The sequence below is a fragment of the Hibiscus syriacus genome, unplaced genomic scaffold (assembly GCF_006381635.1).
Source record: "Hibiscus syriacus cultivar Baekdansim isolate YM2019G1 unplaced genomic scaffold, ASM638163v2 tig00112678_pilon, whole genome shotgun sequence".
Taxonomy (NCBI): domain Eukaryota; kingdom Viridiplantae; phylum Streptophyta; class Magnoliopsida; order Malvales; family Malvaceae; genus Hibiscus; species Hibiscus syriacus.
In genome coordinates, this window is record NW_024063382.1 from 580,027 (window position 1) to 868,384 (window position 288,358).

Below are 288,358 nucleotides of genomic sequence, written 5' to 3' on the forward strand. Positions count from 1 at the left end.
TGAATGATTGTGTTCCAAGCTCCTAGATCATTGGTTTGAATGAAGAGAATCATCATATTCTTACAATAGGCATAATTTGCTCCATTGTAGTAGGGTGACTTGTTCACCGGTTGTGAATCTTTAATGAACTAAGCACCAGAGGTTGAAGCCATCTCTTTGTCGGCCGAGAATTGCTAGAACTTCTTCGAGGATCGTCTCAAGGATGTGAAGCCTTTTAACGAGTCATGCTCTGATACCAATTGTTGGGATATGCAGAAGCTCAAATTGACAACCTAAAAAGTTACAAGGGGTGAATTGGAAATAATATGTTTAGAAAGAAAGAAGAGTAAAAGATAGAGAAAAATTAGCACAATGATTTATAGTGGTTTAACAAATTCACTAATTTGTTTTTTCTTTTTCAAAGATCAAGTGATAACCTTTACACTCCCTAGTTTTTCACTTGGCTAAACTAGAACCAAACCCATTTAAAAAGGAGAAAAGAAGTAAACAAATAAAACCTTTACAAGGTAGGGTATTTACAAAATAAAGCTCACAAAACACACATATGTACAAGAGACTAAGAATAAAGAGTGAAAAGCTATTCTATTGTTTTTGATTTCTTAGATATATGTTCTAACGCTTATTCAAGTGTCCTTAACTTGTATTTTTTGTTGGAATGTAGTTATGGTCATTTCTAGCCGTTGGGGATAATTTTTAGTCATTTGAGGATGAAATCTTACAAAATAAAACTGCCCACTACAGAGGGTATCCGTACTCCTAAGGGGAGTATCGACATTACCTTTTTTATTTTTAAATTAACTAGCCATTGGGTCAGGCAGTATCGATACTATGTCTATGGTATTGATACTACTATACAAAGTAGTATCGGTACCACTTTAGGTATCGATACAATTTTTGCATTCTGGAATTTGAGCAATGTTGGTAATATCGATACTACCTTATGAGTATCGATACTTCCCTTACCTATGGTATCAGTACCATATGAACAATATCGTTACTATTCAAGTGGTATCAATACTGTAAGAACAGTATCGATACTTCTTGCACAAAAATGTATTTTGTGCTCAATTCCAATTTTAAGGACTTTGAATTATTTTTGAAAATTTGAAAATTTTTGAATAAATTCAATTCAAGTCCAAAAACATTTTGCCTTAATTTTTTATATCAAAATATAGTTTCACACAATATTAGAACAATTATAAACAAAAGATAAAGAACTTAAAAATAAAGGGAAATCAAAAGATCTCCCTTATTAAGGTGGATGGCAAAGATGATGATGGTGAGGATGGATTTGTGAAAAATAGATGGATAATGTCCTATCGAGCCCTCCTAGTCACAATGAAAAGACATACACGATAATATGGCTCTAACCAACCCTCCTAAGAGTGATGAAAAGATAAATTGGAGTGTAAAGATTAATATCCCTCACAATAACTTGAAAGAACTCCAGGATAAGAAGTTTTAAGGGCACAAGGAAATCAACACTTGCAAAAATGAACTCTCGTTGTATTATCAATCAAAGAAATTTGTTTTACAAAGTTGAATGAAGCCTCCTTTATATAGGGATGAGTTCTAAAGGTCCTAAATAAATAATGAATAAAATAATAACTGATGAGTGTTTAGAATCGTCAATATTTGCTAGTTATTTATTTGTTTTGTGGAATTATTGCTACTGAATTGGTCGTGTTATGCTTGTTTTTGCACAGGTCCTTACTTTCCAGAATTAATGACAAAACGGGCTCATTCTGTATTTTTTTATTATTGAGTCACGACTAGAGCATGGGCATGACTCTGGGTATGACGTGGTGTGACGTGGCAGTTTCTATAAGGCCCAGTCAGTGATGGTTTCTAAAAGACTTCTTTCGCACGCCTTCTGGAAGATGGACGAGCAAAGTTGCATTAGGAGACTAGTTTAAGTTTGAATTTAAATTAAAAAAACAATTATCTTAGGATTATTTCATTTTATTTTCTTGTTCATCCTTAGGCTTTGAGAGGCTATAAATACCCACTTGGGGTAAGCCTAAACTCATCACTCAAATTACATTCTTCTTTTCTCTCTGGTTTTTATTAAAGCTTTCTCTTTTTACTTTCAAGTTCTTTTCATTTTTCTTTTATTTTCAAGCTTTGATTTCAAAATGCTATGTATGACTTTTGTCATGCTTAACTAAATTTTTCATAAGCCGAGAGCTGACGCGATGACTCAATTCCAACGGAGAATTAAAACAGACCCTTAATATCTTCAGAATATCTCTCTCAATCTCTGCGCTTATTTTTCAAAATCAAAATAGTTTTCAAAATCAAAGATTGACTTTGTCAAGAGGTTGTTACAATTAAACGTGTGGGAGGAAGATTCGTCTTATAGAAAGCAATTCGACTTCTTGGGAACACACTTGGTGATATAGCTTCACCAAAAGGAATTTGAGATCGAAATTGACGGTTATTGAAGTAACAATCCGAGTCGGTCGCCACGACTTAAACAGAAATTGATTTATGACAATTGATGTTGTTAGAATCAATTCCCAAATCTGGAATCAAAGATTACCTTGGGTATTCGGTATAGAAGATAGAGTCACGGGGATTACCCTCGTAGACAAAGTGACCGACGTGAATCCCGAAGAGAAAATCTTATTCGATGATCAGAAGGAAATTGAGTCAAAGCAAGGCTTGAGCTATTTTACAGTATTCATTCACTATCTTTATACTCTTTATTTTTACTTAAAATCTTCTTTTATTTAATCTCTTTTACTACTTAAACATATTTTTACCAAACCCCCCATTCATTCTATCACGTCTAGCATAGACCAATCAGACATAAATTAAGAATTTTCCAAGTCCCTGTGGATTCGACCCTACTTCTCTACGCTACAAATTTTCCTTTATTTATTACCCAAGAAGAAGGAATTTTATTTGACATCGAAAACGACAGTTGTCAAATTGGCGCCGTTGCCGGAGACTTCTCTAAAGTTAGTAATTTTTGTTTGCTTTTGATTTATGACCAGGTCTAATCCGGGAGCATTAATGAAGTACGACCCGGAGATTGAAGCCAAATATAGGAGACTCCAAGCACAACGCTTCGTGAAAGAATGAGACAACAAACAAATCTAAAAGAAGAACCAAATTTAGGTAATATAAATCCGATGGTCAATCTTACTATCTGGGAGTTAACCGCGGCACCTATTGAACAAGTTCCTTTGAGCATTGATATTCCCCAAGGTAAAACTCCATACCAGTTGAAAATCGGCCTTATTCATCTCCTCCCTACATTCTATGGGTTGCCAAACAAGGATCCAGACAAACACCTCAAGGAATTTCACATGGTCTACTCCAGTATGAGACCACAGAGAGTAATCGAGGACCAAATAAAACTCAGAGATTTTGCTTTTTCCTTAGCCGATTTGGAAAAGGAGTGGTTATTTTATCTTCCCCCTAATTCTATTACTACATGGGCTCAAATGACTCATCTTTTTCTTGACATGTTTTTCCCTGCGGCAAAAGCAAGTGAACTACGAAGGAGAATACTTGGAATCAAATAGCTTGATGGAGAGTCACTTTACGTCTACTTGGAGCGGTTTAAGAAGTTATGTTCTAGTTGCCCACAACATGGGTTAACTGAATAAACACTCCTTTAATACTTTTATGAAGGATTATCTCCCCTGGAAATGAAGATGATTGATGCTGCCAGCGGTGGAGCCTTGGTGAATATGACTTCTACTAAGGCAAGGGACTTGATATCCACGATGACCACAAATTCCCAACAGTTCCGCACAAATAATGAACCTTCTCAAGGGTTCATGAGATAATTTCATCTTCCTTAGAAAATAAAATAGATAAGTTAACTGAAGTCGTAAACTCTCTTGTTGCAGGGAAGACATGACAAAATCGATTTTGTAGAATATGTGCGTTACCTGATCATCCATTAGACAGTTGTCCATTTATTCAAGATGACTCAACAGCTCAAGTCAATGCAGTCGGGAATTTTTTGGGATCTCCCCAAAGAGCTTATAATCCCTACGGTAATATATATAACCCAGGATTGAGAGATCATCCAAACTTCAGTTATGCTCATAACTTAAGACCAAATCAAGGATATCAAGCGAGACCTCCACCACCACAATAACCGCAGAAGTCATCATTAGAATCGATTCTCGAGAGGTTAGCACTTTCCCAGGAAAAATTCCAGAACCGTACTGAAGCCCACTTACAAGAGATAGACAAACAGGTGAGCCAACTATCTCAAACGTAGGACGCTTAGAATCAGAAGGTATGCTTCCATCTCGAACTGAATTAAACCCAAGGAAGAATGTTAGCTCCATCACTCTTCGGAGCGGTACAATAGTGGCGTCACCTGTTCCATCAAACGAAGCAACACAGAAAGAGAAGAAGATTGATGACTCAGGGTCCTAGAAAGAGAATAACAAAGAACAAATAGACGACCTGACGCCATCTCCCTATGATGTGCCACCACCTTTTCCATCGAGGTTAGTTAAAAAGGATAAAAAAAGCTGAGGAAAAGGAAATATTAAATGTACTTCGGAAGGTGAAAGTCAACATACCCCTCCTCGAGGTTGTCAGGAAGGTTCCAAGGTATGCCTAGTTTTTAAAGGATCTCTGTACGACCTAAAGAAAGCTTACCGGGGTCGAGAAAGTGACCTTAGGAAAGCACGTCTCAACCGTTTTCCAATGAAAATTACCACCTAAACTAAAAGACCAAGGTATGTTCGCAATTCATTGTAAAATTGGTAAAGTTGAGATAAAACGAGCAATGTGCGATCTTGGTGCATCAATTAATGTAATGCCTATATCTATTTATAAAATGGTTACTAACAATCCTTTGAAGGATACAAAGATTTCAATACAGCTTGTTGACAGGTTGGTGATCTATCTAGAAGGGCTCTTAAAGAATGTATTGATGGAGGTAAACGACTTGATATTTCTCGCCGATTTTTATATAATCGACATGGAGAATGATCGCACAAGCACATCGTCTGATATCCTTTTGGGGCGCCCTTTCCTAAGCACTGCACACACAAAAATTGACGTAAGGAGTGAAATTTTAACTATAAAATTTGATGGTGAGATCATTAAATTTGATGTGTATAAGGCAATGAGATACCCAGATAAAGTGGAAAGTTTAAATTCTGTCGATTTAATTGACCCTTTGATATATGAATTTTTAAGGACTAATTTTTCCTTTGATATATGCAGGGAGCTAGAGGATCATGGTGAAAATGTGAATTTTGATCATACCAAATTGAATTTGATTTCTTTTAAGCCTAAAGTCTTACCTTCTGTTTTGTAGGCACCCGAAGTTGAACTGAAACCATTGCTTGATCATTTGAAATACACCTTCCTCGGAGCAAATAACACTATACCAGTAATCATATCAAAAAACTTATCAAAGGAGGAGGAAAGAGACTTATTCACTGTTTTGCGCCAATACAAGGAGGCTATAGGATGGACCATCCCTGATATAAAAAGGGTTGGAGTACATCTACTTGTATGCATAAAATTAAAATAGAAGAAGGCACAAAACCAACACGCGAAGGTTAACACCGGCTAAATCGACCAATGATGAAAGTGGTAAAAAAAGGAGATACAGAAACTCCTAGGTCCAGATATTATATATACGATTTCAGATAGAAAATGGGTAAGTCCGATACACGTAGTTCCTATAAAAACAAGAGTTACTGTGATCGAAAATTCTGAAGGAGAACTTGTACCAACATGAGTTCAGAATGGATGGAGAGTCTGCATCGATTACATGAAGTTGAATTCTTTAACTCGAAAAGACCATTTTCCGCTTCCATTAATAGATTAAATGATAGAACAATTATTCAGTAAATCTCAATATTGTTGTCTTGATTGATTTTCAAGTTTCTTCGAGATTCCAATAGCATATGAAGATCAAGAAAAGACGACGTTCACATGTCCCTTCAGCACCTTCGCATATCGCCGTATGCCTTTCGAACTTTGCAATGCACCTGCCACATTCCAAAGGTGTATGATTAATATTTTTTGAGTTTTTATTATAAAAGGTATTGAAGTCTTCATGGGCGACTTCACTGTTTACGATAATTCATTCGATGAGTGCCTATTAAACTTGAAAAATGTGTTGCATCGGTGCCTAGAATTTAACCTTGTTCTGAACTATGAAAAGTGTCACTTTATGGTTGATAAAGGTTTAATTCTAGGACACAATGTTTCATCCAAAGGAATTGCAGTAGATAAGGCGAAAACCGACATAATATGTTCACTTCCTTACCCCACTACGGTGAGGGAAATTTGCTCTTTCCTTGGTCATGCAGGTTTTTGCTGTAGATTCATTAAGGACTTCTCTAAGGTGGCACAACCATTGTGTGAGTTATTACAGAAGGATAAAGCCTTCAATTTCGACCAGCAATGCCAACAATCATTCGATGTATTAAAGGAAAAGTTAGTTTTGGCACCCATAGTCCAACCACCAAATTGGGACTTCCCATTCAAAGTTATGTGTGATTCTTCGGATGGAAGTGTTGGAGCTGTACTTGGACAAAAGATTGGGAAGAAACCTCACGTTATCGCTTATGCGTCCCATACCTTAGATTTTTCTATTCACTGGATAAGTTCAGATCATATCTTTTTGGCACTAAAGTTGTTGTTTTCTCTGATCATGCAGCCTTGAAGTACTTGCTCAGCAAAAAAAGGTGAAACCATGACTAATCTATTGGATCTTTCTCCTTCAAGAGTTTGATTTAGAAATCAAGGATAAGAAAGGATGTGAGAACTTAGTAGCCAATCACTACAGTTGATCCTCCCATTCGTGAAGAATATCTAGAGGAAAACTTGATGTTGGCGCAAACATCAATACCTTGGTTCGCAGATATAGTCGACTACTTAACTATAGGTAAATTACCATCTGATTTAACGAGAGTTGAAGTAAACCATATTAAAATAGAATCTTGTTTCTTCATTTGGGATGATCCGTATCTTTGGAAGCATTTTTCAGACCAGGTAATTAGACGATGTGTTCCTGAAAGCGAGGTAAACTCAATTTTAAATTTATATCATTCTTATTCGTGTGGTGGACACTTTGGACCGAGCAGACCACACTCATAAAATTTTAGAATGCGGATTCTTTTGGCCTCATATTTTCCAGGATGCTTACTTGTTTTACAAGTCTTGTGATAATTGTCAACGTACAGGTAATTTGAGTTGAAGAAACAAAATTCCCCTTAATCCTATACATATATGCAAAATATTTGATGTTTGGGGACTTGACTATATGGGTCCATTTGTTTCTTCTTTTGGAAATTGTTATATAATTATTGCGGTTGATTATGTTTCGAAGTGGGTAGAAGCTAAAGCCACTCGAAACAACGATTCTAAAACTAATGTTCAATTTCTAAAGAATCGTATTTTTCCAGGTTTGGTACACCAAGAGCGATAATAAGCGACCATTGCACACACTCAATCAACCGAGTCATTGATGTACTTATGAAAAAGCATGAAGTGAATCACAAGATTGCCACAGCTTATCATCCGCAAATGAACAGACAAGCAGAAGTTTCAAACTGTGAAGTAAAAATGATTCTTGAGAAAATAGTTAAGCCAAATCGCAAGGATTGGAGCTTGAAGTTAATTGAAGCTTTGTGGTCTTATCGAACCGCATATAAGGGACCTATCGGCATGTCACCATATCGCCTTGTGTTCGGTAAGCCATGTCATTTACCTGTCGAGTTAGAACACAAGGCATATTGGGCCGTAAAACAATGCAATATGGAGTTAGAAGTGATTGGTGAAACGCAGAAATTACATATACAAGAGCTTGAGGAAATTCGGAGAGATGCTTACGACAACACCAAAATATACAAGGGCAAAACAAAAGAATTCCATGATCGAAAAATTGTTTCTAAATCTTTTTCTATCGGGCAAAAAGTTATTCTTTTAATTCAAAATTAAAACTTTTATAGGAAAACTTCTATCAAAATGTAGCGGGCCTTATACGGTAATTGAAATATTCTCTCATGACGCAGTCGAAATTGAAGACAATTTGGGCACTTAATTTAAAGTAAATGGACATAGAATTAAACCATATTATGTGAATAGCAGAGTTTGCTTAATTGAAGATCTCGACTTGGAAGAACCTGTAGTCTGAATTAGGTCGTCGAGCTAACGATGTAAAACAAAAGCGCTTCATGGGTGGCAACCCATTATTTTCGATTCCACTATATTTTTATTTTTATTTTTACTTTTTGTTTTTATTTCATCAAGCTTGTTTAATATAATTTCTATTTTTATTTTGCAAGAACCGAATATTTTTATTCAAACTTAAACTACAAAGAATTGTAGAATTTCCATTCGAGCAATGCCAAATTCGGGACCTATAGTGCAGTACACGATAGAATAAAAAAGGGGAAGGATAAGCCTGTGCGCACCGTTTCATTAACGACGCATGTTAGAAAAACCCAAAAACAAATTTTCCCACATTTTTCTCCTTTCTGCCGCCCACACTCCACAATCCCCTCTTCTTACTATATCGTGGGCCCTACCCTATTATCACTACACTTTTTCAATTTTCAAAGCACCTATTATCATAAAAAACAAAACCCCATCTCTATCAATTTACTTTTCAACTTAAAACTCACCTTATCCACCCAAACAAACAAAATTCCCATTTGACTCAAATTCAAACCCCCTCCCACGCACGACACTACTAAACTAAACCCAATTAAACCAAACTTCTCCTCTTAAACTTCTTCATAACCGATTACCCCTCCCCAAAGCACGAACCATCGCCCTTCCTTCTGCTCACCACAGCCGGCACCAACACAAAACTCTCATCGTTCTATCATCTTCATGCTTCTTACGCGATGGTACGTACACGAAACTGACCTGACAACATCAACGCCCCTCCGCCCACCGTCCTAGGAGGTAGACACCGCTCAAACGTGCCGACATTCATCGAGTGACTCCGACTCGATCCCGCCACCTCCCCCGGTTTAAACGACGCAAGGTCGTAGCCAAGTTATGATATTACAGTATCACTCAGTTTTCGTCGACCCTCCTTTGTCCTGGGTCGAGCACGTCTCGTCGTCCATCTCCTCCACGATCTCCATCTCCGTCGTTCCACTCACTGCCAACTGAAGAAACATCAACATGCTCAAGACGGACGTCATTCCTGTCATACTCGATGCATTCGACGGCTTCAGATAACACCCCCGAGGTAAAGTCTAACCCTATTTTGATTCAACCTTTGCTAATATACCACCCTATCTATGGTTTTATATAGGACTTCACTGTCAATTTTCCTCCTCCGGACCCATCGCCTGCAATATCAAGCTCACGACAGCAACCTCCATGTGATGCTTTGCCGACTCGTCCACTTAGCCTGGTGGATGCACCTGACAGCCCACCACCAGCCCACGAGAACCCGGAGTGTAACCGACGGGGTTGGTCCTACGTTGTCCCCCTGAGGAAACGATGCATGACTTTTTACAATTCTACAATGACAAACTGGCACGTTTCGAGTTGGTAAGACACCGCCCTTTCCGTGTAGCTAAATATATTTCGACTCATACTCTAGAAACATTGCATTTACGTTAGTCTGTTCACGGATACTTTTCTACCATTGGTTGGGAATTATATCTAATGATTAATTGTGTAACGTTTTATGAACTTGTTTTTGAATTCTAGGCCACTTTTAATTTTTCGCCCCAACATCTGCTTAATGTTAGTTTGCCTGATGTTGTAACATTCTGACTATGTGGAACTTACTTTTCAATGTCTATATCAGAATTTAATCTTGCTATAGAGTTCATGATGGATGTCATGAGTTATTCGTATTTAACCACTTTACTTGAGATTCCGTAGAGTTTCGATGCCGAAATGCACCAGCGCCGCCACCTACAACACCATTCCCGGATATGAAATCCCAAATGGACGAAGTCCACGACCGCCTCCACTCCATCGAGATGAACATCGTAGAGATCCTCTCCTACCTACGTCCTAGCACCTCTCATTGCAGCCGAGGCCATGGCCGTGGTTGATACTAGATCCGGGGAGTACTCTGTTCATTCTCTTGCACTATTGAGGTAAAACGCTTTAAGTGAGTGGGAGTAAAGTGTAGGATTGAATTTCACCTTGCTTATATTTATGTTTCGATGCTAGTATGTATTGGTTGGATTTGTCGAAAATTTCATTGATTGTCTTTATCTTGTTGAAAATTTTTGGAATGCTATGCTTGTTTGGGAACACATGATTGTTTAGGTTAGGATGTTCTTGATAGCGAATAGCATGAATTATGCTAAGTTGGTGTTTTTGTGATATTCCATGACTTTTTGGTTGCAATGTGATTAGCTCAATGCATGAAACAATTTGGTGAGATTTGAGCCTTTACGAGCATATCATTTTCGCTCTCATTTTGTTGGATTGAGTGTGTTGAATTTGGCATTGATATTCTAGAATCTGCATGTTAAATACTGTTGAGATTACACATTAACATGATGCTTAAAAATGATTTGGCCACTTTAGGATTAACCATTCTATTTTCCCTCGCTAAATTGCCTACCCATGCATTTTCCCCTTAGTTAACCACTTTTGAGCCTTTTCTCGCTTCTTTGTTCTCACCAATAAACCTGAGCCTTTTAGTTTAACCCTCTTTTCTTCCTATATCAGGGCAAGTGAACCGTCGACCCATTGTATGCCCATCGGAAAAAAAGAAGGAAAAAACAATTGTTTGAAAAAATAAAAAAATGATGATGTTCGAAAAAGAGAAAAAAAGAAAGAAAAAAAGACGTGAAAAAGAATGGGGAACGAAACAAAAAAGAAAAAAATTCAAAGCATTTCGAAAAGAAATTTGAAAAAAATTCAAAGCATTTCAAAAAGAAATTTGTTGTATGATAGGTTGTCTTTTTATCTTGTTGCGCTTAATGTTTGTTTTGATGGAGTTGAAATTATTATTTGTTAGTTCCTTTCCTTGAACGTTTAGCCATATATTTAGCATTTTCCCCACCTTTACCTAAGCCCCGTTACAACCAATAAAAAACCCTTTGATTTATGCATCTTGTTCTTATTAGTAGTGGAGAATTGATTTACTTACAGGCCTATGGTAATATTGTGTCAATTCTGACATGAGCGTTTCTTTTCCCAAAACACATTGAGTAGTTCGAGTGAATCCCGGTAAGGTGTTAAGTTATAAGCATTCAGATTAATGAATGAATGGATATTCCAATTGAACTTGACTTGTTCTAATTGGTGATATTCAATTGATTGATGTCTTGACTTGAATATTCCTTGTGGTTTTTACCTTGTTTTCCTTAAATGTGAAACTTGACAAAGAACAATAAATGGTGTTTTTGACAAATTTGATTATATTATACTTGAGGAAAAGCATGAGATAAGTGAGGGGAAACTTGATGAGTGTTTAGAATCGTCAATTTTTGCTCGTTATGTCTTCATTTTTGTGGAATTATTGCTACTGAATTGGTCATGTTATTCTTATTTTTGCGCAGTCCTTACTTTACAAAATTAATGACAAAACGGGTGCATTCTGTATTTTTTTTACTATTTAGTCATGGTTAGAGACATGGGCACGACGTGGTGTGACGTGGTAGTTTCTAGAAGGTCCAGTCAGCGACGGTTTCTAGAAGACTTCTTCCGCACGCCTTTTGGAAGATGGACGAGCAGAGTTGCATTAGGAAACTAGTTTAAGTTTGAATTTAAATTAAAAAAACAATTATCTTAGGATTATTTGATTTTATTTTCTTGTTTATCCTTAGGCTTTGAGAGGCTATAAATACCCACTTGGGGTAAGCCTAAACTCATCACTCAAATTACATTCTTCTTTTCTCTCTGATTTTTATTAAAGCTTTCTCTTTTTACTTTTCAAGTTCTTTTATTTTTCAAGCTTTGTTTTCAAAATGCTAAGTATGACTTTTGTCATGCTTAGCTAAATTTTTCATAAGCCGAGAGCTGACGCGATAACTCAATTCCAACGGGAGAGTTGAAACATGCCCTTAATATCTTCGGAATATCTCTCTCAATCTTTGCGCTTATTTTTCAAAATCAAAAGAGTTTTTAAAATCAAAGATTGACTTTGGTCAAGTGGTTGTTGCGATTAAAAGTGTGGAGGAAGATTCGACTTATATAAAGCAATTCGACTTCCTCGGAACACACTTGGCGAGATAGCTTCGCCAAGAGGGCTTTGAGATCGAATTGACGGTTATTGAAGTAACAATCCGATTCGGTCGCCACAAACTTAAAGGAAAATTGATCTACGAGAATTGATGTTGTTAGAAACAATTCTTGAAGTCGGAATCAAAGATTGCCTTGGGTATTCGGTATACAAGATAGAGTCATGGGGATTGCCCTCGTAGACAAAGTAACCGACGTGAATCCCGAAGAGAAAATCTTATTCGGTGATTAGAAGGAAATCGAGTCAAAGCAAGGATTGAGGCTATTTTTACAGTATTCATTCACAATCTTTACACTCTTTTATTTTTACTTAAAATCGCCTTTTATTTAATCTCTTTTAGTACTTAAACATATTTTTACCAAACCCCCCATTCATTATATCACGCCTGGCATAGACCAATCAGACATAAATTAAGAATTTTCCAAGTCCCTATGGATTCGACCCTACTTCTCTACGCTACGAATTTTCCTTTATTTATTACTCGAGAATAAGTAATTTTATTTGACATCGAAAACGACAGTTGTCAATAACAAAATAAACATGTCTTAACTCTGATTCCTAATAAAATAATAATAACAAAAATAATGTTTTAACTTAACCTTAATTCCTAATAAAATAATAAATATAATCCTAAATGATAATGAATCATCCTATGTTAAATTATATTACAAATAATCAATAAAAATATTGAAAATTCGTAATATTTATAAAATCTCGTATATGATTTTCTGCATGCAATATTTTCACTAAAATGACCATATATTGAGTTCCCAATATCAGATTTATACAATTAAAGAATTGTTGGAAATATAAGAGATAGTTGATCATATCTTTAGAAGATATATTGACCAAATAAGATCAGGATCCCATTCAAAAAGTCATTGTAAGTCTGTTGTGGTTATGGTCTTCTTTTCCAAGGCTTGGATGAGTGGATCATTTCGAAGAGTTATTACTTCTTCCTTTGATGTGAGCCTTGTGATTCATATATCATCCCCCTTTCTTAAAAAATATTTTACCTCGAATATGAAACATTAAAGGGAGAAACATTAGAATCGTTTAATGATTCATTCACATTATTCTTAGCGAATAGATATGTTTTGAATCTTCAAGACTTTGTTCTTCTAATAGGCTTGAGTAGAAACATTAGTCCAAAGAAGAAGGTATTATCATTATGGAATCTGGTGCATGTATCATTCCCCCACTCCTCAAAAGGATTTTTCCTCCAATCTCAAAATCCAAGAGAAATAGAATTAGATGTGTTGAAAGGAAAACTTGTGAAACATTTACCAGGATCAATGTGATCTATCTTTATGCATTTTAGCAGAGGTTTCTTCTTTGTAGGAACTAATTTCTTGTAGTCTTAAGATCCTATTTTGAATACATATTGTAATATGAAGTTTAGGTTGAAACTGAACATGGCGCCGGCTACTTTTGGCTTTCATTATGATTGCTTTAGATATTCTCTACATGGTTTTACTCGTGTGTGGTGAGAACGAGTGTTGAAAAGCCTTGTCAACTGGTTTGTGAAAGTAATCCCTTAAGTCTCCTAAGGGTGGTTTATGAATTAAGAATTCTCGGGAGGAGAATTATAACTACAAAACCTTCGTGGTAGTGCATCATCTACTGTGTTTTGCTTACCTCTACTTTTATGCACTTAAAGGAGTTCTATTTAGTATGGATGACGACTTCAAGAGTCTTACCTTGTAAAAAGGAAGAAGTACATTACAATATTGTTAAAATGAGTAATAAAATACTTAGCTTTGGAATCTCGTAAATCGTGACTCTTTATTGATATGGCATAGTGATTAGGGCTTTCTAGTGGTAATCCGTCAAGAGGGTCACCTAGCACCATTTGACAACTCTTGGTGATGGAAGATGGTATGGGCCAGTCCCGTGTTGTTTTCACTTTTTCATCATTTACATGGATTCCATGTACACGAACTCTAAAGTCTGTAGAGTTGTTAAAATCATGTTCCATCATTAAGATGGTATCACGACTAAGGCTTTCCTGGATGTAGCCTTTTTGTAACAAATATAACTCTATGGTTTCTTCAAGATTATATGTTTGACGATGTATGATGGAACCTTGAATTAGATTGGTCTATTTTCCTCTCTTCGGTGGTAATCCGTCAGGAGATCACCTAACACTTCTAGAAAATCTTGTAAATGAGATGAAAACACACTAGACAAATCCTTGTTAATGTTAGAAATCAAAACAATTGATACCCTAAAGTGAACAAGGATGCAAGGTTGTTTGTAAAGAAGGTTCTCTCTCAATTATTTTTGCTCACACATAGAATTTGGGCAACTCTTTTCTTCTAACAATTAAGTTCACTCACCTCCCATGGGTGATTATTTATTTTAGGGCTAGAAGTGTGTCATTCTTTGATTGTAGTTGTTTATCCTTGTCCAGTTTGTCATCTGTCAGCTTTTTTAAAGAAGATGGAGTAGAAGATGAGGAAGGATTCGAAGGATTACCTTAGTAAGAAAATGAAATACCTTGGTAATGTTCTCTGAATCGAAATCTCTTTTGATTTGTTCTTCTATTGTTATTGCCTTCTTTAGTGTATATTCAAGGTTTTCGTACCCATGGAGGTCAAGAAGATCAATGATGTTTGAGTTCAAGCTGACGACGAATCTTAACACCGTGTCCTCCTCTTCTTCTTCGGTTATGTTAGCCCTATTGAGTAAGGACTGCATCTCCTTGCAGTAGTCTTCAATTGAACTTCTACCTTGTCAAAGTCGTGTAGTCATAGTTTAACTTATCATGCTTAATGTGTCGGTAGGAATTGGTTCGTCATTGTTTGTTTGAGGTCGGTCCAAGAAGTGATTGTTTGAATTTGGATGTTCCTGATCTTTTTCCTTGTTTATATCCACCAAGTGTGAGCATATCCTTCGAATTTCATAGTGATGAGGGGATATTGTTCAGCTTAGGGGAAGTCATGGTATACGAACATGAGATCAACTTTTCCTTCCCAATCGATTTACTTGTGCGGATGTTGTCTCCTTTGAAAAATGAATTGTGAACTTTGGTTTTGCAAAGAGTTCGAGTACTTGGAAACGTGGTTGTGCTCACCTGGGTACCAAAAGTTTAGCATTGTTTGGTCTTGGATTTTGGTTTGGTAGATCCAGTTATGGTTCTTGTCGTTCTCTCATGGTATTGTTAAGTTCATTAAATATTGTTTCAAATTGATTCATGAGTCATGCAAGTGCGGATAAGATAGCTGTAAGTGTCTAATTATTATTTTAAAGTAAAATAAAAATAAAAGAAAGAAAATTCAAAAAAGCAAGAAACCTCACAAGTCAATCCAAGAAAGTAACACAGTGAGCGGCAAGTAAGCTGACCTTGTACTCCTTAAAACTCACTTTACCAAGTAGTCTTCCACAGTCGTATCAGTTCGTATCGGAGTTTGATTACTAGCAAAGGCGATAAGAAAACCTGAAGGATCTAAGAGGCCAAACAAGGTTTAGACTCCAAGAGAATGAGAATGCAAAGAATGAAGAAGTATGCAAACTTTTAGTCATACTAACACAAGAAAGATAATGTGTTAGATAATGTAAAAGAACAATAAAAAGGAAAACAAAAGAACTTAACGCACTAAGAGTTAAAGAAAAAAATAACTAAACCAGAAACCTAGAAAACGTTGGTCAACTTGAGCAACATTTTTAGGGGATTACCGTTGTCCATAAATTTTAGAAAAATTATATAATGTCGTTCGATGTGTATAAAACCACCTGTAAATTTTCAGAACCAAATACCTTCAATAGTATCCATTAGACTCTGTTGAACGGTGAGTCCTCCAACAGTCTATTTTTCATGATCGCTTTGTTCGAAGGTGTTATTGACCTCCAAAAATTATTATATTTTATGAATGCTATTAAGTATATGTAGTTTCAATATGTAAATTTTCACCACGAAATTCCTCCTGTATAATTTTCAATAAATTTGACAAGATTCTAGACCGAATCTACCGATGAAACTTGAACGATGTATTTGAAGGCTCTAATGATCTCTGATGAATATGGGATCTAGAAAAAATCAGCCCTAAACTCCTTCATTTGCAACTTTTTGATTTTTTGTGTTTTTTGCCTTTTTTAGATTTTTTTTTATTTTTTGGCCTTTTATTTTTGAAAAAAACAACAACAAACTAACAAGAAGAATTTGAATCTAAATTAAAATTAAATAAAAAGAACCTGAAACGATGAATCTTTTGTGAACTAGCTCGTTGGGGTACCATGACGGTTTTGTGTGCAAGAACAAGCAAGAATGCTTTCTTCTTTCTATGAATCAGCTTAAATCTGATTCCAATTGATAGGGGAGCGGTGGCGGATTAATAAACGTTGCTCATGTTGAAGAATCAAACCTAGAAAGCTCTAGACTCAATGAAGAATAATGGGAAATAAATAGTGCAAGGTGAAGGCAACAACTAGGATTCTTTAGGTTTTCTTATAGGTGCTGGAAACAAGTTAAAGAACAATATTAGAAAAATATAAAAAAAATATAAAGAACTTAAAAATAAAGTATGATAATTAAGAAATCAAAAGATATCCCTTATGAATATGGATGGCAAAGGTGATGATGGCGAGGATGTATTTGTGGAAAATAGATGGATAATGCCCAATAAAGCCCTCCTAGTCGCAATGAAAAGACAAAATGATAATATGACTCTAATCAACCCTCCTAGTCGTGATGAAAAGTTAAATTGGAGTGTGAAGATTAATCTCCCTCACAAGAACTTGAAAGAACTGCAGGAGAAGAATTTCGAAGGCACAATGCAATCAACACTTGTAAAAACGAACTCTCGTTGTATTATTAATCAAAGAAATATATTTTACAAAGTTGAATGAAGCCTCCTTTATATGGGGGATGAGTTCTAAAGGTCCTAAATAACCAATGAATAAAATAATAACAAACTAAACATGTATTAACTATAATTCCTAATAAAATAATAATAACTAAAAATAATATTTTAACTTAACCTTTATTCCTAATAAAATAATAAATCTAATCCTAAAAGATAATGAATCATCCTATGTTAAATTATATTACAAATAATCAATAAAAATATTGAAAATTCGTAATATTTACAAAATCTGTATAAGTTTTTCTTCATGCATTGTCTTCACTAAAATGACATATTTTAAGTTATCGATATTAGATTGATGCAATTCAAGAACCATTGGAAATATAAGAGACATCCGGTAGTATATCCAGAAGACATGTTGACTAAATAGATCAGGATCCCATTCAAAAAGTCGTCACAAGTCTGTTGTTGTTCTGGTCTTCTTTTCCAAGGCTTGGACTAGTGGATCATTTGGAAGTATTATTACTTCTTCCTTTGATGTGAGACTTGTGATGCATGTATTAGTAATATTTTTAACCTTAAGTTCATGACCTTCATGGAAAGCTACCATCTCCTCCAATGGTGGTTTTGAGCTTCATAAAGGTTTTAAGGAGAATTTAAGGTCCAATAGATTTCTCCCATGGTTTCCATCCGTATTTCTTGCAACATAGTGGTTATTAAGCTAGTTGTTGTCATTTTTTGGGTGCTAGAAACATCTTGGAAGCTTGAGAATGATGGTAAAGTGGTGCAAGAATCCCAAAGGTGGATGGTCGATGAAAGGTTGGTTCTTGTGTAAGTTAGAGAGCCTTTTGGGTTGCTAGGAGTTGAGGTTGGACACTCTAACTCTTCCTTGCTACTTGTATTTCATCTACATGAGTTAACTTACTTGTATGTGGTGGTGAATCATGTTGGGGGTTTGGGTTCTTGATGATTGTGTTGGATGTTTTAAATGTTAGTTTGGAATAAAAATTATGTATAACGACCCATAATGACTTTAATAAGCTTTAATAATCAATTTAGACTTTAAACCAAGTTTTGGGGGTGAGTTTGGGGGTGTTTTCCAAGTGAAATAGTGTATTTTTGGTTGTAGTATCGAAACTGTATCGATATTTTTCATATTTTGGGTGAAAACTAAGTTTTATATGTCAATATATCAATATTGGTCTTTTAATATCGATACCAAGGGTTGTAGTTTCAATAATGGAGGCTAGTAATCGATATTGGATCCTTGGTATTGATACCGAAAGGACGATAACCAAACCAAATGAACTAGTATCCATATAGAAGGCCAACATTCATACAGAGGAACAAATATCTACACCGGAGGCTTGGTATCCATGCTAGTTGAACTGGTTTTCATACCAAAGATTAGGTATCTATACGGAAGGCTTGGTATCAATACTCATAGTTGTTGAGTAGACTTCAAGGTTGTTATAGGTACCGGTAAGGGGAAATATTGATACCTATCCGGTAAGGGGAAATATTGATACCTTATAAGCTAGTATTAATACTTAGGTAGAGATACTAATATCATTAATAAGGACTGATTAGTAGACTTTGAGGTGTCGAATATACTTTCGAGTGAGGAGTTTAAGATCGATTGAGATTAAGCTTTTAGCTTTAGTATGGGAAATTACTAAAATACCTTTAGGGGTTAATATTATGAATTACCCTTATGGGCCTAAGTGAATGAAATAACTTATTCTAGTAAGAGTTTGAGTTACAAAGTGATTAAGTAATGATATGAGACTCGAGTAAGGAGATTTTAATCGATCAATAGTCTAGGAGTTTTCTAGGAAGTATCGATACTTTGTTCATAAAGTATCAATATTTTTCCTCGAGTATCGATATTGAGGATGTGGTATCGATACCAAGATTAATTTTACATTCCAATAGCCAAATTTAGTACCAATACTCAAGGTAGTATTGATACCACAAGAGAGAAGTATCGATACTTTGTATTGAATCATAAATACAAAGGGGTTTTCCTAAAACATTGAAAGAAAAAATGGTATCGGTACTAGGGGTAAATATCAATACTCATGGGATGGTATTGATAATACATGCTTGAGTATTGATACCATCGGGAAGAAAGAGGCTAAAAGCCTTACCTTGTTAAGGGACTCCAGGAGGGGGTCTAGGATGAATGAAGTCTCCTAATCAAACCTTGCAAGCGAAATCATCGAATAAATTGTATGCTAAAAATAAGAACATTATGAGGTAAGATTTCATAAAACTTATGCCTTTGTTGATTCTTGGGAAACAGTGAGGACACCCGAATTACTTGTGTATGATAATAACGTACAAGTCGTCTCTCCAATTGAATGATGAATTGAGGAAAGGTGTTATGAGAGCGACTAGAGAGTCATTATCGATTAACCAACCCTGAGTCAAGTTTCAGGCTAGTAATAATATACTAAGTGGGTAGCGATGAGTATTAACCTCCTTAAGGACACAAGACACTAAAAGACTAATAATCCCTTGCATAATGTTCTAGATGAGAGAATGAGTGAGATTGTGGCAAGTGAGGGGGCGATGTCACTTGATTGTGACTATGATAATGAGTAGCCAAGCTATCTTGTTAGCTTTTGTGTGGCATTGATTGATGTGTGTGGCTGGGCACCCTACAATGTTTGTGTGTACACGAAGATCATCTTTTTTGTTAGAAATATCCATATATATCACAACTAGTACTAGTTCACTTAAATTTCTAGTTGGATGAATATATCCCGAGTACTCTGAGGGGTAAGTTAGTCAATAGTACTTTTTAATGTAGAATTACAGATCTCATCCTAGGTACCCGAGGGTACCATGGATAGGCTAGAGGGATGTGATCCCAGGTATGCTAAACGACCCTCCTACTGCTCCATGGTGTCTACCCATGTTTATGTGTTTGATGATTGTGTGTTGTATATAATGATGCATAGTTGCATGATATTACGGTTAGAGACCCAATATATTTTTACTAATGGTGAGGCCTTTGGTTATGAACGAAGGGAAACATGAGACTTTTAGCTTTTTCATAAGGGATATACGTTTGATAGATGATTTTGTAACATTGATTACATAGTAGTATTGGTTCTCAAATTATACTTGTTAAGATGCTTATGTTATGAATGCATGTAGTATAGTAGAGATATTGTGTGGCACGTGGCTTGCAAGCTCAACGTTAGAAAATATGTTCCCGTTCATAGGTTTCAGGTGTCATGGAATGCGATAGAAAAATGATATCATCATAGGAGTCTTAGAAGAGTACCAGAGTACAAATATGTTGACTTACTGGGCATTTAGAGATTAAGATTTGAAACGAGTCAACTTGTAATATTTTAATTATTTATTTTGTTTATCGAGTATCTAAATTGGGCCCCCATTTTTGTAAATTGTGTTAGGATCGAAGAGGCTCAAATAGATAACCAAAAATATGCAAGGGGCGAATTGGAAATAAAACAGTTAGGGAGTAAGGAGAGCAAAAGATATAGAAGAATTGGCATGAGGATTTATAGTGGTTCGACTTATCAACCAAGTCTACCTCCACTACCTAAGCTTCTCATTTAGGATTTTCTAACAAATTCACTAATTTGTTCTTTCTTTTTAAAGGATCAAGAGATAACCTTTACACTCCCTATCTTTTTCAATTGGCTAAGATAGAACCAATCCCTTTTACAAAAGTAAAAAGAAGTTAACAAATAAACCCTACAAGGTAGGGTGTTTACAAATTAAAGCTCACACATATTTACAAGAGAAATGAAAACAAGAATGAAAAAACTCTTCTCTTGTGTTTGATTACTTGGACAGGTGTTCTAACTCTTCTTCAAGTGTCATCAACTTGTATTTATGTGTTGGAATGTTGTTGTGGTTGTTTCTAGCCGTTGGAGGTGTTTTGGAGCCGTTGGGGATCAATTTTCGTGCAAAATAAAACTGCCCAGAACAGAGGGTATTAGTACTCCTAAGGGAGTATCAGTACTACCTTTGTTATTTTTAAATCAACTAGCCGTTACTAGCCTTTGGGGCCTGATGGTATCGATAATATACCTATGGTATCGATACTACTCTGTAAAGTAGTATCGGTACCCCTTTGTATATCGGTACCAATTTTATATTCTGGAATTTGAGCAATGCTGGTAGTATCGATACTTCCATACCTTTCGTATCGGCACCATATGAACAATATCGGTACTATACATGAGGTATCAATATTGTAGGAACAATATCGGTACTACTTGTACAAAAACGTATTTTGTGCTCAATTTCAAGTAAATGGAGTTTGAATTAATTTTTAAAACTTTGAAAACTTTGAACAAATTCAATTTAAGTCCAAAAACATTTTGCCTTAATTGTTATATCAAAATATAGTTTAACAATCTCCCCCTTTTTGATATAACAAAACATTTGAAAAAAATTCTTTTTGGCAAAACTCATACTTAATAAAAATTTTAATGAAAAAGATACCAATTGATGGAAAATATGTGAAAATGTTCAACTCCCCATTTTTCATTAAGAAATTGAAATTTTTTCAACCCATACTTCTCCCACTTTTTGTTATATAAAAAATAATTCAACTTTAAAATTATAAAATAACTTTAGAGAGTAAGTGTTAAATTTTATCTTAAAATAATTTGAAAAATCAAAAAGCTCCCCCTCAAAAAGTCAATTCCAAACAAAAAATTGACTTTTTAGAGATTGACACTTAAACAAAATTGAATTTCAACAAAGAATAAAAAACATGTTAGTAGCATGAAATTCAATATATCCAAGTCAAAAATACTTTATGAAATACCAAATTGAAATTTTAGTGGATAGGTATAAAGCTTTCCAAAAATGTTATCCATTTGAAAATGATATCAATTGTTAGAAAGATATCATTTATAATAAATCACTTGCAAAATTATTTAGAATTAAGGTAAAAAATTTAAAATTTTTAAAATCAATTGTTAGAGAGATATCATTTACATTGAAAATCAACTTTGACCAAAATTCATTATGTTGAACTAAAAATTATGAAAAGTCATTAAAACTTTAAAATATTCATCATAACATCCTTTTAACATACATGAGATGAAATCAAAACATAATCATTTAAATCAAAACTCATGCATGGATAAACAAAAATGAGACCCCAAATAACCCAAAATAAAAGCATTAAGCTTAAAGGTTACCCATTCCTTTTTGAAGTGTGGCTAGAGCATTTGAATATCATCACTTTCATCACCATTGCTCCCACACACCTACAAGAGTCATTTATTTGGATTTTGGTATCCAAATTGCTTTGGATCATTGGATTTTAGTTTCAATGAACCTTGTTCCCTTAGGAACCCATCCTTTTCTAATTTTAAATGATTTTCTTTTCTTTGTGGGACAAGTATGTTCCAAATGACCATGAAAATGGCGATGTGAGCATTTTGTCATTTTTAAACATAATGAGTTGTTTTGAGAAATTAATTATTTTTCTTTTGTTAAGCTATCATTGATTTTGACTTTTGAAAGCTCTAAATAATTTTTAAAATTTCATTTTGATTTTCAAAATCAACTTTTTCTTTCAAAACCAAATCATTTTCAACTTTAAGTTTTGAATTCAATTTTTTATATTTGGAATTTATGGTCTAAAATTCCAAATAGAACTCATTATAAGCATCTTGTAACTCATAAAAAGAATGTGAATTTAAATAATTTGAGTTAGAAGATACCATCGAATCTTCTTCGATGGCCATGAGGTATAGGTTGCTACTTCATCTTCATCACTCCAAGCTACCATAAATGCCTTTTTCTTGGATGATCTCTTCTTCTTTAGAAGGGGACATTCATACTTAACATGACCCGTTCTTTGACAATTGAAGCACACCGGGGGACCATTCTTCTTGGTTGATTCATGCTTCACTTCATTGGAAGACATGAATCTCTTGAACGTTTTGAAGAACTTGGCCATCTTTTCTTTTTCATCATCATCTTCATCCACCTTTTCACTTGAATCTTGATGGCTCTCATTGGTGGACTTGAAGATAATGCCTACCTCATTCTTCTTATTGTTTTGTTTCTCTTTATCTTCTCCCTCTTTCTTCACCATTAACTCACGAGTGAGAGGAGAACCAATTAGCTCATTGAGAGTTAGAGACTTTAGGTCTCCAACATCGATAATCATCATCTTCTTCGATTGCCAAGACTTTGGAAGAGAGTAGATCATCTTCCTCACAAGCTTCTCATTAGGGATTACTTCTCTAAATACCTTGAGACCGTTGACAATCATGGAAAATCTATCTGTCATAGCTTTGATGTCTTCAACAGGTTTCATCTTGAAATTCTAGTAGCTATGATTGAGAAGACTTCTCTTTGTTTCCCTCACTTCATCGGTTCCTTTATGACTGACTTAGAGCCTATCCCATATCTCATTCGCATTGGAACAAGAGGAGACTTTTCCATATTCATCTGGGTCTAATGCACAAAAGAGTATATGCATAGTCTTAACATTGAGTTAGAACTTCTTATTCTCTTTATCACTCCAATCATCAATCTTGCCGGTTGGAATGTTGTATCTTTTCATGATAGAGTTCAGAGCTCCTAGATCATTTGCTTGAATGAAGAGCATCATTTTATTATTCCAATAGATATTTCTCCATTGAAGTATGGTGGCTTGTTGACCGGTTGTGAATCTTCAATGAAATAGGCACCGGAGGTTGAAGCCATTTCTTTTACGGTTGCATCGAGAATTGGTAGAGTTTGCTCTAGGATCGTCTCAAGGTGGTTAAACCTTTTAAAGAGTTAGGCTCTGATACCAATTGTTATGATCATAGATGATCAAATAGACAATTGAAAATGTGCAAAGGGGTGAATTGGTAATAAAAGGGTTAGGGTGAAAGGAGAGTAAAAGATATAGAAGAATTGGCACAAGGGTTTATAGTGGTTCAAATTATCAACCAAGTCTACCTCTACTACCTAAGCTCCTCACTTAGGATTTTCTAACAAATTCACTAATTTGTTATTTCTTTTTAAAGGATCAAGATATAACATTTACACTCCCTATGTTTTTCACTTGGCTAAGATATAACCAACCCCTTCTACAAAAGGAAAAAGAAGTAAACAAATAAACATATACACGATAGGGTGTTTACAAATTAAAGCTCACACAAACACAATATTTACAAAAGAAATGAAAATAAGAATGAAAAATTATTCTCTTGTGTTTGATTGCTTGGATAGGTGTTCTAAATCTTCTTCAAGTGTCCTCAACTTGTATTTATGTGTTGGAATGTTGTTGTGGTCGTTTCTAGCAGTTGGAGGTGTTTTGGAGATGTTGGGAAACAATTTTTGTGTAAAATAAAATTGCCCAGAATAGAGAGTATCGATAATCCTAAAAGGAGTATCGATATTACCTTTGTTATTTTTAAATCAACTAGTCGTTACTAGCCTTTCGGGTCTGATGGTATCGATACCTTACCTATGGTATTGATACTACTATGTAAAGTAGTATCGATACCCTTTTGGGTATCGGTACCATTTTTACATTCTGAAATTTGAGCAATGTTGGTAGTATTGATACTACCTAGTGAGTATATATACTTACCTTACCTTTTGTATCGGTACCGTATGAACAATATCGGTACTATTCATGAGGTATCGATACTGAAGGAATAGTATCGGTACTACTTGTACAAAAACGTTTTTGTGTTCAATTCCAAGTAAAATGGACTTTGAAATATTTTTAAAAACTTTGGACAAATTCAATTCAAGTCCAAAAACATTTTTCCTTAATTGGTAAATCAAAATATAGTTTAACAAATTGTTATGGTTTCATACATTATGTAAATGTTTTAAAAGTGAGTATGGTTTCAAAAGGGAAAAATAGTTAATCACTTTGGTGAATTCGTGTGACACTCGAATCCTTGGGATTTGGGTGCTACAATTTAATGATATTTGAGCTACTGCTTAGATTGTTCTAGGTTAACTTGGTTGAGCCCTACATCCCCTCAAAAGTTACACAATTTACTCACATACTAAGACTCTGATACCGTTCGTCCATATTTGATTGGTATGTTATTTTGTTAAAATTGATTAATAAATGTGTAACAAAGACTAACCTATAAACAATTGTTGAGGTGACTAATTAACAATGTGAACTCTGGTGAGTTTAAAATATAAGATGCTAAAATACGTTAGGAAAGGTTCTAGGTTCTAGTGAGGAACCTGATGTCACCTAATGGATAAAGATAAGAAAGTATTTCCTGAAATTACGAACAAAAATACTAAAATAGAATTGTAAAAAAGTGTTATTGTAAGACTAGAAAGATAATATTTTTTGGTAAAGCGATAGATATGTGTGGAAGTGTAATCTGGTCAGAGAGACATGTGTTTCGTTAGAATAAGAGTGGATTCAACTATCCTCCTTCGTCAATTTTGTAGACGTAAGTGAGGTTGACTTTTCTTCCTCGAATGTGTCCTAGATATCAAAGTGCACAGCGAACATGAAATATTCTGACTAGCCTAATTATGATTAATTGATTTTCGAGATAATAAAAATAAATTAGTGTCTAATCCATAATCGGTTAACTGAATCCTTGTGGAAAAAATTAGTGTTTGTTTTTGAGTTGTTGACCCGTTAAAGCAAATTCAATAAAACATCCATTTCATTAAGAATCGTTTCCCTACCTCGTCCTTGATCGATCAAGGTTCCTGATCGTTAAGGATGATCATCATTATTTATGTTTGTGAACTTCTGCAAAAAGTTGATACTCTGATGTGATCTCAATATTCTAATGGTTGATTCTATCAATGATGTCTTGTGGGTACTTTGAATCTATAGTGTTTGGATAATAATTCCACTACCTTTATAAGATCGAATCTTCTCAAGTTGATAGATTTTTACTTACGATTCTTAAACAATATTCGTATGTGATCCCATGGATCTTTCCCATGGATCTTTCCCCTACTCCGACGAGCAAATGTCTTTTCTGTCTTGTTGACTTGATACTCTGATTTTCAAGATACGTACCATTTATGATTTGAATATCCTATAGTGGTGAGTGGTCGCATTTTATTATGAAGGATTTGTGTCAAGCTCTTATAAGAAGTCAATTTCTAAGATTCCGTATATGTGAACCATGGTCAATTGATCGAGCAATTGAAGGAGAAAAGTGCATGTTATTCCTCTAAGTCAATAACCCATGAGGAGCAGCTGTCATAACTTGTATATTTTTAAGAGACATCTTTTGCTCTATTCTTTCAGTTCGTAGGTTCTCAACCTTAACTCAGAGGATGATCCTTGCGGTAGGTGCGTCCATAAATTTGATAAATTTAATGTTGTCGTAACCGGTTTTTGCCTGGGTAAGAAATTTTTTTACTTTTACTTGGCGGAAAAATTTAAAATAAATAAATGATTTTTATAAAATAATATTTTGGGAGTCGCCATTGACCTTTTTGGGTTAGGTAAGTCAAATACCTAAAAAAATCTTTTAAAATAGTTTTGAATAAAACATAATTTAAAAGATAAAACTGATATGCTTATAACCAAAAATTTTAGTAAAAAAGGATTCGTGGTCGATTACGTTTAGGGAAGGATTTGCACCCCTATAACGCCCAAAATCGGTACTTTATTAATTATAAATTGTCGCTATTATCAGAAATTTAAAAATTCAAAGATATAGTTAATTTATAATATTGTTATTTCAAATTTATAATTTTATGAAAATATATTAATTAATTTATTTCGAAATATCAGAAAAGGCTTCTAAGTGCTTTAAGACAACTCTTTTCTTAATATTAAAAAGTAATTACAATATATAAAGTAAAATATTTATTTATTTAAAAATATTAGAAAATGAACATCCACTTGCTTTAAGACTGTCCTTTCTTAATATTGATAAATAATTTAAAAGTATTTTATATTAAATTTATAAATAGGATTTTGATAATAAATAAAATAAATAAATAAATAATATTTATTATATATATATTTATATGACTAATAAAATAATAATGAACATAATAATTTAAACATATATAAAAAATAATAATGAAATAATATTGCAAATAACTAAAATATAAAAGAAATTAAAATTATAGAATTAAATTGTAAGATATATAAAACTTATAGTCAAAATTAAAATTATAAAACATAAACAATTAATGGCCATAATTATAAATATTATGTAGTATATACATTAAAAGTGTAATTTAACCCTAAATATTAATATGGGACTAAAATAAATTTTAATAAAGTTATAAGGGATTAATTATAATATTTACCTAAATTATTAGTCGGGATTAAAATAAATATTATTAAAAGTGTAAGGACTAAATACATATTTTACCTTAATTATTTATATAAATATTCGATCAGGACTAAATTATAATAAAATAAAATAAAAGACTAAATCACAACATATAAGAATTGATTTCAGTGGCTAAAGTAGAAATTTACAAAGTCATAGTGACTGCGCGTGTGGTTTAACTATTTTAAAATTACACACATACCCCTTCCCAAAACGACGTCGTTCGGGGAGGGGTATTTAAGCCCCAAATCACACGGCCTTAAGGCCATTTCCTCATTCTCTTCTTTCAATATCTCTCTAGCTGAGAGAATTAAAATTATCTCGCTTCTCTCTAGCTTCCCTCACCGGAGGGAAGCCGGTTATCGGCCGGTAGCCGTCTGCCGCCGCCAACCTCGCCGTAGGCCGAAAATTTTTATTTTTACACGAAAATAAAGGCTCTTTCTTCCTAAGGCCAAATTTGGCTTTAGTTTACCCTAAAAAACTCCTAATCGGAGTAAATCTAAGAAAATACCAAAGGTATTTTCTGTTCTCCGGCGATGTTTGCCTTCAGGCGATGATCGAGGCTCAAAAGGTAAGTTTTCTTTCTTCCCTCTTTTTTTAGTGTCTTTGGTTACTTGCTCTCGTCTCCCTTTTGCAGGTGAGTCGAAACTTTTATAGCCTCGATGAGTTGCGCCTCGGACCGGTCACAACAGTGAAGGTTAGTGAGTCACCAAACCTATGGTGGTGACTCACCAAAAATAGGCAACGTGTGCGACTGTAAAGGATCTTCTGGAAACTTTGACGGGGCATCGTGGCAGCGGCAGACCGACGTGGAGCGACTAGAAGTAGAAGTGGCGCCGCGTGGCCCTGGGGTATCATAACCCTAGGGTTTCATCTGGAAGGCTGTGGGATCATCTGGACTGTTGAATCAAGGTCTGATCCAACGGCTGGCAAGGATAGCGGTGGCTGGGATGGGATGATACAAACCCTAATCTGTTTAGGGTTTCTATTAGGCAGGTTTGGGTTGGGTTCTTGTAATTGGGTCAGTCCGGTTTTGGGCCTGCAATGATATTTGTAATTTTTAATAATAATAAAAATATAATAATAATAATAATAATAATAATAATAATAATAATAATAATAATAATATAAATAATATTCAAATGAAAAAAACGAGTATCTTCAGCCGCCCCTATTTGCTTATTCTTGTGTTAACAAGAATAGGGCAAAGACGAAAAGATAATAAGTTTTTTTATTTGACTTCACTTGATTATGATGGCAATGTTAAACAAATTCTTCTTTGAGATTTGTTCTTTTCATTATGAACTTTTTCACTGGGGATAACGATTTATCTCTTTCTGTGATGTAATCTAGCAAAAAGTTGAACAAATTCTTCTCCTTCTTCAGATGAGTTCTTCTCATTAGGAACTCCTTCTGGAAATGCTGATACTGATCTATCTCCTTATGGGATAGAATCAAACAAAGGTTGAACAAGTTCTTCTCATTATGAACTTCTTCTTCCTCTTTATATAAGTTCTTCTCATTACGAACTTTCTCTGGAAAAGTTGATCCATTGAGTAATGAATTCAAACAAAAGGTTAAACAAGTTCTTCTCATTATGAACTTCTTCTTCCTTCTTCAGATGAGTTCTTCTCATTATGAACATTCTCTGGAAAAGTTGATGATGATCTATCTCCTTCTGTGATAGAGTCTTGCAAAAGGTTGAACAAGCTCTTCTCATTATGAACTTCTTATTCCTCTTCAGATAAGTTCTTCTCATTACAAACTTTCTCTGGAAAAGTTGATCCATCGAGTGATGAATTCGAGCAAAAGGTTGAACAAATTCTTCTCATTATGAACTTTTTCTCATTCTTCAGATGAGTTATTCTCATTTCGAACTCTACCTGGTAACGTTAATCCATTGGGTGATGAATTAAAGCAAAAGGTTGAACAAATTATTCTCATTATAAATTTCTTCTTCCTTCTTCAGATGAGTTCTTCTCATTATGAACTATTCATGACAATGCTGACAATGCTGATCCATCAAGTGATGAATTCAAGAAAAATGTTGAACAAGTTCTTCTCATTATGAACTTCTTCTTCCTTCTTTCTTCTTCAGTTGAGTTCTTCTCATTATGAACTCTACCTTCAAATATTGATGCATTGAGTGATGGATTCAAATTTTTGCTTTAAATCTTTTAAATTACTGTCAAATATTTAACATGGATAAAATGAATGAAAATGCTCCTATTTTGCAAATGTCTAAATATGATGCATGAATGTTAAGTTTATCTCAAAGTGGTGAACTCGGTCTTTCTTCAATTGTGTACAAATCCCATAAATCTTTCTTCTTTGAAAAGTGAATCTATCATATTTGGAGAGTGTAGATGTAGATATGCCTAAATTTTTGCATGATGTCACAAAACCACTTAGAGAATAAAACTTAATGGTATAGGCTCTTGAAAAGTCCGTACTCATGCAACATGTTATTTCTGATAACTACTAATCTGATTATGAAGTGATCTTTCAGGATGATTTCACAGATATTGATAGTTCTTCTGATACCGAGAAAATCCTGAATTGTGATTCTGATAAGGAGAGTAAACTATTATACTTGACGAAAATGGGGTACTCAGATGCTGAGTCTTTAATAGTCATAGAGAGATGTGGTCCGGACTTATCAATTGCAGAGTTGACAGATTTTATATGTGCTGCTCAAATGGCTAAGGCTGCTGACGCACTTATTTCGGTAGAAGATAGGAAACCATTATGCAATGATCCCAATTACAAGAAAAGGCGAAATTCGGGCTATGATTTTTTAAAAGGAAGAAGCAGAGGAAGCCTGAAAAGAAGTTTCTCAATGAAGACGATCATGCAGTTCATCTTCCAAATCTAATGATTGGTTTTGGGGTTCCTATTCGAACCAGATCAGATAACTCAAAGAACACTTCCAGAAGATGCTATTGGGCCTCCTTATTTCTACTACAAGAACGTGGTGCTTGCTCCAGTTGATGTTTGAACCGAAATGTCATGGTACTTGTACGATGTAGAGCCAAAATTTGTAGATTCGAAGTATTATTGTGTTGCTGCACGGAAAAATTCTATAATCATAATTTGTCAATTGAGAATAGATTTCCTCTTATTCCGCTTCCAAATGACTCTATGATGGACATAACTTGTTTGCTTTTCAACAGTGATTGCGAATGTCGATAAGACCTATTTTAGATTCCATGCACTTAAAAGTATTAACATAAAGTAATAGCCAGTAATATTTTGTTCGTCTCACGATTATGTTAATCCATTTACAGGATGTTTATAAAAAATTGTAAATTGAATTTCGAACAAAATAAATTGAATTTCAAAAAGATATTATTGGAATAAATAATAAATATATTGAAATATTCAAAGTTATGGCAAACATATAAATGATAAAAATTCAAATGATTTAACAAATTATTAGCATAAGTATTTCTAAACTAATCAACTTGATGTGATTTAGAGCACTGAGGTAAGCATATGTCTGGAAGATCCCAAATGTTGCCAGAATGCTTGTAGATGTAAAGTTTCTCCCAAAATATCAAGCTCTTAAGAGGGTTTGATTTCCAGATGCCTAATATCAACATACATTTGAGCAGCCTTTTTAGGTTTTCAACTCAAATCCTTCATTTGGTTGCAAGATGCCCTTTGAGGGTTTTCATCTTGACCCTCATTTTCTATATATATATATTTTCATCATTTTTCATTTTCATTTTAATTTTTTTCTTTTCTTTTCTTCATTTTTTTTCTTCATTTTTTTCTTCTTCAAGGATAATATTTCTTGACAGAATCTGAGTTTATTGGGTTTCTCAGAACTTTTCCATCCATTTCTGTCAAGATCAACACTACTTCAGAAAAGGCCTTTTTTACAACATATGGCCCTTCCCAATTACGCATCCATTTCCCACAAAAATCTTTATGTATAGGCAAGATCTTTTTCAGCACTAGATCACCCTCTTGGAATTCTCTTGGATGTACTTTCTTGCATTAGACTTCATCATCCGTTTCTGATACATCTGTCCATGTCAAATAGCTTTCAATCTATTCTCATTAATAAGGTTCAACTGATCAAATCGAGCTTGGATCCATTCAGACTCATCCAATTTTACCTCTCTCAAGATTCAAAGTGATGGAATCTCAACTTCAATAGGTAAGACTGCTTCCATCCCATAGACTAAAGAAAAAGGCGTTGCCCTAGTAGATGTTCGCACAGTAGTTCGGTATGCATATAAAGGAAAAAGGTAACTTCTCGTGACAATCTTTGTAAGTTTCAGTAGTCTTCGTAATGATTCTCTTGATGTTTTTATTCGCTGCTTCAACTGCCCCATTCATCTTTGGACTAACACCACTGATTTTGCATGTTTGATCTTAATCTGTGAACAAAGTTCAGTCATCATTTTGTTGTTCAGGTTCAGAGCATTGTATGTAATGATTCTCTCAGGTAGCCCATACCGGCATATTATTTCTTTCTTTATAAATTTACAAACTATAGACCTCTTAATATTGGCATATGCAGCATCTTCAACCCACTTGGTAAAATAGTCAATTGCCACTAGGATGAAACAATATCCATTTGATTCTTTTGTTGTGATTGCCCAATTGACATCTATTCCCCACATAGAAAATGTCCAAGGTGTTGTCATTACATGTAAAGGTGATGGAGGTACATGAATCTTATCTGCATATACCTGGCATTTATGACATCTTCTTGCAAAATCAATGCAATCTGTGTGCATTGTAGCCCAATAATATCCATATCTCATTATTTTTCTAGCCATGGAAAGACCATTTGCATGTGTTCCACATATCCCACTTTGTATTTCCTCAATGATGCTTTAGGCTTCGCTCGTAGTTACAAATCTCAAGAGCATTTGATCATTAATTCTTCTGTACAAAGTCTCACCATCAAGAAAGTATCCAACAACCATTCTTCTCAATGTTCTTTTATTAATCTCATATGCATTTTAAGGATAACTTTGATATTTGATATATTGCAAGATATCATAATACCATGGTTTTCCATCTGCCTCATCTTCCACACTGTAGCAATATGCAGGAATTTTGTAGACTTGCATTTTTATTGGCATCATATCAACTTTTTTAGTTGCTTGAAACATAGCAGCTAATGTAGCCAAAGCATCTGCCATTTGACTTTCCTCTCGAAGGAGATAATTAAAGGTGACTCTCTCAAATTCTTTTACAAATTCGAGGATAAAATTTTGGTATTCCAGCAATTTGGGATCTTTTGTTTCACATTCTCCTCGTAATTGATACACCACTAACAATGAATCTCCATATATCTTGAGAAATTTAATTTTCCTTTCTATGGATGCCTTCAACCTCATGACACAAGCTTCATATTCTGCTATGTTATTGGTGCAAAAGAACCCCAGTTTGATTGTAAAAGGATAATAAATATTTTCTGGAGAAATTAACACTGCTCCAACTCCTCGTCCCAAGGCGTTGGATGATCCATCAAAGTAAAGCTTCCAGGATCCATCATTTGTGCTGACTTCTTCATTCATGGATATTCACAACATATCTTCATCTGGAAAATTAAAGCTTAGAGACTGATAATCATCCGATACATGACTGGCCAGAAAATCAGCTATGACACTTCTTTTTATCACTTTTTGGTTGACATATACTATACCAAATTCGGATAATAACATCTTCCATCTAGCCATTTTGCCTGTCAAAGCTGGTGATTCCATTAAGAACTTTAAAGGATCAAGTCTAGATATCAGCCAAGTGGTATGATATAACATATATTGTCTTAGTCTTCGAGTAGCCCACACCAAGGCACAACATAATTTTTGTATTGGTGGGTATCAAATTTCACAATCAGTAAATTTCTTACTCAGATAATAAATGGCTTTCTCTTTTCTTCTAGATTCATCATGTTGTCCAGTACACATCCCATCGAACTTTCAAAAACTGTTAAATAAAGAATTAACGGTCTATCAGGCACTGGTGATACTAAAATGGGGGCATTGGATAAACATTTCTTAATAATATCCAAAGTTTCTTGACATTCCTCATTCCAGACTTCAGGATTGTTCTTTCGAAGTATCTTGAACACTGAATCACATTTGTCAGTTAATTGAGAAATGAACCGAGATATATAATTTAATCTTCCCAAAAAACCTCGAACTTCTTTCTTTGTATTAGGTGGCGGAAGATCTTGAATTACTTTTACTTTATCTGGATCAATCTCAATTTCTTTTTGGCTGACTACAAATCCCAAAAGCTTCCCTGATATTAGCCCAAAAGTGCATTTAGCGGGGGTAAGCTTTAATTGATACTTTCTCAATCTTTGGAAAAGCTTTCTCAGATTTTGAATATGTTCTTCTTCGGTTCGAGACTTGACAATCATGTCATCCACATATACTTCAATCTCTTTGTGCATCATGTCATGAAACAGAGTAACCATTGCTCTCTGAAACGTTGCCCATGTATTTTTCAATCCAAATGGCATTACTTTATAACAGAAAGTGCCCACATGGTTAAAATGTTGTTTTTTCCATGTCCTCAGGGTTCATTTTTATCTGATTATACCCTGAAAACCCATAAATGAATGAAAACCATGAATGTCCTGCAGTATTGTCCACCAATGTGTCTATGTGAGGTAATGGAAAACTATCTTTCGGACTAGCTTTGTTGAGATCTCTATAATCCACAGACATTCGAACTTTCCCATTCTTCTTTGGTACGGGAACTATGTTGGCTACCCATTCTAGATATTTGGCTGCCTGTAGGAATCTTGCATTAATTTGCTTCATCACTTCTTCTTTAATTTGCAACAACATTTCTGGTCTTATTCGTCTGAGCTTTTGATAAACAGGTTTGTATTCTTTACTGATCGGAAGTTTATGGACCACTATATCTGTACTCAAACGAGGCATATCTTGATAAGACCATATATCTTTAAACTCTTGGAGGAGATCTATCAATTCTTGTTTTATTTGGGCTAATAAAGTAGTACCAATCTTTACTTCTTTCATTTCTTCATCGATTCCCAGATTTACAGTCTCAATTTCTTCTTTGTGAGGTAAAATTTGTTTGTCTTATTTTTCTACTAATCTTAACAATTCGGTAGGAACATCACATTCTATTTCATCCTCACACTCATTGACTTCCTCCAAACATATGTGTTGCTCTAAATTTATCTCATGATTAAATTTAGGAATAAGCATGCTGTTAATATTGTGACACCTGCAAATTTTAAATCGGACATATTTCCGAAAGGATATAGTAAATTTATGAAATAAATGAAAAATAATGAATGTAAAAATGTAAAGAATGTAAAGAATGATTGCCATTTGAGAATTTTAAGAAAACTTCTTATATTTGATATTAGGTGAACTTAACATAATTGTCTTTACAAGATAACAAAAAGTTTTCATATTCCTGGGCTAAAGCATAAAAGATCAGTTCAAAGTATTACTTTGTGTTAATACTAAAAACTACAAGGAGATCTTTAGCAGTCCAATTGTTGAGTGTTTCACCAGGAAGACAAGGGAGAATCCCAGCCAAGTATTTGCCAGTCTTGTTGTCATTCGTGATCATGTTGATAAATAATCCTCTCATAGGTTCTTCAACCTTGCTTTGATCTTTTGTCAACTTTTCTTCTTTAAGAACATCAATAAGCTGTTGTTCTACATTAACCATTCCTCCTGATTTGAAATTGGACTTTAAAGGAGGGATAGTCATGTGTTCCCAAGGATTTCTTTCTCCCTTTAATCTTGCCTTTCTATTTTCGCCTCTTCTTTTCATCTCTTTGTTCCTTTGCTGAAAGTTAGGCTTAAATCCAAGCCCAAAATGATCTTTCTTCATCTTCAAACTTATAGGAACTTAACTCCCTTGAAGATTCTTTCCCAAACCTTTCCCAGTTTTAGCTCCAATGCATAGAGTCTATCGTACAGTCATCTTGGTGCAATCAGACAATATGGGATGTGGAATTTTGTTTCCCTAATCAATAAAGGTTGCATTAACAAATTCCAAAGCTCGGAAAAAGCATTCAAAAGCATCATCATTCGTTTCGATATACGGAGCATCACTCGTTATAGACGCAATGATTTCTTCCTCTGCTCCTACACATATTATTTTACCCTCAACAACGAATTTCATTTTCTGATGCAATGATGAAAGAAAAGCTCCTGCAGAGTGGATCCACGGCCTCCCCAATAAACAATTGTATGTAGGGTGGATATCCATTACCACAAAGTCAATATTGTATACGATTGGCCCGATCAGCAGGGGTATTTCCATTTTCCAAGCACCTCTTTTTGAGTGCCATCAAAAGCGCGCACTATATTCTGATAACTTTTCATGTGCGATTTATCCACCGGCATCCTTTGTAATGTAACCAAAGGCATTAAGTTAAGAGCATATCCATAGTACTCCTAGTAATACATGACCATGACAATGTGTGGTAATGTTCAGGGCTTTCACTGATCCCATTCCTCCTTCAGGTATTTCATTATCCGTGAACGTGATGTAATTATCAACGGCTATGTGCCCCACAATCCTGTCAACCATGTTGAGAGATATATCTTCAGGAATAAATGTTTGATTAAGAACTTTTATCAAAGAATTTCTGTGTACTTCTGAATTCATCAACAAATCAAGAATTGAAATCCGTGCTTGTTGTTTATGTAGCTGTTCAACCACACTATATTCGCTATGTTTCAGAAATTTTAGAAATTCTTGAGCTTGTTTATCTGTTACTGGCTCATTGACTGTAGGTGAGGATTCATCGTTAAATACCGTTTGGGGTATTACCGTAGCTTTTCCTTTTGCCTTTATATGTTCTGATGCATTTGATGACTCGAGAGAATAACATCTCCCACTTCTTGTAAAGAACCCGACTTCACTTACTGCTTCTGATATCGAATCCACATTCTGTACTTTCTCCTCTTCTTTTTACAGAGAAACAGATCCTTCTACCATTGAAACATTGGTGGTATAATTCCAAGGTACCCTGCGGGTATCCTTATATGGAAATGGTACTGGAGTTGTGATGACCACTTTTGACTTTGTTGGAATAGGATTTACGGTATATGATTTCACAGTGATGATCACTGGATCACTTATTCTCTGTTTAGGTATAGAATCTTCTGATGCACAAACGTCATCTTCTCTTTTTCCTGGTTCTTCTTCAAAGAACTCTATCTCTTTGTCATTCATCAGTTTTTATACCCAATCTCTAAATTTAGAGCATAGTTAAATTTCATGTCCCTTCTTTTGATGATATTCACAATAATTCTCACTATTATTATGCTTTGGTCTGACTTGTTACTGAATTATACCAGATAAGGAGAGTTGTTGAAATATCCAAACAAAAGGTGATTTAATCTCAGAAACATCAATTTTGGCTTTCCTTCTACTCTCTTCCTGAATTACGTTCACATTTTTGTCTCCATGATTTGACAGCGGATGATTTGATGCAGTTGGTGAATTGAATTCCAGCTTTCCAGTATTAATCAAATTTTGTACCACCCTTTTGAATGTCAAACAGTTTTTGATGAAGTGGCCCTTACTTCCATCATGATAAGCGCAGTGTGCTTTCACATCATACCATGGAGGGAATGGTGGTTGCATGGGAATAAAAGGATAGGGCCTTATGACATCTTCCTTTAACAACGAATCATAGATCTCAGCATAGGGTACTGGTAATGGTGCAAAAAAGGCCTCTCATTTTCCCTGCGAGATCCTCTGGATTCCATTCGATTAATGTTTGTTTCTTCCTTCTTAACCCTTGGCTGGGTTATCGTAACACTTTTTGAGGTATCCTTGTTGTAAGAATTTGCATTGTTAACTTCGTTCTCCTTTTTCCGGTACATGGGTCTTTTGGAACTAGACCTCTCATTTAATTCAATTTTGCCACTCTTCATGGCATTTTCAATGAGTTCTCCAGATATGACCAGGTCTGCAAAATTTCTGGTTGCATTCCACATTAAATGACTTAAATAGGGAGCCTTTAAATTATGGACGAACATTACTGTGACTTTTTTCTGATAAAGGTGGCTGGACTTGGGCCGCTGTGTCACGCCATCTCTGGGCGTACTGTCTGAATGATTCACTGTTCTTTTCTACAAATTTTGGAGAGTCCATCTATCAGGGACCATATCTGTCACATGGAGGTACTGCTCTAGGAATGCCTTTTCCAGATCCTTCCATGATCTAATGTAGGCTTTGGTCAGTTGAGTATACCACTTTAAGGCTGGTCCTATCAAACTATCCTGAAAGCAATGAATTAGCAATTCCTCGTCTTTCACATGGCTTGCCATTCTGTGGAAAAACATGGTAATATGGGACGAAGGGTATGTAGTACCATCATATATGTCAAATTCAGGAACTTTGAACTTCACTAGCGTCAAACCCATAGAATGATTCAGTTACTTCTACGGATTTTATTCGTTCCTCTAAGCTCTTGATCTATCTAGTCAATTCTTCATTTACTTTTTCTTTTTCATTTAGCTCATTCAAATATGGGATTAGATGTTCATCATTAAAATCCCCTATCTTGACATCTGATATAAGCGGATTTTTGCTTGAAGATGTGGGATCCACTTGTTGATTATCATTTGGTTTGGTTTCTTGAAGTGCTGAAGTGCGAGCATGGATTTGCACAGGTGTGATACAAGAATGATAAATCGGTTCCGGCGTGGAACCTAAAGGATACATAGGTTCCTGGTCGAAAGGTATAGGATTTTCATGAATTTTTCCAATGGTAGCTTGCTTCATGAGCATTTCTTCTATTTTCTGCATCATACTGTCTTGTGAATTTGCAATGTTGGATTCAATCTTTTCTAACTTCAATATAATTTCTTCTTGTTCTTTGTTATGATGTTCCTCAAGACGTTGTATTTTATCCTCCATGATTTTCTTAATAGCTTGTCTAGTACCGTAGTGATGTTGAATTTCTTGTTTGGCCAGAATAACTATAACGAAAATAATGCAATGATTAATGAATGTGTGCAAAATGAATGTATACAAAAGGTATTGATCCCAAAAAGTTAACTGTCATAGAACAACTTCCATCGGCATACAAAAGTTTCTTTATAATAGTTCATAACTACAGATACGACATAACTTTCCTATTAAGCTCTATGATTTCTTTCATCAGCCATGACATCTTCTTTCTGTACTTAGAAACTGGATCAAGGTGATGCTCAATAATCTTTACTTCAGTAGCTAACTCCCCAATATATCTGGCAACTTCACTTATTTGTACCATGGCCTCGAATACCATACTTCGTTTTTCTTCATGTAAATCAATAGATTTTTGCCATTGTTCATTAGTTCCCTCGAGAGTCTGCTCTAATTCAGTGATTCTGATTTGACAACTGTGCAGAGTTTTTTCAAGATCTCGGATTCCTCTTCGTCGTGAAGCGTTCTCCTCATAACTCTCTTTAAGATCACTAGGTCCTAGACGAACCTTATCTTGGAATAATGATTCTTCAAGTTGCAAGATGTATGTATTAAACTCTGAGTTTTTTGTTTCTAGACTGATCCAGATCCTCTTCAAGTTTTGTTCATGCTTCTTGTGTTCTTTGATTAAGCTTCTGGATTTGCACATTCTTGTTTCTAATTCGTTGTATCCAAGTGCTGGCCACTTCTTGCTCTACTTCAAGTCTGGTTTTGAAATTCTTCCTTTTCAACTCCCATTTTTCCTTTTCAACATCGAACTCTTCAATCCTTTGGCCCTTGACTTTAAGTTCAACAATCAGATTGTTCATTTCATATTGAAATCCCTTGAACATGCTATTTTTCTCAACCTCAAACCCCTCAAGCATGCCATTCTTCATCTCTTCTAATTCTTTGGCTCGATCCCTTTCTCTCTGCATTTCATTCATGATCTCGCGGCTTTCAGCTTTGTGCTTTATAATTCGCTCCCTTCTGTCAACCTCAAAATCCTAAATTTTCTGCTTTTCTTTCTCAAGGCTTTTAAGTAGACGGCTATTCTTTTCTTTTAAATCTTCGACTCGACATTTCTCAATATTCAATTCTTTGGTTATCTGTACTGTTGCTTTGCTCGATCCTAATGCTCTCCAGGATTTGTATAGCTCATGGTAATTCTTTTTTAATGTTCTGAATTCACCATCAACTTTTTCTTTGTTTTCCCTCAGCATTGCACATTGTGATGAATGGAAGTCAACATCGACGCCCAGCATAGCTTTATCTCGCCTCATTTGCTCTAACTCTTTCGACCAACCTTCTCTTTCTACTTCAAACTCAGCTCTTAAGATTTCAATCTCTGATGCAACTGCCCGAATGCAATCTTCCATAGAGATATCCTCATTTTGGTATGGTTGAGAAATATTTTCGTTTTTCCTGACAGACCTCCATTCCTTATAATCAGGAGTTCACATTACCTTCGCTACTTTGGCTCGAATACATAAAGTTATTTTCCAAGCTGTAACGACATCCATGATGTTTCTTTTGTAATTTTTCTATGAAATGCGAACTCAGATAAATGTAATCCAACAGTAACAGGGACAAATTGATGACCCTCGTACTGCATTATAACCAGAAGTTCAATACCTTTTATCCTGTATGATGTTATGCAAACAACAAAAATAAAAGAACACACAAAAAAGAAATGAATTAGTTCACCTAATAAAGGAAAAAAATTAATTTAATTATAATGTCTACCTAAATATCTCTATTTAAACATGCTTTCTACATACTTTAAATAATTTAAATTCACATGCAATTTATTCTGCAAGAAAATAAATAAATAAATTAATTAAAAGGAAAAATTTAGAATTCATTTCTCTTGTGTGTACACCTATTTTGGACAAAATTTCGGTATGGCTTCAGATCAGAAGAAATTATAAGGTTTATTATATGCAGAGTTTCAGATCTAAGAATAAAGGTACCAGAATTGTCCTTGTTAGTGCCCTCTTGGGCTGTTAACCCTCAATCGTAGTCCATCACAGACTAAAGTGGATTGAGTTCAATTCGAGGGGATACACTTCTCTATGCCTGACACGGAGAATAAATTCTCACGAAGACATAGAGCATATGAACTCCGAAAGCTACTTGCTAGGTCTGATACGGAGAATAAATTCTCACTAAGACGTCGCTTTCACTCCAACTTAAAAGGGACAAGCTTGACTATAAAGCTTATGTTATGAAATGCAAGTGTTGTGTGTGAGGAGAAATGTTCAAACCTCTGACAGACAAATAAATAATGAAATTTAACACTTGAAAATAAAATAAAACATTAATTTATATAAATATTATGAAATAATAAGTATATATAAAAAATTTGAAAAGAAAGGTTTATAAATTAAATATATGAATTTTTTATTTTTAATTAATAGAGACAATTTATAATTGATTTTAAAAGCTTGACACTCCCCAGCGGAGTCGCCAAGCTGTCGTAACCGATTTTTGCCTGGGTACGAAATTTTTTTACTTTTACTTGGCGGGAAAATTTAAAATAAATAAATGGTTTTTATAAAATAATATTTTGGGAGTCGCCATTGACATTTTTGGGTTAGGTAAGTCAAATACCTAAAAATGATCTTTTAAAATAGTTTTGAATAAACCATAATTTAAAAGATAAAACTGATATGCTTATAACAAAAAAATTTAGTAAAAAAGGATTCGTGGTCGATTACGTTTAGGGAAGGATTAGCACCCCTATAACGCCCAAAATCGGTACTTTATTAATTATAAATTGTCTCTATTATCATAAATTTAAAAATTCAAAGATATATTTAATTTATAATCTTGTTATTTCAAATTTTTAATTTTATTAAAATATATTAATTAATTTATTTAGAAATATCAGAAAATGGCTTCTAAGTGCTTTAAGACAACTCTTTTCTTAATATTAAAAAGTAATTACAATATATAAAGTAAAATATTTATTTATTTAAAAATATTAGAAAATGGATATCTAATTGCTTTAAGATTGTCATTTCTTAATATTGATAAATAATTTAAAAGTATTTTATATTAAATTTATAAATAGGATTTTAATAATAAATAAATAAATAAATAAATAAATAATATTTATTCTATATATATCTATATGACTAATAAAATAATAATGAACATAATAATTTAAACATATATCAAAAATAATAATGAAATAATATTGCAAATAACTAAAATATAAAAGAAATTAAAATTATAGAATTAAATTGTAAGATATATAAAACTTATAGTCAAAATTAAAATTATAAAACATAAACAATTAATGGCCATAATTATAAATATTATGTAGTATATACATTAAAAGTGTAATTTAACCCTAAATATTAATATGGGACTAAAATAAATTTTAATAAAGTTATAAGGGATTAATTATAATATTTACCTAAATTATTAATTAGGATTAAAATAAATATTATTAAAAGTGTAAGGACTAAATATATATTTTACCTTAATTATTTATATAAATATTCGATCATGACTAAATTATAATAAAATAAAATTAAAAGACTAAATCACAACATATAGGTATTGATTTCAGTGGCTAAAATAAAAATTTACAAAGTCATAGTGACTGCGCGTGTGGTTTAACTAATTTAAAATTACACACAGACCCCTCCCCAAAACGACGTCATTCGGGGAGGGGTATTTAAGCCCCAAATCACACGGCCTTAAGGTCATTTCCTCATTATCTTCTTTCAATTTGTCTCTCTAACTGAGAGAATTAAAATTCTCTCACTTTTCTCTAGCTTCCCTCACCGAAGGGAAGCCGGTCATCGGCCGGCAGCCGTCTACCGCCGGCCACCGCCTTTGGTGGCCGAAAAATTTTATTTTTACACGAAAATAAAGGCTCTTTCTTCCTAAGGCCAAATTTGGCTTTAGTTTACCCTAAAAAACTCCTAATCGGAGTAAATCTAAGAAAATACCTTTGGTATTTTCTATTCTCCGGCGATGTTTGGCTTCCGACGATGATCGAGGCTCCAAAGGTAAGTTTTCTTTCTTCTCTCTTTTTTTTAGTGTCTTTGGTTGCTTGCTCTCGTCTCCCTTTTACAGGTGAGTCGAGGCTTTTATAGCCTCGATGAGATGCACCTCGGACCGGTCACAAGAGTGATGGCCGGTAAGTCACCAAACCTATGGTGGTGACTCACCGAAAACAGGCGACGTGTGCGGCTGTAATGGATCTTCTGGAAATTATGATGGGGCATCGTGGCAGTGGCGGACCGACGTGGAGCGGCTGGAAGTAGAAGCAGCGCCGCATGGCCCTAGGGTATCATAACCCTAGGGTTTCATCTGGAAGGCTATGGGATCATATGGACCGTTGGATCAAGGTCTGATCCAACGACTGGCAAGGATAGCGGCGGCTGGGATGGGATGATACAAACCCTAATCAATTTAGGGTTTCCATTGGGCCGGTCTGGGTTGGGTTCTTGTAATTGGGCCGATCCAGTTTTGGGCCTACAGTTATATTTGTAATTATTTAATAATAATAAAAATATAATTATAATAATAATTATAATAATAATAATAATAATAATAATAATAATAATAAAATATAAATAATATTCAAATGAAAAAAACGAATGCTTCTTTATGATCTTGCCATTTTGATAGTTGATTTCAACAATTGCGTTCTTATGTGCTCAATTTAAATCTAGAACCACCGAATACATTGTTTCGTCAAATTAATACATGGAAGTCTCCTCAATTTTGAAGATTTTCTACTTGTGATCTTTAGACGATGTTCGTGTGCAATCTAATAGATCTTTTTCTTGCCTTGACGAACGAATGAATTTCCAGCCTTGATAAATGAATACTCTGATGTTCCTAACAATGCTCCTTAATCGAATGTCATATGAAGGCAAGTGGTCATGTTAATTTTAAAACAATCGCATTAGGACCTAATTAAAGCAATTATTGTGGTGATTCGTATGTTGGTTATTAAATGACTCGTTAGTTCGAGATTGTGTTAGCTTAATTTTTTTAAATTCATATTTGTTAAATTACATTTTGGAAATTATGCTCCATGTATTTTCCCATTTCTCGTTGGATTCACTCAAATTCGAGTTTCCTTGATCTTGATGAATTCTTTATAGAGACTTCTAAAATGATATTTCTTGACAAATTTTTGATAGAGTTTGATAATCGAGGTAGGCCTTAAAATATGCATCATAAAAATGTAAGAGCCCCTGATGTGATAACAGCGTATACTTCAAAAGATGAATCATTCGATTCGAAATGATGACAATTTGGATTATGAAAACTAATAATTGTGAAATAAAATTTTGTACTTGATATTTTGTGAATGCCTCGAATAATTCAAACACTTCGTTGACTTCCTTTTTGTTTAGTCTTAGACGATCTATTTCGTTTTGATGATTCGATCAATTGTAATTTCCAAAAAGTTCTTACGAATTTCACTTTGAGTTCTTTTGAAGGAAATATTTTTGTAAAGTTCGTGTCCATTTTATATTAAGCTCTGTGTAATACGAATATGGTAACCTGATCGTGTTGGTGTCTATATTGTTGGTAAATTTTCATTCAATCAATGTTTGATATGACATTCAATCATATCATCTTCATTACCTTGATGGTGTCTTTGCTCGAGCTATAATATCATGTAATGTGTTGGAAGAATGTTCATAAATCAAAGATTTCGTTTGTCTCAATTTGATAAATTTTGACCAGTATCTTTGAATCCCTCTTGAATTTGTAATTCTATTCTAGAAGAGAAATCACTAACGTTTTAATAACCATGTCATCGTATTTCTTTGGTGATATGCTAAGTATTTGAAAATATTTCGCTTAAGTGTATATTTCTAAAAAGGTTACTCATTTTGTTAGAGGATCTTGTTGTGAATATCAATCAATCGATTACATGGGGAATTAGGGTTGAATGCGACGTAATTCCTATAGTAAAGGATATTTGGAGGATATGAGGAGTCGCGAGGTTGTGCACCTCGAATGTTTATACTAACGGTTTCGTTGAGGAAATTTCGAGGATGAAATTTTCTTTTAGAAAGGAAGAGTTGTATCGACCCAAATTTTTGAGTTAATATTTGAGTGTTGTCCTAATAATTTATTTAATAGATTAGTTATATTATGGAGGTCAACTGGTTTGAAATTGAATTCATTCGGATGAGAAATTAATATTATATAAAAAAGTATTTTTATGCTTAGAATGATAGGAGAGGGACCTAGAGTGTAATTTCACAATTTAATAAAACCACGGCAGATTTGAAGGGATTTTTGGTTTACTTGAACGAGAATTTTAGACTAAAAGCATAAAAAGGCATTTCTCCCACATTTATTCACTTTTTCCCTCTTCCATCTTCTTTGTCTCTATTTGGTCCTTTTTTTCTTCATACTCTCTTAAGAAAAACAAATGCTAAAGGTTCAATCTTCTTCTTCTTCAACACTCCATTAAAAAATTAAAAGGTAAGATTCTTAACCTAAAGCTGATGAGCTTCATTGAAATTTCACTATCTCCTCCAATGATGGTTTTGAGCATTATGAAGGTTTTAGGGAGGATTTAAGCTCCAATAGCTTCCCCCCATGGTTTCCATCCGGATTTATTTTAACATAGTAGATGTTATGCTAGTTTTGGTCATTCTTCTGGTCCTAGAAACATATTGGAAGCTTAAGTATGGTGCAAGAACCCCAAAGGAGCATTGTTAAGAAAGATTGGTTCTTAGGTAAGCTAGAGTGGTTTTTGGGTTGATTGGAGTTGAGGAAACACACTCTAACTCTTTCTTATTACTTGTATTTCATCTACATGAGTTTTCTTGCTTGTATGAGGTGGTGAAACATGATGGGGGTTTGGATGTTTGATGATTGTCTTGGACGTTTTGGATGTTACTTTGGTATAAACGTGATGTATGATGACCCCTACTGACTTTTATAAGCTTAAATAATCAACTTAGATCTTCAAAAAAGTGTTTAGGGTGAGTTTGGAATTATCTTTAAAATCCAACCATATTGTATTTGTTTGAACAAACTTTGAATGATTAGAAAAAATAGAAATATCGTTATGATATCGAAGTTTATAAATATATCCATCAACCAATGATAAGGACATTGTCAAATCTTATTTCAACATTCGAATGGCTATTTTCAAAGTTTTATTTTTTTCCCCAATATGTTATGTTCGTGGTTTCGATATCTGCAGTACGTTCACTTCACCCATTTTCAATATCTCGTTAGGTGATTGAAAATGAAGCGAAAGTACGATATGCACTTAATAATTTTAGCTTTGTTTCTCAAAATTCAATAGGATTGACTAAAGAATCGTCTGTTACACCAACAATTGACAGAAATAATAAAAGTCATGAGAGGCGTGCATACGGAAAGAATGGAAGAGAAGCTATTAAAGCTAGCATAAAATGAAACATAGGGAATCCTTTGCTTTCGAATAGGAAAGTCCAGGTGGGCCTGATCCCAACATCACAAATAATCTCACATTATACAAGAACCCTTGAGATTGAAGAAAGTAAACATCACGAGCTCTATTTTATGGATGTTTGTCTTACGGGAGATAAAAACTCCATAGTTAGTATGTATTAGACGTAGAAGGTATATATATTCTCAAGTATTTCGTATACAAAATATATACAGATTACATTTATGAGCCCTATTTAAATAATATATTTTGTATGTTAACTTGTAATATTCAAGTAGCTTTTAATGTTTACTAAAAATTTAACGACTAAAACATTTAAACATGAATGTTTTAAAACTATATAATAAAAAAATATTTGTATATGTATATATAAATTTAAAAAAAAAGAACTTTCATGTTCAAATTAAATGATCATGAAAGTAATGAAAAATATTTATTTACTTGATTAGACTTTTCATCATAATTTCATCGAAATGTTTTCTACTTTTTTCAAACATTTTATAATGGAAGTATCAATCATATTTATGCATGGTTAAAATTTGTTACAATAATATGTGAGTTCATACATTTTACATGTAAAATTAAAATCATTAGAAATAATTATTTGTACTAAATAAAATAAAAACAAATAAGGCCAATATTGTTTCATGACTCTACTTGTAGAATTAGAAAACTCAAAATTCATTGTACAATATAAGAATATCTTTGTTACCGTATGTTCATGAGATATCTTTAGTATTGATCGTAATTAAGGCGGTCTTGGTCATTTGGAAAATAGTGTAAAATTTAAGAAATATTTTACAAAATTTTAGAAATAGTAAGGTTTCTTTTCACTGAGGTAGAAGAGAATGAGAAAAATTATTGGGGTTCCGCCAATGTGAAAGACCGACGATATCTTGGAAAGTTTCGAAAAAACCATTGGGAAACTAAATATAGTAGTTTAATTACTAGATATAGAATATATCATAGACTTAACAATGACTGAACCAACTAGATCACATATTATGAATATTAAAGTGAGTGATTTTTTAAAATCATCTTGAAGAATTGTAGTATGTAGTTCTTCACGTTTCAGACATACATAGTGCTTGAAAAGATCACAATCTAATGGCATTCCCCTCGTAAAGTTGGCGAGCATGTCACTACCAAGCAAGGGTTCACTAAAAGTTGAATTTATAACTCTTTTATATTAAAGAAAGAGAATCGGATCAAATGTATCTTCTTTTTCAAGGACGCAAAAGATTCAAATAGGGTCATTTATTAATAGACTTATACTACATGGAGTATGGTTCAAATTCAAAACTTTCCTAAACTTGGTTATGTTTACATTTAGGAATAAAATCTATAGAATAATGTCAAACTGAAAACAATAATATAATATGATATGGATGGAAATATATTGTATTCTAAACAATTAAACCATCTAACATATAATAAATTTATATAAATATAAAATCATTAAATCAGATTTAAAAAAATGTGAATTCTTAAGTTTTTGGTAAATGTAACCGATTAAAATTTTTCGACGTAAAAGGGTTATCATTAAAATCCAACCACATTGTATTTGTTTGAAAAAACTTTGAATGATTAGAAAAAAATAGAAATATCACTATGATATCCAAGTTTATAAATATATCCATCAACCCATGATAAGGACATTGTCAAATCTTATTTCAACATTCAAATGGCTAGTTTCAAAGTTTTCTTTTTGTTTTCCCAATATGTTATGTTTGTGGTTTCGATATCTGCAGTACTTTCACTTCATCCATTTTTAATATCTCGCTAGGTGATTGAAAATGAAGCAACAGTGCGTTCTCCACTTAATAATTTTAGCTTTGTTTCTCATAATTCAATTGGATTGACTAAGGAATCGTGTGTTACACAAACCATTGACATAAATAATAAAAGTCATGATAGACGTTCATTCGAAAAGAATGGAAGAGAAGCTACTAAAGCTAGCATAAAAAGAAACATAGGGAATCCTTTGGTTTCGATGAGGAAAAGTCCAGGCCTGATCCTCAACAATACAAATGATCTCACAATATACAAGAACCCTTGAGTTTGAAGAAAGTAAACAACACGAGGTATTTTTTTATGGATGTTTGTCTCACGGGAGATAAAAACTCCATAGTTAGTATGTATTAGACGTTGAAGGTATATATATTATCAAGTATTTCGTATACAAAATATATACGGAATACATGTATGAGCCCTATATAAATAATATATTTTTGTACTTTAACTTGTAATATTCAAGCAGCTTTTAATGCTTACTAAAACCCTTAACGACTAAAACATTTAAACATGAATGTTCTAAAACTATATAATAAAAAAACACTTGTATATGTATATATAAATTTAAAAAAAGAACTTTCATGTGCAAAGTAAATGATCATGAAACTAATAACAAATATTTATTTACTTGATTAGACTTTTCATCATAATTTCATCGAAATGTTTACTACTTTTTTCAAATATCTTACAATGGAAGTATCAATCATATTATGCATTGTTAAAATTTGTTACAATAATATGCGAGTTCATATATTTTACATGTAAAATTATAATCATTAGAAAAATTTCTTTATACTAAATAATATAAAAAATAAATAAGGCCAAGATTGTTTCTTGACTCTACTTGTAGAATTATAAAACTCAAAATTCATTGTACAAGATAAGAATATCTTTGTTACGCTATGTTCATGATATATCATTAGTATTGATCGTATTTGACGCGGTCTTGGTCATTTGGAAAATAGTGTAAAATTTAAGAAATATTTTATAAAATTTAGAAAGAGTAAGGTTTGTTTTCACTGAGGTAGAAGAGAATGAGAAAATTTATTGGGGGTTCGACAATGGGAAAAATAGACGATATCTTGGAAAGTTTCGAAAAAGCCATTGGAAAACTAAATATAGTAGTTTAATTACGAGATATAGAATCTATCATAGCCTTAACAATGATTGGACCAAGTGGATCACATATACTGAATATTAAAGGGAGTGATTTGTTAAAATCATCTTTAAGAATTGTAGTATGTTGTTCTCCACATTTTAGATATACGTAGAGAATGAAAAGATCATTATCTAATGACATTCTCGTCGTAAAGTTGGGGAGCATGTCACTACCAAGCATAGGTTCAGTAAAAGTTGAATTTATAACTTTCATATACTAAAGAAAGAGGAGCGGAACAAATGTATCTTCTTTTTCAAGGATACAAAAGGTTCAAATAGGGTCATTTATTAATAGATTTATAGTGCATGAAGTATGGTTCAAATTCAAAACTTTCCTAAACTTGGTTATATTTACTTTTAGAAATAATTCAACTTGTATTATGATATTTTACGAAGTATCTTATATATATAGAATAAGAACTATTGACATGATTAAAAATATATAAAATAATGTCAAACTGAAAGCGATAATATAATATGATATGGACGAAAATATATTGCATTCTAAACAATTCAACCACCTAACATATAACACATTTATATAAATATAAAATCATTTATATTGGATTTTGAAATAAATATGTGAATTCTTAAGTTTTTGTTAAATGTAACCGATTCAAAAAATTTCATGTAAAATGGTTATCATTAAAATCCAACCATATTATATTTGTTTGAACAAACTATGAATGATTAGAAAAAAAATATAAATATCGCTACGATATCCAAGTTTAAATATTCCATTAACCAATGATAAGGACATTGTCAAATCTTATTTCAACATTCAAATGCCTAGTTTCAAAGTTTTATTTTTTGTTATCCTTATATGTTATGTCCATGGTTTCGATGTCTGCAGTACGTTCACTTCATCCATGTTCAATATCTTGTAAAGTGATTGAAAATGAAGCGAAAGTATGATATCCACTTAATAATTTTAGCTCTGTTCCTCAAAATTAAATAGGATTGACTAAAGCTAGCATAAAAAGAATGGAAGAGAAACTACTAAAGCTAGCCTAAAAAGAAACATAGGGAATCCTTTGGTTCCGATGAGGAAAAGTCCAGGTGGACCTGATCCTCAACATTAAAAATGATCTCACATTATACAAGAACCCTTGAGTTTGAAGAAAGTAAACAACACGAGGTATTGTTATGTATGTTTGTCTCACGGGAGCTAAAAACTCCATAGTTAGTATGTATTAGACAATGAAGGTATATATATTATCAAGTATTTCGTATACAAAATATATACGGATTACATGTATGAGCCCATATAAATAATATATTTTGTACGTTAACTTGTAATATTCAAGGAGCTTTTAATATTTACTAAAACCCTTAACGACTAAAACATTTAAACATGAATGTTCTAAAACTATATAATAAAAAACACTTGTATATGTATATATAAATTTAAAAAAAGAACTTTCATGTGCAAAGTAAATGATCACCAAACTAATAACAAATATTTATTTACTTGATTAGACTTTTCATCATAATTTCATCGAAATGTTTACTACTTTTTTCAAATATCCTACAATGGAAGTATCAATCATATTATGCATGGTTAAAATTTGTTACAATAATATGTGAGTTCATATATTTTACATGTAAAATTATAATCATTAGAAAAATTTATTTATACTAATAATATAAAAAATAAATAAGGCCAAGATTGTTTCTTGACTCTACTTGTAGAATTATAAAACTCAAAATTCATTGTACAAGATAAGAATATATTTGTTACGCTATGTTCATGAGATATCATTAGTATTGATCGTATTTGATGCGGTATTGGTTATTTGGAAAATAGTGTAAAATTTAAGAAATATTTTATAAAATTTAGAAAGAGTAAGGTTTGTTTTAACTGAGGTAGAAGAGAACGAGAAAATTTATTGGGGGTTCGACAATGGGAAAAATAGACGATATCTTGGAAAGTTTCGAGAAAGCCATTGGAAAACTAAATATAGTAGTTTAATTACAAGATATAGAATCTATCATAGCCTTAACAATGATTGGACCAGGCGGATCACATACACTGAATATTAAAGGGAGTGATTTGTTAAAATCATCTTTAAGAATTGTAGTATGTTGTTCTCCACATTTCAGATATACATAGAGAATGAAAAGATCACTATCTAATGACATTCTCCTCGTAAAGTTGGGGAGCATGTCACTACCAAGCATAGGTTCAGTAAAAGTTGAATTTATAACTTTCTTATACTAAAGAAAGAGGAGCCGAACAAATGTATCTTCTTTTTCAAGAATGCAAAAGATTCAAATAGGGTCATTTATTAATAGATTTATAGTGCATGAAGTATGGTTCAAATTCAAAACTTTCCTAAACTTGGTTATATTTACATTTAGAAATAATTCAACTTGTATTATGATATTTTACGAAGTATCTTATATATATAGTATAAGAACTATTGAAATGATTAAAAATTTATAAAATAATGTCAAACTGAAAGCGATAATATAATATGATATGGATGAAAATATATTGTATTCTAAATAATTCAACCACCTAACATATAATACAATTATATAAATATAAAATCATTTATATCGGATTTTGAAATAAATATGTGAATTCTTAAGTTTTTGTTAAATGTAACCGATTCAAAAAATTTCATGTAAAAGGGTTATCATTCAAATCCAACCATATTATATTTGTTTGAAAAAACTTTGAATGATTAGAAAAAAAATAGAAATATCGCTACGATATCCAAGTTTATAAATATATCAATTAACCCATGATAAGGGCATTGTCAAATATTATTTCAACATTCAAATGCCTAGTTTCAAAGTTTTCCTTTTGTTTTCCTTATATGTTATGTTCGTGGTTTTGATGTCTGCAGTACGTTCACTTCATCCATGTTCAATATCTTGTAAAGTGATTGAAAATGAAGCAAAAGTATGATCTCCACTTAATAATTTTAGCTCTGTTCCTCAAAATTAAATAGGATTGACTAAAGCTAGCATAAAAAGAATGGAAGAGAAACTACTAAAGCTAGCATAAAAAGAAACATAGGTAATCTTTTGGTTCCAATGAGGAAAAGTCCAGGTGGACCTGATCCTCAACATTACAAATGATCTCACATTATACAAGAACCCTTGAGTTTGAAGAAAGTAAACAACACGATGTATTTTTTATGGATGTTTGTCTCACGGGAGCTAAAAACTCCATAGTTAGTATGTATTAGACATTGAAGGTATATATGTTATCAAGTATTTCATATACAAAATATATACGGATTACATGTATGAGCCCTATATAAATAATATAATTTGTACGTTAACTTGTAATATTCAAGCAGCTTTTAATGTTTACTAAAACCCTAAACGACTAAAACATTTAAACATGAATGTTCTAAAACTATATAATAAAAAAACACTTGTATATGTATATATAAATTTAAAAAAAGAACTTTCATGTGCAAAGTAAATGATCATGAAACTAATAACAAATATTTATTTACTTGATTAGACTTTTCATCATAATTTCATCGAAATGTTTACTACTTTTTTCAAATATCTTACAATGGAAGTATCAATCATATTATGCATGGTTAAAATTTGTTACAATAATATGTGAGTTCATATATTTTACATGTAAAATTATAATCATTAGAAAATTTTCTTTATACTAAATAATATAAAAAATAAATAAGGCCAAGATTGTTTCTTGACTCTACTTGTAGAATTATAAAACTCAAAATTCATTGTACAAGATAAGAATATCTTTGTTACGCTATGTTCATGATATGTCATTAGTATTGATCGTATTTGATGCGGTCTTGGTCATTTGGAAAATAGTGTAAAATTTAAGAAATATTTTATAAAATTTAGAAAGAGTAAGGTTTTTTTTCACTGAGGTAGAAGAGAATGAGAAAATTTATTGGGGGTTCGACAATGGGAAAAATAGACGATATCTTGGAATGTTTCGAAAAAGCAATTGGAAAACTAAATATAGTAGTTTAATTACGAGATATAGAATTTATCGTAGCCTTAACAATGATTGGACCAAGTGGATCACATATACTGAATATTAAAGGGAGTGATTTATTAAAATCATCTTTAAGAATTGTAGTATGTTGTTCTCCACATTTCAGATATACATAGAGAATGAAAAGATCACTATCTAATGACATTCTCCTCGTAAAGTTGGGGAGCATGTCACTACCAAGCATAGGTTCAGTAAAAGTTGAATTTATAACTTTCTTATACTTAAGAAAGAGGAGCGGAACAAATGTATCTTTTTTTTCAAGGATGCAAAAGATTCAAATAGGGTCATTTATTAATAGATTTATAGTGCATGAATTATGGTTCAAATTCAAAACTTTCCTAAACTTGGTTATATTTACATTTAGAAATAATTCAACTTGTATTATGATATTTTACGAAGTATCTTATATATATAGTATAAGAACTATTGAAATGATTAAAAATTTATAAAATAATGTCAAACTGAAAGCGATAATATAATATGATATGGATGAAAATATATTGTATTCTAAATAATTCAACCACCTAACATATAATACAATTATATAAATATAAAATCATTTATATCGGATTTTGAAATAAATATGTGAATTCTTAAGTTTTTGTTAAATGTAACCGATTCAAAAAATTTCATGTAAAAGGGTTATCATTCAAATCCAACCATATTATATTTGTTTGAAAAAACTTTGAATGATTAGAAAAAAATAGAAATATCGCTACGATATCCAAGTTTATAAATATATCAATTAACCCATGATAAGGGCATTGTCAAATATTATTTCAACATTCAAATGCCTAGTTTCGAAGTTTTCCTTTTGTTTTCCTTATATGTTATGTTCGTGGTTTTGATGTCTGCAGTACGTTCACTTCATCCATGTTCAATATCTTGTAAAGTGATTGAAAATGAAGCAAAAATATGATCTCCACTTAATAATTTTAGCTCTGTTCCTCAAAATTAAATAGGATTGACTAAAGCTAGCATAAAAAGAATGGAAGAGAAACTACTAAAGCTAGCATAAAAAGAAACATAGGGCATATTTTGGTTCCAATGAGGAAAAGTCCAGGTGGACCTGATCCTCAACATTACAAATGATCTCACATTATACAAGAACCCTTGAGTTTGAAGAAAGTAAACAACACGATGTATTTTTTATGGATGTTTGTCTCACGGGAGCTAAAAACTCCATAGTTAGTATGTATTAGACATTGAAGGTATATATGTTATCAAGTATTTCATATACAAAATATATACGGATTACATGTATGAGCCCTATATAAATAATATAATTTGTACGTTAACTTGTAATATTCAAGCAGCTTTTAATGTTTACTAAAACCCTAAACGACTAAAACATTTAAACATGAATGTTCTAAAACTATATAATAAAAAAACACTTGTATATGTATATATAAATTTAAAAAAAGAACTTTCATGTGCAAAGTAAATGATCATGAAACTAATAACAAATATTTATTTACTTGATTAGACTGTTTACTACTTTTTTCAAATATCTTACAATGGAAGTATCAATCATATTATGCATGGTTAAAATTTGTTACAATAATATGTGAGTTCATATATTTTACATGTAAAATTATAATCATTAGAAAATTTTCTTTATACTAAATAATATAAAAAATAAATAAGGCCAAGATTGTTTCTTGACTCTACTTGTAGAATTATAAAACTCAAAATTCATTGTACAAGATAAGAATATCTTTGTTACGCTATGTTCATGATATGTCATTAGTATTGATCGTATTTGATGCGGTCTTGGTCATTTGGAAAATAGTGTAAAATTTAAGAAATATTTTATAAAATTTAGAAAGAGTAAGGTTTTTTTTCACTGAGGTAGAAGAGAATGAGAAAATTTATTGGGGGTTCGACAATGGGAAAAATAGACGATATCTTGGAATGTTTCGAAAAAGCAATTGGAAAACTAAATATAGTAGTTTAATTACGAGATATAGAATTTATCGTAGCCTTAACAATGATTGGACCAAGTGGATCACATATACTGAATATTAAAGGGAGTGATTTATTAAAATCATCTTTAAGAATTGTAGTATGTTGTTCTCCACATTTCAGATATACATAGAGAATGAAAAGATCACTATCTAATGACATTCTCCTCGTAAAGTTGGGGAGCATGTCACTACCAAGCATAGGTTCAGTAAAAGTTGAATTTATAACTTTCTTATACTTAAGAAAGAGGAGCGGAACAAATGTATCTTTTTTTTCAAGGATGCAAAAGATTCAAATAGGGTCATTTATTAATAGATTTATAGTGCATGAATTATGGTTCAAATTCAAAACTTTCCTAAACTTGGTTATATTTACATTTAGAAATAATTCAACTTGTATTATGATATTTTACGAAGTATCTTATATATATAGTATAAGAACTATTGAAATGATTAAAAATTTATAAAATAATGTCAAACTGAAAGCGATAATATAATATGATATGGATGAAAATATATTGTATTCTAAATAATTCAACCACCTAACATATAATACAATTATATAAATATAAAATCATTTATATCGGATTTTGAAATAAATATGTGAATTCTTAAGTTTTTGTTAAATGTAACCGATTCAAAAAATTTCATGTAAAAGGGTTATCATTCAAATCCAACCATATTATATTTGTTTGAAAAAACTTTGAATGATTAGAAAAAAATAGAAATATCGCTACGATATCCAAGTTTATAAATATATCAATTAACCCATGATAAGGGCATTGTCAAATATTATTTCAACATTCAAATGCCTAGTTTCGAAGTTTTCCTTTTGTTTTCCTTATATGTTATGTTCGTGGTTTTGATGTCTGCAGTACGTTCACTTCATCCATGTTCAATATCTTGTAAAGTGATTGAAAATGAAGCAAAAATATGATCTCCACTTAATAATTTTAGCTATGTTCCTCAAAATTAAATAGGATTGACTAAAGCTAGCATAAAAAGAATGGAAGAGAAACTACTAAAGCTAGCATAAAAAGAAACATAGGGCATATTTTGGTTCCAATGAGGAAAAGTCCAGGTGGACCTGATCCTCAACATTACAAATGATCTCACATTATACAAGAACCCTTGAGTTTGAAGAAAGTAAACAACACGATGTATTTTTTATGGATGTTTGTCTCACGGGAGCTAAAAACTCCATAGTTAGTATGTATTAGACATTGAAGGTATATATGTTATCAAGTATTTCATATACAAAATATATACGGATTACATGTATGAGCCCTATATAAATAATATAATTTGTACGTTAACTTGTAATATTCAAGCAGCTTTTAATGTTTACTAAAACCCTAAACGACTAAAACATTTAAACATGAATGTTCTAAAACTATATAATAAAAAAACACTTGTATATGTATATATAAATTTAAAAAAAGAACTTTCATGTGCAAAGTAAATGATCATGAAACTAATAACAAATATTTATTTACTTGATTAGACTTTTCATCATAATTTCATCGAAATGTTTACTACTTTTTTCAAATATCTTACAATGGAAGTATCAATCATATTATGCATGGTTAAAATTTGTTACAATAATATGTGAGTTCATATATTTTACATGTAAAATTATAATCATTAGAAAATTTTCTTTATACTAAATAATATAAAAAATAAATAAGGCTAAGATTGTTTCTTGACTCTACTTGTAGAATTATAAAACTCAAAATTCATTGTACAAGATAAGAATATCTTTGTTACGCTATGTTCATGATATGTCATTAGTATTAATCCTATTTGATGCGGTCTTGGTCATTTGGAAAATAGTGTAAAATTTAAGAAATATTTTATAAAATTTAGAAAGAGTAAGGTTTTTTTTCACTGAGGTAGAAGAGAATGAGAAAATTTATTGGGGGTTCGACAATGGGAAAAATAGACGATATCTTGGAATGTTTTGAAAAAGCCATTGGAAAACTAAATATAGTAGTTTAATTACGAGATATAGAATTTATCGTAGCCTTAACAATGATTGGACCAAGTGGATCACATATACTGAATATTAAAGGGAGTGATTTATTAAAATCATCTTTAAGAATTGTAGTATGTTGTTCTCCACATTTCAGATATACATAGAGAATGAAAAGATCACTATCTAATGACATTCTCCTCGTAAAGTTGGGGAGCATGTCACTACCAAGCATAGGTTCACTAAAAGTTGAATTTATAACTTTCTTATACTAAAGAAAGAGGAGCAGAACAAATGTATCTTTTTTTTCAAGGATGCAAAAGATTCAAATAGGGTCATTTATTAATAGATTTATAGTGCATGAATTATGGTTCAAATTCAAAACTTTCCTAAACTTGGTTATATTTACATTTAGAAATAATTCAACTTGTATTATGATATTTTACGAAGTATCTTATATATATAGTATAAGAACTATTGACATGATTAAAAATTTATAAAATAATGTCAAGCTGAAAGCGATAATATAATATGATATGGACGAAAATATATTGTATTCTAAACAATTCAACCACCTAACATATAATACATTTATATAAATATAAAATCATTTATATCGGATTTCAAAATAAATATGTGAATTCTTTAGTTTTTGTTAAATGTAACCGATTCAAAAAATTTCATGTAAAAGGGTTATCATTAAAATCCAACCATATTATATTTGTTTGAAAAAACTTTGAAAGATTAGAAAAAAATAGAAATATCGCTAAGATATCCAAGTTTATAAATATATCAATTAACCCATGATAAGGACATTGTCAAACCTTATTTCAACATTCAAATGCGTAGTTTTGAAAGTTTTCTTTTTGTTTTCCTTATATGTTATGTTCATGGTTTCGATGTCTGCGGTACGTTCACTTCATCCATGTTCAATATCTTGTAAAGTGATTGAAAATAAAGAGAAAGTATGATCTCCACTTAATAATTTTAGCTCTTTTCCTCAAAACTAAATAGGATTGACTAAAGCTAGCATAAAAAGAATGGAAGAGAAACCACTAAAGCTAGCATAAAAAGAAACATAGGGAATCCTTTGGTTCCGATGAGGAAAAGTCCAGGTGGACCTGATCCTCAACATTACAAATGATCTAACATTATACAAAAACCCTTGAGTTTGAAGAAAGTAAACAAAACGAGGCATTTTTCATGGATGTTTGTCTCACAGGAGCTAAAAACTCCATAGTTAGTATGTATTAGACGTTGAAGGTTTATATATTATCAAGTATTTCATATACAAAATATATACGGAATACATGTATGAGCCCTATATAAATAATATATTTTTGTACTTTAACTTGTAATATTCAAGCAGCTTTTAATGTTTACTAAAACCCTTAACGACTAAAACATTTAAACATGAATGTTCTAAAACTATATATTAAAAAAACACTTGTATATGTATATATAAATTTAAAAAAAGAACTTTCATGTGCAAAGTAAATGATCATGAAACTAATAACAAATATTTATTTACTTGATTAGACTTTTCATCATAATTTCATCGAAATGTTTACTACTTTTTTCAAATATCTTACAATGGAAGTATCAATCATATTATGCATTGTTAAAATTTGTTACAATAATATGCGAGTTCATATATTTTACATGTAAAATTATAATCATTAGAAAAATTTCTTTATACTAAATAATATAAAAAATAAATAAGGCCAAGATTGTTTCTTGACTCTACTTGTAGAATTATAAAACTCAAAATTCATTGTACAAGATAAGAATATCTTTGTTACGCTATGTTCATGATATATCATTAGTATTGATCGTATTTGACGCGGTCTTGGTCATTTGGAAAATAGTGTAAAATTTAAGAAATATTTTATAAAATTTAGAAAGAGTAAGGTTTGTTTTCACTGAGGTAGAAGAGAATGAGAAAATTTATTGGGGGTTAGACAATGGGAAAAATGGACGATATCTTGGAATGTTTCGAAAAAGCCATTGGAAAACTAAATATAGTAGTTTAATTACGAGATATAGAATCTATCATAGCCTTAACAATGATTGGACCAAGTGGATCACATATACTAAATATTTAAGGGAGTGATTTGTTAAAATCATCTTTAAGAATTGTAGTATGTTGTTCTCCACATTTCAGACATACATAGAGAATGAAAAGATCACTATCTAATGACATTCTCCTCATAAAGTTGGGGAGCATGTCACTACCAAGCATAGGTTCACTAAAAGTTGAATTTATAACTTTCTTTTACTAAAGAAAGAGGAGCCGAACAAATGTATCTTCTTTTTCAAGGATGCAAAAGATTCAAATAGGGTCATTTATTAATAGATTTATAGTGCATGAAGTATGGTTCAAATTCAAAACTCTCCTAAACTTGGTTATGTTTACATTTAGAAATAATTCAACTTGTATTATGATATTTTACGAAGTATCTTATATATATAGTATAAGAACTATTGACATGATTAAAAATATATAAAATAATGTCAAACTGAAAGCGATAATATAATATGATATGGACGGAAATATATTGTATTCTAAACAATTCAACCACCTAACATATAATACATTTATATAAATATAAAATCATTTATATTGTAACAACCTGAGAGAAAAAAAATCATTAAATCGGTGTAATTTGGTGAAATTTGGTGACTAATTAAAAAGTTTGCAAAACTTGTAGTCCATTTTAGAAGTAAAAGAAATTCAGGGACCAATCTCCTAATTTTGCCAAAGAGTGTCGGCAGCTTATAATCATAAATATGTGCAATGTGTTTTCTGGTTTCATACCAGAAAACAATTGCAAAACTTTACTCTCCCCCACCCTTCCTTCAAGCTCAATTCCGACACCGTCCGAGCTCCAATCGTAAAATTAAAACCACTGTCATGTTCATCTTCGACCCATGATCAAAACCCAGTAAACCAATTATAGCGAAGCGCTGTCAAACGACGTGAATTTCGAGTCAAAGTCTCGGTGTTTTTTTAGCACCACCGTCGGGAAAATCTTAAATTCATCTCCGATCGTTGATCGGGTTTCGATACCTCCTGCACCATCGTGTTCCTGTTGTCGTTCCGAGTCCGACAGTGTCGTCCTTGTCTTCGTAGGCAGCGGCGCGTGTGGGAGGTGGGGCGGCCAAAGATTCGGCCGAGTTGGAATCAAGCTCTCCACCGTTCAAAAATTTGAACCGAGGTTAATAAGTGACTCAAAATCGCTTAAAAGAATTTTTAGAATTTTTTTCATGAATTATTGGAGACTGGACGATGCCTCACGCGCCCCCACGTGTCGCCCCTGCGCGTGGGGGAGCTTCGAACTGGTTGATTTCATGTTGACCGGCTTAACTGGTCCAAACCGGTCTGAACCAGTTTGACCGGTCTGACCCGACCCGTTGACCCGACCCAACCCAATCCAACCCAACCCAGTGACATTCAAGGGATTTTTGTGAAAAATGTGACATTCTGGGAAATATTTTAAAAAAGGTGACATTTTGGGAAATATTTTGAAAAGGTGACATTCTAGGAAATATTTTGAAAAAGGTGACATTCTGAGATTTTTTTTTTAAAAAGGTGCTATTTTCGAAATTTTCGAATGTGGACTATTGAACCCCTTTAAGCATAACTTTGACCAACTTTAAACTGCCATTAAACGACCTTTAATTTTGTTCGAGTGTACCTATTTTGACATTTTTCGACGTGCCGAATCCGTTTCCGAAGTCCGTTTCGCCAAATTCAAACCCGAAGGCCTCCAAATCATCAGTCAAACCCATTTACTTTGATTTTGACCAAGAATTTGAATTTTTGAAAAGTCATACTTTATGTTTTTCGACGTCCTGATTCCGATTATGCAATCCGTTTGGTCAAATTCAGACTTGAAATATTTCAAATTAATAGTCAAACCCGGAAAATGCTTATATACTTAAGAATTTTAGCTTTGATCAATTAAGTAAGACTTGGGGTTAATAAATTATTATTGTTTGAAGGTACAAGAGACTCTACGGATCATTCGACAGCTCGACCCAGCTCTTCTAGATCAGCTAAACCATGAGTGCCAGTATTCACCCGTAAGACCCGTAAATCTTATAATTTCAGAAATTGATTATGTTACCCTCTAGTAATGTAGTGTTATTATGAATTAGGTTTGAAAACTATAGCAGAGCATGGCGAGGCCAGTACTCAGTAGATCTACAGTTTGATCCTATTATCGAGGTGTGTTCCCTAAGTACTATTTAATTGTTTTATATGTTTTGAAATATGGTACATTGAAAGCTATGATTTATTGTTTATTGATGGTTTATGGACAATGACTGATATATGACTATTGGTTTTCATTAATATATGATAACGATGTTTACTGATTTATGGAAATTATGCTTACTTCATAAATAGTATTTTTGAAATACTGATTTTGGGTTGGATTGAATTACGGAGGTATAGCTCTGATCAAGCTGGTAAACCTTACGGACTTAATGGACTCTTGGGTAGGCTCACGAGCCCCAAGATGCTCTATTAGGTTGGCCCTCTTTGCTTTGTGCTTAGAGTAAGCCCTACGGACCTAAGGATACAGGCCCAAAAGCTTATCCTTAGGTAGGCTTCCTTTTTGCTGTGTGCTTAAGGTAGCCTTACGGACGCAGTTCTGGGGAACTGCGGTTGGTGTACAGGAGAAGGGATTTAAACTATGAGTTTCAAAAGTTAAACTTCATTATGATTTTATGATGATTTACTGAACTATTACTCGGTTATTGTACCTACTATGATTTTATTGTACTATTGGGACACACTGAGCCTAGCTCACTTTTCAAAAATGTTTTTTCCCTTTCAGATACTGTTGGTTAGATACCCCAGATTGAGCACTTGGAGAATCAACATATATCTTGAAGTACATCTATTTGTAATGCTTTTATATTTCAAGTTGACTTTATTTTGGTAGCATGGGCCTTTATTTGAAGTATTTGTTTCAGAAATGAATATTATTCCGCTATTGATAATTGGTTTATAGTGATCCAAATTCTACGACATGTTTTAAAAATTAAATTTTTAACTATTTAGTTTTATATTCATGAGTTAGGTTTTATCGTAATTTATTATATCCTTTTATAAATGTATTTATAATGTGATTTTACATTGATCGAATAAGGGTTTCGAAAAATGTGTTTAAAAATCATGGATGTGATCCGCTAGACTTAGTCGAAACGCATAGGCTGGGTCTAGGGTTTACATATATCGAAATTTGAAATAAATATGTGAATTCTTAAGTTTTTGTTAAATGCAAACGATTCAAAAAATTTCATGTAAAAGGGTTATCATTAAAATCCAACCATATAATATTTGTTTGAACAAACTTTGAATGATTAGAAAAAAATAGAAATATCGCTATGATATCCAAGTCTATAAATATATCCATTAACCCATGATAAGGACATTGTCAAATCTTATTTCAACATTCAAATGCCTAGTTTCAAAGTTTTCTTTTTGTTTTCCTTATATGTTATGTTCATGGTTTCGATATCTATAATACGTTCACTTCATCCATGTTCAATATCTTGTAAAGTGATTGAAAATGAAGCGAAAGTATGATCTCCACTTAATAATTTTAGCTCTGTTCATGAGATATCATTAGTATTGATCGTATTTGACGCGGTCTTGGTCATTTGGAAAATAGTGTAAAATTTAAGAAATATTTTACAAAATTTAGAAAGAGTAAGGTTTGTTTTCACTGAGGTAGAAGAGAATGAGAAAATTTATTGGGGGTTCGATAATGGGAAAAATAGACGATATCTTGGAACGTTTCGAAAAACGCCATTGGAAAACTAAATATAGTAGTTTAATTACGAGATATAGAATCTTTAAGAATTGTAGTATGTTGTTCTCCAGATTTCAGACATACATAGAGAATGAAAAGATCACTATCTAATGACATTCTCCTCGTAAAGTTGGGGAGCATGTCACTACCAAGCATAGGTTCACTAAAAGTTGAATTTATAACTTTCTTATACTAAAGAAATAGGAGCAAAACAAATGTATATTCTTTTTCAAGGATGGAAAAGATTCAAATAGGGTCATTTATTATTAGATTTATAGTTCATGAAGTATTGTAACACCCCGATTTAGGGGCTAAATTTAAGAAAATATAAATTAGTGGATTTAATTGGTATTTTTGGAAGAAATTGGGGATTAAATTGTAAAATTTCAAAGTTGGCAGACCATTTTAAGAAGTACAGGAAGTTCAGTGACTAAACGCATGGTTTACCCATTTTTATTATGGGATGAATTATAAATCCCAATTGACATGCCCAGTTTTCAGTTTATTTCCAGTTTTCCTCTCCCGGTCAACCAACTTTGATCTCTGATCTACTCTCCGTCCGACCTTCGATCGACGAGCCGAAACCACCATCGTGTTCGTTGTCAACCAATGAACAAAACCCCTCAAACCTTTCGTCGTGAATCGTCGCCGTTCATTGTTAATTTCAGTCGGAAGTATCGTCGGTAATAACTCGGTTTTAGTTGGTTTTTCATCAATTCACGACGATCTGGTCATCCTTTTACGACACCGCCCACACCATCGTGTTCCTTGTTCCTTTCCGAGTCTACCGGTGTCATCCTTGGTCTCCGTCGACGGCGGCGCGTGAGTAGGTGAAGCGGTCAAAGTTTGAACCGAGCTTTATAAGAATCTCAAAATCGCTTAAAATAATTTTAGGAATTTTCCAGGAATTTTCCGATATCAGGGCACTGTTCACGCGCCGCCAATGCGCGTGGGGAAGGCAAAAGTTACTGGTTTGATTGGTTTTGGAACTATTTTGACCTGTCATAACCCGACCCAACCCGATCCGTTTACCCGACCCATTGACCCGACCCGACCTGTTGACCCGACCCATTGACCCGTTGACCGTTGACCGGTGTTGACCAAAACTTTGACTGAGCATTAAACGACCTTCGACTCTGACCGAGTATACCTATCCTGATATTTTTTGACGTTTCAAATCTGATTCTACAGTTCGTTTTTCGAAATTCAGACCCGAAGGCCTCGAAATTGTCAGTCAAACCCGTTGAATTTGATTTTGACCGAAAATTCCAAATTTCCAAAAAGTCATATTTTATGCTTTCGACGTCCTGAATCCGAATCCGAAATCCGTTTCGCCAAATTCGAACCCGGTAAGCTGCTTTTCACTGATTTATCACCCGATTCGATCCGTTTATCGTAATTAAGCTCCGTTTTTGATATAATTTATGTTGATATGTATCTGAGGAATTATTGGAAGTTGAATTGAAGATCAAAGGTGTTCGAATGGAATTTTTATGGTCGATCAGTATTGCACGAAAATAGAGGTAATACTTTACTACCTCTTTATGCTTTATAGAGCATGTTGGTATTTGTAAATGCATGAATATAAATATTTGGTCTCATATGTGTAATTAATGAAGATCTACACTAGATACGAATACGGTAGAAAGTAGATAACTGAATATGGCCCAGATGACTATTATAAGAAATTGGAGGACAGTTGGAATTAAATTACAAGTTCTGGAATTAAGTGATAAAAGAATCAACCATGGATTGTATATTATAATTTATCTCATTAAAGGTACTTAGATGATAAATTATGAGAATATTTTGATTAGGTAAAATTACGAAATTACCCTTATGTTGGAAAATGACATGAATTGTCTCTAGAAGTGGATTAATAAATCTGAAAAGAATTATTGATCTGCTAAAACTATTGATGTGCATAAGAAATGCTAGTTTTACTTGGAAATTTTGGATAGCCGATTTTTAACCCCAATAAGGTTTATGCTAATTACTAGAAGTCTTTTAAGGAATCATTTCAAGATCAAAGAATGTTCGAGGAAGAAATTAAACATAGGATCTCTATATTATATTATTTTCGTTAAGAGCTAATATCAAAATTATCTGGTTAAGAAATTATGAAAATACTCTTGAGAGGTAAAATAGTCAGAGTTGACCCTGAAGGAGAAAGTACTTTGAGGATTTGTACTTAACTCGATTAAGTACAAATTTAATTATTAATATTTTGTCTTTGTAAAGAAAAATTCATAATATTGCGTTTGTAAAATCCGAGAAGGTACTTGACCCGAAAATATCTGAGTTATGAGTAAAAACCTAAAGAACAATTTATCGGAGGGTGCTCTTTTATCAGAATTATTCGAACGGACTGGAATAGATGATAAATTGGAATTAAATAATAAGACCAGATGGAGGAAAAAAATTGAAATTCCGTGGATATGTAAAATGACCAAAATACCCCTGTAATGGAAATGACCCAAGAATATCACCAAGCTCAGGAATGATGGGATATCCTCGAGGTCTGTTATGATTGGAATAAAACTGAAAACCAAAATGACCAAAATACCCTTATGGCCTATATTAAGTAAATGTCTTGGATTAATTAAGGAGTCCAAGTAAGCATAGGTATTGGACTACCTTTAAAGGTAATGGAAAACAATTTAAATGAGTAGATCAACCCTAAAGCTATATCAATACCTGAATGACATAGATATTACTGGAACATGTGTTCGTCTTCTCAAGTTTGGCTCAATGATAAATTTTGGAAGTATTCAGCTCAGCTCAGCTCTAGATCGTATTCAATACTAAGAGTTGGACGTTTGTTCGAAAAATCAACCACGAAGACCAAATTAAATGGAATTGAAGTACAACATGTATCTGAAATTCAGGAACGTTTGAATTACAATGAAAAATCATGAAGTAACTGGAATGGACATGACTGCTAAATGAACTAGGTAACCTCAATGACTGAGGATTTAATAAGTGATTTGGATAAGTTTGGAAACTCTGATGAGTTTACGTAGTGTATAATTACAATGGGTTATGAACAATTTAATCAAGTACGTCAGTATTTCATGATATTGTGGAAGCGTGGAAATGAAATAAAGACATTGGAAGATTTATTCAGCGATGATTCCGAAAATAGTCTATGGATAAGAATTTGTGGTATTAAAGAGTAAATACCCAGGAAGAACAATGAATTGACCAATCGATAGGCATTAGTTCTGGGAACTATTCATATAAGAGTTGTCCGATAATCCAATCAATCGACATAGAATATAAATGTCTTGAACCTTCATTTCTTCCTAATCAGCTCAAGTCACATTCTGAATAACGGATGATTCTGTCAGTTATTGAGCTCTTCCAATAGTGATTCTGAATTCCGATATTCTATCGGTATACTGAAGATCCGTGTTCCCATACTTGTTAAGATTATCCAATATCTTTGAATACTATTTGTAAATTCTGGTGTGTTCCCTACTCACATGAATATTTTACCTGATTTTCGATTTGTTTTCTGATCTGATACTTGACATGGATTATGATCTGATATCTGAGATGGATTCTGATCTGATACTTGACTTGGATTCTGATCTATTACTTGACCTGGATTTTGATATGATACTTGACGTGAATTATTATTTGATTTTTGATATACCCGTTTACGAACGGAACATGTTTTATTTGGGGGGTTAATGTTGGAGGAAGAATACCTGGAGGTTCCTCTACTGTGTGCTCAGGGCCTTACTGGACGTGACGGGGTTGTATGGTTCTGGGGAACCTACACATTTTGTTCGTGACGGATGGGGGTATATATATATATATATGTTTTAAAAAGATCTGAAATGTTACATGGTTTTTGGGAACACACTAGAAAACCTATTCTGATCTCCTGAACTCAGTCATCCGAAATATTTCTCTGAAATGAAAGCTCATTGTCTGTTACCACCTGAAATATCAGTAGGATCTCTGCTCAGCTTAAAAATCTGTAAATGTTCATAAACAATAAGGAAATATATATTTATCTGTATCTGCACGTTCATCAGCATCATCTTGTAGTTCTGTATTACTAAGCTTTCCACAGCTCACTCAGTTGGTCATCTTTGTAGGTTAAAAGAATCGTACCAGTATATCTATCGACTTTAGTAAAGGAGTTCTTCTGGCGTTGTTGCAGAGTATGGTACATGTGATTAGGGGGCATGTGATTGTATTTTGATTTATATACGAGTCTGGAAATCTGTTTTATTTTTAAATAGTGATAACTGATTTTATAAGTTACACGTTTCAATAAAAGTTTTAAATTTTCTGCTATTTTTACAGTGGGTCGCTCCGGTGGCCCAAACGTCACACCCCGGATCGGATTTGGTTACCCTTATCGGTCTGTGGGGGTTACATTTAGTGGTATCAGAGCTATGGTTTGAGTCAAAATTTTCAAGTTAGACCGGCCGGTCGAATGTCAAAATATGTTTGATCAGTACATGCCCTAGAATACAATCGTACCTCTCTGAGCCGGAACTCCAAGGTTGAGTCCTATTTGTAATGAGTAAACCTAAGTTTATATTCGTTAAGACTCTACCTTTGCAAAAAGGAATACCAGTAACATCTGTATAAACGTTGTAAAGTACCTCACGAGCCATGTGAGAGTTAACTATCCGAGAAATTTTGAATCGACTCCGGAAATGAAATTGGGATATGCTAATGCTCTATAAGCCTATTCTCATGACCAAGACTGAATTGATTACTCAAGAAAATTTTCGTTCGGATTCTTTTATTGAAATGAGAGAGTTCTGATAAGAATGTATACTCAACTAGTTAAGGATTAATGGAGGATCTGTATTTCTATAAGAGCTACATGAAAGATATGATAAAACTGATGGAAGTTTTATTTATGCAATTATTTGAATGAATTTCGAGGATGAAATTCTTTTAAGGAGGGGAGAATTGTAACACCCCGATTTAGGGGCTAAATTTAAGATAATATAAATTGGTGGATTTAATTGGTATTTTTGGAAGAAATTGGGGATTAAATTGTAAAATTTCAAAGTTGGTAGACCATTTTAAGAAGTGCAGAAAGTTCAGTGACTAAACTCATGGTTTACCCATTTTTATTATGGGATGAATTATAAATCCCAATTGTCGTGCACAGTTTTCAGTTTATTTCCTAGTTTTCCTCTCCCGGTCAACCAACTTTGATCTCTGATCTACTCTCCGTCCGACCTCCGATCGACGAGCCGAAACCACCATCGTGTTCGTTGTCAACCAAGGAACAAAACCCCTCAAACCTATCGTCGTGAATCGTCGCCATTTTTCATTAATTTCAGTCGAAAGTATTGTAGGTAATAACTCGGTTTTAGTTGGTTTTTCATCGATTAAGGATGATCCGGTCATCCTTTTATGACACTTCCCACACCATCGTGTTCCTTGTTCCGTTCCGAGTCTGCCGGTGTTATCCTTGGCCTTCATCGACGGCGGCGCGTGAGGAGGTGAAGCGGTCAAAGTTTCCGAATCTTTGAAATCGAGCTCTCCGCCGTTCAACAATTTGAATCCATCTTTGTAAGTATCTCTAAATCGCTTAAAATAATTTTTAGGAATTTTTTTGGGAATTTTCCGATATCAGGGCACTGTTCACGCGCCGCCACTGCGCGTGGGGAAGGCAAAAGTGACCGGTTTGACTGGTTTTGGAAATATTTTGATCGGTTTGACCGGTCATAACCCGACCCGACCTGTTTACCCGACCCATTAACCCGAACCGACCCAATGACCAGACCCGTTGACCCGTTGACCGTTGACCGGCGTTGACCGGTGTTGACCAAAACTTTGACCGGCTTTGAACTTTGACTTTGACCGAGTATACCTATCCTGACATTTTTCGACGTTCCAAATCCGATTCCGTAGTTCGTTTTTCGAAATTCAGACCTGAAGGCCTCGAAATTGCCAGTCAAACCCGTTGACTTTGATTTTGACCGAAAATTCCAAATTTCCAAAAAGTCATATTTAATGCTTTCGACGTCCTGAATCCGAATCCAAAATCTGTTTCGCCAAATACGAACCCAGTAAGTTGTTTTTCACTGATTTATCACCCGATTCGATCCGTTTATCGTAATTAAGCTCCGTTTTTGATATAATTTATGTTGATATGTATCTGAGGAATTATTGGAAGTTGAATTGAAGATCAAAGGCGTTCGAATGGAATTTTTATGGTCGATCAGTATTGTATAAAAATCGAGGTAATACTTTACTACCTCTTTATGCTTTATAGAACATGTTGGTATTGGTAAATGCATGAATAGAAATGTTTGGTCTCACATGTGTAATTAATGAAGATCTACACTAGATACGAGTACCGTAGAAAGTAGATAACTGAATATGGCTCAGATGACTATTATAAGAAATTGGAGGACAGTTGGAATTAAATTACAAGTTTTGGAATTAAGTGATAAATGAATCAACCATGGATTGTAGATTATAATTTATCTTATTAAAGGTACTTAGATGATAAATTATGAGAATATTTTGATTAGGTAAAATTACGAAATTACCCTTATGTTGGAAAATGACAAGAATTGTCTCTAGAAGTGGATTAATAAATCTGAAAAGAATTATTGATCTGCTAAAACTATTGATGTGTATAAGAAATGCTAGTTTTACTTGGAAATTATGGATAACCAGTTTTTAACCCCAAGAAGGTTTATACTAGATACTAGAAGTCTTTTAAGGAATCATTTTAAGATCAAAGAATAATCGAGGAAGAAATTAATCATAGGATCTATATATTATATTATTTTCGTTAAGAGCTAATATCGAAATTATCTGGTTAAGAAATTACGAAAATGCCCTTGAGAGGTAAAATAGTCAGAATTGACCCTGAAGGATAAAGTACTTTAAGGTTTTGTACTTAACTCGATTAAGTACAAATTTAATTATTAATATTTTATCTTTGTAAAGAAAAATTCATAATATTGCATTTGTAAAATCCGAGAAGGCACTTGACCCGAAAATATTCGAGTTATAAGTAAAAACCTAAAGAACAATTTTTTGGAGGGTGCTCTTTTATCAGAATTGTTCGAACGGACTGGAATAGATGATAAATTGGAATTAAATAATAAGACCAGATGGAGGAGAAAGATTGAAATACCGTGGATTTGTAAAATGACCAAAATACCCCTGTAATGGAAATGACCCAAGAATATCACCAAGCTCAGGAATGATGGGATATCCTTGAGGTCTGTTATGATTGGAATAAAATTAAAAACAAAAATGACCAAAATACCTTTATGGTCTATATTAAGTAAATGTCTTGGGTTAATTAAGGAATCCAAGTAAGCATAGGTATTGGACTACCTTTAAAGGTAATGGAAAACAATTTAAGTGAGTAGATCAACCCTAAAGCTATGTCAATACCTGAATGACATAGATATTACTGGAACACGTGTTCGTCTTCTCAAGTTTGGCTCAATGATAAATTTTCGAAGTATTCAGCTCGTCTCAACTCTAGATCGTATTCAGTACTAAGAGTTGGACGTTTGTTCGAAAAATCAACCACGAAGACCAAATTGAATGGAATAGAGGTACAACATGTATCTGAAATTCAGGAACGTTTGAATTACTCTGAAAAATCCTGAAGTAACTGGAATGGACATGACTGCTAAATGAACTAGGTAACCTCAATGACTGAGGATTTAATAAGTGATTTGGATAAGTCTGGAAACTCTGATGAGTTTACGTAGTGTACAATTATAATGGGTTATGAACAAATTAATCAAGTATGTCAGCATTTCATGATATTGTGGAAGCGTGGAAATAAAATAAAGACATTGGAAGATTTATTCAGCGATGATTCCGAAAATGGCCTATGGACAAGAATTTGTGGTATTAAAGAGTAAATACCCAGGAAGAACAATGAATTGACCAATCGATAGGCATTAGTTCTGGGAACTATTCATCTAAGAGTTGTCCGATTATCCAATTAATCGACATAGAATATAAATGTCTTGAACATTCATTTCTTCCTAATCAGCTCAAGTCACATTCTGAATAACTGATGATTCTGTCAGTTATTGAACTCTTCCAATAGTGATTCTGAATTCCGATATTCTATCGGTATACTGAATTCCTCCCCCTTATAATCAGTTTTCCCATATTTCTTTTCCCCAAATTCCCCTCGCGTCGACCCCTTTGTAGCTCCAATTTCTCCACCGTCCGGTCACCATTTGTCGATCCGAAACAACCACTAGACTCACCATTGAACAGAGAAAAAAAATCCGACCTTTATCCCGTTATGAATCAGCGCCATTCGCCATAAATCTCAACTGAAAGCTTTGTCAGTTTTAACTCGATCGCCGTTGGTTTTCCATCGATTCCGATCGATCTGGCCACTCGTTTATCATACCCCAAAACCATCGGGCTCACCATTATTGTGCACTCAAAACCCGACCAAAATCATCGTGCCGTTGTTGCTCCATAGTACTCACTCACCGATCATCGTCGGATAAGTTGGTATGTTTTAAAATTCTACAATCCGTTATCTTTTGATGAAAAATAACACTTGCATGAGACTCCCGAGGTATCGATCTACAAATTTGGAAAATTTCATGTCGAAACCATAAAATATAGCATGAGAACTATTGACATGATTAAAAATCTATACAATAATGTCAAACTGAAAACAATAATTTAATATGATATGGATGAAAATATATTGTATTCTAAACAATTCAACCACCTAACATATAATAAATTTATATAAATATAAAATCATTAAATCAGATTTTGAAAAAAATATGTGAATTCTTAAGTTTATGGTAAATGTAACCGATTAAAAATTTTCGACGTAAAAGGGTTATCATTAAAATCAAACCACATTGTATTTGTTTGAAAAAACTTTGAATGATTAGAAAAAATAGAAATATCACTATGATATCCAAGTTTATAAATATATCCATCAACCCATGATAAGGACATTGTCAAATCTTATTTCAACATTCGAATGGCTAGTTTCAAAGTTTTCTTTTTGTTTTCCCAATATGTTATGCTCATGTTTTCGATATCTGCAGTACTTTCACTTCATCCATTTTTAATATATCGTCAGGTGATTGAAAATGAAGAAAAATTATGTTCTCCACTTAATAATTTTAACTTTATTTCTCAGAATTCAATAAGATTGACTAAAGAATCATCTGTTACACAAACCATTGACATAAATAATAAATGTCATGATAGACGTTCATTCGAAAAGAATGGAAGAGAAGCTACTAAAGCTAGTATAAAAAGAAACATAGGGAATCCTTTGGTTTCGATGAGGCAAAGTCCAGGTGGACCTGATCCTCAACATTACAAATGATCTCACATTATACAAGACCCTTGAGTTTGAAGAAAGTAAACAACACGAGGTCTTTTTTATGGATGTTTGTATCACGGGAGCTAAAAAATCCATAGTTAGTATGTATTAGACGTTGAAGGTATATATTATCATGCCGACCCCTGAAATTGGGCGTCGTCTGTCATCTAGAGGAGCCTTTTGAGCCGAGCCGAGTCGAGCCGAGCCTCCAGGACCGAGCCGTTGACCATTAATCGTTGACTTTGACCTAAAAAGTCAAAATTTTCATAAAGTAATATTTTATGTTTTTTGACGTCCTGAGTCTGATTCCAAAGTCCGTTTCGCCATATTAGAACCCGATAAGATGTTTTTCATTGATTAATCACCCGATTTGATCCGTTTTTCGCAATTAAGTTCCACTTTTGATTAAATTTATGTTGTTATGTATTTGACGAATTATTGAAAGTTGTTTTAAAGATCGAGGGTTTTCGAATAGAATTTAAATGGTTGATCAATATGGCGTGGAAATCGAGGTAATACATTACTACCTTTTCATGCTTTATGGAACATGTTGGTATTGGTAAATGTATGAATGTAAATGTTTGGTCTCATCTGTGTAGTTAATTAATTTCTACATTCGATCTGAATTCAGTAAAAACTTGGTAACTTAATATGGCTCAGATGATTAATATAAGAAACTAGAGGACCGTTAGAATTAAAGTACAAGTTTTATGATTAAGTGGTAAATCAATCAGCCCCTGGATATGTAAATTATAATTTGTTTCATTAAAGGTAAAATGTCAAAGGTACTTGGATGAGAAAAACCCTAGAATGAAAATGTCCCAAGAATATCAAGCCCAAAAATGAATGGATATCCTCAAGTTATGAAATGATTGGAATAACATTGAGCACCAAAATAAAAATGATGGATATCCTCAAGTTATGAAATGATTGGAATACATTGAGCACCAAAATAACCAAATACCCTTGGACTAGACTAAGTAAATGTCTTGGATTATTTAAGGAATCCAAATAAACATGGGTGTTGTACTACCCTTAAAATTTATGGAACTCAACTTAAGTGAGTTGACCAACGCTAATGCTATGTCAGTATTTGAATAGCATATATACCACTTGAATCCTTGTTCATCTCATCAAGTTTGGATCGATGATAATTCTGGAAGTACTCAGCTCAGCTAAACTCTAGAGCGCATTCGGTACTAAGAAGTGGATATTCGTTAGACAAATCAACCACGAATACCAAATTGAATAGAACGAAAGTATAATATGTATCCAAAATTCAAAAATGCCCGAATTACTCTAGAAAACTCTGAAGTAACCGGGATAGAATTGACTACTAAGTGAACTAAGTAAGCACAATGTCTGAGGATTAAATAAGTGATTTGGATGAGTCTAGGAATTCTAATGAGATTACATGATGTACTGTCCTTACGGGCCATGGACTACAAATCAAGCACGTCAGCATTTCATGATATCGTTAGAACGTGAAAATGAAATAAAGACCATTGGAAGATTTATTCATCGATGATTCTGAAAATGATCAATGGACAAGAATTTTTTATATTAAAGAGTAAATACCCTGAAGGGGCAATGAATTGACCAGTCTACAAACATCAGTTCTGGGAGTTGTTAGATAATCTGATCAATCGATATAGATTGAATCTTCATTTCTTCCTTATCAGCTCAAATCACATTATGAATAACTGATGCTTTTGTGAGTTAATGAACTCTTCTAATAGTGATTATAACTTCCGGTATTCTATTGGTATACTGAAGTTCTGTGTTTCTCTGCCTGATATGATTATCCAGTATCTCTGAATAATATCTATAAACACTAGAGTGTTCCATAATCACATTAATGTTTTATTTGATTTCTGATTTCAATTCTGTTCTGATACCTAACCTGGATTTGTTATGATTTGATCTGGATTATTTGCTATCTGATCTGAATTCTATTTTGATTTCTGATATCTCCGTTTACTAACGAAAAATGTTTTATTTGGGGGTTATTGTTGGGGGAAGTATATTTGCATGCTCATTGGCTTTGTGCTCAGGGCCTTACTGGTTGTATGGTTCTGAGGAACCTACACAAACAGATCGTGAAAGGATGTGGTAGTGTTTGTTTTTTTAAATGGTTATTCAAAAATATGTATTTTTTTCACTCTTTTTACGGGAACACACTAAATAACCTATTTTGATCTCCTAAACTCAGTCGATCAAAATATTTCCCTATGAATTGAAAGCTTACAGTCTGTTACTACCTGAGATATCAGTGGGACCTCATCTGTAGATGTTTGAACCAATAAGGAAATATATGTTTATCTATATATGTACGTTCTTCAGCATCAACTGGTAGTTCTTTTTACTGAGCTTTCCAAAGCTCACTCTGTTACTCACCTTTTAGGTTACAAGAATCGTACCAGTGCATCTATTGACATTATTAAGGGGGTTATATTTTTTTTTACTTTATTATATTTTTAATCATAATTTCATCGAAATGTTTACTACTTTTTTCAAACATTTTATAAAGGAAGTATCAATCATATTTATGCATGGCTAAAATTTGTTATAATAATATGGGAGTTCATACATTTTTACTTGTAAAATTAAAATCATTAGAAATAATTATTTATACTAAATAATATAAAAATAAGTAAGGCCAAGATTGTTTCTTGACTCTACTTGTAGAATTATAAAACTCAAAATTCATTGTACAAGATAAGAATATCTTTGTTACGCTATATTGTTGTACATATAGTGCATGAAGTATGGTTCAAATTTAAAAAAACTTTGTTATGTTTACATTTAGGAATAATTCAACTTGTATTATGATATTTTACAAAGAATCTTTATATAGCATACGAACTATTGACATGATTAAAAATTTATACAATAATGTCAAACTGAAAGCAATAATATAATATGATATGGATGTAAATATATTGTATTCTAAACAATTCAACTACCTAACATAATAAATTTGTATAAATATAAAACCATTAAATCGGATTTTGAAATAAATATGTGAATTCTTAAGTTTTTGTTAAATGTAACCAATTAAAATTTTTCGATGTAAAAGCGTTATCATTAAAATCCAACCATTTTGTATTTGTTTGAAAAAACTTTGAATGATTTAAAAAATAGAAATATCTCTATGATATCCAAGTTTATAAATATATCCATCAACCCATGATAAGGACATTGTCAAATCTTGCTTCAACATTCGAATGCCTAGCTTCATAGTTTTCTTTTTGTTTTCCATATATGTTATGTTCGTGGTTTCGATATGTGCAGTACGTTCACTTCATCCATTTTCAATATCTCTGTCACACCCCAATTTTGGGGTCAAATTATAAGTTTTCGAAACTTATAGTCAGTTTTAGAATGTGCAATAAATTCAAGGACGCATTCCTGAATTTACCCATTTTTCTTATATGTTGAAAAATATATTCCCCTCCCCCTAGTAATATGGTTTTCTCTAGAAGCTTACCCTAATTTCCTTCATCATCAAACCCCCCTTTTTCGCCCCGATTCTCCACTGTCCGACCACTATTTGTCGATTCGAAACCACCAATAGAATCACCATAAAACGGTGAACAAAACCTGACATTTATTCCGTAGTGAATCGGCGCTTCGTCATAAAACTCAACCGGTAGCTTCATCAGTTTTAACTCAATCATCATTGGTTTTTTGTTGATCCGGCCACCCATTCATCACACCTCCTATACAACAGATTCACCATCACCGTGCACTCAAAACCCGACCAAATTCGTCACGTCTTATTGCTCCTTCGTCCTCACTCGCTGATCACCATCGGATAAGCTGGTACGTTTTAAAATTCTACAATCCGTTATGTTTTGGTGAAAAATAACACTTGCACGAGACTCCCAGGGTGTCGATCTACAAATATGGAAAATCTCACGTGGATCCGATGACCAGAGTCTCTGCACGCGCCATGCCCTAGGAATGAGATTCGTCTGGCAGCCTGGGAGTAGGCTGGACCGGTCCGAGCCGAGTCGAGACGAGCTACAGAGCCACCATTGACCGTTGACCGCCATTGATCGTAAACCGCTGTTGACTGGACCATTAACCGCCATTTATTGATCGTTGAATTTTTCTGGGTACACCTATCTTGACGTTTTCGACGTCCTGAGTCCGTTTTGCCAAATTCAAACCTGGTATGTTGTTATTCACTGATTAATCATCTGATTCGATCCATTTTCATAATTAATCTCCGATTTTATGAAATTTATATTTTTATGTATTTAAAGAATTATTGAAAGTTGAATTAAAGATCGAGGGAGTTTGAATGGAATTTAAATGGTCGATCGGTATGGCATGGAAATCGAGGTAATACTCTACTACCCTTTATATGCTTTTCAAAACCTATTGATAATTGGTACGTGCTTGAATGGAAATGATTAGTCCATTTTATGTAATTAATTATCATTGGACTTAGACGTAAATAGGATGAAGGATGAAACACTGTATAAGACTCTAATGGCTCGAAAAATAAATTGGTATACTGATCGGAAACAAATCTCAGCTCAATGAATAAATAAATGAATCAAAGAATCTTTGAATGCGAAATATATGATTTATCTCGTTAAGGATTAAATGTAAGAAATATTTAGATATGAAATTACTGAAAAGAGCATCATGGTTAAATTACGAAAATACCCTTGTACTGGAAAATGACCAAGACTTCTCACAGTGGTAAAATTAACCCTAGTGAGCAAATGCGTATAGTACTCTGAACTATAATGGAACTGGAATACTTTCAAGATTAATTTACCTGAAGTAATGCCATTGACGGAATTGAATAAAATTTGGATAATACCCTCAACTCTGAAATAAACTAGTAACCTCAATTCTGAACTAGTAAGTGAATTGATAAGTCTGAAAACTCTGATGAATTTACCTGGTGTACTATCCTTATGGGTTATGAATCCAAAAGAAAGTATGTGGGCATTTCTTGATATCGTTGAAACGTAGAACTGAAATAAAGAACATTGTAATATCTGTTCGTCTTCTTAAGTTACATTCAGCTACGATTCTGAAGGTGATCAATGGACTACTAAAGAGTGAATACCCTGGAAAGGCAATGAATGGACTGGTTGACATCCGTTAGTTTTGAGAGTTGTTCAGCTTATGTTATTTCGATATTCTGATAGATCGACACAAATCGTAATTGCCCTAATTGTTCGTTTCTCTCTTATCAACTCAAATCGCTATAAATTCTTCAAGAATTTAATACCCAAAATGCTTCTGATTTTCCTGAATAATAGAATCACTCCAGTCATATATGAAAACACAAGTAAATTAGATGCAAAGGACTCTAAAGACCCTTCTGATTACTTAGTACCTCCGAAAAATGTTCGAATACAATATAATCCTGATAAATCGCATTCTGAATAACTGATGATTTTGTCAGCTAATAAACTCTTCCGATAATGATTCTAACTTCTGGAATTCTATAGTTATACTAAAGATCACTGTTTCTCTTTCCGATAAGATTAACCAGTATATCTGAACCATATTTGTAACCTCTAATGTGTTCCCTTATTATATTAATGTTTTATCTGAATTCTGTTCTGATTTTTACTCTGAATTCTATTATGATTTCTGATATCTCTGTTTACTGAATGAAAATGTTTTATTAGGATATTATATAGGTAGACTGGAGTATGGAGGTACAACTCTGATCAAGCTGGTAAATCCTTACGGACTTAAGGTGATCCTTGGTTAAGCCCTGAGGCCCCAAGGCATTCCCTTAGGTTAATCATGGGACTACTTATGGTGTACAAGTGGAGATCAGTTATACATGTTATTTTATTATCACGGTTATGACATATTACTGGATCACATTCTAGATATTACAATTTACCGCTAAAACTAATTCTACTGGATTTTTATATGGATAGTATTATGGAGTATAGAGGCACAACCCTGATCCAGCTGGTAAGACCTTATAGACCTAATGTTACCCTTTGGTAGGACCATAGACCCATAGGCCCCAATGCATATCTTAGGTTGGCTCCCTTTGTTGTGTGCTTAGGGTAAGCCCAATGGATGCTATTATGGGGAATTACATAATGGAGTTTGGTTGGAGGGTTCCGTTATGGTTTTAAAAGATTTATATATGTTCACTGGTTTTGATTGGAATAGACTAGACAACTTATTATGATCTCTTGAACTCAATCATTTGAAAATATTTCCATCTGAACTCAAAGCTTAATGTATGTTACTACTTGAAAGTATAAAGATCTGTAGATGTCTGAACCAATAAGAAAATTATGTCTATATGTTATCTGCATGTTCCTAAGCATCATTTGGTAGTTTTGGATTACTGAGATTTTCAAAGCTCACTCTGTTACTAACATTTTAAAGTTAAAATGATTGAATCGATACAAGTATCGGCATCAATAAGGGAGTTCTTCCGGCGTTGTCTACAGAGTATGATACATGTGATTAGGGGGCATGTAGGTTGTATTTTGTTTTTATATCCGAGTCTGAAATTTATTTTATTTCATAATATGGTTAAATTTTACTTTTGTATTTATAAATTGTTTTATGATTTAAGTACTTTAATAAAAATGTTAATTTTCTACTATTTTTACGGTGGGTCGCTCAGTTGGTCCTAATGTGACACCTCGGATCTGATCGAGTCACCTGCATCGGTCTAAGGGTGTTACATTTAGTGTTATCATAGCTTAGGTTGAGTCAAGTTTTATGGATAGACCGGCCGGTCAATGTCAAAAGATGTCTGATTAGTACATGCCCCTATACTACAATAGTACTTCTCTGAGCCGGAACTCCAAGGTTGAGTCCTTCTCTGTAATGAGCTAACCTAAGTTTTCTATCGGTTAGGGGTCTACCTTTGCATAAAGAAATACATGTAACCTTTGTCTAAATTCTATAAAGTACCTCACGAGCTATGTGAGAGTTACTCATTCTAGAAATTCTGACCTAACTCTGGAAATTAACATGGGATATGCTACCGCTCTATAAACATATTCTCGTAAGCAAAGCTTAATTGATTCCGCAAGGATAAATTTATTCTAATAATTTTATTGGAATAAGGGATAGTTTTGATAAGAATGTATACTTAGTTGATTAAGGATTAGTATAGGGCACATAATTCTGTAAAAGTTACTTGAAGATATAAAAGAACTGATGGAAGCTTCATTTCTGCAATTCTTTGACATGAATGAATTTCGAGGACAAAATTATTTTAAGGAGGGAAGAATTGTCACACACCAATTTAGGGGTCAAATTATAAGTTTATGAAACTTATAGTTAGTTTTAGAATGTGCAAGAAATTCAGGGACCCAGTCCTAAATTTGCCCATTTTTCTTATATGTTGAAAAATAAATTCCCCTCCCGCGAGTAGTCTGGTTTTCTCCAGAAGCTTATCCCAGTTTCTTTCCTCTTCAAACCCCTTTGTCACCTTGATTCTCCATAATCCGACCAGCATTCATCGATCCAAAACCACCAATAGACTCACCATCGAAAGGTGAACAAAACCCGACCTTTATTCCGTAGTGAATCGGTGCAGTTCGTCGTAAAACTCAACCGAAAGCTTCATCAGTTTTAACTAGATTATTTTTTGTTTTCCATCGATTCCGGTCGATCCGACTACCCGTTCATCACACCTCCTACACCATCGGACTCACTGTCACCATGCGCTCAAAAACAGAACAAATTCGTCGATCCGTTATTGCTCTGTCGTCCTCACTCGTCGATCACCGTCGGATAAGTTGGTACATTTTAAACTTCTACAATCCATTATGTTTTGGTGAAAAATAACAACTGCACAATACTCTCAGGGTGTCGATATACAAATATGGAAAATTTCACACCGAACTGACCACCAGAGCCTCTGCACGCGCTGCATGCGCCATGCCCTGCGAGTGTGCTTCTTCTGGCAGCATAGGGAGTAGTTTGGACTGGTCTAAACCGGCTGGACCGGTCCGAGCCTAGCCGAGCTGTTGAGCACTGTTGATTGGACCGTTGACTTTTTTGGGTAAACCTATCCTGACGTCCTTAGTCTGTTTTGCAAAATTTGAAACATATAAGCTATTTTTTCACTAATTAATCACCCGATTCAATCCGTTTTTACAATTAAGCTCTATTTTTATGAAATTTATATTGTTATGTATTTGAGGAATTATTAGAATTTAAATTAAAGATCGAGGGCGTTCGAATGTAATTTAAATGGTCGATCGGTATGGCATAAAAATCGAGGTAGTACTCTACTACCCTTTCTATACTTTTTAGAACCCATTGATCATTGAAGCGTGCTTGAATGGAAATGATTGGTCCATTATATGTAATTAATTATCATTTGACTCAGACGTAAATAGGATTAAGGACGAAACACTGTATAAGACTCTAACGGCTAGAAAAATAAATTGGTATATTGATCGGAAACAAATATCAATTCAATAAATAAATAAGTGAATCAAACAATCTTTGAACACAAAATATATGATTTATCTTGTTAAGGATTAAATGTAGGAAATATTTGGATATGAAATTACCGAAAAAAGTGCCATGGTTAAATTACAAAAATGTCGTTGTACTGGAAAAAGACCAAGACTTCTCATAGTAGTGAAATTAACCTCCAGTGAGTAAATGAGTATAATACTCTAAACTGTAATGGAACTGGAATACATTCAAGATTAATTTACCTGAGGTAATGCCATTAACGAAATTGAATAAAATTTAGATAATACCCTCATCTCTGAAATGAACTAGTAACCTCGATGACTGAGGTTAAGTAAGTTAACGGATTAGTCTGGAAACTCTTATGAATTTACCTGGTGTACTATCCTTATGGGTTATGAATCACAAAGCAAATATGTGGGCATTTCTTGATATCAATGTAGAAATGAAATAAAGAACATTGGAATATTTATTAGTTTTCGTAAGTTACAATCAGCTACAATTCTGAAGGTGATCAATGGATAAGAATTACTGGTACTAAAGAGTGAATACCCTGGAAAGGTAACGAATGTACCGATCGACATGCATTAGTTTTGGGAGTTGTTCAGCTTGAGTTATTTCTATATCGATAGATCGACATAAATCGTAAGTGCCATGAATCTTAGTTTCTATTTTATCAGCTCAAATCCTTATAAAATCTTCAAGAATCTAATATCCAAAATGCTTCTGATTTTCCTGAATAATAGAATCACTCCGGTCATATATGAAAACACAAGTAACTCATATGCAAAGGACTCTAAATACCCTTATGATTACATTGTAACTCCAAAAAATGTCCAAATACAATATGATCCTGATAAATCATATTCTGAATAGCTAATGATTATGTCAGCTAATAAACTCTTCCGATAGTGATTCTAACTTCCGGTATTCTATCGGTATACTAAAGATCCCTTTTTCTCTGTCCGATAAGATTAACTAGTATCTCCGAACCATATCAGTAACCTCTAGTGTGTTCCTTGATCATATGAATGCTTTATCTTAATCCTATTATGATTTACGCTCTAAATTCTATTCAGATTTCTGATATCTCTGTTTACTGAATGAAAATGTTTTATTAGGATATTATATTGGTGGACTAGAGTATGTAGGTACAACTCTGATCAAGCTGGTAAATTCTTATGGACATAAGGTGATCCTTGAGTAGGCCCTCAGGCCCCAAGGCATTCCCTTAAGTTAATCATGGGACTACTTATGGTGTACATGTGAAGATCAGTTATATGGGTTATTTCATTATCACGGTTATGACCTATTAATATATAACAATCCAGATATTACTATTTACTTTTAAAACTAATTTCTATTCTATTTTTATATGGATATGATTTTGGAGTATGGAGGCACAACCTTGATCCAGCTGGTAAGACCTTACGGACCTAAGGATACCCTTGGGTAGGACCTAAGGATACCCTTGGGTAGGCCCAAGGCATATCTTTGGTTGGCTCTCTTTGTTGTATGCTTAGGGTAAGCCCTGTGGACGCAGTTCTGTGGAACTACATAATGTAGTTTGGTTGGAGGGTTCCGCTATGGTTTTAAAAGATTTATATTTTTTCACTCGTTTTGATTGGAACACACTAGACAACCTATTCTAATCTCCTGAACTCAGTCATCCAAAATATTTTCATCTGAACTCAAAGCTTACTTTTCGTTACTATTTGAAATATCAGTAGGATCTCTGCTCATCATAAAGATATGTAGATTCTGAACCAATAAGAAAATTATGCCTATCTATTATTTTATTGTTCCTAAGCATTATCTAGTAGTTATGTATTATTGAGCTTTCCAAAGCTCACTATGTTACTCACATTTTCAGGTTAAAAAGACATAACCAGTACAAATATCAACATCAGTAGTGGAGTTCTTCCAGTGTTGTCTGTAGAGTATGGTACATGTGATTAGCGGGCATGTAGGTTGTAATTTGTTTTTATATCCGAATTTGAAATATGTTTTATTTATGAATATGGTTAAATTTTACTTTTATATTTATAAATTGTTTTATGATATTAAGTGTTTTAATAAAAAGGTTAAATTTTCTGCTATTTTTACGGTGGGATGCTCCGGTAGCCCTAATGTGACACCTTGGATCGGATCGGGTCACCTATATCGGTCTGGGGGTGTTACAATCTTGTCAAGTGATTGAAAATGAAGAGACAATAAAATCTCCACTTAATAATTTTAGTTTTGTTCCTCAAAATTTAATAGGATTGACTAAAGAATCGTCTGTTACACCAAGAATTGACATAAATAATAAAAGTCATGACATACGTGCATTCTGAAAGGATGAAAGAGAAGCTATTAAAGCTAGCAAAAAAAGAAACATAGGGAATCCTTTGGTTTGGAAGAGGCAATGTCCAGGTGGACTTGATCCTCAACATCACAAATGATATCACATTATACAATAACCCTTGAGTTTGAAGAAAGTAAACAACACGAGGCCTATTTTACGGATGTTTGTCTTATAGGAGCTAAAACCTCCATAGTTAGTATGTATTAGATGTTGAATGTATATATATTCTCAAGTATTTTGTATACAGAATATATAAAGAATTACAAGTATGAGCCCTATTTAAATAATATTTTTTGTACGTTAACTTGTAATATTCAAGAAACTTTTAATGTTTACTAAAAACCTTAACGACTAAAACATTTAAACATGAATGTTCTAAAACTATATAATAAAAAAAACACTTGTATAAGTATATATAAATTTAAAAAAAGAACATTCATGTGCTGAAACTAATAACAAATATTTATTTACTTGATTAGATTTTTCATCATAACTTCATCGAAATGTTTGCTACTTTTTTCAAACATTTTATAATAGAAGTATCAATCATATTTTTGCATAGCTAAAAATTGTTACAATAATATGTGAGTTCATACATTTTACATGTAAAATTAAAATCATCAGAAATAAATTTATACTAAATAATATAAAAATAAATAAGGCTAAGATTGTTTCTTGACTCTACTTGTAGAATTATAAAACTCAAAATTCATTGTACAAGATAAGAATATCTTTGTTACGCCATGTTCATGAGATATCATTAGTATTGATAGTAATTGACTCAGTCTTAGTCATTTGGAAAATAATGTAAAATATAAGAAATATTTTACAAAATTTTAGAAATAGTAAGGTTTGTTTTCATGAGGAAGAAGAGAACGAGGAAATTTATTGGGGGTCCAACAATGGGAAAGACCGACGATATCTTGGAAAGTTTTGAAAAAGCCATTTGAAAACTAAATATAGTATTTTAATTACAAGATATAGAATCTATCATAGCGTTAACAACGATTGGACCAAGTGGATCACATATATTGAATATTAAAGAAAGTGATTTGTTAGAATCATCTTGAAGAATTGTAGTATGTAGTTCTCCACGTTTCAGACATACATAGAGCATGAAAAGATCACAATTTAATGAAATTCCCCTCGTAAAGTTGGGGTGCATTTCATTACCAAGCATGGGTTCACTAAAAGTTGAATTTATAACTTTCTTATATTAATGAAAGAGGAGCGGAACAAATGTATCTTCTTTTTCAAGGATGCAAAATATTCAAATAGGGTCATTTATTAATAGACTTATAGTTCATGATGTATGGTTAAAATTCAAAACTTTCCTAAACTTCGTTATGTTTACATTTAGGAATAATTCAACATGTATTATAATATTTTATGAAGAATCTTATATATATATAGCATAAGAACTATTGACATGATTCAAAATCTATAAAATAATGTCAAACTGAAAACAATAATATAATATGATATGGATGGAAATATATTGTATTCTAAAAAATTCAACCACCTAACATAAAATAAATTAATATAAATATAAAATCATTTATATCGGACTTTGAAATAAAAATGTGAATTCTTAAGTTTTTGTTAAATGTAACCGATTAAAATTTTCTGATGTAAAAGGGTTATCATTAAAATCCAACCATATTGTATTTGTTTGAACAAACTTTGAATGATTAGAAAAAAATAGAAATATCGCTATGATATCCAAGTTTATAAATATATCCATCAACCCATGATAAAGACATTGTCAAATCTTATTTCAACATTCAAATGGCTAGTTTCAAAGTTTTCTTTTTGTTTTCCCTATATGTTATGTTTGTGGTTTCGATATCTGCAATACGTTAACTTCATCCATTTTCAATACCTCATCAAGTGATTAAAAATGAAGCAAGAGTATGATCTCAACTTAATAATTTTAGCTTTGTTCCTCAAAATTCAATAGAATTGACTAAAGAATCGTCTGTTACACCAACAATTGACATAAATAATAAAAGTCATGACAAACATGCATTCGGAAAGGATGGAAGAGAAGCTATTAAAGATAGCATAAAAAGAAACATAGAGAATCCTTTGATTTCGAAGAGGCAAAGTCCAGGTGGACCTGATCCTCAACATCACAAATGATCTCACATTATACAAGAACCCTTGAGTTTGAAGAAAGTCAACAACAAGAGGTCTATTTTATGTGTGTTTATCTTACGGGAGATAAAACCTCCATAGTTAGTATGTATTAGACGTTGAAGGTATATATATTCTCAAGTATTTGGTATAAGAAATATATACAGATTACATGTATAAGCCCTATTTAAATACTATATTTTGTACGTTAACTTGTAATACTCGAGAAGCTTTTACTATTTATTAACTTAACGACTAACACATTTAAACATGAATGTTCTAAAACTATATAATAAAAAAACTTGTATATGTATATATAAATTAAAAAAAAGAACTTTCACGTGCAAAGTAAATGATCATGAAACTAATAACAAATATTTATTTACTTGATTAGATTTTTCATCAAAATGTTTACTACTTTTTTCAAACATTTTATAATGGAAGTATCAGTCATATTTATGCATGGTTAAAATTTGTTACAATAATATGTGAGTTCATACATTTTACATGTAAAATTAAAATCATTAGAAATAATTATTTATACTAAATAATATAAAAATAAATAAGGCCATTGTTGTTTCTTGACTCTACTTGTAGAATTATAAAACTAAAAATTCATTGTACAAGATAAGAATATCTTTGTTACGCTATCTTCATGAGATATCGTTAGTATTGATCGTAATTGACGCAGTCTTGGTCATTTGGAAAATAGTGTAAAATTTAAGAAATATTTTACACAATTTTAGAAAGAGTAAGGTTTGTTTTCTCTGAGGTAGAAGAGAATGAGGAAATTTATTGGGGTTCCGACAATGGGAAAGACCGACGATATATTGGAAAGTTTTGAAAAAGCCATTGGAAAACTAAATATAGTAGTTTAATTATGAGATATAGAATCTATCATAGCCTTAACAATGATCAGACGAAGTGGATCACATATACTGAATATTAAAGGAAAGTGATTTGTTAGAATCATCTTGAAAAATTGAAGTATGTAGTTCTCCACGTTTCGAACATACATAGAGCATGAAAAGATCACAATGTAATGAGATTCCCCTTGTAAAGTTGGGAAGCATGTCATTACCAATCATGGGTTCACTAAAAGTTGAATTTATAATTTTCTTATACATTTAGGAATAATTCAATTTGTATTATGATATTTTATGAAGAATCTTATATATATAGCATAAGAACTATTGACATGATTAAAAATCTATACAATAATGTCAAACTGAAAACAGTAATTTAATATGATATGGATGAAAATATATTGTATTCTAAACGACTGAACCACCTAACATATAATAAGTTTATATAATTATAAAATCATTAAATGAGATTTTGAAAACAAATATGTGAATTCTTAAGTTTTTTGTAAATGTAACCGATTAAAATTTTTCGACGTAAAAGGGTTATCATTAAAATCAAACCACATTGTATTTGTTTGAAAAAAACTTTGAATGATTAGAAAAAAAATAGAAATATCACTATGATATCCAAGTTTATAAATATATCCATCAACCCATGATAAGGACATTGTCAAATCTTATTTCAACATTCGAATGGCTAGTTTCAAAGTTTTCCTTTTGTTTTCCCTATATGTTATGTTCGTGGTTTCGATATCTATAGTACGTTCACTTCATCCATTTTCTATATCTCATAAAGTGATTGAAAATGAAGCGAAAGTACGATATCCACTTAAGAATTTTAGCTTTGTTCCTCAAAATTCAATAGGATTGACTAAAGAATCATCTGTTACACCAACAATTTACATAACTAATAAAAGTCATGATAGACGTGTATTCAGAAAGGATTGAAGAGAAGCTATTAAAGCTAGAATAAAAAGAAAGATATGGAATTCTTCGGTTTCGAAGAGGCAAAGTCCAGGTGGACCTGTTACTCAATATCACAAATGGTCTCACATTATAAAAGAACCCTTAAGTTTGTAGAAAGTAAACAACACGAGGTTTCTTTTATGGATGTTTGTCTTACCGAAACTAAAACCTCTATAGTTAGTATGTATTAGACGTTGAAGGTATATATATTATCAAGTATTTCGTATAAGAAATATATACATATTACATGTATAAGCCCTATTTCAATACTATATTTTGTATGTTAACTTGTAATACTCAAGCAGCTTTTAAAGTTTATTAAAAACCTTAATGACTAAAACATTTAAACATGAATGTTCTAAAACTATAAAATAAAAAAAACACTTGTATATGTATACATAAATTTAAAAAAAAAGAACTTTCATGTGCAAAGTAAATGATCATGAAACTAATAACAAATATTTATTTACTTGATTAGATTTTTCTTCATAATTTCATCGAAATGTTTACTACTTTTTTCAAACATTTTATAATGGAAGTATCAAACATTTTATAATGGAAGTATCAGTCATATTTATACATGGTTAAATTTTGTTACAATAATATATGAATTAATACATTTTACATGTAAAATTAAAATCATCAAAAATAATTATTTATACTAAATAATATAAAAATAAATAAGGCCAAGATTGTTTCTTAACTCTACTTGTAGAATTAGAAAACTCAAAATTTATTGTACAAGATAAAAATATCTTTGTTACGCTATGTTCATGAGATATCATTAGTATTTATCGTAATTGACACGGTCTTGGTCATTTGGAAAATAGTATAAAATTTAAGAAATATTTTACAAAATTTTAAAAAGAGTAGGTTCGTTTTCACTGAGGTAGAAGAGAGTGATGAAATTTATTGGGGGTTTCACAATGGGAAAGGCCGAAGATATCTTGGAATGTTTAAAAAAACATTAAAAACTAAATATAGTAGTTTAATTATGAGATATAGAATCTATCATGACCTTAACAATGATTGGACCAAGTGGATCACATATATTGAATATTAAAGGGAGTGATTTATTAAAATCATCTTAAAGAATTGTTGTATGTAGTTCTCCACATTTCGGACATAAATAGAGCATGAAAAGATCACAATCTAATGACATTCCCCTCGTAAATGTGGGAAGCATGTCACTACCAAGCATGGGTTCACTAAAGGTTGAATTTATAACTTTCTTATATTAAAGAAAGAGGAGCGGAACAAATGTATCTTATTTTTCAAGGACGTAAAAGATTCCAATAGGGTCATTTATTAATAGATTTATAGTGCATGAAGTATGGTTCAAATTCAAAACTTTCCTAAACTTGGTTATGTTTACATTAAGGAATAATTCAACTTGTATTATGATATTTTACGAAGAATATTATACATATAGCATAAGTATTGTAGTATTGATCGTAATTGACGTGTTCTTGGTCATTTGGAAAATAATGTAAAATTTAATAAATATTTTACAAAATTTTAGAAAGAGTAAGGTTTGTTTTCACTAAGGTAGAAGAGAATGAAGAAATTGTTTGGGGGTCCGACATTGGGAAAGACCGACAATATCTTGGAAAGTTTCGAAAAAGCCATTGGAAAACTAAATATAGTAGTTTAATTACGATATATATAATCCATCATGGCCTTAACAATGATTGGACCAAGTGGATCACATATACTGAATATTAAAGGGAGTAATTTGTTAAAATCATCTCGAAGAATTGTAGTATGTAGTTCTCCACATTTCGGAAATACATAGAGCATGAAAAGATACAATCTAATTATGTTCCCCTCGTAAAGTTGGGGAGCATGTCACTACCAAGAATGGGTTCACTAAAGGTTGAATTTATAAATTTCTTATATTAAAGAAAGAGGAGAGGAAAAAATGTATCTTATTTTTTAAGGATGCAAAATATTCAAATAGGGTCATTTATTAATAGATTTATAGTGCATGAAGTATGGTTTGAATTCAAGACTTTTCTAAACAAGGTTACGTTTACATTTAGGAATAATTCAACTTGTATTATGATATTTTACGAAGAATCTTGTATATATAGTATAAGAACTATTGATACGATTTGTAACCCCCTCAGACCAATACGGGTGACCCGATCGATCCGGGGTGTCATATTAGGGCCACCGGAGTGACCCACCGTAAAAATCTTAGAAAAATTTAAATTTTTTATTAAAACATGTAAACTCATAAAATGATTTATCAGTATTCAGAAATAAAATAGATATTCAGAATCGTATATAAAACAAAATACAACCTACATGCCCCCTTATCACATGTACCATACTCCACCAGCAACGTCGGAGAACTCCCTTACTGATGTAGATAGATGCACTGGTATGATTCATTTAACCTGAAAATGTGAGTAATAGAGTGAGCTTTGTAAAGCTCAGTAATACAAAACTACCAGATGATGTTGAAGAATATGCAGATACAAATAAACATATATTTCCTTAATTGTTTATACATCTTCAAATTTGTAGGCTGAACTGAGGTCCCACTAATATATGAGGTAGTAACAGAAAGTAAGCTTTCAATTAAGAGGGAAATATTTCGAATGACTGGGTTCAGGAGATCAGAATAAGTTATCTAGTGCGTTCTCACAAAACGAGTGGAAAGATACGGATATTTTTAAAACATATTTTTTTAAAAAAATTAAAAATCCTAATAATCCCTCCAACCGCTACACGTCATAATGTGTAGGTTCCCCAAAACTATATACCCACTGTCACATCCAGTAAGGCCATGAGCACAAAGCCGATGAGCCTGTAGATATAATTCCTCCAACAATACCCCAAATAAAACATTTTTCGTCACTAAACGGAGATATCAGAAATCAAGACATAATTTCAATCAGATATCAAAAAAGAATTCAGATCAGGTATCATAATAGAATTCGAATTAGAAATTAGATAAAACATTCATGGTAATCATATACCAGTGAAAACCAATAATCAGATAGCAATCATAAGCCATAAGCCATCACCATTAAGTCGGTGCATCTATAAAACAGTAACCATACATTTCAGTGTACCACATGTTAAAACAACAAAATAATTTAGTAATATACAGGGAACACACTAGAGAATCCAATTATTTTCCAGAGGCATTTTATAGTTATCAGTATGGATAACATGAAACTTGTATAATTTGATCGGATTCCAGTAACAAGGTCCTATTGAAGAGAATCAATTACTAACCGATCTAATCAAACATTTAAGGTTGATACTTTAGAATCGTACTATGTTTTCATGTGCATCAGGAAAGTGTTCATGAATGACCAAAGTGATTTGAGCTAATAAAGGAGAAACGGAGATTCTAGACATTTAAAATCCATGTTAGTCGATCGGTTTATTGAACAATTTGAACTAAACAATTCTCATAAATAATGCATAGCGACCTATCAATTTGTTGCCTTTGAAGGGTATTCACTCTTTAATACTTAGAATTCTTGTCCATAAATCATCTTCGCAATCATCACTGAATAGATCTTCCAACGGTCTTTATTTCATTTCCACGTTTCAACGATATCAGGAAATACGGGCGTGCTTTATTCATAGTTCATAGCCCATAAGGAAAATTCATCATGTAAGTTCAATAGTGTTTCCAAACGCATCCAAATCACTTATTTAATCCTGATGTTACTTAGTTCATTTAGCAATCAAGTCTATCCCGGTTACTTCAGAGTTTTCCAGAGTAACTCACACGTTTCTGAATTTCAGATACATATTGCACTTCCTTTCAGTTCAATTTAGTCATATAATAAAGTCATTGTGGTATTCGTGGTTGATTTTTCTCACAAATATACACTTCTTAGTACCGAATGCACTCTAAAGTTGAGCTGAGCTAAGTATGTAATACCCCAAAAATTTAGAGAATGACCAAAATGTAAATTTTGAAATTTTGATGGTCAAAGTAGAAAATTTGGGGAAAAGTTTAAGGAATTAAGTGGTCATTTTCTCAAAAAGAATTTTATTCCATAAATGGATTTATTAAGTCATGAAATTATACATCAAAGTATAAACTTTGAAAAGTTCAAGTACCAAAATGTAATTTTGGAAAAATTACAAATGGTTCACGAAAATAAGAAATAAAAATATTATTTTCACATTTTTAAAAAGTTGGAAAATAATATTTTATGTTTAATTTCATGTTTAAGTTGGACTGATTGATTAAAGTGACTAAATTGTAAATTTCATGAATATTTAAATATGGCATGGCTGATATTTATGTGATTTTGAAGATGATAAGGATTTGTATCTTGGTATAATGGTGATTATAAAGTTTTATTAAGGGTAAATTAGTATTTTCCAAGTTAATGGTTAAATAATTTTTTCTTAAAGGATGATAAGCATGATATCAATCAAACATATCATGCCAAAGTGTTCTTCTCTTCTCCATGGATGTGAGAAAGCTTTCAATGTAAGAAAATATTTTATTTTCCATTTTTGAGCTAATTCCTTTGGAATTGGAGTTATGTTGTGAGATAGGAAAGTGATCTAACTGAAAAACGCTATCATTTGGTACCAATATTGCTTTCTAATCTTGTTGAATTTCAAAGATCCCAAATCCAAGGGTTTATGTTCATGACAAGATTCATGAAATTGATTATAAATCTTGATGATTTATATGTTGTAGATTCATTTTCAAGTATTCTACAAGCTTTACAAAATTTGGTGACTATTTAGTAATTTTTGAAAACTTAGAGATCAATTCGTAAATTATGGAAATTGAGGGGTTGTTGTATAAGTGTTGTATAATCGATGTACTATTCTGGAAATTGTTGAATGGGAATTTAATTGAATGTATATGATAAAATGGTGAAGGACCATTTTAGGTAATTAGAAAAGTTAGTTCAAATGTTAAAAGAAATTATTAAGTGTTTAAATACTTGGTAGAAAATGAGTTCCAAGTATACTATGGAATTGTTTTGGGATGTGTTTATGTTAGTAAAATACTAACATAAGAATTGATATGAATTTGTGATTTAATACAGATTGTGATTCATTTGTGATCAAAGCAAGTCCAATAGAAAATGAATTATTGTGGACAATTAGTGAGGATCATATTGTGCACTATATAAAGTGTCAAGGTGAGTGCAATACATGCATGAAATTATACATGGATGTTTTATACATCATCAGGAAGACTTGCGATAAGTCGAACTTGTTTATATCGGCATGATTTTATATCATTTTTATAAATTTACATTGATATGTCAAAGTGTGAAATTAAAATGCATTGATCATGAAAAATGTGATATTTTTACCATTAATGTTATTTCGGGTATGAACTGCCCCATTGTTAAATATTGATAATATACTTTGCCATGGATGGATCAAATAAAATAGACTGTATGCCCAAGTAAGTCATTGAGGGACAGGGTATAGTTGGCATGCTATAGAGTCCAGCAGTAGGCTGCAAACACGATACACTAAAGGATACCTAGTGTATATGGTGGGTACGACTATATTTTTCAACATAATTTCATCGAAATGTTTACTACTTTTTTCAAACATTTTATAATGAAAGTATCAATCATTTTTATGCATGGTTAAAATTTGTTACAATAATATGTGAGTTTATACAATTTACATGTAAAATTAAAATCATCAGAAATAATTATTTATACTAAATAATATATAAATAACTAAGGCCAAGATTGTTTCTTAACTCTACTTGTAGAATTATAAACCTCAAAATTCATTGTACAAGATAAAAATATCTTTGTTACACTATGTTCATGAGATATCATTAATATTGATTGTAATTGACGCGGTCTTGGTCATTTGGAAAATATTGTAAAATTTAAGAAATATTTTACAAATTTTTTGAAAGAGTAAGGTTTTCATCATTGAGGTATAAGAGAATGAGGAAATTTATTATAGGTTTGACGATGGGAAAGACCGATGATATTGGAAAGTTTCGAAAAAGCCATTGGAAAACTAAATATAGTAGTTTAATTATGAGATATAGAATCTATCATAGACTTAACAATGATTGGACTTAGTGAATCACATATACTGAATATTAAAGGGAGTGATTTGTTAGAATCATGTTGAAGAATTGTAGTATGTAGTTCCCCACGTTTCGGACATACATAGAGCATGAAAATAACTTAATTTAATGACATTCCCCTCGTAAAGTTAGGGAGCATGTCATTACCATGCATGGGTTCACTAAAAGTTTAATTTATATTTTTCTTATATTAAAGAAAAAGGAGCGGAAAAATTGTATCTTCTTTTTCAAGGGCGTTATAGAGCATTAAGTATGGTTCAAATTCAAAACTTTCCTAAACTTGGTTATGTTTACATTTCAGAATAATTCAACTTGTATTATAATATTTTATGAAGAATCTTGTATAAATAGCATAAGAACTATTAACTTGATTAAAAATCTATAAAATAATGTCAAACCAATAACAATAATATAATATTATATGGATGGAAATATATTGTATTCTAAACAATTCAACCACCTAACATATAATAAATTTATATAAATATAAAACCATTTATATCATATTTTGAAATAAATATGTGAATTTTGAAGTTTTTGTTAAATGTAACCGATTAAAATTTTTTGATGTAAAAGGTTTATCATTAAAATCCAACCATATTGTGTTTATTTGAACAAGCTCTGAATGATTAAAAAAATAGAAATATCACAATTATATCCAAGTTTATAAATATATCCATCAACCCATGATAAGGACATTGTCAAATCTTATTTCAACATTCGAATGGCTAGTTTCAAAGTTTTCTTTTTCTTTCCCCTATATGTTATGTTCGTGGTTTCGATAACTGCATTATGTTCACTTCATCCATTCTCAATATCTCGTCAAGTGATTGAAAATGAAGCGAAAGTACGTTCTCCGCTTAATAATTTTAGCTTTATTTCTCAAAATTCAATAGGATTGACTATAGAATCGTCTGTTACACCAACAATTGACATAAATAATAAAATTCATGACAAACGTGCATTCGTAATGGACGAAAGAGAAGTTATTAAAGCTAGCATATAAAGAAAAATTGGGAATCCTCTGGTTTTGAAGAGGAAAAGTCCAGGTGGACATGATCCTCAACATTACAGATGATCTCACATTATACAAGAACCATTGAGTTTGAAGAAAGTAAACAACACGAGGTCTATTTTATGGATGTTTGTCTTATGGGAGATAAAAATTCCATAGTTAGTATGTATTAGACGTTGAAGGTATATACATTCTGAAGTATTTCGTATACAAAATATATACGGATTACATGTATGAGCCCTATTTAAATAATATATTTTTTTACTTTAACTTGAAATATTCAAGCAACTTTTAATTTTTACTAAAAACCTTAACGAATAAAACTTTAAACATGAATGTTGTAAAACTATATAATAAAAAAAACACTTGTATATGAATATATAAATTTAAAAAAATAACTTTCATGTGCAAAATAGATATCATGAAACTAATAACAAATATTTATTTACTTGATTAGATTTTTCAACATAATTTCATCGAAATATTTACAACTTTTTGCAAACATTTTTTAATGGAAGTATTAATCATATTTTTGCATGGTTAAAATTTGTTACAATAATATGTGAGTTCATACATTTTACATGTAAAATTAAAATCATCAGAAATAATTATTTATACTAAATAATATAAAAATAAATAAGGCCAAGATTGTTTCTTGACTCTACTTGTAGAATTATAAAACCTCAAAATTCATTGTACAAGATAAGAATATATTTGCTTTGTTCATGAGATATCATTAGTATTGATTGTAATTGACGTTGTTCTGGTCATTTGGAAAATAATGTAAAATTTAACAAATATTTTAGAAAATTTTAAAAAGAATAAGATTTTTTTTCATTGAGGTATGAGAGAATGAGGAAATTTATTGGAGGTCCAACAATGGGTAATATCGAGGATATCTTGGAAAGTTTCAAAAAAGCCATTGGAAAACTAAATATAGTAGTTTAATTACGAGATATAGAAACTATCATAGCCTTAACAATGATTGGACCAAGTGAATCACATATACTAAATATTAAAGGAAGTGACTTGTTAAAAACATCTTGAAGAATTATAGTATGTAGTTCTCCACGTTTTGGACATACATAGAGCATGAAAATATCAGAATTTAATGACATTCCCCTCTTAAAGTTGGGGAACATGTCATTACCAAGCATGGGTTCACTAAAAGTTGAATTTATATTTTTATTATATTAAGGAAAGAGGAGCGAAACAAATGTATCTTCTTTTTGAAGGACACAAAAGATTCAAATAGGGTCATTTATTAATAGACTTATAATGCATGAAGTATGGTTCAAATTCAACTTGTATTATAATATTTTATAAAGAATCTTGTATAATTAGCAGAAGAACGATTGACATGATTAAAAATCTATAAAATAATGTCAAACCGAAAACAATAATATAATATGATATGGTTGGAAATATATTATATTCTAAACAATTCAACCACCTAACATATAATAAATTTATATAAATATAAAATCATTTATATCGGATTTTGAAATAAATATGTGAATTCTTATGTTTATGGTAAATGTAGCCGTTTAAAATTTTTCGATGTAAAAGGGTTATCATTAAAATCCAACCATATTGTATTTGTTTGAACAAACTTTGAATGATTAGAAAAAAATAGAGGCTATGATATTCAAGTTTATAAATATATCCATCAACCCATGATAAGGACATTGTCAAATCTTATTTCAACATTCAAATGGCTAGTTTCAAAGTTTACTTTCTGTTTTCCCTATATGTTATGATCGTGATTTCGATATCTGCATTACATTCACTTCATCCATTCTCAATATCTCGTCAAGTGATTGAATATGAAGCGAAAATATGGTCTTTGCTTAATAATTTTAGCTTTGTTCCTCAAAATTCAATAGGATTGACTATAGAATCGTCTGTTACACTAACAATTGACATAAATAATAAAATTCATGACAAACGTGCATTCGGAATGGATGGAAGAGAAGCTATTAAGGTTAGCATAAAAAGAAACGTAGAGAATCCTTTGGTTTCGAAGAGGCAAAGTCCAGGTGGACCTGATCCTCAACATCACAAATGATCTCACATTATACAAGAACCCTTGAGTTTGAAGAAAGTAAACAGCACGAGGTCTATTTTATGGATGTTTGTGTTATGGGAGCTAAAAATTCCATAGTTAGTATGTATTAGACGTTGAAGGTATATATATTCTCAAGTATTTCGTATAAAAAATATATACGGATTACTTGTATGAGCCCTATTTAAATAATATATTTTGTACTTTAACTTGAAATATTCAAACAACTTTTAATTTTTACTAAAAAGCTTAACGACTAAAACATTTAAACATGAATGTTCTAAAACTATATAATAAAAAAACACTTGTATATGTATATATTAATTTTAAAAAAGAACTTTAATGTGCAAAGTAAATGATCATGAAACTAGTAACAAATATTTATTTACTTGACTAGATTTTTCAAGATAATTTCATCGAAATGTTTACTACTTTTTTCAAACATTTTATAATGGAAGTATCAATCATATTTATGCATAGTTAAAATTTGTTATAATAATATAGAAATAAATAAGGCCAAGATTGTTTCTTGACTCTACTTGAAGAATTATAAACCACAAAATTCATTGTACAATATAAGAATATCTTTTGTTACACTATGTTCATGAGATATCATTAGTATTGATCGTAATTGATGCGGTCTTGGTCATTTGGGAAATAGTGTAAAGTTTAATAAATTTTTTTACAAAATTTTAGAAAGAGTAAGGTTTTCATCATTGAGGTATAAGAGAATGAGGAACTTTATTAGAGGTTCGACAATGGGAAAGACCGACGATATCTTTGAAACTTTCAAAAAAGCCATTGGAAAACTAAATATAGTAGTTTAATTACGTGATATAGAATCTATCATAGCCTTAACAATGACTGGACCAAGTGAATTACATATATTGGATATTAAATGGAGTTATTTGTTAGAATCATCTTGAAGAATTGTAGTATGTAGTTCTCCATGTTTCGGACATACATAGAGGATGAAAATATCACAATTTAATAACATTCCCCTCGTAAAGTTTGGGAGCATGTCATTACCAAGTATGGGTTCACTAAGAGTTGAATTTATATTTTTCTTATATTAAAGAAAGAGGAGCGGAACAAATGTATCTTCTTTTTCAAGGACGCAAAAGATTCAAATAGGGCCATTTATTAATAGACTTATAGCGTATGAAGTATGGTTCAAATTTAAAACTTTCCTAAACATGGTTATGTTTACATTTCGGAATAATTCAACTTGTATTATAAGAATCTTGAATAAATATTATAAGAGCTATTGACATGATTAAAAATCTATAAAATGTTTATGTTAAATGTAACCGATTAAAATATTTCAATGTAAAAGGGTTATCATTAAAATCGAACCATATTGTATTTGTTTGAACAAACTTTGAATGATTGGAAAAAATATAAATATCGCTATGATATCTAAGTTTATAAATATATCCATCAACACATGACAAGGACATTATCAAATATTATTTCAACATTCGAATGGCTAGTTTCAAAGCTTTTTTTTGTTTTCCCTATATGTTATGTTCATGGTTTTGATATCTACATTACGTTCACTTCATCCATTTTCAATATATCGTCAAGTGATTGAAAATGAAGCGAAAGTATGGTCTCCGCTTAATAATTTTAGTGTTGTTCCTCAAAATTCAATAGGATTGACTATAGAACCGTCTGTTGCACCAACAATTGACATAAATAATAAAATTCATGACAAACGTGCATTCAGAATAGAGGAAAGAGAAGCTATCACACGTTCTAAGGCAAAGCATTTCAGGGAAGTTCTTTCTCTTAAGTGTTTACAAATGTCTAAATCAATTCATAATGTTTATGCCTTAGAAACGAAGCATTTTAATATGTTACATATTGATGTGTAACGCCACTTTAGTTATACTAAGTAATTATATGCATTTGCATTAGTTTCATCAAGCATGTTAGAATAATATTGCATTGACATTAAGCATAATTCATCACATTTATATAATGATAACATACTTATCATTTATTTTATTAGCTCATATCAATTCATATAATTTCAATGCCATTAAATTACCTTGTTATTCTTGCACAAATAGTAAATTAGGGCATGATACACATTGGGACAGCTTGGTGGAGCATTTGGAAGACATATATAGCTTAGTGGAGCATTTGGAAGATATATACAGCTTGTGGAGCATTTGAGAGACATAAACAGCTCACAAACAACTAACAAAGAACATGGCAGCTAGTGAAACACTAAGGAGAGCTCAAGGCCAGCAAATCACAACCAGCCCTTGCCTGCTAACTAGATATCCACTCAATCAAGCTTGGAGGAAGACTCCTGCATGTCCAAAATGTTCCATAAAACAAGCAAACCCCGTTCAATGCGTGTGAATCTACTTGGCACCAACTTGAAATGATACAAGTGCTATTCAACCATGAAACATGTTCCTACTTTTCAACTGAACCAACACCCATTTATTCATGTTAATTATGCATTAAATTATGTCTTGGAAGAAGCACAAGGGTTGGCCAAATAACCATGTACCCATTCGGCTATACCCCATTAAAACTATATGAATAGACTTTCATATTTCATTTTGCAATCAGACATTTTGATGAATTAAAATTATTGTGAAGTTTTTCTCTCAATTTTGGTTCTTCTTAGAACTATTTCTTGATATTTCAAGTATGATCTTATTGTGTCAAGCTTGTGATACTTCGAGTTCTTATATTACTGTCTAACGGGTCCAAGTCCTTTGAACACTGAATGTATTAGGTTCAGGTTTTTACTTTTTAGTATAGGTTCTTCCTTGTTCTTTGCTTGTTAACAAAAATTTCTAGATTTGTTCTTTCACTATTGTCATCTTCTTTGAGCACTTATCTTCCATCTTTCACCTTTGTAAATTTCCAGCAACCTAATTCATTCTTTTCTTTATCCTTTCTTTATCATTTGTTAACTATTTTCGTCCATAGCCTTAACTTTACAACCCCCACCATCATCCTTAGTTTTAGTAAGTTTGTTGCAAAGGAATTACTTACTTCGTTCTAGATCCATCACAATCGAAGAGGTCCTCAATCAACAAGTTGCCTCCTATCATGTGGTAATCAGAGCAAAGGTTTGAACCAAGTAAGAATTTCATCTTGAAAGTAAAAATATTTCAAAAACTAAAAAAAAAAGTTTCTGAATTTGAGAAATGAAAAGATGAAGAAAAGTGCAATGATCTTGTGTTCTTCAACATTGAAATGCTTTGATTCAACCCAAAATGCAGCATGTTCGATTATTTTGGTGACAGTCTCGTTGTAAGCATTTCTTTGTAGTAAGTTTTACTGATTTTTTTCATCTATTCTTTCTTTATTTTTCCTTTAAATTTTAGCATTTCCTTTCATTATTTCCCAATTTCCATTAAACTTTGTTGTTTCCTTTAGCCGACATATTTGACAGATTCTGAAAGATCGAAATTAGTTCCTAAAAGAACTGATTACGAGGGAACGAGTGGAAAAGGCATACTAACCGTGTGAGATCAGAAGGGGAGACAGAAAAGAACCATTAAAAGTTTCTCCCGAGTGAAACACGAGTGTTGAGTGCCAATTATGATTTCTTTGGAGTGAAATTGTGAGAAACTTTGTGTGTGTTGTAAGGTCCTATATACATTAATTATTTTGTGTTGTCTTGTTTTTTTTACTAATATGACAGGTTCTAGTCATAGCAACCCGGGTGACCAACCACCAAACTTACAAATGCAAGCCATTACCCGTGAAATACTGATGATGTTAAGGGCTGAACTTGAGGCTTTATATTCTAGAATTGATAAAATCGTTGGAGGGTCACAATCTCATCATAATGAATAGATTAATGATGAAAACGAAATTGATCAGCCTTTGAGACTGAATCGGAGACATGGATGTGCATTTGATGATAATTTGGCTAACATAAAAGTTGTAATTCCATCTTTTCAGGAATGAACAGATCCTAATGCATATTTAGCGTGGGAAAGTAAAGTTGATCACGTTTTTTAGTGTTATAATTACTCAGAACAAAAGAAGCTTCGTTTGGCAGTAATGGAGTTTGTTGATTAGGCTCTCATTTAGTGGGATCAATTGTTGATCAGTAGACGAAGAACTGGTGAGGGTCCAATGAACACGTAGATAAAAATGAAGCGAGTCATGAGAAAACGGTTTTTTCCATCTCATTATCATCGTGATTTATTTTAGAAGTTATAAAACTTGAAATAGGGTAATCGAAGTGTTGAAGATTACTTCAAGGAGATGAAAATGGCCATGATGCGTGCAAATATCAAGGACGATAGAGAAGCAACTATGGCACGTTTTCTTACAGGTTTGAATTTTGAAGTTGGTAACGTTGTTGAGTTATAGCATTATGTCGAGTTGGATGACATGGTGCATATGAAAATCAAAATAGAAAGACAACAACGTAGAAAATCTTCTTACCAAGGTAATACTCCTAAAGTTTTCTCTAATCCATTATTCACTCCTAACAATGCCAGGAAGTAAGCACCACTTAAGATTAAGGAAAGAACATAAACAAGTTGTCCAAAGCCCCTCGTTGTTGAAGTTGGACGTGGAAAGCAATATATTCACCAGAACGCACAAGAGACATCTAATGCTTCAAATGCCTTGGCAGAGGGCATGTTGCAAGTCAGTGTCCTAACCGAAATATAATGTTGACATGTGTGAATGGGGATATAGAGTCCAAATCTGAACATGATGAACAAGACACCCCTTTAGTGGATGATGATGATGACCAATTACAGACTTGTGCAATAGGTGAAGCACTTGTGGTTAAGAGAAGTTTGAATGCACAACCGATTCAAGATGACCAACAGCGAGAGAACATCTTTCATACATGATGTCTTGTAAATGATAAGGTATGTGTTGTGATTATTGATAGTGGTAGTTGTACTAACGTTTTAAGTACTATTATGGTTGACAAGTTAGGGCTGAAAATGAAAAAAAATCCTAATCCATACAAGCTACAGTGGTTGAATAATTTTGGAGATTTTAAGGTCACTAAACAAGTTCTTATGCCATTTTCCATTGGAAAGTACAATGATGAAGTGATGTGTGATGTTGTGTCAATGGATGCCACTCATTTGTTGTTGGGTCGTCCGTGGCAGTTTGATAAAAAGATGATGCATGATGGTTTCACAAATAGATATTCTTTTATGAATACAGGTAAGAAAATAACCTTAGCACCTTTGACACTAAGTCTAGTGCAAGAAGATCAAGTCCGTTTGAAAAAAGAACAGTGAAGAAGCAAAAGGGAAGAAAAAAATGAACGTGTATGTAAGTAGAAAAGAAACCAGGAAATGTCTTTCCTCTCAACAATCTTTATTTTTTTAATGTATAAGGAGAATTATTTATTGGCTGAACTTCCCACTAACTTACCTGTGTCTATTGTATCTCTTTTGTAGGAATTTGAAGATGTGTTTTCGAATGAGACATCGAGTGGATTGCCACCTATCCGGGGCATTGAGCATCAGATTGACTTTATTCCAGGAGCCACTATTCTAAATAGGCCAGCATATCGAATTAATCCTAAAGAAACTAAATAAATTCAGAAGAAAATCACTGAGTTGATGAAGAATGGTTACATTCGAGAGAGCTTGAGTCCATGTGATGTACCAGTGATGTTAGTGCCAAAGAGGGATGGAACGTGGAGAATATGTGTCGATTGTCGAGTTGTGAATCAAATTACTATCAAGTATCGACATCCTATTCCTCGCCTTGATGATTTGCTTGATGAATTATATGGTGTGAGTATCTTCACCAAGGTGGATTTAAAGAGTGTGTATCATCAAATTCGAATACGAGAAGGCAATGAATGGAAGACAGCCTTCAAAATGAAATTGGGTTTGTATGAATGGTTAGTGATGCCTTTTGGTTTAACTAATGCACCTAGTACGTTCATGAGACTAATGAATGATGTTTTGCGAACTTATATTGGAAAATACTATGTTGTGTATTTTGATGACATTCTTGTCTACTGTAAGTCGTTGCAGGAACATGAGGAGCATTTGAGAAATGTTCTTGGCACATTGAGAAAAGAAAGGTTGTTCGGTAATTTACATAAATATGTATTTTGTAGTGACATGCTTACCTTTCTTAGTTTCATTTTTAGTAACCATGGTGTATAAGTCGATCCTGAAAAAGTGAAAGCAATTCAGGAATGGCCTCGAAAGACGTTGATAAGTCAGGTTAGATCTTTTCATGGTTTAGCTAGTTTTTATCATCGGTTCGTACCTAATTTCAGTTCCATCACTGCACCCTTAATTGAGATTATAAATAAGAATTCTATCTTCAAGTGAGGTAATGAACAGGAGGAAGCCTTTTTAAAAATAAAGGATTGTTTGACTAAGGAACCAGTGTTAGCCTTGCCTAATTTTGATAAAATGTTCAAGATTGAGTATGATGCTTCAGGTATAGGAATTGGAGCAGTCTTGTCACAGGAAAACCGACCTATTGAATATTTCAGTGAGAAGTTGAGTGGTGCCACATTAAACTATCCAGTTTATGATAAGGAGGTGTATGCATTAGTTCGAGCACTTGAGACGTGGCAGTACTATCTTTTGCCGAAAGAGTTTTTGATTCACACCGATTATAAGGCTTTGAAACACATTACAGGTCAGCATAAATTGAATAAAAGGCATGCTAAGTGGGTTTAATTTTTGGAGTCTTTTCCTTATGTCATTCGATATAAAAAGGGTAAAGACAATGTTGTAGCGAATGCCTTGTGCCGTATGTATGTACTTCTAAATTATTTGGACTCTCATTTTATTGGTTTTGCTTATATTAAAGGTTTATATGTCACTGACCCTGATTTTGGAGAAAGATATATGTCATGTGAAAAAGGTGCAGATGAGAAGTTTTATTGACATGATTGCTATCTTTCTAAATAAGGAAGAATCTGCATTCCTCAAGGGTCAATTCGAGAAGTCCTTGTTCGAGAAGCGCATGAAGGTGAACTTATAGGACATTCTGGAGTTTGGCACATTCTGAAGGAGCATCTATTCTGGCCTAAGATACGCATGGACGTTGAAAGAATATATGAACGTTGTGTAACATACAAGAAAGCAAAATCGAATGTTCTACCACACAGTATGTATTTGCCTTTACCTATTCCTGATTCTCCTTGGCTGGATATTTCAATGGATTTTGTGTTGGGATTACCTAGAACTAGGACAAATAGAGATATTATCTTTTTTATGGTTGATAGGTTTTCAAAGATGGAATATTTCATTGCGTGTCATAAAATTGATGATGCTACTAATGTGGCCAAATTGTTTTTCAAGGAGATTGTTCGTTTACATGGAATTCCTAGGTCTATTGTTTCTGACAGGGATGTTAAGTTTTTGATTCATTTCTGGAGGACTCTTTGATGCAAATTGGGAATGAAAATGATGTTTCCACTACTTGTCATCCTCAAACTGATGGAGAAACAGAGGTTGTAAATCGAGTTTTATCTACTTTATTGCGTTCCATCATTAAAAAGAACTTTAAGACATGGGAAGATTGTTTATCGCATGTTGAGTTTCCCTATAACCATTATGTTCATTATGCTACTAAATTTTTGCCATTTGAGATTGTTTATGGCTTTAATCCTTTAACTCCTATGGATTTATTACTATTGCCTCAAGAACAGGTTATGAACAGTGACGGAAAATCTAAGGCAGACTATGTGAAAAGGTTGCATCAACATGTTAAGGAAAATCTAGAGCAGAGGACTCAACAGTACAAGAAGCAAGCAAATAAAGGTCGTAAGCGAGTTGCCTTCGATGTTGGAGATTGGGTTTGGGTTCATTTTCGAAAGGAACATTTTTCAGCCCAATGACATTCTAAGTTGTTACCACGAGGAGATGGTCCATTTCAAGTGTTGGAGAAAGTGAACGATAGCGCTTATAAGTTGGACTTATTGGGTGAATTCAACGTAAGTTCTACATTTAACGTTTCTGATTTATCCCCTTATGATGTTTCTGCAGATTTGAGGTCAAATCTTTTTTAAGAAGGGGGGATGATGTGAGCACATCTATGCAAGCAAAGGAAGCTGACCCGGAGGTCTTACCAATAGGACCTATCACACGTTCTAAGGCAACGTATTTCAGGGAAGTTCTTTCTCTTAAGTGTTTGCAAATTTGTGAATCAATTCATAATGTTTATGCCTTAGAAACGAAGCATTTTAATATGTTACATACTGATGTGTAACACCACTTTAGTTATACTAAGTAATTATATGCATTTGCATTAGTTTCATCAAGCATGTTAGAATAGTCTTGCATTCACATTAAGCATGATTCATCACATTTATATAATGGCAGCATACTTATAATTTATTTTATTAGCTCAGATGCATTCATATAATTTTAATGCCATTAAATTACATTTTTTTACTAGCACAAACAGTACATTAGGGCATGATACACGTTGGGATAGCTTGGTGGAGCATTTGGAAGACATATACAACTTGGTAGAGCAGTTAGAAGACATAAACAGCTCACAAAGAACATGGAAGCAAGTGGAACACTAAGGAGAGCTCAAGTCCAACTAATCACAACCAGCACTTGCCTGCTAACTAGATATCCACTCAAGCTAGCTTGGAGAAAGACTCATGCACGTCCAAAATGTTCCATATAACCAGGAAACTATATTCAATGCGTGTGAATCCACTTGGCACCAACTTGAAAGGATACAAGTGCTATTCAGCCATGAAACATGTTCCTACTTTTTAACTGAACCAACACCCCCTTATTCATGTTAATTATGCATTAAATTATGTCTTTGAGGAAGTAAAAGGGCTGGCCAAAAATCCATGTACCCATTCGGCTATACCCCTTTAAAACTCTATAAATAGGCTTTCCTAATTCATTTTGCAATTAGCCATTTTGATGAATTAAAATTATTGTGAGGTTTTTCTCTCAATGTTGGTTCTTCTTAGAACTATTTCTTGACATTTCAAGTCTGATCTTGTTGTGCCAAGCTTGTGATACTTCAAGTTATTAGATTGCTATCTAACAAGTCCAAGTCCTTTTAACACTGAACGTATAAGGTTCGGGTTTATACTTTTTAGTATAGGTTCTTCCTTGTTCTTTGTTTGTTAACAAAAATGTCCATATTTGTTCTTTCACTATTGTCATCTTCTCCGAGCACTTATCTTCCACCTTTCACTTTTCTAAATTTCCAGCAATCTAATTCTTTCTTTTATTTATCCTTTCTTAGTCATTTTCTTCCATAGTTGTAACCCCCTCAGACCGATATGGTTAACCCGATCAGATCTGGAGTGTCACATTAGGGCCACCGGAGCAACCCACTGTAAAAATAGTGGAAAATTTAAAACGTTTTATCATAACATGTAAACTTATAAAATCATTTGTCACTATTTAAAAATAAAACAGATTTTCGGACTCGTATATAAAACAAAATACAATTACATGCCCCCTAATCACATGTACCATTCTCTGGAAACAACGCCGGAAGAATTCCTTTACTGATGTCAATAACTGCACTGGTACAATTCTTTTAACCTTCAATGGTGAGTAATAGAGTGAGCTTCGGAAAGCTCTGTAATACAGAACTACCAGATGATGTTGAAGAACGTGCAGATACAAATAAACACATATTTTCTTAATGATTCATGCATTTACAGACCTTTATATTGAGCGGAGATCTTACTAATATTTCAGGTGCTAACGGATAATGAGCTTTCAGTTAAGAGAAATATTTTAGATTTTAAGTTCAGGAGATCAGAATAGGTTATCTCGTGTGTTCCCGTAAAACAAGTGAAAAGATACATATCTTTTAAAACAATAGCAGTTTAAAACATATTTACCCTATGCACAAAGCAGAGGAGCATGCAAAAACGATAAGGTCTTATACTTGCACATAGCAAAAGAGCCTGGGGAAACTGTAAGGCTTACCCTTGCACACAACAAAGGAACATGGGAAAATGTAAGGCTTACCCTTGCACACAACAAAGGAAACTGGGAGAACTATAAGGCTTATCCTTACACACAGCAAAGGGACCTGGGGGAATTATAAGGCTTACCCTTGCACACAACAAATGGACCTAAGGGAACTGTAAGGCTTACCCTTGCACACAGCAAAGAGACCTGGGCGAACTGTAAGGCTTACCCTTGCACACAGTAAAGGGGCCTGGGAAACTATAAGGCTTACCCTTGCACACAACAAAGGGACCTGGGGGAAACTGTAACTGTAATTAATCCATATTTAGAAATCATGTACAAAAATACCGTAACTAGAAACCATATCAAAATATAATGTATTCAGAACATCGGGTATTGTCTCATAAAAATATTCAGTATGTGATTTATCAAGATCATATTTTTCAATGAAAATAGGAAACCCGATAACATATTTCAAGTAAACATAGTTCATAAAACCAATAGATTCCATGATGTTATAAATCAGGAATAATTCATATTTTTCGGTAAAACCCGAAATCGAAAAACGTATAACATGTTGTCATGGTTCATAAACCAGTAAATCAATAGTTTCGGTGAAACTCATTTAAAAACATATAAAATCGTCATGTGGACATGTGGAACACACTAGGATATCCAAGTATTTCTAAGAGACACTTAGTAGTTATCAGAATGGATAACATGAAACTGATGTAATTTGATCAGATTCTAAAAAATGAAGTCCTATTGAAGGGAATCGATTGTTAACCAATCTAATCTGACATTTAAGGTTGATACTTTAAAATTCTGATATTATTCATGTGCATCAGAAAAGTGTTCAGAAATCTTTATACAAAATATGTCGTTTGATATGATTATTGAACAACTCTTAGACGAATAGTTCCTAGAACTAATGCTTATCGATTGGTCAATTCATTGTTCTTCCAGGATATTTACTCTTTAATACCATAATTTCTAGTCCATATATCATCTTCGGAATCATCGCTAAATAAATCTTCCAATGTATTTATTTCATGTTCACGCTTTCACTATATCATGAAATGCTGACGTGCTTGATTTGTAGTTCATGATCCATAAGAAATTATATCATGTATATTCATTAATGTTTCCAGACTCATCCATATCACTCACTTAATCCTTAGTCCTTGAGGTTACTTGATTCATTTAGCAGTCAAGTCCATTCCAGTTATTTCAGGGTTTTACAGGGTAATCCAGACGTTTATGAATTTTGGATACATAATGTACTTCCGTTCAATTCAATTTGTTCTTCGTAGTTGATTTGTCTAACAAATATCAAATTCTTACTACTGAATACGAGCTAGAGTTGAGTTGAGCTGAGATGAATACTTCCAAAATTATCATTGAGCTAAACTTGAGTAGACGAACACACATTCAAGTAATATCTATGCCGTTTCGATATTGACATATCTTTAGGGTTGATTGGCTCACTTAAGCTATGTTCAATAACTTTTAAAGGTAGTCCAATACCTATGCTTTTTTGGATTCCTTAATTAATCCAAGACATTTACTTAGTATAGGCCATAAGGGTATTTTGGTAATTTTAGTGTTCTATTTTATTCCATTCATTTTAGAGCTCGAGGATATCCAATCATTCTTGAGCATGGTGATATTCTTGGGTCATTTCCATTACAGGGGTATTTTGGTCATTTTACAAATTCAATGTATTTTAATCATTTTCTTTCGTCTGATCTTACTATTAAATTCAATCTTATCATTTATTTCAGTCAATTCGAATAATTCTGACAGCAAAACACCCCCAAAAAATTATTCTTCAGGTATTTACTCATAACTCGGATGTTTCCGGGTCAAGTGCCTTCTCAGATTTTACAAACGGAATATCAGAATTTTTCCTACACTAATTCAGGATCTTAACAATCAAATCCGTACTTAATCAAGTTAAGTACGAATCCTCTAAGTATTTTCTCATTCAGGGTTAACTCAGACTATTCTACCTCTTAAGGGCATTTTCGTAATTTCTTAACCAGATAATTTCGATATTAACTCTTAACGAAAATAATATAATTTAGAGATCCTATGATTAATTTCTTTCTTGAACACTCTCTGATCTTGAAATAATTCCCTTAACAGACTTCTAGTATCTTGTATAAACCCTCTTGCGGTTAAAAACCGGTTATCCATAATTTCCAAGTAAAACTAACATTTCTTATGCACATCAATATATTTATCAGATCAATATGTCTTTTTAGATTTATTAATCCACTTCCAGGGACAATTCTTATCATTTTCCAATATAAGGGTAATTTCATAATTTTACCCTACCGAAGTATTCTCATAATTTCCCATCCAAGTACCTTTAACATTTAACCTTTGATGATATAAAATATAATTTACAATACCATGTCTGATTTCTTTATCACTAATCACAAACTTGTAATTTAATTATAACAATCTTTCAATCTCTTATATTAGTCATTCGATCCATATTTAGTTACTGAATCTCTACCACATTCATATCGAGTGTATAAATATATCAACTCCACAAAAGTGATCAACATTATCTTATTCATGCATTTACCAATATTAACATGTTCCATAAAGCATAAAGAGGTAGTAAAGTATTACCTTGATTTCCGTGCAATACTGATCGACCATAAAATTACATTCGAACGCCCTCGATCTTGAAATCATCTTCCAATATATCCTCATATCCATATCAACAAAAATTATATCAGAAACGGAGCTTAATTGAGATAAACGGATCGAATCGGATGATAAATTAGTTAAAACCAACTTACCGGTTTCAAATTTGGTGAAACGGACTTCGGATTCGAATTCAGGACGTCGAAAGAATAAAATATGACTTTTCACAAATTTGGAATTTTTGGTCAAAATCAAAGTCAACGGGTTTGACTACCAATTTCGAGGCGTTCGGGTCTAAATTTTGAAAAACGGACTACGGAATCGGATTTGGAACGTCAAAAAATGTCAGGATAGGTATACTTGGTTAAAGTCAAAGGTCGTTTAATGCCTGGTCAAAGCCAGTCAAAGTTTTGGTCAACAGTGGTCAACGCCGGTCAACGGGTCGGGTCAACGGGTCGGGTTATGACCGGTCAAAATAGGAGTAAAACCGGTTAAAACAATCATTTTTTTTCTTCCCCACGCGCAGTGGTGGCGCGTGAACAGTACCCTGATGTCGGAAAATTCCCAGAAAAATTCCTAAAAATTATTTTAAGCAATTTCGAGATACTTACAAAGCTCGGTTCATAATTTTGAGCGGCGGAGAGCTCGATTTCAACAAATCGAAAAATTTGACCGCTTTACCTCCTCAAGCGCCACCGTCGACGGAGACCAAGGATGACATCGGTAGACACAGAACGATGCAAGGAACAAGATAGTGCGGGAGGTGTCGTAAATGGATCATCGTGAATCGACGAAAAACCAATTGAAATCGTGTTATTACCGACGATACTTCGACTGAAATTAACGACGAACGACGACAATTCACAATGTAAGGTTTGAGGGGTTTTGTTCCTTGCTCGACAACAAACACGATGGTGGTTTCGGCTCGTCGATCGGAGGTCAGACGGCGAGTAGATCGGAGTTGAAAGTTGGGTCAACGGAAGAGAAAAATTGGGAAAAATATGCAGCCTGCGCACAAGGAAGAGATTTATAATTCAACATATAAAAAATGGTTAAATCATGGGTTTAGCCACTGAATTTCCTGCACTTCATAGAACGGTTTGTCAACTTTAAAATTTTGTAATTTACCCACTATTTCTTTCAAAATACCAAATTAAATCCACAACTTTATAATTTCTTAATTTTAGCCCCTAAATTGGGGTGTTACAATTCTCCCCTCCTTAAAAAGAATTTCGTCCTCGAAATTCATTCATGTCACATAATTGCACAAATAAAACTTTCATCAGTTCTCTCATATCTTTAAGTAGCTTTTACAAAAGTACGGATCCTCCACTAATCCTTAACCAACTGAGCATACATTCTTATCATAACTTTTCCTCATTTCAATAAAAGAATCCGAACAAAAATTTCCTTGAGTAATCAATTCAGTCTTTGTTACGAGAATAGGCTCATAGAGCAGTAGCATATCCCAATTTCATTTCCGGAGTCATGTCAGAATTTCTCAGATAAGTAACTCTCACATGGATTGTGAGGTACTTCACAACGTTTAAACAGATATTACTGGTATTCATTTTTGTACAAGTATAGCCTTAACAGATAGAAACTTTGGTTTATTCGCTACAGATAGGGACTCAGCCCTGGAGTTTCGGCTCAGAGAGGTACGATTGCAGTCTAGGGGCATGTACTGATCAACCATATTTTGACATTCGACCAGCCGGTCTATCTTGAAAATTTTGACTCAAACCATAGCTTTGATACCACTAAATATAACCCCCTCAGACCGATACGGTTAACCATATTAGATCTGGAGTGTCACATTAGGCCCACCGAAGCGACTCAATGTCAAAATAGCGGAAAATTTAAAACATTTTATCAGAACATGTAAACTTATAAAATCATTTTTCACTATTTAAAAATAAAACATATTTTCGGACTTGTATATAAAACAAAATACAATTACATGCCCTCTAATCACATGTATCATTGTCTGGAAACAACGCCGGAAGAATTCCTTTACTGATGTCCATAAACTGCACTGGTACAATTCTTTTAACCTGCAATGGTGAGTAATAAAGTGAGCTTCGGAAAGCTCAGTAATACAGAACTACCAAATGATGCTGAAGAATGTGCAGATACAGATAAACATATATTTTCTTAATAATCCATGCATTTACAGACCTTTATATTAAGCGGAGATCCTACTAATATTTCAGGTGGTAACGGACAATGAGCTTTCAGTTCAGAGAAATATTTCGGATTTTAAGTTCAGGAGATCAGAATAGGTTATCTAGTGTGTTCCCGTAAAACCAATGAAAAGATACATATCTTTTAAAACAGTAGCAGCTTAAAACATATTTACTCTGAGCACAAAGCAGAGGAGCATGCAAAAACGATAAGGTCTTATACTTGCACATAGCAAAAGAGCCATGGGAAACTGTAAGGCTTACCCTTGCACACAGCAAAGGAAATTGGGGGAACTGTAAGGCTTACCCTTGCACACAGCAAAGGTGTATGGGGGAAACTGTAATTGTAATTAATCTATATTTAGAAATCATGTACAAAAATACTGTAATTAGAAACCATATCAAAATATACTATATTCAGAACATCGGGTATTGTCTCATAAAAATATTCAGTATGTGATTTATCAAGATCATCTTTTTAAATGAAAATAGGAAACCGATAACATATTTCAAGTAAACATAGTTCATAAAACCAATAGATTCCATGATGTTATAAATCAGGAATAATTCATATTTTCAGTAAAACCCGAAATCGGAAAACGTATAACATGTTGTCATGGTTCATAAACCAATAAATCAATAGTTTCAGTGAAACTCATTTAAAAACATATAAAATCGTCATGTGGTACATGTGGAACACATTAGGATATCCATGTATTTCTCAGAGACACTTAGTAGTTATCAGAATGAATAACATGAAACTGATGTAATTTGATCAGATTCTAAAAATGAAGTCCTATTGAAGGGAATCGATTGCTAACCAATCTAATCCGACATTTAAGGTTGATACTTTAAAATTCCGATATGATTCATGTGCATCAGAAAAGTGTTCAGAAATCTTTATACAAAATATGTCGTTTGATCTGATTATCGAACAACTATTAGATGAATAGTTCCTAGAACTAATGCTTATCGATTGGTCAATTCATTGTTCTTCCAGGATATTTACTCTTTAATACCATAATTTCTAGTCCATATATCATCTTTGGAATCATCGCTAAATAAATCTTCCAATGTCTTTATTTCATGTTCACGCTTTCACTATATCATGAAATGCTGACGTGCTTGATTTGCAGTTCATGATCCATAAGAACATTACATCATGTATGTTCATTAATGTTTCCATACTCATCCATATCACTCACTTAATCCTTAGTCCTTGAGGTTACTTGATTCATTTAGCAGTCAAGTTTATTCCTGTTATTTCAGGGTTTTCCAGGGTAATCCAGACGTTTATGAATTTCAGATACATATTGTACTTCTGTTCAATTCAATTTGGTCTTCGTGGTTGATTTGTCTAACAAATATCAATTTCTTACTACTGAATACGAGCTAGAGTTGAGATGAGCTGAGTTGTATACTTCCAAAATTATCATTGAGCTAAACTTTAGTAGACGAACATGCATTCAAGTAATATCTATGTCGTTCTGATATTGATTGGCTCACTTAAGTTGTGTTACATAACTTTTAAAGGTGGTCCAATACCTATGCTTATTTTGATTCCTTAATTAATCCAATACATTTACTTAGTATAGGTCATAAGGGTATTTTGGTAATTTTAGTGTTCAGTTTTTTTCATTCATTTTAGAGCTCGAGGATATCCAATCATTCTTGAGCTTGGTGATATTCTTGGGTCATTTCCATTACAGGGTTATTTTGGTCATTTTACAAATTCAGTGTATTTTAATTCTTTTCTTTCGTCTGATCTTACTATTAAATTCAATCTTATCATTTATTTCAGTCATTTCGAACAATTCTGACAATAGAAACACCCCCAACAAATTGTTCTTTAGATATTTACTCATAACTCAGATATTTCCGGGTCAAGTGTCTTCTCAGATTTTACAAACGGAATATCATAAATTTTCCTGCACTAAGTCAGGATCTTAACAATCAAATCCGTACTTAATCGAGTTAAGTACGAATCCTTTAAGTATTTTCTCATTCAAGGTTAACTCAGACTATTCTACCTCTTAAGGGCATTTTCGTAATTTCGTAACCAGATAATTTCGATATTAACTCTTGACGAAAATAATATAATTTAGAGATCCTATGATTAATTTCTTTCTTGAACACTCTCTAATCTTGAAATAATTCTCTTAACAGACTTCTAGTATCTTGTATAAACCCTCTTGGGGGTTAAAAACCGGTTATCCATAATTTTCAAGTAAAACTAACATTTCTTATGCACATCAATATATTTATCAGATAAATATGACTTTTCGAAAATTTGGAATTTTTGGTCAAAATCAAAGTCAACGGGTTTGACAGCCAATTTCGAGGCCTTCGGGTCCGAATTTTGAAAAACGGACTACGGAATTGGATTTGGAATGTCGAAAAATGTCAGGATAGGTATACTCGGTCAATGTCAAAGTTTGTTTAATGCCCGGTTAAAGCCAAACAAAGTTTTGGTCAACTGTGGTCAACTCCGGTCAACGGTCAACGGGTCGGGTCAACAAGTCAGGTAAACGGGTCGGGTCGGGTCGGGTCGGGTTATGACAGGTCAAAACATGAGCAAAACCGGTCAAACCGATCATTTTTTTTCTTCCCTACGCGCAGTGGTGGAAAGTGGGGGCGCGTGAACAGTGCCCTGATATCGGAAAATTCCCGAAAAAATTTGTAAAAATTATTTTAAGCAATTTCGAGATACTTACAAAGCTCGGTTCAAAATTTTGAACGGCGGAGAGCTCGGTTTCAACGAATCAGAAACTTTGACCGCTTCACCTCCTCACGCGCCACCGTCGACGGAGACCAAGGATGACACCAGCAGACTTAGAACGATGCAAGGAACACGATGGTGCGGGAGGTGTCGTAAACAGATCATCGGATTGTCGTGAATCGACGAAAAACCAATTGAAATCGAGTTATTACTGACGATACTTCCGACTGAAATTAACGACAAACGACAACGATTCACGACTAAAGGTTTGAGGGGTTTTGTTCCTTGCTCGACAACGAACACGATGGTGGTTTTGGCTCGCCGATTGGAGGTCGGACGGTGAGTAGATCGGAGTTGAAAATTGGGTCAACGGAAGAGAAAAACTGGAAAAAATATACAGCCTGCGCACGGGGGAGAGATTTATAATTCAACATATAAAAAATGGTTAAATCATGGGTTTAGCCGCTGAATTTCCTGCACTTCATAAAACAATCTGCCAACTTTAAAATTTTGCAATTTAACCCACTGTTACTTTAAAAATACCAAATTAAATCCACCACTTTATAATTTCTTAATTTTAGCCCCAAAATTGGGGTGTTACAAATAGCCTTAACTATACAAACCCCACCATCATCCTTAGTTTTAGTAAGTTTACCGTAAAGAAATTACTTACTTCGTTCAAGATCCATTACAATCAAAAAGGTCCTCAATCAACAGGTTGCCTCATATCATAATCCTTTGGTTTCGAAGAGGCAAAGTCCAGGTGGACCTGATCCTCAACATCACAAATGATCTCACATTTTACAAGAACCCTTGAGTTTGAAGAAAGTAAACAGCACGAGGTCTATTTTATGGATGTTTGTCTTATGGGAGCTAAAACCTGCATAGTTACTATGTATTAGACATTAAAGGTATATATATTCTCAAGTATTTCATATACAAAATATATACAAATTACATGTATGAGCCTTATTTAAATAATATATTTTGTACGTTAACTTGAAATATTAAAGCACCTTTTAATGTTTACTAAAAATCTTAAAGACTAAAACATTTAAACATGAATGTTCTAAATCTATATAATAAAAAAACAATTGTATATGTATATATAAATTTTAAAAAAAGAACTTTCATGTGCAAAGTAAATGATCATGAATCTAATAACAAATATTTATTTACTTGATTAGATTTTTCAACATAATTTCATCCATATGTTTACTACTTTTTTCAAACATTTTATAATGGAAGTATCAATCATATTTATGCACGGTTAAAATTTGTTACAATAATATGTGAGTTTATACATTTTACATGTAAAATTAAAATCATCAGAAATAATTATTAATACTAAATAATATAAAAATAAATATGGCCAAGATTGTTTCTTGACTCTACTTGTAGAATTATAAACCTCAAAATTCATTGTACAATATAAGAATATCTTTGTTATGCTATGTTCATGAGATATCATTAGTATTGATCATAATTGACGCGGTATTGGTCATTTGGAAAATAGTATAAAATTAAATAAATAATTTACAAGATTTTTAGAAAGAGTAAGGTTTTTTTCATTGAGGTATAAGAGAATGAGGAAATTTATTCGAGGTCCGACAATCAGAAAGACCGATGATATTTTAGAAAGTTTCGGAAAAGCCATTGGAAAACTAAATATGGTAGTTTAATTACGAGATATAGAATCTATCATAGCCTTAACAATGATTGGACCAAATGACTCACATACACTGAATATTCAAGGGAGTGATTTGGTAGAATAATCTTGAAGAATTGTAGTATGTAGTTCTCCACGTTTCGGACATACATAGAGCATGAAAATATCATAATTTAATGACATTCCTCTTGTAAAGTTGGGGAGCATGTCATTACCAAGCATGGGTTCACTAAACTTTGAATTTATTTTTTTCTTATATTAAAGAAAGAGGAGCGGAACAAATGTATCTTCTTTTTCAAAGGACACAAAAGATTCAAATAGGGTCATTTATTAATAGACTTATAGTGCATGAAGTATTGTGTAAATTCAAAACTTTCCTATACTTGGTTATGTTTACATTTCAAAATAATTAAACTTGTATTATAATATTTTCCGAAGAATCTTGTATAAATAGCATAAGAACTATTGACATGATTAAAAATCTATAAAATAATGTCAAACCGAAGACAATAATATAATATGATATGGATGGAAATATATTGTATTCTAAACAATTCAACCACCTAACATATAATAAATTTTATAAATATAAAATCATTTATATCAGATTTTGAAATAAATATGTGAATTCTTAAGTTTTTGTTAAATGTAATCGATTAAAAATTTTCGAAAATCCAACCATATTGTATTTGTTTGAACAAACTTTGAATGATTAGAAAAAAATAGAAATGTCGCTATGATATCCAAGTTTATAAATATATCCATCAACCCATGAAAAGGACATTGTCAAATCTTATTTCAACATTCAAATGGCTAGTTTCAAATATTTCTTTTTTTTCCCTTTATGTTATGTTCGTGGTTTCGATATCTGTATTACGTTCACTTCATCCATTTTTCAATATCTCTTCAAGTGACTGAAAATGAACCGAAAGTACAGTCTCTGCTTAATAATTTTATCTTTGTTCCACAAATTTTAATAGGATTATAGAATCGTATTGAGAATCGTCTCTTACACCAACAATTGACATAAATAAAAGCCATGACAGGCGTGCATTCAGAATGGATGGAAGAGAAGCTATTAAAGCTAGAATAAAAAAACATAGGGTATCCTATGGTTTCGAAGAGACAAAGTCCAGGTGGACCTGATCCTCAACATCACAAATGAACTCACATTATACAAGAACCCTTGAGTTTGAATAAAGTAAACATCACGAGGACTATTTTATGGAAGTTTGTCTTAAGGGAGCTAAAAACTCCATAGTTAGTAAGTATTAGACTTTGAAGGTATATATATTCTCAAGTATTTTGTATACAAAATATATACGAATTACATGTATGAGCCCTATTTAAATAATATTTTTTTTACGTTCACTTGAAATATTCAAGCAACTTTTAATGTTTACTAAATACCTTAATGACTAAAACATTTAAACATGAATGTTCTAAAACTATATAATTAAAAAACACTTGTATATGCATATATAACTTTAAAAGGAACTTTCATGTGCAAAGTAAATGATCATGAAACAAATAACAAATATTTATTTACTTGATTAGATTTTTCAACATAATGTCATCGATATGTTTACTACTTTTTTCAAACATTTTAAAATGGAAGTATCAATCATATTTATGCATGGTTAAAATTTGTCACAATAATATGTGAGTTCATACATTTTACACGTAAAATTAAAATCATCACAAATAATTATTTATACTAAATAATATAAAAATAAATAAGGCCAAGCTTGTTTCTTGACTCTACTTGTAGAATTATAAACCTCAAAATTCATTATACTAGAAAAGAATATCTTAGTTACCCTATGTTCATGAGATATCATTAGTATTGACCGAAATTGACTTGGTCTTGGTCATTTGGAAAATAGTGTAAAATTTAAGAAATATTTTACAAAATTTAAGAAAGAGTAAGGTTTTTTATTTGAGGTGTAAGAGCATTAGGAAATTTATTGGATGTCCGATAATGGGAAAGACGTCCGACAATGGGAAAGACCGACGATATATTGGAAAGTTTCGAAAAAGCCATTGGAAAACTAAATATAGTAGTTTAATTACAAGATATAGAATCTATCATACCCTTAACAATGATTGGACCAAGTGGTTCACATATACTGAATATTAAAGGGAGTGATTTGTATTGTAACCCCCCAGACCTAGTCTGTAAGTTAGACCCAAACCTAAGTGGTCACATGTCCCATTCAGAGGTGGTTTTTTCCTTAAAATACATTAGATATAATATAGAACAAAATATTAATAATACAAATATATCCAAAACGATAGCAAATATATGTCACCAAATATAACCGAAAAACATATAGACAAATATGTTCGTACAAAATAAGTAGTCGATCTCTCCTGATGCCAAATCTGCTAGCTTACAGTCTGTTGTTATCTGAAAAAGGGTAAAAACTACAGAATGAGCTAAAAAGGCCAGTGTGCACCATACAGTGTATATAAAAACATACTGATAAAAATATTCCAGTAAAATCAGTTTATGCAATTATGTCGTTATACATATGAACACTACCCCTAGCCCATCACAACAGAATGTGTAGGTTCCACAGAACCATACACGCAGCCCACACAACAAATAAGGCCCTGAGCACAAAGCCGAGAACCTGCGGATATACTTCCTTCAACAATACCCCCCAATGATAGAGATGGTCATGAATGTATTTGAATGAAAACCATGATTAATTCTTTAAAACATAAAAGTCTTCATATTTGGAAATCATATATAGAAATACAGAAATCAGAAGACAAATCAGTAGTATACAAAAATTCAAATATCGGATAATCAGTATTCAGAGAATCAGTATAAAACACCGTAACCAGAAATCATATCAGAAATATACAGTAAATCAGATATCAGATACACAATATTCAGATATATATTTTAAAACATTACTAATGTAACACTGTCGGAAAACACACCTGTAACAGTCTGAGAAATAAGATAGGAAAGCCTATTACTGTGTTTGTCGATCACGCTCTGTTGTAGCGCTATATCCTACAAATTAGAAAACAAATCCATATTGGAATCTAAATAATCTTAATCTTTATTTAAATAATATACAGAACCTACGGGTATTTCTTGTAGTACGCGGTTTTGACTGATCTGACGAACGAACAACTCCAGACCTAACTGATCCTCGCTAAGGTGAAACACGAGTACCATTATAAAATATTTTATTGAATCAATTCCTTAACCAAATATCAAATAAATAATTAAAATATTAAAATATTAAGCCTTTTGGGTTCACATGCTCGATTCAGGGATTTCAGGTCAAAATTTGGAAAAACGGACTTTGGAATCAGATTCAGAACGTCAAAAAACATAAAGTATGACCTTCCGAAATTATGAATTCTTGGTCAAAATCAAAGTCAACGGGTTTGACCGAGGATTTGGAGACTTTTAGATTCGAATTTGGTGAAACGGACCCCAACAACGGATTCAGGACGTCAAAAAATGTTAGGATAGGTATTCTCGGAAAAGATTAACGGTCGTTTATTAGCCGGTCAAAGCCGGTCAGAGTTCTGGTCAAAGGAGGTCAACAAACTGTCAACCATTTTATAGAAATAGCTCCCTTTTCGAATTAATTACTAAAATAACACCTATTTTGAATTAATTACTAAAATAGCACCGGTCAACGGTCAACGGTCGGGTCGGGTCGTAACCGGTCAAAACCTTTAAAAACTGGTCAAACCGATTATTTTTGCCTTCCCTACGCGCAGTTACGACACGTGGGGGCGCGTGCGGCGTCTATAAGCATCGGAAAATTTACAGAAAAGTTTCTAAAAATTATTTTGTGCGATTTCGAGATACTTACAAAGCTCGGTTGAAATTTATGAACGGCGGAGAGCTCGATTTCAACAAATCGGAAACTTTGACAGCTTCACCTCCCCACACGCCACCGTCGACGGAGACCAAGGAGGACGTCGACGGACTCGGAACGGAACAAGGAACACGATGGTGTGAGAGGTGTCGTAAACGGAGCAACAATCGGTGATTGAGCTAAAAAAAATGTCGACACTTTGACTTGGATTCACGGCGTTTGGTAGTGTTTCACTTTAATTAATTTAAGGTGTTTGTTCCTCGCTCGATGATGAACACGATGGTTGTTTCAAAATGACGATCGGAAGTCGGACGGCGTCGGAATCGTGTTTAGAAGGAGAGGCTTTTTGGAAGGAAAAACTTAATTTCATTATGATTTCAGAATGAATGAAACGCATATAATGTGTTTCTACCGACACTCCAGAGGTAAATTCAAGGCTTGGTCCCTGAATTTTCTTTAACTCTAAAACAAGCTACAAGTTTTAAAAACTTACAATTTAGTCCCTAAAATTTACCAATTTTTATAATTAAAACCTCAAATTTTAATTAAATATTATTTTTAAAAATTCTGGGTTGTTACAATTCTCCCCCTTACAAGAAATTTCGTCCTCAAAATTTACCTTATGAAAATAGATGTGGAAATTGAATCTCCATTGACTCAAATGTCTCCCAAGTAGCTTCTGACGGGCTACGATTACTCCACTGAACTTTGACAATTGGAATACGCCTATTTCGAATAACTCGCTCATCGCTCTCTAAAACCTGAACAAGCTCCTCCTAATATGATAAATCAGGTCTCAATTCTACCTCGTCAACCTGAATGATGTGATCTGGATCTGGACGATATCTCCTCAACATAGACACATGAAAAACATCATGAATACGACTGAGCTGGGGAGGCAACTCAAGCTGATAAGCAATAGGTCCAACTTTCTTCAAAATACGATACGGCCTAATAAATCGCAGACTCAGTTTACTCTTACGTCCAAATCTCAATACCTTCTTCCATGGGGATACCTTGATAAAAACCTGATCCTCAACGTCGAACTCGATATCCTTACGTCGCTTATCTGCGTATGATTTATGCCTATCAAATGCCTCTTTTAAGCGATCACGGATCAATCTGACAGTATCTTCAGTCTCTCGAACCAAGTCTAGACCGAAAGTTTTTCTATCATGCAACTCTGTCCAACATATAGGAGTACAACATCTACGTCCATACAGAGCCTCGTACGGTGCCATGCGAATACTCGCCTGATAACTATTATTGCAAGCAAACTCAGCTAACGACAAGAAATCTTCCCAGCTACCACATAAATCAATCACACAACCCCATAACATATCCTCCAACACTTGAATAACTCGTTCAGACTGTCCATCAGTCTGAGGATGAAAAGATGTACTGAAATTCAAACGAGTACCCAGAGCCTCGTGCAAAGCTTTCCAGAACCTGGAAGTAAACCTCAGATCTCTATAAGATATGATAGACAACGGTACACCATGAAGTCTAACAATCTCAGAAATGTACAACTTAGCTAGTTTGTCCAGAGAATAAGTAACTCGGATAGGAATAAAGTGCGCTGACTTGGTGAGTCTATCAACAATCACCCTAATAGAATCCTTTTTGGAAGGAGTCAGAGGAAGATCAGTAACAAAGTCCATTGTAATACGCTCCCATTTCCACTCAGGAATCTTAATTGACTGTAACAATCTAGATGAATGTTGGTGTTCTACCTTAACCTGCTGACAAGTCAAACACCTCGCCACAAAATCTGAAATATTCTTTTTCATACCAGTCCAGAAGTAGCGCTCTTTGAGATTATTGTACATTTTGTCCCAGCCACGATGCATAGCATAAGGACTACTATGAGCCACCTGAAGAATAACCCGTCTCAACTCATCATCTTTAGGTACGCAGTAACGACCGTTAAAACACAAAATACCATCGTGATTCACAGTATACTCTGAACCTGTTCCCTGCTTAACTTGTTCAATAATGGGAAGCAATGAGCTATCCAGAAGTTGTTTGGCCTTAATCTCCTCGGCCAAAGTGGGTTTAACTTGCAACTCTGCTAACAGACTGTTATCATCAAATAAACTCAAGTTAGCGAATAAGGCTCTGAGATCTGATATCGTCTTACAGCTCAAGGCATATGCCACTACATTAGCTTTTCCTGGATGATATTCTATCTCTATATCATAGTCCTTTAAAAGCACCAACCAGCGACGCTATCTCAAATTTAATCCTTTCTGAGTAAGTAGATACTTCAGACTGTCATGATCAGTATACAAATAACACTTTTCTCTGTATAGATAGTGTCTCCATATCTTTAAAGCAAAAACCTCGGTAGCTAACTCCAGATCGTGAATAGGATAGTTACGCTCATGCGGCTTTAACTGATGCGAAGCATAAGCGATAACTTTCCCATCTTGCATCAAAACACATCCTAATCCAGAGTGAGAAACATCACTGTAGACAGAAAAATCTTTCCCAGATTCAGGCTGAATCAGCATTGGGGCTTGAGTTAGAACAATCTTCAATTTCTCAAAGCTAGCTTGTTGGTTCTCATACCAGACAAATGGAACATCTTTCCTCAATAGTTTCGTCAAAGGAGTTGCAATAAGGTAGAACCCCTCAACGAAACGAAGGTAGTAACCAGCTAAGCCAAAGAAACTACGGATCTCAGAAATATTCCTGGGTTACTTCCATATCAGAATAACCTCCACTTTGCTTGGATCCACCCGAATACCATCATTAGAAAAGATATGTCTAAGAAAAGTCACTTCGCTGAGCCAAAACTCACACTTGCTCAACTTAGCGTACAACTTATTCTCCCTTAGAGTCTGTAGAACAATCCTTAAATACTCCTCATGTTCTGCTTCACTTCTAGAATACACCAGTATGTCATCAATGAACACAACTACAAACTGTTCCAAATAAGGTCGAAACACCCTATGCATCAGATCCATAAAAGTAGCAGGGGCATTTATTAACCCGAATGACATCACTAAAAACTTATAATGCCCATACCAAGTACGGAAAGTAGTCTTTGGAATATTCGAGTCTTTCACTTTGAGTTGATAATAACCAGACCTCAAGTCTATTTTTGAAAAGATATAAGCCCCTCGAAATTAGTCAAATAGATCATCGATCCTGGGCAGAGGATATTTGTTTTTAACCGTGAGCTTGTTCAGCTTCCTATAATCAATACAGAGTCTCAATGTTCTGTCTTTCTTCTTGACAAAGAGAACTGGGGCTCCCCACGGTGATACACTAGGTCGGATAAATCCCCTATCCAACAACTCCTGAAGTTGGACTTTCAGTTCCTTAAGCTCCTTTGGGGCCATATGATAAGGAGCCATTGAAACCGGAGTGGAACCAGAATAGACTTCAATCTCAAACTCAACTTCTCTATCTGGAGGTAATCCATGCAACTCCTCTACATAAACATCGGGAAATTCCTTAACAACCCGGATGCCTTAAATATCAGATTGAGAACTCCTAGTATCCAATATAAAAGCAGGAAACGCCTCAAAACCTTTCCTGATCATCTTCTCAGCTACGAAAGCAGACACAACATTCATCAGAAATCCACGGCGTTCCCCGATCATTATAATTTTTCGATTATCTGGGGTCTTCAGAACAGCTCTCTTGGTCTCAAAATCAATATTTACTCGATGTTTTTCCAACCAATCTACGCCGAGAATCAAATCAAACTCTTCCAAAGGTAACTCCATCAGGTCGGCCGGAAAAATTTCCCTATTTATCTCTATAGGGCACTGTCTAAAAATACGATCCAACATAATGGACTTGCCTAAGGGACTTTGAACTATCACTGAATGCTCAGTATTCTCAACATGAATATTTAGATCCTCAGAAATAGAATGTGATACATAGGAATTCGTAGAGCCACTATCAAACAATGCAAAGTATGGAACTGAATGAATAGTAACAGTACCTGTAGTCACAGTAGGCCCATCACGATCTTGTCGAAGTCTGGTAGTGTAAACCAATTTAGGCTGTCTGGCCTCAAATCTGAATGGACCCTTACTCTGAGATACTCGGCCTCTCCTGGCCGATCTAGGTGCTCTCTCCTGAGTACGACCATGTACTGGAGTCTGGACTGTACTATGAGAACGAGCAGGAATACGAGCTGGTGTCTGAACTGTAGTAACTGATACTGGACAATCCTTTATAAAATGGCCACCAGAACCACATTTAAAACAGGTACCAAATTTTTTTCTGCATTCCCCCAGGATGAGGTTTTCTACAATAATTATATGGCTGTAACCCGGAAGAATCAACAGATCTAGAAGACTGAACAGCTGAAGAACCGGATGCTACACGCCTGACACTCGCACCGTCTCTCTGAAAATATTCACCCCTGCCTCTCTTGCTAGGATATGCAAAAGAATCAACAGAACCAGAAGGCCTCCTGAATCGGGTTTGAGCTCGATCACTATCTCTTTTGTTCTCCATACCTAGTCGCTCTATTTTCCTCAACAGACATGGCTATATCAACCAAGGCATCAAAATTCCTCTCTCGGTGGGTAGCGACTCGACTCCTGATCTCATACCTGAGTCCATTCTCAAACCTCAAGCATCGATCTGTCTCCGTGTCAACAAGTCCAGGAGCATAATGACTCAATCGGATGAACTCAACCTCGTAGTCTATAACAGACATGCTACCTTGCTCCAGATTCTGAAACTCCTGACGTCGCTCCTGCAGGTATCTCTCTCCGATGTAGCGACTCTAAAAGCGCGTCTTGAAAAGATCCCATGTTAATTGGTTTTTCAGAATACTACCAGAAATTGATTGCCACCATCTGAAGCTCTCTTTCTTCAATATAGTTAGGGCCCCCTTCAACTTCTATTCAGGTCTGAGGTCCATCTCATCCATAATCCTCTCGGTGTCATCCAACCAATACTCAATGTCTGTCGGAGGTCCACCAATAATACCCTCGAATAGAACAACACCAACAGCAACCAGAGAATTTGAAATCTCAACCGCAATCATATTACTAGGGGCTCTGGCAGCTCTCTGAAACATGCGGAATATAGCTAGCTCTATTAATGGCATCTTCGTTCATGTTAGTATACTCATCACTAGTGACGGGAGGATCTCTCACAGGAGTAAATTGGTCATCATGAGAAATGGTCGGATCTACTTGCGGAACAGGAGGATCACGCGGAGACATCAGATCGTCAATCGTAATAGAAGGTCGAGCAACACGCCCTCGACCACGTCCACGTCCACGTCCTGTCCTACGACCTCTAGCAGCACTCATCGTTGGATCTATAAGGCTCTACAGAAAGAATTTGAAACATATGTCAGATTAGCACCAAGGATCTCGAGAAAATTTTTAAATCATAGAATAAGGTGACATTTTTTTATTTCTTAAAAATCCAAAATTTAGGACCTATATATAGTCCGAGTATTTAAAACCAAAAGCTCTGATACCACCAAATATAACCCCTCAGACCCGGTCTGTAAGTTAGACCCAAACCTAAGTGGTCAAATGTCCCATTCATAGGCTTTTTTTCTCCTTAAAATACATTAGATATAATATAGAACAAAATATTAATAATACAGCCATATCTAAAAAGATAGCAAATACATGACACCAAATAGAACCGAAAAACATATAAAGATATATGTTCGTACAAAATAAGTAGTCGATCTCTCCTGATGCCAAATCTGCTAGCTTACGGTCTGCTGTTATCTGAAAAAGGGTAAAAACTACAGAATGAGATAAAAAGCCAAGTGTGCTCCATACAGTGTATATAAAAACATACTGATAAAAATATTCTAGTAAAATCAATTTATGCAATTATGTCGTTAAAAATATGAACACTACCCCCAGCCCATCACAACAGAATGTGTAGGTTCCCCAGAACTATACACTCAGCCCACACAACAAATAAGGCCCTAAGCACAAAGCCGAGGAACCTGCGGATATACTTCCTTCAACAATACCCCCCAATGATAGAGATGTTCATGAATGTATTTGAATGAAAACCATGATTAATTCTTTAAAACATAAAAGTGTTCATATTTGGAAATCATATATAGAAATACAGAAATCAGAAGATAAATCAGTACTATTAGAAATTCAGATATCAGATAGTCATTATTCAGAGATTCGGTATAAAATACCGTAACCAGAAATCATATCAGAAATACACAGTAAATCAGATGTCAGATACACAATATTCATATATATATTTTAAAACATTACTAATGTAACACTGTCGAAAAACACACCTGTAATAGTCTGAGAAATCAGATAGGGAAGCCTATTATTGGGTTTGTCGATCACGCTCTGTTGCAGCGCTAGATCCTATGAATTAGAAAAAAAATCCATACTGGAATCTAAATAATCTTAATCTTTATTTAAATAATATATGGAACCTACGGGTATTTCTTGTAGTATGTGGTTCGGACTGATCTGACGAATGAACAACTCCAGACCTAACTGATCCTCGCTCAGCTGAAACACGAGTACCTTTATAAAATATTTTATTGAATTAATTCCTTAACCAAATCTCAAATAAATAATTAAAATAGTAAGCCTTTCGGGTTCACATGCTTGATTCAGGGATTTCGGGTCAAAATTTGGCAAAACGGACTTCGGAATCAGATTCAGAACGTCGAAAAACATAAAGTATGACCTTCTGAAATTCTGAATTCTTGGTCAAAGTCAATGGGTTTGACTGACGATTTGGAGACTTTCAGATTCAAATTTGGTGAAACGGACCCCAAAAACATATTCGGGACGTCAAAAAATATCAGGATAGGTATTCTCGGAATAGATTAACGACCGTTTAATAGTCGGTCAAAGCCGGTCAAAGTTCTGGTCAAAGGAGGTCAACAAACTGTCAACCATTTTACAGAAATAGTACCTTTTTTAAATTAATTACTAAAATAGCACCTATTTGGAATTAATTACTAAAATAGCACCGGTCAACGGTCGGGTCAAAGTTTTGAACGATTTCGAGATACTTACAAAGCTCGGTTCAAATTTTTGAACAGCGGAGAGCTCGATTTCAACAAATCGGAAACTTTGACCGCTTCACCTCCCCACGCGCTGCCATCGACGGAGACCAAGGATGACACCGGCGGACTCGGAACGGCACAAGGAACACGATGGTGCGGGAGGTGTCGTAAACGGAGCAACGATCAACGATGAATTTAAGATTTTCTCAGCGATTGAGCTAAAAAAAAGTCGAGACATTGACTTGAAATTCACGGCGTTTGGCAGCGTTTCACTTCAATTAATTTAAGGTGTTTGTTCCTCGCTCGATGACGAACACGATGGTGGTTTCAAAATGACGATCAGAGGTCAGACGGCGTCAGAATCGTGTTTAGAATGAGAGGCTTTTTTTGAAGGAAAAACTTAATTTCATTCTAATTTCATAATGAATGAAACGCATATAATGTGTTTCTGCTGACACTCCAGGGGTAAATTCAAGGCTTGATCCCTGAATTTTCTTTAACTCTAAAATTGGCTACAAGTTTTAAAAACTTCTAATTTGGTCCCTAAAATTTACCAATTTTCATAATTAAAACCTCAAATCTCAATTAAATATTATTTTTAAAAATTTCGGGTTGTTACATGTAGAATCGTCTTGAAGAATTGTAGCATGTAGTTCTCCACGTTTCGGACTTACATAGAGCATGAAAATATAAGAATTTAATGACACTCCCCTCGTAAAGTTGGGAGCATGTCATTACCAAGCATCTTATATTAAAGAAAGTGGAGCGAAACAAATGAATCTTCTTTTTCAAGGATGCAATAGATTCAAATAGGGTCATTTATTAACAGACTTATAGTGCATGAAGTTTGGTTCAAATTCAAAACTTTCCTAAACTTGGTTATGTTTACATTTCGGAATAATTCAACTTGTATTATAATAATTTACGAAGAATCTTATATAAATAGCATATGAACTATTGACATGATTAAAAATCTATAAAATAATGTCAAACCAAAAACATTAATATAATATGATATGGATGGAAATATATTGTCTTCTAAACAATTCAACCACCTAACATATAATAAATTTATATAACTATAAAATCATTTATATCGGATTTTGAAATAAAAATGTGAATTCTTAAGTTTTTGTTAAATGTAACCGATTAAAAATTTTCAATGTAAAAGGGTTATCATTCAAATCCAACAATATTGTATTTGTTTGAATAAACTTTGAATGATTAGAAAAAAAACAGAAATATCGCTATGATATCCAAGTTTATAAATATATCCATCAAAGTTTCAAAGTTTTCTTTTTGTTGTACTTATATGTTATGTTTGTGGTTTCGATATCTGTAGTACATTCACTTCATCCATTTTCAAAGTGATTGAAAATAAAGCGAAAGTATGATCTCTGTTTAATAATTTTAGCTTTGTTCCTCAAAATTCAATAGGATTGACTATAGAATCGTTTGTTACACCAACAATTGACATAAATAATAAAAGTCATGACAGACGTGCATTCGGAATGGATGGAAGAGCTAATAAAGCTAGCATAAAAGAAACATAGGGAATCCTTTGGTTTCGAAGAGCCAAAGTCCAGGTGAACCTGATCAATCACAAAATAATCTCACATTATACAAAACCCTTAAGTTTGAAGAAAGTAAAATTCACGAGGTCTATTTTATGGATGTTTGTATTATGGGAGCTAAAAACTCCATACTTAGTATGTATTAGACGTTGAAGGTATATATATATTCTCAAGTATTTCGTATACAAAATATATATAGATTAAATGTATGAGCCCTATTTAAATAATATACTTTGTAAGTTAACTTGAAATATTCATGCAGCTTTTTGTTTACTAAAAACCTTAACGACTAAACATTTAAACATGAATGTTCTAAAACTATATAATAAAAAAACACTTGTATATGTATATAAATTTTAAAAAAAGAACTTTCATGTGCAAAGTAAATTATCATGAAACTAATAACAAATATTTATTTACTTGATTAGATTTTTCAACATAATTTCAACGAAATGTTTACTACTTTTTGTAAACATTTTATAATAGAAGTATCAATCATATTTATGCATGGTTAAAATTTGTTACAATAATATGTGAGTTCATACATTTTACATGTAAAATTAAAATCATCAGAAATAATTATTTATACTATAATATAAAAACAAATAAGGCCAATATTTTTTCTTGACTCTACTTGTAGAATTATAAAACTTAAAATTCATTGTACATAAGAATATTTGTTACGCTATGTTCATGAGATATCATTAGTATTGATCGTAATTGACGCGGTCTTGGTCATTTGGAAAATAGTGTAAAATTTAAGAAGTATCTTACAAAATTTTAGAAAGAGTAAGGTTTTTTTCATTGAGGTATAAGAGAATGAGGAAATTTATTGGAGGTCCGACAATGGGAAAGACCGACGATATCTTGGAAAGTTTCAAAAAAGCCATTAGAAAACTAAATAGTAGTTTAATAACGAGATACACAATCTATCATAGCCTTAACAATGATTGGACTAAGTGGATCACATATACTGAATATTAAAGGGAGTGATTTGTTATAATCATCTTGAAGAATTGTAGTATGTAGTTCTCCACGTTTCAGACATACATAGAGCATGAAAATATCACAATTATATGACATTTCCCTCGTAAAGTTGGGAGCATGGCATTACCAAGCAGGGGTTCACTAAAAGTTGAATTTATAACTTTCTTATGTTAAAGAAAGAGGAGCGGAACAAATGTATCTTCTTTTTCAAGGACGCAAATGATTCAAATAGGGTCATTTATTAATAGACTTATAGTGCTTTATTGAAGAATCAGGTAAAGAAAAAGGAAAGAACGCAAAAATTTTAACAAGGTTCAACAATGTGCTTACGTGCTCGGTGCCTAGGCGACGCTAGAAGTTTTATTCAATGTGTCATAGGTTTAGGTTACATCTCTATTTATAATAAATAAACCCTGATACATATTTACAAATATATCATTGTCCTCTTTATCGGTATATTTATGAGCCATACCTAACACCATTCTGTTGTGGTGTCTTGCGCACTATAAAATGCCTCTTAATCCCATGCTCCTTACAGAAGTGTAAAAACTGTGAATATGTGTACTCCGTACCATTGTCAGACCATAAACACTTGATTTTTCATTCTGTTTGGTTTTCTACCTCAGCTTTCCACAGCTTGAACTTCTCAAAAATGTCAGATTTATGTTTATAAAAATACACCCAAACTTTCAGTGAAGGCCCCTATACATCAAATGTACATAATCAAGAATGCCTTCAGTTATGTGCTTCACAGTCTTGAAACGAACTTTAGTATGTTTACCAAGAACACAATACTTGCAAAAATTGAGCTTGCAGCTTTTAATACCATGCAACAGATTTCTTTTATGTAATTCAGTTATACCACGTTCACTAAGATGAGCAAGACATATATGCTACAGTTTGGTAGTATCATCACAAGACTCAACCGAATGAACTCCACCTACAACAGTACTCCCTAACAATCTGTAAATATTCCCTGCAGTCATCTTTCCTTTCATTACAGTCAAAGCTCCTTTAAAAATCCGAATGGTTTCCCTATCCTCATCAGCCTTAGGGATAAAACCATTATTGTGCAAAGTACCCAAAGAAATAAAATTCATCTTCAAATCTGGGATATGCCGAACACCACTAAACGTCCGAACAGAGCCATCATACATCTTAATTCTGACCTCACCAATACCAACAATATTGCAACATCGATCATCACCCAAATAAATAGAACCAGAATTAACCGACCTGTATGTTGTAACCCATTCCCTATTTGGTGTGATGTGATAAGAACATTCAGAATCAAGAGTCCAAACATCCGTCAATTGAGTCTTTGAAATAGAGAGCATATCACCCTCACTACAATCAGAATTGTCATCCTCTATCACATTCACAGACTTTGATGAGTCATCACGCTTCTCATCAGTTTTGTTTTTTCAACTTCGGACAGTCTCGCTTCATATGTCCTACCTTATTGCACTTGTAACAATGAATTGTCTTCTTTTCCCTATATTTGGATTTGAAATTATGCTTCCTAGACCCTGCCTTCTCTGGCTTTCGTCCACGGTCTCGATTACCCTTGACATATAAGCTATCAGCTTGAGAGCTTTCCCCTGCATTCTGCTTCCACTGGTTGTGAGCCAACAAGGTTGCAGTAATCTCCTCAACTTTGATAGTTTCTTTCCCATATATAAGAGTAGTCATCATGTGTTCGTAAGAGGGAGGCAACGAACACAACAAAATCGTCGCTTTGTCTTCATCCTCAATTTTTACATCAAGCCGAGCCAAATCAAAAAACGATTTGATTGAAGACATTCACATGTTGCGCCAAATCATGATCATCTTGCATCTTTAGCCTATACAGCCGCTGCTTTAGATACAATTTAGTCATTAAGGATTTGGACATAAACTGACTTTCCAACTTCCTCTAAATTTCATTTAGAGACGACAGATGCATGACGTGATACATGACCTCGTCCACCAAGCATAATCGTATGGTTCATTCCGCTTACTGTTGCAATTCTTCCCAATCTTCCTCATCCATCGACACTGACTTTGTAGGTCACAAAGCCTTCAGGATCCCTTGCTGTGCCAACAGATCCTTCACTATTGTTTGCCATAATCCAAAGTTACCCTGACCATCAAATTTCACAACTTCAAATTTGGTTCCTGACATCTGATACGAATTGTTGAAGAATCGGGTAAAGAAAAAAAAAGAACACAAGAATTTTAACGAGGTTCAGTAATATACGTCCTCGATGCCTAGGCTGCGCTAGAAGTTTTATTCAATGTCTCATAGTTTTAGGTTACATCTCTATTTATAATAAATAAACCCTAGAACATATTTACAAATATAACCATGTATCGGTATATTTATGAGCCATACCTAACATGCATGAAGTATGGTTCAAATTCAAAACTTTCCTAAACTTGGTTAGGTTTACATTTCAGAAAAATTCAAATTGTATTATAATATTTTATGAAGAATCTTATATAAATAGCATGAGAACTATTTACATGATTAAAAATCTATAAAATAATGTCAAACCGAAAACAATTATATAATATGATATCGATGGAAATATATTGAATTCTAAAAAATTCAACCAGCTACCATATAATAAATTTATATAAATATAAAATCATTTATATCGGATTTTGAAATAAATATGTGAATTCTTAAATTTTTTTATTAAAAGGGGTTATCATTAAAATCCAACCATATTGTATTTGTTTGAACAAACTTTGAATGATTTGAAAAAAAATAGAAATATCGCTATGATATCCAAGTTAATAAATATATCCATCAACCCATGATAAGGAGTTTGCCAAATCTTATTTCAACATTCGAATGGCTAGTTTCAAAGTTTTCTTTTTGTTTTCCCTATATGTTATGTTTGTGGTTTCGATATATGCAGCACGTTGACATCATCCATTTTCAATATGTCGTCAAGTGATTGAAAATGAAGCGATAGTACGATATCAACTTAATAATTTTAGCGTTGTTCCTCAAAATTCAATAGGATTGAGTATAGAATCGTCTGTTACACCAACAATTGACATAAATAATAAAAATCATCACATACATGCATTTGGAATGGATGGAATAGAAGCTATTAAAGCTAGCATAAAAAGAAACATAGGGAATCCTTTGGTTTCGAAGAGGCAAAGTCCAGGTGGACATGATCCTCAACATCACAATTGATCTCACATTATACAAGAATCCTTAAGTTTGAAGAAAGTAAACAACACGAGGTCTATTTTATGGATGTTTGGCTTATGGGAGCTAAAAACTCCATAGTTAGTATGTATTAGACGTTGAAGGTATATATATTCTCAAGTATTTCGTATACAAAATATATACAGATTACATATATGAGCCCTATTTAAATAATATATTTTGTACGTTAACTTGTAATATTCAAGTTGCTTTTAATGTTTACTAAAAACCTTAACGGCTAAAACATTTAAACTTGAATATTCTAAAACTATATAATAATAAAAACACTTGTATATGTATATATAAATTAAAAAAAAAGAACTTTCATGTGCAAAGTACATGATCATGAAACTAATAACAAATATTTATTTACTTGATTAGATTTTTCAACATAATTTCACCGATATGTTTACTACTTTTTTCAAACATTTTATAATGGAAGTATCAATCATATTATGCATGGTTAAAATTTGTTACAATAATATGTCAGTTCATACATTTTACATGTAAAATTAAAATCATCATAAATAATTATTTATACTAAATAATATAAAAATAAATAAGGTCAAGATTGTTTGTTGACTCTACATGTAGAATTATAAAACTCAAAATTCATTGTTCAAGATAAGAATACCTTTGTTACGCTATGTTCATTAGATATCATTAGTATTGATCATAATTGACGCGGTCTTGGTCATTTAGAAATTAGTGTAAAATTTAAGAATTATTTTACAAACTTTTAGAAAGAGTAAGGTTTTTTTCATTGAGGTATAAGAGAATGAGAAAATTTATTGGAGGTCCGACGATGTCTTGGAAAGTTTCAAAAAAGCCATTGGAAAACTAAATATAGTAGTTTAATTACGAGATATAGAATCTATCATAGCCTTAACAATGATTGGACCAAGTGGATAGGGAGTGATTTGTTAGAATCATCTTTAAGAATATTAGTATGTAGTTCTCCACGTTTCGGACATATATAGAGCATGAAAATATTAAAATTAAATGACATTCCCCACGTAAAGTTGGGGATCATGTTTTTACCAAGCATGAGTTCACTAAAAGTTGAATTTATAACTTTCTTATATTAAAGAAAGAAGAGCGGAACAAATGTATCTTCTTTTTCAAGGATGTAAAAGATTCAAATAGGGTCATTTATTAATAGACTTATAGTGCATGAAGTATGGTTCAAATTCAAAACTTTCCTAAACTTGGTTTTGTTTACATTTCGGGATAATTCAACTTGTATTATAAAATTTTACGAAAAATCTTATATAGATAGCATAAGAACTATTGACATGATTAAAAATCTATAAAATAATGTCAAACCGAAAACAATAATATAATATGATATGGATGGAAATATATTGTATTCTAAACAATTCAACCACCTAACATATAATAAATTTAAATAAATATAAAATCATTTATATCGGATTTTAATATTAATATGTGAATTCTTAAGATTTTGTTAAATGTAACCGATTAAAATTTTTTGATGTAAAAGGGTTATCATTAATATCCAATCATATTGTATTTGTTTGAACAAACTTTGAATGATTAGAAAAAAAATAGAAATATCGCTATGATATCCAAGTTTATAAATATATCCATCAACCCATGATAAGGACATAGTCAAATCTTATTTCAATATTCGAATGGCTAGTTTCAAAGTTTTCTTTTTGTTTTCCCTATATGTTATGTTTGTGGTTTTGATATCTGTAGCACGTTGACATCATCCATTTTCAATATCTCGTCAAGTGATTGAAAATGAACCGAAAGTACGATATCCACTTAATAATTTTAGCATTGTTCCTAGAAATTCAATATGATTGACTATAGAATTGTCTGTTACACCAACAATTGACATAAATAATAAAAGTCATGACATACATGCATTTGGAATGGATGGAAGAGAAGCTATTAAAGCTAGCATAAAAAGAAACATAGGGAATCCTTTGGTTTCGAATAGGCAAAGTCCAGGTGGACCTGATCCTCAACATCACAAATGATCTCACATTATACAAGAACCCTTGAGTTTGAAGAAAGAAAACATCACGAGGTCTACTTTATGGATGTTTGTGTTACGGGAGCTAAACACTCCATAGTTAGTATGTATTAGACGTTGAAGGTATATATATTCTCAAGTATTTCGTACACAAAATATTTACGGATTACATGTATGAGCCCTATTTAAAAAATATATTTTGTACGTTAACTTGTAATATTCAATCAGCTTTTAATGTTTATGAAAAACCTTAACGATTAAAACATTTAAACATGAATGTTTTAAAACTATATAGTAAAAAAAACACTTGTATATGTATATATAAATTTAAAAAAAGAACATGCATGTGCAAAGTAAATTATCATGAAACTAATAACAAATATTTATTTACTTGATTAGATTTTTCAACATAATTTCATCGAACCGTTTTCTACTTTTTTCAAACATTTTATAATGGAAGTATCAATCATATTTATGCATGGTTAAAATTTTTTACAATAATATATGAGTTCATACATTTTACATGTAAAATTAAAATAATCAGATATAATTATTTATACTAAATAATATAAAAATAAATAAGGCCAAGATTTTTTCTTGACTCTACTTGTAGAATTATAAAACTCAAAATTCATTGTACAAGAAAAGAATATCTTTGTTATGCTATGTTCATGAGATATCATTAGTATTGATCGTAATTGATGCGGTCTTGGTCATTTGGAAATTAGTGTAAAATTTAAGAAATATTTTACATAGAGCATGAAAATATCACAATTTAATGACATTCCCCTTGTAAAGTTGGGGAGCATGTCATTACTAAGCTTGGGTTCACTAAAATTTGAATTTATAACTTTCTTATATTAAAGAAAGAGGAGCGAAACAAATGTATATTATTTTCATGGTCGCAAAATATTCAAATAGTGTCATTTATTAATAGACTTATAGTGCATTAAGTATGGTTCAAATTCAAAACTTTCCTAAACTTGTTTTCCCCAAAACTATATTGAGAAAAATTGGCTAAAGATTATATGTGTTGTAAAAACGGCTGCTAGACCTAACACATCCTTTTTATATCCATTACCCTAACATCTTAGGGTTTTTTTAAAAGTTGTTTCGAATTAATAAATAAAGTATTGTTTAATTAATTCAACTTAAATATACATTAAATACTTATAATCAGAATTACAATCTTTAATGTTTAATTTTTAAAAAAAGTTTATTTAATTATTTTGAATTATATATATCAATTAAAAGAGTTCTAATATAAATTACATTCTTTTAATCCTTACTTAATATATTCAGGATAATTAAATTCATATTTATATCAAATATACATATCTTAACTTTAGATATATTTTAGTAACACACAACAAATTGTACATCTTTGCTCATTTCAATCCTAGGGTGTGACCATGTAGGTTCTTGTAACGTTAGTAGTAATTGTTAGAACAATTTTAAATTACATACAATGAGAGACATCTAGCAATATATCATTGTCACCTAAGTTACAAGAAAATATGATTTGACATATCATCTTGGTGATTAACACTTTTATGTATTACATCCTTATGTCCTTTATATTTAGAATAGGAACAAGTCTTGGAATAGTCATACTTGTATAGCCCATCTATTGTTTCTTGATATCTAGAGTAGACTATAATTAACTAATAGTTTGTGATATCTCATATCAACTTATTCAAGCATGGCCATGTGTTTCTAGTCTCACTCAATCAAGTTGCATGTGATATATTTCCTATTATGTAGGAAGGACAAATCCTATCTTAATCATACACACCCATTACATATATTGAGAAACAATAACAATCTTTATAGAGTAACTAGTTACGAAGCTTGTTTAACTGCATCAAAACATACAACAATATATGTTGGGATAGTATTGATCTCAAGTCTGAGGATCATACATATAGTGATCACCATGAGCAATGTTATGACTGTCATATAATAATCTAAGACATATGCTCATGGTGGGTCATTCCAATATATTGTTCTCTAACAATGTAATCATGTATCAATTCTGACATCTCTATGTCAATGACAACTCGTTGTCATCAATCAATATCATGTTAGTCTTAAGCGTATTATTATTTTCCATGCCCATAATAATACTTGACAAGGGTTCTTTTAATAATAACAATTATGACATTATATGGACTTAATTATCTTTCAGTTTATGTTAAACACATACATATAACTGAAAAAAATATTGGTAATTCCTTTATTCAATAAGATCTGTAAATAAATGTATTATTACAATCATAATATGATTGGTCTTTGGGTATACTCTAACAATCTCCCACTAGCACTAAGACCAATCACTCACATATCTAATACCGAGTGACTCAGTGTGACGATCATGCCTCTACTATGTAAGAGGTTTCGTCAAGGGATCAACAATGTTGTCATCCGTGTGTACTTTGTATATTTCCACATCTCCTCGATCTATGATCTCTCGAATTAGATGAAAGCGCCTAAGAATATGTTCGGATTGTTGATGAGATATGGGTTGCTATGCTTGTGCAATGTCTCCATTATTGTCACAACGGAGTTCTACAGCATCTGATATGCTGGGAACAACCGCTAATTCCAATATGAACTTCTTGATCCAAACATCCTCTTTTGCTGCTTCACTGGCTGCAATGTATTCAGCCTCTGTTTTAGAATCATCTACTGTTTCTTACTTCGAACTTTTCCAGCTCACAACACCTCCATTAAGAAAAAAACACAAAACCCAATTGCGATCGTGATTCATCCTTGTCAGTTTGGAAGGTGGAATCAATATAAAATTTTACACTAAGCTCTTCCTTCCCTCCATAGACAAGAAATTTATCGTTAGTTCTTCTTAAGTACTTAAGGATATTTTTAACCGCAACCTAGTGATTTTCACTAGGTTTGCTTGATATCAACTCGTCATGCTTAAAGCATACGATACATCTGGTTGAGTATATATCATGGCATAAATGATAGAACCAAAAGCCGAAGCATATGGAATCTTATTGATCCGTTCTCTCTCTTGTGGAGTTGAATGACACATTTCCTTCGAAAGAGAAATTCCATGTCTAATAGGAAAAAATCATTTATTCGATTCTTCCATATTGAACCTTTTCAGCACTTTGTCTATATATGTACTTTGACTCAAACCTATAAGTCGTCTTGATCTATCTCTATTGATCTTAACTCTAAGATATACGCTTCCTCACCCAAATCTTTCATAGAAAGACAACTACCTAACCAAGTCTTAACAGACTGTATATCATTTCCTATGATGAGTATATCGTCTACATACAAGATCAGGAAAGCAATAATGCTCCCACTAGCCTTCTTATAAATACAAGGCTCATCTTCATTTCTGATAAAACCAAACTCTTTGATTGCATCATTGAAACAAATTCCAGCTCTGAGAAGCTTTCTTTAGTCCATAAATAGACCTCTGTAGTTTACAAATCTTTCCAGCATTTTCTAGAATGACAAAACCTTCTAGTTGTGTCATATACACATCCTCTTAAAGTTTTCCATTAAGGAAAGCGGTTTTGAAGTCCATTTTCTATATTTCATAATCATGGAATACAACTATTGCGAGCAAGATCCTGATGGGCTTAAACATAGCTACAGGGGAGAATGTTTCATCATAATCTACACCATGAACTTGTCGAAAACCTTTAGCGACTAATCGTCCCTTGTATATTTGTACATTACCATCAATGTCGGTTTTCTTCTTGAAAACCCATTTACACCCTATAGGTTTGACCCCTTCAGGTGGTTCAACCAAAGTCCATACTTGGTTTACTGATATGAAATCCATCTCAGATCTCATGGCTTCAAGCCATTTCTCAGAGTTTGGGCTAGACACTGCCTCTTGATAAGTCTTGGGCTCATCTTGATCTATAAGAAGAACATATCCATGTGCAGTAACGAGAAATCCAAATCTCTCAGGTGCACGGCATTGTCTTGTGGATTTGCGCAGTGGTTGTGTTAATATATCTGTTGAATGCTCCTCAACAACTTGTGAAACATGCTCAACTTCAGGTTCATTGATATGTTGTTCTTGAACTTCTCCAAGTTCAATATTTCTACCCTTCCCTTTCTTTAAGAGAAATTATCTTTCGAGAAAATCTCCTGTTCGAGCAACAAATACTTTGTTCTCGTTAGGGTTGAAGAAATAATATCCCTTTGTTTCTTTAGAATATCCAACAAATATACACTTATGAGATTTAGGTTCGAGCTTTATAGACATATGATGTTTTACATAAGCTTCATAACCTTAAATCTTCATAAAAGACATACTATGACGCTTCCCAGTCCATATATCGTATGGTGTCTTTTGAACCGATTTAGATGGAACACGATTTAGTGTGAAAGCGGTTGTTTTAAGTACATGTCCCCAAAAAGAAGTCGAAAGATCACTATGTCTCACCATCAATCGAACCATGTCTAACAGTGTTCGATTTCTTCTTTCAGAAACTCCATTCCATTGTGGTGTACTAGGTGGTGTAAGCTGTGAGACAATCCCACATTCTTTAAGGAGTTCATCAAACTCTATACTTAAGTATTCTCCACCTCGATCTGATCTAAGTCACTTAATACTCATGCTTAGTTGATTTTGTACTTCATTTTTAAATTCCTTAAACTTTTCAAGGGCTTCAGATTTATGGCGTATAAGATAAATATACCTATACCGACTGAACTCATCGGTGAAAGTAATGAAGCAATGGAATCCACCTCTGGCTTGTGTATTCATCGGTCCACATACATCACTATGTATTAACCCCAATAAATCACTTGCTCACTCACCTTTACTATTAAAAGGAGCTTTAGTTATTTTTCCCAACAAGCAAGATTCGCATACATTATATTGTTTGAAAACAAATGCATGTAAGAATCCATCTTTATGGTGTTTTGATATGCGTTTCTCACTTATATGGCCTAAACGACAATGCCAAAGATAAGTTTGATACGAGTCATTTGTTTTTGATCTCTTAGTATTTATGTTATAAATGGTTTTTTCTTGATCCAAAATATAAAGACCATTAACCAATTGTGTCGAACCATAAAAACATTATCGAGATAAAAAGAACAATAATTATTCTTAATAATAGTCTCAAAACCAATCTTGTCCAAACAATAAATAGAAATAATGTTCTTAGTCAAACCAAGCACAAAATAACAATCCTCTAATTTTAAATCAATTCCACTAGGTAAAGATACAACGTATGTCCCTATAGCTAATGTAACAACTCTTGTTCCATTTCCCACTCGTAGGTCTACGTCTTCTTTAGTCAGATTCCTTCTCTTTTGCAGTCCCTGTACGGAAGTACAAATATGAGAACCATAACTGGTATCTAATACCCAAGAAGTAAATGTTTACAAATTAACATCAATAACATAAATACTTGAAACAAACGTTCTGTTTGCTTTTGCCTTCTTGACCTCTTCAAGGTAAACAGGGCAGTTTCTCTTCCAGTGTCTGGTCTTATCACAATGGAAACATTTTCTTTCCTTGCTAACCCCCCTTTGGGTTTTAATGCATTCTTCTTTTTTGGTTTGGCCTTACCATTTCCCTTAGACTTTGCCACTACCTTTCCATTTCCCTTTTCTTTGTCCTTGTAGACCATCATAATGGGCTTAGGTCCAACCTTTTTCATGTTACTTTCAGTAGTTCATAACATGCCAAGTAACTGTGGCAAAGCCTTGTTAATTTCATTCATGTTGAAATTAAGGACAAATTGGCTAAAGCCATCTGGCAACGATTGCAGGATAACATCGGTAGCCAATTCATCTTAGAGAGGAAATCCCAACTTTTCCAATGTTTGGATGTTGCCCATCATCTTGATGACATGAGGTCATAAGGAGTTCCTTATGCCATTTTTCATTAAAAAAGATCTTTAAAGGTCTCATATCTCTCATGACGTGCTTGCCCTTCATATATTTCTTTGAGATTTTGAATCATCTATTATGCAACCATGTCCTCATGTTGCTTCTGAAGCTCAGGAGTCATGGTGGCAAGTATTAGACATCCAACATCTAACATATCATCCATATGTTTCTTGAATTTGTCTTTTTCACCTCTTGAAGTATTAGTTTCCGGTTCATCAGGAACAGGTTCTTCAATGTCATATTTATTCCTTTCCTATTTGAGAACAATTCTCAAATTATGAAATCAATCAAGGAATTTTATGCCATTAAGTTTATCCTTCTCAAGGAGTGATCGCAGTGATAAAGTGTTGTTTGCCATTAAATCTACAACAATGGAAATATTGGACAGGTAAGTTAACTTAGATTATAAAAAGGAATTCGGGCAATTATCTCATCATTGTTCATTTTAATATTAGGCCCTCGTTGATCTCATCAATATTCATTCTTATTTTATCATTTGATGCATTATATACATAACAAATATAGCAATAAATAAGATACAATGGTTATAGTCCAAAATAATGACTATGGTGGCCCATCCTAAGCCAATGGGAGAACCAAAAAACCCTAAAGCCTAAGACTCCTCTTTAAGTATCTTCTCGTCATTCTTCTACTCCTTGTGAATCTTCATAGGATTACAATTTTAGAAGAAACTCATTTTACATACGAGGGAGTAAGATGAGAAGAGAAATACAATAGAGATATAGAAAGCCATGGCTCGCAGGCCGTATTTCAAATTTAAACCATTGTAAATTGAACAATGGATATAACCATGCATGTCAAACACCATGCAAAACAAACATATCATATATATATACATGTTGTTATGCCTTTGTTATAAAACATTAATATAGGCCTTTATTTTGTACTGTTGATGAAGGGTCAAGTGATTTTTTGAAAAATAGTACTTACGTTTCTATAGAAAAAACTCACGATTTGATAACACTTATTAACATAATCGTGCTTTTGGAATTTTCAATCCCAGAGGTTTTCTACATCAGAACAACAATTGTTCCACTGCCAAACGCGATATGCTATCGCACTCCTAGGGATCATTATGTCAACGATTGACATATGAATTTCGTAAAATCCTTGTAGCAACAAATCGATTAAAATCAGATTAACAAATTAACATATTCATGTTGCGGTTATCGATTCGAACAATGATATCATGCATATTTGTCGATCACGATAAAACTAGAACATCCATCTCATACATATCGCATCAACTAAGAATTTAACCCGAATTCGGATCGTACAAGTAGCTCTGATACCACTGTTGGGACTGTCAGCGCACCCCACAGTGCAGCGAAAACAAAACTCGACGGTCTCACCAGCGATCCAAGTACGTAAAACCAAAATCGAGAGGAAGGAATACGAATACTTACAATGGGTTCCTTGAAAAAAAGTAAGGACGACAGCGGCTGATGGTGGTGTTAATCAGTTCGAATCGTAAGCCTCCACGAAATCACATCTCAGCCTGTACTTAGTTCACCTGATTGAGAGCAATATTTGTTTTACCCAAAACTATTTTGATAAAAAAACGGCTAGAGATTATTTGTGTTGTAAAAACGGCTGCTAGACCTAACACATCCTTTTTATATCCATTACCCTAACATCTTAGGGTTTTTTTTAAAGTTATTTTGAATTAATAAATAAAGTATTATTTAATTAATACAACTTAAATATACATTAAAGACTTATAATTAGAATTACAATCTTTAATGTTTAATTTTAAAAAAAAAACTTATTTAATTATTTCGAATTATAAATATCAATTAAAAGAGTTCTAATCTAAATTACATACTTTTAATGCTTACTTAATATATTCGGGATAATTAAATTCATATGTATATCAAATATACATATCTTAACTTTAGATATAATTTAGTAACGTACAACAAATTGTACATCTTTTCTCATTTCAATCTTAGGGTGTGACCCTATAGGTTCTTGTAACGTTAGTAGTAATTGTTAGAACAATTCTAAAATTACATACAATGAGTGACATCTAGCAATATATCATTGTCACCTAAGTTACAAGAAAATATGATTGACATAACATCTTGGTGATTAACTCTTTTATGTATTACATCCTTATGTCCTCTATATATAGAATAGGCACAAGTATTGGAATAGTCGCACTTGTATAGCCCATTTATTGTTTCTTGATATCTAGAGTAGACTTTAATTAACGAATAGTTTGTGATATCTCATATCAAATTATTCAAGCATGGCCATGCGTTTCTAGTATCACTCAATCAAATGGCCTGTGATATATTTCCTATTATGTAGGAAGGACAAATCCTATCTTAATCAAACACACCCACTACATATATGAGATATATTCAATAACAGTCTTTATAGAACAACCAGTTACGGAGCTTGTTTAACTGCATCAAAACATAATAATCCAAGACATATGCTCATGGTGGATCAATCCAATAGATTGTTCTCTGACAATGTAATCATGTATCAATTATGACATCTCTATGTCAATGACAACTTTTTGTCATCAATCAATAACATGTTAGTCTTAAGCGTATTATTATTGTCCATGCCCATAATAATACTTGACTATGAATCTGTTAATAATAATAACTATGACATATGGACTTAATTATCTTTCAATTTATATTAAACATATACATACAAATAAAATAATATTGGCAATGCCTTTATTCAATAAAATCGCTAAATAAATGAATTATTACAATAATCATATGATTGGTCTTTGTGCGTACTCTAACATTCCATATATGTTAAGTTTGTGGTTTCAATATCTGCAGTACGTTCACTTCATCCATTTTCAATATCTCGTCAAGTTATTGAAAATGAAGCGAAAGTACGAACTCCGCTTAATAATTTTAGCTTTATTCCTCAAAATTCATTAGGATTGACTATAGAATCGTATATTACACCAACAATTGACATAAATAATAAAAGTCATGACAGACGTGCATTCGAAATGGATGGAAGAGAAGCTATTAAAGTTAGTATAAAAAGAAACATACGGAATCCTTTGGTTTCGACGAGGCAAAGTCTAGGCGGACCTGATCCTCAACATCACAAATGATCTCACATTATCAAGAACCCTTGAGTTTGAAGATGGTAAAAACACGAGGTCTATTTTATGTTTGTTTTTCTTACTGGAGCTAAAAACTCCACAGTTATATGAATTAGACGTTGAAGGTATATATATACTCAAGTATTTCGTATAAAAAAATATATACAGATTACATGTAAGAGTCCTATTTAAATAATATATTTTGTACGTTAACTTGTAATATTCAACCATCTTTTAATGTTTTCTAAAAACCTTAACGACTAAAACATTTAAACACGAATGTTCTAAAACTATATTAAAAAAACACATGTATATGTATATATAAATTAAAAAAAAGAACTTTCATGTGATAAGTAAATGATTATGAAACTAATAACAAATATTTATTTACTTGATAAGATTTTTCAACATAATTTCATCGAAATATTTACTACTTTTTTTCAAACATTTTATAATGGAAGTATCAATCATATTTATGCATGGTTAAAATTTGTTACAATAATATGTGAGTTCATACATTTTACATGTAAAATTAAAATCATCAGAAATAATTATTTATACTAAATAATATAAAAATAAAGAAGGCCAAGATTGTTTCTTGACTCTACTTGTAGAATTATAAAACTCAAAATTCATTGTACAAGACAAGAATATCTTTGTTACGTTATGTTCATGAGATATCATTAGTATGATCGTAATTGATGCGGTCTTGGTCATTTGGAAAATAGTGTAAAATTTAAGAAATATTTTACAAAATTTTAGAAAGAGTAAGGTTTTTTGCATTGAGGTATAAGAGAATGAGCAAATTTATTGGAGGTCCGACAATGGGAATGACCGACGATATCTTGGATAGTTTTGAAAAAGCCATTGGAAAACTAAATATAGTAGTTTAATTACGAGATATAGAATCTATCATAGCCTTAACAATGATTGGAACAGTGCATCACATATACTTAATATAAAAGGGAGTGATTTTTTAGAATCATCTTAAAGAATTGTAGTATGTAGTTCTCCACGTTTTGGGCATACATAGAGCATGAAAATATCACAATTTATTGACATTCCCCTCGTAAAGTTGGCGGCATGTCTTTACCAAGCATGGGTTCACTAAAAGTTGAATTTATAACTTTCTTATATTAAGCAAAGAGGAGTGGAACAAATGTATCTTCTTTTTCAAGGACGCAAAAGATTCAAATAGGGTCATTTTTTAAAAGACTTATACTGCATGAAGTATGGTTCAAATTCAAAATTGTCGTAAACTTGGTTAAGTCTACATTTCAGAATAATTAAACTTGTATTATAAGGTTTTACGAAGAATTTTATATAAATAGCATAAGAACTATTGACATGATTAAAAATCTATAAAATAATGTCAAACCGAAAACAAAAATATAATATGATATGGATAGAAATATATTGTACTCTAAACAATTCAACAACCTAACATATAATAAATTTATATAAATATAAAATAATTTATATCGGATTTTGAAATAAATATGTGAATTCTTAAGTTTTTGTTAAATGTAACCGATTAAAATTTTTTGATGTAAAAGGGTTATCGTTAAAATCCAACCATATTGTATTTGTTTGAACAAACTTTGAATGATTAGAAAAAAATAGAAATATTGCTATGATATCCAAGTTTACAAATATATCCATCAACCCATGATAAGGACATTGTCAAATCTTATTTCAACATTCGAATGGCTAATTTCAAAGTTTTCTCTTTGTTTTCCCTATATGTTATGTTTGTGGTTTCGATATTTGCAGTACGTTCACTTCATCCATTTTCAATATCTCGTCAAGTGATTGAAAATGAAGCGAAAGTACGATCTTCGCTTAATAATTTTAGCTTTCTTCCTCAAAATTCAATAGGATTGACTATAGAATCGTTTGTTACACCAACAATAGACATTAATAATAAAAGTCATGACAGACGTGCATTCGGAATGGATGGAAGAGAAGCTATTAAAACTAGCATAAAAAGAAACATAGGGAATCATTTGGTTTCGAATAGGCAAAGTCCAGGTGGACATGATCCTCAACATCACCAAAAGATCTCACATTATACAAGAACCCTTGAGTTTGAAGAAAGTAAACAACACGAGGTCTATTTTATGGATGTTTTCCTTACGGGAGCTACAAACTCCATAGGTAGTATGTATTAGACGTTGAAGGTATATATATTCTCAAGTATTTCGTATACAAAATATATACAGATTACATGTATGAACCCTTTTTAAATAATATATTTTGGACATTAACTTGAAATATTCAAGCAGCTTTTATGTTTAATAAAAACCTTAACGACTAAAACATATAAACATGAATGTTCCAAACCTATATAATAAAAAACACTTGTATATGTATATATAAATTTATAAAAAGAACTTTCATGTGCAAAGTAAATGATCATGAAACTAATAAAAATATTTATTACTTGATTAGATATTTCAACATAATTTCGTCGAAATGTTTACTACTTTTTTCACACATTTTATAATGGAAGTATCAATCATATTTATGCATGGTTAAAATTTGTTACAATAATATGTGAGTTCATACATATTACATGTAAAATTAAAATCATCAGAAATAATTATTTATTCTAAATAATATAAAAATAAACAAGGCCAAGATTGTTTCTTGACTCTACTTGTAGAATTATAAAACTCAAAATTTATTGTACAAGACAAGTATATCTTTGTTACGCTATGTTCATGAGATATCATTAGTATTGATCGTAATTGACGCAGTCTTGGTCATTTGGAAAATAGTGTAAAATTTAAGAAATGTTTTACAAAATTTTAGAAAGAGTAAGGCTTTTTTTCATTGAGGTATAAGAGAATGAGGAAATTTATTGGAGGTCCAATAATGGGAAAGACTGATGATATCTTGGAAAGTTTCGAAAAAGCCATCAAAACTAAATAGTAGTTTAATTAAGAGATATAAAATCTATCATAGCCTTAACAATGATTAGACCAAGTGGATCACATATACTGAATATTAAAGGAAGTGTTTTGTTAGAATAATCTTGAAGAATTGTAGTATGTAGTTCTCCACGTTTCAGACATACATATATCATGAAAATATCACAATTTAATGACATTCCCCTCGTAAAGTTGGGGAGCATGTCACCAAGCATGGCTTCACTAAAATTTGAATTTATAACTTTCTTATATTAAAGAAACATTAGCATAACAAATGTATCTTCTTTTTGAAGGACACAAAAGATTCAAATAGGGTCATTTATTAATAGACTTATAGTACATGAAGTATGGTTCAAATTCAAAACATTCCTAAACTTGGTTATATTTACATTTTGGAATAATTCAACTTGTATTATAATATTTTACGAAGAATCTTATATAAATAGCATAAGAACTATTGACATGATTAAAAATCTATAAAACAAAGTCAAACCGAAAACAATAATATAATATGATTTGGATGGAAATATATTGTATTATAAACAATTCAACCACCTAACAAATAATAAATTTATATAAATATAAAATCATTTATATCAAATTTTGAAATAAATATTTGAATTCTTATGTTTTTGTTAAATGTAATCGATTAAAATTGTTCGATGTAAAAGGGTTCATTAAAATCCAACCATATTGTATTTATTTGAACAAAGTTTGAATGATAAGAAAAAATAGAATATCGCTATGATATCCAAGTTTATAAATATATCCATCAACCAATGATAAGGACATTGCCAAATTTTATTTCAACATTCGAATGGCTAGTTTCAAAGTTTTCTTTTTGTTTCCCCTATAAGTTATGCTCGTGGTTTCGATATCTACAGTACGTTCACTTCATCCATTTTCAATATATTGTCAAGTGATTGAAAATGAAGCGAAAGTACGATATCCGCTTAATAATTTTAGCTTTGTTCCTCAAAATTCAATAGCATTGACTATAGACTCGTCTATTACACCAATAATTGACATTGATAATAAAAGTCATGATAGATGTGCATTTGGAATGGATAGAAGAGAAGCTATTAAAGCTACCAAAAAAATAAACATAGGGAATCCTTTGGTTTCGAATAGGCAAAGTCCAGGTGGACCTGATCCTCAACATCACAAATGATCTCACATTATACAAGAACCCTTGAGTTTGATGAAAGTAAACAGCACGAGGTATATTTTATGGATGTTTTTCTTACGGGAGCTATAAACTCCATAGGTAGTATGTATTAGACGTTGAATGTATATATATTCTCGAGTATTTCGTATACAAAATATATAAGGATTACATGTATGAGCCCTATTTAAAAAATATATTTTGGACGTTAACTTGTAATATTCAAGCAGCTTTTAATGTTTAATATAAACCTTAATGACTAAAACATTTAAACATGAATGTTCTAAAACTATATAATAAAAAAACACTTGTATATATATATAAATTTAAAAAAAAAGAACTTTCATGTGCAAAGTAAATGATCATGAAACTAATAACAAATATTTATTTACTTGATTAAAATTTTCAACATATTTTCATCGAAATGTTTACTACTTTTTTTAAACATTTTATAATGGAAGTATCAATCATATTTATGCATGGTTAAAATTTGTTACAATAACATGTCAGTTCATACATTTTACATGTAAAATTAAAATCATCAAAAATAATTATTTATACTAAATAATAGAAAAATAAACAAGGCTAACATTGTTTCTTGACTCTACTTGTAGAATTGTAAAACTCAAAATTCATTGTACAATATAAGAATATATTTTTTACGCTATGTTCATGAGATATCATTAGTATTGAACGTATTTGACGCGGTCTTGGTCATTTGGAAAATAGTGTAAAATTTAAGAAATAATTTAGAAAATCTTAGAAAGTGTAAGGTTTTTTTCGTTGAGGTATAAGAGAATGAGGAAATTTATTGGAGGTCCGACAATGGGAAAGACCGACGATATCTTTGAAAGTTTTGAAAAAGCCATTAGAAAACTAAATATAGTAGTTTAATTACGAGATATATAATCTATCATAGCCTTAACAATGATTGGAACAGTGCATCACATATACTGAATATAAAAGGGAGTGATTTGTTAGAATAATCTTAAAGAATTGTAGTATGTAGTTCTCCACGTTTTGGGCATACATAGAGCATGAAAATATCACAATTTATTGACATTCCCCTCGTAAAGTTGGCGGCATGTCATTACCAAGCATGGGTTCACTAAAAGTTGAATTTATAACTTTCTTATATTAAGCAAAGAGGAGTGGAACAAATGTATCTTCTTTTTCAAGGACGCAAAAGATTCAAATAGGGTCATTTTTTAAAAGACTTATAGTGCATGAAGTATAGTTCAAATTCAAAATTGTCCTAAACTTGGTTAAGTTTACATTTCAGAATAATTCAACTTGTATTATAAGGTTTTAGGAAGAATTTTATATAAATAGCATAAGAACTATTGACATGATTAAAAATCTATAAATAATGTCAAACCAAAAACAAAAATTAATGATATGGATAGAAATATATTGTACTCTAAACAATTCAACAACCTAACATATAATAAATTTATATAAATATAAAATAATTTATATCGGATTTTGAAATAAATATGTGAATTCTTAAGTTTTTGTTAAATGTAACCGATTAAATTTTTTTGATGTAAAAGGGTTATCTTAAAATCCAACCATATTGTATTTGTTTGAACAAACTTTGAATGATTAGAAAAAAATAGAAATATCGCTATGATATCCAAGTTTACAAATATATCCATCAACCCATGATAAGGACATTGTCAAATCTTATTTCAACATTCGAATTGCTAGTTTCAAAGTTTTCCCTTTGTTTTCCCTATATGTTATGTTCGTGGTTTTGATATTTGCAGTACGTTCACTTCATCCATTTTCAATATCTCGTCAAGTGATTGAAAATGAAGCGAAAGTACGATCTCCGCTTAATAATTTTAGCTTTCTTCCTCAAAATTCAATAGGATTGGCTATAGAATCGTCTGTTACACCAATAATTGACATTAATAATAAAAGTCATGACAGACGTGCATTCGGAATGGATGGAAGAGAAGCTATTAAAACTAGCATAAAAAGAAACATAGGGAATCCTTTGGTTTTGAATAGGCAAAGTCCAGGTGGACATGATCCTCAACATCTCAAAAGATCTCACATTATACAAGAACCCTTGAGTTTGAAGAAAGTAAACCGCACGGGGTGTATTTTGTGAATGTTTGCCTTACAGGAGTTAAAAATTCCATAGGTAGTATGTATTAGACGTTGAAGGTATATATATTCTCAAGTATTTCGTATACAAAATATATATGGATTACATGTATGAGCCCTATTTAAATAATATATTTTGGACGTTAACTTATAATATTCAAGCAGCTTTTAATGTTTAATAAAAAAAAATTTAAACATGAATGTTCTTAAACTATATAATAAAAACACTTGTATATGTATATATAAATTTCAAAACAGAACTTTCATGTGCAAAGTAAATTATCATGAAACTAATAACAAATATTTATTTACATGACTAGATTTTTCAACATAACTTCATCGAAATGTTTACTATTTTTTTTTAAACATTTTATAATGGAAGTATCAATCATATTTATGAATGGTTAAAATTTGTTACAATAATATGTGAGTTCATACATTTTACAAGTAAAATTAAAATCATCAGAAATAATTTTTTATACTAAATAATATAAAAGTAAAAAAGGCCAAGATTTTTTCTTGACTCTACTTGTAGAATTATAAAACTCAAAATTCATTGTACAAGATAAGAATATCTTTGTTACGCTATGTTCATGAGATATCATTAGTATTGAGGTATAATTTATGAAATATTTTACAAAATTTTAGAAAGAGTAAGGTTTTTTTCATTGAGGTATAAGAGAATGAGGAAATTTATTGGAGGTATGACAATGGGAAAGACCGACGATATCTTGGAAAGCTTCGACAAAGCCATTGGAAAACTAAATATAGTGTTTAAATACGATATATAGAATCTATCATAGCCTTAACAATGATTGGTCCAAGTTGATCACATATACTAAATATTAAAGGTAGTAATTTGTTAGAATCATCTTGAAGAACTGTAGTATGTAGTTCTCCACGTTTCGGACATACATAGGGCATGAAAATATCATAATTTAATGACATTCCCCTTGTAAAGTTGGGGAGCATGTCATTACCAAGCATGGGTTCACTAAAAGTTGAATTTATAACTTTCTTATATTAAAGAAAGAGGAGCGGAAAAAATGTATCTTCTTTTTCAAGGATGCAAAAGATTCAAATAGGGTCATTTATTAATAGACTTATAGCGCATGAAGTATGGTTCAAATTCAAAATTTTCCTAAACTTGGTTATGTTTACATTTCGGAATAATTCAACTTGTATTATAATATTTTACGAAGAATCTTATATAAATATCATAAGAATTATTTACATGATTAAAAATCTATAAAATAATGTCAAACCAAAAACATTAATATAATACGATATGGATGGAAATATATCGTATTCTAAACAATTCTACCACCTAACATATAATAAATATATATAAATATAAAATCATTTATATCGAATTTTAAAATAAATATGTGAATTCTTAAGTTTTTGTTAAATGTAACCGATTACAATTTTCCATGTAAAAGGGTTATCTTTAAAATCCAAACATATTGTATTTGTGTAACCCCCTCAGACCGATACGGGTAACCCGATCCGATATAGAGTGTCACATCAGGGCCACCTGAGAGACCCACTGTAAATATAGTGGAAAATTTAAAATTATTATTAAAACATGTAACTTATAAAATGATTTATTAGTATACAGAAAGAAAACAAATTTTCAGACTCGTATATAAAACAAAATACAATTACATGCCCCCTAATCACATGTACCATACTTTGCAAACAACGCCCGAAGAACTCCCTTACTGAAGTCGATAGTTGTACTGGTACAGTTCTTTTAACCTACAATGGTGAGTAATAGAGTGAGCTTCGGAAAGCTCAGTAATACAGAACTACCAGATAATGCTAAAGAACGTGCAGATACAAATAAACATATTTTTTCTTATTGGTTCATATATTTACAGATTTTTGAGTTGAGCTGAGATCCCATTGATATCTCAGGTAGTAACAGATAGTATTCAATTTAGATGGAATTATTTGGGATGTTTAGATTTAGGAGTTCAGAATATGTTATCTAGTGTGTTACCTTAAAACCAGTGAAAAGATACAGATAAAATATTTCAGTAAAATCGGTTTATGTAACATATTTTAAAAATATGAACACTACCTCCATCCGTCAAGTCAAAAATGTGTAGGTTCCCCAGAACCATACACCCACGGTCAAGTCCAGTAAGGCCCTGAGCACAAAGCCGAGGAGCCTCCAGGTATACTTCCTCCAACATTACCCCCCAAATAAAACATGTTCCATCCGTAAACAGATATATCAAAAATTAAAACAAAACTCAGGTCAAGTATCATATCAGAATCCAGGTCAAGTATCAGATCAGAATCCATGTCAAATATTATACAGAATTCAAATTATAAATCATGTAAAATATACAGGTGATTAGGGAATACACCAGAGTTCACAAAAATTATTCAGAGATACTGGATAATCTTAACAGGCAGAGAAACACAGATCTTCAGTTTACTGATAGAATGTCAAAATTTAGAATCACTATAGGAAGAGTTCAATAACTGATGTAATCATCAGTTATTCAGAATATGACTTGAGTTGATAAGGAAGAAATGAAGGTTCAGGACATTTATAGTGTATGTCGATTGATTTCATTATCAAACAGTTCCAGATAAATATCTCCCATAATTAAAGCTTGTCGATTGGTAAATTCATTATCCATCCAGGGTATTTACTTTTTAATACCAAAAATTCTTATCCATAGATCATCTTCGGAATCATTACTGAATATATCTTAAGGAAACTAACAGATATTCCAATGCTCTTAATTTTGTTTCCACGCTTCCACGATATCATGAAATACTGACGTGCTTGATTTGTAGTTGATGACCCATGAGAACATTACATCATATATGTTCATTAATGTTTTCAGACTCATCTAAATCACTTATTTAATCCTTAGTCATTGAGGTTACTTATTTCACTTAGTAGTTGAGTCTATTTTGGTTACTTCAGAGTTTTCCAGAGTAATTTAAACGTTTCTGATTTTTAGATACATATTGTACTTTTATTTAGTTCAGTTCGGTCTTCGTGGTTGATTTGGCGAACAAATATTCAATTCTTAATACCGAATGCGATCTAGAGTTGAGCTGAGTAATTCCATAATTAGCATCGATCCGAACTTGAGGATATGAACAAGGATTCGAGTGGTATCTATGCTATTCGGGTACTAGAATAGCATTAGTGTTAGTCAACTCACTTAAGTTGAGTTCCATAACTTTTAAGGGTAGTACAACACCCATGTTTTCTTGGATTCCTTATTCATCCAAGACATATACTTAGTATAGGCCATAAGGGTATTTTGCTCATTTTGGTGCATAATGTTTTTCCATTCATTTAAGAGCTCGAGGATATCCAATCATTCTTGAGCTTGGTGATATTCTTGGGTTATTTTCATTCCATGGGTATTCTGGTCATTTTACATATCCATTGTATTACAATCATTTCATTCCGTTCGATCTTATTATCAAATTCAAACTTATCATTTATCCAATCATTTCAAACAATTCTTTCAAAAGAGCACAATCGATAAATTATTCTTTATACATTTACTCATAACTGGGTGATTTACGGATTATCAAGAGTTTTTTGTATAAATGTATAACTTAACGATGAAACTAGTAATTCATCGATTTAGGCATGACTTCTTGAGTACTTTTCCATTCCGGGTCAATTCGGGCTACTTTTCTCTCTTAAGGGTAATTTCATAATTACTTAACCATATAATTTCGGTATTAAAACTATTAACAAAGATAATAATAATTCAGGGATTCTAGGGTTTACCTCTTTTCTGAATAATCTTTAAACTTTAAAATATTCCTTAACAAACTTCTCGTATCTTGTACAAGCCATCTGCATTAGAAATCAGTTATACAGATTTTCTAAACAAAACTAGCATTTTCATACCCATCAGTAGTTTCATTAGCTCAATATGTGTTTTCAGAGTTATTAACCAACTTTCAGGGTAATTCTTGTCATTTTATAACATTAGGATATTTTCGTAATTTTACCAAACTAGAGTATTCTCATAATTTATCGTCAAAGTATCTTTAACATTTAACCTTTGTTGATATAAAATATAAGTTATATATCCAGGGCTGATTCCTTTATCACTAATCACAAAACATGTAATTTTAATTCTAATAATCCCTCACTTTCTTATAATAATCATCCAAACCGTATTCAGTTACCGAATTTTTACTGCATTCATATCTAGTGTATGAATTAATTAAATACCCAAATGAGACCAAACATGTTCATTCATGCATTTACCAATACCAACATGTTCCATAAAGCATGAAAATGTAATAATGTATTACCTCAATTTTCATGTAATACTGATCGACCATTAAATTCCATTTAAACGTCCTCGATCCTTAATTCAGCTTCCAATAATTCCTCAAATACATAACAATATAAATTTTATCAAAAATGGGACTTAATTCTGAAAAACGGATCAAATCGGATGATAAATCAGTGACAAACAACTTACCGAGTTCGAATTTTATGAAGCAGAACCCAAAAATGAACTCAGGACATCGAAAAATGTCAGGATAGGTATACCCGAAAAAAGTTAACAGTCGTTCAATGGCCGGTCAACGCCGGTCAAAGTTCTGGTAAACATCAGTCAACGCCGGTTAATGGGTCAACGAGTCGGGTCAGTCAATAGGGTCATGCCGAGATGGGTCAGGTCGGGTCGGGTCGGGCCACTTCAAACTGGTTTTTTTCTTCTTTCAACGTGCAGAACCATCCTCACGCGTAGGGGACGGCACATGGGACGCATGTGGTGGCCTAGAGTGTCCAAAAATTCCCGAAACAATTACTTAAAATTATTTTAAGGCATTTTGAGACACTTAACAAGCTCGGTTCACAATTTTGAATGGCAGAGAGCTCGATTCTGAAACATCAAAAACTTTGACTTTCTCACCCCTCCACGCATAGGCGATGACGGAGACACAGAGGACATCGGTGGACTCGGAACGATGCAAGGAACACGATGGTGCAGGAGGTTTCAAAAATGGATGGTCGGATCGACATGAATCGGCGAAAAACCAACGGAAATTGAGTTAAAACTGATGATACTTCTGATTGAAATTAATGACGAATGGCACCGATTCACGATGAGAGGTTTGAGGGGATTTATTCATCGGTCGACAATAAAAACAATTGTGGTTTTGGTTCATCAAACGGAGGCTATACGGCGAGTAGATCGGAGCTCAAAGGAGGGTCAAAGGGGAGGGAAAATTGGGAAAATCTTCAGAAAACATACGGGGGAAGAGACTTATAATTGTCTCAAAAATAAAAATGGTTAAACTATAAGTTTAGCCACTGAATTTCTGGCACTTTATAAAACTGTCTGCCAACTTTGAAAATTTTAAATTTAATCCTCAATTTTCTTCCTAAAATACCAATTAAATCCACCACTTTATAATTCTAAAATTTAGCCCCAAAATTGGGGTGTTACAATTCTCCCCTCTTTAAAATAATTTCGTCCTCGAAATGCATTCATGTCACATTATTACAGAAATGAAACTTCCATCAGTTCTTTCATAGCTTTATATTGTTTTTACCAAAAGTACAAATCCTCTACAAATTCTTAACCAGTTGAGTGTACATTCTCATCAGAACTCTCCCTCATTCCAATAAAAGAATTAGAAAAAATTTATCCTTGTGGAATCAATTCAGCATTGGTTACGAGAATAGTCCCATAGAGGGATAACATATTCCAATTTCATTTTTACAATCAGGTCAGAATTTCTTATATGAGTAACTCTCACATGGCTCATTATAGATAGGGACTCAGCCTTGGAGTTCTAGCTCAGAGAAGTACGATTGTAGTATAGGGGCATGTACTGATCAGACATCTTTTTGAAATTCGACCGGTCTGTCTATCTTGAAAATTTTAGTCAACCATAGCTCTGATACCACTAAATGTAACCCCCTCAGACCGATGCGGGTAACCCGATCCAATCTGGACCCTCACATTAAGGCCACCAGAGCGACCCACTGTAAAAATAACGGAAAATTTAAAACTTTTATTAAAATATGTAACTTATAAAATGATTTATCAGAATGCAGAAATAAAACAGATTTTCAAACTCGTATATAAAACAAAATAAAATTACATGCCCCATAATCACATGTACCATACTTTGCAAACAACGCCCGAAGAACTCCCTTATTGAAGTCCATAGCTGCACTGGTACAATTCTTTTAACCTACAATGGTGCGTAATAAAGTGAGCTTCGGAAAACTCAGTAATACAGAAGTACCAGATGATGCTGAACAACGTACAGATAAAAATAAACATATTTTTCCTTATTGGTTCAAATATTTATAGATTTTTGAGTTGAGCTGAGATCCCATTGATATCTCAGGTAGTAACAGATAGTATTCAATTCAAATAGAAATATTTGGGATGTTTAGGTTTAGGAGATCAGAATAGGAAGAGTTCAATAACTGACGGAATCATCAGTTATTCAGAATATGACTTGAGCTGATAAAGAAAAATTGAAGGTTCAGGACATTTACAGTCTATGTCGATTAATTTCATTATCAAACAACTCTAGATAAATATCTCACAGAATTAATGCGTGTCGATTGGTAAATTCATTGTCCTTAAAGGGTATTTACTTTTTAATACCAAAAATTCTTATACATATATCATCTTCGGAATCATCGCTGAATAGATATTAAGGAAACTAACAGATATTCCAATGCTCTTAATTTCGTTTCCACGCTTCACGATATCATGAAATGCTGACGTGCTTGATTTGTAGTTGATGACCCATAAGAATATTACATCATGTATGTTCATTAATGTTTTTAGACTCATCTGAATCACTTATTTAATCCTTAGTCATTGAGGTTACTTATTTCAATTAGTAGTCGAGTCTATTTCGGTTACTTCAGAGTTTTCCAGAGTAATTCAGACGTTTCTGATTTTCAGATACATATTGTACTTTCATTTAGTTCAGTTTGGTCTTCGTGGTTGATTTGTCGAACAAATATCCAATTCTTAATACCGAATGCGATCTAGAGTTGAGCTGAGCTGAGTAATTCCATAATTAGCATCGATCCGAACTTGAGGATATGAACAAGGATTCGAGTGGTATCTATGCTATTCGGGTACTAGAATAGCATTAGTGTTAGTCAACTCACTTAAGTTGAGTTCCATAACTTTTAAGGGTAGTACAACACCCATGTTTTCTTGGATTCCTTATTCATCCAAGACATATACTTAGTATAGGCCATAAGGGTATTTTGCTCATTTTGGTGCACAATGTTTTTCCATTCATTTAAGAGCTCGAGGATATCCAATCATTCTTGAGCTTGGTGATATTCTTGGGTTATTTTCATTCCATGGGTATTCTGGTCATTTTACATATCCATTGTATTACAATCATTTCATTCCGTTCGATCTTATTATCAAATTCAAACTTATCATTTATCCAATCATTTCAAACAATTCTTTCAAAAGAGCACAATCGATAAATTATTCTTTATGCATTTACTCATAACTGGGTGATTTACGGATTATCAAGAGTTTTTTGTATAAATGTATAACTTAACGATGAAACTAGTAATTCATCGATTTAGGCATGACTTCTTGAGTACTTTTCTATTCCGGGTCAATTCGGGCTACTTTTCTCTCTTAAGGGTAATTTCATAATTACTTAACCATATAATTTCGGTATTAAAACTATTAACAAAGATAATAATAATTCAGGGATTCTAGGGTTTACCTCTTTTCTGAATAATCTTTAAACTTTAAAATATTCCTTAACAAACTTCTCGTATCTTGTACAAGCCATCTTGCATTTAGAAATCAGTTATACAGATTTTCTAAACAAAACTAGCATTTTCATACCCATCAGTAGTTTCATTAGCTCAATATGTGTTTTCAGAGTTATTAACCAACTTTCAGGGTAATTCTTGTCATTTTATAACATTAGGATATTTTCGTAATTTTACCAAACTAGAGTATTCTCATAATTTATCGTCAAAGTATCTTTAACATTTAACCTTTGTTGATATAAAATATAAGTTATATATCCAGGGCTGATTCCTTTATCACTAATCACAAAACATGTAATTTTAATTCTAATAATCCCTCACTTTCTTATAATAATCATCCAAACCGTATTCAGTTACCGAATTTTTACTGCATTCATATCTAGTGTATGAATTAATTAAATACCCAAATGAGACCAAACATGTTCATTCATGCATTTACCAATACCAACATGTTCCATAAAGCATGAAAAGGTAATAATGTATTACCTCAATTTTCATGTAATACTGATCGACCATTAAATTCCATTTAAACGTCCTCGATCCTTAATTCAGCTTCCAATAATTCCTCAAATACATAACAATATAAATTTTATCAAAAATGGGACTTAATTCTGAAAAACGGATCAAATCGGATGATAAATCAGTGACAAACAACTTACCGAGTTTGAATTTTATGAAGCAGAACCCAAAAATGAACTTAGGACATCGAAAAATGTCAGGATAGGTATACCCGAAAAAAGTCAATATTCGTTCAATGGCCGGTCAACGCCGGTCAAACTTTTGGTAAACATCAGTCAACGCCGGTTAATGGGTCAACGAGTAGGGTCAGTCAATAGGGTCATGTCGAGATGGGTCAGGTCGGGTCGGGTCGGGCCACTTCAAACTGGTTTTTTTCTTCTTTCAACGTGCAGAACCATCCTCACGCGTAGGGGACGGCGCATGGGACACATGTGGTGGCCTAGAGTGTCCAAAAATTCCCGAAACAATTACTTAAAATTATTTTAAGGCATTTTGAGACACTTAACAAGCTCGGTTCACAATTTTGAACGGCAGAGAGCTCGATTCTGAAACATCAAAAACTTTGACTTTCTCACCCCTCCACGCATAGGCGATGATGGAGACACAGAGGACATCGGTGGACTCGGAACGATGCAAGGAACACGATGGTGCAGGAGGTTTCAAAAATGGATGGTCGGATCGACATGAATCGGCGAAAAACTGTATAACTTGAGGATATGAACAAGGATTCGCCATCTTGAATATTCGTAATTTTACCAAACTAGAGTATTCTAATAATTTATCGTCCAAATATCTTTAACATTTAACCTTTGTTGATATAAAATATAAGTTATATATACAGGGTTGATTCCTTTATCACTAATCACAAAACTTGTAATTTTAATTCTAACAATCCATCACTTTCTTATAATAATCATCCGAACCGTATTCAGTTACCGAATTTTTACTGCATTCATATCAAGTGTATGAATTAATTAAATACCCAAATGAGACCAAACATGTTTATTCATGCACTTACCAATACCAACATGTTTCTTAAAGCATGAAAAGGTAGTAATGTATTACCTCAATTTTCATGTAATATTGATCGACCATTAAATTCCATTCGAACATCCTCGATCCTTAATTCAACTTCCAATAATTCCTCAAATACATAACAATATAAATTTCATCAAAAAAGTACTTAATTCTGAAAAGCAGATCGAATCAGATGATAAATCAATGAAAAATAGCTTACCGAGTTCAAATTTGGTAAAACAGACCCAAAAAACGGACTCAGGACGTCGACAAACATCAAGCTAGGTATACCCAGAAAATGTCAACAATCATTCAATGGCCGGTCAACGCCTGTCAATGTTCTAGTCAACGGTGGTCAACGCCGGTCAACAGGGTCAATGGTCAACGCCGGTCAACGGGTTAACGGGTTGGGTTGGTCAGTCAGGTCAGGTCGAACCGGTCAAACCGGGTTTTTTTCTTCTTTCCACGTGCAGAACCATCCCCACGTGCAAGGAAAAATTACTTAATATTATTTTAAGGCATTTTGAGGCACTTACCAAGCTCGGTTCACAATTTTGAACGGCGGAGAGCTCGATTTTGAAACATCGAAAACTTTGACTTTCTCACCCCTCCACGCGCCAGCGACGACGGAGACACGGACGACACCGGTGGACTCGGAATGATGCAAGGAACACGATGGTACGGGATATGTCGAAAACGGATGGCCGGATCGACTTTAATCGACGAAAAAACAACAAAAATTGAGTTAAAACCAACGATTCTTCCGATTGAAATTAATGACGAACAGCGCCGATTCACGATGATAGGTTTGAGGGGATTTGTTCATCGGCCGCAACGAACACGATGGTGATTTCAGTTCGTCGAACGGAGGCCGACCGGCGAGTAGATCGTAGGTCAAAGGGGAGGGAAAACTGGGAAAATCTGCAGAAGACACACAGGGGGAGAGACTTATAATTATCTAAAAAATAAAAATGGTTAAACTATGAGTTTAGCCACTGAATTACCTACACTATATAAAACGGTATGCCAACTTTGAAAATTTTCAATTTAATCCTCAATTTTCTTCCCTAAATACCAGTTAAATCCGCCATTTTATAATTCTAAAATTAGGCCCCTAAATTGGGGTGTTACAATTTGTTTGAACAAACTTTGAATGATTAGAAAAAATAGAAATATCGCTATGATATCCAAGTTTATAAATATATCCTTCAACCCATGATAAGGACATTGTCAAATCTTATTTCAATATACGAATGGCTAATTTCAAAGTTTTCTTTTTGTTTTCCCTATATGTTATGTTCATGGTTTCGATATCTACAGTACGTTCACGTCATCCATTTTCAATATCTCGTCAAGTGATTGAAAATGAAGTGAAAGTACGATCTCCAATTAATAATTTTAGCTTTGTTCCTCAAAATGAAGTGAAAGACGTGCATTCGGAATGGATGGAAGAGAAGCTATTAAAAGCTAGCATAAAAAGAAACATAGTGAATCCTTTGGTTTCGAAGAGGCGAAGTCGAGGTGGACCTGATCCTCAACATCACAAATGATCTCACATTATTTAATAACCCATGAGTTTGAAGAAAGTAAACAGCACGAGGTCTATTTTATGGATATTTGACTGACGAGGATCTAAAAACTCCATAGTTAGTATTTATTAGACGTTGAAGGTATATATATTCTCAAGTATTTCGTATAGAAAATATATACGGATTACATGTATGAGCCCAATTTAAATAATATATTTTGTACGTTAACTTGTAATATTCAAGCAGCTTTTAATGTTTACTAAAAACCATAACGACTAGAACATTTAAACATGAATGTTCTAAAACTATATAATAAAAAAAAACTTGTATATGTATATATAAATTAAAATCATCACAAATAATTATTTATACTAAATAATATAAAAATAAATAACGCCAAGATTGTTTCTTGACTCTACTTGTAGAATTTTAAAACTCAAAATTCATTGTACAAGATTAGAATATCTTTGTTACGTTATGTTAATGGTATATCATTAGTATTGATCGTAATTGATGCGGTCTTGGTCATTTGGAAAATAGTGTAAAATTTAAGAAATATTTTACAAAATTTTTGAAAGAGTAAGGTTTTTTTCATTCAGGTATAATACAATGAGGAAATTTATTGGAGGTCCAACAATGGGAAAGACCGACGATATCTTGGAATGTTTCGAAAAAGCCATTGGAAAACTAAATATAGTGGTTTAATTACGAGATATAGAATTTATCATAGCCTTAACAATGATTGGACCAAGTGGATCACATATACTGAATATTAGAGGGAGTGATTTGTTAGAATCATCTTGAAGAATTGTAGTATGTAGTTCTCCACGTTTCAGAGATACATATAGCATGAAAATATCACAATTTAATGACATTCCCCTCGTAAAGTTGGGGAACATGTCATTACTAAGCATGGGTTCACGAAAAGTTGAATTTATAACTTTCTTATATTAAAGAAAAATAAGCGGAACAAATGTATCTTCTTTTTCAAGAACGTAAAAGATTCAAATAGGGTCATTTAGTAATAGACTTCTAGGGCATGAAGTATGGTTCAAATTCAAAACTTTCCTAAACTTGGTTATGTTTACATTTCGGAATAATTCAATTTGTATTATAATATTTTACGAAGAATCTTACATAAATAGCATAAGAACTATTGACATGAGTAAAAATCTATAAAATAATGTCAAACTGAAAACATTAATATAATATGACAAGGATGGAAATATATTGTATTCTAAACAATTCAACCACCTAACATATAATAAATTTATATAAATATAAAATCATTTATACCGGATTTTAAAATAAATATGTGAATTCTTAAGTTTTTGTTAAATATAACTGATTAAAACTTTTTGATGTAAAAGGGTTATCATTAAAATCCAACCATATTGTATTTGTTTGAACAAATTTTGAATGATTAGAAAAAATTAGAAATATCGCTATGATATCCAAATTTATAAATATAACCATCAAACCATGATAAGGATATTGTCAAATCTTATTTCAACATTTGAATGGCTAGTTTCAAAGTTTCCTTTTTGTTTTCCCTATATGTTATGTCTGTGGTTTCCATATCTGCAGTACGTTCACTTCGTCCATTTTCAATATCTCATCAAGTGATTGAAAATGAAACGAAAGTACGATCTCCGCTTAATAATTTTAGCTTTGTTCCTCAAAATTCAATAGGATTGACTATAGAATCGTCTATTACACCAACAATTGACATAAATAATAAAAGTCATGACAGAAGTGCATTCATAATAGATGGAAGAGAAGCTATTAAATCTAGCATAAAAAGAAACATAGGGAATCCTTTGGTTTCGAAGAGGCGAAGTCCAGGTGGACCTGATCCTCAACATCACAAATGATCTCACATTATAACAAAACCCCTGAATTTGAAGAAAGTAAACAAGACGAGGTATATTTTATGGATATTTGTCTTATGGGAGCTAAAACCTCCATAGTTGGTATATATTAGACGTTGAAGGTATATATATTCTCATGTATTTCATATACAAAATATATACGAATTATATGTATGAACCCTATTTTAATAATATATTTTGTATGTTAACTTGTAATATTCAAGCAGCTTTTAATGTTTACTAAAAAACTTAACGACTAAAACATTTAAACATAAATGTTCTAAAACTATATAATAAAAAAAACTTGTATATGTATATATAAATTTAAAAAAAAACTTTCATGTGCAAAATAAATGATCATGAAACTAATAACAAATATTTATTTACTTTATTAGATTTTTTTACATAATTTCATCAAAATGTTTACTACTTTTTTCAAACATTCTGTAATGGATGTATCAATCATATTTATGCATGGTTAAAATTTGTTACAATAATATGTGAGTTCATACATTTTACATGTAAAATTAAAATCATCAGAAATAATTATTTATACTAAATAATCTAAAAATAAATAGGCAAAGATTATTTCTTGACTCTACTTGTAGAATTTTAAAACTCAAAATTCATTGCACAAGATAAGAATATATTTTTTACGCTATGTTCATGAGATATCATTAGTATTGATCGTACGTGGTCTTGGACATTTGAAAAATAGAGTAAAATTTAAGAAATATTTTACAAAATTTTTAGAAAGAGTAAGATTTTTTTCATTGAGGTATAAGAGAATGAGGAAATTTATTGGAGGTCCAACAATGTGAAAGACCGACGAAATCTTGGAAAGTTTCGAGAAAGCCATTTGAAAACTAAATATAGTGGTTTAATTACGAGATATATAATCTATCATAGCCATAACAATGATTGGACCAAGTGGATCACATATACTGAATATTAAAGGGAGTAATTTGTTAAAATCATCTTGAAGAATTGTTGTATGTAGTTTTCCACGTTTCGAACATACAAAGAGCATGAAAATATCACAATTTAATGACATATTCCTCGTAAAGTTGGGGAGCATGTCATTACCACGCATGAGTTCACTAAAAGTTGGATTTATAACTTTCTTATATTAAAGAAAGAGGAACGGAACAAATGTATCTTCTTTTTCAAGGACGCAAAAGATTCAAATAGGTTCATTTATTAACAGACTTATATAGTGCATGATGTATGGTTCAAATTCAAAACTTTTCTCAATTTGGTTATGTTTACATTTCGGAAGAATTCAACTTGTATTATAATATTTTACGAAGAATCTCATATAAATAACATAAGAACTATTGACATGATTAAAAATCTATAAAATAATGTCAAACTGAAAACATTAATATAATATAATATGGATGGAAATATATTGTATTCTAAACAAGTCAACCACCTAACATATAATAAATTTATATAAATATAAAATCATTTATATCGGATTTTGAATTAAATATGTGAATTCTTAAGTTTTTGTTAAATGTAGCCGATTAAAAATTTTCGATGTAAAAGGGATATCATTAAAATCCAACCATATTGCATTTGTTTGAACAAACTTTGAATGATTAGAAAAAAATAGAAATAGCGCTATGATATCCAAGTTTATAAATATATCCATCAACCCATGATAAGGACATTGTTAAATCTTATTTCAACATTCGAATGGCTACTTTCAAAGTTTTCTTTTTGTTTTCCCTATATGTTATGTTTGTGGTTTTGATATCTACAGTATGTTCACTTCATCCATTTTCAATATCTCCTCAAGTGATTAAAAATGAAGCGAAAGTACGATCTCCACTTAAAACTTTTAGCTTTGTTCATCAAAATTCAATAGGATTGACTATAGAATCGTCTGTTACACCAACAATTGACATAAATAATAAAAGTCATGACAGAAGGTCATTCGAAATGGATGGAAGAGAAGTTATTAAAACTAGCATAAAAAGAAACATAGGGAATCCTTTGGTTTCGAAGAGGCAAAGTCCAGGTGGACCTGATCCTCAACATCACAAATGATCTCACATTATACAAGAACCCTTGAATTTGAAGAAAGTAAACAGAAAGAGATCTATTTTATGGATATTTGTCTTACGGGAGCTAAAAATGCCATAGTTAGTATGTATTAGACGTTGAAGGTATATATATTCTCCAGTATTTCGTATATAAAATATATGCGGATTACATGTATGAGCCCTGTTTTAATAATATATTTTGTACGTTAACTTGTAATATTCAAGCAACTTTTATTGTTTACTAAAAACCTTAACGACTAAAACATTTAAACATAAATGTTCTAAAACTATATAATAAAAAAACTTGTATATGTATATAGAAATTTAAAAAAAAGAACTTTCATGTGCAAAGTAAATGATCATGAAACTAATAACAAATATTTATTTACTTGATTAGATTTTTTAACATAATTTCATCGAAATGTTTACTACTTTTTTCAAACATTCTATAATGGAAGTATCAATCATATTATGCATGGTTAAAATTTGTTACAATAATATGTGAGTTCATACATTTTACATATAAAATTAAAATCATCATAAATAATTATTTATACTAAATAATATAAAAATAAATAGGCCAAGATTGTTTCAGGACTCTACTTGTAGAATTTTAAAATTCAAAAATCATTGTACAAGATAAGAATATCTTTGTTACGCTATGTTCATGAGATATCATTAGTATTGATCCTAATTGAAGCGGTCTTGGTCATTTGGAAAATAGTGTAAAATTTAAGAAATATTGTAACACCCCAATCTAAGGGCTAAATTTTAGAATTATAAAGTGGTGGATTTAATTGGTAATTTGGGAAGAAAATACAGGATTAAATTGAAAAAATTTCAATGTTAGCAGATCGTTTTATAAAGTACAGGAAATTCAGTAGCTAAACTCAGAGTTTAACCATTTTTATTTTAGAGACAATTATAAGTCTCTTCCCCGTGTATTTCTACAGAAAATTCCCAGTTTTCCATCCCCTTTGACCCTCATTTCCTCTCCGAACTACTCACCGTCCGACCTTCGTTCGACGAACCGAAACCACCATCATGTTCATTATGGACCGATGAACAAAAACACTCAAACCTTTTGTCGTGAATCGTTGTTAGTCGTTAATTTCAATCGAAGTATCGTCGATTTTAACTCAATTTCGTTGGTTTTTCATCGATTCACATCGATCCGACCATCCGTTTTTGACACCTCCCGCACTATCGTGTTCATTACATCGTTCCGAGTCCACCGTTATTCTCCGTTTCTCCGTCATCGCCGACACGTGGAGGGGTGAGGATGTCAAATTTTTTGAAGTTCCACAATCTAGCAGTCCGCCGTTCAAAATTGTGAAACGAAAAAGTCAAAAAATTTTAAAAGTCATATTTTACATTTTTTGATGTCCAGAATATGTTTTTGGGGTCCGTTTCGCCAAATTCGAACCCGATAAGCTATTTTTCACTAATTTATCACCTGATTTGATCCGTTTTTTAGATTTAAGCTATGTTTTTGATGAAATTTCTATTGTTATGTATTTGAGGAATTATTGGAAGTTGAATTAAAGATTGAGGGCATTCTAATGGAATTTAAATGGTCGATCAGTATAGCACAAAAATCGAGGTAATACATTACTACCTTTTTATGATTTATGGAATATGTTGATAATGGATAAATGCTTTGACATATATATGATTGGTCTATTATGCCTATTGATTATGGAAGGATTCGAACCGAATACGGTTTAAGTGATAATTTAGTTAGGACTCTATTGAATTACAAGTTTTGTAATTGAGTGATAAAGGAATCAGTCCTGATTATGTGAATTATAATTATCTTATTAAAGGTACTTGGATGATAAATTATATGAATACATCGACTAGATAAAATTACTAAAATACCCTTGCGTTGTAAAAAGACAATAATTGACCGTGGAAGTTGGATAAGAAGTTGTAAATACATATTGATCTGATGAAACTACTGATATGAATGGAAAATACTAGTTTTTCTTAGGAAATCTGGATAACCGATTTCTAAACACAATATGGTTTGTACAAGATACTAGAAGTTTGCTAAGGAATAATTTAAAGCTTAGAGATTATCTGGGAAAGAGATGAACACTAGAATCTTTGAATTATAATTATATTTGTTAAGGATTTTAATACCGAAATTATATAGTTAAGAAATTATGAAATTACCCTTGAGAGGTAAAAGTAGTTGAATTGACCCTGAATGGAAAAGTACTCAAGAAGTCATGCTTAAATCGATGAATTACTAGATTCATCGTTAAATTATACGTTTATACATAAAATTTCTGATAATCCGGAAGTCTTCAAGTTATGAGTAAATACATGAAGAATAATTTATCGATTGTGCTCTTTTGACAGAATTGTTCGAAATGACTGAAATAAGTGATAAGTTTGAATTCGATAATAAGATCGGTCGAAAAGAAATGATTGTAATACACTAGATATGTAAAATGAATAGAATACCCTTAAAATGCAAATGACCAAGAATATCACCAAGATCAGGAATGATTAGATATCCTCGAGCTCTAAAATGAATGGAATATAACTAAGTACCAAAATGACCAAAATACCCTTATGGCCTTGAATAAGTAAATGTCTTGGATTAATTTAGAAATCTAAATAAACACGGATGTTGTACTGCTTTTAAAAGTTATGGAACGCAACTTAAGTGGTCAACAAATGATAGTGCTATATCATTATCTGATTGATATAAGTACCACTTGAATGTTGGTTCGTCTCATTAAGTTTGGATTGATGATAATTTTGGAAATAATCAGCTCAGCTCAACTCTGGATCACATTCGGTACTAAGAAGTGGATATTCGTTAGACAAATCAACTAAGAAGACCAAATTGAACTGAAAGGAAGTACAAGATGTATCCAAAATTCAGAAACATTCGAATTACTCTAAAAGACTATGAAGTAACTAGGATACACTTGACTGCTAAATAAATTAAGTAACCTCAAGGACTAAGGATTAAATAAGTGATTTGAATGGGTATGGAAATGCTAATGAACATACATGATGTAATGTTCTTAAAGGACATGAACTAAAAATCAAGCACATCAGTATTTCATGATATCGTAGAAGCGTGGAAATGAAATAAAGAGCATTGAAATATATGTTAGTTTCCTTAAGATCTATTCAGTGATGATTCCGAAGATAATCTATGGATAAGAACTTTTGGTATTAAAAAGTAAATACCCTGGAAGGATAATGAATTGACCAATCGATAAACATTAGTTATGGGAGTTATTCATCTGGAGTTGTTCGATAATCCAATCAATCGACATAGATTATAAAGGTTCTGAATCTTCGTTCTTCCTTACAAGCTCAAATAACATTATGTATAACTGATGATTTTGTCAGTTAATGAACTTTTCCAATAGTGATTCTAACTTCCAGCATTCTATCGGTACACGAAAGATCCTTATTTCTTCTGCCTGATAAGATTATCCAGTATCTCTGAATAAAATCTGTAAACACTAGTGTGTTCCCTAATCACATAAATATTTTATCTAATTTCTGACTTGAATTCTGTTATGATACATTACCTGAATTCTGTTTTGATTTCTGATCTGGATTCTGCTATGATATCTTATCTGAATTCTGTTTTGATTTCTGATATCTCCATTTACTGACGGAGAAAATGTTTTATATGGGGGTTTATTGTTGGAGGAAGTATATCTGCAGGCTTCTCGGCTGTGTTCTCAGGGCCTTACTGGTTGTGTAGGGTGTATGGTTCTGGGGAACCTACACAAACAGATTGTGAAAGATAGGGATATATATATATATATATGTTTTAAAAAGATCTGTATCTTTTTATCGGTTTTACGTGAACACACTAAATAACCTATTCTGATCTCCTGAACCTAGTCATCCGAAATATTTCTTTGAACTAAAAGTTCATTGTCTGTTACTACCTGAAATATCAGTAGGATTTCTACTCAACATAAAGATATGTAGATGTATGAACCGAAAAGGAATTATATGTTTATCTGTATTTGTACGTTCTTCAGCATCATCTGGTAGTTCTGTATTACTAACCTTTTCAAAGCTCACTCTGTTACTCACCTTTCCAGTGCATCTATTGACATCAGTAAGGGAGTTCTTCCGGCATTGTTTGCAGAGTATGGTACATGTGATTAGGGGCATGTAATTATATTTTTTTATATATATATACGAGTGTGAAAATTTGTTTTATTTCTGAATACTGATAAATGATTTTATGAGTTTACATGTTATGATAAATAGTTTTAATTTTTTTCTATTTTATAGTGGGTCTCTCTAGTGGCCATAATGTGACACTCCAGATCGGATCGGGTTACCCGTATCAGTCTGAGGGGGTTACATTTAGTGATATTAGAGCTTAGCTTTAAGTAAAAAAAATTAAAAATAGACCGACCGATCGAATTTCAAAAAGATGTTTGGTCAGTACATGCCCCTATACTACAATCGTACTTCTCTAAGCCGGAACTCCAAGGTTGAGTCCCTATCTCTAATTTGCAAACTTAAGTTTTCATATATTAGGACTCTATCGTTTTATAAAAGAATACTAGTAACGTCTTTCAATTTTGTAAAGTACCTCACAAACCATGTGAGAGTTACTCATCTGAGAAATTCTGACCCGACTCCAGAAATGAAATTGGGATATGCTACAGCTGTATGAGCCTATTCTCGAACCAAGGCTGAATTGATTCCACAAGGATAAATTTTTTATTATTATTTTATTGGAATGAAGGAGAGTTTTGAAGAAAATGTATACTCAACTGGTTAAGGATTAATAGAGTATCAGTACTCATGTAAAAGCTACGGAAAGATATGAAAGAATTTGTTGGAATTTGCATTGCTACAATTATGTGACATGAATGAATTTTGAGGATGAAATTCTTTTATGGAGTGGAGAATTGTAACACCCCAATTTAAGGGCTAAATTTTAGAATTATAAAGTGGTGGATTTAATTAGTAATTTGGGAAGAAAATTCAGGATTAAATTGAAAAAATTTCAAAGTTGGCAGACCGTTTTATAAAGTGCAGGAAATTCAATGGCTAAACTCAAAGTTTAACCATTTTTATTTTAGAGACAATTATAAGTCTCTTCCCCGTGTATTTCTGCAGAAAAATTCCCAGTTTTCCCTCCCCTTTGACTCTCATTTCCTCTCCGATCTACTCACCGTCCGACCTTCGTTCGACGAACCGAAACCACCATCGTGTTCGTTGTCTACCGATGAATTAAAACCCTTAAACCTTTTATCGTGAATCGTCATCATTCGTCATTAATTTCAGTCGAAAGTATCATCAGTTTTAACTCAATTTTTGTTTGTTTTCTGTCAATTCACATCGATTCGACCATCTATTTTCGACACCTCTCGCACTATTGTGTTCCTTGCATCGTTCCGAGTCCACCGGTGTTCTTCGTTTCTCAATTTTTGCTGGCATGTGGAGGGGTAAGGATGTCAAAGTTATTGATGTTCCAGAATCGAGCTCTCCGCCTTTCAAAATTATGAACCGAGCTTAGTAAGTGTCTCAAAATGGCTTAAAATAATTTTTAGGAATTTTTGGACACTCCACGGCGTCGCACATGCCCCACGCGCAGGGGGCAGCGCGTGGGGAAGTCCTAGCCGTAGGGTGATATTTGTGTAAATAACTCAGGTGCTAGTTTTGTAAATATTTTTAGAATGATGCTTAATTTGTAATTAATTTCTATTAGGGTGATACTTGTGTAAAATCGTTGATTGTTTCCCGTCGTTGATAGTTGACTTTGACCGAAAAAGTCAAAAATTTTGAAAAGTCATAATTTACATTTTTATGTCTCGAATTTGTTTTTGGGGTCCGTTTCGCCCAATTCGAACCCGGTAAGTTGTTTTTCATTGATTTATCACCCGATTTGATCCGTTTTTCAGATTTATGCCCCGTTTTTTTTAAATTTCTATTGTTATGTATTTGAGGAATTATTGGAAGTTGAATTAAAGATTAAGGGCGTTCGAATGGAATTTAAATGATCGATCAGTATGGAACAAAAATCGAGGTAATACATTACTACCTCTTTATGCTTTATGAAACATGTTGATAATGGATAAAAGCATTGACATATATATGATTGGTCTATTATGTCTGTTTGAAAATGGAAGGATTCGAACCGAATACGGTTTAAGTGATAAATTAGTTAGGACTCTATTGAATTACAAGTTCTGTGATTGAGTGATAAAGGAATCAGTCATGATTTTGTGAATTATAATTTATCTTATTAAAGGTACTTGGATGATAAATTATATGAATACTTTGACTAGGTAAAATTACTAAAATACCCTTATGTTGTAAAAAGACAAGAATTGACCGTGCAAGTTGGATAAGAATTTGTAAATACATATTGATATGATGAAACTACTGATATGTATGGAAAATACTAGTTTTTCTTCGGAAATTTGGATAACCAATTTTTAAACCCAAGATGGTTTGTACAAGATACAAGAAGTTTGATAAGGAATAGTTTAAAGCTTAGAGATTATCCGAGAAAGAGATAAACCCTAGAATCTCTGAATTATAATTATCTTTGTTAATAATTTTAATAACGAAATTATATAGTTAAGAAATTATGAAATTACCCTTGAGAGGGAAAAGTAGTTGAATTGACCCTGAATGGAAAAGTACTCAAGAAGTCAAGCTTAAATCGTTGAATTACTAGCTTCATCGTTAAATTATACATTTATACAGAAAATTTCTTATAATCCGTAAATCTTCAAGTTATGAGTAAATACATGAAGAATAATTTATCGACGGTGCTCTTTTGACAGAATTGTTCGAAATGACTGAAATAAGTGATAAGTTTGAATTTGATAATACGATCGGATGGAATGAAATGATTGTAATGCACTGGATCTGTAAAATGACCAGAATACCCTTAGAATGTAAATGACCAAGAATATCACCAAGCTCAGGAATGAATGGATATCCTCGAGCTCTGAAATGAATGGAATATAACTGAGCACCAAAATGACCAAAATACCCTTATGGCCTAGAATAAGTAAATGTCTTGGATTAATTTAGAAATCTAAAGAAAACGGATGTTGTACTGGTCTTAAAAGTTATAGAACAAAGCTTAAGTGGTCAACAAATGCTAGTGCTATATCATTATCTGAATGATATAAGTACCACTTGAATGTTGGTTCGTCTCATTAAGTTTGGATTGATGATAATTTTAGAAGTAACCAGTTCAACTCATCTCTGGATCACATTCGGTACTAAGAAGTGGATATTGGTTAGACAAATCAACCAAGAAGACCAAATTAAACTGAAAGGAAGTACAAGACGTATCTGAAATTCAGAAATGTTCGAATTACTCTGAAAGACTCTGAAGTAACTGGGATACACTTGACTACTAAATAAATTAAGTAACCTCAAGGATTGAGGATTAAATAAGTGATTTGAATGGGTCTGGAAACGTTAATGAAAATACATGATGTAATGTTCTTATAGGACATGAACTACAAATCAAGCACGTCAGTATTTCATGATATCGTGGAAGCGTGGAAATGAAATAAAAAGCATTGAAATATCTGTTAGTTTCCTTAAGATCTATTCAATGATGCTTCCGAAGATAATCTATGGATAAGAATTTTTGGTATTAAAAATTAAATACCCTGAAAGGATAATGAATTGACCAGTCGACAAGCATTAGTTATGGGAGTTATTCATCTTGGTTGTTCGATAATCCAATCAATCAACATAGATTGTAAAGGTTTTGAATCTCCGTTCTTCCTTATCAGCTCAAATCACATTCTGTATAACTGATGATTTTGTCAGTTAATGAACTTTTCCAATAGTGATTCTAACTTTCAGCATTCTATCGATACATGAAAGATCCTTATTTCTTTTACCTGATAAGATTATCCAGTATCTCTGAATAAAATCTGTAAACACTAGTGTGTTCCCTAATCACATAAATATTTTATCTGATTTTCGACTTGAATTCTGTTTATGATACATTACCTGAATTTTGTTCTGATTTCTGATCTGGATTCTGTTATGATATCTTATCTGAATTCTGTTTTGATTTTTGATATCTCCATTTACTAACGGAGAAAATGTTTTATATGGGGTTTAATGTTGGAGGAAGTATATCTGCAGGCTTCTCAGCTGTGTGCTCATGGCCTTACTGGTTGTGTAGGGTGTATGGTTTTGGGGAACTTACACAAACAGATTGTGAAAGGATATGGGTATATATATGTTTTAAAAAAATTTGTATCTTTTTACTGGTTTTACGTGAACACACTAAATAACCTATTCTGATCTCCTGAACCTAGTCATCCGAAATATTTCTCTAAACTGAAAGTTCACTGTCTGTTACTACCTGAAATATCAGTAGGATTTCTGCTCAACATAAAAATATGTAGATGTATGAACCGAAAAGGAAATATATGTTTATCTGTATTTGTACGTTCTTCAGTATCATCTGGTAGTTCTGTATTATTGAGCTTTCCAAAGCTCACTCTGTTACTCACCTTTCCAGTGTATCTATGGACATCAGTAAGGGAGTTCTTCCGGGGTTGTTTGCAGAGTATGGTACATGTGATTAGGGGCATGTAATTGTATTTTTTTATATATACGAGTATGAAAATCTGTTTTATTTCTGAATACTGATAAATGATTTTATGAGTATACATGTTATGATAAATAGTTTTAATTTTTTTCTATTTTATAGTGAGTCGCTCTGATGGCCCTAATGTAACACTCCAGATTGGATCGGGTTACCAGTATCAGTATGAGCGGGTTATAAATTAGTGGTATCATAGCTTAGATTTAAGTAAAAAATTTTAAAAATAGACCGACCGATCGAATTGCAAAAAGATGTTTGGTCAGTACAAGCCCCTAGACTACATTCGTACTTCTCTAAGCCGGAACTCCAATGTTGATTCCCTATATATAATGAGCAAACTTAAGTTTTCATCCATTAGGACTCTATCCTTTTATAAAGGAATACTAGTAACGTCTTTGAATTTTGTAAAGTCCTCACGAACTATGTGAGAGTTACTTATCTGAGAAATTCTGATCGACTCCATAAATAAAATTGGGATATGCTACAGCTGTATGATCCTATTCTCGTAACCAAGGCTGAATTGATTCCACAAGGATAAATTTTTTATTATTATTTTATTGGAATGAGGGAGAGTTTTGAAGAAAATGTATACTCAATTGGTTAAGGATTAATATTGTATCAGTACTCATGTAAAAGCTACGGAAAGATATGAAAGAATTATTGGAATTTACATTGCTACAATTATGTGACATAAATGAATTTCGAGGATGAGATTCTTTTAAGGAGGGGAGAATTGTAACACCCCAATTTAGGGGCTAAATTTTAGAATTATAAAGTGGTGGAATTAATTGGTAATTTGGGAAGAAAATGTTTTATATGGGGGGGTTTATTTTTGGAGAAAGTATATATACAGGCTTCTCAGCTGTGTGCTCAGGGCCTTACTGGTTTTGCGTGGTGTATGGTTCCGGGGAACCTACACAAACAAATTGTGAAAGGATGGGGGTGTATATATATATATATATATATTTTAAAAAGATCTGTATCTTTTTACCATTTTTACGGGAACACACTAGATAACCTATTCTCATCTCCTGAACCCAGTCATCCAAAATATTTCTCTGAACTAAAAGTTCGCTGTCTGTTACTACCTGAAATATCAGTAGGATTTTCGCTCAACAAAAAGATCTGTAGATGTCTGAACCGATAAGGAAATATATATTTATCTGTATCTGCATGTTCTTCAACATCATCTACTAGTTCTGTATTACTGAGCTTTCCAAAGCTCACTCTGTTACTCACCTTTACAGGTTAAAAGAATCGTACCACTGCATCTATTGACATCAGTAAGGGAGTTCTTCTGGCATTGTTTGCAAAGTATGGTACATATGATTAGGGGCATGTAATTGTATTTTGTTTTAAATATACGAGTCTCAAAATCTATTTTTTTTTCTGAATATTGATAAATGATTTTATGAGTTTACATGTTATGATAAATAGTTTTAATTTTTTCTATTTTCTCAGTGAGTCGCTCTGGTGGCCCTAATGTGACACTAAAGATCGAATCGGGTTACCCACATCGGTATGACGGGGTTACAAATACTTTACAAAATTTTAGAAAGTGTAAGGTTTTTTTCATTGAGGTATAAGAGAATGAGGAAATTTATTGGAGGTCTGACAATGGGAAAGACCGACGATATCTTGGAATGTTTCGAAAAAGCCATTGGAAAACTAAATATAGTGGTTTAATTACGAGATATAGAATCTATCATAGCCTTAACAATGATTGGACCAAGTGGATCACATATACTGAATATTAAAGGGAGTGATTTGGTAGAATCATCTTGAAGAATTGTAGTATATAGTTCTCCACGTTTTAAACATACATAGAGCATGAAAATATCACAATTTAATGACATTCCCCAAGTAAAGTTGGGGAGCATGACATTACCAAGCATGGGTTCACTAAAAGTTGAATTTATAACATTCTTATATTAAAGAAAGAAGAGTGGAAAAAATGTATCTTCTTTTTGAAGGGAACAAAAAGATTCAAATAGGGTTATATATTAATAGACTTATAGTGCATGATGTATGGTTCAAATTCAAAACTTTCCTAAACTTGGTTATGTTTACATTTCGGAATAATTCAACTTGTATTATAATATTTTACAAAGAATCTTATATAAACAACATAAGAACTACTGACATGATTAAAAATCTATAAAATAATGTCAAACCGAAAACATTAATATAATATAATATGGATGGAAATATACTGTATTCTAAACAATTCAACCACCTAACATATAATAAATTTAAACAAATATAAAATCATTTATATCAGAGTTTAAAATAAATATGTGAATTCTTAAGTTTTTGTTAAATATAACCGATAAAATATTTTCGATGTAAAAGGGTTATCATTAAAATCCAACCATATTGTATTTGATTGAATAAACTTTGAATCATTAGAGAAAAATAGAAATATCACAATGATATCCATGTTTATAAATATATCCATCAACCCATGTTAAGGACATTGTCAAATCTTATTTCAACATTCGAATGGCTAGTTTCAAAGTTTTCTTTTTCTATTCCCTATATTTTATGTTCGTTGTTTCGATATCTGCAGTATGTTCACTTCATCCATTTTCAATATCTCGTCAAGTGATTGAAAATGAAGAGAAAGTAGTATCTTCGCTTAATATTTTAGCTTTGTTCATCAAAATTCAATTAGTTACACCAACAATTGACATAAATAATAAAAGTCATGACAGACGTACATTCAGAACAGATGGAAGAGAATCTATTAAAGCTAGCATAAAAATAAACATAGGGAATCCTTTGGTTTCAAATAGGCGAAGTCCAGGTGGACCTGATCATCTACATCACAAATGATCTCACGTTATACAAGAACCCTTGAGTTTGAAGAAAGTAAACAGTACGAGGTCTATTTTATGGATGTTTGTCTTACGAGAGCTAAAATCCAGTAGTTAGTATTTATTAGACGATTAAGATTTATATATTCTTAAGTATTTCGTATACAAAATATATACGGATTACATGTATGAGCCCTATTTAAATAATATATTTTGTACGTTAACTTGTAATATACAAGCAGCTTTTAATGTTTACTAAAAACTTTAACGACTAAAACATTTAAAAATGAATGTTCTAAAACTATATAATATAAAAAAGCTTGTATATGTATATATAAATTTAAGAAAAGAACTTTCACGTGCAAAGTAAATGATCACGAAACTAATAACAAAATTTTATTTACTTGATTAGATTTTTCAACATAATTTCCTCGAAATGTTTACTACTTCTTTCAAACATTTTACAATGGAAGTATCAATCATATTTATGCATGGTTAAAACTTGTTACAATAATACGTGAGTTCATACATTTTACATGTAAAATTAAAATCATCAGAAATAATTATTTATACTAAATAATATAAAAATAAATAAGGCCAAGATTGTTTCTTGACTCTACTTGTAGAATTTAAAACTCAAAATTCATTTTACATGATAAGAATATCTTTGTTACGTTATGTTCATGAGATATCTTTAGTATTGATCGTAATTAACGCGGTCTTGGTCATATTCGTAAATAGTGTAAAATTTAAGAAATATTTTACAAAATTTTAGAAAGAGTAAGGTTTTTTTCATTGAGGTATCAGAAAATGAAGAAATTTATTGGAGGTCCGACAATGGGAAAGACCGACGATATCTTGGAAAGTTTCGAAAAAGACATTGGAAAACTAAATATAGTGGTTTTATTATGAGATATACCATCTATCATAGACTTAACAATGATTGGACCAAGTGGATCACATATATTGAATATTAAAGGGAGTTATTTGTTTGAATCATATTGAAGAATTGTAGAATGTAGTTCTCCACGTTTTTGACATACATAGAGCATGAAAATATCACAATTTAATGGCATTCCCCTTGTAAAGTTGAGGAGCATGTCTTTACCAAGCATGGGTTCACTAAAAGTTGAATTTATAACTTTCTTATATTAAAGAAAGAGGAGCGGAACAAATGTATATTCTTTTTCAAGGACGCAAAAAGATTCAAATAGGGTCATTTATTAATAGAGTTATAGTGCATGAAGTATAGTTCAAATTCAAAACTTTCATAAACTTGGTTATGTTTACATTTCGGAATAATTCAACTTGTATTATAATATTCTACGAAGAATCTTATATAAATAGCATAAGAGCTATTGACATGATTAAAAATCTATAAAATAATGTCAAACCGAAAACATTAATATAATATGATATGGATGGAAATATATTGTATTCTTAACAATTCAACCACATAACATATAATAAATTTATATAAATATAAAATCATTTATATCGTATTTTAAAATAAATGTGAATTCTTAAGTTTTTGTTAAATGTAACCGATTATAAGTTTTTGATGTAAAAGGGTTATCATTAAAATCATACCGTATTATATTTGTTTGAACAAACTTTGAATGATTAGAAAAAATGGAGATATCGCTATGATATCCAAGTTTATAAATATATCCATCAACCAATGATAAGGACATTGTCAAATCTTTTTTCAACATTCGAATGGCTACTTTCAAAGTTTTCTTTTTGTTTTCTCTATATGTTATGTATGTGGTTTAGATATCTGAAGTATATTCACTTCATCCATTTTCAATATCTCGTCAAGTAATTGAAAATGAAGCGACAGTACGATCTCCGTTTACAAATTTTAGCTTTGTTCCTCAAAATTCAATAGGATAGACTATTGAATCGTTTGTTACACCAACAATTGACATAAATAATAAAAGTCATGACAGAAGGTAATTTGGAATGGATGGAAGAGAAGTTGTTAAAACTAGCATAAAAAGAAATATAGGGAATCCTTTAGTATCGAAGAGGAAAAGTCCAGGTCAACCTGATACTCAACATCACAAATGATCTCACGTTATACAAGAACCCTTGAGTTTGAAGAAAGTAAATAGTACGAGGTCTATTTTTATGGATGTTTGTCTTACGAGAGCTAAAATCCAATAGTTAGTATTTATTAGACGTTGAAGGTATATATATTCTTATGTATTTCGTATACAAAATATATACGGATTACATGTATGAGCCCTATTTAAATAATATATTTTGTACGTTAACTTGTAATATACAAGCAGCTTTTAATGTTTACTAAAAACTTTAACGACTAAAACATTTAAAAATGAATGTTCTAAAACTATATAATATAAAAAACTTGTATATGTATATATAAATTTAAAAAAAGAACATTCACGTGCAAAGTAAATGATCATGAAACTAATAACAAAATTTTATTTACTTGATTAGATTTTTCAACATAATTTCATCGAAATGTTTACTACTTTTTTCAAATATTTTACAATGGAAGTATCAATCATATTTATGCATGGTTAAAACTTGTTACAATAATACATGAGTTCATACATTTTACATGTAAAATTAAAATCATCAGAAATAATTATTTATACTAAATAATATAAAAATAAATAACGCAAAGATTGTTTCTTGACTCTACTTGTAGAATTTTAAAACTCAAAATTCATTGTACATGATAAGAATATCTTTGTTACGTTATGTTCATGAGATATCATTAGTATTGATCGTAATTAACGAGGTCTTGGTCATTTTCGTAAATAGTGTAAAATTTAAGAAATATTTTACAAAATTTTAGAAAGAGTAAGGTTTTTTTCATTGAGGTATAAGAGAATGAGGAAATTTATTGGAGGTCCGACAATGGGAAAGACTGACGATATATTGGAAAGTTTTGAAAAAGACATTGGAAAACTAAATATAGTGGTTTAATTACGAGATATAGAATCTATCATAGCCTTAACAATGATTGGACCAAGTGGATCACATATATTGAATATTAAAGGGAGTGATTTGTTTGAATCATCTTGAAGAATTGTAGAATGTAGTTCTCCACGTTTTGGACATACATAGAGCATGAAAATATCACAATTTAATTGCATCACCCTTGTAAAGTTGAGGAGCATGTCATTACCAAGCATGGGTTCACTAAAAGTTGAATTTATAACTTTCTTATATTAAAGAAAGAGGAGCGAAACAAATGTATCTTCTTTTTCAAGGACGCAAAAAGATTCAAATAGGTTCATTTATTAATAGAGTTATAGTGCACGAAGTATGGTTCAAATTCAAAACTTTCATAAACTTGGTTATGTTTGCATTTCGGAATAATTCAACTTGTATTATAATATTTTACGAAGAATCTTATGTAAATAGCATAAGAACTATTGACATTATTAAAAATCTATAAAATAATGTCAAACCGAAAACATTAATATAATATGATATGGATGGAAATATATTGTATTCTTCATAATTCAACCACCTAACATATAATAAATTTATCTAAATATAAAATCATTTATATCGTATTTTAAAATAAATATGTGAATTCTTAAGTTTTTGTTAAATGTAACCGATTAAAATTTTTTGATGTAAAAGGGTTATCATTAAAATCCAACCGTATTATATTTGTTTGAACAAACTTTGAATGATTAGAAAAAATGGAGATATCGCTATGATATCCAAGTTTATAAATATATCCATCAACCAATGATAAGGACATTGTCAAATCTTTTTTCAACATTCGAATGGCTACTTTCAAAGTTTTCCTTTTGTTTTCCCTATATGTTATGTATGTGGTTTCGATATCTGCAGTACGTTCACTTCATCCATTTTCAATATCTCCTCAAGTAATTGAAAATGAAGCAACAGTACGATCTCCATTTAAAATTTTTAGCTTTGTTCCTCAAAATTCAATAGGATAGACTATAGAATCGTTTGTTACACCAACAATTGACATAAATAATAAAAGTCATGATATAAGGTCATTCGGAATGGATGGAAGAGAAGCTGTTAAAACTAGCATAAAAAGAAATATAGGGAATCCTTTGGTATCGAAGAGGAAAAGTCCAGGTCGACCTGATCCTCAACATCACAAATGATCTCACATTATACAAGAACCCTTGAGTATTAAGAAAGTAAACAACACGAGGTCTATTTTATTGATGTTTATCTTATGGGAGCTAAAAACTCCATAGTTAGTATGTATTAGACGTTGAAGGTATATATATTCTCAAGTATTTCGTATACAAAATATATTTGGATTAAATGTATGAGCCCTATTTAAATAATGTATTTTGTATGTTAACTTGTAATATTTAACAACTTTTAATGTTTACTAAAAACCTTAACGACTAAAACATTTAAACATGAATGTTCTAAAACTATATAATAAAAAAAACTTGTATATGTATATATAAATTTAAAAAAAGAACTTTCATGTGCAGAGTAAATGATCATGAAACTAATAACAAATATTTATTTACTTGATTAGATTTTTTCAACATAATTTTATAATGGAATTATCAATCATATTTATACATGGTTAAAATTTGTTACAATAATTTTTGAGTTCATACATTTTAAATGTAAAATTAAAATCATCATAAATAATTATTTATAATAAATAATACAAAAATAAATAAGGGCAAGATTGTTTTTTGACTCTACTTGTAGAATTTTAAAACTCAAAATTCATTGTACAAGATAAGAATATCTTTGTTACACTATGTTCATGAGATATCATTAGTATTGATCGTAATTGACGCGGTCTTGGTCATTTGGAAAATAGTGTAAAATTTAAGAAATATTTTAAAAAATTTTAGAAAGTGTAAGGTTTTTTTCATTGAGGTATAAGAGTATGAGGAAATTTATTATAGGTCCGGCAATGGAAAAGGCCGACGATATCTTGGAAATTTCGAAAAAGACATTGGAAAACTAAATATAGTGGTTTAATTACGAGATATAGAATCTATCATAGCCTTAACAATGATTGGACCAAGTGGATCACATATACTGAATATTAAATGGAGTGATTTGTTAGAATCATCTTGAAGAATTCTAGTATGTAGTTCTCTAAAAGTTGAGGAGCATGTCATTACCAAGTATGGGTTCACTAAAAGTTGAATTTATAACTTTCTTATATTAAAGAAAGAGGAGCGGAACAAATGTATCTTCTTTTTTCAAGGACGCAAAAAGATTCAAATAGGGTCATTTATTAATAGACTTATAGCGCATGAAGTATGGTTCAAATTCAAAACTTTCCTAAACTTTCCTTAAATTAATTGAAGCGAAACGTTACCAAACGCCGGGAATTTTCAGTCAAAGTCTTGACATTTTTTTTAGCTCAATCAACGAGAAAATCTTAAATTCATTGCTGATCGTTGCTCCATTTACGACACCTCCCGCACCATCGTGTTCCTTGTGTCGTTCCGAGTTGTCTCTCTCGACGCGGTCAAAGTTTTTGATTTTATGAAATCGAGCTCTCCGCCGTTCAAAAATTTGAACCGATCTTTGTAAGTATCTCGAAATCGCTCAAAATAATTTTTAGAAATTTTTCCATGAATTTTACTCTGCCAGAAACGATCCCACGCGCCCCTACTGCACGTGGGGAAGCTCAAAATGACCGGTTTGACCGGTTATTTTCAATGTTTGACCGGTTTTGACCCGACCCGTTGACCGTTGACCGTTGACCGTTGATCGTGTGACATTTTAGTAATTATTTTAAAACTTGTGACATATTGAGAATTAATTCGAAAAGGCTGCTATTTTTTGTAATTTTTTTAAAAAATGTTATTTTCGTAATTTTTGAAAAATGACATTTTAGTAAATATTTTGGAAATGGTGTTATATTGGTAATTAATTTTAAAATGGTGCTATTTTCATAATTTTGGAAAAAAAATATTAATTTCGTAAAATGGTTTACCACTTTTGACCAGAACTTTGACCGGCTATTAAACAGCCGTTAATCTTTTTCGAGAATACATATCCTGACATTTTTTGACATCCCGGATCCGTTTTTGGGGTCCGTTTCACGAAATTCAAACCCGAAAGTCTCTGAATCATTAGTCAAACCCGTTGACTTTGATTTTGACCTAGAATTCAAAATTTCGGAAGGTCATACTTTATGTTTTTCGACGTCTTGAATCTGATTACGAAGTCCGGTTTGTCAAATTCTGACCCAAAATCCCCGAATCAAGCATGTGGACCCAAAAAGGCTTAGTATTTTAGTATTTGGATTATTTATTTTAGAATTGGTTAAGGAATTGATTCAGTAAAATATTTTATGAAGGTACTGGTGTTTCACCTGAACGAGGATCAGTTAGGTCTGGAGTTGTTCATTCGTTAGATCAGCATGAACCGCGTACTACGAGAATTACCCGTAGGTTTCTGTATATCATTTAAATAATATTTAGATTATCTATATTAGGATTCCAATATGGATTTTTCTAATTCGTAGGATCTAGCGCTGAATCAGAGCATGATCGACAAACCCAGTAATAAGCTTCCCTATCTGATTTCTCAGACTGTTATAGGTGTGTTTCATAACAGTGTTATTTTACTATTTTAAAAATATTATTTGAATTGTTTTAGATTGGTGATAATTCATATTTACTGTTATGACATGATACATGACACTTGATTCCTGAATATTGATTTCCTGATATCTGATTTCTGTATTTCGGTATATGGTTTTTTTAAAACATGAATTATTCACCAATTTTAGTTGAATACATACTTGTTTATTACTGACATTGGGGGAAATATTGTTAGAGGAAGAATACTTGCAGGCTCTTCGGCTTTGTGCTCAGGGCCTTACTGGACGTGACGGGGTGTATGGTTCTGGGGAACCTACACATTTTGTTCGTGACGGATGGGGGTAGTGTTCATATTTTAAATAAAACAAACATGTTTGATGAAATGATTTTACTGAAATATTTTATTAGTATGTTTTTATACATTGTTTGAAGCACACTGGCTTTTTAGCTCATTCTATAGTTTTTACCCTTTTTTAGATAACAGCAGACCGTATGCTAGCAAATTTGGCATCAGGGGAGATCAACTACTTATTTTGTACGAACATATATCTCTATATGTTTTTCGGTTATATTTGGTGACATTTATTTGCTATCGTTTTGGATATATCTGTATTATTAATACATTTTGTTCTGTATTATATCTAATGTATTGTAAGATATTTGAATGGGACATGTGACCACTTAGGTTTAGGTCTAACATAAAGACCGGGTCTGGGGGGTTACATTTGGTGGTATAAGAGCCTTCGTTTTAAACACTCGGACTGTATATGGGTCCTAAATTTTGGATTTTTAAGAAATAAAAAAAAATGTCACCTTATTTTATGATTTAAAATTTTCTCGAGATCCCTCATGCTAATCTGACATATGTTTTAAACTCTTTCTGTAGAACCTTATAGATCCAACGATGAGTACTGCTAGAGGTCGTAGGACAGGACGTGGCCGTGGTTGAGGGTGAGTTGCTCGACCTTCTGTTACGATCGACGATCCGATGTCTCCACGTGATCCTCCTGTTCCGCAAGTAGATCCGACCCTTTCTCATGATGACCAGTTTACTCATGTGAGAGATCCTTTCGTCACTGGAGATGAGGATACTGACGTGAATGAAGACGTCATTAATAGAGCTATATTTCGCATGTTTCAGAGAGCTGCCAGATCCCCTAGCAATATGACTGCGGTTGAGATTTCAAATTCTCTGGTTGCTGCTGGTGTAGTTCCATTCGAGGGTATTACTGGTGGACCTCCGACAGACGCTGAGTATTGACTGGAGGACACAGAGAGGATTATGGATGAGATGGACCTCAGACCTGAGAAAACGTTAAAGGGGGTCCTAGCTATGTTGAAGAAAGAAAGCTTCAGATGGTGGCAATCCATTTATGGTAGTATTCCGAGGAACCAATTAACATTGGATCTTTTTAAAACGCGCTTCCGGAGTCGCTACATCGGAGAGAGATATCTGCAGGAGCGACGCCAGTAGTTTCAGAATCTGGAGTAGGGTAATATGTCTGTTATGGATTACGAGGTGGAGTTCATCCGATTGATCCGTTATGCTCTTGGACTTGTTGATACGGAGACAGATCGATGCTTGAGGTTCGAGAATGGACTCAGGTATGAGATCAGAAGTCGAGTCGCTACCCACCGAGAAAAGAATTTCTATGCTTTGGTTGAGATAGCTAAGACTGCTGAGGAAATAGAGCGACTAGGTATAGAGCACAAGAGAGATAGTGATCGAGCTCAAACCCTATTCAGGAGGCCTTCTGGTTCTATTGATTCTTCAGCACACCCTAGCAAGAGAGGCATGGGTGAATCCTTTCAGAGAGGTGGTAAGAGTGTCAGACCTGTTGCATCTGGTTCTTCAGCTATTCAATCTTCTAGACATGGTGATTCTTTTGGGTCGCAATCCTTGCCAACATGCGATTACTGTGGGAAACATCATTTTCGGGAATGCAGGGTGAAATTGGGCACTTGTTATAAATGTGGGTCTGGTGACCATTATTTGAAGGATTTTCCAGAGATACCTCGTTCTGTTCAGACACTAGCTCGTACTCCCGCTCGTACTCAGAGTACTGTTCAGACTCCAGTGGTGAGTCATAGTCAGGGCAGAGCACTAGGATCGGCTAATAGAGGCCGAGTATCTCAGAGTAGGGGTACAGTCAGATCTGATGCCAGCAGCCTGCATTGGTTTACACTGCCAGACTTCAACAAGATCGTGATGGGCCTAATGTGACTGCAGGTACTGTTACTATTAATTCATTTCCTTACTTTGCATTGTTTAATAGTGGCTCTACCAATTCCTATGTATCGCATTTCGTTTCTGAGGGTCTAAATATTCCTGTTGAGAATACTGAGCATTCGGTGATAGTTCAAAGTCCTTTAGGCAAGTCCATTGTGTTGGATCGTATTTTTAGAAACTGTCCCTATAGAGATCAATGGGGAGATTTTTCTGCCCGACCTTATGGAGTTACCTTTGAAAGAGTTTGATTTGATTCTCGGCGTAAATTGGTTGGATAAACATCGAGTAAATATTGATTTTGAGACCAAGAGAGTTGTTCTGAAGACCCCAGATAATCGAAAGATTGTAATGATCGGGGAACGCCGTGGATTTGTGACGAATGTTGTGTCTGCTTTGGTAGCTGAGAAGATGATCAAGAAAGGTTCCGAGGTGTTTCTTGCTTATATATTGGATACCAGGAATTCTCAATCTGATATTGAAGGCATCCAAATTGTCAAGGAATTTTCTAATGTTTTTCCCGATGAGTTGCCTGGATTACTGCCAGATAGAGAGGTTGAGTTTGAAATTAAAGTGTGTTCTGGTTCTACTCCGCTTTCAATGGCTCCTTATCGTATGGCCCCAAAGGAGCTTAAGGAACTAAAAGTCCAACTTCAGTAGTTGTTGGATAGGGGATTTATCCGACCCAGTGTATCACCGTGGGGAGCCCCAGTTCTCTTTGTCAAGAAGAAAGATGGGACATTGAGACTTTGTATCGATTATAGGAAACTGAACAAGCTCACGGTTAAAAACAAATATCCTCTACCTCGAATCAGTGATCTATTCGACCAATTTCGAGGGGCTTCTCTCTTTTCAAAAATAGACTTGAGGTCTGGTTATTATCAACTCAAAGTGAAAGAATCGGATATTCTGAAGACTGCTTTCCGTACCCGGTATGGGCATTATGAGTTTTTAGTGATGTCATTCGGGTTGACAAATGCCCCTGCTGCATTTATGGATTTGATGCATCAGGTGTTCGACCTTATTTGGACCAGTTTGTTGTTGTGTTCATTGATGACATACTGGTGTATTCTATAAGTGAAGAAGATCATGAGGAGAATTTAAAGATTGTTCTACAGATTCTCAGGGAGAATAAGCTTTACGCTAAGTTGAGCAAGTGTGAGTTCTGGCTCAGCGAAGTGACTTTCCTTGGACATATCGTTTCTACTAATGGTATTCGGGTGGATCCAAGAAAAGTGAAGGCTATTCTGAGCTGGAAGCAACCCAGGAACATTTCTGAGATTCGTAGTTTCTTGGGCTTAGCTGGTTACTACCGTCATTTCATTGAGGGGTTCTCCCTTATTGCAGCTCCTCTAACTAAACTATTGAGGAAAGATGTTCCATTTGTCTGGTCTGAGAACCAACAAGCTAGCTTTGAGAAACTGAAGACTGTTCTAACTCAAGCCCCAGTACTGATTCAGCCTGAATCTGGGAAAGATTTTTCTGTCTACAGTGATGCTTCTCACCCTGGATTAGGTTTTGTTTTGATGCAAGATGGTAAGGTTGTCGCTTATGCTTCGCGTCAATTAAAGCCGCATGAGCGTAACTATCCTATTCACGATATGGAGTTAGTTACCGTGGTTTTTGCTTTAAAGATCTAGAGACATTACCTATATGGAGAAAAGTGTTATATTTATACTGATCATAAGAGTCTGAAGTATCTACTTACTCATAAAGAATTGAATTTGAGACAACGCCGCTGGTTGGAGCTTCTAAAAGACTATGATTTAGAGATAGAATATCATCCAGGGAAGGCTAATGTAGTGGCAGATGCCTTGAGCCGTAAGACGATATAAGATCTCAAAGCCTTATTCGCCAACTTGAGTTTATTTGATGATAACAGTTTGTTAGCAGAGTTGCATTAAGACCAAACAACTTCTGGATAGCTCATTTCTCCCCATTATTGAACAAGTTAAGCAGGGATTGAGTTCAAAGTACTGTGAATCAGGATGGTATTTTGTGTTTTCACGGTCGTTAGTGCGTACCTAAAGATGATGAGTTGAGACGGGTTATTCTTCAGGAGGCTCATAGTAGTCCTTATGCTATGCATCCTGGAGGGGACAAAATGTACAATAATCTCAAGGAGCATTACTTTTGGACTGGTATGAAAAAGAATATTTCAGATTTTGTGGCGAGGTATTTGACTTGTCAGCAGGTTAAGGCATAACACCAACATCCATCTGGATTGTTACAGTCATTTAAGATTCCTGAGTGGAAATGGGAGCGCATTACGATGAACTTTGTTATTGGTCTTCCTCTGACTCCTTCCAAAAAGGATTCTATTTGGGTGATTGTTGATCAACTCGCCAAGTCAGCGCATTTTATCCCTATCCGGATTAATTATTCTCTGAAAAAACTCGCTAAGTTGTACATTTTTGAGATCGTTATACTTCATGGTGTTCCGTTTTCTATCATATCTGATCGAGATCCGAGATTCACTTCCAGGTTCTGGAAAGCTTTGCACGAGGCTCTGGGTACTCGTTTGAATTTCAGTACATCTTTTTATCCTCAGACTGATAGACAGTCTGAGCGAGTAATTTAGGTGTTGGAAGATATGTTACGGGGTTGTGTGATTAATTTCCATGGTAATTGGGAAGATTTCTTGCCATTAGCTGAGTTTGCTTACAATAATAGTTACCAGGCAAGTATTCACATGGCACCGTACGAGGCTCTGTATGGACGTAGATGGCGTACTCTTATATGTTGGACAAAGTTGCATGATAGAAAAATTTTGGGTCCAGACTTGGTTCGAGAGACTGAAGATACTGTCAAATTGATCCGTGATCGCTTAAAATAGGCATTCGATAGGCAGAAATCATATGCAGATAAGTGACCTAAGTATATCGAGTTTGAGGTTAGAGATCAGGTTTTTCTCAGGGTATCTCCATGGAAGAAGGTATTGAGATTTGGACGTAAGGGTAAACTGAGTCCGCGATTTATTGGGTCGTATCGTATTTTTAAGAAAGTTGGACCTGTTGCTTATCAGCTTGAGTTGCCTCCCCAGCTTAGTCGTATTCATGATGTTTTGCATGTGTCTATGTTGAGGCGATACCGTCGAGATCTAGATCACATCATTCAAGTTGATGAGGTAGAGCTAAGACCTAATTTGTCATATGAGGATGAGCCTGTTCAGGTTTTAGAGAGGGATGAACGAGTTCTTCGGAATAGGCGTATTCCAAAGGTCAAAATTCAGTGGAGTAATCGTAGTCCCTCAGAAGCTACTTGGGAGACATTGGAGTCAATGGAGGCTCAATTTCCTCATCTATTTGCATAAGGTAAATTTCGAGGGCGAAATTTCTTGTAGAGGGGGAGAATTGTAATTACCCGAAAATTTGAAAAAAATATATAATTATAATTTGAGGTTTTAATTAAGTAATTTGGTGAAATTTGGGGACTAAATTAAAAGATTTTAAAAATTTGTAGCTTGTTTTAGAGTTAAAGAAAATTCAGGGACCAAGCCCTGAATTTACCCAAGAAAAGTTGGTGAAGTTTGGTATTATATACGGCAATTGGTTTCTGATAAATCAGAAACCAATTGCTCCTTAATTGAGCCTAAACTTCCTTCCCCAACGTCAACTTCTGACAATGATCCCGACGCCGTCTGAATTTCGATCGTCATTTTAAAACCACCATCATGTTTATCATCGAGCGAGGAACAAACCCTTAAATTAATTGAAGCAAAACATTGCCAAACGCCAGGAATTTCCAATCAAAGTCTCGACGTTTTTTTTAGCTCAATCGTCGAGAAAATCTTAAATTCATCGCCGATCTTTGCTCTATTTACGACACCTCCCGCACCATCGTGTTCATTGTGCCGTTCCGAGTCCGCCGGTGTCATCCTCGGTCTCCGTCGACAACGGCGCGTGGGGAGGTGAAGCGGTCAAAGTTTCCGATTTGATGAAATCGAGCTATCCGCCGTTCAAAAATTTGAAACGATCTTTGTAAGTACCTCAAAATCGCTCAAAATAATTTTTAGAAATTTTTTTGTGAATTTTACGCTGCCAGAAATGATCCCACGTGCCCCCACGCGCAACCACTGCGCGTGGGGAAGCTCAATATGACCGGTTTTACCGGTTATTTTCAATGTTTGACCGGTTTGATTGGTTTTGACCCGACCCGTTGACCCGACCCGACCTGACCCGTTAAACCGACCCGTTGACCGTTGATAGGGTGACATTTTAGTAATTATTTTGAAACTAGTGACATATTGGCAATTAATTCGAAAAGGGTGCTATTTTTGTAATTTAAAAAATGCTATTTTCATAATTTAAAAAAAATGAAATTTTTATAAATATTTTGGAAATGGTGCTATATTGGTAATTAATTTTAAAATGGTGCTGTTTTTGTAATTTTGAAAAAATATTAATTTCGTAAAATGGTTGACCGCTTTTGACCAGAACTTTGAACGGCTATTAAACAACTGTTAATCTTTTCCGAGAATACCTATCCTGATATTTTTTCGACGTGTCGACTTCATTTTTGGGGTCCATTTCACAAAATTCAAACCCGAAAGTCTCCGAATCGTTAGTCAAACCTGTTGACTTTGATTTTGACCTATAATTCATAATTTCGGAAGGTCATACTTTATGTTTTTCGACGTCCTGAATCTGATTCCGAAGTTCGTTTTGTCAAATTCTGACCTAAAATCCCCGAATCAAGCTTGTGAACCCAAAAAGGCTTAGTATTTTAGTATCTGGATTATTTATTTGAGAATTTGTTAAGGAATTGATTCAGTAAAATATTTTATGAAGGTACTCGTGTTTCACCTGAACGAGGATCAGTTAGGTCTGGAGTTGTTCATTCGTTAGATCAGCCTGAACCGCGTACTACGAGAATTACCCATAGGTTTCTGTATATTATTTAAATAATATTTAGATTATTTATATTAGGATTCCAATATGGATTTTTCCAATTCGTAGGATCTAGCGCTGCAGAAGAGCGTGATCGACAAACCCAGTATTAAGCTTCCCTATCTGATTTCTCAGACTGTTACATGTGTGTTTCATGACAGTGTTATTTTACTATTTTAAAAATATTATTTGAATTGTTTTAGATTGGTGATAATTCATAATACTATTATGACATGATACATGATACTTGATTCCTGAATATTGATTTCCTAATATCTGATTTCTGTATTTCAGTATATGGTTTTTTTTAAGCATGAATTATTCACCAATTTTACTTGAATACATACTTGTTTATTACTGACATTGGGGGAAATATTGTTGGAGGAAGAATACTTGCAGGCTCCTCTGCTTTGTGCTCAGGGCCTTACTGGACGTGACGGGGTGTATGGTTCTGGGGAACCTACACATTTTGTTCATCACGGATGGGGGTAGTGTTCATATTTTAAATAAAACAAACATGTTTGATGAAATGATTTTACTGAAATATTTTATTAGTATAATTTTATACATTGTTTGAAGCACACTGGGCTTTTTAGCTCATTCTATAGTTTTTACCCTTTTTCAGATAACAGTAGACCGTAAGCTAGTAGATTTGGCATCAGGGGAGATCAACTACTTATTTTGTACGAACATATATCTCTATATGTTTTTCGGTTATATTTGGTGACATGTATTTGCTATCGTTTTGGATATATCTGTATTATTAATACATTTTGTTATGTATTATATCTAATGTATTTTAAGATATTTAAAAAAAACCTCTGAATGGGACATGTTACCACTCAGGTTTGGGTCTAACTTACAGACCGAGTCTGGGGGGTTACAATTATTGACATTATTAAAAATCTATAAAATAATGTCAAACCGAAAACATTAATATAATATGATATGGATGGAAATATATTGTATTCTAAGCAATTCAACCACCTAACATACAATAAATTTATATAAATATAAAATCATTTATATCGGAGTTTAAAATAAATATGTGAATTCTTAAGTTTTTGTTAAATGTAACCGATTAAAATTTTTCGATGTAAAAGGGTTATCATTAAAATCCAACCATATTGTATTTGTTTGAACAAACATTGAATGATTAGAAAAAATAGAAATATCACTATGATATCCAAGTGTATAAATATATCCATCAACCCATGATAAGGACATTGTCAAATCTTATTACAACATTCGAATGGTTAGTTTCAAAGTTTTATTTTTGTTGTCCCTATATGTTATGTTCCTGGTTTTGATATCTGTAAAATGTTCACCTCATCCATTTTCAATATCTCGTCAAGTGATTGAAAATGAAATGAAAGTACGATCACCGCTTAATAATTTTAGCTTTGTTCCTCAAAATTCAATAGGATTGACTATATAATCGTCTGTTACACCAACAATTGACATATATAATAAAAGTCATGACAGGCAAGCATTCAAAATAGATGGAAGAGAAGCTATTAAAACTAGCATAAAAAGAAATGTAGGGAATCCTTTGGTTTTGAAGAGGCAAAGTCCAGGTGGACCTGATCCTCAACATCACAGATGATCTCACATTATACAAGAACCCTTGAGTTTGAAGAAAGTAAACAACACGAGGTCTATTTTATGGAAGTTTGTCCTATGGGAGCTAAAACTCAATACTCTGTATTTATTAGACATTGAAGGTATATGTTCTCAAGTATTTCGTATACAAAATATATACGGATTACATGTATGAGCCCTATTTATATAATATATTTTGTACGTTAACATGTAATATTCAAGCAGCTTTTAATGTTTACTAAAAACCTTAATGACTAAAAAATTTAAACATTAATGTTCTAAACCTATATAATAATAAAAATTTGTATATGTATATATAAATTGAAAAAAAGAACTTTCATGTGCAAAGTAAATGATCATGAAACTAATAACAAATATTTATTTACTTGATTAGATTTTTCAACATAATTTCATCGAAATGTTTACTACTTTTTTCAAATATTTTACAATGGAAGTATCAATCATATTTATTTATGGTTAAAATTTGTTACAATAATATGTGAGTTCATACATTTTACATGTAAAATTAAAATCATCATAAATAAATATCTATACTAATTAATATAAAAAATAAATAAGGCCAATATTGTTTCTTGACTCTACTTGTAGAATTTTAAAACTTAAAATTCATTGTACAAGATAAGAATATCTTTGTTACGCTATGTTCATGAGATATCATTAGTGTTGATCGTAATTGACGCAGTCTTGGTCATTTTGGAAAATAGTGTAAAATTTAAGAAATATTTTACAAAATTTTAGAAAGAGTAAGGTTTTTTTCATTGAGGTATAAGAGAATGAGGAAATTTATTTGAGGTCCGACAATGGGAAAGACTGACGATATCTTGGAATGTTTCGAAAAAGACATTAGAAAACTAAATATAGTGGTTTAATTATGAGATATAGAATCTATCATATCCTTAACAATGGTTGGACCAAGTGGATCACATATACTGAATATTAAAGGGAGTGATTTGTTAGAATCATCTTGAAGAATTCTAGTGTGTAGTTCTCCACATTTCGAACATACATAGAGCATGAAAATATCACAACTTAATGACATTCCCCTCGAAAGTTGAGGAACATGTCATTACCAAGAATGGGTTCACTAAAAGTTGAATTTATAACTTTCTTATATTAAACAAAGAGGAGCGGAACAAATGTATCTTCTTTTTCAATGACGCATAAAGATTCAAATATGGTCATTTAGTAATAGACTTATAGTGCATGAAGTATGGTTCAAATTCAAAACTTTCCTAAACTAGGTTATGTATACATTTCGTAATAATGCAACTTGTATTATAATATTTTACGAAGAATCTTATATAAATTGCATAAGAACTATTAACATGATTAAAAATCTATAAAATAATGTCAAACAAAAAACATTAACATAATATGATATGGATGGAAATATATTGTATTCTAAACAATTCAACCAACTAACATATAATAAATTTATATAAATATAAAATCATTTATATCGGAGTTTAAAATAAATATGTGAATTCTTAAGTTTTTGTTAAATGTAACCGATTAAAATGTTTCGATGTAAAAGGTTATCATTAAAATCTAACCATATTGTATTTGTTTGAACAAGCATTGAATGATTAGAGAAAAAATAGAAATATCGCAATGGTATCAAAGTTTATAAATATATCCATCAACCCATGATAAGGACATTGTCAAATCTTATTTCAACTTTCGAATGGCTAGTTTCAAAGTTTTCTTTTTGTTTTCCCTATATGTTATGTTCCTAGTTTCGATATCTACTTTCACTTCATCCATTTTCAATATCTCGTAAAGTGATTGAAAATGAAGCGAAAGTACGATCACCGCTTAATAATTTTAGCTTTTTTCCTCAAAAATCAATAGAATTGACTATAGAATCGTCTGTTACACTAATAATTGACATAAATAATAAAAGTCATGACAGTCATGCTTTTGAAATAGATGGAAGAGAAGCTATTAAAGCTATCATAAAAAGAAACATAGGGAATCCTTTGGTTTCGAAGAGGCGAAGTCCAGGTGGACCTGATCCTCAACATCACAAATGATCTCACATTATACAAGAACCCTTGAGTATGAAGAAAGTAAACAACACGAGGCCTATTTTATGGAAGTTTGTCTTACGGGAGCTAAAACTCATTAGTTAGTATTTATTAGACATAGAAGTTATATATTCTCAACTAATTCGTATACAAAATATATACGGATTACATGTATGAGCCCTATTTAAATAATATGTTTTGTACGTTAACTTGTAATATTCAAGCAGCTTTTAATGTTTACTAAAAACCTTAACGACTAAAAAATTTAAACATTAATGTTCTAAAACTATATAATAAAAAAAACTTGTATATGTATATATAAATTTAAAAAATAACTTTGATGTGCAAAGTAAATGATCATGAAACTAATAACAAATATTTATTTACTTGATTAGATTTTTCAACATAATTTCATCGAAATGTTTACTACTTTTTTCAAACATTTTACAATGGAAGTATCAATCATATTTATTTATGGTTAAAATTTGTTACAATAATATGTGAGTTCATACATTTTACATGTAAAATTAAAATCATCAGAAATAATTATTTATACTAAATAATATAAAAAATAAATAAGGTCAATATTGTTTCTTGACTCTACTTGTAGAATTTTAAAACTCAAAATTAAATGTACAAGATAAGAATATCTTTGTTACGTTATGTTCATGAGATATCATTAGTGTTGATCGTAACTAAAGCAGTCTTGGTCATTTTGGAAAATAGTGTAAAATTTAAGAAATATTTTACAAAATTTTAGAAAGAGTAAGGTTTTTTTCATTGAGGTATAAGAGAATGAGGAAATTTATTGGAGGTCCGACAATGGGAAAGACCGACGATATCTTGGAATGTTTCGAAAAAGCCATTAGAAAACTAAATATAGTGGTTTAATTACGAGATATAGAATCTATCATAGCCTTAATAATGATTGTACCAAGTGGATCACATATACTGAATATTAAAGGGAGTGATTTGTTAGAATCATCTTGAAGAATTCTAGTATGTAGTTCTCCACATTTCGAACATACATAGAGCATGAAAATATCACAACTTAATGACATTCCCCTCGTAAAGTTGAGGAACATGTCATTACCAAGCATGGGTTCACTAAAAGTTGAATTTATAACTATCTTATATTAAAGAAAGTGGAGCGAAACAAATGTATCTTCTTTTTCAAGGACGCATAAAGATTCAAATAGGGTCATTTATTAATAGACTTATAGTGCATGAAGTATGGTTCAAATTCAAAACTTTCCTAAACTAGGTTATGTATACATTTCGGAATAATGCAACTTGTATTATAATATTCTACGAAGAATCTTATATAAATTGCATAAGAACTATTAACATGATTAAAAATCTATAAAATAATGTCAAACCGAAAACATTAATATAATATGATATGGATGGAAATATATTGTATTCTAAATAATTCAACCACCTAACGTATAATAAATTTATATAAATATAAAATCATTTATATCGAAGTTTAAAATAAATATGTGAATTCTTAAGTTTTTGTTATATATAACCGATTAAAAGTTTTCGGTGTAAAAGGGTTATCATTAAAATCTAACCATATTGTATTTGTTTGAACAAGCATTGAATGATTAGAAAAAAAAAATAGAAATATCACAATGATATCCAAGTTTATAAATATATCCATCAACTCATGATAAGGACATTGTCAAATCTTATTTCAACATTCGAATGGCTAGTTTCAAAGTTTCCTTTTTGTTTTCCCTATATGTTATGTTCCTGGTTTCGATATCTGCTTTCACTTCATCCATTTTCAATATCTCGTGAAGTGATTGAAAATGAAGCAAAAGTACGATCACCGCTTAATAATTTTAGCTTTGTTCCTCAAAATTCAATAGAATTGACTATAGAATCGTGTGTTACACCAACAATTGCATAAATAATAAAAGTGATTACAATCATGCATTTGAAATAGATGGAAGAGAAGCTATTAAAGCTATCATAAAAAGAAACATAGGGAATCCTTTGGTTTCGAAGAGACGAAGTACAGGTGGACCTGATCCTCAACATCACAAATGATCTCACATTATACAAGAACCCTTGAGTTTGAAGAAAGTAAACAACACGAGGTCTATTTTATGGAAGTTTGTCTTACGGGAGCTAAAACTCATTAGTTAGTATTTATTAGACATTGAAGTTATATATTCTCAACTAATTTGTATACAAAATATATACGGATTACATGTATGAGCCCTATTTAAATAATATGTTTTGTACGTTAACTTGTAATATTCAAGCAGCTTTTAATGTTTACTAAAAACCTTAACGACTCAAAAATTTAAAAATTAATGTTCTAAAACTATATAATAAAAAAAACTTGTATATGTATATATAAATTTAAAAAAAGAACTTTCATGTGCAAAGTAAATGATCATGAAACTAATAACAAATATTTATTTACTTGATTAGATTTTTCAACATAATTTCATCGAAATGTTTACTACTTTTTTCAACCATTTTACAATGGAAGTATCAATCATATTTATTTATGGTTAAAATTTGTTACAATAATATGTGAGTTCATACATTTTACATGTAAAATTAAAATCATCAGAAATAATTATTTATACTAAATAATATAAAAAATAAATAAGGCCAAGATTGTTTCTTGACTCTACTTGTAGAATTTTAAAACTCAAAATTAAATGTACAAGATAAGAATATCTTTGTTACGCTATGTTCATGAGATATCATTAGTGTTGATCGTAACTGAAACAGTCTTGGTCATTTTGGAAAATAGTGTAAAATTTAAGAAATATTTTACAAAATTTTAGAAAGAGTAAGGTTTTTTTCATTGCGGTATAAGAGAATGAGGAAATTTATTGGAGGTCCGACAATGGGAAAGACCGACGATATCTTGGAATGTTTCGAAAAACTTATTAGAAAACTAAATATAGTGGTTTAATTACGAGATATAGAATCTATCATAGCCTTAATAATGATTGGACCAAGTGGATCACATATACTGAATATTAAAGGGAGTGATTTGTTAGAATCATCTTGAAGAATTCTAGTATGTAGTTCCCCACATTTCGAACATACATAGAGCATGAAAATATCACAACTTAATGACATTCCCCTCGTAAAGTTGAGGAGCATGTCATTACCAAGCATGGGTTCACTAAAAGTTGAATTTATAACATTCTTATATTAAAGAAAGTGGAGCGAAACAAATGTATCTTCTTTTTCAAGGACGCATAAAGATTCAAATAGGGTCATTTATTAATAGACTTATAGTGCATGAAGTATGGTTCAAATTCAAAACTTTCCTAAACTAGGTTATGTATACATTTCGGAATAATGCAACTTGTATTATAATATTCTACGAAGAATCTTATATAAATTGCATAAGAACTATTAACATGATTAAAAATCTATAAAATAATGTCAAACCGAAAACATTAATATAATATGATATGGATGGAAATATATTGTATTCTAAATAATTCAACCACCTAACGTATAATAAATATATATAAATATAAAATCATTTATATCGGAGTTTAAAATAAATATGTGAATTCTTAAGTTTTTGTTAAATATAACCGATTAAAAGTTTTCGGTGTAAAAGGGTTATCATTAAAATCTAACCATATTGTATTTGTTTGAACAAGCATTGAATGATTAGAAAAAATAGAAATATCGCTATGATATCCAAGTTTATAAATATATCCATCAACCCATGATAAGGACATTGTCAAATCTTATTTCAACATTCGAATGGCTAGTTTCAAAGTTTTCTTTTTGTTTTCCCTATATGTTATGTTCCTAGTTTTGATAGCTGCAAAATGTTCACTTCATCCATTTTCAATATCTCGTCAAGTGATTGAAAATGAAGTGAAAGTACGATCACCGCTTAATAATTTTAGCTTTGTTCCTCAAAATTCAACAGGATTAACTATAGAATCGTCTGTTACACCAACAATTGACATAAATAATAAAAGTCATGACAGGCATGCATTCAAAATAGATGGAAGAGAAGCTATTAAAGCTAGCATAAAAAGAAACGTAGGGAATCCTTTGGTTTCGAAGAGGCAAAGTCCAGGTGGACCTGATCCTCAACATCACAAATGATCTCACATTATACAAGAACCCTTGAGTTTGAAGAAAGTAAACAACACGAGGTCTATTTTATGGAAGTTTGTCTTACGGGAGCTAAAACTCATTAGTTAGTATTTATTAGACATTGAAGTTATATATTCTCAACTAATTTGTATACAAAATATATACGGATTACATGTATGAGCCCTATTTAAATAATTTGTTTTGTACGTTAACTTGTAATATTCAAGCAGCTTTTAATGTTTACTAAAAACCTTAACGACTCAAAAATTTAAACATTAATGTTCTAAAACTATATAATAATAAAAACTTGTATATGTATATATAAATTTAAAAAAAGAACTTTCATGTGCAAAGTAAATGATCATGAAACTAATAACAAATATTTATTTACTTGATTAGATTTTTCAACATAATTTCATCGAAATGTTTACTACTTTTTTCAACCATTTTACAATGGAAGTATCAATCATATTTATTTATGGTTAAAATTTGTTACAATAATATGTGAGTTCATACATTTTACATGTAAAATTAAAATCATCAGAAATAATTATTTATACTAAATAATATAAAAAATAAATAAGGCCAAGATTGTGTCTTGTCTCTACTTGTAGAATTTTAAAACTCAAAATTAAATGTACAAGATAAGAATATCTTTGTTACGCTATGTTCATGAGATATCATTAGTGTTGATCGTAACTGAAGCAGTCTTGGTCATTTTGGAAAATAGTGTAAAATTTAAGAAAATATTTTACAAAATTTTAGAAAGAGTAAGGGTTTTTTTATTGAGGTATAAGAGAATGAGGAAATTTATTGGAGGTCCGACAATGGGGAAGACTGACGATATCTTGGAATGTTTCGAAAAACTTATTAGAAAACTAAATATAGTGGTTTAATTACGAGATATAGAATCTATCATATCCTTAACAATGATTGGACCAAGTGGATCACATATACTGAATATTAAAGGGAGTGATTTGTTAGAATCATCTTGAAGAATTCTAGTGTGTAGTTCCCCACATTTCGAACATACATAGAGCATGAAAATATCACAACTTAATGACATTCCCCTCGTAAAGTTGAGGAGCATGTCATTACCAAGCATGGGTTCACTAAAAGTTGAATTTATAACATTCTTATATTAAAGAAAGTGGAGCGAAACAAATGTATCTTCTTTTTCAAGGACGCATAAAGATTCAAATAGGGTCATTTATTAATAGACTTATAGTGCATGAAGTATGGTTCAAATTCAAAACTTTCCTAAACTAGGTTATGTATACATTTCGGAATAATGCAACTTGTATTATAATATTCTACGAAGAATCTTATATAAATTGCATAAGAACTATTAACATGATTAAAAATCTATAAAATAATGTCAAACCGAAAACATTAATATAATATGATATGGATGGAAATATATTGTATTCTAAATAATTCAACCACCTAACGTATAATAAATATATATATAAATATAAAATCATTTATATCGGAGTTTAAAATAAATATGTGAATTCTTAAGTTTTTGTTAAATATAACCGATTAAAAGTTTTCGGTGTAAAAGGGTTATCATTAAAATCTAACCATATTGTATTTGTTTGAACAAGCATTGAATGATTAGAAAAAATAGAAATATCGCTATGATATCCAAGTTTATAAATATCCATCACCCATGATAAGGACATTGTCAAATCTATTTCAACATTCGAATGGCTAGTTTCAAAGTTTTCTTTTTGTTTTCCCTATATGTTATGTTCCTAGTTTTGATAGCTGCAAAATGTTCACTTCATCCATTTTCAATATCTCGTCAAGTGATTGAAAATGAAGTGAAAGTACGATCACCGCTTAATAATTTTAGCTTTGTTCCTCAAAATTCAACAGGATTAACTATAGAATCGTCTGTTACACCAACAATTGACATAAATAATAAAAGTCATGACAGGCATGCATTCAAAATAGATGGAAGAGAAGCTATTAAAGCTAGCATAAAAAGAAACGTAGGGAATCCTTTGGTTTCGAAGAGGCAAAGTCCAGGTGGACCTGATCCTCAACATCACAAATGATCTCACATTATACAAGAACCTTTGAGTTTGAAGAAAGTAAACAACACGAGGTCTATTTTATGGAAGTTTGTCTTACGGGAGCTAAAACTTATTAGTTAGTATTTATTAGACATTGAAGTTATATATTCTCAACTAATTCGTATACAAAATATATACGGATTACATGTATGAGTCCTATTTAAATAATATATTTTGTACATTAACTTGTAATATTCAAGCAGCTTTTAATGTTTACTAAAAACCTTAATGTTCTAAAACTATATAATAAAAAAAACTTGTATATGTATATATAAATTTAAAAAAAGAACTTTCATGTGCAAAGTAAATGATCATGAAACTAATAAAAAATATTTATTTACTTGATTAGATTTTTCAACATAATTTCATCAAAATGTTTACTACTTTTTTCAACCATTTTACAATGGAATTATCAATCATATTTATTTATGGTTAAAATTTGTTACAATAATATATGATTTCATATATTTTACATGTAAAATTAATATCATCAGAAATAATTATTTATACTAAATAATATAAAAAATAAATAAGGCCAAGATTGTTTCTTGACTCTACTTGTAGAATTTTAAAACTCAAAATTTAATGTACAAGATAAGAATATCTTTGTTACGCTATATTCATGAGATATCATTAGTGTTGATCGTAATTGAAGCAGTCTTGGTCATTTTGGAAAATAGTGTAAAATTTAAGAAATATTTTACAAAATTTTAGAAAGAGTAAGGGTTTTTTTATTGAGGTATAAGAGAATGAGAAATTTATTGGAGGTCCGACAATGGGGAAGACTGACGATATCTTGGAATGTTTCGAAAAACCCATTAGAAAACTAAATATAGTGGTTTAATTACGAGATATATAATCTATCATATCCTTAACAATGATTGGACCAAGTGGATCACATATACTGAATATTAAAGAGAGTGATTTGTTAGAATCATCTTGAAGAATTCTAGTATGTAGTTCTCCATATTTCGAACATACATAAAGCATGAAAATATCACAACTTAATGACATTCCCCTCGTAAAGTTGAGGAGCATGTCATTACCAAGCATGGGTTCACTAAAAGTTGAATTTATAACTTTCTTATATTAAAGAAAGAGGAGGGGAACAAATGTATCTTCTTTTTCAAGGACGCATAAAGATTCAAATAGGGTCATTTATTAATAGACCTATACTGCATGAAGTATGGTTCAAATTCAAAACTTTCCTAAGCTAGGTTATGTATACATTTCGGAATAATGCAACTTGTATTATAATATTTTACGAAGAATCTTATATAAATTGCATAAGAACTATTAACATGATTAAAAATCTATAAAATAATGTCAACCCGAAAACATTAATATAATATGATATGGATGGAAATATATTGTATTCTAAACAATTCAACCACCTAACGTATAATACATTTATATAAATATAAAATCATTTATATCGAAGTTTAAAATAAATATGTGAATTCTTAATTTTTGTTAAATGTAACCGATTAAAAGTTTTCGGTGTAAAAGGGTTATCATTAAAATCTAAACATATTGTATTTGTTTGAACAAGCATTGAATGATTAGAAAAAAATAGAAATATCGCTATGATATCCAAGTTTATAAATATACCCATCAACCCATGATAAGGACATTGTCAAATCTTATTTCAACATTCGAATGGCTAGTTTCGAAGTTTTCTTTTTGTTTTCCCTATATGTTATGTTCCTGGTTTTGATATCTGCAAAATGTTCACTTCATCCGTTTTCAATATCTCGTCAAGTGATTGAAAATGAAGTGAAAGTACTATCACCGCTTAATAATTTTAGCTTTGTTCCTCAAAATTCAATAGGATTGACTATAGAATCGTCTGTTACACCAACAATTGACAAAAATAATAAAAGTCATGACAGGCATGCATTCAAAATAGAAGGAAGAGAAGCTATTAAAGATAGCATAAAAAGAAACGTAGGGAATCCTTTGGTTTAGAAGAGGCAAAGTCCAGGTGGACCTGATCCTCAACATCACAAATGATCTCACATTATACAAGAACCTTTGAGTTTGAAGAAAGTAAACAACACGAGGTCTATTTTATGGAAGTTTGTCTTACGGGAGCTAAAACTTATTAGTTAGTATTTATTAGACATTGAAGTTATATATTCTCAACTAATTCGTATACAAAATATATACGGATTACATGTATGAGTCCTATTTAAATAATATATTTTGTACGTTAACTTGTAATATTCAAGCAGCTTTTAATGTTTACTAAAAACCTTAACCACTAAAAAATTTAAACATTAATGTTCTAAAACTATATAATAAAAAAACTTGTATATGTATATATAAATTTAAAAAAAGAACTTTCATGTGCAAAGTAAATGATCATGAAACTAATAACAAATATTTATTTACTTGATTAGATTTTTCAACATAATTTCATCAAAATGTTTACTACTTTTTCAAACATTTTACAATGGAATTATCAATCATATTTATTTATGGTTAAAATTTGTTACAATAATATGTGAGTTCATACATTTTACATGTAAAATTAATATCATCAGAAATAATTATTATACTAAATAATATAAAAAATAAATAAGGCCAAGATTGTTTATTGACTCTACTTGTAGAATTTTAAAACTCAAAATTTAATGTACAAGATAAGAATATCTTTGTTACGCTATGTTCATGAGATATCATTAGTGTTAATCGTAATTGAAGTAGTCTTGGTCATTTTGGAAAATAGTGTAAAATTTAAGAAATATTTTACAAAATTTTAGAAAGAGTAAGGTTTTTTTCATTGGGGTATAAGAGAAATAGGAAATTTATTGGAGGTCCGACAATGGGGAAGACCGACGATATCTTGTAATGTTTCGAAAAAGCAATTGGAAAACTAAATATAGTGGTTTAATTACGAGATATAGAATCTATCATAGCCTTAACAATGATTGGACCAAGTGGATCACATATACTGAATATTTGTAACACCCCAATTTAGGGGCTAAATTTAAGAAATTATAAAGTGGTGAATTTAATTGGTATTTTTGGAAGGAATCGGGGATTAAATTGTAAGATTTCAAAGTTAGCAGACCATTTTATGAAGTGCAGGAAGTTCAGTGGCTAAACTCTTGGTTTACCCATTGTTTATATATGTTGAATTATAAATCTCTTCTCCCCGTGCGCAGATGCATATTTTCCAGTTTTCCCCTCTCCAACAACCCAACTTTCAACTCCGATCTACTCGCCGTCCGACCTCCAAACGACGAGCCGAAACCACCATCGTGTTCGTTGTCAACCGAGGAACAAAACCCCTCAAACCTTTCGTCGTGAATCATCGCCGTTCGTCGTGAATTTCAGTCGGAGTATCGTCGGTAATAACTCAGGTTTTAGTTGGTTTTTCATCGATTCACGACGATCGGGTCATCCGTTTACGACACCTCCCGCACCATCGTGTTCGTTGCATCGTTCCGAGTTCGTCGGTGTCATCTTTGGTCTCCGTCGACGGCGGCGCGTGAGGAGGTGAAGCGGTCAAAGTTTCCGATTCGTTGAAATCGAGCTCTCCGCCGTTCAAAAATTTGAACCGAGCTTTGTAAGTATCTCGAAATCGCTTAAAATAATTTTTAGGAATTTTTCCGGGAATTTTCCGATACCAGGGCACTGTTCACGCGCCACCACTGCGCGTGGGGAAGACAAAAGCGACCGGTTTGACCGGTTTTGGTGGATAGTTAACCGGCTTGATCGGTCATAACCCGACCCGTTTACCCGACCAGTTGACCCGACCCGACCCGACCCGTTGACCCGACCGGTTGACCCGTTGACCGTTGACCCGCGTTGACCACTGTTGACCAAAACTTTGACCGGCTTTGACCGGGCATTAAACGACCTTTGACTTCGACCGAGTATACCTATCCAGACATTTTTCGACGTTCCAAATCTGATTTCGCTATCCTTTTTTCAAAATTCGAACCCGAAGGCCTCGAAATTGCCGGTCAAACCCGTTGACTTCGATTTTGACCGAAAATATCAAATTTCCGAAAAGTCATATTTTATGCTTTCGACGTCCTGAATCCAAATCCGAAGTCCGTTTCGCCAAATTAGAACTCGGTAAGCCGTCTTTCACTGATTTATCACCCTATTCGATCAGTTTATCGCAATTAAGCTCCGTTTCTGATATAATTTATGTTGATATGTATCTGAGGAATTATTGGAAGTTGAATTGAAGATCAAAGGCGTTCGAATGGAATTTTTATGGTCGATCAGTATTGCACAGAAATCGAGGTAATACTTTACTACCTCTTTATGCTTTACGGAACATGTTGATATTGGTAAATGCATGAATAAGATAATGTTGGTCACTTTGGTGGAGTTAAATAAATTATACACTCGATATGAATGTGGTAGAAATTCTGTAACTGATTACGGATCGAATGACTAATATAAGAGATTGAGGAATTGTTAGATTAAATTACAAGTTTGTGATTGGGGATAAAGAAATCAGCCATGTATCTGCAACTTATAATTTATTTCATCAAAGGTTAAATGTTAAAAGTACTTGGATGATAAATTATGAGAATACTCCGGTAGGGTAAAAATTACGAAAATACCCTTACTTTATAAAAATACAAGATTTGAATATGGAAGTTAGGTAAGAGGATTTTACAGACATATTGATCTGATAAAAATATTGATGTGCATAAGAAATGTTAGTTTTATTTGGAAATTATGGATAACCGATTTTAATCCTAGGAGAGTTTGTGAAGGATACTAGAAGTCTGTTAAGAGAACCGTTTCAAGATCAGAGAGTGTTAGAAGAGTTTGTGAAGGATACTAGAAGTCTGTTAAGAGAACCGTTTCAAGATCATGGAGTGTTCAAGAAAGCAATTAATCATAGGATCTCTAAATTATAATTATTTTCGTTAAGAGTTAATATCGAAATTATCTGGTTAAGAAATTACGAAAATACCCTTGAGAGATAAAATAGTCTGAATTGACCCTCAATGAGAAAGCAATTTGAGGATTTGTACTTAACTCGATTAAGTACGAATTTAATTGTTAAGATCCTGTCTTTGTACAGAAAAATTCATGATATTCCGTTTGTAAAATCTGAGAAGACACTTGACCCGAAAATATTCGAATAATGAGTAAATACTTGAAGAGTAATTTATCGGGGGTATTCTACTGTCAAAATTATTCGAAAGGACTGAAGTAAATGATAATATTGAATTAAATAATAAGATCATAGGGCAGGTAAAGATTGAAATACCGTAGATCTGTAAAATGACCAAAATACCCTTGTAACATAAATGACCCAAGAATATCACCAAGCTCAGGAATGATTGGATATCCTCGAGCTCTGAAATGAATGGAATAAAACTGAACACCAAAATTACCAAAATACCCTCATGACCTATACTAAGTAAATGTCTTGGATTAATTAAGGAATCCAAGTAACCATAGGTATTGGACTACCTTTAAAGGTAATGGAAAATAATTTAAGTGAATAGATAAACCCTAAAGCTATGTCAATACCTGAATGATATAGATATTACTGGAATGCGTGTTCGTCTTCTTAAGTTTGGCTTGATGATAATTTTTGGAAGTATTCAACTCAACTCAACCCTAGATCGCATTCAGTATTAGGAATTGGATGTTTGTTCGACAAATCAACCACGAAGACCAAATTGAATGGAATGGAAGTACAACATGTATCTGAAATTCAGGAATGTTTGAATTACTCTGGAAAATCCTGAAGTAACTGGAATGGACATGACTGCTAAATGAACTAGGTAACCTCAATGACTGAGGATTTAATAAGTGTTTTGGATAAGTCTGGAAACTCTGATGAGTTTACGTATGGTACAATTACAATGGGTTATGAACAAATAATCAAGTACGTCAGCATTTCATGAGTTGTGGAAGCGTGGAAATGAAATAAAGACATTGGAAGATTTATTCAGCGATGATTCCGAAAATGGTCTACAGACAAGAATTTGTGGTATTAAAGAGTAAATACCCTAGAAGGAAAATGAATTGACCAGTCAACATAGATTGTTAAGGTTATGAATCTTCGTTCTCAAGTTGTTCGATTATCCGGTCAATTGACATGGATGTAAAGGATTCTGAATACCCTTCTGATTACGTATAACTTCTGAAAACTATCCGAATAAGATAATATCCTGATAATTCACATTCTGAATAACTGATGATTCTTTCAGTTAATGCACTCTTCCAACAGTGATTCTAAATTCCAACATTCTATCGACATACTGAAGAACTGTGTTTCTCTGCCTGATACAGTACCTTTGAATAATATTTATAAACTCTGGTGTGTTCCCTACTTATATGAATATTTTATCTGATTTCTGATTTGAATTCTGTTTTGACATCTGATATGAAAACTGTTCTGATTCCTAACTTGGATTCTGTTCTGATATCTGATCTGAATTATGTTTTGATTTCTGATATCTCCGTTTACCGACGGAGAAATGTTTTATCTGGGGGTTTATTGTTGGAGGAAGATTATCTGCAGACTCCTCGGCTTTGTGCTCAGGGTCTAAATGGCATGTGCGGTTGGGTGTATGGTTCTGGGGAACCTACACATTTATGATGTGAACGGATGGGGGTATATATATATGTTTTAAAAAAAAGATCTGAAAAGTTACATGGTTTTTGGGAACACACTAGATAACCTATTATGATCTGTTGAACTCAGTTATCCGAAATATTTCTCTGAACTGAAAGCTCATTGTCTGTTACCACCTGAAATATCAGTAGAATCTCTGCTCAGCATAAAAATATGTAAATGTTCGGAAACAATAAGGAAATAAATATTTATCTGTATCTGCACGTTCATCAGCATCATCTGGTAGTTCTGTATTACTGAGCTTTTCAAATCTCACTCTATTACTCACATTTTCAGGTTAAAAGAATTGTACCAGTGCATCTATCGACTTCAGTAAGGGAGTTCTTCCGGTGTTGTTGCAGAGTATGGTACATGTGATTAGGGGGCATGTAATGGTATTTTGTTTTATATACGAGTCTGGAAATCTTTTCTATTTTTAAGTAGTGGCAAATGATTTTATAAGTTTTCATGTTCTGATAAAAAGTTTTAAATTTTCTGCCATTTTTACAGTGGGTCGCTCCGGTGGCCCTAATGTGACTTCTCGGATCGGATCGGGCTAACCGCATCGGTCTGGGGGTTACAATATTAAAGGGAGTGATTTGTTAGAATCATCTTGAAGAATTCTAGTATGTATTTCTCCACATTTCGAACATACATAGAGCATGAAACTATCACAACTTAATGACATTCCCCTCGTAAAGTTGAGGAGCATGTCATTACCAAGCATGGGTTCACTAAAAGTGAATTTATAACTTTCTTATATTAAAGAAAGAGGAGGGGAACAAATGTATTTGTTAGAATCATCTTGAAGAATTCTAGTATGTATTTCTCCACATTTCGAACATACATAGAGCATGAAACTATCACAACTTAATGACATTCCCCTCGTAAAGTTGAGGAGCATGTCATTACCAAGCATGGGTTCACTAAAAGTTGAATTTATAACTTTCTTATATTAAAGAAAGAGGAGGGGAACAAATGTATCTTCGTTTTCAAGGACGCATAAAGATTCAAATAGGGTCATTTATTAATAGACTTATAGTGCATGAAGTTTGGTTCAAATTCAATACTTTCCTAAGCTATGTTATGTATACATTTCGGAATAATGCAACTTGTATTATAATATTTTACGAATAATCTTATATAAATTGCATAAGAACTATTAACATGATTAAAAATCTATAAAATAATGTCAAACCGAAAACATTAATATAATATGATATGGATGGAAATATATTGTATTCTAAACAATTCAACCACCTAACCTACAATAAATTTATATAAATATAAAATCATTTATATCGAAGTTTAAAATAAATATGTGAATTCTTAAGTTTTTGTTAAATGTAACTGATTAAAAGTTTTCGGTGTAAAAGGGTTATCATTAAAATCTAACCATATTGTATTTGTTTGAACAAGCATTGAATGATTAGGAAAAATAGAAATATCGCTATGATATCCAAGTTTATAAATATATCCATCAACCCATGATAAGGACATTGTCAAATCTTATTTCAACATTCGAATGGCTAGTTTCGAAGTTTTCTTTTTGTTTTCCCTATATGTTATGTTCCTGGTTTTGATATCTGTAAAATGTTCACTTCATCCATTTTCAATATCTCGTCAAGTGATTGAAAATGAAGTGAAAGTACGTTCACCGCTTAATTTTAGCTTTGTTCCTCAAAATTCAATAGGATTGACTATAGAATCGTCTGTTACACCAACAATCGACAAAAATAAATAAAAGTCATGACAAGCATGCATTCAAAATAGTTTGAAGAAAGTAAACAACACGAGGTCTATTTATGAAAGTTTATCTTACGGGAGCTAAAACTTAGTATTTATTAGACATTGAAGTTATATATTCTCAACTGATTCGTATACAAAATATATACGGATTACATGTATGAGTCCTATTTAAATAATATATTTGTACGTTAACTTGTAATATTCAAGCAGCTTTTAATTTACTAAAAACCTTAACCACTAAAAAATTTAAACATTAATGTTCTAAAATATATAATAAAAAAAACTTGTATATGTATATATAAATTTTAAAAAAGAGAACTTTCATGTGCAAAGTGATCATGAAACTAATAACAAATATTTATTTACTTGATTAGATTTTCAACATAATTTCATCAAAACGTTTACTACTTTTTCAAACATTTTACAATGGAATTATCAATCATATTTTATGGTTAAAATTTGTTACAATAATATGTGAGTTCATACATTTACATGTAAAATTAATCATCAGAAGAAATATTTGTAACTAAATAATATAAAAAATAAATAAGGCCAAGATTGTTTCTTGACTCTACTTGTAGAATTTTAAAACTCAAAATTTAATGTACAAGATAAGAATATCTTTGTTACGCTATGTTCATGAGATATCATTAGTGTTAATCGTAATTGAAGCATCTTGGTCATTTTGGAAAATAGTGTAAAATTTAAGAAATATTTTACAAAATTTTAGAAAGACTAAGGTTTTTTCCATTGGGGTAAGAGAAATAGGAAATTATTGAAGGTCCGACAATGGGGAAGACCGACGATATTGGAATGTTCGAAAAAGCAATTGAAAACTAAATATAGTGGTTTAATTACGAGATATAGAATCTATCATAGCCTTAACAATGATGGACCAAGTGGATCACATATACTGAATATTAGGGAGTGATTTGTTAGAATCATCTTGAAGAATTCTACTATGTAGTTCTCCACATTTCGAACATACATAGAGCATGAAACTATCACAACTTAATGACATTCCCCTCGTAAAGTTGAGGAGCATGTCATTACCAAGCATGGGTTCACTAAAGTTGAATTTATAACTTTCTTATATTAAAGAAAGGAGGGGAACAAATGTATCTCTCGTTTCAAGGACGCATAAAGATTCAAATAGGGTCATTTATTAATAGACTTTATAGTGCATGAAGTATGGTTCAAATTCAAAACTTTCCTAAGCTATGTATGTATACATTTCGGAATAATGCAACTTGTATTATAATATTTTACGAAGAATTATATAAATTGGATAAGAACTATTAACATTATTAAAAATCTATAAAATATGTCAAACCGAAAACATTAATATAATATGATATGGATGGAAATATATTGTATTCTAAACAATTCAACCACCTACGTATAATAATTTATTATAAAACATATCGATCGTTAGTTTAAATAAATATGTGAATTCTTAAGTTTTGTTAAATGTAACCGATTAAAAGTTTTTGGTGTAAAAGGGTTATCATTAAAATCTAACCATATTGTATTGTTTGAACAAGCATTGATGATTAGAAAAATAGAAATATCGCTATGATATCCAGTTTTATAAATATCCATCAACCCATGATAAGGACATTGTCAAATCTTATATCAACATTCGAATGGCTAGATTCAAAGTTTTCTTTTTGTTTTCCCTATATGTTATGTTCCTGGTTTCGATATTTGTAAAACATTCATTTCATCCATTTTCAATATCTCGTCAAGTGATTGAAAATGAAGCGAAAGTACGATCACCGCTTAATAATTTTAGCTTTGTTCCTCAAAATTCAATAGAATTGACTATAGAATCGTCTGTTACACCAACAATTGACATAAATAATAAATGTCATGACAGTCATGCATTTGGAATAGATGGAAGAGAAGCTATTAAAGCTATCATAAAAAGAAACATAGGGATCCTTTGGTTTCGAAGAAGTGAAGTACAGGTGGACCTGATCCTCAACATCAAATGATCTCACATTATACAAGAACCCTTTAGTTTGAAGAAAGTAACAACACGAGGTTTTATTTTATGGAAGTTTGTCTTACGGGAGTTAAAACTCATTAGTTAGTATTTATTAGACATTGAAGTTATATTCTCAACTATTCGTATACAAAATATATACGGATTACGTGATGAGCCCTATTTAAATAATATGTTTTGTACGTTAACTTGTAATATTCAAGCAGCTTTAATGTTTACTAAAACCTTAACGACCTAAAAATTAAACATTAATGTTGTAAAACTAATAATAAAAAAAAACATATATGTATATAAATTTAAAAAAAGAACTTTCATGTGCAAAGTAAATGATCATGAACTAATAACAATATTTATTTACTTGATTAGATTTTTCAACATTTCATCGAAATGTTTACTACTTTTTCAAACATTTTACAATGGAAGTATCAATCATATTTATTTTGGTTAAAATTTGTTACAATAATATGTGAGTTCATACATTTACTGTAAAATTAAATCATCAGAAATATTATTATACTAAATAATAAAACATAAATAAGGCCATGATTGTTTCTTGACTCTACTTGTAGAATTTTAAACTCAAAATTAAATGTACAAGATAAGAATATATTTGTACGTTATGTTCATGAGATATCATTGTGTTGATCGTAACTAAAGCAGTCTTGGTCATTTTGGAAAATAGTGTAAAATTTAAGAAATATTTTACAAAATTTTAGAAGAGTAAGGGTTTTTTTTTATTGAGGTATAAGAGAATGAGAAATTTATTGGAGGTCCGACAATGGGGAAGACTGACGATATCTTGGAATGTTTCGAAAAACCCATTAGAAAAGTAAATATAGTGGTTTAATTACGAGATATAGAATCTATCATATCCTTAACAATGATTGGACCAAGTGGATCACATATACTGAATATTAAAGGGAGTGATTTGTTAGAATCATCTGAAGAATTCTAGTTGGTAGTTCTCCACATTTGGAACATACATAGAGCATGAAAATATTACAACTTAATGACATTCCCCTCGTAAAGTTGAGGAGCATGTCATTACCAAGCATGGGTTCACTAAAAGTTGAATTTATAACTTTCTTATATTAAGCAAAGAGGAGCGGAACAAATGTATCTTCTTTTTCAAGGACGCATAAAGATTCAAATAGGGTCATTTATTAATAGACTTAGTGCATGAAGTATGGTTCAAATTCAAAACTTTCCTAAGCTAGGTTATGTATACATTTCGGAATAATGCAACTTGTATTATATTTTACGAAGAATCTTATATAAATTGCATAAGAACTATCAACATGATTAAAAATCTATAAATAATGTCAAACCGAAAACATATAATATGATATGGATGGAAATATATTGTATTCTAAACAATTCAACCACCTAACGTATAATAAATTTATATAAATATAAAATCATTTATATCGAAGTTTAAAATAAATATGTGAATTCTTAAGTTTTTGTTAAATGTAACCGATTAAAAGTTTTCGGTGTAAAAGGGTTATCATTAAAATCTAACCGTATAGTATTTGTTTGAACAAGCATTGAATGATTAAAAAATAATATCGCTATGATATCCAAGTTTATAAATATAACCATCAACCCATGATAAGGACATTGTCAAATCTTATTTCAACATTCGAATGGCTAGTTTCGAAGTTTTCTTTTTGTTTTCCCTATATGTTATGTTCCTGGTTTTGATATCTGCAAAATGTTCACTTCATCCATTTTCAATATCTCGTCAAGTGATTGAAAATGAAGTGAAAGTACGATCCGCTTAATAATTTTAGCTTTGTTCCTCAAAATTCAATAGGATTAACTATAGAATCGTCTGTTACACCAACAATTGACAGAAATAATAAAAGTCATGACAGGCATGCATTCAAAATAGAAGGAAGAGAAGCTTAAAGCTAGCATAAAAGAAACGTAGGGAATCCTTTGGTTTCGAAGAGGCAAAGTCCAGGGGACCTGATCCTCAACATCACAAATGATCTCACATTATACAAGAACCTTTGAGTTTGAAAGTAACAACACGATGTCTATTTTATGGAAGTTTGTCTTACGGGATCTAAAACTTATTAGTTAGTAATTATTAGACATTGAAGTTTATATTCTCAACTAATTCGTATACAAAATATACGGATAACATGTATGAGTCCTATTTAAATAATATATTTTGTACGTTAACTTGTAATATTCAAGCAGCTTTTAATGTTTACTAAAACCTTAACCACTAAAAATTTAAACACTAATGTTCTAAAACTATATAATAAAAAAAACTTGTGTATATATATAAATTTAAAAAAAGAACTTTCATGTGCAAATTAAATGATCATGAAACTAATAACAAACATTTATTTACTTGATATATTTTTCAACATAATTCATCGAATGTTTACTACTTTTTCAAACATTTTACAATGGAATATATCAATCATATTTATTTATGGTTAAATTTTTTACAATAATATGTGAGTTCATACATTTTATATGTAAAATTAAAATCATCATAAATAATTATTATACTAAATAATAAAAAATAAATAAGGTCAATATTGTTTCTTGACTCTACTTGTAGAATTTTAAAACTCAAATTCAATGTACAAGATAAGAATATCTTTGTTATGCTATGTTCTGAATATCATTAGTGTTGATCGTAATTGAAGCAGTCTTGGTCATTTTGGAAATAATGTAAAATTTAAGAAATATTTTACAAAATTTTAGAAAGAGTAAGGGTTTTTTATTGAGGTAAGAGAATGAGAAATTTATTGGAGGTCCGACAATGGGGAAGACTGACGATATCTTGGAATGTTTCGAAAAACCCATTAGAAAACTAAATATAGTGGTTTAATTACGAGATATATAATCTATCATATCCTTAACAATGATTGAACCAAGTGGATCACATATACTGAATATTAAAGGGAGTGATTTGTTAGAATCATCTTGAAGAATTCTAGTATGTAGTTCTCCATATTTCGAACATACATAGAGCATGAAAATATCACAACTTAATGACATTCCCCTCGTAAAGTTGAGGAACATGTCATTACCAAGCATGGGTTCACTAAAAGTTGAATTTATAACTTTCTTATATTAAAGAAAGAGGAGCGAAACAAATGTATCTTCTTTTTCAAGGACGCATAAAGATTCAAATAGGGTCATTTATTAATAGACTTATAGTGCATAAAGTATGGTTCAAATTCAAAACTTTCCTAAACTAGTTATGTATACATTTCGGAATAATGCAACTTGTATTTTAATATTTTACGAAGAATCTTTTATAAATTGCATAAGAACTATTAACATGATTAAAAATCTATAAAATAATGTCAAACCGAAACATTAATATAATATGATATGGATGGAAATATTGTATTCTAAACAATTCAACCACCTAACGTATAATAAATTATATAAATAAATCATTTATATCGAAGTTTAAAATAAATATGTGAATTCTTAAGTTTTGTTAAATAACCGATTAAAAGTTTTCGGTGTAAAGGGTTATCTTTAAAATCTAACCATATTGTATTTGTTTGAACAAGCATTGAATGATTAGAAAAATAGAAATATCGCTATGATATCTAAGTTTATAAATATATTCATCAACCCATGATACGGACATTGTCAATCTTATTTCAACATTTGAATGGCTAGTTTCAAAGTTTTCTTTTGTTTTCCCTATATGTTATGTTCCTGGTTTTGATCTGCAAAATGTTCACTTCATCCATTTTCAATATTTCGTCAAGTGATTGAAAATGAGTGAAAGTACGATAACCGCTTAATAATTTTAGCTTTGTTCCTCAAAATTCATTAGGATTAACTATAGAATCGTTTGTTACTCCTACAATTGACATAAATAATAAAAGTCATGACAGGCATGCATTCAAAATAGATGGAAGAGAAGCTATTAAAGCTATAATAAAAAGAAACGTAGGGAATCCTTTGGTTTCAAAGAGGCAAAGTCCAGGTGGACCTGATCCTCAACATCACAATGATATCACATATACAAGAACCCTTGAGTTTGAAGAAAGTAAACAACACAAGGTCTATTTTATGGAAGTTTATCTTACGGGAGCTAAAATCATTAGTTAGTATTATTAGACATTGAAGTTATATATTCTCAACTAATTCGTATACAAATATATACGGATTACATGTATGAGCCCTATTTAAATAATATGTTTTGTGCGTTAACTTGTAATATTCAAGCAGCTTTAATGTTTACTAAAAAACCTTAACGACTAAAAAATTTAAACATAATGTTCTAAAACTATATAATAAAAAAACTTGTATATGTATATATAAATTTAAAAAAAGAACTTTCATGTGCAAAGTAAATGATCATGAAACTAATAACAAATATTTATTTACTTGATTATATTTTTAACATAATTTCATCGAAATGTTTACTACTTTTTCAAATATTTTACAATGGAATTATCAATCATATTTATTTATGGTTAAAATTTGTTACAATAATATGTGAGTTCATACATTTTACAAGTAAAATTAAAATCATCAGAAATAATTATTTATACTAAATAATAAAAAATAATAAGGCCAAGATTGTTTCTTGATTCTACTTGTAGAATTTTAAAACTCAAAATTCAATGACAAGATAAGAATATCTTTGTTACGCTATGTTCATAAAATATCATTAGTGTTGATCGTAATTGAAGCAGTCTTGGTCATCTTGGAAAAGAGTGTAAAATTTAAGAAATATTTTACAAAATTTTAGAAAGACTAAAGTTTTTTTCATTGAGGTATAAGAGAATGAGGAAATTTATTGGAGGTCCGATAATATCTTGGAATGTTTCGAAAAGCCATTGGAAAACTAAATATAGTGGTTTAATACGAGATATAGAATCTATCATAGCCTTAACAATGATTGGACCAAGTGGATCTCATATACTGAATATTAAAGGGAGTGATTTGTTAGAATCATCTTGAAGAATTCTAGTATGTAGTTCTCCTCATTTCGAACATACATAGAGCATGAAAATATCACACTTAATGACATTCCCCTCGTAAAGTTGAGCATGTCATTACCAAGCATGGGTTCACTAAAAGTTGAATTTATAACTTCTTATATTAAAGAGAGGAGCGGAACAAATGTATCTTCTTTTTCAAGGACGCATAGAGATTCAAATAGGGTCATTTATTAATAGACTTATAGTGCATGAAGTATTGTTAAAATTCAAAACTTTCCTAAACTAGGTATATATTTCGGAATAATGCAACTTGTATTATAATATTTTACGAAGAATCTTATATAAATTGGATAAGAAATCAACATGATTAAAAATCTATAAAATAATGTCAAACCGAAAACATTAATATAATATGATATGGATGGAAATATATTGTATTCTAAATAATTCAACCACCTAACGTATAATAAATTTATAAATATAAAATCATTTATATCGAAGTTTAAAATAAATATGTGAATTCTTAAGTTTTGTTAAATGTAACCGATTAAAAGTTTTCGGTGTAAAAGGGTTATCATTAAAATCTAACCATATTGTATTTGTTTGAACACAGCATGAATGATTAGAAAAAATAGAAATATCACATGATATCCAAGTTTATAATATATCCATCAACCCATGATAAGGACATTGTCAAATCTTATTTCAACATTCGAATGGCTAGATTCAAAGTTTTTTTTTTGTTTTCCTATATGTTATGTTCCTGGTTTCGATATTTGTAAAACATTCATTTCATCCATTTCAATATCTCGTCAAGTGATTGAAAATGAAGCGAAAGTACGATCACCGCTTAATAATTTAGCTTTGTTCCTCAAAATTCAATAGAATTGACTAGAATCATCTGTTACACCAACAATTGACATAAAAATAAATTTCATGACAGTCATGCATTTGGAATAGATGGAAGAGAAGCTATTAAAGCTATCATAAAAGAAACATAGGGAATCCTTTGGTTTCGAAGAGGCGAAGTACAGGTGGACCTGATCCTCAACATCACAAATGATCTCACATTATACAAGAACCCTTAGTTGAAGAAAGTAACAACACGAGGTTTATTTTATGGAAGTTTGTCTACGGGAGTTAAAACTCATTAGTTAGTTATTAGACATTGAAGTTATATATTCTCAACTAATTCGTATACAAAATATATACGGATTACATGTATGAGCCCTATTTAAATAATATGTTTTGTACGTTAACTTGTAATATTCAAGCAGCTTTTAATGTTTACTAAAAACCTTAACGACTAAAAATTTAAACATTAATGTTCTAAAACTATATAATAAAAAAACTTGTATATGTATATATAAATTTAAAAAAAAGAACTTTCATGTGCAAAGTAAATGATCATGAAACTAATAACAAATATTTATTTACTTGATTAGATTTAAACATAATTTCATCGAAATGTTTACTACTTTTTCAAATATTTTACAATGGAATTAACAATCATATTTATTTATGGTTAAAAAATGTTACAATAATATGTGAGTTCATACATTTTACAAGTAAAATTAAAATCATCAGAATAATTATTTATACTAAATAATATAAAAATAAATAAGGCCAAGATTGTTTCTTGATTACTTGTAGAATTTTAAAACTCAAAATTCAATGTACAAGATAAGAATATCTTTGTTACGCTATGTTCAAATATCATAGTGTTGATCGTAATTGAAGCAGTCTTGGGTCATCTTGGAAAAGAGTGTAAAATTTAAGAAATATTTTACAAAATTTTAGAAAGACTAAGGTTTTTTTCATTGAGGTATAAGAGAATGAGGAAATTTCTTGGAGGTCCGATAATATCTTGGAATGTTTTGAAAAAACCATTGGAAAATAAATATAGTGGTTTAATTACGAGATATAATCTATCATAGCCTTAACAATGATTGGACAAGTGGATCTCATATACTGAATATTAAGGGAGTGATTTGTTAGAATCATCTTGAAGAATTCTAGTATGTAGTTCTCCATATTTCGAATATACATAGAGCATGAAAATATCACAACTTAATGACTTCCCCTCGTAAAGTTGAGGAGCATGTCATTACCAAGCATGGGTTCACTAAAAGTTGAATATAACTTTCTTATATTAAAGAAAGAGGAGCGGAACAAATGTATCTTCTTTTTCAAGGACGCATAGAGATTCAAATAGGTCATTTATTAATAGACTTATAGTGCATGAAGTATTGTTAAAATTCAAAACTTTCCTAAACTAGGTTATGTATATTTCGGAATAATGCAACTTGTATTATAATATTTTACGAAGAATCTTATATAAATTGGATAAGAACTATTAACATGATTAAAAATCTATAAAATAATGTCAAACCGAAAACATTAATTAATATGATGGATGGAAATATATTGTATTCTAAACAATTCAACCCTAACGTATAATAAATTTATATAAATATAAAATCATTTATACCGAAGTTTAAAATAAATATGTGAATTCTTAAGTTTTTGTTAAATGTAACCGATTAAAGTTTTCGGTGTAAAAGGGTTATCATTAAAATCTAACCTATTGTATTTGTTTGAACAAGCATTGAATGATTAGAAAAAATAGAAATATCACATGATATCCAAGTTTATAAATATATCCATCAACCCATGATAAGGACATTGTCAAATCTTATTTCAACATTCGAATGGCTAGATTCAAAGTTTTCTTTTTGTTTCCCTATATGTTATGTTCCTGGTTTCGATATTTGTAAAACATTCATTTCATCCATTTTCAATATCTCGTCAAGTGATTGAAAATGAAGCGAAAGTACGATCACCGCTTAATAATTTTAGCTTTGTTCCTCAAAATTCAATAGAATTGACTATAGAATCATCTGTTACACCAACAATTGACATAAATATAAAATGTCATGACAGTCATGCATTTGGAATAGATGGAAGAGAAGCTATTAAAGCTATCATAAAAGAAACATAGGGAATCCTTTGGTTTCGAAGAGGCGAAGTCCAGGTGGACCTGATCCTCAACATCACAAATGATCACATTATACAAGAACCTTTAGTTTGAAGAAAGTAAACAACACGAGGTTTATTTTATGGAAGTTTGTCTTACGGGAGTTAAAACTCATTAGTTAGTATTTATTAGACATTGAAGTTATATATTCTCACTAATTCGTATACAAAATATACGGATTACATGTATGAGCCCTATTTAAATAATATGTTTTGTACGTTAACTTGTATATTCAAGCAGCTTTAATGTTTACTAAAACCTTAACGACTAAAAAATTTACATTAATGTTCTAAACTATATAATAAAAAAACTTGTATATGTATATATAAATTTAAAAAAAGAACTTTCATGTGCAAAGTAAATGATCATGAAACTAATAACAAATATTTATTTACTTGATTAGATTTTTAAACTAATTTCATCGAAATGTTTACTACTTTTTCAAATATTTACAATGGAATTATCAATCATATTTATTTATGGTTAAAATTTGTTACAATAATATGTGAGTTCATACATTTTACAAGTAAAATTAAAATCATCAGAAATAATATTTATACTAAATAATATAAAAAATAAATAGGCCAAGATTGTTTCTTGATTCTACTTGTAGAATTTTAAAACTCAAATTCAATGTACAAGATAAGAATATCTTTTGTTACGCTATGTTCAAAATATCATTAGTGTTGATCGAATTGAAGCAGTCTTGGTCATCTTGGAAAAGAGTGAAATTTAAGAAATATTTTACAAAATTTTAGAAAGACTAAGGTTTTTTTCATTGAGGTATAAGGAATGAGGAAATTTATTGGAGGTCCGATAATATCTTGGAAGTTTCGAAAAGCCATTGGAAAACTAAATATAGTGGTTTAATTACGAGATATAGAATCTATCATAGCCTTAACAATGATTGGACCAAGTGGATCATATACTGAATATAAAGGGAGGAGTGATTTGTTAGAATCATCTTGAAGAATTCTAGTATGTAGTTCTCCACATTTCGAATATACATAGAGCATGAAAATATCACAACTTAATGACATTCCCCTCGTAAACTTGAGGAGCATGTCATTACCAAGCATGGGTTCACTAAAAGTTGAATTTATAACTTTCTTATATTAAAGAAAGAGGAGAAGCAAATGTATCTTCTTTTCAAGGACGCATAGAGATTCAAATAGGGTCATTTATTAATAGACTTATAGTGCATGAAGTATTGTTAAAATTCAAAACTTTCCTAAACTAGGTTATGTATAATTTCGGAATAATGCAACTTGTATTATAATATTTTACGAAGAATCTTATATAAATTGGATAAGAACTATTAACATGATTAAAAATCTAAAATAATGTCAAACCGAAAACATTAATATAATATGATATGGATGGAATATATTGTATTCTAAACAATTCAACCACCTAACGTATAATATTATATAAATATAAAATCATTTATACCGAAGTTTAAAATAAATATGTGAATTCTTAAGTTTTTGTTAAATGTAACCGATTAAAAGTTTTCGGTGTAAAAGGGTTATCATTAAAATCTAACCATATTGTATTTGTTTGAACAAGCATTGAATGATTAGAAAAAATAGAAATATCACATGATATCCAAGTTTATAAATATATCCATCAACCCATGATAAGGACATTGTCAAATCTTATTTCAACATTCGAATGGCTAGATTCAAAGTTTTCTTTTGTTTTCCCTATATGTTGTTCCTGGTTTCGATATTTGTAAAACATTCATTTCATCCATTTTCAATATCTCGTCAAGTGATTGAAAATGAAGCGAAAGTACGATCACCGCTTAATAATTTTAGCTTTGTTCCTCAAATTCAATAGAATTGACTATAGAATCATCTGTTACACCAACAATTGACATAAATAATAAATGTCATGACAGTCTGCATTTGGAATAGATGGAGAGAAGCTTAAGCTATCATAAAAAGAAACATAGGGAATCCTTTGGTTTCGAAGAGGCGAAGTCCAGGTGGACCTGATCCTCAACATCACAAATGATCTCACATTATACAAGAACCCTTTAGTTTGAAGAAAGTAAACAACACGAGGTTTATTTTATGAAGTGTTTGTCTTACGGGAGTTAAAACTCATTAGTTAGTATTTATTAGACATTGAAGTTATATATTCTCAACTAATTCGTATACAAAATATATACGGATTACATGTATGAGCCCTATTAATAATATGTTTTGTACGTTAACTTGTAATATTCAAGCAGCTTTTAATGTTTACTAAAAACCTAACGACTAAAAAATTTAAACATTAATGTTCTAAACTATATAAAAAAAACTTGTATATGTATATATAAATTTAAAAAAGAACTTCATGTGCAAAGTAATGATCATGAAACTAATAACAAATATTTATTTACTTGATTAGATTTTAACATAATTTCATCGAAATGTTTACTACTTTTTCAAATATTTTACATTGGAATTATCAATCATATTTATTTATGGTTAAAATTTGTTACAATATATGTGAGTTCATACATTTACAAGTAAAATTAAAATCATCAGAAATAATTATTTATACTAAATAATATAAAAAATAAATAAGGCCAAGATTGTTTCTTGATTCTACTTGTAGAATTTTAAAACTCAAAATTCAATGTACAAGATAAGAATATCTTTGTTACGCTATGTTCATAAAATATCATTAGTGTTGATCGTAATTGAAGCAGTCTTGGTCATTTTGGAAAAGAGTGTAAAATTTAAGAAATATTTTACAAAATTTTAGAAAGACTAAGGTTTTTTTCATTGAGGTACAAGAGAATGAGGAAATTTATTGGAGGTCTGATAATATCTTGGAATGTTTGAAAAGCCATTGGAAACTAAATATAGTGGTTTAATTACGAGATATAGAATCTATCATAGCCTTTACAATGATTGAACCAAGTGGATCTCATATACTGAATATTAAAGGGAGTGATTTGTTAGAATCATCTAGAAGAATTCTAGTATGTAGTTCTCCACATTTTGAACATACATAGAGCATGAAATATCACAACTTAATGACATTCCCCTCGTAAACTTGAGGAGCATGTCATTACCAGCATGGGTTCACTAAAAGTTGAATTTATAACTTCTTATATTAAGAAAGAGGAGCGGAACAATGTATCTTCTTTTTCAAGGACGCATAGAGATTCAAATAGGGTCATTTATTAATAGACTTATAGTGCATGAAGTATGGTTAAAATTCAAAACTTTCCTAAACTAGGTTATGTATACATTTCGGAATAATGCAACTTGTATTATAATATTTTACGAATAATCTTATTTAAATTGGATAATAACTATTAACATGATTAAAATCTATAAATTAATGTCAAACCGAAAACATTAATATAATATGATATGGATGGAAATATGTATTCTAAACATTCAACCACCTAACGTATAATAAATTTATATAAATATAAAATCATTTATATCGAAGTTTAAAATAAATATGTGAATTCTTAAGTTTTTGTTAAATGTAACCGATTAAAAGTTTTCGGTGTAAAAGGGTTATCATTAAAATCTAACCATATTGTATTTGTTTGAACAAGCATTGAATGATTAGAAAAAAATAGAAATATCGCTATGATATCCAAGTTTAAAATATCCATAAACCCATGATAAGGACATTGTCAAATCTATTTCAACATTCGAATGGCTAGATTCAAAGTTTTCTTTTTGTTTTCCCTATGTTATGTTCCTGGTTTCGATATTTGTAAAACATTCATTTCATCCATTTTCAATATCTCGTCAAGTGATTGAAAATGAAGCGAAAGTACGATCACCGCTTAATAATTTTAGCTTTGTTCCTCAAAATTCAATAGAATTGACTATAGAATCATCTGTTACACCAACAATTGACATAAATAATAAATGTCATGACAGTCATGCATTTGGAATAGATGGAAGAGAAGCTATTAAAGCTATCATAAAAGAAAACATAGGGAATCCTTTGGTTTCGAAGAGGCGAAGTCCAGGTGGACCTGATCCTCAACATCACAAATGATCTCACATTATACAAGAACCCTTTAGTTTGAAGAAAGTAAACAACACGAGGTTTATTTTATGGAAGTTTGTCTTACGGTAGTTAAAACTAATTAGTTAGTATTTATTAGACATTGAAGTTATATATTCTCAACTAATTCGTATACAAAATATACGGATTACATGTATGAGCCCATTTAAATAATATGTTTTGTACGTTAACTTGTAATATTCAAGAAGCTTTTAATGTTTACTAAAACCTTAACGACTAAAAAATTTAAACATTAATGTTCTAAAACTATATAATAAAAAAAACTTGTATATGTATATATAAATTTAAAAAAAGAACTTTCATGTGCAAAGTAAATGATCATGAAACTAATAACAAATATTTATTTACTTGATTAGATTTTTAAACATAATTTCATCGAAATGTTTACTACTTTTTCAAATATTTTACAATGGAATTATCAATCATATTTATTTATGGTTAAAATTTGTTACAATAATATGTGAGTTCATACATTTTACAAGTAAATTAAAATCATCAGAAAAATTATTTATACTAAATAATATAAAAAAAATAAGGCCAAGTTGTTTCTTGATTCTACTTGTAGAATTTTAAAACTCAAAATTCAATGTACAAGATAAGAATATCTTTGTTACGCTATGTTCATAAATATCATTAGTGTTGATCGTAATGGAAGCAGTCTTGGTCATTTGGAAAAGAGTGTAAAATTTAAGAAATATTTTACAAAATTTTAGAAAGACTAAGGTTTTTTTTCATTGAGGTAAGAGAATGAGGAAATTTATTGGAGGTCTGATAATATCTTGGAATGTTTCGAAAAAGCCTTGGAAAACTAAATATAGTGGTTTAATTACGAGATATAGAATCTATCATAGCCTTAACATGATTGGACCAAGTAGATATCATATACTGAATATTAAAGGGAGTGATTTGTTAGAATCATCTAGAAGAATTCTAGTATGTAGTTCTCACATTTCGAACATACATAGAGCATGAAAATATCACAACTTAATGACATTCCCCGTAAAGTTGAGGAGCATGTCATTACCAAGCATGGGTTCACTAAAAGTTGAATTTATAACTTTATTATATTAAACAAAGAGGAGCGGAACAAATGTATCTTCTTTTTCAAGGACGCATAAAGATTCAAATAGGGTCATTTATTAATAGACTTATAGTGCATGAAGTATGGTTCAAATTCAAAACTTTCATGTGCAAAGTAAATGATCATGAAACTAATAACAAATATTTATTTACTTGATTAGATTTTTCATCATAATTTCATCGAAATGTTTACTACTTTTTTCAAACATTTTACAATGGAAGTATCAATCATATTTATTTATGGTTAAAATTTGTTACAATAATATGTGAGTTCATACATTTTACATGTAAAATTAAAATCATCAAAAATAATTATTTTTACTAAATAATATAAAAAATAAATAAGGCCATGATTGTTTCTTGACTCTACTTGTAGAATTTTAAAACTCAAAATTAAATGTACAAGATAAGAATATCTTTGTTACGTTATGTTCATGAGATATCATTATTCTTGATCGTAACTAAAGCAGTCTTGGTCATTTTGAAAATAGTGTAAAATTTAAGAAATATTTTACAAAATTTTAGAAAGAGTAAGTGTTTTTTATTGAGGTATAAGAGAATGAGAAATTTATTGGAGGTCCGACAATGGGGAAGACTGACGATATCTTGGAATGTTTCGATGAACCCATTAGAAAACTAAATATAGTGGTTTAATTACGAGATATAGAATCTATCATATCCTTAACAATGATTGGACCAAGTGGATCACATATACTGAATATTAAAGGGAGTGATTTGTTAGAATCATCTTGAAGAATTCTAGTGTGTAGTTCTCCACATTTCGAACATACATAGAGCATGAAAATATCACAACTTAATGACATTCCCCTCGTAAAGTTGAGGAGCATGTCATTACCAAGCATGGGTTCACTAAAAGTTGAATTTATAACTTTATTATATTAAACAAAGAGGAGCGGAACAAATGTATCTTCTTTTTCAAGGACGCATAAAGATTCAAATAGGGTCATTTATTAATAGACTTATAGTGCATGAAGTATGGTTCAAATTCAAAACTTTCCTAAACTAGGTTATGTATACATTTCGGAATAATGCAACTTGTATTATAATATTTTACGAAGAATCTTATATAAATTGCATAAGAACTATTAACAAGATTAAAAATCTATAAAATAATGTCAAACCGAAAACATTAATATAATATGATATGGATGGAAATATATTGTATTCTAAATAATTCACCACCTAACGTATAATAAATTTATATAAATATAAAATCATTTATATCGGAGTTTAAAATAAATATGTGAATTCTTAAGTTTTTGTTAAATGTAACCGATTAAAATTTTTCGATGTAAAAGGGTTATCATTAAAATCTAACCATATTGTATTTTGTTTGAACAAGCATTGAATGATTAGAAAAAAGTAGAAATATCGCTATGGTATCCAAGTTTATAAATATATCCATCAACCCAGGATAAGGACATTGTCAAATCTTATTTCAACTTTCGAATGGCTAGTTTCAAAGTTTTCTTTTTGTTTTCCCTATATGTTATGTTCCTGGTTTCGATATCTGCTTTCACTTCATCCATTTTCAATATCTCGTCAAGTGATTGAAAATGAAGCGAAAGTACGATCACCGCTTAATAATTTTAGCTTTGTTCCTCAAAATTCAATAGAATTGACTATAGAATCATCTGTTACACCAATAATTGACATAAATAATAAAAGTCATGACAGTCAAGCTTTTGAAATAGATGGAAGAGAAGCTATTAAAGCTATCATAAAAAGAAACATAGGGAATCCTTTGGTTTCGAAGAGGCGAAGTCCAGGTGGACCTGATCCTCAACATCACAAATCATCTCACATTATACAAGAACCCTTGAGTTTGAAGAAAGTAAACAACACGAGCTCTATTTTATGGAAGTTTGTCTTACGGGAGCTAACACTCATAGTTAGTATTTATTAGACATTGAAGTTATATATTCTCAACTAATTCATATACAAAATATATACGGATTACATGTATGATCCCTATTTAAATAATATATTTTTTATGTTAACTTGTAATATTCAAGCAGCTTTTAATGTTTACTAAAATCTTAACGACTAAAAAATTTAAACACTAATGTTCTAAAACTATATAATAAAAAAAACTTGTATATGTATATATAAATTAAAAAAAAAGAACTTTCATGTGCAAAGTAAATGATCATGAAACTAATAACAAAAATTTATTTACTTGATTAGATTTTTCAACATAATTTCATCGAAATGTTTACTACTTTTTCAAACATTTTACAATGGAATTATCAATCATATTTATTTATGGTTAAAATTTGTTACAATAATATGTGAGTTCATACATTTTACATGTAAAATTAAAATCATCAGAAATAATTATTTATACTAAATAATTTAAAAAATAAATAAGGCCAAGATTGTTTCTTGATTCTACTTGTAGAATTTTAAAACTCAAAATTCAATGTACAAGATAAGAATATCTTTGTTACGATATGTTCATGAGATATCATTAGTGTTGATCGTAATTGAAGCAGTCTTGGTCATTTTGGAAAATAGTGTAAAATTTAAGAAATATTTTACAAAATTTTAGAAAGAGTAAGGGTTTTTTTTATTGAGGTATAAGAGAATGAGAAATTTATTGGAGGTCCGACAATGGGGAAGACTGACGATATCTTGGAATGTTTCGAAATACCCATTAGAAAACTAAATATAGTGGTTTAATTACGAGATATAGAATCTATCATATCCTTAACAATGATTGGACCAAGTGGATCACATATACTCAATATTAAAGGGAGTGATTTGTTAGAATCACCTTGAAGAATTCTAGTATGTAGTTCTCCACATTTCGAACATACATAGAGCATGAAAATATCACAACTTAATGACATTCCCCTCGTAAAGTTGAGGAACATGTCATTACCAAGCATGGGTTCACTAAAAGTTGAATTTATAACTTTCTTATATTAAAGAAAGAGGAGAGAAACAAATGTATCTTCTTTTTCAAGGATGCAAAGATTCAAATAGGGTCATTTATTAATAGACTTATAGTGCATGAAGTATGGTTCAAAGTCAAAACTTTCCTAAACTAGGTTATGTATACATTTCAGAATAATGCAACTTGTATTTTAATATTTTACGAAGAATCTTTTAAAAATTGCATAAGAACTATTAACATGATTAAAAATCTATAAAATAATGTCAAACGGAAAACATTAATATAATATGATATGGATGGAAATATATTGTATTCTAAACAATTCAACGACCTAACGTATAATAAATTTATATAAATATAAAATCATTTATATCAAAGTTTAAAATAAATATGTGAATTCTTAAGTTTTTGTTAAATATAACCGATTAAATGTTTTCGGTGTAAAAGGGTTATCATTAAAATATAACCATATTGTATTTGTTTGAACAAGCATTGAATGATTAGAAAAAAATAGAAATATCGCTATGATATCCAAGTTTATAAATATATTCATCAACCCATGATACAGACATAGTCAAATCTTATTTCAACATCTGAATGGCTAGTTTCAAAGTTTTCTTTTTGTTTTCCCTATATGTTATGTTCCTGGTTTTGATATCTGCAAAATGTTCACTTCATCCATTTTCAATATCTCGTCAAGTGATTGAAAATGAAGTGAAAGTACTATCACCACTTAATAATTTTAGCTTTGTTCCTCAAAATTCAATAGGATTGACTATAGAATCGTCTGTTACACCATCAATTGACATAAATAATAAAAGTCATGACAGGCATGCATTCAAAATAGATGGAAGAGAAGCTATTAAAGCTATCATAAAAAGAAACGTATGGAATCCTTTGGTTTCGAAGAGGCAAAGTCCAGGTGGACCTGATCCTCAACATCACAAATGATCTCACATTATACAAGAACCCTTGAGTTTGAATAAAGTAAACAACACGAGGTCTATTTTATGGAAGTTTATCTTACGGGAGCTAAAACCCAATAGTTAGTATTTATTAGACATTGAAGGTATATATTCTCAAGTAATTCGTATACAAAATATATACGGATTACATGTATGAGCCCTATTTAAATAATATATTTTGTACGTTAACTTGTAATATTCAAGCAGTTTTTAATGTTTACTAAAAATCTTAACGACTAAAAAATTTAAACATTAATGTTCTAAAACTATATAATAAAAAATAATTGTATATGTATATATAAATTTAAAAAAAGAACTTTCATGTGCAAAGTAAATGACCATGAAACAAATAACAAATATTTATTTACTTGATTAGATTTTTCAACATAATTTCATCGAAATGTTTACTACTTTTTCAAACATTTTACAATGGAAGTATCAAACATATTTAATTAGGGTTAAAATTTGTTACAATAATATGTGAGTTCATACATTTTACATGTAAAATTAAAATCATAAGAAATAATTATTTATACTAAATAATATATAAAATAAATAAGGCCAAGATTGTTTCTTGACTCTACTTGTAGAATTTTAAAACTTAAAATTCAATATACAAGATAAGAATATCTTTGTTACGCTATGTTCATGAGATATCATTAGTGTTGATCGTAATTGAAGCAGTCTTGGTCATTTTGGAAAATAGTTTAAAATTTAAGAAATATTTTACAAAATTTTAGAAAGAGTAAGGTTTTTTTCATTGAGGTATAAGAGAATGAGGAAATTTATTGGAGGTCCGACAATGGGAAGACCGACGATATCTTGGAATGTTTCGAAAAAGCCATTGGAAAACTAAATATAGTGGTTTAATTACGAGATATAGAATCTATCATAGCCTTAACAATGATTGGACCAAGTGGATTTGATAGAATCATCTTGAAGAATTCTAGTATGTAGTTCTCCACATTTCGAACATACAAAGAGCACGAAAATATCACAACTTAATGACATTCCCCTCGTAAAGTTGAGGAGCATGTCATTACCAAGCATGGGTTCACTAAAAGTTGAATTTATAACTTTCTTATATTAAAGAAACAGGAGCGGAACAAATGTATCTTCTTTTTCAAGGATGCATAAAGATTCAAATAAGGTGATTTATTAATAAACTTAGAATGCATGAAGTATGGTTCAAATTCAAAACTTTCCTAAACTAGGTAAGTATACATTTCGGAATAATGCAACGTGTATTATAATATTTATGAAGAATCTTATATAAATTGCATAAGAACTATTAACATGATTAAAAATATATAAAATAATGTCAAACCGAAAACATTAATATAATATGATATGGATGGAAATATATTGTACTCTAAACAATTCAACCAACTAATATATAATAAATTTATATAAATATAAAATCATTTATGTCGGAGTTTAAAATAAATATGTGAATTCTTAATTTTTTGTTAAATGTAACCGATTAAAATTTTTCGATGTAAAAGGGTTATCATTAAAATCTAACCATATTGTATTTGTTTGAACAAGCATTGAATGATTAGAAAAAAATAGAAATATCGCTATGATATCCAAGTTTATAAATATATCCATCAACCCATGATAAGGACATTGTCAAATCTTTTTTCAACATTCGAATGGCTAGTTTCAAAGTTTTCTTTTTGTTTTCCCTATATGTCATGTTCCTGGTTTCGATATCTGCAAAACATTCACTTCATCCATTTTCAATATCTCGTCAAGTGATTGAAAATGAAGCGAAAGTTCGATCACCGCTTAATAATTTTAGCTTTGTTCCTCAAAATTCAATAGAATTGACTATAGAATCATCTGTTACACCAACAATTGACATAAATAATAAAAGTCATGACAGTCATGCATTTGAAATAGATGGAAGAGAAGCTATTAAAGCTATCATAAAAAGAAACATAGGGAATCCTTTGGTTTCGAAGAGGCGAAGTCCAGGTGGACCTGATCCTCAACATCACAAATGATCTCACATTATACAATAACCATTGAGTTTGAAGAAAGTAAACAACACGAGGTCTATTTTATGGAAGTTTGTCTTACGGATGCTAAAACTCAATAGTTAGTATTTATTAGACATTGAAGGTATATATTCTCAAGTAATTCGTATACAAAATATATACGGATTACATGTATGAGCCCTATTTAAATATTATATTTTGTACGTTAACTTGTAATATTCAAGAAGCTTTTAATGTTTACTAAAAAACCTTAACGACTAAAAAATTTAAACATTAATGTTCTAAAACTATATAATAAAAAAAACTTGTATATGTATATATAAATTTAAAAAAAGAACTTTCATGTGCAAAATAAATGATCATGAAACTAATAACAAATATTTATTTACTTGATTAGATTTTTCAACATAATTTCATCGAAATGTTTACTACTTTTTTCAAATATTTTACAATGGAAGTATCAAGCATATTTATGCATGGTTAAAATTTGTTACAATAATATGTGAGTTCATACATTTTACATGTAAAATTAAAATCATAAGAAATAATTATTTATACTAAATAATATAAAAAATAATAAGGCCAAGGTTGTTTCTTGACTCTACTTGTAGAATTTTAAAACTCAAAATTAAATGTACAAGATAAGAATATCTTTGTTACGCTATGTTCATGAGATATAATTAGTGTTGATCGTAATTGACGTGGTCTTGGTCATTTTGGAAAATAGTGTAAAATTTAAAAATATTTTACAAAATTTTAGAAAGAGTAAGGTTTTTTTCATTGAGGTATAAGAGAATGAGGAAATTTATTGGAGGTCCGACAATTGGGAAGACTGACGATATCTTGGAATGTTTCGAAAAAGCCATTGAAAAACTAAATATAGTGGTTTAATTACGAGATATAGAATCTATCATAGCCTTAACAATTATTGGACCAAGTGGATCACATATACTGAATATTAATGGGAGTGATTTGTTAGAATCTTCTTGAAGAATTCTAGTATGTAGTTCTACACATTTCGAACATACATAGAGCATGAAAATATCACAACTTAACTTAATGGCATTCCCCTCGTAAAGTTGAGGAGCATGTCATTACCAAGCATGGGTTCACTAAAAGTTGAATTTATAACTTTCTTATATTAAAGAAAGAGGAGCGGAACAAATGTATCTTCTTTTTCAAGGACGCAAAAAGATTCAAATAGGGTCATATATTAATAGACTTATAGTGCATGATGTATGGTTCAAATTCAAAACTTTCCTAAACTTGGTTATGTTTACATTTCGTTATAATTCAACTTGTATTATAATATTTTACGAAGAATCTTATATAAATAGCTAGGAACTATTGACATGATTAAAAATCTATAAAATAATGTCAAACCGAAAACATTAATATAATATGATATGGATGGAAATATATTGTATTCTAAACAATTCAACCACCTAACATATAATAAAATTATATAAATATAAAATCATTTATATCGGAGTTTAAAATAAATATGTGAATTCTTATGTTTTTGTTAAATGTAACGGATTAAAATTTTTCGGTGTAAAAGGGTTATCATTAAAATCTAACGATATTGTATTTGTTTGAACAAGAATTGAATGATTAGAAAAAATAGAAATATCGCTATGATATCCAAGTTTATAAATATATCCATCAACCCATGATAAGGACATTGTCAAATCTTTTTTCAACATTCGAATGGCTAGATTCAAAGTTTTCTTTTTGTTTTCCCTATATGTTATGTTCCTGGTTTCGATATTTGTAAAACATTCATTTCATCCATTTTCAATATCTCGTCAAGTGATTGAAAATGAAGCGAAAGTACGATCACCGCTTAATAATTTTAGCTTTGTTCCTCAAAATTCAATAGAATTGACTATAGAATCGTCTGTTACACCAACATTTGACATAAATAATAAATGTCATGACAATCATGCATTTGAAATAGATGGAAGAGAAGCTATTAAAGCTATCATAAAAAGAAACATAGGGAATCCTTTGGTTTCGAAGAGGCGAAGTCCAGGTGGACCTGATCCTCAACATCACAAATGATCTCACATTATACAAGAACCCTTGAGTTTGAAGAAAGTAAACAACACGAGGTCTATTTTATGGAAGTTTGTCTTACGGATGCTAAAACTCAATAGTTAGTATTTATTAGACATTGAAGGTATATATTCTCAAGTAATTCGTATACAAAATATATACGGATTACATGTATGAGACCTATTTAAATATTATATTTTGTACGTTAACTTGTAATATTCAAGAAGCTTTTAATGTTTACTAAAAACCTTAACGACTAAAAAATTTAAACATTAATGTTCTAAAACTATATAATAAAAAAAACTTGTATATGTATATATAAATTTAAAAAAAGAACTTTCATGTGCAAAATAAATGATCATGAAACTAATAACAAATATTTATTTACTTGATTAGATTTTTCAACATAATTTCATCGAAATGTTTACTACTTTTTTCAAATATTTTACAATGGAAGTATCAAGCATATTTATGCATGGTTAAAATTTGTTACAATAATATGTGAGTTCATACATTTTACATGTAAAATTAAAATCATAAGAAATAATTATTTATACTAAATAATATAAAAAATAATAAGGCCAAGGTTGTTTCTTGACTCTACTTGTAGAATTTTAAAACTCAAAATTAAATGTACAAGATAAGAATATCTTTGTTACGCTATGTTCATGAGATATAATTAGTGTTGATCGTAATTGACGTGGTCTTGGTCATTTTGGAAAATAGTGTAAAATTTAAAAATATTTTACAAAATTTTAGAAAGAGTAAGGTTTTTTTCATTGAGGTATAAGAGAATGAGGAAATTTATTGGAGGTCCAACAATGGGGAAGACCGATAATTTCTTGGAATTTTTCGAAAAAGCCATTGGAAAAATAAATATAGTGGTTTAATTACGAGATATAGAATCTATCATAGCCTTAACAATGATTGGACCATGTGGATCGCATATACTGAATTTTAAAGGAAGTGATTTGTTAGAATCATCTTGAAGAATTGTAGTATATAGTTCTCCACGTTCCAGACATACATTGAGCATGAAAATATCACAATTTAATCACATTCCCCTTGTAAAGTTGGGGAGCATGTCATTAGCAAGCATGGGTTCACTAAAAGTTGAATTTATAACTTTATTATATTAAAGAAAGAGGAGCGGAACAAATGTATTGTAACCCCCTCAGACCGATGCAGATAGCCCGATCCGATCTGGCGTGTCACATTAGGGCTACCGGAGCGACCCACTGTAATAATGGCAGAAAATTTAAAACTTTTGTTAAAATATGTAACTTATAAAATGATTTATCAGTATGTAGAAATAAAACAGATTTCCAGACTCGTATATAAATCAAAATACAATTACATGCCCCATAAATACTTGTACCATACTCTACAACAACGCCGTAATAACTCCCTTACTGAAGTCGATAGTGATACTGGTACAATTCTTTTAACCTGCAATGATGAGTAATAGAGTGAGCTTCAAAAAGCTCAGTAATACAAAACAACCAGATGATGCTACATGACATGCAGATAATTGCAAAACCATAATTTCCTTATTGAATCATACGTATACTAGTGGGCGGAATAATTTGGGGTTCCATTAGAAGTTCATCGAGTGGAAGCCATTAACCTCAGTTCATAAGAAACCTTTCAAAGTATGACATTTTCAGGAGATCGAATAGGATGTCTAGTGTGTTCCAACAGTATAATAAAATCATAATAGGCACACTTATCAAATGATAGTTCAGTAAATCTCATAAAATCATAATGATTTTTAACTTTTGAAACATGTAGTTTAAACCATTCTCTTGTACACCATATGCAGTTCCTAGAACTGCGTCCATAGGGCTTACCTTAAGCACACAGCGAAAAGGAAGCCAACCTAAGGATAGGCTTTGGGGCCTGTATCCTTAAGTCCGTAAGTCCATAGGGCTTACCCTAAGCACACAGCGAAAAGGGAGCCAACCTAATGGAACATCTTACGGCCCGTGAGCCTACCCAAGAGTCACATTAGGTCCGTCAAAGTTTTCCAGCTTGATCAGAGCTGTACTTTATAAATCCGTATCAAAAATACAATTGCACCGTGAAATAAATTCCATAAATCCATATACATGGTAATCAAATACCAGTTCAAACCAAAAATCAGATAGTCGTCTTAATCCATAAAACATCACAAAAAATTGGTGCATCAATAAAACAAGAGCAATAGAATTCAGTGTACCACATTTTAAAACAAATAAAACAATTCAGTAATAAATAGGGAACACACTAGAGAATCCAAGTATTTTCAGAGGCCATTGTAGTTATCATTATGGATAAAATGAAACTTATGAAATTTGATCGAATTCCAGGAACAAGGTCCTATTGAGGAGAATCGATTACTAATTGATCTAGCCAGACATTTAAGGTTGATACTTTAGAATCCCACTATATTTTCATGTGCATTAGGAAAACGTTCAGGAACCTTTATACATAATAATTCTAAATTCAGATTTACTGCGAGTGATTCCATTACCCAAACAATCAGAGGTATTCAGGAATATACTTTGAATTCATAGGATTTCAACCCAATTGAACCAAATGAGCTATTCAGAATCTTTTCCTTCTGCGTTACTTGCTTTTTCAAACATGACCGAAGTGATTTTAGATGAAATATAGAATCGAAGATTTAAGTCATTTACAATTTACGACTATAGATCATATTATCAAACAAATCGAGTTACAGAACTACCAAACTGATGCATGTCAACAAGTCAATTCATTATCCTTCCAGTGTATTCACTTTTTAATACCATAATGCAGATCCATAGATCATCCCCATAATCATCACTGAATAAATCTTCCAACGATCTTTATTTCATTTCCACGTTTCAACAATATCAGGAAATACTGACGTACTTGATCCATGGCTCATAACCCATAAGGACAATTCATCATGTAAGTTCAACAGTGTTTCCAAACTCATCCAATCACCTATTTAATCCTCAGACATTGATGTTACTTAATTCGTTTAGTAAGCAAGTCTATCCCGATTACTTTAAAGTTTTCCAGAATAATTCAGACATTTCTGAATTTCAAATACACGTTGTACTTCATTTCAGTTCAATTTATTCATATAATAAAGTCATTCTGGTATCTGTGGTTGATTTGACTCACGAATACCCACTTATTAGTACTGTATGCACTCTAGAGTTGAGCTGAGCCAAGTACTTCCAGAATTATCATCGATCCAAATTTGAGAAGATGAACAAACATTCAAGTGGTACTTATATCATTCAGGTAATGATATAGCACTAACGTTGGTTGATCACTTAAGTTACGTTTTATAACTTTTACTGGTAGCACAACATCCATGTTTATTTGGATTTCTGAATTAATCCAAGACATTTACGTATTCTAGGTTATAAGGGCATTTTGGTGTTCAACGTTTTTCTATTCATTTCAAAGCTTGAGTATATCCATTCATTCCTGAACTTGGTGACATTCTTGAGTCATTTCCATTCTAGGGGTATTTTGGTCATTTTACAAATCTAGAATATTTCAATCATTTCCTTCCGTTCGGTCTTATTATTTAATTCAAACTTATCGTTTATGTCAGTCCCTTTGAACTATTCTGACAAAATATCACCATCGATAAATTATTATTCTTCACGTACTTACTCAAGTCGGAGATTTCCAAGTTAAATGCCTTCTCAGATGTTACTAATGGATTATCATAATTTTCCATACAAAAATAGGATCTCAACAATCAAATCAGTAATTTATCGGTTTAAAAACAAATTCTCATGTTACTTCCTCAATCAGAGTCAACTTCGACTATTTTTACCTCTCAAGAGCATTTTCGTAATTTCTTAATCAGATAATTTCAGTATTAACTCTTAACGAAAATAATTATACTTTAGAGATCCAATGGTTAATTGCTTTCCCGAACATTATTTGATCTCGAAATGATTCCTTAACAGACTTTAGTATCTTATACAAACCCTCTTGGGTTTAAAAATCGGTTATCCGTATTTCCTAAGCAAAACTAGCATTTCTTATGCACATATGAAATTTTACCGAATCAATATGTCTTTTCAGAGTTATTAACCAACTTCTAGGGACAATTCTTGACATCTTACAGTATAAGGGTATTTTCGTAATTTTATCCTACCGAAGTATTCTCATAATTTCTCATCCAAGTACCTTTAACATTTAACCTTTGATGATATAAATTATAAGTTACAAATCCAGAGTTGATTTCTTTATCACCAATCACAAACTTGTAATTTAATTCTAACAATTTCTCAATCTCTTATATTAGTCATTCGATCCATATTCAGTTACAGAATTTCTACCATATTCATATCGAGTGTATAAATTATTCAACTCCATAAAAGTGACAAACATTATCTTATTCATGCATTTATCAATATCAACATGTTCCATAAAGCATCAGGAGGTAGTAAAGTATTACCTCAATTTCTGTGCAATACTGATCGACCATAAAAATTCCATTCGAACGCCTTTGATCTTCAATTCAACTTCCAATAATTCCTCAAATATATATTAACATAAATTTTATTAAAAACGGAGCTTAACTACAATAAACGGATCGAATCGGGTGATAAATTAGTGAAAAACAGCTTACCGGGTTCTAATTTGACAAAACGGACTTCGGATTCGGATTCAAGATGTCGAAAGCATAAAATATGACTTTTTGAAATTTGGAATTTTCGGTCAAAATCAAAGTCAAAGGGTTTGACCAGCAATTTCGAGGTCTTCAGGTTTGAATTATGAAAAACTGACAGTGGAATCGGATTTGGAGCGTCGAAAAATGTCAGGATAGGTATACTCGGTCAAAGTTAAAGGTCGTTTAATGCCCGGTCAAAGCCAGTCAATGTTCTGGTCAACATAGTCAACGGTCAACGGTTTGGTCCAGGCGGTTCGGTCTGGTCCAAGCTGTTCGGTCCGATCCAGGCGGTCCAGTCCAAGCAGCTCGAACGGCTCGGTCGGTCAGCTCGGCCAGCTCGGTCGATCAGCTCGGTCGGCTCGATCGATCGGCTCGGTCGGCTCGATCGATCGGCTCGGTGGGCTCAGTCGGTCGGTCGGCTCAGTCGGTCGGTCGGCTCAGTCGGTCGGCTCGGTCGGCTCGGTCGGTTGGCTCGGTCAGTTCAACTGGTTCACCAAGCTGCCAGACGAAGCCCACTCTCAGGGGTGGCGCGTGGGGGCACATACAGTGGCTTCCGCAGTCCTAAAAATCACACAAAAATTTCTAAAAATTATTTTATGACATTTTAAGACACTTACAAAGCTTGGTTCACATTTTTGAACGGCGGAGAGCTCGATTTCAACAAATCGGAAACTTTTACCGTCTCACCTCCTCACGTGCCACCGTCTACAGAGACCAAGGATGACACCGGCGGACTCAAAACGGCACAAGGAACACGATGGTGCGGGAGGTGTCGAAAAGGGAGCAATGATCGGCGATGAATTTAAGATTTCCTCGGCGATGGTGCTAAAAAAATGTCGAGACTTTGACTTGAAATTCCCGGCGTATGGCAGTGCTTCACTTCAATTAATTTAAGGGGTTTGTTCATTGCTCGATGACGAACACGATAGTGGTTTTAAATCGACGATCAGAGGTCGGACGGCGTCGGGATCGGGTAAAATCATCAATTTATAATTCTAAAATTTAGCCCCTAAATTGGGGTGTTACATGTATCTTTTTTTTCAAGGATGCAAAAAGATTCAAATAGGGTAATATATTAATAGACTTATAGTGCATGATGTATGGTTCAAATTCAAAACATTCCTAAACTTGGTTATGTTTACATTTCAGAAAAATTAAACTTGTTTTATAATATTTTACGAAGAATCTTATATAAATAGCATAAGAACTATTGACATCATTAAAAATCTATAAAATAATGTCAAACTGGAAACATTAATATAATATGATATGGATGGAAATATATTTTATTCTAAACAATTCAACCACCTAACATATAATAAATTTATATAAATATAAAATCATTTATATCGTATTTTAAAATAAATATGTGAATTCGTAAGTTTTTGTTAAATGTAACCGATTAAAATTTTTTGATGTAAAAGGGTTATAATTAAAATCCAACCGTATTATATTTGTTTGAACAAACTTTGAATGATTAGAAAAAATGGAGATATCGCTATGATATCCAAGTTTATAAATATATCCATCAACCAATGATAAGGACATTGTCAAATCTTATTTCAACATTCGAATGGCCACTTTCAAAGTTTTCTTTTTTTCCCCTATATGTTATGTATGTGGTTTCGATATATGCAGTACGTTCACTTCATCCATTTTCAATATCTCGTTAAGTAATTGAAAATGAAGTTACTGTACGATCTCCGTTTAAAAATTTTAGCTTTGTTCCTCAAAATTCAATAGGATAGACTATAGAATCGTCTGTTACACCAACAATTGACATAAATAATAAAAGTCAAGACAGAAGGTTATTCGGAATGGGTGGAAGTGAAGCTGTTAAAACTAGCATAAAAAGAAATATAGGGAATCCTTTGGTATCGAAGAGGTAAAGTCCAGGTTGACCTGATCCACAACATCACAAATGATCTCACATTATACAAGAACCCTTGAGTATGAAGAAAGTAAACAACACGAGGTCTATGTTATTGATTTTTATCTTATGGGAGCTAAAAACTCCATAGTTAGTATGTATTATACGTTGAAGGTATATACATTCTCAAGTATTTCGTATACAAAATATATTTGTATTACATGTATGAGCCCTATTTAAATAATATATTTTGTAAGTTAACTTGTAATATTCAAGAAGCTTTTAATGTTTACTAAAAACCTTAACGACTAAAACATTTAAACATGAATGTTCTAAAAATATATAATAAAAAAAACTTGTATATGTATGTATAAATGTAACAACCCGAATATTTACAAAATAATATTTAATTGAAATTTGAGGTTAATTATAAAAATTGGTAAATTGTTGGTGACTAAATCAAAATTTATGAAAGTTTATAGGCCATTTTAGAAGTGAAGGAAATCCAAGGACCAAGCCTTGAATTCACCCTAAAACTGTCGGCAGCTTTGATTATAAGCGTGCATTTGGTTCTAATTTTTAGAACCAAAATGCTCCCAATTTTCCTTTCCCATACGCAGTTTCCAACTCCGATTCCGACAACGTCCAAATTCCGATCGTCGTTTTAAAACCACCGTTGTGTTCATCATCGAGCGTGGAACAAATCCTTCAATTCAATTTAAGCGAAACGCTGTCAAACGTCAAGAATTTACAGTCAAAGTCTCGACGTTTTTGTTAGCTCTATCGTCGGGAAAATCATAAATTCACCACCGATCGTTGCTCCGTTTACGACACCTCCTTCACCATCGTGTTCCTTGAGTCGTTTCGAGTCAGTCGGTGTCAACCTTGTTCGCCATCGACAGTGGCGCCTGAGGAGGTGAAGCAGTCAAAGATTTGGCCGAGTTGAAATCGAGCTCTCCGCTGTTCAAAAATTTGAACCGATCTTTGTAAGTATCTCGAAATCGCTTAAAATTATTTTTAGAAAATTTTCCGGAATTTTTAGACCCCCGGAGGAGGCCTCACGCGCCATACGCGCCGCCGCAGAGAGAGTGGAGGGTTGGAAACCGGTTTAACCGGTTTTCAATCGGTTCTGACTGGTTTGACCGGTTTCGACCGGTTCGAACCGGTTTGACCGGTCTGAACTGGTTTGACCGGTCTGACCCGACCCGACCGTTGACCGTTGACAGTGACCGTTGACTTCCTTTGACCAAAACTTAAAATAGCTTTGACCGACCCTTAAACGACTGTAAATCTTTTTCCGAGTATACCTATTCTGATAGTTTTCGACGTCCCGAATCCGTTTCCGAAGTCCGTTTTGTCAAATTCGAACCCGAAGGCCTCCAAATTGACGGTCAAAGTGGTTGACTTTAACTTTGACCAAGAATCTAAATTTTCTAAAATTTATACTTTATGTTTTTCGACGTCCTGATTCCGATTCTGCAATCCGTTTGGCCAAATTCAGACTTGAAATACCACAAAATGATAGTCAAACCCAAAAAATGCTTATATACTTAAGAATTTTAGCTTTGAATAATTAAGTAAGATTTGGGGTTGATAAATTATTATTGTTTGAAGGTACAAGAGACTCTCTGGATCGTTCGACAGCTCGACCCAGCTCTTCTAGAATAGTTAAACCACGTATACCAGTATTCACCCGTTCATAAACTGTAGCAGAGCGTGGTGAAACCAGCAATCAGTAGATCTACTATCTGAACCCATTATCGAGGTGTGTTCATGTTTACTACATAATGGTTTTATATGTTTTGAAATATGGTACATTGAAATCTATGGTTTATTATTGTTGGTACACCGATTTATTGTTGATGATTTTATGGACTTTGATGACTGGTATATGGATATTGATTTTGGGATGGATTGAACTATAATTGTATAGCTCTGATCAAGCTAATAAACGGGCCTAATGTGACTCTTGAGGGCCCCAAGATGTTTCATTAGGTCGACTTTCCCTTTCTATGTGCTTAGGGTAAGCTATATGGACTTATTGACTTGGGCTTAAGGATACAAGCTTCATAGCCTATCCTTAAGTCGACTTTCTTTTCGCTATGTGCATAAAGTAAGCTATATGGAAAATAATTTTGGGAACTACTGATAGTGTACCAGAAAAGGGTTTGAACTATGATTTTCAAAAGTTAAACTCTTTTACGAATTTGTGAGATTTACTGGACTATGATTTGTTTAATGTACCTATTATGATTTTATGGTAATGTTGGGACACACTGAGCCTAGCTCACATTTCGAAAATGTTTTTCCCCTTTCAGATACTGTTGGTTAGATACTTCGGTTCGAGCACTTGGAGGATCAACATATCTCTTGAAGTATATCTGATTGTAATATTTTAAACTTGCAAGTTGACTTTATTCTGGTGACATGGATCTATTTTAAAGTATTGGATTTTATAATTATGATACTTTTGCTATAACTATTCAGTTTTTCAGGGTTTTGATTTTTAAGATATGTTTTAAATTAATTTATTACTGATTAGTTTTATATTTAAGAGTTGAGTTTTAATATTATACTTTATTATAATTTCATGTCATGAATAATGTGGTTTTACATTGATTGGATATCGGTTTCAGAAAATATCTTTAAAAATCATGTATGTGATCCACTAGACTTAGTCGAAACGCATAGGCCGGGTCTAGGGGGTTACATTTATTGGTATCAGAGACTTTGGTTTTTAACCCTCATACCGTGTATGAGTCCATATTGAAAATACGGTTTTGAAATATTTTACAAAACAAGTTACAAAGGCCATGTCACAAAATTATTAAGATTTTTAAATTGTGTTCGAGACTCCAAGTACTTATCTAACCCTAAGTTTTATCTTCTATAGTAAACTTGAGATCTATCAAAATGAGTGCTAGACGTGGTCGTCGAACTAGCCGTGGACGAGGTCGAGTGGCTAGATTTGCAGATCGATTGATGAGATACAGGTAGATCCCCCACCTCCGATAGGTGATCCTGCTCCTACGACCCCAACGAATCTGCCTCCTGCCGCTGGTATTGGCATGACTACACCGATCATAGGAGCGACCGATATTGAGTCAGAGTCTACCGGAGTTGCTTTGGATGAGAATTTTGGTAGACAATTTCTGCAGTTGATACAGGGAGCAGTCAGAGCTACTGGTGTTGTATCAGAGGTTCCTATTTCACAGACTTTGATTGCCAATGGAGTTAGAACTTTTGGGGGACAGTTTGGTGGAGCTCCTAGTGAAGCTAAGGATTGGCTCCAGGATACAGAGAGAAACATGGATCAGTTGGGTTTAGACTCAACTAAGAGATATCAGGGTGCTGTGGCGATGTTAGATGGCAATGCCTACACTTGGTGGGAGTCAGTGACCAGTAGTGTTCCTGCCGATCGTTTGACCTAGAATTTCTTAAAGGATCGCTTTCGGAGTCGTTTTCTGGGAGAGCGCTACTTAGCTCAGAGACGTCACCAGTTTCAAGACCTAGTTCAGGGAGACATGACTGTTTCTCAGTATGAGATCGAGTTCTTGAAGTTGCTGAAGTATGGATTCAGTATGGTACCTACTGAGAGAGATCGATGTCATAAATTTGCCCTTGGACTCAGATACGAGCTGCGTAGGCAAGTTGTAACCCATCAGGATGAGATATTTGATGTGCTGGTGGGCAGAGCCAAAGATGCTAAAGAGGTGGAGGTTTTAGCTTCTGGTAGAGAGCGTGTTGAACAGAAACGATCTAAGAAATTTTCAGGCCTGATGGAGTCATCAGCATAGTCTGGGAAAAGGACTCGTAGTTCAGTCCCTCAGAGAAGCAATACACGTTTCAGGCCTGCTGCATCCTCACTGTTCGTTGACAGTCGAGGTGGTTCCTCGTCGTATTATCATGGGTTCCTTTGTGAGTTTTGTGGTAAACGACACATAGGAGAGTGTCGTAAGAAGATGGGTCTTTGCTATCAGTGTTGATCTAGTGGTCATTTTCGAAGGGATTGTCCTCAGCTAACTTCGTTTGAGCAGACCGCTACTCAGACTCCTGTACGTTCTCAGACTATAGTACAGAATCCAATTAGAGATCGTAGCCAAGTAAAGGCTCGTGGTTCAGCGTCCAGGACTGACAGTAGAGCCCGACCTCAGTAAAATAGAGGGCCAAAAGTTTCTGAGGCTAGACAACCAGCTTTGGTTTATGCCACTAGACGTCAGGATGACAGAGATGAGCCTGAGGTTATAGCAGGTACATTTACTATTTATTTTATCCCATACTTTGCATTACTGGACAATGGCTCCACTCACTCCTATGTATCAAGCTCGGTATCTCGAAACCTTCAGATTTCGATCAAGAACACTAAAAATACTGTTACAGTTACGAGTCCAGTAGGACAAGTGGTATTAGTGAATAAAGTATTTCGGCGTTGTCCTCTCGAGGTTCAGGGAGAAATTTTTCTCGCTGATCTTATGGAACTTCCTTTAGAGGAGTTCGATCTAATTCTTGGGATGGATTGGTTGAATAAACACAAGGTAAATCTGGATTGCGAATACAAGCGGGCTACTCTAAAGACTTCAAATGGTCGGACCGTTGTATTAATTGGTGAACGGCGTGGCTATCTCTCCAATATAGTTTCAGCTATGGAAATTGATCGTATGACCCGGAAGGGGTATGAGACTTTCATTGCTTGTATTTTGAACACTAAAGGTTCATTGTCCACGATCGAAGAGATCCGTACAGTTAGCGAGTTTCCTGATGTCTTTCCAGAGGAGTTGCCTGGTTTACCTCCTGATAGAGAGGTAGAGTTCGAGATAGAGACTTATCCAGAATCTGCACCTATTTCTATGGAACCTTATCGCATGGCTCCAAAAGAACTTAAGGAGTTGAAGGTCCAATTGCAAGAATTATTCGATCGAGGATTTATTCGGCATAGTACTTCACCATGGGGAGCTCCAGTTCTGTTCGTGAAAAAGAAGGATGCGTCGCTAAGATTATGTATTGACTATCGGAAGTTGAATCAGATGACGGTCAAGAATAAATACCACTACCCAGGATTGATGACTTATTTGATCAGTTGCGAGGAGCTACTGTATTCTCTAAGATTAATCTTCGTTCGGGTTATTATCAATTGAAAGTTAAAGGATTTGATGTTGCCATGACGACCATTCGCACTAGATATGGTCATTTTGAATTCTTAGTGATGCCTTTTGGTTTGATGAATGCTCCTGCAGCTTTCATGGATTTGATGAATCGGGTGTTCCGACCATATTTGGATCAATTTGTGGTGGTCTTTATTGATGATATTCTAATCTATTCTCGTACTGAGGTAGAGCATGACGAGCATTTGAAAATCATTCTGCGGACTTTGAGAGAGAATCGTCTATATGCCAAACTAAGCAAGTGTGAATTTTGGCTTCAAGAAGTGTCGTTTCTGGGGCATATTATTTCTGCGCGAGGTATTCAGGTCGATCCAAGCAAGATCGAGGCTATTGTGAATTGGAAACGACCCAAGAATATCTCTGAAATCCGTAGTTTTTTGGGATTGGTTGGTTATTATCGACGTTTTGTTGAGGGCTTCTCGATCATTGCTTCTCCTTTGACAAATTTGTTAAGGAAGAATGTGTCGTTTGACTGGGGTGAGGCACAACAGGAGAGCTTTGAGAAATTAAATACAGTATTGACTCAAGCACCAGTGTTGATTCAACCAGAGTCCGGGAAGGATTTTACAGTGTATAGTGATGCGTCACACTCAGGACTCGGCTGTGTTCTAATGCAGGAAGGTAAGGTGATGGCTTATGCATCCCGTCAGCTACGACCGCATGAGTGTAATTATCCTACTCATGATTTGGAGTTAGCAGCAGTGATTTTTGCCTTGAAGATTTGGAGACACTATCTTTATGGAGAGAAGTGTTAAATTTTCATGGATCATAAGAGTTTAAAGTATCTTCTGACCCAGAAGGAGCTTAATTTGAGACAGCAACGCTGGCTAGAGCTTCTAAAGGATTATGATTGCGTGATTGATTATCACCCTGGTAAAGCTAATATTGTAGCGGATGCTTTGAGTCGAAAGACGGTAACAGAGTTGAGATCTTTAATGGCCAGGATGAATTTATACGACGATGGCACTCTGTTAGCAGAATTACAAGTTAAGCCGACCTTGATTGATGAGATCAAAGCTAAGCAGCCCCTTGATAGCTCCTTGCTTTCCATCTTTGAGCTAGTAGAGCAAGGGACAAGCTCAGATTACGCCATTGATCAGGATGAAGTTTTATGCTTCAAAGGTCGGTATTGTGTGCCGGATGATGCTGAGTTGAGGCAGACTATCCTCACGGAGGCTCAAAGTAGTCCATATGCTATGCACCCCGGTGGAGATAAGATGTATCGGAATTTGAGAGAGAGGTATCATTTGGTCAGCATGAAGAAGGACATCTCGAATTTTGTGGCGAGGTATTTGACTTGTCAGCAAGTTAAGGCGGAATATCAACATCCATCAGGTTTGTTACAACCTATCAAGATTCCTGAATGGAAATGGGAGCGTATTACTATGGATTTTGTTACTGGTTTACCTATGACTCCTTTGAAAAAGGACTCAATTTGGGTGATTGTTGATAGACTTACAAAGTCAGCTCACTTCATTCCTGTACGGGTAAATTATACGTTGGACAAGTTGGTGAGGTTGTATATTTCAGAGATTGTTAGATTGCATGGTGTTCCGTTATCTATCATTTCAGATCGAGATCCGAGATTTACTTCGAGATTTTGGATGGCGCTACATACGGCTTTGGGTACGAGATTGGATTATAGTACCTCCTTCCACCCACAAACGATGGTCAATCTGAGAGAGTAATTCAGATTCTGGAGGATATGTTACGGGGTTGTGTAATCGATTTTCATGGTAGCTGGGAGAACTTTTTGCCTTTGGCTGAATTCGCTTATAATAACAGTTACCAGACCAGCATTCATATGCACCCTATGAAGCACTCTATGGGCGTAGGTGTCGCACCCCGATTTGTTAGACTGCGTTGCGTGATAGGAAGACTTTGGGACCAAAGTTAGTGCGGGAGACAGAGGACACAGTCAAATTGATCCATGACCGTCTGAAAGAGGCATTTGATAGGCAGAAATCTTTTGCAGATCAGAGAAGGAAAGATATATAGTTTGAGGTTGGAGATCAGGTCTTTTTAAAAGTTTCACCCTGGAAGAAAGTATTGAGATTTGGAGGTAAGGGTAAACTGAGTCCGTGATTTATTAGGCCGTATAATATTTTGATGAAAGTTGGACCTGTTGCTTATCAGCTCGAGTTGCCTTCCCATCTTAGTCGTATTCATGATGTTTTTCATGTGTCTATGTTAAGGCGATACCGTCCAGATCCAAGTCACATCATTCAGGTTGAGGAAGTAGAGCTGAGACCTGATATATCATATGAGGAGGAGCCCATTCAAATCTTAGAAAGAGATGAGCGAGTTCTTCGGAATAGGCGTATTCCAATGGTCAAAGTTCAATGGAGTAACCGAGGCCTCTCAGAAGCTACTTGGGAGACATTGGAGTCAATTGAGGCTCAGTTTCCTCAACTGTTCTCATAAGGTAAATTTTGAGTACGAAATTTCTTGTAGAGGGAGAGAATTGTAACAACCCGAATATTTACAAAATAATATTTAATTGAAATTGGAGGTTAATTGTGAAAATTGGTAAATTGTTGGCGACTAAATCAAAATTTATGAGAGTTTATAGGCCATTTTAGAAGTGAATGAAATCCAAGGACCAAGCCTTGAATTTACCCTAAAACTGTCGGCAGCTTTGATTATAAGCGTGCATTTGGTTCTGATTTTCAGAACCAAAATGCTCCCAATTTTCCTTTCCCATACGCAGTTTCCAACTCCGATTCCGACGCCGTCCAAATTCCGATCGTCGTTTTAAAACCACCGTTGTGTTCATCATCGAGCGTGGAACAAATCCTTCAATTTAATTGAAGCGAAACGCTGCCAAACGTCGGGAATTTACAGTCAAAGTCTCGACGTTTTTGTTACCTCTATCGCTGGGAAAATCTTAAATTCACCGCCGATCGTTGCTCCGTTTACGACACCTCCTGCACCATCGTGTTCATTGTGTCGTTTCGAGTCCGTCGGTGTCAACCTTGTTCGTCGTCGACGGCGGTGCGTGAGGAGGTGGAGCAGTCAAAGATTCAGCCTAGTTGAAATCGAGCTCTCCACCGTTCAAAAATTTGAACCGATCTTTGTAAGTATCTCGAAATCGCTTAAAATAATTTTTAGAAAATTTTCCAAAATTTTTAGACCCCTGGAGGAGGCCTCACGCGCCACACGCGCCGCCGCAGGGAGAGTGGAGGGCTGGAAATCGGTTTGACCGGTTTCGATCAGTTTGACCATTTTGACCGGTCTGACCCGACCCGACTAACCTGACCCGACCCGACTGACCCGACCCGATTGTTGACCATTGACTGTAAAATGGCTTTGACCGACCCTTAAACGACTGTAAATCTTTTTCGAGTATACCTATTCTGATAGTTTTCGACGTCCCGAATCCATTTCCAAAGTCCGTTTCGTCAAATTCGAACTCGAAGGCCTCCAAATTGACGGTCAAAGTGGTTGACTTTGACTTTGACCAAGAATCTGAATTTTCTAAAATTCATACTTTATGTTTTTCGACGTCCTGATTCCGATTCCGCAATCCGTTTGGCCAAATTCAGACTTGAAATACCCCAAAATGATAGTCAAACTCGAAAAATGCTTATATACTTAAGAATTTTAGCTTTGAATAATTAAGTAAGATTTGGGGTTGATAAATTATTATTGTTTGAAGGTACAAGAGACTCTCCGGATCGTTTGACAGCTCGACCCAGCTCTTCTAGAATAGTTAAACCACATATACCAGTATTCACCCGTTTGAAAACTATAGCAGAGCGTGGTGAAACCAGCAATCAGTAGATCTACTATCTGAACCCATTATCGAGGTGTGTTCCTGTTTACTACATAATGGTTTTATATGTTTTGAAATATGGTACATTGAAATCTATGGTTTATTATTGTTGGTACACCGATTTATTGTTGATGATTTATGGACTTTGATGACTGGTATATGGATATTGATTTTGGGATGGATTGAACTATAATTGTATAGCTCTGATCAAGCTAATAAACAGGCCTAATGTGACTCTTGAGGGCCCCAAGATGTTTCATTAGGTCGGCTTTCCCTTGCTGTGTGCTTAGGGTAAGCTATATGGACTTATTGACTTGGGCTTAAGGATACAAGCTTCATAGTCTATCCTTAAGTCGGGTTTCTTTTTGCTATGTGCATAAAGTAAGCTATATGGAAACTAATTTTGGGAACTACTGATAGTGTACCAGAAAAGGGTTTAAACTATGATTTTCAAAAGTTAAACTCTTTTACGAATTTGTGAGAATTACTGGACTGTGATTTGTTTAATGTACCTATTATGATTTTATGGTAATGTTGGGACACACTGAGCCTAGCTCACCTTTCGAAAATGTTTTTTCCCTTTCAGATACTATTGGTTAGATACCTCGGTTCGAGCACTTGGAGGATCAACATATCTCTTGAAGTATATCTGATTGTAATATTTTAAACTTGCAAGTTGATTTTATTCTGGTGACATGGATCTATTTTAAAGTATTGGATTTTATAATTATGATACTTTTACTATAACTATTCAGTTTATCGGGGTTTTGATTTTTAAGATATATTTTAAATTAATTTATTACTGATTGGTTTTATATTTAAGAGTTGAGTTTTAATATTATAATTTATTATAATTTCATGTCATGAGTAATGTGGTTTTACATTGATTGGATATCGGTTTCAGAAAATGTCTTTAAAAATTATGTATGTGATCCACTAGACTTAGTCGAAACGCATAGGCCGAGTCTAGGGGGTTACAATAAATTAAAAAAAAAACTTTCATGTGCAGAGTAAATGATCATGAAACTAATAACAAATATTTCTTTACTTGATTAGATTTTTCAACATAATTTCATCTAAATGTTTACTACTTTTTTTAAACATTCTATAATGGAAGTATCAATCATATTTATGCATGGTTAAAATTTGTTACAATAATATGTGAGTTCGTACATTTTAAATGTAAAATTAAAATCATCAGAAATAATTATTTATACTAAATAATATAAAAATAAATAAGGGCAAGATTGTTTCTTGACTCTACTTGTAGAATTTTAAAACTCAAAATTCATTGTACAAGATAAGAATACCTTTGTTACGCTATGTTCATGAGATATCATTAGTATTGATCGTAATTAACGCGGTCTTGGTCATTTGGAAAATAGTGTAAAACTTTAGAAATATTTTACAAAATTTTAGAAAGTGTAAGGTTTTTTCATTGAGGTATAAGAGAATGAGGAAATTTATTGGAGGTCCGACAATGGGGAAGACCGACGATTTCCTGGAAATTTTGAAAAAGCCATTCGAAAACTAAATATAGTGGTTTAATTACGAGATATATAATCTATCATAGCCTTAACAATGATTGGACCAAGTGGATCACATATACTGAATATTAAAGGGAGTGATTTGTTAGAATCATCTTGAAGAATTCTAGTATGTAGTTCTCCACATTTCGAACATACATAGAGCATGAAAATATCACAACTTAATGACATTCCCCTTGACGACTAAAAAATTTAAACATTAATGTTATAAAACTATATAATAAAAAAACTTATATATGTATATATAAATTTAAAAAATGAACTTTCATGTGCAATGTAAATGATCATGAAACTAATAACAAATATTTATTTACTTGATTAGATTTTTCAACATAAATTAATCGAAATGTTCAGTACTTTTTTAAACATTTTACAATGGAAGTATCAATCATATTTATGTATGGTTAAAATTTGTTACAATAATATGTGAGTTAATACATTTTACATGTAAAATTAAAATCATCAGAAATAATTATTTATAATAAATAATATAAAAATAAATAAGGCCAAGATTGTTTCTTGACTCTACTTGTAGAATTTTGAAACTAAAAATTCAATGTACAAGATAAGAATATTTTTGTTACGCTATGTTCATGAGATATCATTAGTGTTGATCGTAATTGACGCGGTCTTGGTCATTTTGGAAAATAGTGTAAAATTTAAGAAATATTTTACAAAATTTTAGAAAGAGTAAGGTTTTTTTCATTGAGGAATAAGAGAATGAGGAAATTTATTGGAGGTCCGACAATGGGGAAGATCAACAATATCTTGGAATGTTTCGAAAAAGCCATTAGAAAACTAAATATAGTGGTTTAATTACGAGATTAGAATCTATCATAGCCTTAACAAAGATTGGACCAAGTGGATCACATATACTGAATATTAAAGGGAGTGATTTGTTAGAATCATCTTGAAGAATTCTAGTATACAGTTCTACAAATTTCGAACATACATAGAGCTTGAAAATATCACAACTTAATGACATTCCCCTCATAAAGTTGAGGAGCATGTCATTACGAAGCATGGGTTCAGTAAAAGTTGAATTTATAACTTTCTTTTATTAAAGAAAGAGGAGCGGAACAAATGTATCTTCTTTTTCAAGGACGCACAAAGATTCAAATAGGGTCATTTATTAATAGACTTATAGTGCATGAAGTATGGTTCAAATTCAAAACTTTCCTAAACTAGGTTATGTATACATTTCGGAATAATGCAACTTGTATTATAATATTTTATGAAGAATCTTATATAAATTGCATAAGAACTATTAACATGATTAAAAATCTATAAAATAATTTCAAACTGAAAATATTAATATAATATGATATGGATGGAAATATATTATATTCTAAACAATTCAACCACCTAACATATAATAAATTTATATAAATATAAAATCATTTATATCGGAGTTTAAAATAAATATGTGAATTCATAAGTTTTTGTTAAATGTAACCTATTAAAAAATTTTGTGTAAAAGGGTTATCATTAAAATCCAACCATATTGTATTTGTTTGAACAAGCATTGAATGATTAGAAAAAAATAGAAATATCGCTATTATATCCAAGTTTATAAATATATCCATCAACCCATGATAAGGACATTGTTAAATCTTATTTCAACATTCGAATGGCTAGTTTCAAAGTTTTCTTTTTGTTTTCCCTGTATGTTATGTTCCTGGTTTCGATATCTGCAAAGCGTTCACTTCATCCATTTTCAATATCTCGTCTAGTGATTGAAAATGAAGCGAAAGTACGATCACCGCTTAATAATTTTAGCTTTGTTCCTCAAAATTCAATAGAATTGACTATAGAATCGTCCGTTACACCAACAATTGACATAAACAATAAAAGTCATGACAGTCATGCATTTGAAATAGATGGAAGAGAAGCTATTAAAGCTAGCATAAAAAGAAACATAGGGAATCCTTTAATTTCGAAGAGGCGAAGTCCAGGTGGACCTGATCCTCAACAACACAAATGATCTCACTATACAAGAACCCTTGAGTTTGAAGAAAGTAAACAACACGAGGTCTATTTTATGGAAGTTTGTCTTATGGGAGCAAAAACTCAATAGTTAGTATTTATTGAAGGTATATAATCTCAAGTAATTCGTATACAAAATATATACGGATTACATGTATGAGCCTTATTTAAATAATATATTTTGTATGTTAACTTGTAATATTCAAGCAGCTTTTAATGTTTACTAAAAAGCTTAACGACTAAAAAATTTAAACATTAATGTTCTAAAACTATATACTAAAAAAAAGCTTGTATATATATATATAAATTTAAAAAAAGAACTTTCATGTGCAAAGTAAATGATCATGAAAATAATAACAAATATTTATTTACTTGATTAGATTTTTCAACATAATTTCATCGAAATATTTACTACTTTTTTCAAACAGTTTACAATGGAAGTATCAATCATATTTATTTATGGTTAATTTTTTTTACAATAATATGTGAGTTCATACATTTTACATGTAAAATTATAATCATCAGAAATAATTATTTATACTAAATAATATAAAAAATAATAAGGCCAAGGTTGTTTCTTGACTCTACTTGTAAAATTTTAAAACTCAAAATTCAATGTACAAGATAAGAATATCTTTGTTACGCTATGTTAATGAGATATCATTAGTATTGATCGTAATTGACGCAATCTTAGTCATTTTGGAAAATAGTGTTAAATTTAAGAAATATTTTACAAAATTTTAGAAAGAGTAAGGATTTTTTCATTGAGGTATAAGAGAAAGGGGAAATTTATTGGAGGTCCGACAATGGGGAAGACCGACGATATCTTTGAATGTTTCAAAAAACCCATTGGGAAACTAAATATAGTGGTTTAATTACGAGATATAGAATCTATCATTGTAACCCCTCAGACATACGGGTAACCCGATCTGATCCGGGAAGTCACATTAGGGTCACCGGAGCGACCCACCGTAAAAATAACGAAAATTTTAAAACTTTTATCGAAACGTGTAACTTATAAAATCATTTGCCACTATTTAAAAATAAAACAGATTTTCATGACTCGTATATAAAACAAAATACAATTACATGCCCCCTAATCACATGTACCATACTCTGCAACAACACCGGAAGAACTTCCTTACTGAAGTCGATAGATGCTCTAGTACAATTCTTTTAAACTGAAAATGTGAGTAATAGAGTGAGCTTTGGAAAGCTCAGTAATACAGAACTACCAGATGATGCTGAAGAACGTGCAGATACAAATAAACATATTTTTCCTTATCGATTCAAACATTTATAGATCTTTATACTGAGCAGAGATTCTACGGATATTTCAGGTAGTAACAAATAGTATTCATTCCAGATGGAAATATTTCGGATGTCTAGGTTCAAGAGATCAGAATAGGTTTTCTAGTGTATTCCCAAAAACCATGTAACTTTTCAGATCTTTTTAAAACATATATATATATATATATATACCCCCATCCAACCACAACATAATGTGTAGGTTCCCTAGAACCATACACCCAACCCAACACAACATATAAGGCCCTGAGCATAAAGCCGAGGAACCTGCGAAAATTCTTCCTTCAACAATACCCCCCAATTAAAACATTTTTCCGTCATTAAACGGAGATATCAGAAATCAAAACAGAATTCAGAACAAATATTAGAACAGAATCCATATCAGAAATCAGAACAGAATTCAGGTCATGTATCAGAACAGAATTCAAGTTGAAAATCAGATAAAATAATTATATGATTAGGGAACACACCAGAGTTTACAATTATTATTCGGAAGTACTAGATGATCTTAGCAAGTAGAGAAACACGGATCTTCAGTATACCGATAGAATGTCAGAATATAGAATCACTGTTGGAAAAGTTCAATAATTGTCAGAATCATCAGTTATTCAGAATGTGAATTATCAGGATCATATCTTATTCAGACCGTTTTCAGAAGTTGTACGTAATCAGAAGGGTATTCAGGATCTTTTACATCCATATCAATTGAGCGGATAATCGAACAACTTAACAACGAAGATTCAGAACCTTAACAATCTATGTCAACTGGTCAATTCATTTTTCTTCCAGGGTATTTCCTCTTAATACCACAAGTTCTTGTTCATATATCATTTTCGAAATTAACATTGAATAAATTTTCCAATGTCTTTATTTCATGTTCACTCTTTCACCATATCATGAAATACTGACTTACTTGATTAATTTGTTCATAACCCATTGTAATTGTACACTACGTAAACTCATCAGAGTTTCCAGACTTATCCAACTCACTTATTCAATCCCTAGTCCTTGTGGTTACTTAATTTATTTAGCATTCAAGTCCATTCCAGATACTTCGCGATTTTCCAGAGCGATTCAAGCGTTCCTGATTTTTAGACACATGCTGCACTTCCGTTCCATTCAATTTGGTCTTCGTGGTTGATTTGTCGAACAAACGTCTAATTCTTAGTACTGAATGCGATCCAGAGTTAAACTAAGTTGAATACTTCCAAAATTTATCATCGAGTCAAACTTAAGAAGACAAACACGAATTCCAGTAATATCTATGCCATTCAGGTATTGACATAGCTTTAGGGTTAATCTACTCACTTAAATTGTGTTCCATTACTTTCAAAGGTAGTCCAATACCTATGCTTACTTGGATTCCTTAATTAATCCAAGACATTTACTTAGTTTAGACCATAAGGTTATTTTGTAAATTTTGGTATTCAGTTTTATTCCATTCATTTCAGAGCTCGAGGATATCCAATCATTTCTGAGCTTGGTGATATTCTTGGGTCATTTCCATTACAGGGGTATTTTGGTCATTTCATAGATCTACGGTATTTCAATCTTTTCCTTCCATCCGATCTTATTATTTAATTCAATCTTATCATTTACTTCAGTCATTTCGAACAATTCTGACAGCAGAATACGCCCGATAAATTACTCTTCAAGTATTTACTCATTATTCGAATATTTTTAGGTCAAGTGTCTTCTCAGACTTTACAAACGGAATATCAGGAATTTTCCTGCACTAAGTCGGGATCTTAACAATTAAATCCGTACTTAATCGAGTTAAGTACGAATCCTCTAAGTATTTTCTCATTCAGAGTCATCTCAGACTATTCAACCTCTTAAGGGCATTTCCGTAATTTCTTAACCAGATAAGTTCAATATTAGCTCTTAACGAAAATAATATAATTTAGAGATCCTATGATTAATTGCTTTCTTGAACACTCTCTGATCTTGAAACGGTTCTCTTAACAGACTTCTAATATCCTTCACAAACTCTCCTAGGATTAAAATCGGTTATCCATAATTTCCAAATAAAACTAACATTTCTTATGCACATCAATATTTTTATCAGATCAATATTTCTGTAAAATCCTCTTACCTAACTTCCATATTCAAATCTTGTCTTTTTATAACATAAGGGTATTTTCATAATTTTACCCTACCGGAGTATTCTCATAATTTCTCATCCAAGTACCTTTAACATTTAACCTTTGATGAAATAAATTATAAGTTGCAGATACAGGGCTGATTTCTTTATCACCAATCACAAACTTGTAATTTAATCTAACAATTCCTCAATCTCTTATATTAGTCATTCGATCTGTAATCAGTTATAGAATTTCTACCACATTCATATCGAGTGTATAAATTATTTAACTCCACCAAAGTGACCAACATTATCTTATTCATGCATTTACCAATATCAACATGTTCCATAAAGCATAAAGAGGTAGTAAAGTATTACCTCGATACCGTGCAATACTGATCGACCATAAAAATTCCATTCGAACGCCTTTGATCTTCAATTCAACTTCCAATAATTCCTCAGATACATATCAACATAAATTATATCAGAAACGGAGCATAATTACGATAAACGGATCGAATCGGGTGATAAATCAGTGAAAGATGGCTTACCGGGTTCGAATTTGGTGAAACGGACTTCGGATTTGGATTTAGGACGTCAAAAGCATAAAATATGACTTTTTGGAAATTTGGAATTTTCAGTCAAAATCAAAGTCAACGGGTTTGACTACGAATTTCGAGGCCTTCGTGTCTGAGTTTCGAGAAACGAACTGCGGAATCGGATTTGGAACGTCGAAAAATATAAGGATAGGTATACTCGGTCAAAAACAAAGGTCGTTTAATGCTCGGTCAAAGCCAGACAAAATTTTGGTCAACAGTGGTCAACGCCAGTCAACGGTCAACGAGTCAACGGTCAACGGGTCAAGTCAACGGGTCGGGTCGGGTTAACAGGTCGGGTAAACGGGTCGGGTCGGGTCAACGGGTCGGTCAGGTTGTGACCGGTCAAACCGGTCAACTATGCACCAAAACCGGTCAAACCAGTCATTTTTTTCTTCCCCACGCGTAGTGGCGGTGCGTGAACAGTGCTAAAATCTCGGAAAAATTTCCAAAAATTATTTTATGCGATTTCGAGATACTTACAAAGCTCGGTTCATAATTTCAAACGGCGGAGAGCTCAATTTCAATAAATCGGAAACTTTGACCGCTTCACCTCCTCACGCGCCGCCGTCGACGGAGACCAAGGATGACATCGGCAAACTCGAAACGATGCAACGAACACGATGGTGCGGGAGGTGTCCTAAACGGATGACCCGATCGTCGTGAATCGATGAAAAAACAACTAAAACTAAATTATTACCGACGATACTTCCGACTGAAATTAACGACGAACGGAGACGATTCACGATGAAAGGTTTGAGGGTTTTGTTCCTCGGTTGACAACGAACACGATGGTGGTTTCCGTTCGTCGATCGGAGGTCAGACGACGAGTAGATCGGAGTTGGAAGGAGGGTAGTTGGAGAAGGAAAAACTGGAAAATATGCATCTGCGCACGGGGAGAAGAGATTTATAATTCAACATATATAAAAATTGGGTAAACCAAGAGTTTAGTCACTGAACTTTCTGCACTTCTTAAAACGGTATGCAAACTTTGAAATTTTACAATTTAATCCACTGTTTCTTTCAAAATACTAATTAAATCCACCACTTTATAATTTCTTAAAATTTAGCCCCTAAATTGGGATGTTACAATTCTCCCCTCCTTAAAAGAATTTCGTCCTCAAAATTCATTCATATCACATAATTGCAAAAAAAAAACTTCCATCAGTTCTCTCATATCTTTAAGTAGCTTTTACAAAAGTACGGATCCTCCACTAATCCTTAACCAGCTGAGAATACATTCTTATCATAACTTTTCCTCATTTCAATAAAAGAATCCGAACGAAAATTTCCTAGAGTAATCAATTCAATCTTTGTCATGAGAATAGGCTCATAAAGCAGTATCATATCCCAATTTCATTTATGGAGTCGGGTCAGAATTTCTCAGATAAATAACTCTCACATAGCTCATAAGGTATTTTACAGCGTTTAGACAAATGTTACTGATGTTCCTTTTTGTACAAGTATAGCCTTAACCGATATAAACTTCGGTTTATTCATTACAGATAGAGACTCAGCCTTGGAGTTCCAGCTCAGAGAGGTACGATTGCAGTCTAGGGGCATGTACTGATCAGACATATTTTGACATTCGATCGGCCGGTCTAACTTGAAAATTTTAACTCAACAATAGCTCTGATACCAATAAATGTAACCCCTCAGACCGATATGGGTAGCCCGATCCGATCCGGGAAGTCACATTAGGGTCACTGGAGCGACCCACCTTAAAAATAACGAAAATTTTAAAACTTTTATTGAAACGTGTAACTTATAAAATCATTTGCCACTATTTAAAAATAAAACAGATTTTCACGACTCGTATATAAAACAAAATACAATTACATGCCCCCTAATCACATGTACCATACTCTGCAACAACACCGGAAGAACTTCCTTACTGAAGTCGATAGATGCTCTGGTACAATTCTTTTAACCTGAAAATATGAGTAATAGAGTGAGCTTTGGAAAGCTCAGTAATACAGAACTACCAGATGATGCTGAAGAACGTGCAGATACAAATAAACATATTTTTCCTTATCGATTCAAACATTTATAGATCTTTATACTCAGTAGAGATTCTACGGATATTTCAGGTAGTAACAAATAGTATTCATTCCAGATGGAAATATTTCAGATGTCTAGGTTCAGGAGATCAGAATAGGTTTTCTAGTGTATTCCCAAAAACCATGTAACTTTTCAGATCTTTTTAAAACATATATATATATATATATATATATATACCCCCATCCCAACACAACATAATGTGTAGGTTCCCCAGAACCATACACCCAACCCCACACAACATATAAGGCCCTGAGCACAAAGCCGAGGAACCTGCGAAAATTCTTCCTTCAACAATACCCCCCAATTAAAACATTTTTCCGTCATTAAACGGAGATATCATAAATCAAAACAGAATTCAGAACAGATATTAGAACAGAATCCATATTAGAAATCAGAACAGAATTCAGGTCATGTATCAGAACAGAATTCAAGTCGAAAATCAGATAAAATAATTATATGATTAGGGAACACACCAGAGTTTACAATTATTATTCGGAGGTACTGGATAATCTTAGCAAGTAGAGAAACTCGGATCTTCAGTATACCGATAGAATGTCAGAATTTAGAATCACTGTTGGAAAAGTTCAATAACTGACGGAATCATCAGTTATTCAGAATGTGAATTATCAGGATCATATCTTATTCAGACCGTTTTTAGAAGTTGTACGTAATCAGAAGGGTATTCAGGATCTTTTACATCCATATCAATTGAGCGGATAATCGAACAACTTAACAACGAAGATTCAGAACCTTAACAATCTATGTCGACTGGTCAATTCATTTTTCTTCCAGGGTATTTACTCTTTAATACCACAAATTCTTGTTCATATATCATTTTCAAAATTAACATTGAATAATCTTCCAATGTCTTTATTTCATATTCACTCTTTCACCATATCATGAAATACTGACGTACTTGATTAATTTGTTCATAACCCATTGTAATTGTACACTACGTAAACTCATCAGAGTTTCCAGACTTATCCAACTCACTTATTTAATCCTCAGTCCTTGTGGTTACTTAATTTATTTAGCATTCAAGTCCATTACAGATACTTCACGATTTTCCAGAGCGATTCAAGCATTCCTGATTTTAGACACATGCTGCACTTCCGTTCCATTCAATTTGGTCTTCGTGGTTGATTTGTCGAACAAACGGCTAATTCTTAGTACTGAATGCGATCCAGAGTTGAACTAAGTTGAATACTTCCAAAATTTATCATCGAGTCAAACTTAAGAAGCCGAACACGCATTCCAGTAATATCTATGCCATTCAAGTATCGATATAGCTTTAGGGTTAATCTACTCACTTAAATTGTGTTCCATACCTATGCTTACTTGGATTCCTTAATTAATCCAAGACATTTACTTAGTTTAGACCATAAGGTTATTTTGTAAATTTTGGTATTCAGTTTTATTCCATTCATTTCAGAGCTCAAGGATATCCAATCATTTCTGAGCTTGGTGATATTCTTGGGTCATTTCCATTACAGGGGTATTTTGGTCATTTTATAGATCTACGGTATTTCAATCTTTTCCTTCCATCCGATCTTATTATTTAATTCAATCTTATCATTTACTTCAGTCCTTTCGAACAATTCTGACAGCAGAATACCCCCGATAAATTACTCTTCAAGTATTTACTCATTATTCGAATATTTTCAGGTCAAGTGTCTTCTCAGACTTTACAAACGGAATATCAGGAATTTTCTTGCACTAAGTCAGGATCTTAACAATTAAATCCGTACTTAATCGAGTTAAGTACGAATCCTCTAAGTATTTTCTCATTCAGAGTCATCTCAGACTATTCTACCTCTTAAGGGCATTTCTATAATTTCTTAACCAGATAAGTTCGATATTAGCTCTTAATGAAAATAATATAATTTAGAGATCCTATGATTAATTGCTTTCTTGAACACTCTCTGATCTTGAAATGGTTCTCTTAACAGACTTCTAATATCCTTCACAAACTCTCCTAGGATTAAAATCGGTTATCCATAATTTCCAAATAAAACTAACATTTCTTATGCACATCAATATTTTTATCAGATCAATATGTCTGTAAAATCCTCTTACCTAACTTCCATATTCAAATCTTGTCTTTTTATAACATAAGGGTATTTTCATAATTTTACCTTACCAGAGTATTCTCATAATTTCTCATCCAAGTACCTTTAACATTTAACCTTTGATGAAATAAATTATAAGTTGCAGATACAGGGCTGATTTCTTTATCACCAATCACAAACTTGTAATTTAATCTAACAATTCCTCAATCTCTTATATTAGTCATTCGATCCGTAATCAGTTACATAATTTCTACCACATTCATATCGAGTGTATAAATTATTTAACTCCACCAAAGTGACCAACATTATCTTATTCATGCATTTACCAATATCAACATGTTCCATAAAGCATAAAGAGGTAGTAAAGTATTACCTCAATTTCTGTGCAATACTGATCGACCATAAAAATTCCATTCGAATGCCTTTGATCTTCAATTCAACTTCCAATAATTCCTCAGATACATATCAACATAAATTATATCAGAAACAGAGCATAATTACGATAAACAGATTGAATCGGGTGATAAATAAGTGAAAGATGGCTTACCAGGTTCGAATTTGGTGAAACGGACTTCGGATTCGGATTCAGGACGTCGAAAGCATAAAATATGACTTTTTGGAAATTTGGAATTTTTGGTCAAAATCAAAGTTAACGGGTTTGACTGCAAATTTCGAGGCCTTCGGGTCCGAATTTCGAGAAACGGACTGCGAAATCGGATTTGGAACGTCGAAAAATGTCAGGATAGGTATACTCGGTCAAAAACAAAGGTCGTTTAATGCTCGGTCAACGCCAGTCAACGGTCAACGGGTCAACGGGTCAAGTCAACGGGTCGGGTCGGGTCGGGTAAACGGGTCGGGTAAACGGGTCGGGTCGGATTGTGACCGGTCAAACCGGTCAACTATGCCCCAAAACCGGTCAAACTGGTCATTTTTTTCTTCCCCACGCGCAGTGGCGGCGCGTGAACAGTGCTAAAGTCCCGGAAAAATTTCCAAAAATTATTTTGAGCGTTTTCGAGATACTTACAAAGCTCGGTTCATAATTTCAAACGGCGGAGAGCTCGATATCAACAAATCGAAAACTTTGACCGCTTCACCTCCTCACGCGCCGCCGTCGACGGAGACCAAGGATGACACCGGCGAACTCGGAACGATGCAACGAACACGATGGTGCGGGAGGTGTCGTAAACGGATGACCCAATCGTCGTGAATCGATGAAAAACCAATTAAAACCAAATTATTACCGACGATACTTCTGACTGAAATTAACGACGAACGAAGACGATTCACGACGAAAGGTTTGAGGGTTTTGTTCCTCGGTTGACAACGAACACGATGGTGGTTTCGGCACTGGGAGAAGAGATTTATAATTCAACATATATAAAAATTGGGTAAACCAAGAGTTTAGTCACTGAACTTTATGTACTTCTTAAAACGGTCTGCAAACTTTGAAATTTTACAATTTAATCCACTGTTTCTTTCAAAATACCAATTAAATCCACCAGTTTATAATTTCTTAAAATTTAGCCCCTAAATTGGGATGTTACAATCATAGCCTTAACAATGATTGGACCAAGTGGATCGCATATACGGAATATTAAAGGGAGTGATTTGTTAGAATCATTTTGAAGAATTGTAATATGTAGTTCTCCACGTTTCAGACATATATAGAGCATGAAAAATAACACAATTTAATCACATTCCCCTCATAAAGTTGGGGAGCATGTCATTAGGAAGAATCTTGTATTATAATATTTTACTAAGAATCTTATATAAATAGCATAAGAACTATTAAGATGATTAAAAATCTATAAAATAATGTCAAATCGAAAACATTAATATAATATGATATGGATGGAAATATCTTGTATTCTAAACAATTCAACCACCTAACATATAATAAATTTATATAAATATAAAATCATTTATATCATATTTTAAAATAAATAAGTGAATTCTTAAGTTTTTGTTAAATGTAACAGATTAAAATTTTTCGATGTAAAAGGGTTGTCATTAAAATCCAACCCTATTATATTTGTTTGAACAGACTATGAATGATTAGAAGAAATGGAGATATCACCATGGTATCCAAGTTTATAAATATATCCATCAACCAATGATAAGGACATTGTCAAATCTTATTTCGACAATCGAATGGCTACTTTCAAAGTTTTCTTTTTGTTTTCCCTATATGTTATGTCTGTGGTTTCGATATCTGCAGTACGTTCACTTCATTCATTTTTAGTATCTCGTCAAGTAATTGAAAATGAAGCGACTGTAGGATCTCCGTTTAAAAAAATTTAGCTTTGTTTCTCAAAATTCAATAGGATAGACTATAGACTCGTCTGTTACACCAACAATTGACATAAATAATAAAAGTCATGACAGAAGGTCAATCAGAATGGATGGAAGAGAAGCTGTTAAAACAAGCATAAAAAGAAATATAGGGAATTCTTTGGTATCGAAGAGGCAAAGTCCAGGTCGACCTAATCCTCAACATCACAAATGATCTCACATTATACAATAACCCTTGATTATGAATAAAGTAAATAGCACAAGGTCTATTTTATGGAAGTTTCTCTTACGGGAGCTAAAACTCAATAGTTAGTATGTATTAGACATTGAAGGTATATATATTCTCAAGTATTTCGTATACAAAATATATTTGGATTACATGTATGAGCCCTATTTAAATAATATATTTTGTATGTTAACTTGTAATATTCAAGCAGCTTTTAATGTTTACTAAAAACCTTAACGACTAAAACATTTAAACATGAATGATCTATAAATATATAATAAAAAAAACTTGTATAAGTATATATAAATTTAAAAAAAGAACTTTCATGTGGAGAGTAAATGATCATGAAACTAATAACAAATATTTATTTACTTGATTAGATTTTTCAACATAATTTCATCTAAATGTTTACTACTTTTTTCAAACATTCTATAATGGAATTATCAATCATATTTATGCATGGTTAAAATTTGTTACAATAATACGTGAGTTCATACATTTTACATGTAAAATTAAAATCATCAGAAATAATTATTTATACTAAATAATATAAAAATAAATATGGCCAAGATTGTTTCTTGACTCTACTTGTAGAATTTTAAAACTCAAAATTCATTATACATGATAAGAATATCTTTGTTACGCTATGTTCATGAGATATCATTAGTGTTGATCGTAATTGACGCGGTCTTGGTCATTTTGGAAAATAGTGTAAAATTTAAGAAATATTTTACAAAATTTTAGAGAGAGTAAGGTTTTTTTCATTGAGGTATAAGAGAATGAGGAAATTTATTGGAGGTCCGACAATGGGAAAGACCGACGATATCTTGGAAATTTTGAAAAAGCCATTAGAACACTAAATATAGTGGTTTAATTACGAGATATAGAATCTATCATAGCCTTAAAATGATTTGACCAAGTGGATCACATATACTGAATATTAAAGGGAGTGATTTGTTAGAATCATCTTGAAGAGTTGTAGTATGTCGTTCTCCACATTTTGAACATGCATAGAGCATGAAAATATCACAGCTTAATGACAGTCCCCTCGTAAAGTTGAGGGGCATGTCATTACCAAGCATGGGTTCACTAAAAGTTTAATTTATAACTTTCTTATATTAAAGAAAGATTAGCAGAACAAATTTATTTTCTTTTTCAAGGTCACAAAAAGATTCAAATAGGGTCATTTATTAACAGACTTATAGTGCATGAAGTATGGCTAAAAATCTATAAAATAATGTCAAACCGAAAATATTAATATAATATGATATGGATGGAAATATATTGTATTCTAAACAATTCAACCCCCTAACATATAATAAATTTATATAAATATAAAATTATTTATATCGGAGTTTAAAATAAATATGTGAATTCTTAAGTTTTTGTTAAATGTAACTGATTAATATTTTTCAGTGTAAAAGGGTTATCATTAAAATCCAACCATATTGTATTTGTCTGAACAAACATTGAATGATTAGAAAAAATAGAAATATCGCTATGATATCCAAGTTTATAAATATATCCATCAACCAATGATAAGGACATTGTCAAATGTTATTTCGACAATCGAATGGCTACTTTCAAAGTTTTCTTTTTGTTTTCCCTATATGTTATGTATGTGGTTTCGATATCTGGAGTACGTTCACTTAATTCATTTTTAGTATCTCGTCAAGTAATTAAAAATGAAGCGACTGTACGATCTCTGTTTAAAAAATTTAGCTTTGTTCCTCAAAATTCAATAGGATAGACTAAAGACTCGTCTGTTACACCAACAATTGACATAAATAATAAAAGTCATGACAGAAGGTCAATCGAAATGGATGGAAGAGAAGCTGTTAAAACAAGCATAAAAAGAAATATAGGGAATTCTTTGGTATCGAAGAGGCAAAGTCCATGTCGACCTGATCCTCAACATCACAAATGATCTCACATTATACAATAACCCTTGATTATGAATAAAGTAAATAGCACGAGGTCTATTTTATGGAAGTTTGTCTTACGGGAGCCAAAACTCAATAGTTAGTATGTATTAGACATTGAAGGTATATATATTCTCAAGTATTTCGTATACAAAATATATACGGATTACATGTATGAGCCCTATTTAAATAATATATTTTGTATGTTAACTTGTAATATTCAAGCAGCTTTTAATGTTTACTAAAAACCTTAAAGACTAAAAAAAATTAAACATTAATGTTCTAAAACTATATAATAATAAGAAACTTGTATATGTATATATAAATTTTAAAAAAAGAACTTTCATGTGCAAAGTAAATGATCATGAAACTAATAACAAATATTTATTTACATGATTAGATTTTTCAACATAAATTCATCGAAATGTTTACTACTTTATTCAAAGATTTTACAATGGAAGTATCAATCATATTTATGCATGGTTAAAATTTGTTACAATAATATGTGAGTTCATACATTTTACATGTAAAATTAAAATCATCAAAAATAATTATTTATACTAAATAATATAAAAAAATAAGGTCAAGGTTGTTTCTTGACTCTACTTGTAGAATTTTAAAACTCAAAATTCAATGTACAAGATAAGAATATATTTGTTATGCTATGTTCATGAGATATGATTAGTATTGATCGTAATTGACGCGGCCTTGGTCATTTTGGAAAATAGTGAGAAATTTAAGAATTATTTTATAAAAAATTAGAAAGAGTAAGGTTTTTTTCATTGAGGTATAAGAGAATGAGGAAATTTATTGGAGGTCCGACAATGGGGAAGACCGACGATATCTTGGAATGTTTCAAAAAAGCCATTGGAAAACTAAATATAGTGGTTTAATTACTAGATATAGAATCTATCATAGCCTTAACAATGATTGGACCAAGTGGATCACATATAATGAATTTTAAAGGGAGTGATTTGTTAGAATCATCTTGAAAAATTGTAGTATGTAGTTCTTCACGTTTCGGACATACATAGAGCATGAAAATATCACAATTTAATGACATTCCCCTCGTAAAGTTGAGGAGCATGACATTACCAAGCATGAGTTCACTAAAAGTTGAACTTATAACTTTCTTATATTAAAAAAAGAGGAACGGAACAAATGTATCTTCTTTTTCAAGGACGCAAAAAGATTTAAATAGGGTCATTTATTAATAGACTGATTGTGAATGAATTATGGTTCAAATTCAAAACTCTCCTAAACTTGGTTATGTTTATATTTCAGAATAATTCAACTTGTATTATAATATTTTACGAACAATCTTATATAAATAGCATAAGAACTATTTACATGATTAAAAATCTATAAAATAACGTCAAACCGAAAATGTTAATATAATATGATATGAATGGAAATATATAGTATTCTAAACAATTCAACCACCTAATATATAATAAATTTATATAAATATAAAATCATTTATATCGGTATGAACAAACTTTGAATGATTAGAAAAAAATAGAAATATTGCTATGATATCAAAGTTTATAAATATATCCATCAACCCATGTTAAGGACATTGCCAAATCTTATTTCAACATTCGAATGGCTAGTTTCAAAGTTTTCTTTTTGTTTTCCCTATATGTTATGTTCGTGGTTTCGATATCTACAATACGTTCACTTCATCCATTTTAAATATCTCGTTAAGTGTTTGAAAATGAAGCGAAAGTACGATCTTCGCTTAATATTTTAGCTTTGTTCCTCAAAATTCAATAGGATTGACTATATAATCGTCTATTACACCAACAATTAACATAAATAATAAAAGTCATGAAAGACATGCATTCAAAATAGATGGAAGAGAAGCTATTAAAGCTAGCATAAAAAGAAACATAGGGAATCCTTTGATTTCGAAGAGGCGAAGTCCAGGTGGACCTGATCCTAAACATCACAAATAATCTCACATTATACAAAAACCCTTGAGTTTGAAGAATGTAAACAACACGAGGGATATTTTACAGATGTTTGTCTTACGGGAGCTAAAACCCAATAGTTACTATTTATTAGATGTTGAAGGTATATATTTTCTCAAGTATTTCGTATACAAAATATATACAGATTACATGTATGAGCCCTATTTAAATCATATATTTGTTACAAGATAAGAATATATTTGTTACGCTATGTTCATGAGATATCATTAGTATTTATCGTAATTGACGCGGCCTTGGTCATTTTGGAAAATAGTGTAAAATTTAAGAAATATTTTACAAAATTTTAGAAAGAGTAAGGTTTTTTTCATTGAGGTATAAGAGAATGAGGAAATTTATTGGAGGTCCGACAATGGGGAAGACCGCTGATATCTTGGAATGTTTCAAAAAAGCCATTGGAAAACTAATTATAGTGGTTTAATTACGAGATATAGAATCTATCATAGCCTTAACAATGATTGGACCAAGTGGATCGCATATACTGAATATTAAAGGGAGTGATTTGTTAGAATCATCTTGAAGAATTGTAGTATGTAGTTCTCCACGTTTCAGACATATATAGAGCATGAAAATATCACAATTTAATCACATTCCCCTCGTAAAGTTGGGGAGCATGTCATTAGCAAGAATGGGTTCACTAAAAGTTGAATTTATAACTTTATTTTATTAAAGAAAGAGGAGCGGAACAAATGTATCTTCCTTTTCAAGGATGCAAAAAGATTCAAATAGGGTCATTTATTAATAGACTTATAGGTCATGAAGTATGGTTCAAATTCAAAACTTTCATAAACTTGGTTATGTTTACATTTCGGAATAATTCAACTTGTATTATAATATTTTATGAATAATCTTATATAAATAGCATAAGAACTATTGACATGATTAAAAATCTATAAAATAATGTCAAATAAAAAACATTAATATGATATGATATGGATGGAAATATATTGTATTCTAAACAATTCAACCACCTAACATATATTAAATTTATATAAATATAAAATCATTTATATCATATTTTAAAATAAATATGTGAATTCTTAAGTTTTTGTTAAATGTAACCGATTAAAAATTTTCGATGTAAAAGGGTTATCATTAAAATCCAACCCTATTATATTTGTTTGAACAAACTATGAATGATTAGAAAAAATGGAGATATCACTATGATATCTAAGTTTATAAATATATCCATCAACCAATGATAAGGACATTGTCAAATCTTATTTCGACATTCGAATGGCTACTTTCAAAGTTTTCTTTTTGTTTTCCCTATATGTTATGTTTGTGGTTTCGATATATGCAGTACGTTCACTTCATTCATTTTTAGTATCTCATCAAGTAATTGAAAATGAAGAGACTGTACGATCTCCGTTTAAAAAATTTAGCTTTTTTCATCAAAATTCAATAGGATAGACTATAGACTCGTCTGTTACACCAACAATTGACATAAATAATAAAAGTCATGACAGAAGGTCTTTCAGAATTGATGGAAGAGAAGCTGTTAAAACTAGCACAAAAAGAAATATAGGGAATCCTTTGGTATCGAAGAGGCAAAGTCCAGGTCGACCTGATCCTCAACACCACAAATGATCTCACATTATACAAGAACCCTTGAGTATGAAGAAAGTAAATAGCACGAGGTCTATTTTATTGATGTTTGTCTTATGGGAGTTAAAAACTCCATAGTTAGTATGTATTAGACGTTAAAGATATATATATTCTCAAGTTTTTAGTACACAAAATGTATTTGGATTACATGTATGAGCCCTATTTAAATAATATATTTTGTATGTTAACTTGTAATATTAAAGCAGCTTTTAATGTTTACTAAAAACCTTAACGACTAAAACATTTAAACATGAATGATCTAAAAATATATAATAAAAAAAACTTGTATATGTATGTGTAAATTTTTTTAAAAAAAAAGAACTTTCATGTGCAGAGTAAATGATCATGAAACTAATAACAAATATTTATTTACTTGATTAGATTTTTCAACATAATTTCATCTAAATGTTTACTACTTTTTTCAAACATTCTATAATGGAATTATCAATCATATTTATGCATGGTTAAAATTTGTTACAATAATATGTGAGTTCATACATTTTAAATGTAAAATTAAAATCATCAGAAATAATTATTTATACTAAATAATATAAAAATAAATAAGGGCAAGATTGTTTCTTGACTCTACTTGTAGAATTTTAAAACTCAAAATTCATTGTACAAGATAAGAATATCTTTGTTACGCTATGTTCATGAGATATCATTAGTATTGATCGTAATTAACGCGGTCTTGGTCATTTGGAAAATAGTGTAAAAGTTTAGAAATATTTTACAAAATTTTAGAAAGTGTAAGGTTTTTTCATTGAGGTATAGGAGAATGAGGAAATTTATTGCAGGTCCGACAATGAAAAAGACCGACGATATCTGGGAAATTTCGAAAAAGCCATTGGACCAAGCGGATCACATATACTGAATATTAAAGGGAGTGATTTGTTAGAATCATCTTGAAGAATTGTAGTATGTAGTTCTCCATAAGAATATCGCTATGATATCCAAGTTTAATAATATATCCATCAACCCATGATAAGGACATTGTCAAATCTTATTTCAACATTCGAATGGCTAGTTTCAAAGTTTTCTTTTTGTTTTCCCTATATGTTATGTTCGTGGTTTCGATATCTACAATACGTTCACTTCATCCATTTTAAATATCTCGTTAAGTGTTTGAAAATGAAGCGAAAGTACGATCTTCGCTTAATATTTTAGCTTTGTTCCTCAAAATTCAATAGGATTGACTATATAATCGTCTATTACACCACAATTAACATAAATAATAAAGTCATGAAAGACATGCATTCAAAATAGATGGAAGAGAAGCTATTAAAGCTAGCATAAAAAGAAACATAGGGAATCCTTTGATTTCGAAGAGGCGAAGTCCAGGTGGACCTGATCCTAAACATCACAAATAATCTCACATTATACAAAAACCCTTGAGTTTGAAGAATGTAAACAACACGAGGGATATTTACAGATGTTTGTCTTACGGGAGCTAAAACCCAATAGTTACTATTTATTAGATGTTGAAGGTATATATTTCTCAAGTATTTCGTATACAAAATATATACAGATTACATGTATGAGCCCTATTTAAATCATATATTTGTTACAAGATAAGAATATTTGTTACGCTATGTTCATGAGATATCATTAGTATTTATCGTAATTGACGCGGCCTTGGTCATTTTGGAAAATAGTGTAAAATTTAAGAAATATTTTACAAAATTTTAGAAAGAGTAAGGTTTTTTTCATTGAGGTATAAGAGAATGAGGAAATTTATTGGAGGTCCGACAATGGGGAAGACCGCTGATATCTTGGAATGTTTCAAAAAAGCCATTGGAAAACTAATTATAGTGGTTTAATTACGAGATATAGAATCTATCATAGCCTTAACAATGATTGGACCAAGTGGATCGCATATACTGAATATTAAAGGGAGTGATTTGTTAGAATCATCTTGAAGAATTGTAGTATGTAGTTCTCCACGTTTCAGACATATATAGAGCATGAAAATATCACAATTTAATCACATTCCCCTCGTAAAGTTGGGGAGCATGTCATTAGCAAGAATGGGTTCACTAAAAGTTGAATTTATAACTTTATTTTATTAAAGAAAGAGGAGCGGAACAAATGTATCTTCCTTTTCAAGGATGCAAAAGATTCAAATAGGGTCATTTATTAATAGACTTATAGGTCATGAAGTATGGTTCAAATTCAAAACTTTCATAAACTTGGTTATGTTTACATTTCGGAATAATTCAACTTGTATTATAATATTTATGAATAATCTTATATAAATAGCATAAGAACTATTGACATGATTAAAAATCTATAAAATAATGTCAAATAAAAAACATTAATATGATATGATATGGATGGAAATATATTGTATTCTAAACAATTCAACCACCTAACATATATTAAATTTATATAATATAAAATCATTTATATCATATTTTAAAATAAATATGTGAATTCTTAAGTTTTTGTTAAATGTAACCGATTAAAAATTTTCGATGTAAAAGGGTTATCATTAAAATCCAACCCTATTATATTTGTTTGAACAAACTATGAATGATTAGAAAAAATGGAGATATCACTATGATATCTAAGTTTATAAATATATCCATCAACCAATGATAAGGACATTGTCAAATCTTATTTCGACATTCGAATGGCTACTTTCAAAGTTTTCTTTTTGTTTTCCCTATATGTTATGTTTGTGGTTTCGATATATGCAGTACGTTCACTTCATTCATTTTTAGTATCTCATCAAGTAATTGAAAATGAAGAGACTGTACGATCTCCGTTTAAAAAATTTAGCTTTTTTCATCAAAATTCAATAGGATAGACTATAGACTCGTCTGTTACACCAACAATTGACATAAATAATAAAAGTCATGACAGAAGGTCTTTCAGAATTGATGGAAGAGAAGCTGTTAAAACTAGCACAAAAAGAAATATAGGGAATCCTTTGGTATCGAAGAGGCAAAGTCCAGGTCGACCTGATCCTCAACACCACAAATGATCTCACATTATACAAGAACCCTTGAGTATGAAGAAAGTAAATAGCACGAGGTCTATTTTATTGATGTTTGTCTTATGGGAGTTAAAAACTCCATAGTTAGTATGTATTAGACGTTAAAGATATATATATTCTCAAGTTTTTAGTACACAAAATGTATTTGGATTACATGTATGAGCCCTATTTAAATAATATATTTTGTATGTTAACTTGTAATATTAAAGCAGCTTTTAATGTTTACTAAAAACCTTAACGACTAAAACATTTAAACATGAATGATCTAAAAATATATAATAAAAAAAACTTGTATATGTATGTGTAAATTTTTTTTAAAAAAAGAACTTTCATGTGCAGAGTAAATGATCATGAAACTAATAACAAATATTTATTTACTTGATTAGATTTTTCAACATAATTTCATCTAAATGTTTACTACTTTTTTCAAACATTCTATAATGGAATTATCAATCATATTTATGCATGGTTAAAATTTGTTACAATAATATGTGAGTTCATACATTTTAAATGTAAAATTAAAATCATCAGAAATAATTATTTATACTAAATAATATAAAAATAAATAAGGGCAAGATTGTTTCTTGACTCTACTTGTAGAATTTTAAAACTCAAAATTCATTGTACAAGATAAGAATATCTTTGTTACGCTATGTTCATGAGATATCATTAGTATTGATCGTAATTAACGCGGTCTTGGTCATTTGGAAAATAGTGTAAAAGTTTAGAAATATTTTACAAAATTTTAGAAAGTGTAAGGTTTTTTCATTGAGGTATAGGAGAATGAGGAAATTTATTGCAGGTCCGACAATGAAAAAGACCGACGATATCTGGGAAATTTCGAAAAAGCCATTGGACCAAGCGGATCACATATACTGAATATTAAAGGGAGTGATTTGTTAGAATCATCTTGAAGAATTGTAGTATGTAGTTCTCCATAAGAATATCGCTATGATATCCAAGTTTAATAATATATCCATCAACCCATGATAAGGACATTGTCAAATCTTATTTCAACATTCGAATGGCTAGTTTCAAAGTTTTCTTTTTGTTTTCCCTATATGTTATGTTCGTGGTTTCGATATCTACAATACGTTCACTTCATCCATTTTAAATATCTCGTTAAGTGTTTGAAAATGAAGCGAAAGTACGATCTTCGCTTAATATTTTAGCTTTGTTCCTCAAAATTCAATAGGATTGACTATATAATCGTCTATTACACCAACAATTAACATAAATAATAAAAGTCATGAAAGACATGCATTCAAAATAGATGGAAGAGAAGCTATTAAAGCTAGCATAAAAAGAAACATAGGGAATCCTTTGATTTCGAAGAGGCGAAGTCCAGGTGGACCTGATCCTAAACATCACAAATAATCTCACATTATACAAAAACCCTTGAGTTTGAAGAATGTAAACAACACGAGGGATATTTTACAGATGTTTGTCTTACGGGAGCTAAAACCCAATAGTTACTATTTATTAGATGTTGAAGGTATATATTTTCTCAAGTATTTCGTATACAAAATATATACAGATTACATGTATGAGCCCTATTTAAATCATATATTTGTTACAAGATAAGAATATATTTGTTACGCTATGTTCATGAGATATCATTAGTATTTATCGTAATTGACGCGGCCTTGGTCATTTTGGAAAATAGTGTAAAATTTAAGAAATATTTTACAAAATTTTAGAAAGAGTAAGGTTTTTTTCATTGAGGTATAAGAGAATGAGGAAATTTATTGGAGGTCCGACAATGGGGAAGACCGCTGATATCTTGGAATGTTTCAAAAAAGCCATTGGAAAACTAATTATAGTGGTTTAATTACGAGATATAGAATCTATCATAGCCTTAACAATGATTGGACCAAGTGGATCGCATATACTGAATATTAAAGGGAGTGATTTGTTATAATCATCTTGAAGAATTGTAGTATGTAGTTCTCCACGTTTCAGACATATATAGAGCATGAAATATCACAATTTAATCACATTCCCTCGTAAAGTTGGGGAGCATGTCATTAGCAAGAATGGGTTCACTAAAAGTTGAATTTATAACTTTATTTTATTAAAGAAAGAGGAGCGGAACAAATGTATCTTCCTTTTCAAGGATGCAAAAAGATTCAAATAGGGTCATTTATTAATAGACTTATAGGTCATGAAGTATGGTTCAAATTCAAAACTTTCATAAACTTGGTTATGTTTACATTTCGGAATAATTCAACTTGTATTATAATATTTTATGAATAATCTTATATAAATAGCATAAGAACTATTGACATGATTAAAAATCTATAAAATAATGTCAAATAAAAAACATTAATATGATATGATATGGATGGAAATATATTGTATTCTAAACAATTCAACCACCTAACATATATTAAATTTATATAAATATAAATCATTTATATCATTTTAAAATAAATATGTGAATTCTTAAGTTTTTGTTAAATGTAACCGATTAAAAATTTTCGATGTAAAAGGGTTATCATTAAAATCCAACCCTATTATATTTGTTTGAACAAACTATGAATGATTAGAAAAAATGGAGATATCACTATGATATCTAAGTTTATAAATATATCCATCAACCAATGATAAGGACATTGTCAAATCTTATTTCGACATTCGAATGGCTACTTTCAAAGTTTTCTTTTTGTTTTCCCTATATGTTATGTTTGTGGTTTCGATATATGCAGTACGTTCACTTCATTCATTTTTAGTATCTCATCAAGTAATTGAAAATGAAGAGACTGTACGATCTCCGTTTAAAAAATTTAGCTTTTTCATCAAAATTCAATAGGATAGACTATAGACTCGTCTGTTACACCAACAATTGACATAAATAATAAAAGTCATGACAGAAGGTCTTTCAGAATTGATGGAAGAGAAGCTGTTAAAACTAGCACAAAAAGAAATATAGGGAATCCTTTGGTATCGAAGAGGCAAAGTCCGATCGACCTGATCCTCAACACCACAAATGATCTCACATTATACAAGAACCCTTGAGTATGAAGAAAGTAAATAGCACGAGGTCTATTTATTGATGTTTGTCTTATGGGAGTTAAAAACTCCATAGTTAGTATGTATTAGACGTTAAAGATATATATTCTCAAGTTTTTAGTACACAAATGTATTTGGATTACATGTATGAGCCCTATTTAAATAATATATTTTGTATGTTAACTTGTAATATTAAAGCAGCTTTTAATGTTTACTAAAAACCTTAACGACTAAAACATTTAAACATGAATGGTCTAAAAATATATAAAAAAAACTTGTATGTATGTGTAAATTTTTAAAAAAAAAAGAACTTTCATGTGCAGAGTAAATGATCATGAAACTAATAACAAATATTTATTTACTTGATTAGATTTTTCAACATAATTTCATCTAAATGTTTACTACTTTTTTCAAACATTCTATAATGGAATTATCAATCATATTTATGCATGGTTAAAATTTGTTACAATAATATGTGAGTTCATACATTTTAAATGTAAAATTAAAATCATCAGAAATAATTATTTATACTAAATAATATAAAAATAAATAAGGGCAAGATTGTTTCTTGACTCTACTTGTAGAATTTTAAAACTCAAAATTCATTGTACAAGATAAGAATATCTTTGTTACGCTATGTTCATGAGATATCATTAGTATTGATCGTAATTAACGCGGTCTTGGTCATTTGGAAAATAGCGTAAAAGTTTAGAAATATTTTACAAAATTTTAGAAAGTGTAAGGTTTTTTCATTGAGGTATAGGAGAATGAGGAAATTTATTGCAGGTCCGACAATGAAAAAGACCGACGATATCTGGGAAATTTCGAAAAAGCCATTGGACCAAGCGGATCACATATACTGAATATTAAAGGGAGTGATTTGTTAGAATAATCTTGAAGAATTGTAGTATGTAGTTCTCCATAAGAATATCGCTATGATATCCAAGTTTAATAATATATCCATCAACCCATGATAAGGACATTGTCAAATCTTATTTCAACATTCGAATGGCTAGTTTCAAAGTTTTCTTTTTGTTTTCCCTATATGTTATGTTCCTGGTTTCGATATCTACAAAACGTTCACTTCATCCATTTTCAATATCCCATCAAGAGATTGAAAATGAAGCGAAAGTACGATCTTCGCTTAATATTTTAGCTTTGTTCCTCAAAATTCAATATGATTGACTATAGAATCGTCTGTAACACCAACAATTGACATAAATAAAAAAAGTCATGACAAGCATGCATTCGAAATAGATGGAAGAAAAGCTATTAAAGCTAGTATAAAAAGGAACATAGGGAATCCTTTGGTTTCGAAGAGGCTAAGTCCAGGTGGACCTGATCCTCAACATCACAAATGATCTCACATTATACAATAACCCTTGAGTTTGAAGAAAGTAAACAAAACGAGGTATATTTTATGGATGTTTGTCTTACGGGAGCTAAAACTCAATAGGTAGTATTTATTAGACATTGAAGGTATATATTTTCATGTAATTCGTATACAAAATATATATGGATTACATGTATGAGCCCTATTTAAATAATATATTTTGTACGTTAACTTGTAATATTCAAGCAGCTTTTAATGTTTACTAAAAACCTTAACGACTAAAAATTTTAAACATTAATGTTCTAAAACTATATAATAAAAAAACTTGTATATGTATATTAATTTAAAAATGAACATTCATGTGCAAAGTAAATGATCATGAAACTAATAACAAATATTTATTTACTTGATTAGATTTTTCAACATAATTTCATCGAAATGTTTACTACTTTTTTCAAACATTTTACAATGGAAGTATCAATCATATTTATGCATGGTTAAACTTTGTTACAATAATATGTGAGTTCATACATTTTACATGTAAAATTAAAATCATCAGAAATAATTATTGGAACTAAATAATATAAAAATAATAAGGCCAAGGTTGTTTCTTGACTCTACTTGTAGAATTTTAAAACTAAAAATTCAATGTACAACATAAGAATATATTTGTTACGCTATGTTCATGAGATATCATTAGTATTGATCGTAATTGACGCGATCTTGGTCATTGTGGAAAATAGTGTAAAATTTAAGAAATATTTTACAAAATTTTAGAAAGAGTAAGGTTTTTTCATTGAGGTATAAGAGAATGAGGAAATTTTTTGGAGGTCCGACAATGGGGAAGACCGACGATATCTTGGAATATTTCAAAAAAGCCATTGGAAAACTAAATATAATGGTTTAATTACGAGATATATAATCTATCGTAGCCTTAAAAATGATTAGCCCAAGTGGATCACATATAATGAATATTAAAGGGAGTGATTTGTTAGAATCATCTTGAAGAATTGTAGTATGTAATTCTCAACATTTCGGACTTACATAGAGCATGAAAATATCACAACTTAATGACGTTCCCCTCATAAAGTTGAGGAGCATGTCATTACCAAGCATGGGTTCACTAAAAGTTGATTTTATAACTTTCTTATATTAAAGAAAGAGGAGCGGAACAAATGTATCTTATTTTTCAAGGACGCAAAAAGATTCAAATAGGGTCATTTATTAGTAGACTGATTGTTCATGAATTATGGTTCAAATTCAAAACATCCCTAAACTTGGTTATGTTTACATTTCGGAATAATTCAACTTGTATTATAATATTTTACGAACAATCTTATATAAATAGCATAAGAACTATTTACATGATTAAAAATCTATAAAATAACGTCAAACCGAAAATGTTAATATAATATGATATGAATGGAAATATATAGTATTCTAAACAATTCAACCACCTAACATATAATAAATTTATATAAATATAAAATCATTTATATCGGTATGAACAAACTTTGAATGATTAGAAAAAAATAGAAATATTGCTATGATATCGAAGTTTATAAATATATCCATCAACCCATGTTAAGGACATTGCCAAATCTAATTTCAACATTCAAATGGCTAGTTTCAAAGTTTTCTTTTTGTTTTCCCTATATGTTATGTTCGTGGTTTCGATATCTACAATACGTTCACTTCATCCATTTTAAATATCTCGTTAAGTGTTTGAAAATGAAGCGAAAGTACGATCTTCGCTTAATATTTTAGCTTTGTTCCTCAAAATTCAATAGGATTGACTATATAATCGTCTATTACACCAACAATTAACATAAATAATAAAAGTCATGAAAGACATGCATTCAAAATAGATGGAAGAGAAGCTATTAAAGCTAGCATAAAAAGAAACATAGGGAATCCTTTGATTTCGAAGAGGCGAAGTCCAGGTGGACCTGATCCTAAACATCACAAATAATCTCACATTATACAAAAACCCTTGAGTTTGAAGAATGTAAACAACACGAGGGATATTTTACAGATGTTTGTCTTACGGGAGCTAAAACCCAATAGTTACTATTTATTAGATGTTGAAGGTATATATTTTCTCAAGTATTTCGTATACAAAATATATACAGATTACATGTATGAGCCCTATTTAAATCATATATTTTGTATGTTAACTTGTAATATTCAAGCAGCTTTTAATGTTTACTAAAAACCTTAAAGACTAAACATTTAAAGATAAATGTTCTAAATCTATATAATAAAAAAACTTGTATATGTATATATAAATTTAAAAAAAGAACTTTCATGTGCAAAGAAATGAGCATGAAACTAATAACAAATATTTATTTACTTGATTAGATTTTTCAACATAATTTCATCGAAATGTTTACTACTTTTTTCAAACATTTTACAATGAAAGTATTAATCATATTTATGCATGGTTAAAATTTGTTACAATAATATGTGAGTTCATACATTTTACATGTAAAATTAAAATCATCAAAAATAATTATTTATAATAAATAATAAAAAAATAAGGCCAAGGTTGTTTCTTGACTCTACTTGTAGAATTTTCAAACTCAAAATTCAATTTACAAGATAAGAATATATTTGTTACGCTATGTTCATGAGATATCATTAGTATTTATCGTAATTGACGCGGCCTTGGTCATTTTGGAAAATAGTGTAAAATTTAAGAAATATTTTACAAAATTTTAGAAAGAGTAAGGTTTTTTTCATTGAGGTATAAGAGAATGAGGAAATTTATTGGAGGTCCGACAATGGGGAAGACCGCTGATATCTTGGAATGTTTCAAAAAAGCCATTGGAAAACTAATTATAGTGGTTTAATTACGAGATATAGAATCTATCATAGCCTTAACAATGATTGGACCAAGTGGATCGCATATACTGAATATTAAAGGGAGTGATTTGTTATAATCATCTTGAAGAATTGTAGTATGTAGTTCTCCACGTTTCAGACATATATAGAGCATGAAATATCACAATTTAATCACATTCCCCTCGTAAAGTTGGGGAGCATGTCATTAGCAAGAATGGGTTCACTAAAAGTTGAATTTATAACTTTATTTTATTAAAGAAAGAGGAGCGGAACAAATGTATCTTCCTTTTCAAGGATGTAAAAAGATTCAAATAGGGTCATTTATTATAGACTTATAGGTCATGAGTATGGTTCAAATTCAAAACTTTCATAAACTTGGTTATGTTTACATTTCGGAATAATTCAACTTGTATTATAATATTTTATGAATAATCTTATATAAATAGCATAAGAACTATTGACATGATTAAAAATCTATAAAATAATGTCAAATAAAAAACATTAATATGAAATGATATAGATGGAAATATATTGTATTCTAAACAATTCAACCACCTAACATATATTAAATTTATATAAATATAAAATCATTTATATCATATTTTAAAATAAATATGTGAATTCTTAAGTTATTGTTAAATGTAACCGATTAAAAATTTTCGATGTAAAAGGGTTATCATTAAAATCCAACCCTATTATATTTGTTTGAACAAACTATGAATGATTAGAAAAAATGGAGATATCACTATGATATCTAAGTTTATAAATATATCCATCAACCAATGATAAGGACATTGTCAAATCTTATTTCGACATTCGAATGGCTACTTTCAAAGTTTTCTTTTTGTTTTCCCTATATGTTATGTTTGTGGTTTCGATATCTGCAGTACGTTCACTTCATTCATTTTTAGTATCTCATCAAGTAATTGAAAATGAAGAGACTGTACGATCTCCGTTTAAAAAATTTAGCTTTGTTCATCAAAATTCAATAGGATAGACTATAGACTCGTCTGTTACACCAACAATTGACATAAATAATAAAAGTCATGACAGAAGGTCTTTCAGAATTGATGGAAGAGAAGCTGTTAAAACTAGCACAAAAAGAAATATAGGGAATCCTTTGGTATCGAAGAGGCAAAGTCCAGGTCGACCTGATCCTCAACACCACAAATGATCTCACATTATACAAGAACCCTTGAGTATGAAGAAAGTAAATAGCACGAGGTCTATTTTATTGATGTTTGTCTTATGGGAGTTAAAAACTCCATAGTTAGTATGTATTAGACGTTAAAGATATATATATTCTCAAGTTTTTAGTACACAAAATGTATTTGGATTACATGTATGATCCCTATTTAAAGAATATATTTTGTATGTTAACTTGTAATATTAAAGCAGCTTTTAATGTTTACTAAAAACCTTAACGACTAAAACATTTAAACATGAATTATCTAAAAATATATAATAAAAAAAACTTGTATATATGTGTAATTTTTTTTAAAAAAAGAACTTTCATGTGCAGAGTAATGATCATGAAACTAATAACAAATATTTATTTACTTGATTAGATTTTCAACATAATTCATCTAAATGTTTACTACTTTTTTCAAACATTCTATAATGGAATTATCAATCATATTTATGCATGGTTAAAATTTGTTACAATAATATGTGAGTTCATACATTTTAAATGTAAAATTAAAATCATCAGAAATAATTATTTATACTAAATAATATAAAAATAAATAAGGGCAAGATTGTTTCTTGACTCTACTTGTAGAATTTATAACTCAAAATTCATTGTACAAGATAAGAATATCTTTGTTACGCTATGTTCATGAGATATCATTAGTATTGATCGTAATTAACGCGGTCTTGGTCATTTGGAAAATAGTGTAAAAGTTTAGAAATATTTTACAAAATTTTAGAAAGTGTAAGGTTTTTTCATTGAGGTATAGGAGAATGAGGAAATTTATTGCAGGTCCGACAATGAAAAAGACCGACGATATATGGGAAATTTCGAAAAAGCCATTGGACCAAGCAGATCACATATACTGAATATTAAAGGGAGTGATTTGTTAGAATCATCTTGAAGAATTGTAGTATGTAGTTCTCCATAAGAATATCGCTATGATATCCAAGTTTAATAATATATCCATCAACCCATGATAAGGACATTGTCAAATCTTATTTCAACATTCGAATGGCTAGTTTCAAAGTTTTCTTTTTGTTTTCCCTATATGTTATGTTCCTGGTTTCGATATCTACAAAACGTTCACTTCATCCATTTTCAATATCTCATCAAGAGATTGAAAATGAAGCGAAAGTACGATCTTCGCTTAATATTTTAGCTTTGTTCCTCAAAATTCAATATGATTGACTATAGAATCGTCTGTAACACCAACAATTGACATAAATAATAAAAGTCATGACAAGCATGCATTCGAAATAGATGGAAGAAAAGCTATTAAAGCTAGTATAAAAAGAAACATAGGGAATCCTTTGGTTTCGAAGAGGCTAAGTCCAGGTGGACCTGATCCTCAACATCACAAATGATCTCACATTATACAATAACCCTTGAGTTTGAAGAAAGTAAACAAAACGAGGTATATTTTATGGATGTTTGTCTTACGGGAGCTAAAACTCAATAGGTAGTATTTATTAGACATTGAAGGTATATATTTTCAAGTAATTCGTATACAAAATATATATGGATTACATGTATGAGCCCTATTTAAATAATATATTTTGTACGTTAACTTGTAATATTCAAGCAGCTTTTAATGTTTACTAAAAACCTTAACGACTAAAAATTTTAAACATTAATGTTCTAAAACTATATAATAAAAAAAACTTGTATATGTATATATTAATTTAAAAAATGAACATTCATGTGCAAAGTAAATGATCATGAAACTAATAACAAATATTTATTTACTTGATTAGATTTTTCAACATAATTTCATCGAAATGTTTACTACTTTTTTCAAACATTTTACAATGGAAGTATCAATCATATTTATGCATGGTTAAAATTTGTTACAATAATATGTGAGTTCATACATTTTACATGTAAAATTAAAATCATCAGAAATAATTATTGGAACTAAATAATATAAAATAATAAGGCCAAGGTTGTTTCTTGACTCTACTTGTAGAATTTTAAAACTAAAAATTCAATGTACAACATAAGAATATATTTGTTAATGAGAGTATGTATTGTTCATTTTAGAAAGAGTAAGGTTTTTTCATTGAGGTATAAGAAATGAGGAAATTTTTTGGAGGTCCGACAATGGGAAGACCGACGATATCTTGGAATATTTCAAAAAAGCCATTGGAAAACTAAATATATGGTTTAATTACGAGATATATAATCTATCGTAGCCTTAAAATGATTAGCCCCAAGTGGATCACATATAATGAATATTAAAGGGAGTGATTTGTTAGAATCATCTTGAAGATTGTAGTATGTAGTTCTCCACATTTCGGACTTACATAGAGCATGAAAATATCACAACTTAATGACGTTCCCCTCATAAAGTTGAGGAGCATGTCATTACCAAGCATGGGTTCACTAAAAGTTGAATTTAAACTTTCTTATATTAAAGAAAGAGGAGCGGAACAAATGTATCTTATTTTTCAAGGACGCAAAAGATTCAAATAGGGTCATTTATTAGTAGACTGATTGTTCATGAATTATGGTTTCAAATTCAAAACATCCCTAAACTTGGTTATGTTACATTTCGGAATAATCAACTTGTATTATAATATTTTACGAACAATCTTATATAAATAGCATAAGAACTAATGACATGAGTAAAAATCTATAAAATAACGTCTAACCGAAAACGTTAATATAATATGATATGGATGGAAATATATTGTATTCTAAACAATTCAACCACCTAACATATAATAAATTTATATAAATATAAAATCATTTATATCGCAGTTTAAAATAAATATGTGAATTCTTATGTTTTTGTTAAATGTGATCGATTAATATTTTTCGGTGTAAAAGGGTTATCATTAAAATCCAACCATATTGTATTTATCTGAACAAGCATTGAATGATTAGAAAAAATAGAAATATGGTTATGATATCCAAGTTTATAAATATATCCATCAACCCATGATAAGGACATTGTCAAATCATTTAACATTCGAATGCTAGTTTCAAAGTTTATTTGTTGTCCTATATGTTATGTTCATGGTTTTGATATCTACAAAATGTTCACTTCATCCATTTCATATCTCGTGATTGAAAGTGAAGCGAAAGTACGATCACAGCATAATAATTTTAGCTTTGTTCCTCAAAATCCGATAGGATTGACTATAGAAACGTCTATTACACCAATAATTGACATAAATAATAAAAGTCATGATAGGCATGCATTCGAAATAGATGGAAGAGAAGCTATTAAAGCTAGCATAAAAAGAAACATAGGGAATCATTTAGTTTCGAAGTGGCAAAGTCCAGGTGGACCTGATCCTCAACATCTCAAATGATCTCACATTTTACAAGAACCCTTGAGTTTGAAGAAAGTAAACAACAGGAGGTCTATTTTATGGAAGTTTGCCTTACGAGAGCTAAAACTCAATAGTTAGTATTTATTAGACATTGAAGGTATATATTCTCAAGTATTTCGTATACGAAATATATACGGATTACATGTATGAGCCCTATTTAAACAATATATTTTATATGTTACCTTGTAATATTCAAGCAGCTTTTAATGTTTAGTAAAAACCTTAAAGACTAAAAAAATGTAAACATTAATGTTGTAAAACTATATAATAATAAGAAACTTGTATATGTATATATAAATTTTAAAAAAAAGAACTTTCATGTGCAAAGTAAATGATCATGAAACTAATAACAAATATTTATTTACTTGATTAGATTTTTCAACATAAATTCATCAAAATGTTTACTACTTTTTTCAAAGATTTTACAATGGAAGTATCAATCATATTTATGCATGGTTAAAATTTGTTACAATAATATGTGAGTTCATACATTTTACATGTAAAATTAAAATCATCAGAAATAATTATTTATACTAAATAATATAAAAAAATAAGGCCAAGGTTGTTTCTTGACTCTACTTGTAGAATTTTAAAACTCAAAATTCAATGTACAAGATAAGAATATATTTGTTACGCTATGTTCATGAGATATCATTAGTATTGATAGTAATTGACGCGGTCTTGGTCATTTTGGAAAAAAGTGTGAAATTTAAGAATTATTTTACAAAATTTTAGAAAGAGTAAGGGTTTTTTCATTGAGGTATAAGAGAATGAGGAAATTTATTGGAGGTCTGACAATGGGGAAGACCGACGATATCTTGGAATGTTTCAAAAAAGCCATTGGAAAACTAAATATAGTGGTTTAATTACTAGATATAGAATCTATCATATCCTTAATAATGATTGGACCAAGTGGATCACATATAATGAATATTAAAGGGAGTGATTTGTTAGAATCATCTTGAAAAATTGTAGTATGTAGTTCTCCACGTTTCGGACATACATAAAGCATGAAAATATCACAATTTAATTACATTCCCCTCGTAAAGTTGAGGAGCATGACATTACCAAGCATGAGTTCACTAAAAGTTGAATTTATAACTTTCTTATATTAAAGAAAGAGGAGCGGAACAAATGTATCTTCTTTTTCAAGGACGCAAAAAGATTTAAATAGGGTCATTTATTAATAGACTGATTGTGCATGAATTATGGTTCAAACTCAAAACTCTCCTAAACTTGGTTATGGTTACATTTCAGAATAATTCAACTTGTATTATAATATTTTTCGAACAATCTTATATAAATAGCATAAGAACTATTGACATGATTAAAAATCTATAAAATAACGTCAAACCGAAAACGTTAATATAATATGATATGGATGGAAATATATAGTATTCTAAACAATTCAACCACCTAACATATAATAAATTTATATAAATATAAAATCATTTATATCGGTATGAACAAACTTTGATTGATTAGAAAAAATAGAAATATTGCTATGATATCGAAGTTTATAAATATATCCATCAACCCATGTTAAGGACATTGCCAAATCTTATTTCAACATTCGAATGGCTAGTTTCAAAGTTTTATTTTTGTTTTCCGTATATGTTATGTTTGTGGTTTCGATATCTATAGTACGTTCACTTCATCCATTTTCAATATCTCGTCAAGTGATTGAAAATGAAGCGAAAGTACGATCTTCGCTTAATATTTTAGCTTTGTTCATCAAAATTCAATATGATTGACTATAGAATCGTCTGTAACACCAACAATTGACATAAATAATAAAATTCATGACAGGCATGCATTCGGAATAGATGGAAGAGAAGCTATTAAAGCTAGCATAAAAAGAAATATAGGGAATCATTTGGTTTCGAAGAGGCTAAGTCCAGGTGGACCTGATCCTCAACATCACAAATGATCTCACATTATACAAGAACCCTTGAGTTTGAAGAAAGTAAACAACACGAGGTCTATTTTATGGAAGTTTGTCTTACGGGAGCTAAAACTCAATAGTTAGTATTTATTCGACATTGAAGGTATATATTCTCAAGTAATTCGTATACAAAATATATATGGATTACATGTATGAGCCCTATTTAAATAATATATTTTGTACGTTAACTTGTAATATTCAAGCAGCTTTTAATGTTTACTAAAAACCTTAACAACTAAAAATTTTAAACATTAATGTTCTAAACTATATAATAAAAAAACTTGTATATGTATATATTAATTTAAAAATGAACATTCATGTGCAAAGTAAATGATCATGAAACTAATAACAAATATTTAATTAGTTGATTAGATTTTTCAACATAATTTCATCAAAATGATTACTACTTTTTTCAAACATTTTACAATGGAAGTATCAATCATATTTATGCATGGGTAAAATTTGTTACAATAATATGTGAGTTCATACATTTTACATGTAAAATCAAAATCATCAGAAATAATTATTGGAACTAAATAATTAAAAAAAATAAGGCCAAGGTTGTTTCTTGACTCTACTTGTAGAATTTTAAAACTAAAAATTCAATGTACAACATAAGAATATCTTTGTTACGCTATGTTCATGAGATATCATTAGTATTGATCGTAATGACACGATCTTGGTCATTTTGGAAAATAGTGTAAATTTAAGAATATTTTACAAAATTTTAGAAAGAGTAAGGTTTTTTCATTGAGGTATAGAGAATGAGAAATTATTGGAGGTCCGACAATGGGGAAGACCGACGATATCTTGGAATATTTCAAAAAGCCATTGGAAAACTAAATATAGTGGTTTAATTACGAGATATAATTTATCATAGCCTTAACATTATTGGCCCAAGTGGATCACATATACTGAATATTAAAGGGAGTGATTTGTTAGAATCATCTTAATTGTAGTATGTAGTTCTCCACATTTCGGACTTACATAGAGCATGAAAATATCACAACTTAATGACGTTCCCCTCATAAAGTTGAGGAGCATGTCATTACCAAGCATGGGTTCACTAAAAGTTGAATTTATAACTTTCTTATATTAAAGAAAGAGGAGCAGAACAAATGTATCTTATTTTTCAAGGACGCAAAAAGATTCAAATAGGGTCATTTATTAGTAGACTGATGGTGCATGAATTATGGTTCAAATTCAAAACTTTCCTAAACTTGGTTATGTTTACATTTCAGAATAATTCAACTTGTATTATAATATTTTATGGACAATCTTCTATAAATAGCATAAGAACTATTGACATGAGTAAAAATCTATAAAATAACGTCAAACTGAAACGTTAATATAATATGATATGGATGGAAATATATAGTATTCTAACAATTCAACCACCTAACATTAATAAATTTATATAAATATAAAATCATTTATATCGAAGTTTAAAATAAATATGTGAATTCTTATGTTTTTGTTAAATGTGACCGATTAATATTTTTTGGTGTAAAAGTGTTATCATTGAAATCCAACCATATTGTATTTGTCTGAACAAACATTGAATGATTACAAAAAATAGAAATATCGCTATGATATCCAAGTTTATAAATATATCCATCAACCCATGATAAGGACATTATCAAATCTTATTTCAGCATTCGAATGGCTAGTTTCAAAGTTTTCTTTTTGTTGTCCCTATATGTTATGTTCATGGTTTCGATATTTGCAAAACGCTCACTTCATCCATTTTCATATCTCGTCAGTGATTGAAATGAAGCGAAGTACAATCACAGCTTAATAATTTTAGCATTGTTCCTCAAAATTCGATAGGATTGACTATAGAAACGTCTGTTACACCAACAATTGACATAAATAATAAAAGTCATGATAGGCATGCATTCGAAATAGATGGAAGAGAAGCTATTAAAGCTAGCATTAAAAGAAACATAGGGAATCCTTTAGTTTCAAAGTGGCAAAGTCCAGGTGGACCTGATCCTCAACATCTCAAATGATCTCACATTTTACAAGAACCCTTGAGTTTGAAGAAGTAAACAACACGAGGTCTATTTTATGGAAGTTTGCCTTACGAGAGCTAAAACTCAATAGTTAGTATTTATTAGACATTGAAGGTATATTCTCAAGTATTTCGTATACAAAATATATACGGATTACATGTATGAGCCCTATTTAAATAATATATTTTGTATGTTAACAAATTTAAACATTAATGTTCTAAAACTATATAATAATAAGAAACTTGTATATGTATATATAAATTTTAAAAAAAGAACTTTCATGTGCAAGTAATGATTATTAAACTAATAACAAATATTTATTTACTTGATTAGATTTTTCAACATAATTTCATCAAAATGTTTACTACTTTTTTCAAAGATTTTACAATGGAAGTATCAATCATATTTATGCATGGTTAAAATTTGTTACAATAATATGTGAGTTCATATATTTTACATGTAAAATTAAAATCATCAGAAATAATTATTATCTACTAATATAAAAAAATAAGGCCAGGTTGTTTCTTGACTCTACTTGTAGAATTTTAAAACTCAAAATTCAATGTACAAGATAAGAATATATTTGTTATGCTATGTTCATGAGATATCATTAGTATTGATCGTAATTGACGCGGTCTTGGTCATTTTGGAAAATAGTGTGAAATTTAAGAATTATTTTACAAAATTTTAGAAAGAGTAAGGTTTTTTTATTGAGGTATAAGAGAATGAGGAAATTTATTGGAGGTCCGACAATGGGGATGACCGATGATATCTTGGAATGTTTCGAAAAAGCCATTGGAAAACTAAATATAGTGGTTTAATTACTAGATATAGAATCTATCATAGCCTTAACAATGATTGGACCAAGTGGATCACATATAATGAATAAGGGAGTGATTTGTTAGAATCATCTTGAAAAATTGTAGTATGTAGTTCTCCACGTTTCGGACATACATAGAGCATGAAAATATCACAATTTAATGACATTCCCCTCGTAAAGTTGAGGAGCATGACATTACCAAGCTACTAAAAGTTGAATTTATAACTTTCTTATATTAAAGAAAGAGGAGCGGAACATATGTATCTTCTTTTTCAAGGACGCAAAAAGATTCAAATAAGGTCATTTATTAATAGACTGATTGTGCATGAATTATGGTTCAAATTCAAAACTTTCCTAAACTTGGTTATGTTTACATTTCGGAATAATTCAACTTGTATTATAATATTTTACGAACAATCTTATATAAATAGCGTAAGAACTATTGACATGATTAAAAATCTATAAAATAACGTCAAACCGAAAACGTTAATATAATATGATATGGATGGAAATATATAATATTCTAAACAATTCAACCACCTAACATATAATAAATTTATATAAATATAAAATCATTTATATCGGTATGAACAAACTTTGAATGATTAGAAAAAAATAGAAATAACGCTATGATATTGAAGTTTATAAATATATCCATCAACCCATGTTAAGGACATTGCCAAATCTTATTTCAACAGTCGAATGGCTAGTTTCAAAGTTTTCTTTTTGTTTTCCCTATATGTTATGTTCGTGGTTTCGATATCTACAGTACGTTCACTTCATCCATTTTAAATATCTCGTCAAGTGATTGAAAATGAAGCAAAAGTACGATCTTCACTTAATATTTTAGATTTGTTCCTCAAAATTCAATAGGATTGACTATATAATCGTGTATTACACCCACAATTAATATAAATAATAAAAGTCATGAAAGATATGCATTCGGAATAGATGGAAGAGAAGCTATTAAAGCTAGCATAAAAAGAAACATAGGGAATCCTTTGGTTTCGAAGAGGTGAAGTCCAGGTGGACCTGATCCTAAACATCACAAATAATCTCACATTATACAAGAACCCTTGAGTTTGAAGAATGTAAACAACACGAGGGATATTTTATGGATGTTTGTCTTAAGGGAGGTAAAACCCAATAGTTACTATTTATTAGATGTTGAATGTATATATATTCTCAAGTATTTCGTATACAAAATATATACGGATTACATGTATGAGCCCTATTTAAATCATATATTTTGTATGTTAACTTGTAATATTCAAGCAGCTTTTAATGTTTACTAAAAACCTTAATGACTAAAACATTTAAAGATGAATTTTCTAAAACTATATAATAAAAAAAACTTGTATATGTATATATAAATTTAAAAAAAGAACTTTCATGTGCAAACTAATAACAAATATTTATTTACTTGATTAGATTTTCAACATAATTTCAGCGAAATGTTTATTACTTTTTTCAAACATTTTATAATGGAAGTATCAATCATATTTATGCATGGTTAAAATTTGTTACAATAATATGTGAGTTCATACATTTTACATGTAAAATTAAAATCATAAGAAATAATTATTTATACTAAATAATATAAAAATAAAAAAGGCCAAGATTGTTTATTGACTCTTCTTGTAGAATTTTAAAACTCAAATTTCATTGTACAATATAAGAATATCTTTGTTACGCTATGTTCATGAGATATCATTAGTATTGATCGTAATTGACGTGGTCTTGGTCATTTTGGAAAATAGTGCAAAATTTAAGAAATGTTTTACAAAATTTTAGAAAGAGTAAGGTTTTTTTCATTGAGGTATAAGAGAATGTGGAAATTTATTAGAGGTCCGAAAATGGGATAGACCGATGATATCTTGGAAAGTTTCGAAAAAGCCATTTGAAAACTAAATATAGTGGTTTAATTACGAGTTATAGAATCTATCATAGCCTTAACAATGATTGGACCAAGTGGATCACATATACTAAATATTAAAGGGAGTGATTTGTTAGAATCATCTTGAAGAATTGTAGTATGTAGTTCTCCACGTTTCGGACATTCATAGAGCATGCAAATATCACAATTTAATGATATTCCCCTCGTAAAGTTGGGGAGCATGTTATTTCCAAGCATGGGTTCACTAAAGTTGAATTTATAACTTTCTTATATTAAAGAAAGAGGAGCAGAACAATTGTATCTTCTTTTTCAAGGACGCAAAAAGATTCAAATAGGGTCATTTATTAATAGACTTATAGTGCATGAAGTATGGTTCAAATTCAAAACTTTCCTAAACTAGGTTATGTTTACATTTCAGAATAATTCAACTTGTATTATAATATTTTATGGACAATCTTCTATAAATAGCATAAGAACTATTGACATGAGTAAAAATCTATAAAATAACGTCAAACTGAAAACGTTAATATAATATGATATGGATGGAAATATAGTATTCTAACATTCAACCACCTAACATATAATAAATTATATAAATATAAAATCATTTATATCGAAGTTTAAAATAAATATGTGAATTCTTATGTTTTTGTTAAATGTGACCGATTAATATTTTTTGGTGTAAAAGTGTTATCATTGAAATCCAACCATATTGTATTTGTTTGAACAAAATTTGAATGATTAGAAAAAATAGAAATATCGCTATGATATCCATGTTTATAAATATATCCATCAACCCATGATAAGGACATTGTCAAATCTTATTTCAACATTCGAATGGCTAGTTTCAAAGTTTTCTTTTTGTTTTCCCTATATGTTATGTTCATGGTTTCGATATCTGCAGCACGTTCACTTCATCCATTTTCAATATCTCGTCAAGTGATTGAAAATGAAGCGAAAGTACGATCTCCGCTTAATAATTTTAGCTTTATTCCTCAAAATTCATTAGGATCTGTTGAGTTAATCAATTAACGGAATTGGCCAAGAGGGGGTGAATTGGAAATAAAAATTTTGGTGGAAGCTTTTGCAGAAAATTGAAAGAAATTGCACAACGATTTAGAGTGGTTTGACTTTCTCAACCAAAGTCTACGTCCACTACCTTAGCTATCCACACTAAGGATTTTCCACAAATTCACTAATTTGTCTTTCTTTTGAGGACAAAGAGTAACCTTACAAACCCTCAAGAATTATACCCCAAATTCTTGAGAACACTCTCTCCCAAAGAGAACAATACAAATTTGCAAACTTACAAGGAAATCCTCCTAAGGTAGATTGTTTGCAAAATTCTAAAGCAAAGAAAAGAACACTCAACAATGAATACAATTGAGAACAATAAGAGTTCTTGAAAGCAAAATGAATATTGAATGAAAAATAGGCTTGAAATGCTCAAACTTGAGGTTTGATGTTTTCTCTTTGATTCTCTCTTGATTCTAGTTGCTTGATGTTTCTTGTTGTTGATCAATGGCTTCTAAGCTTGCTTAAATACACCTTGAATCACTTCTGAACGTTGGGGATCATTAATGAAGATACATAGCTGTTTTAGTGTGAAATCAATTAAGAAAATAGCTTGGAGCGTGGGGGGAATCGGTACCCCATAGGGGAATCGGTTCCCTAAGTGTAAAATTCAAATATTTCGACCGTTGAACAGTGGGGGGAATCGGTACCCCCTGGGGGGAATCAGTTCCCTCCGAGCATACTGGAATTCTTGGAGCCAAACCATTCATGGGGGAATCGGTACCCACTTGAGGGGGAATCGGTTCCCTCTGAGCAATCTGGAATTTTTGGCTTTGAAATTGTTCGAAATATTTTGTAAAATCGTTTTGAAATTATTTTAAGATTAAAACTTAATTTTACACTTGAGTAAGGATTAAAAATGACATTTGAAAGATTTGGAGTAATATTTTGATATTCAAATATACTTATAAAATCTTTTTGGAAAATCTTAAAATTCATTTAACTTAATTTGTTATATCGAAATATCAAAATGTTTTCAACAATCTCCTCTTTTTGATATAACAAAACATTTTAGTAAT